Source organism: Oryctolagus cuniculus, chromosome 16 (genome assembly GCF_964237555.1).
Source record: "Oryctolagus cuniculus chromosome 16, mOryCun1.1, whole genome shotgun sequence".
Taxonomy (NCBI): Eukaryota; Metazoa; Chordata; class Mammalia; order Lagomorpha; family Leporidae; genus Oryctolagus; species Oryctolagus cuniculus.
In genome coordinates, this window is record NC_091447.1 from 62848296 (window position 1) to 63108996 (window position 260701).

The following is a 260701-nucleotide window of genomic DNA, read 5'->3' on the forward strand; positions in this document are numbered from 1 at the left end:
CCGAGACCCCAGGACCCCTCCGGCACCCAGAGCCCACTTGGCGCGCTCTCCAGGGGAGCCACAGGGCCAGGGGGCGGGCGCCGGCGGGGGAACAAAGGGGACCCGGGGGCCGCCCCGCGCACGCCCCCTCCCCCCCCCCCCCCGGCCCGCCCGCCGGCGCTCCCAGCTGCCGGCTCCCACATCTGGCGGCCGCGCGCGCTCGCTTCCTGTCGCCCCGGCCCGGCTGGAAAGGAGGCAAAAAATAACCCGCCCCTCCCCCGCCGGCGGGTGCAGACGCCGGGGGCGGGGGGCCTCCCCGGCTGGAGGGGGGGGGGGGCTGAGGCCAAGGACGCTAGGGGGCGCCTGCTGCATTTCTTGGGTCCAAGCCGCACTCTGGGCTAACAAGGGGGAGCGGGGTGCAAGCGTGGGTCACCCAAATTAAAAAAAAAAAAAGGCTCCCGGCCTCAGTTTACCGAGCTGTAAAAAGGGTAGGCTAGCCCTCACTTCAAAGCTCAACTTGATCAGTGGCTGTTAGGGGGAATCGGTACCCGCCCCCATCCTCAGGGACCCCTGAGACACCCCCCCACCAAGCATGCTTGGCAGATAACACACCCAACAGCCAATTGTATGTGATTTCCAGATAACGGATCTTTTTAAAATATTTGTGCAGAGAAATCGGGCTCTGCTCCGCCGGTTCACTCCCAATGACCAGGACTGGGCCAGGCACAAGCCAGGAGCTGGGAACCCCGTCCCACGTGGGTGGCAGGAACCCAATTACTTGAACCATCCGTGCTGCTCCCCACCCCCACCCCCCCGGGAGGTCTGCACTAGCAGGAAGCCCCAAGCAAGTCGCCAACCCACGAACTCCTACGTGGATGTGGCTGCCCTAACGGCCAGGACCCCCTCTTTTTTTTTTTTTTAGTATATATTGCGTATCCATAATCCGAAATCCTTAGCACGAGAAATGTCTAGGTTTCAGGTCTTGGAATATTGGCCTCTGCAGCACGAACCTTGTGGGTGAACGCAAGCCTCCTCGTGTGGAATTTTCCACTGGGGGGGCGGGGGCGGACCCCTAAACGTGCGGACTTGGGAGCAGCTCCGATCTGGGATCTGGGGACGAGGTGAGCTCAAGCTGCAGGGTTCGTCTTCTGCACTGATTGGGACGGAGGAGTTCTGTGTAAGATGAAGTGGTTTTTATACGTGGGGCTGGCATTGCTGCTTGGGAAATGTATCTCGTATTGGAGCTGACTTCAGGGCCTGGCTGCCCTGTGTCCGATCCAGCTCCCTGGGAGGCGGCAGGAGAGCCGGGGGCACTGGCATCCCTGGCCGCACACTTATCCCCTTCCACCTGCCTTAGCCGTTGTACCCATTCTCCAGAGAGGGACAATAAAGTCCAATCGCGTCTCCCCCATCCCCGCCACCCCTCCCCGGGTCTCCACCACGGGCGGCCGCCCAGCCGCAAGGGTTATGCACCTTGCTGGGAAGGGCTAGGGAGCCCTCCACGCTGCTCCGGTTCAACCTTAGCCCTGCCGCTGTGCGATACAGTTTCCCCATCGAGTGGTTGAAATACACACGCAGTCAGTCAGTGATCCTCAGGCCGGCAGGGGGTTGGCAGAAAGCCAGAAGCCCCCTCCCACAACACCACCCAGCTCCCCCAAATCACCCCAAGGGAAAAACGCCTCCGACCCCTTGGTTCCAACTCTGGCCCAGTTCCTCACCCCTCTCCCAGAAGGCCACTGCGTCCGTCCCCGGAGCCCCCGCGCAGCGCCCACCCCGGGCAGGGGACTCGAACCTGGGTCCCCGCCTGTGCGACCGGGCGGGCTGGCGGGCGGCGGCGGCAGTTGCCTAGCAACGCGCTGTTTGTTGGCGCGGGGGGGCGGGACCGGCGCCGTGACTCACCGCGGCGTGATGCGGACGGGCGCGGCGCCGGCAGCCTGGCGGGCGGCCCGGGCGGCGGCGGCAGGGCCGGGCTGCGGGGGCGCCGGGGCCCCGAGTGGGCGCCCCTGCCCTGGGGCTGCGCGGTTCGAATCCCACGGCACCATCTCTCCCTCCCTCTCTCTCGCTCTCTCCCTCCTTTTCTCTGTCTGTCTCGCTCTCTCACTTTGGGGCTTGCCTTAGTTTACCCACCCGTGGACTGGAGGCGACCCTGGCGGCGGCAGTAACCCCCTCCCCTGGTGCCTAAGGCAGCTGACCTGGGGGTGGCGGGGCAGGGTGGGGCCCGATGGGACCCGGTGGGACCCTCCTCCCAGTCCGCTGCCCCGTACCTGGTTCTGGGAGAACGAGGAGGAGCCAGGTGGCAGGCCCCGCCCCCGGGACAGGTGACCGGAAAGTAGCCGCCTTCCGCGCTCAGCCTTCCCACACCCCTCACACCTCCCCAGGCTGGGACCCGCCGCACCTGCTGCTGCGGGCTGGGGCCTGGGCCTATGAGTCAGCGCCCAGCAATGAGGCGTGAGTCACGCAGGGCGGGGTCCCCCCGCGGCCCCACCCCCCCAGCCGCTCCCACAAAGGTTCTTTGAGTTCCTCACCCGGCCCACCCCCTCGCCCGGCCCCCAGGCCCGTGGAACCCTGGAGGCCTGTGGGGGGCAGGGAGCGGAAGGGGGGGTGGGGAGGTGGGGGCTGGCTCTGGGAACAGTCAGCAGGGGGCAGCTGGGCCACCCTGGGGGCCTGGGGTGGGGGAGGGGCTTCCAGGCCACTGGAGTCCTGGGGTCAACCTGGGGGCTGGGACCCCTACTACTTGGTTCTTTGCAAGCCCCTGGTCCCTTAGCTGGAGAGAGGGCTGAGCCCCATCCACTGGTTCACCCCCCCCAAATGCCCACCACAGCTGGATCTGGGCCAGACTGAAGCCAGGAGCTCCATCCGGGTCTCCCACGGGGGTGGCGGGGGCCCCAGCACTTGGGCGTCTTCCACTGCTTTCCCAGGATGTGCTAAGGGCTGAGCCATAACCTAGCCCACACCTCGTCTGGGATTTTTGAAAATGGAAATGCAGGCAAAAAAAAAAAAAAAAGACCACGACTCACCAAATCCCCAGATTCGCAGTAGAAACAAACATAATTAATTAATTAAATAAGCCAGGATCCTGGAACAGGGCTGGAATTCGGAAGAAGTGACAGAAGTGAGTCACAGCAGGACAGGCTGGGAGTCGCCCGAGGTCTTGTCCCGAGACAGCGGGGGGCCAGCGCTGGGGCATATCGGGTTAAGCCCCAGCTGGCAGTGCCGGCATCCCATGTGGGTGCCGGTTCGAGTCCCGGCTGCTCCACTTTTAAAGATTTAGTTTATTTGAAAGGCAGAGAGAGGCAGAGAGAGAGAGAGGTCTTCCATCCGCTGGTTCACTCCCCAGATGGCCGCAACAGCCGGAGCTGGGCCGATCCGAAGCCAGGAACCAGGAGCTTCCTCCTGGTCTCCCACGCGGATGCAGGGACTTTCTTCCAAAAACAAACAAACAAACAAAAAACAAACAAAAAAAACCAACCCTCTCTGAAGCCTTGTCTTAGTTCAGTCTAAACTCCTCACCAGCCGGCAAACCCCCGTATGACCTCACCTCCTCTGAGAAGTCTTCCCTGCTTTCCACCGCCTTTCTCCAAGTACCTCTCTCGCATCCCCTGCTCTCTGCACTGGACACTCTGCCTGGTTGCCCAGTAGCAACAGAACTGTCCCCCTACCAGCAGGCCACGCATGGGGACCATCTCCACCGTGAGCTCCAGGTGTGCCCAAGTTCCTGGTCTACACTGCAGGGTGGAAAGTGCTGACTCTGGAGACCCCAACGTGTGTGCACAGGAGACAGCAAACACCTGGAAGACGTGAACCAGGGTGCTGTGTGGCTGTGCAAAGGCCCTGTGGCTGGACACGCCTGGAGAGAGGAGAGGGAACTGAGGGTAGGACGGGGACCGGGCAGAGGGTGCAGGCTCCGGGGAGGGTTTTAGCTTTTGCTCATGGCTAAGTGGGAGCCACACGAGGCTCTAGGCAGAGGAGGGACCGGGCTGGGAGTGGGTGCCCACAGGCGCCCTCTGCCGGCCCTGGGCGGGGTGGGGGAGGGGCAGACCTTGGGGGTTGACCACAAGAGCAGGGACGTCGTGGCTGGATCTGGGCGAAGACGAGGGGTGCTGGACGCGCGTGGGAGCCCAGCAGGCGGCAGGATTCCAGGTGCTTCTGGGAGGAACAGTCACGGAGGTCGTTAATGGGTTGCTGAGAGCTGAGAGCCCGCGGTCCCCCACAGCCGGGTGCACGCGAAGGGACCCCGTATCCTGTGCCTCCCTGCGGCTCCTCTTGGGGCTCTGGTTGGATGACGAGAGAGGCGCCCCCGCCCACATCTGGGTCCCCAGGAGACCCTTTGAGGAGGTGGCCAGGGGCGGTGGGGGGAGTCTCCTGGGGAGGGGGGTGCAGGAAGAGCCTTTGCTGAGTCATAGCCCAGAGATGCCCGCGTGAGTCAGCACTGGCAGGGCCCCAGGAACGGGGAATGGCGGTGGGCAGGAGGGCGCTTCCTACGCCCCAGGAACCAGGCGCCGCGGGACATTCGTGGTGGGGTGGTTCCGGGGCGGAGGGGCCGGGTGATGCCCAAGAAAATTCTCTCTCGTTCTGACCCAGTTCAGGAAGGCAGAAGTTGCTTGCCAGGCCCAGAGAAGGCAGTGCAGCAAGAAGGGCGGGAGCTAGATCCTCACAGGGACCGCCGGCCGGGGACACCTCTGCGGAGACGCGGAGCAGCTTCCTCGTGGGGCCTCTGCGTTCGGCCCAGCCTACCTAGGGGCTTGTGCAGGCGGACAGAATCTGAGCCCGGGCCTGCGAGCCGGGTAGAGGCGCCGCCGGAGCAGGACTGCGACGGGCTCTGGAGTCTTCTGCCCCCTGCTGGTGGCGGCGCGGAAAGACTTGGTGAAGAAGTCAAGGCTTTGGCTCTCTCTGGGCCTTTGGCGGGGAGGGGGGCCAGAAAAGGAGAGTCCTGTGGAAGATGCTCCTCCTTGCAGCCACCTCCCCATATAGAATCATTGCTCCCTCAAACAGCCGCCCTGGCGTGCAGGAAGTGAGACTTGTATGTGCTTGTGACGGGTGACTGAATGAATGCAGCCCTCTCCCGTCTCATTGGCTCACACCCCCTCCCTCCCGTGGCCCCCAAATAAACCTGTCCTTGGTACAGAGCAGGACTCCACTCCCTGGAGGTGGTGTGGGGGGCACAGAAATAAAGAGAACGAGTTACGGGGTCAGCTCAGCCCTGGCTCATGCAGGCTAACAGAACTTCTGTCCATCTGTCCACCTGCCGTGGCCGTGGCTGGGAACTACCTGTGTCCTGGGGAGGGGTCTGTGCCCATATCCCTGTGACTTAGTCACTTGTGTGCTGTTGGGGGGGTTGGTGTGCGTCTCAGGGAGCTCACGGGAGCCCCACGCGGTGGTCTGGTTCAATGCCTGTCTCTTGGATGTGTGTACGTGTCCGCGCCACCTGGCCACCCCAGATACACCCGTGCCTGTGTGTGTGTGTGGGCGCCTCCATGGGGTCTCCTGTGCTTCTGGGGAGTGGGGTGGGGTCGGGGTGGGGGGTGCTCCTGCCCTTGGCACCTGGTGTGTCTACCACCTCCCTGGGTGTGTGTGTGGGGGGGAGGTCTGTCTCCCTGGGCGCTGAGCCCGAAGCTGCACACCTGGTGTGTTTGCGCAGGGGCTGTATCCTGGGTCCCTGCCTGCCAATTTCCCTGCGCCCCCTCGGGTCCCTGGCTGCACTGTGGCTGTGCACGCGTCTGGGGACTTCCGGGTGTCCCTCTCCGTGCAGCCTCGTCCCTGGACAAGCCCCTCGTGGCCCTCACCTCCCAATCCCCCCCTCCCCAAGCCCCGTGGGTGCGCAGCCCCCTGCACTCTGCTTCCCCCTCGGTCCGCCCTCCTTGAAAGTCGGTGTGCGCCCGGGTCCCTGCGGGTGCCCGCCCGAGCACTCGTGTGCCCCCGCCACCCCGGGGAGCCGCGTCCCGGCGCCCCGTTAGGCTTCTCCCCTCGCACCCCCACCCTCACGCCCACCCCACGGCGTGCGTCCCCTGGGTGCGCCCGGCCCAAAGGCCGCCGGGCGCTCACGGCCACGGCTGAACCCCACCGCCCGGCGCGGTGCGGGGCGGAGGGAGGGGGCGGCGGCGGGGAGCGCGGGCGCGTCACCGAGACAGACAGGCGGGCGGGCGGGCGGCGGCGGCCGCGGGTTCGAGCCGGCGCCGGAGCCCCCCGCGGCCCCCTCCTCCCCAACCCCCCAGCCCGGCCCCCGGAGCCGCGGCCGCCGCCGCCGCAATGCAATTTCCCGTGCAGGCGCCTGGGCTCCGGGGGACCTTTCCGGGCGGGTTTTGGAAAGAAGAGGGGGCCCCAGCGGCGGCAGCCCCCAACGAGGTGAGCGCGCGGGCGCCGGGCGGGCCGGGGGCGCGGCGGGGCGGGACGCGGCGGCGGCCCCCGCGCCGCACCTGCTCGCGGCCCGCGGGGGCGCCCCGGCCTCTGCGGGCCGGGCCCTCCATTGTTGCTGCGGCTGGCGAAGGGGGCGGGGAGGCCCCGGCGGCAGCTCCGCCGCCCTCGCCTTCCCCGCCCCGGGAAACGGGGCGCCGCGGGCGCCAGACCCACAACCCCAGGGGGCCGCCTGCTGGGGCGGGCGGGGCCGGCCGATGCGTGATGGGCGGGCGGCGGCCAGCTTTGTTCTTGGGGGCGCGAGCGGACCCGGCCCTCGGAGGCCGAGATCGGGCGGACTCCTCCGGCCAAGTTCACGGGCGCGCGGGCCTGCGCGGGCCCTGGCGGAGGGCCGATCCCGGCGGGGGCATTCTCCCCCCACCCCACCCCACCCCAGTTCCGCCATGGGCTGGGGGCTGCCGCGGCGCCCACTCGCCGGCCTGTCCCGGGCAGCCAGTGTTTGCAGGGCGTGGCCTGGGCCAAGGTTTGAGAACTCTCCCTCCAAAACTGGCCATTAAAAGGGGGAAAGAATGGCCCCGAGTCGCAGGGAGCCCGTTTAAAGCGACAGAGCGCTTTGCCCAGGGACCCGGCTGTGCAGGGCAGAGTCGGGGGGGAGTGGGGATGGGGGGCGGGAGACGAAGACCCCTCATTGGCTGATGGAGGCTGAGAGGTGCCCCCTCCCCATCTGCTTCCCCCACAAATACAATGACATATTCCCAAGTCCCGATGAAGACCCCTCCCCAAAACCCCGCACCCCCCTACACACACACGTACACACAGGCATCCATTGCCCCAAGCAACACTGGGATTCATGCTTGTTCCACGGGCAGCGGGTGAGCACACGCATCGCATCACCCCCAAGGGCCGACCCCCGCCCCTCCTCTGTGAGATAACGGGGTTCTGATTCCAGCTTCCTGCTTGGCGCACACCCGGGGAGGCAGCTCGTACTTGGGGGTCCCTGCCGCCCGCCGTTTCTGGGAGGCGCAGTTCCCTGGATTCCAGCTTTTCCCGGCCTGGCCCTGGCTTGGTGGGCTTTTTGGGGGGTGAACCTGTGGCATCCCCCGTTCTCTCTGCCTCGCCCAAGAAAGAGAGAGAAAGGAAAATGTTTATTTGGGTGCAAAAGAAAGGCGCAGTCTGTGTATAGTTTTTCCATAATACACATCTGGAATGAATTTTTAAAAGATTTATGCATTTATTTGAAAGGCGGTGTTACAGAGGGAGAGAGAGAGAGAGAGAAAAAGAGAGAGGGAGAGAGGTCTTCTATCCACTGGTTCACTCCCCAAATGGCTAAAACAGCCGGAGCTGTGCCGATCCGAAGCCTGGAGCCGGGAGCTCCATCCGGGTCTCCCACGCGGATGCAGGGGCCCAAGGATTTGGGCCATCCTCCACTGCTTTCCCAGGCGCATTAGCAGGGAGCTGGATTGGAGGCAGAGCAGCAGGGACTTGAACCAGCGCCCATGTGGATGCTGGCGTCATAGGTGGAGGCTTAACCTGCTATGCCACAACACCAGCCCCTTAGTGAACTTTTGAATACTTGCATTTTTTTTATATTTGCGCTAAAATACAGAAACTTAGAAGTACTCTCATATGTGCACACTGACACATGCACACACACAGACCCACGGGGAAATCGCATGCAGCCGCACACATCCCAGTCTCCGGATGGGTAACAACCCCAATACAGCCACCAAGCAGAGCAAACTCCTTGCCTTCCCAGAGCTGAGATTGTAGTGGGATGGGGGAGGGGGACACCGCTATGGGGTGACACCAACACACACACACACAGAGACACAGACACATACCCACCTGGACTCCCAGACACACACAGGGCAGCCCAGCCCATTAGCAGGTGCACTAAGAGATACTGTCCCCAACCCCGTGAACCTCAGGGTAGCGTCTCACCAACTCCATTCCCTGCCTCCACCCCAGCCAGCTTCCGGCTTTCTCAGCATTCTGTGTGCAGCTGGGCCTGGGAGGGAGGCTGGGGTTCCAGGCTCCACCCACTGGTGTCCCAGGCGGTTGCAAAGGAAGCCGGGAGGAAGTGAGGGAGCACCTGAGGCCAGGCTGGGAGCACCCACAGGAGGAATTCCCCCGTGGCTGGCTGGCTGCCAGTGTAGACAGCCAGCCGGGGCCACCCACAGCACACCATAGAGACTCCCCTGGAGCAGGGCTGGGGCTGTAACAGGCTTTGCCTGCCTGGTCACGGCCATTCCGCTGTGTCACCAGGTGGATGTGACAGTGGATGTGATGAGGCTCCCAGCCCCCGCCCCCGCCTCTCCCCCAGCTCTGCCCCTCTGATCTTGAAAGGGGGGCTTGTTCTTAAACTTGATGGCTGAGCTGCTCCCAGTGCGTCTCCCACTAAGACCACTGTCCTGGTGCCCCTGACCCCAGACCTGTGCCAGCCGCCCTGCTTTCCCGTGCTCACCCCCACCCCAGTCCCCGGAACCAGGGCCAGCGACTGCCTGGTATCCCCTTCAGACCCACCCTCCCGGCCACGTGGCTGGCTGGCTGGCTGGCTGGCGGAGCAGCTGGGGAGGGGACTGGAGCCATCAGCAGCCACCAGACGCAGACACACACCCCTCAACAGGGATGGGGGCAAAGCTGTGGAGCAACCGCGACCACTGAAGGTTCCCTCAGTTTACCAGTGGATGAAATGGGTCTCCTCGTCTGGCACGTGGTCAGCCACGCCCCCCACCTACCCTGTGTGTAGGGGGAGTCAGGGGGAGTCAGGAGTGTAGGGGGAGCCAGCCAGAGCCCTGTTCCAGGCCTGACTGCCCCCTACCCACAGTGGGAATGGTGGGGTCCTGACGGCCACGTGCAGGGGTCACAGACCCCGGGCAGGAGGCTGAGTGGGCAGGATCTGGGGCCAGGGCTCCACCTATGGGTGGGTGGGGCTTCAGATCTGGGGCCAGGGTTCCATCCATGGGGGGGGGGCTTCAATAAGGCACCGGAGGGGCATCTGGATTAGGCCTGTTCGGGGTGACCCAGGGGACTCCTTGGGTGCCCTGTGGGGATCCCTGAGGGGGCGGAGCTCTGAGGGAGGAGCCAGCTGGGGAAGGGACCCAGAGGAGAGGCTGAGGGGGCTGAGTTTATGGGGGTTGAAAGCAGGGGATGGGCTCTCGAGAGGGGGTGTCCCAGGGATAAGGCTTACGGGGGCGGGTCCGGGGGAGGGGGCTTTGGTTGGTGGGGCTCTGGGTGGGGGGATCCCCCTGGGGTTGCTGTGCAGGCTCCTGGGGCTTAAGCGCCATCCACTTTAGAAGTTCCTTTGGGGGGTCAGTGGTCCCTGGCAGGTCGCTCTTGCAGGGATGCGGGACAGGGGAGGTTCCCAACCACCCCTTTTTGCTTCCCAGTGCTTGGCTGTGAGGTTGGGGAAGCTAGCGGGGCTGAACTTGGCTTTGGGGGAGGGTCCCCTAGGGGAGATGGGTGCTGGGCGAGACGTCATTTTGCAACATGGCAGCCACTGGGTCCAAAGGCTTCAATGAGCCTTGCCTGGTCTTGGGGCTCCCCCCCACCGCACACCCTGCCCCTCCTCTTTGCAGGGTGGGATGTGGGCGGTTTCACAGGCTCATCAACAACACTCCAGGCCCCACAGGCCAAGGTAATACATTGTATTCAGATGCCTTGTTTATCACCATTGTAGAGTGGGAAGGGACCCTATTGCTTTGTGCTTCACTCCCACCCAACCCCCCAGGTGCCCCCCCAAGAACCAGGTGAGGAGGAGGGGGAAGGAGGGACATTTGCATCTCTCAAGTCAGAGCCTGCAGTTGGCATCTAGTGTTTGCAGCCCTGGGACCTTGCCTGTCTCTCTCTCTCTCTCTCTCTCTCTCTGCCCAGTCGGGTCCCTAAGATTTTTGCCAAGGGTTTGGGGGAACATTCAACCTGTCGGTGAGTTTGGAAGGCTCAGGCAAACCATCGACCGTTGAGTGGACCCTGAGGCCTGGAACCAGCATCTTCTGGAAACTTCTAGATCTGGGGGCACCCCGCTCCCACCTCGCAAAGGTCACAATCAACATTCATTGTTGTCGGTGGGTTGTGAGGACACAGGCCAGACCCACGGGCAGGTGAATGTCATTGTGGCTGGGCCAGACAGCCTGAGGGGGTGGGAGAGGGGCGGGCTGAGGAAGGGAGGCTGGGATCCAGTGTGGGGAAAGGGGCTGGCAGGTGGCTGGGTTCTGCTCCCCAGCAGTGAGTCCTGGCCCAGCTTTCTCCCCTGGGCTTTCTGGCTGCAGACCCCAGTCCGAGCCCTTGGCTGTGAGACCCCTGCATGGGGAACAGGTGCAGCCGCCAAATCCCACCTCCTGGAGCACCTTCTTCCACTTGGGATCCGGCTCCCTGCTAACTGCGCCTGGGAAAAGCAGCAGAAGATGGCCCAAGTCCTTGGGTCCATGTAGCCACGTGGAAGACCCGGATGAAGCTCCTGACTCCTGCCATTGAGGTCATCTGGGGATGACCAGCAGATGGAAGACCTCTCCCTCTCTCTCTAACTCTGGCTTTCAGATCAATAAATAAATCTTTAAAAAAAAAAAAAAAACACTGCCCTCTGATTCCCACTTTGCGTCTTGTCTGGCCCTCCCCTCCCTGTCCCAGCCAGGCCAGGGCGGGAGCCACAGAGATCCAGAGCACGGCCCCCCACTCCCCAAAGAGCCCAGAGGCAGGAACCAAGCCCTTTCCCCTTCCTCCTGTAGCCCCAGGGAAAGGAAGAGAGAAGTTACTAAGTTGCTATCTCTTAGAGTTCCCACACCACCCACTGGGTGATGCTACAGAGGCAAACTTGGTACCAGAAAAACAGGAGGGGGGAATCTCCTGCTCCCCCAGCCCCCCCAGTGCCCTGGGGGCTTGGAGGAGGGCAGTTATGCAGCCCCTCCTGGAGTTTGTGTCTGGCTACCCAGCTCCTCCCACCAGCACTAAGTGTATTCCCTGAACAGGTGCATTGGTGGGGGGGCAGCCCCCCTCAGCCCCCTCCCCATGACAGCAAGGAGCCTCCTCCTGTCTGCTCCGCCCCTTGGAGGTTAAAGGGAAGAATTGAATCGAGAGGGCCAGGTTCCAGGGAGACAGCAGCCCCGGGGCAGGGCCCTCTGCACCATCCAGCCATGGGGACTTTCGACCTGTGGACGGATTACCTGGGTTTGGCGCGCCTGGTGGGGGCTCTCCGTGTGGAAGAAGATCCCCAAGCCAAGCTGGAGCCCCAGCCCCAGCCCACGGAGGATCCGAAGCCGCCCGGCCCCGAGCCCCCGCCACCCGGCCCCGAGCGCCTGTGTTCCTTCTGCAAGCACAATGGGGAGTCGCGGGCCATCTACCAGTCCCACGCGCTCAAAGACGAGGCCGGCCGGGTGCTGTGTCCTATCCTGCGAGACTACGTGTGCCCGCAGTGCGGCGCCACGCGGGAGCATGCCCACACCCGGCGCTTCTGCCCGCTCACCGGCCAGGGCTACACCTCCGTGTACAGCTGCACCACGCGCAACTCCGCCGGCAGGAAGCTGTTCCGGCCCGACAAGGCGAAGGCCCAGGACCTGGGCGGCAGCCAGCACCAGCACCAGCGGCGAGGAGGTGCCTGGGCAGGTGGCTGGAGGGCGGGGGTGGGCGCAGGGGCGCCATCCTAGGCTCCTGCGTGAGCTCTTCTGGGGTCCCCTGGCATGTGGGGTTGGCATGGGAGGGTTCTAGCAACCTTGTAGGGAAGTTGGGAGGCGGGCGCTGGGGTTTTACCGTGTGAACTTGGGCTAGTCACTCTCCCCCTCTGGGCCCAACAGGGGCTGGGGTGGGGAGAGGCCAGCTTTTCCATGGCACGAGGTGAGCTGGCCGGCTGGGAGGTTTGTGGACCACAGGGGTGTGCGGGGCTCCCATTCACACTGGGAGCTGTGTGGCCTCAGATCGTCTGCTCAGCCTCTCTGAAACCTGGCTTCCTTGGCCGTTGGCTCATGTGCCTGTTCTGTGGCTGGACCATCGTCGGATGAGTGATGGGACAGGGTCACGTAAAATGCAGGGTGGATGTTGGGTGCTGAACCGGTGGCGGGGAGGGGATGTGGTCTGGCAGAAGTGCCTAAGCCAGTCTCGGTGGGGTGGGGGTGTCCGGGAGGGCTTCCTGTAGGAAGTGGCATCTGGGAGCTTCACAGAGGTTGTGGGAGGCCTGGTTGGCGTGGCTCAGGCCTTGATGTGGGATGGTTTCGTGTGCTTGTGTGGTGCAGGGGGCGGGGACCAGGTTCAGAGACAGTGGCCAGGCCTGGAGAGCCTTTAAGGACCTTGGACTTGGATCAATCTCCCTGCATGTCAGACTCAGGTTCAAGGGCATTGGAGGGTGGAGGCTGCCGAGCCCCCTCTTCCCCAGCCCCCTCCCCAGCCAAGGGATATGGTGGGCGGGCGAGTTAGCTTGGGGTGCCTCCTTAAGGCCCACACAGCCTCAGATGCAAATTCTGATCCACCCCCACCCCTGGGGCCTGGAGAAACTGGAGAGGAAGTGCCTGGGGTTTGACTGGCTGCAAACTGTAAAAGTTCCAGCCCCAGCTGCTCCACTTCCAGTCCAGCTCTCTGCTGTGGCCTGGGAAAGCAGTAGAAGATGACCCAAGTGCTTGGGCCCTGCACCCGCATGGGAGACCGGGAAGAAGCTCCTGGCTTCAGATCAGCACAGCTCTGGCCATTGCAGCCACCTGGGGAATGAACCAGCGGATGGAAGACCTCTCTCTCTCTCTCTCTGCCTCTCCCTCTCCCTCACTCTGCCTTTCAAGTAAACAAATCTTACACACACACACACACACACACACACACACAGCCAGGACTTGACCCAGGCGCCCTGTTGTGGGCTGTGGTGCTTAACCTGCTGTACCACGTGGGGTTTGCTACTTGGATGGCCTGGGGCAGGTCTGACAGGTGGACCGGAACTCCATCCGGGTCTCCCGCGTGGGTGGGGGGGAAGCCCCTGAGCCCCGTCTGCTGCCTCCCCGGGTGCGCACCTTAGCAGGGCGCTGGAGCTGGGACTGGAGCCCAAGGAACTCCCATACAGGATGCCTGTCCGTCCTGTGAGGTTTGATGGAGCCCCTTGGAAGACACCGGAGGCCGAGGGTCTCGGGACCCACCCCTCCCCCATTAAGTCCGAGGGTTCAGGCGGCCACGATGGAGCAGCAGGGTCGCTGGAGCCTGGATCCCCCGTGCTTTTTGTCCCGGGACTTGCGCGGGGCTCTCAGGATGTGTCGCGGGGTTGCTGTCTCAGCCGCCGCCGCCTCCGCCGCTAGGTGGCGCCAGAGGCGCGGCCGCTGCCCGGGCTGAGCCCCGCGTCTCGCTCTCCCCACCCAGGCTCCAGAGGTGCGGGCAAGTCGGGCCCTTCGCCGTCGGCCTCCGCCTCTACCTAGCGGGCCGGCGCCCGAGGAGCACAGCCAACGCCGCCTGCGCCAGCGATGGGGACCCAGGAGGCTGCGCTTTGGAAGACGTCACCCCCGGGGACCTGGCCAGGCCCGGAGCTGACCTTGGGCACCCCGCACCCTTCCCCGCGGGGACCTGCATCTCCCCAGAGCTGGGCGAGCAAGCAGTGGGCGCTCAATAAATGCGTTGTCAGCCGCAGACTGAGACCCTGAGTTGGGACAAGGTGGCCGGGGGCCTTGCTGGGCTGAGTCCTGGGTCCGCCCTGGGGTGCTGGGGGGATGGAGGCGGCGCGGCGGGGCTGCCACCACCCAGCGCCTCTCGGGGGGATCTGGAGACAATGATGACGCCCCCTGGGCAGCGGGGTGGGCAGAGGCGGACCCCTGTTGGCTGAGGGCTTGGGCAGGAGTGGAGCGGCTGGGGGTGTGTGTGTCCGTGCCCTGCCCGCCTCCTATCGTCCAGCTGGGGCAGCAGGGGACAGCTGGAGGACGAGCGAGGTGACCAGCACAGCGGTCTGCCTGCCCACAGCTCTCCGGGTGTCCCCGAGTGGGCGGTGGGGCAGGTTGGGGGCCCTGGGCATTGGAAAGGGGGAGTCGGGCCTCCTTTGGGGGGCTGATAGAGGAAACCAGGAGGGCTCCCTGGCAGCCTCCAGGGCCTGTGCTCAGAGTCAGGGCAGCCATTCCCCTGCCGCCGCTCCGGCTCCCCCCCACCCTGTGTTGGGAGCCTGCAGCGTGAGGGGCGGGAGCAGCCCCGGGAGTGCGGGGCCTGGCAGTGACCAAGGTGGACGGGGCACCAGTGGACCGACTTGGGACGAGGACGGGTTCGGGTCAGCAGCAGCCGTGTGGTGGGCCACCTCCTCCTGGCTGGACTCCGGGAGTGCCGGCACCCAGCCTGGCCCCCAGCCCTGCGTGGCCTCAGTTCTTGGTGGGGTGGCCCTCACTGCCCCCCCATCTGCGCGTGCACACGTGTTCAGGGCCAGCCGCACCTCAGGGAGACCAGCCCTGAGCTTAGAGACGGGGGAGGGGGGGACCCGCGTTGGGGGGGACCCCCGTGGGAAACCACGAGGGCCGAGGCCTCCCTCCACACTCCTTTATTGCTGGCATTCCCCGAATAAAACGCGCCCCCCCGGCGGAGGTGCCGCCAACAAAGGGAGCCCCTTTCTCCTGGGGGGTCGGAACCTTCCGGAACCTGGGCCCTCAAACGGCAGGACTTCCGGGCGAGAGCAGGTGTCTTCCCCGGACCCCCAAGCGCGCGGCCTAGAGACCCCTCCATGGGTACTGGGGGGCGTAGGGCCCAGGGCCCCTCCCCGCCGCCGCCGTCTTCCTGTGCTGCAGCCGCCGGAAGGCGTCCAGGTCCCGGTGGGCGCCCATGATCAGCCGGCTGCGGCGGGGACACGGGCGGCACGCGCGGCTCGCAGGGGTGCCCGTGGAGGAGGGGTCCCGGGGTCGCCACCCCCTCCCGACCCAGCACTTACTTAAGGTTGGAGAGCTCGACGATGAGGCCCCGGACCGTGTCCGTGGCGTCCTCCATGCTGACGGCCTCGGGCGCCCTGCGCGGGAGGAGGCAGAGGGGCCCTGGCTCACGAGGGGCCCGCCCGGCCCTCCCGGAGCACGGCTTCTGGAAAGTCCGTGGAGGGGGGGGGGCACTTCCCGATCGTGGCCAGATTTCAACCCCTTCCCCTGGTCTCTGCTCCAACTCGCAGGTGTCGATCACCTGCCCGGTCCCCACCCCCCACCCCCAGGCCTCAGCGCTGGGGTGCCCAGGGCAGCGCCTGCAGAGAAGGCCCAAGGCCCAGGGCAGGCTGGGCCGGGAGCCGGGGGACCCTCCTGGCCTCGGGTGAACGCCCGGCAGGGGGGACCACGAGGCACAGGAGGTGCCAGGGACAGGGGTTGCGGTGGCAACAGGGCCTGGGTAGAGGGGCAGCCAAAGGGGGGAGGCCAGCCCAACCCCCTCCTCCAGTCCCCAGACAGAAACAGAACCTGCCCTAGCCTGAGCAGGGGTGTGTTCAGGTGCGGGTAGTGGGGGAGGGCAGGGCCCCGGGAGGATGCGGGAGGAGGGACTGGGACAGACTGACAGATGGACACACACCCCACCCACCCACCCGTGGGTGCAGTCAGGTGGGAGAGAAGTGGCAGAGAGAAGGGTAGGTTAGGGTCGCTCCAGCTCCCCTGGCCCAACGCCAGGGCTGGGGAGTGGTCTTGGGTGGTCTCAGCCAGTGCTTCGTAGCCCTGCTAGGTGGGGTCCCAACCTGCCACGGTGGGGGGGCCTCAGGGGAAGCCCCAGACCTTCTTCCCAGAGACCACCCCCTTGCACACAGGCCGTAGGGCATGGGCTCCCCCCCAGGAGAGACGCCCCCTGCTGGTTGCCAGTTCCCTCTCTGGGCAGGTTTAAGGAAAGTGGAGCCCAGGAGCGGGGGCCCGGGGCCCACCCTGGCGCCCTCCTTGTTAAGCCACGCACAGGGCTGTGGGCCGGGGTCCCGGGGGCCACTTCCGCCCCACCCTGCGCCTACCTCTGCTGTGGCCTGGCCACCGTGATAGGGCCTCTGTTGGCAAGAGGGCTGGGGTCAGGCCAGCAAGGACCCACGGGACACGCCTGGGAAAAGGGGACAGGGCCTGTGAGTGAATCTTCCAGTCCAGTGCAGGGGACACTTGCAGGGGCAAAGCGCCATGGAGAGGACGGAGCCCAGGCTGCTCCCTCCTCGCCTCTCCCCTGCACACACACGGAAAAGCAAGCAGACAGGGATGGAGGGAGAGGGAGAGAGAGAGAGAGAGAAAGAGAGAGGCGAGACATCTTCCATCTCACTGGCTCCAACAGCTGGAACTGGGCCAGGCCCAAGCCAGGAGCCCAGAACTCCATCCGGGTCTCCCACGTCGGGGGCGGGGGCCCGAGCACTTGGGCCGTCCTCTGCTGCTCTTCCCAGGTGCATTCGCGGGGAGCTGGACGGGAAGTGGAGCAGCTGAGACGTGAACAGTGTTCACAGGTGAGGCTGGTGTCGCAAACGGTGGCTTAACCTGCTGGCCACCGTGCCTGCCCCAATTTTGTGGCTTAAAAAAAAACAGCTTGGGGGGTGGGGTAGGGGTAGGATGGGCGAGGACCCCAGAGCCCAGCTTTTCAGCTGACCAGGAGCAGAAAAACCAGCTCCATCCATGGTGGGGGGTTGGGGGGCGCGGTCAGCTTTGGGTCTGTCCCCCGGCGCCCCTGCCTTCCCGCCACCCCGGGGCCTCTGGAACCTTCCCATGGGAACCTGGCTGGTGGCTGAGTCGCCCCGACTTGCTGGGCAACGCCCCGTGTCAGGGCCCAGCACGCCTGCCCGGGTGTTGTCAGCTTTGTAGTGGCCGGGGCTGCTGGGCAGGTCTGACCGCCTTGGCTCCTCCCATCTCTTGATCTTTTTTGGAGCAAATTCTCGAAGTTTGGTCTCCTGGGAGCATCTGACATCCCCCCCCCCGCCCCTCCCGCCAAGCAGTGGCTTGGAGCCCCCATTTTGCTAGCTTGAGAAACCCAGCCCCGCCCCCCCCCCCCCCCACACACACATAAGCGGCTCTTTCTTTAGCCCCTGCGCCAGTGAAATCGGCTAATGTTTCAGGGCTGTGTTGTAGGAAAAAACAAAACAGCTTCAAGGGCCGCGGTGCTTCGGGGCCTGACACTCACCCTCAGGGACGCAGCTGGTGGGGGGAGGCAGGGGAAACCGCACCGGGTGGCGGCCACATCTGCCCGCTGCTGGACAGATGCTGGGGGCCAGGCTGACCCGGGAGCCGCCCCAAGGCCGCCTCCCTGCCTCCCCTCCCAGCTGGGCCACCTGCAGCTGGGGCCTTCGACCCCTCTGCCACACCCTCGCTGAAGACAGAGCACCGCCTCCACCCCCAGGCTGCACCTGCAGGGCCCTGGAGCTTAGACTCCCGTCTCCCCCAGGGCCGGGGCTGCCACCTGGCAGGCTGGGTGAAGCTGCTGCTGGTGACCCTTGGCATCCCATTTCAGAGTACGTGGTGGTATCCGGCTGCCTTGCTGCCAATCCAGCTCCCGGGGAAGGCAGCGGGTGACGGCCCAAGTGCTTGGGCCCTGCTGCTCAACTGGGAGACCCGGATGGAGCTCCTGGCTCCTGATCAGCCCAGTTCAGGCTGCTGCGGCCATTTGGGGAGTGAACCAGCAGGTAGAAGCGCGCTCTCTCTCTCTCTCCCTCTCTCTGTGTAACTCTTTCAAATACATAAATAAATCTTGAGAGAGAGAGAGAGAGCACGCTTCCATCTGCTGGTTCACTCCCTACATGGCAACAAACCACCAGTTCTGGGCCAGGCCAAAGCCAGGAGCCAGGAATTGCCTCCTGGTCTCCCACGTGGCTGCCAGGGACCCCAGCTCCTGATCCAACTCCTGCTTTCCCAGGTGCAGTAGCAGGAAGCCGGATCAGAAACCGAGCTGCAGGACTGGAACGGGCACTGGGATGTGGGATGCTGGTGGGACAGGCGGCCCCTTAACCCCCCGCACCACCGCGCCGGCCCGACACCAGGCTCACAAAGCGGCTCTGCTATGAGAGATCTCGGACAGAAAAGTGCAATTTTTTTTTTAATAACACATTTCTCCCACGAACTCCTTGGAGCTCTCTGACTATATCTGAATACAGAATTCTATCCGCGCTCCCCCCGCCCCAAGGCCCTTGCTGGGTCAGGACTGAAGTCCCCTCTACAGGGCCAGTCGTGAGGTCCCTGCCGCTGCAGGGCCCCCTTCCTGCTCCTCAACCCTCTGTGTGTCCCATGGGAGATCTCGGAGCAGGCACAGGCACAGGCACCAAAGGCGACAGGGGATGAGGGTGGGGGAAGCTGCCCGGGGTGGGGGCTGCCGTACAAGGAAGACAGAGGGTCCCCACAGCCACACATCCGGGACACCAAGACTCCCACGGCCGACAGGGCTGCGGCCTGGTGCCCTGGACTTGTGGGCTGTGTCCACGCGGCCCCATGAGGCCCGTGTCGTCCTCATCCCGCTCCCTCTGGGTGTCAGGTGTGGCACCTGCCCTGTGGCACCTGCCTGTGGGCGGCTCTTACCTGCTGGGGTGGGGCTTCAAAATCCAGCACGCCCTGGATCTGACTGTCCGGCAGGAAGTCGAGTTCCGTGGCTGAGGCCGCCTCCCAGGCTGCCTCAGGCTGGTGCTGGGGAGCCCTGCGCTCCTGGGCGGGGTCAGCCGCTGCAAGTCTGTCCCCAGGCAGAGCAGAGGCTCCGAGGGATGGACAGAGCCCCTCGAGGTCTGGTGGCTGGGGGCCAGGCCCTTGTCTCTGAGCGACATCTGGACTTGTTTGCAGGGCTGCGTGGCCAGAACCCGCAGCACCCACGGCGGGCTCTCTGTTCCCCGGGGCACCCGCGGGGCTGTCGCCGGTGTCTTCCGGCCCTGCTTGCTCTCTGCCCCCTGGGCTGTCCCCGGCCAGCGGCGTGTGGCCCAGCGGGGCCGGGCTGTGGCCTCCGTCAGGGGCTGTCCCGCCGGGAGAGGCTGCAGAGCTGGGGGCGGCCTGCCCGTCCACGCCGGCCGCCTGCAGGGCCCTCTGTTCTGGCGCTGGGGGCTCTGTGGCAACGTGGGCTCCTGGGGAGGAGCTCCCCGGGCTGCCTGGCCCACTGGCTGTCTCCCCTTGATTGCCAGGGCCCGGTCCCCAAGGGGGGCCCACGGCAGGAGCTGACACTGGGGTGCCTGCGGTCGCGTCTTCTTCCTCCTGGGGCCCCTGGGGCAGCTCCACCCCTGCTCCCCCTTGGGTGCCGCCCTCCTGGGGGGCTCCTGCCTCTGCCCCCCTCCCTGCAGCCTCACTGCCCAGCAGGGGGCCTTCCTGCCCGCAACTCACTGGGACCCAAGGCCTCTTTGTCTCCTGGCTGCTTTCATCACCCTCCGTGTGGGCCCCAGGGTCCTGGCTGGCCCTCTCTGAGACACAGGGCCACGCCCCCTCTCCCCCAGAGGCCGAGGGCAGGGTGTCCTTGCTGCTGGCCGCAGGGTCCCGGCCGCTGTACCCTGGGCAGGCGCTGTCTGACTCTGTCTGGTGTCCCAGGCCCTGGGTCTCCTGCAGCAACTCCGCCTGCCGGGCGCTGGGCTCCGACGGTGATGGAGCTTCCTGTGGGGAGAGGAGGACTCGGCACCAGCACCCAGGGGTGATTGGCCGTCACCACTGGTCCACTGACTCAGGCGCTGCACGGCTCGGGGCACTGGAAGATGGTTGGGTGCCAATGCTGCGGTTGGCCTCTCTTTCCACGGGGGATGTCTCCCGGCCAACACCAGGGGCACCCAGGCAGATCAGGGACACAAACCACCGGCATTTAGCCTGGTGGTTAAAGACGCCTGCTCAGTACCCACGTCCATGCCCCACGCCGGCTCCCTGCTCCCGCGTACCCTGGGAAGGCCGCAGGGCATGCTGGGTCCCTGCCACCCACCTGGGAGGCCTGGATGGAGCGCCTGGCCCCTACTTCCCCACTACAGGCATTTGGGGAGTGAACCAGCAGATGGACACTCTCTCTGGCTCTCAAGCAAATATAAGCATTATTATCTCTTTGAAAAGCAGAGTGTCACAGACACACACACACTCGCACACACACACACATACACGGAGATGGAGATAAAGAAAATCACTGTCACTGCAGGTAGGAAATGGCCAGAGAGGGTGGTGGGAAGAACGGGAGGTGGGGCTGGGAGAGGAGGCGTGGCCGGGACACGGCGGGTGGGGGGGACGCTGTCCCTTGGGGAGGGGCAGGGCCATCTTCCCAGCAGCTCAGGCCTGAACTCCCTGGCTCTGGCCCTGGCCCCAGAGGCCTGTGATCCTGGCACCTGGCGGTCACCTCCAAGGTGACACGGGCTCCTGGGCCTGCCCCGAGTCGCCATGTCTCCAGCCACTCAGGTCGCAGGCCCTGGAGTCCACCCCACTCCCCTCCCCTTATGCCCAGCCCGTCAGTGCTGCCTTCAGCAACGTCAGAACCTGGCCGCCTCTGGCCAGTGCTGTCCCTGGGCCCCTGGCTCTCCGCTATCAACCCCTGGTGGGCTCCAGGCCCACCCTGCTGCTGCCTCAGGCCCTGCCTGGGTGTCCTCCTCCGCCAGCTCTGAGGCTGAGCCCCCACCCCCATGGCATCTGCAGGGGGGCTGCTCATGCTCACGTCTGTAGCTCAGTGCGCTGGGCACGAGGGGTGCAGAGCAGGGCTCCCCCCCCACCCCTGCCCCCTGGGGGAGGCCGGGCCTGGAAGTGGACAGGGCCTTCCCGGCCTTACCGGGCTGGGGGTCCCACTGCTTCCAGCGGCCTCGTCTCCGCTTTCCGCTTTCCTCAGCGTCGCTGTCTTCCTGGGTTTTGCAAACTGGGGGACGAATCTCCCAGCTGCGTTCTGTGCGTGCTGGAGAAACAAAGCTACCGTCAAACCGGCCGCTTCCCTGCAGCCTTCGCCCTCCAGGCCTGGGGCCTCTGGTCCCCCGGCCCTGCCCTCCCCCCTCCAGCAGAGAGGCGGAACTTGAGCCCCGGGGAGGGGAGGCCGGGTGCCTGCAGCAGGCGCAGGGCTACGCACCTGCGAGAGAGGAAACAGAGGCGGCTCCTTCTCCGGCGGCCCCGGGAGCCTGCAGGCGGCTCCTGTGTCCACATCTTGGGAGCTGAATGGAGAAAGACCAAGCTGGGGAGACACTGACCAAGGGTCAGCCCGCCAGCCGGACGAACGGAAAACCAATTCCTAAACAAAAGCGGCGCCCAGGGACACCTGCTTTTACGGGGGGCGTGATGGATTGACGGACGGACGGACGGATGGACGGCGTGCCGCCCTCCCAAAATGCCGGGCCTGCTTCCTGGCGGGTCTTAAGAGACTGGCCAGGAGGGGCTGTCACTCAAAGAAGTGCCCTAAGCAGGGCCCCGGGCCATCTTCCGTTTTGGGGGGGGGGGGTGAGGGCGTGAGCGGGACTTGTCATCACACATAGGTGGGTGGAGCTCACACAGGCAGACTTCAGAGCTATGCACAAAGGCCAGCGTGGTGGCACCTGGGTTAAGTCCCCGCTTGGGACACCCACATCCCATACGGGCATCGGTTCGAGTCCCGGCTGCTCCACTTCCCATTCAGCTCCCTGCTCATACACCTGAGAAAGCAGTGGAGGATGGCCCAAGTGCTTGGCCCTTGCACTCACGTGGGAGACCCGGATGGAGATCCTGGCTCCTGGCCCCAGGTGTTGTGGCCTTTTGGGGAGTGAACCAACAAATGGACAATCTCTCTTTCTCTCTGTCACTCTGCTTTTCAGATAAATACAATCTTTTTTTTTTCTTTTAAAGAAACATGCCCCAACATAGGTTGCATGAATGATAAATAAGGCCTAAGCTCCCACCAGGACAGGGATTCTGGTGTTAAAATGCAGCAAAGAGGCCGGCGCCGCGGCTCACTAGGCTAATCCTCCGCCTAGCGGCGCCGGCACACCGGGTTCTAGTCCCGGTCGGGGCGCCGGATTCTGTCCCGGTTGCCCCTCTTCCAGGCCAGCCCTCTGCTGTGGCCAGGGAGTGCAGTGGAGGATGGCCCAGGTGCTTGGGCCCTGCACCCCATGGGAGACCAGGAAAAGCACCTGGCTCCTGGCTCCTGCCATCGGATCAGCGCGGTGCGCCGGCCGCAGCGCGCCAGCCGCGGCGGCCATTGGAGGGTGAACCAACGGCAAAGGAAGACCTTTCTCTCTCTCTCTCTCTCTCTCTCACTTCCACTCTGCCTGTCAAAAAAAAAAAAAAAATGCAGCAAAGGGTGATGGCCCAGGGACACTTCCTGACCTGTCTGGGTGGCCCCTGCAGGAGGGCCTGGGCCACCCCGGGGTTGTGAGGTGGGTGGAGACTACCCCGTTCCTGGAATGTGACGGAAAACCTCGAAGACAGCTTTTAGGGTCTCGAGATTGAAATGAGTTACACTAGAGATTTTAGGGGGCTGGCGCTGTGGCGTAGCAGCTAAATCCACTGCCTGCGGTGCCAGCATTCCATGTGGGTGCCGGTTCGAGTTCCGGCTGCTCCACTTCCGATCCAGCTCCCTGCTATGGCCTGGGAAAGCAGCGGAAGATGGCCCAAGGTCTTGGGCCCCTGCACCCACGTGGGAGACCCTGGCTCCTGGCTTCAGATCGGCACACCTCTGGCCATTGCAGCCAATTGGGGAGTGAACCAGTAGGTGGAAGACCTCTCCCTCTCTCTCTCTCTCTCTCTCTCTCTGCCTCTCCCTCTCTGTGTAGCTCAACTTTCAAATAAAGAAATCAGTCTTTAGAAAGAGCAGACAGAGGGCCGACACTGCGGCTCACTAGGCTAATCCTCCACCTAGTGGCGTCGGCACACCGGGTTCTAGTCCCGGTCGGGGCGCCGGATTCTGTCCCGGTTGCCCCTCTTCCAGGCCAGCTCTCTGCCGTGTCCAGGGAGTGCAGTGGAGGATGGCCCAAGTGCTTGGGCCCTGCACCCCATGGGAGACCAGGAGAAGCACCTGGCTCCTGGCTTCGGATCAGCGCAGTACGCCGGCCGCAGCGCGCCGGCCATGGCGGCCATTGGAGGGTGAACCAACGGCAAAGGAAGACCTTTCTCTCTCTCTCTCTCTCTCTCACTTCCACTCTGCCTGTCAAAAAAAAAAAAAAAAAAAAAAAAAAGAAAAAAGAAAAGAAAAAGAAAAGGAGGCCAGAAGCACCCTGACTTCTGACAACACTCGACTGCTACCTCAATATTCTCCGACAGGTTCCTCACAGGGATGAGGAGACGGAGGAGGATTTGTCCAGCACAGGATCGAGCTGCTCTCAGTAACCTTGAACCTTGTCCATGGCTCCGACGCGGACGGGCCCTGGGCAGGTGTGGGAGGCGCAGCGTGGGGCAGGCATGGTGGCCCCCTGCCCTGAGTCCCTCCCCGTCCCCCGGCTGCTGGGGGCCGACAGGAAGGGGTTCACGGAGCCACCTACCTGGGCCCGGCCTGCCCTGGCTGCTCCTGGCTGTGCTCCGGAGAGGAACTGGGTCCCGATCTGCTCTCCGACTCCTCCAGGTGCTGCCAGCAGCGGAGCGTGGGACTCTGGGAGCCCCCGTCAGACTCTCCCAGCCTTGGGTCCTTGGGGGCTCTCGGAGGACAGAGGGCTCCTCCTGGGGGCAGACAGAGGGAGACGCTGGGAGCCTGCGCAGCCGAGGACAAAGAGCAAATCGAGCAGGGCCGCTGCTGTGCCCGAAGCGGGCGGGCGGGCGAGCGGCCAGGGCACGGGACCCGTTCTGCGGCTCTCCTGGTGAGCGAGAGGTGGGCAGCAACCCTGTTCAGGGCCCGCAAGCTTACAGGGACATGGGATTCAAGAGTGGCATAGCGGGTGAAGCCGCTGCATCCCACGTGGGCGCCGGTTCGAGTCCCGGCTGCTCCACTTCCGATCCAGCTCCCTGCTATGGCCTGGGAAAGCAGTGGAAGATGGCCCAAGTCCTTCTGCCACCCACGTGGGAGACCCGGATGGAGCTCCTGGCTTTGGCCTGGCCCAGCGCTGACTGTTTCGGCTATCGGGAGTGAACCAGTGGATGAAAAATCTCTCTCTCTCCCTCCCTCTGTAACTCTGATTTTCGAAATAAATAGTTTTAAAAAGTTTACTTATATTCATCTACTAGAAAAGGAAAAGAGAGAGAGAGGACTTTACCTGCTGGTTCACTCCCCAAATGGCCGCCACAGCCAGGGGCTGGGCCAGGCTGAAGCCAGGAGCTCCATCCGGGTCTCCACGTGGGTGCAGGGCCCAAGCACTTGGGCCAGTATCAGCTGCCTTCCTTCCCAGGCCATAGCAGGGAGCTGGATCAGGAGAGGAGCAGCCGGGACTTGAACCGGTGTCCATACGGGATGCTGGCACTGCAGGTGGCGGCTTTACCCGCTACGCCACAGCACCTGCCCTTCCTTGCCCAGCCAAGGTGTTGATGGGTGTCTACTTGGTGACCAAAGCAAATGCCCTCGCACAGAAAGTGCCAGTGGTCATGGGTTGGCTTTGGAGATCCCCCCCCCAAAGCGGGCCCCCAACCTAATCATGCATTCAATGAAGAAATGATTCAGTGAAGAAATGACTCGAGTTGGAGCTCTGTGCCAGTTGCTGTGTGTGTGTGTGTAAGTTGGGATCCAACTCGGAAGCAGGGAGCAGTGGGCTTTTACCCTGCCCCCATCCCCGAGGTGTCCACCCCAGAAACTTCCCTGGTGGGGGTTCCCCCACGAACCCCATCCCTGCCCTGGGCTCTGCCAGGCAAGACAAAAATGCAGCAGCTTTGTTTCTCCGGTTCCCCCACAACCCCCAAACCCAGGCTGCCTGGCTCACTCCATGGACGTTTGTACGAAATGAAAAATATAAAAAAAAAAAAAAAATCGGGGGGGGGGTAAACAGCCTCGTGTTTTCTGCCCAGGATCTGTTCCCCCGCGGGACTTCAGACCCCAACGAGGCGGAACTCTGTGTCCAGCACCAAAGCCACCGGGAGACAACGGGGACGGGGGTGGGGGTGGGGCTCTCAGCATGTTCCAGGACCTTCCAGAACCTTCTTCCTTGGTCCCCTCCTCGCCGACGTCCGCTGAGCGGGTGCGGCTTCCGCCAAGAGGAGCTGCCCGTGGGTGGCCCCGGGCCTTTCTCGCCAAGGTCACGGCCACCCCCGCGGCTCTCGGCGCCTGATGCTCACATCTGCACGAGGCATTTCCCATCTGCTGGTCATCTGCCCTGTCCCGCGTGTGGGGGGGAGACCGGCGAGCATCCCCCCTCCCCCTACATCCGTGAGCCACGCAGAAGTGGCCTTTGTACTTCTCTGCTAAGTGGGGGGGGGGTGCACCAATCGCTGACAACACCGGGGGGGGGGGGGCGAGCTGAGCTGGATCCCCCCCCTCCGCCCAGGGTGTAGTTGAGGGCCTGGAAAAAAGACCCAAAAGCCGGGCAGCTTTGAGCTTGAATGGACAAAGTACCTGAGGTCCGGAGCTTCTTCCTCTTAGTCATCTTATGTCTCCCGTGAGAAATCTGCGAACAACGGCCCCAGTTAGAAGCAGGCCCGGCCGCGGCTCTGCAGCCAGTGGTCCCCACCCCTATCCGAGCCTGCTCCCCAAGGGGGTCGCTTCAGCCCCAGCAGGGCTCGGAGGGGGACCCCTGGGCGCGACCACCCCCCCCACACTGCACAGGGGAGCGGCCCCGAGGCCGTGGGGTAGGGGTGGGGGCTCTGGCTCCAGCCCCTCGCTCCAGGCAGGGGCATCCGGGGTTGGTCCGTGAAGGCGTCCCAGAAAGTGACCTTCCAGGTCACTTGGGGACACTGCAGGGGCCCCCCAGCGGCTCTCCCAAGGACTTGGAGGGAGCGGGCCAGCCCCGGCCGACCTGGGCCACCTGGATCTGCTGGTGGATAATTAAACTATCTGTGTTTCCAAAAAGGCCAAGGCGACTGTCACCGAGTTCCGGTCGGCCGAGGCCTGGGCGCTGTGGCCCCCGGCTGGTGGTGACCGGTCCCCCCACCACACACACTAACACTACCCCGGACCCCGAAAGCGGGGACCCGCTAGCTCAAGAGAAGCCAGAGCCCGCGTGTGGTCGCAAGACGCCTCGAACCCGAGGCCCTCAGCGTCCCTCACACCTGCTCGAGCTCCGCCTCTTTCCCGCGCAGTGCCGGGCCCCGCCCCGCGCATGCGCGACACGAGCTCCTCCGCGACGGCGTCCACCGCCCCTCCTTCAGGCGCATGCGCCCCGGCCCCTGCGCAGTGCCTGCCGGGAGTTGTAGTTTCGGTGAGGCGGGCCCGGCGAGTCCAGTGGCCGCGCTCCGGTGCGGCGGCGCCCAAGGGCCAAGGCGGAAGTGGGGCAGCCACCTGGCAGGGGGAAGGCCAGACAAGGGCGCGAGGTTGGCGGCCGGGGGACACCGACCAGGAGGCGCGGGGCTCACGAAGTGGGCGTGCACGGCGACCGCCCCCCCCGCCCCCCGGGAGGAGGCAGCGCAAGGCCAGGCGCAGGGGCCGGTGGTCCAGGCATCCAGCCTGGAAGATGAACAAGAGGAAGGGACCTCCGGGACCCCCGGGCCGAGGCGCTGCAGCCGCCCGCCAGGTGAGTCTGAGCCCCAGGGCTCCTCACCCCGAGTCACACGCGCAGGGGAGGGCCCCACCCCCCCGCGGAAGCCTGATCTCCGCCTCCCCCCAGGTGAACCCCGGTTTCTCGCCCTCCAGGAGAGGCTCGAGCCTCCCCTCACCCCCAAAGCGCGGCCTACAGGCTTTGGGTCCCCAGCGCCTGGTGCCCCGCCCCGGGCTCGAGGCCACCTGTTGCTACATTAGCTCAACTGGGGAGGGGCCGCCCCTGGACCTGGCTTATCCAACCCTTGCCCTGGCTGGGTTCGTCTTATTCCCTTTGCTCAGATGAGTTCACCGAGACCAGCAGAGGTGCAGACAGCTGTCCAAGGTCACAGGGATTAACAGCTTGGCCGAGTTAAGTCCAAGTCCAGAACTGCCGCCATAAATCCGCGTGTCTGTGGCTGCTGCCTCTCCCCCACCGGCCCACTCCTCTGCCCCAGGCACCAACGGAGTTTGATTTATTCTCTGCTGTGGCATAGCCGGGGAAGGCCGCCACCTGCAGTGCCGGCATCCCATAGGGGCGCCGGTTCGAGTCCTGGCTGCTCCACTTCTGATCCTGCTCTCTGCTATGGCCTGGGAAAGCAGCGGAGGATGGCCCAAGTGCTTGGGCCCCTGCATCTGTGTGGGAGACCCGGATGGAACCCCTGGATTCGGCCTGGCCTCAGCTCTGGCCATTGCAGCCACTTGGGGGAGTGAACCAGAGGATGAAAGACCTCCCTCCCTCCCTCCCTCCCTCTCTCTCTGTATCTCTGTCTTCCAAATAAATAAATAAATCTTCATTTAAAAAAATTTCATTGAGATGACTTATAGAGTTTATGAAACTCCATGAGAGGAAAAAAAGAATGAAAAGGCATTTGTCTTTTTTTATTTTTAATAACTTTTTGAAAGTTATATTTATTTATTTTGAAAGAGAGAGAGGGAGAGACAGAAACAAAGAGCTATATCCGCTCCCCAGATGGCTGAATTGGCAGGGGCTGGGCCAGGCCAGAGGCAGGAGCCAGGAGTTTCATCCGGGTCTCTCATGTGGGTGGCAGGGGCCCAAGTACCACTGCTTCTCCCAGGCCATCAGCCGGGAGCTGGATCAGAAGTGGAGCAGCCGGGACGGGAACCCTGCCGCCCCCGTGGGATGTTGGTGCCGCAGTGCCGCCCTGTATCTGTCTGTTTAACGTAGCACTCGATAAATGTCATGGTGTGTCCTGGTACTTGGAGCCATACTGAAGTTTGGCTGTTTTTTTAAATTTATTATTTAAAAGACTTATTTATTTTTAAAGATTTATGTATTTACTTTGAAAGAGTTACACAGAGAGAGAAGGAGAGGCAGAGAGAGAGAAAGAGATGAGAGAGCGAGAGGGAGAGAGAGAGAGAGGTCTTCCATCCGCTGGTTCACTCCCTAATTTGCCGCAATGGCTGGAGCTGCACCGATCCGAAGCCAGGAGCCAGGAGCTTCTTCCAGGTCTCCCATGCAGGTGCAGGGGCCCAAAGCCTTGGGCCATCCTCTGCTGCTTTCCCAGGTGCATTAGCAGGGAGCTGGATCGGAATTGGAGCAGTCAGGTCCCAGCCCGGGACCTGCAGGGGATGCTGGCATCGCAGAGGGAGGCTTCACCTGCCGCGGCCACAGCGCCGGCCCCCTGTGGCCCACTTTCCCCTTCTCCACCGATGTCAGGGTTTCTGGCCAATGCGTCCACTTGCCTGCACTCGCCCTGTGCCGAGGACACTGGAGAGAAAAGCTGGAGTGTGTGGACTGTTCCCACACTGCCCTGGCTCTCTCCACCTGCCCCTAGCCCCAGAGCGCCAGGCCCAGCCCGGGACACCCGTTCCACCTGTCCCAGCCTCCTGGGACGCGGCTTTCCCCAGGGAGACCTCCGTTCCGTGCTCCTGAGGGGACTCGGCACCGTGGCAGCTCCCGCCGGCCTCGCATGCACCCGCAGCATCTGCCTCTTCTTCCTGCAGCTGGGCCTCCTGGTCGACCTCTCCCCGGACGGCCTGATCATGCCCGAGGACGGAGTCAATGATGAGGAGCTGGAGGCCGAGTTCCTGGCCCTGGTGGGAGGCCAGCCCCCAGCCCTGGAGAAGTTCAAAGGCAAAGGTGAGTTATGCGTAGCGCCTCCCCCTAGACGTTTCTCTGTGCCACAGCGCTACCCGCCCCTCGCCCTTTAAAGATTTATTTATTTACGTGAAAGGCAGAATGAGAGAGAGAGAGAGAGAGAGATCTTCCATCTGCTGGTTGATTTCCCAAAGGCCTGCAACAGTCCGATTTGGGCCGGGCTGAAGCCAGGGGCCAGGAGCTCCATCCGGGTCTCCCACGTGGGTGCAGGGGCCCAAGGACTAGGGCCTTCTTGTACTGCTTTCCCAGGCAGGTTAGCAGGGAGCTGGATCGGAAGTGGAGCAGCCGGGACTGGGACTGGAACGGGCGCTCCTATGGGATGCCGACGCACAGGTGGCCGATTAACCCACTGCGCCACAGTGCTGGCCCAGCATCCACCCGTCTTAGTACCATGAACAAAGACTGGGGGACAAAAAACTGGGGTGTGCGTTCAGGGAGACACGCCCTAGCAGCTGTCTGCCCGGGCTGGCAGAACCGGTAACATCACGCCCACTCGAGGCAGCGACGGTGCTGTGAGTAGGTGTGGTTTTCCGTGGCCTGCTTCCTATCTCCGTGCACTCTGGGGGTGAGCAGGCTGTTCAAGGACACCCCGCCCCACCCCTCACGCACTGCGCAGGTGCAGTTCTGTGTTCCCACTGCGTGTCACACTGGCTCCCGCTGCACGGGTTACAGAGCTGCCGGCCTCAGGTTCAAAGTTAACTAGTGAGCTGTCCTTAAGTCAATAAGGCATCTCCAGGGCCAGGGTTCGGCTCCGTGGCGAAGCCACCGCCACGTAGGACCCCCGCATCCCATATCGGGAGCACTTGGATTTGGGTCCTGGTTCCAGCTTCCTGCGCGGGTGCACCCTGGGAGGCAGCCGCTGATGGCACCGTGTGTGTGTGTGTGTGTGTGTGCGCGCACACCAAGTGCTTCGTTCACCATCTGTGCCCACCGCCTCCCTGCGCGGGAGGAACTGCTGTAATCCCCCCGTAGAGCATGCGGAGAAGCCCGACCCCCGGGGCTGGGGCTGGCACTCAGGAGCCCGGGTCCAACCCTGAGGCTGCCTACGGAGCAGCTGAGGCCATGGGAGCTTGCGGGGGGCTGGGCCGCCCCCTGTCCCTCGGAGCTGTGGCTAGCCAGGACCGGAAACTCCGGGCCCGGGAAGATCCTGCCCCTAGCTGGGGACCCCCCTTTGCTACCAGGTCCCCTGCCCATGGAGGCCATAGAGAAGATGGCCAGGCTGTGCATGCGGGACCCGGACGAGGACCAGGAGGAGGGGACAGACGAGGAGGATGTGGAGGCGGACGATGACCTGATGGTGAGCAATTCGGGCGTGGTGTGGGCGTGGTGTGGGCGTGGTGTGGGCGTGGCTTCCTCCCTGGGCCCGCCCACGGCCGCCCTCACACCCCGCCTCCGGGCTGTGTCTCGCTGCAGGCAGAACTGAATGAGGTCTTAGGGGAGGACCCCAAGGCCTCGGAGCCCCCGCCGCCCGTGACCCAGGTACGGCTCTCGCGGCCGGCTGCCACTTCCTCCCGTGACCTGGCGCTGCAGGGAAGGGGGAGGCAGAGGCAGGCCTTGGAGGGAGTGGGGGTGACAAGGCAAGGAGGGGGCGGGGCGGCCGAGCGGAGCACCCCCTTCCCCAACTGCACCGCGTGTCCCTGGCGCCTCCCGCAGCCCAAGCCCGCAGCCCCCAGCCCAGGCGTGGGAGCTACCTTGCAGGACAGACTGAGGCTCTACCAGACGGCCCTGGAGAGCGCGAGGCAGGCCGGGGACAGCGCCAAGATGCGGCGCTACGACCGAGGGCTTAAGGTGAGCAGGCGGAGGGTGGGACGCAGGCAGCCCCACGCCCGCGCCCCAGCCCCTGCCTCCCACTTCTCCCAAACCCACCCCTCACCGGCTCGTCCCCAGACGCTGGAAAGCCTGCTGCTTTCCTTCCGGAAGGGCCATGCCATCGACGAAGAGGACATCCCGCCGCCGGTGGCCCTAGGGAAGAGCCCGGGGGCCGCTCCTGGCCACACCCCGGCCCCCGCCCAACCCGAGTCCAGGCTCACCCTGGAAGCGCCTCCCCTCAGCGCTCCAGCGACCCCTGCAGGCTCCATCAAGCCCCAGCAGCCTCCAGGTAAGGCGGTGGGCGGGGCCTGGGTGGGTGCTAGGAAGTGAAACGGGTGTGTGTGTGTGTTTGTATGGAGGAATATTAGACAGCCCTGAAAATGACAGAATTCTTAGCATCTGCTCCCACCCCCCAGGTAGGCCTGGGAGACGCTAGGCTGAGAGAAATTAGCCAATCACAAGAACGCAAATCCTATAGGACTAGACATGGAACTGTGAAATCCAGAGACAGGAAGTAGAATCTGTGTGTGTGTGTGTGTGTGTGTGTGCACCCGCATGCCGGGGACCGAGAGGAAGGAGCGGGGCAATGCGTGTTTCATGGACTCCCGACTTTCCCTTGGGGAAGATGGAGAATGTTCTAGAGAGATCAGAGCGGTGAGGGTTGCACAGCACTGCCAACAGCCCAGGGCTGGGGCAGGCTGGAGCCTGGAGCCTGGAGCTTCCATCCGGGTCTCCCACGCCGGTGCCGGGGGGCCCAAGCCCTTGGGCTGTCTCTGCGTGTGCCTTAGCAGGGAGCTAGGTTGGAATCTGAGCAGCGCCCCAAGCTGCAGCCTTAGATGGGCACTGTGACAGTTTTCTTTCTCAGATGACGATGTTTGCCACACACTGCCAACAGGCACGTTGGCTGCTGGCTGCATTTGAGATGAGAGATGGGAGAAGTCACCTTACAGGGAGTTTGGGGGTGGTGAGTGGGCGAGGGTGGCCCGTGTTGTGGCTGCACCAGGTGAAACCAGTGCTCGTGACGCCGGCATCCCATTAGGGGAGCCGCAGGTTCGCGTCCCGGCTGCTCCACTTCCGGTCCAGCTCCCTGCTAATGCACCTGGGAAAGCAGTGGAGGATGGTCCAAGTGCTTGGGCCCCTGCACCTGTGTGGGAGACCCGGATGGGGTTCCCGGCTCCTGGCTTCAGCTTGGGCCAGCCTTGGCCATGGTGGCCATTTGTAGCTATTCAATAAATAAACTCAAGAAACAAACCAGTCAGAGTTCTTGATGTCCTGCAAAAACCCACCAGTGACTCCAGGGCCTGGAGCTGAGTCCCCATCGTGCTAACTTCAGGCTGTGTGACCACGAGGAGGGCAGCATGTCCCCCCTCCCCAGCCGGCCTCAACTTCCCCATCTGTACAACGGGCCCAAGAACCATCTGGGTTCCAACAGTGATGGTGTGTGCGTTGACTCTGCCCAGGCCCCAGGGGCTTCGCATCCATTGTTCCCCTCCCCTCCCGCACCCCCAGCTCCAGGTCCCTGCAGCCCCGGCCCCCTGGCCCAGCTGCAGAGTCGCCAGCACCAGTACAAGGCGGCCGCACTGCACGCCAAGCAGCAGGGCGATCTGGCCGCCGCCACCAGATACTTCCGCGTGGCCAAGGTGCGTCCCGCCTGTGGGCGGCATGGGGTGGGGTGGGGGGAGGGGGAGGGGGAGGAGCCTGGGACGCTTCCCCCTCTGGAAGAGGGGCAGGAGGGGACTGAGCAAGATGGCGTCAGCGAAGGGGCAGGGCTGGGAGTCGCGTCACTTGTCAGGGCGTGGGGTCTGCCCCCGCTCCCCACAGATTCTCGGGCCCACCCCCAACCGCAGCCTACGCCCCCGTCTTTCTCCTCCTAGAGTTTTGATGCTGTCCTAGAGGCCCTGAGCCGAGGGGAGCCCGTGGACCTGTCCCGCCTGCCCCCTCCGCCTGGTGAGGACCCCACCCGGCTAGAGTAGCCTGGACTGTGAGGAGGAGGCAGGGGGTTCCCCAGGCAAGCCCCCCCCTCCATTGGCTCGGACCCCTCTGTCCCCAGACCAGCTGCCCGCAGACCCGCCGTCACCAACGCCGCAGGCTCCGCCCCCTGCCGCGGCACCTGCCTCCCCAGGTAGGCTCCGGGGCTGCCCTGGGCTGGGCACGCTGGGGCAACAGAGTGCCCGACCGCCCTGGATCCTGAGCCCTTCCCCCACCACCCCCACCCCCGGTCCCGCCCAGAGGTCCCCTCGCCCCCGCGGACCCTGCTGGAGGCCCTGGAGCAGCGGATGCAACGCTACCAGGTGGCCGCGGCCCAGGCCAAGGGCAAAGGCGACGCGCGGAAGGCGCGCATGCATGAGCGCATTGTCAAGGTGTGTGGAGGGGGGCATCTTGGGGCGGGAGTAGGTGGGGGGGAGCAGGCGGCCAACCCTTCCCCTCCCCCGCAGCCCTCCCACCCCTGGGGTCACCCCACCACCTGTGTTCCCCGCAGCAATACCAAGATGCCATCCGGGCCCACAAGGCCGGCCGAGCCGTGGACGTGGCCGAGCTGCCCGTGCCCCCAGGTAGGCTTGAGACCCCCTTAGGTGGGGGAGGAGCCCCGGCTGGACCAGCACCATGGAGTGCTACGGGTCCTCACCCCCCTACCCTGCCCGGGCCACCGCACCGGCCGCCCAGGCTTTCCCCCGATCCAGGGCCTGGAGGCCACGGAGGCCGCCCCGCCGAGCCTGGTGGGCGTCCTGGCGACCGCCATGAAGCTGGCCAACCAGGCCGAGGGCCCAGAGGACGACGACGATGATGGCGACGACGGCGACGAAGCGCCCAAGAAGGTGCGCGGGGCTGGGGCCTGGGGCCTGGGGCTGCAGGCCACGTCCATGTTGAGTGGCAGCCTCGAGCCAGCCACGGCCAAGGCTCTGATTTCTCCTCCATGTCCTCAGAGGCACAGCAGCCCTGCGGCCCCCACAGCCCAGCCCAGGGCCCCGCAGCCGGGCCCCACGCCGGCCCCCAAAGCAGCCCCGAAAGGCACATCCACCAGAGGTAGGCAGCCCAGACCCCGCCCCCGCTTCTCTGCCCCGCGGCCCCGCCCTTGCCCTGCAGAGCCCCCTCCTCTGCCCGCAGCCCAGCAGCAGCTCGCCTTCCTGGAGGGCCGCAAGAAGCAGCTCCTGCAGGCGGCGCTGCGAGCCAAGCAGAAGAACGACGTGGAGGGCGCCAAGATGCACCTGCGCCAGGCCAAGGGGCTGGAGCCCATGCTGGAGGCCTCCCGCAACGGGCTGCCCGTGGACATCGCCAAGGTGAACTGCGCAGACGCGGTGGCCTCGTGACCCGGAAGGAGTCCCAGTAGCCCCGCCCACACCCCCACTGTATCTCCAAGGAGGCAGGCGTTTGGTGTCTCTCGCTTGTAACACAGGGCTGGCCGGTTCTGCATTGTGGGGTCTCCTGGAACCCTAAAGTGGGGGTCGTCCTTGACCTCGAGACCCCAGGGACTCACTGCCCTGGTTGTGTCCATACAGGAGAAGAAGTGAGAGAGAAAAAGTGGGGCGGTTTCCTTTAAAGGAAGTGACCTCATTTTTTCTTGCCTCCCATTGGCAAGCATGAGTCATGTGGCCATGCCTAGCTGCAAAGGAGCCTGGGACTTGTAGTCTTTCTGGGCCACCACATTCTCAACCAGAGGGGAGACATTTAGCAGGTTCAGCCCCTTGGGACCAAACAAGCTGTGTCTCTCTCGGCATCATTTTTCTCCTTGGGGAAGTGGGGATGGTGACCCTCTCCACCTCAAAGAAAGAAAAATATCCAGGATTTTTTTTTTTTTAAGATTTATTTATTTGAGAGGCAGAGTTAGAGAGAGAGAGGTCTTCCATTTGCTGGTTCACCCCCCAGTTGGCCTCAACGGCCAGAGCTGGGCAGATCTACAGCCAGGAGCCAGAAGTTCCATCCGGGTCTCCCATGCAGGTGCAGGGACCCAAGGACTTGGGCCATCTTCTACTGCTTCCCAGGCCACAGCAGAGAGCTGGATTGGAAGTGGGGCAGGACTTGAACCGGCACCCATAGGGGTTGCTGGCACGGCAGCTGACGGCTTTACCCGCTATGCCACAGCGCCGGCCCCTCAGCTGTCTTCTGGCATGCAATACCTTACTTTAAAATGGGGGGGGGGGGGGCAGCACTGCGGCATCCCCAGCCCCAGAACAGAGCCTGGCGCACAGTAGCAGCTCCACAAACAGTGCTGGGGGTGGGTGGCTGACGGATGGGGTCTGCAAGTGCTGTGTGGCCGATGGACCAACAGCAGCGTGGGGGGGGGGCGGTGACACAGCGCTGGGGCAGGGATGGTGGCCCTGGCTGGCCAGAGGGCCCCTCCCCCACCAGCCTGCTCCTTGGTGCCAGGTGCCACCTGCCCCAGTCAACAAAGATGACTTCGCCTTGGTCCAGCGGCCTGGCCCGGGCCTGTCCCAGGAGGCCGCCCGGCGCTACGGGGAACTCACCAAGCTGATTAGACAGCAGCACGAGGTGAGGGCCCCGCCCCTGCCCCAGCCCGCCCCGGCCCAGCCAGGGTCTTGGCCCTGCTCCCCTGCCCTCACACCCCTCTGCTGCCCTAGATGTGCCTGAATCACTCCAACCAGTTCACCCAGCTGGGCAACATCGTGGAAACCAGCAAGTAAGTGCCCTGGTGCCCCCCGCCCCCCAGCCGGCCCCCCGCCCCCCTCCCCCCCGCAGCGCCATCCTGAGCCAGGCCCCGGCCAACAGGTTTGAGAAGCTGGCAGAGGACTGTAAACGGAGCATGGAGACGCTGAAGCAGGCCTTCGCCCGGGGCCTCCCCACGCCTGTCGCCCGCTTCGAACAGAGGACTTTCAGCGTCATCAAGTGAGCCCCCGGCCCCCACAGTGGTGGGTGGGAGGCGGGCTGCAGGGTGTGCAAAGGCCCTGGGGCTGGCACGAGGTGCCCCTGGAAGGTGGCAAGAGCCGGGCTGGCGGCGGTGTTTGTGGCGGTGGGTGTAGCAAGTGCTGAGCTGAGCCTGCGCCCTGGGCCCAGGGACACGTTAGGATTTTTTGGGGGGTCCATCTTTCTTCTTGCTGCAGTCTCCCCACCCCCTGTGGGTAACAGACTCCTTGCCCTGGGTCCCTGTCACCTCGGCCCCGCCTGTCGCCCCAACTCTGCCCACCAGGCACGGTACCAGACTGCTGCCTCTACCCACACACCTTCCCTGACCCATGGTGGCCCCTTCCTGACCTCTGAAGCCACCTACCACAGCACCTCCCCGGAGAAGCCCTCCCTGACCACCCACCCTGCAGCGGCCCCCCAAGAGCAGGCTGTGCGCCTTGCCTCCGTGTGAACCCTCTGCAGGGTCTCTACCCTACACACGCGCGTAGCCCGGGTCAGGGTGGGGGGAGGGGACGCGGCAGGTGCACAGTGGGCTGAGGCGCGCGCCTGTTCCCTCACCCGCCGGGAAGGGTCTTCCCGGATCTCAGCAGCAACGACTTGCTCCTGTTCATCCTCAAGGCCAGCAGCTTGCCCACGCCCCCAGGTGAGCGCGGCCGGGGTCACGGTCACGGACAGGGGTAGGGGAGAGGTCAAGCTCTGACCCTCTGTCTGCCCAGCAGGGTTGTCCCCCGGCGACCTGGATGTCTTTGTCCGCTTCGACTTCCCCTACCCCAACGTGGTACGTGGTGGTGGGGGCGGGGGGGACCTGGAGCCCTGATGGACTGGGGAAGGGGGCTCCGAGGGCAGCTCGCAGGCCCCTGACCTTTCCTGCCCCCCTCCCGCCCCAGGAGGAAGCCCAGAAAGACAAGACCAGCGTGGTGAAGAGCACGGACTCCCCCGGTAAGGCAAGGCGGCCGCCGCTGCCCTCCCGACCCCCCAGCAGGAGGCGGGTGAGACCCGGCCTGAGCCCCTCCCACCCTCCCCACGCAGAGTTCAAGGAGCAGTTCAAACTCTGCATCAACCGCGGCCACCGCGGCTTCCGGAGAGCCGTGCAGACCAAGGGCGTCAAGTTCGAGGTGGTGCACAAGGGGTGAGCTGGGGCCGCGGCTGGGCGGGGCGGGGCGGTGGCTGGGCGGGGCTGGGGGGCTGGCGGCAGCGGGGCGGGGCTAAGGGCGGGGCCTGTGGGCTCTGGTGGGTGGGACGGGGCGAAGGGGCGGGGCCGTAGGCAGCGTGGGGCGGCAGCGGGGCGGGGCTAAGGGCGGGGCCTGTGGGCTCTGTGGTGGGTGGGACGGGGCGAAGGATTGGGGCCGTGGGCCCTGAGCGGTGGGGCGGGGTGGGGTCAAGGGGCAGAGCAAGTGTGGGGCGGGGCCGATGGGTGGGGCTGGGGCGGGCCCTCAGCTCACGGCCCCCCTCCCCCTGCCCCGCCCCCGGCACCCACAGCGGGCTGTTCAAGACCGACCGGGTGCTGGGGACAGCACAGCTGAAACTGGACGCCCTGGAGACGGCGTGCGAGGTCCGGGACGTCCTTGAGGTGCGAGGGGTCCCATCTGCTGACCCAGCCCCCCACCCCCATCCCAGGCGTCCTCACTGCCCAACCGGAAGTTCCCCCAGCACCCTGCTGCCTTCTCAGCCATAGCCCCCCCACCCCGGGCTCCTATTTCCGGAAATGGCCGCTGCTTCTTCCCCGCCCCTGCCCCCCCACCTCCGACCCTCAGCCTCCCCTCATCCCCCTACCCCAGGTCCTGGATGGGCGCCGGCCCACGGGGGGGCGGCTGGAGGTGATGGTGCGGATCCGCGAGCCGCTGACAGCCCAGCAGCTGGAGACGACGACCGAGCGGTGGCTGGTCATTGACCCGGTGCCCGCAGTGAGCGCAGCCCCCCGCCCCTCCCCCGGGCGGGGCGGGGGGGGGGGAGCTGTGGCTCGGGAGCCCCAGGGCTCACAGCACCTCCCCCACCCCCACCCCCCACAGCAGGTAGCCGGGCCCAAAAGCAAGGCTCCTCCTGTGCCTGCCCCGACGAGGGAGCCGGGGAACAGGTGTGTCCCCCCACCCCAGCCTCCAAGACCTGGCCTGGGCCCCCCCACCCTGGTCCTGGAGGGGCTTGGTTTTGAAGAACTTAGTCCAGACACCCAGGCTTTGCGCGCCCCTGCTTGCCGTACCCTGGCTGCCTGCTTCTCTGCCCAGCTGTCTCCTGTGGCCACCACCTCCTGGAGGCCCTCCCTGATCATTGCCTGGGTCATGGGCTCCCCAGGGGTCACCCTCTCCTGCTCTGTCCCCCCCACCCCGACCCAGCATGCCTGTTGATTGCAGGGGGCTGGGCAGCCCCTCACTGCCCGCCCCCGCCCCCCCAGCAGGTCAGCCCGGCCTCTGCACAGCCTCAGCGTGCTGGCCTTCGACCAAGAGCGCCTGGAACGGAAGGTGGGTGGGCCCAGCGGGGCTGGGGACGTGGCGGGCGGTGCATGCGGGCCTAGACGGGGTGCTCACAGTCCCCCATCCCCCAGATGCTGGCCCTCAGGCAGGCGCGGCGGCCGGTGCCCCCAGACGTGGCTCAGCAGTACCAGGACATCGTGCAGCGGAGCCAATGGCAGAGGGCGCAGCTGGAGCAGGGCGGCCCGGGCATCCGGCGGGGTAGGGGCCTGGGAGCTGGGGATGCGGGGGTCCCGGGGCTGAGGGGCGCGGGGCCTGGCCCGGGGAGGGGAGGCGGCGGGGCCCAGCCTGCTCCCGCCCGCAGAGTACGCGGCACAGCTGGAGCGGCAGCTGCAGTTCTACACCGAGGCCGCCCGGCGCCTGGGCAACGATGGCAGCAGGGTGAGTGTGGTGGGCCGGGGGTGTGGTCTGTGGGGGCGTGGTTAGAGAGGAGGCGAGGCTGTGGGTGTGACTGGGCCGTGGCCCAGGGAGGAGGCGGGCCAGGGGCGTGGCCCGGGAGGAGGCGGGGTCAGGGGCATGTCCGTGGGGCGTGGTCTGGGAGGAGGTGCATCTGTGGGCGTGGCCCTTGGCATGACCCGACAGCAGGCGGGGGTCGGTGGGCATGATCGGGGGTGTGGTCAGGGAGATGGTGAGGCTGTGGGTGTGACCAGGGTGTGGCCCAGGGAGGAGGCGGGCCGGGGCGTGGTCCGTGGGGTGGGGCCGGTGAGCGTGACCAGGGAGGGGGCGGGGCTGGGGCCTGTACCTTGGCGCAGCCCGGGGAAGGAGGTGGGCCTGTGGGCGTGGTTCGTGGCCCTGACGCTCCGCCCCCCTGCCCCCAACCAGGAGGCAGCAAAGGAGGCGCTGTACAGGCGGAACCTGGTGGAGACCGAGGTGAGCCGCCGCGTGGGAGGCGGCCAGGGCTGGGCCGACTGGGGGTGGGGTGGGGGAGAGGCAGCGCTGGGTTTTGAGCCCTCCTGACCCCCCCAGCTTCATTCCCCCAGCTGCAGCGGCTCCGCAGGTGAGGGCCAGGCGCCCCCTCCTCCTCGTCGTCCCTACCCTGGTCAGCGGGGCCACCGAGCAGACAATCAGCGGACAATCGGTTCTGGACTCCTCTCACCCCACCCCTCCCCGCTCCGGGCCCCCAGCCCAGGCAGAGCCGCTGGGCCGGCGGGCGGCAGCGCCAGGCCTGGTGGGCGCGGCCCGGGAGAGTCCTGTTTGCACAGCCCAGGAGCCGGGAGGGCGCCTGGGACCAAAGCCCCAAGGGCCCCTGCGAGCACTTTACCCCCTGGCCTTCCTGGACCCCCCAAAGAAGCCGCTGAGCCTGGCTGAGTCCCCCCCAACCCCCGCCTTGGCTGCTGGGGGGGTCGCCCTGGCCCAGCTCGGACCCCCAGGGTCCACAGGACACAATAAAGAGCCCAGGGCACACCCAGCTCGGCTCTGTGCTGTCTGTCTCAGGCCGGATCTTCCCCAGGCCTACCCAGCCCCCTGGAGGTGGGATGGGGGTGGGAGTGCGCTCAACAACCGGGCCCCCATTTCCCCAGGGGGACGCAGGGACAGGGAGAACCCCAGAAGGTGGCCTGGGGCGTGGTCAGTGCTCAGAAAACTTAGACTTTTATTGTTAAGGTCGGGTGTGAGGGCCTGTCTGGACCTGGGGGCGTGGTCTGCTTAAGCCACTCCCCCAGGTGCCCCCAGTACGGGGCCTGGGTCTGCAGTCCACAGCCAGCCTGCCCAGTGCTGGGCCCCTCCGGGCTCAGGAGCCCCCCACCCTTGGGGCTCGTGTAGCCTTGGGCGGCAGCCGGACCAGGACCGGCTCCGGATTGTCGGCCGTGTCGACCACGCGCAGGTGCGGGAGGCCCAGGAAGGCCTCGGCCGAGATACTGGTCAGGTGCAGCTTGTTGGCCCTGCACAGAGGGGCGGACGTGAGGGCAGCTGCCCGGGGGGAGGGAGGGGAAGGAGGCCCCCCCCCCCGCCTCCGCCCGCTGCCCGCTGCCCGCCCCCACCCCCGACCTGAGGAAGAGGGCGCGCAGGCTCGGTGTGGTCAGGAAGGCCTCGGGCCCTATGTGGCTGATGCGGTTGCCCTGCAGGTGCAACTCTTGCAAAGCCTCGGGCAGGTCAGGGGGCACAAAGGACAGCTCGTTGTGGCTCAGGTCCAACACCTGGCAGGTGCAACAGGGCGCAGGTGGCAGCACCGAGCCCGGGCCGTCGGCCCCGCCGGCCCCTCCCCCCTCACTTCCGGGCACCCTCCCCCTGGCCACGCCCAGGCCCCAGCACCCATCCTGGCTGCCCCGATTCCTGCGCTGGAAAAAAGAGCCCCCGGCGCGCAGAACGGGAAGAGGGGACAGCCCGGGGACAGCAGACGCGGCCAAAGCCGCCCGTCCCTGACCTGGAGGGCCTGCAGCTCGTGCCACGCGCCGGGCCCGATGTCACCCACGCGGAGCCGATTGTGCGCCAGGCTGAGCTCCCGCAGCTGGGCCAGGCCGGCCAGCTGCTCGGGCTCCAGGGCCCGCAGCTGGTTGCGCTGCAGCCGCAGGCTGTGCAGGCTGCCGGGCAGGCCGGACGGCAGCTGGGTCAGCTGGTTCCCGGCCAGGTCGAGGCTGCGCAGGGCCCGCAGCCGGCGGAAGGCCCGGCGGTGCACGCGGGCGCTGGCCAAGAGATTGTAGGCCAAGTTGAGCTCGGTCAGGCGTGGCGTGGCCGCCAGGTCGCGGGCGCCCAGCGCGGCCACGCGGTTGTGGGGTAGCACCAGGGCCCGCAGGCGGCGGGGCAGCGCCGGGGGCACGCGCGCCAGCCCGTTGCCGTACAGGTGCAGCGTGTGCAGGCGCCGCAGCGGCCGCAGGGCCCCAGCCGGCAGCCCAGAGGTCCCCAACTGGTTGTGCTGCAGCAACAGGTAACGCAGGCCCTCGGCCCCGCGGAGCCGCTCGGCGTGCACCTGCCGGATGTGGTTGCGCCCCAGGTGCAAGATGGCCAAGCTCCGGGGCAGGCCGGTGGGCACGGAAGCCAGCTGGTTATGCGACAAGTCCAGATACTCCAAGCTGTGCAGTTTGCTGCGGGAAGAGGAGCCGAGAGACAGAGCGCGGGCGCTCAGAGCAGGGAGGGGGTGGGGCGCGGGCGGAGCGATCCTGCAACATTTCAGCCGGAATTGAAAGCTTGGCGGATGCCGAGTGAGGGCCGGGTGGGAGATAGATCGGGGGTGGGTGGGAGAGCTCGGGGTGGCCCTGGCGCCAGGGTGACTTGTAGGAGTGAGCAGTCCCGAGGACAGCCTGTGGTGGTAACGGCCATGAAGACCTAGATATGGGGTAGTTAAGGCACCCTAGCTGGTGGCAGCCTGGTATACAGTAAGCGCCTACTAAATGAGCCACACAGGGGAAACGGACTGCAAGTGGACAACCCCCCAGGCGTCGATGCTCTCAGCCCCTCGACTGCCAACGCGGGGTTTGCAGTCCCACGCGGCGCCGCCACAGGGCCCACCTGAAAGTCGTGTTGTCCAGGCCGCCGTCAGTCAGCTGGTTGTGCTGGAGGTACAGTTCCCGGAGGTGGGTCTGGCGGCTCAGGGCCCCTCGGGGCACTTTGGAAATGAGGTTGTTCTGAGGAAGAAAATGAAACCCGAGAGTCTGCGAGGGAGCCATGGCAGCGGCGGCGGGGAGCCACAGAAGGTTCTTGAGGGAGGCAGTGACCAGGAGCGGGCGCCGCAGTGGGAGGAAGGCTGGGTGGGAGGTGAGGGCGTCCAGGAGGAGGCGCACCTGCAGGTGCAGGCGCTCCAGTGAGGGCGGCAGACTGGGCGGCAGGTAGCGGAGCCGGTTGTTGGAGAGACTCAGCGTGGCCACGGCCTCGGAGCCGCGGAAGGCGTCGGGGGGCAGGCCGGCGTTGGCCAACTGGTTGTTGTGGAGGTACACAGACCTGAGGGGAGCCAGGCTCCGGCCACCAGCGGCGCCCCCTCGCCGCCCACCCCCGGTGCCCCGCCTCGCAGCGCGCGCACGTGTGCGTTGCAGTGGACACCGTGCGACTGCGCACGCGCGGGTGCACCTGCGAGCCTGCTGTCACCACCTGTCCCAGGCAGCATGCAGGATCCAGGATCGCTCGTGCCCAGTTTCAAACACATACAGACGCACGCATGCACGCACCCGCGCCCAGAAATGGCGTGAGGACTCCGTCCCTACCCCAGGGGCCCCAGGCCAGGGGCTACCTGAGCGCAGGCTTCTCCCCAAAGGTGAGCGGGAAGACCTCCATCACTTGGTTGGCCGCCAAGTCCACGACGCGGACGGAGCGGGGCAGGAACTGAGGAGCCACTGAGAGCTGTGGGGCGCGCGGGGAGGGGGGAGGGGTACAGCCGTGGCTCCTGGTGCCGCCCCCCACCCCCGCACCCACCACCGCCCCAAATGCCCGGCGCCTGTCCGGATCACCCACCTTATTGTTGGCTACGTAAATGTGTTGCAGCTCAGTCAGGGACTCGAAGGCTTCGTCCGGCAGGCCTGGAGGGTGCGGGCGGCGAGGGGACCCCCAAGGCCTGGTTTTGGGGTACGTCTCTGCTCCCAGCAGCCCCATCCCCCGCTACTGGATCCCTCCGCAAAAGCCGCAGACCCCCCCCCCCCCTCCGCCCCAACCCCTGACTTTCCACCGGCTCAGCAAGGGACACTTCCAGGAAGAGCCGCAGGGCTGTGGGCAGCCGCTGGCGGGGGAGGGCCGCGCCGCGCCGCGCCGCTGGGACCTCCGTCCCACACACAGGGCAGAGACCTCTCACCCTCGGAGGACAGGAGGTTGTTGTGCAGGTCGAGGGTACGCAGGTCTCGGAGACGCGACAGCTCGTTGTAGGGGAGCTCCTGGAGCCGGTTGTTCTGTGGGGTGGGGGGTGACCCAGAATCCGGGTTCTCAGTATATCCCAGGACACCCCGCCAGCCCCACAGTCAGCCCCGATAGCCCGCAGCCCTTACAGCGCTGGAACCCTATCGGGGGACCCCAAACGTCCCCAAAGAACCCCATCACCCCACAATCGACAGCAAAGAACCCCGCAACTGCCAGGGTCCTGTATCCCCATCACCCACAAATCACAAAGACCTGGGCGCCAACACCCCATCCTCCCCGCAATCACCCCATCGTTGCCCCCAAATGCCTCATCCTCTCCACCCCCCAAGACCCCAGAAACACGATGCAGACCCCAGCTCCCCAAGCCCTCAGCACCCCCCACACTCCCCATATCTCTGCCTCCAGTTCCTTTCCCCTCCCACCTGCACCCCGCCCACCTGCGCCCCCCCCCCACGTCTCCCCACCTGCAGAGAGAGGTGCTGAGCAGCCCTGGTGATATTGTGTGGGAACAGCTGCAGGTCCAGGCCGGCGCAGTCCACCGTGTCCGCCCGGGGACAGGAGCAGCGCCAGGGGCAGGCCCGGGGCGGCGGCTGCGAGCTCTCCCCCAGGTGGGGGAAGTTGGGGTCCTCCATGCCCAGGCTCAGTGGGGACCCCAATAGCAGCAGCAGCGGCAAGCTCCAAGGCTGGGGGCGGGAGGGAGGGTCGTCATGGCGACGACAGCATCCCCTCATTAGAAGGGGCTGGAGGAGTGGGGCGGCCAGGGTGGACGCAGTAGCCAGTGGGCAGAGCCGGGGTGTGTTGGGGGGGATGGGCCTCACCCTTGGACCCTCCCCTGCCCCACCTCACCATAGCCAGTGTCGCCAGCAGTGCCGATCAGGGCTCCTTAATGGAAACCAGGAGGCCACCTCCTGGAGCGTCTGCAGTCCCCCCCCCCCCACCGCCCCATCTCCCAACACAAACCACCCTCCTGCCAGCTTCCTCCCAGGGGCTGGGGGGGGGGGCTGGCCCATTCCCTTGCCCCGCCCTGGGGAGTGCAGACAGGAGGCCGGATGGGGGTGGTGAGGACAGCTCCTCCACTCCATCCCCGCCTCTGCTGTCGTAACCTCAGCCAGCCTCTGGGCCCAGGGCCCACAGGAACAAGGAATGTTTGGGGAAAAAAAAAAAAGTTGAGATTTGCCTGGTCTGGTATTTGGGCCGACCGCAGCTGTAGGGGGTTGGCTGGGGGCTGGGAGAAGCTTCGGGGGCCCAAGAGAGTCCCCCCCACACACACCAGGAGCTGGAAGGGGGGCGGCGGTGGCAGCGAGGGGTCAGGGGAAGCCAGGGCTCAGCCTGGGAGCCCTCCTCGGGGTCTGGCACCCGGGCCCCCTTGGCAACCAGACACACAACTCCGCCCTCCCCCTCCCCAAGTGGCCACAGCCGCCTGGAAGGAAGTGACACGTCCCGGTGCTGGCCAGCCCGCCTACTCCGGCCTTGTCTAGAAAGTGTAAGGACCCCAGGGAGAGAACAGGTACAAAATGCATTCACTCGGCGACACCGAGCACCACCAGGCAGCCTGGACATTGAGTCCTAGTAGGGTTCAAGTCCTAATTCTACTTCTATTCCAGCCCGCTCTGCTGGTGCGTGCCCTGGGAGGCAGCAGGTGGTCCTGTAGATGCAGCCGGGGCTGGGGGGTGGGGACCAGAGAGGCAGGACAGGTCCCACACAGCACCCATGGCAGAGCCACCTAGGGAGCCATGGGCTGCATCGGGTGGGCGGGAAGAAGGGGGGGCCAAGATGTGGGGTGAGGTATGGAGAGAGAGGGGTCTACACAGAAACCCATTTGTCCAGGCGCCCGGGAGCCTGGGAGCTGCACGGGGACTGGGACAGGCGACAGGCCTTCTCTGAGCAGAACAGAACAACAGCAAGTACCAATTCTTCGTGTGAGACCAGTGCACGGTGGATCGAAGCCCCTCATTTGTCGGCCACAGCAATGGGGCTAGCCCCAAGAAGACTGGCGTACTGCACCAGTCCTAGCTCTGGGAAAGCAGCAGCCATAAGAAACTGAGGTGTTAGGGTTGCTGACAGGTTGCAAAACAGAGAACCCTCACCGTGCTAGCTCATGCAAACAATGTCATCTATTGGTGCACGAATGGAAAAGATAGGAGAGAGGGGCCTTCAGGCACCGCTGGATCCAGGCGCCCTCTCTACCAGCTGGCTTCTTTGGGTGGTGACTATGTGGCTCCACCCCTCGTTTAAGGGGAAAGTTCCAAGCGTCAGTCTCCTTGCCTCAGCACTGGTTACACATGGGTGAAATATGCTCATTGGCCAGGAACCTGTTCCTGGCTTAGTCTTGCTGCTGCAAACTCCCCTCCCCCCACACTGCCCAGCCCAGCCCAGCCAGCAGCTGGGCAGGGACTGTGTTGGAGTTATGGTCACCATCAGTTAGCCTCAGGGGCCCACAGAGAGCCTGGTGCACAGGGCGTTGGGCATGTGGAAGGGGTGTGGGTGTCGCTCGAGTGACCGTGGAGGGCAGGGGGCAGCTGTGGGGAGCGGCGGGGGGGGAGAGGTAGTGAGAGCCTTTGGGCAGGAACAAGAGGCCGATGGAATCGCAGCTGTCTGGGACTGGCATTTGGTGCGCTGGTTAAGACGCCTTTGGGGATGCCTTCCTCCCACATCCGAGTGCCTGGTTCGAGTCCCGGCTGCTCCACTTCCGAGCCAGCTCCCTACGTGTGTGCACCCTGGGAGGCGGCAGTGATGGCCCAAGGACTTGAGCCCCTGGCACCCACGTGGGAGACCCGGATGGAGCTCCCGGCTCTTTGAGAATTTACTGATTTGAGAAGCAGAGAGACAGAGCTCTGCCATCTACTGGTTCAGTCCCCAAATGCGCATGATGGACTGGGACTGAGCCAGGGTGAAGCCAGAAGCCAGGAGCTCCATCTGGGTCTCCCACATGGGTGGCGGGGGCCCAAGGGCCAGCCCCTGCAGCCCCCCGGGGATCTGCAATAGCAGGAAGCTGGAATCGAAACAGAGCCAGGACTCCAGTGCAGGCACTCGTGTGTGGGATGCAGGCGGCACAGGAAACCTTTCTTTAACTGCTAGGCTAAAACCCGCCCCTGGGGGATACCCCTTGGACATATGAGCCTTGGGGGTGCTCCTCAATTAATATCCAAACCATGGCATAGAGGAAGACGAGCCGGAAGCCGACACTAAACAATTACCTTTATTACCATAATCTGCAAATAGGCACAGCATTGTAACTGTTGCACCCATGGAAAATGATACATGATGGACAGCATCCCATAAACTTGTCCATCTCAAAGATAGTTGAATCTATTTTTTTTTTAAGTCCTTGTCTTTGATCCAGCCGGGCCGCCCAGGGATGCGCGCCTGTCCCCGCTCACCCAGACTGGGGACCGAGAGCCCTGGGTTCCGGATTCTGGCGCCTCAGGACCGCATAGACGGTCATCATCGCCCCCAGCCCTGAGGCCTAGGGTCTCCATGGAAACCCAGCAGCCACAGCGGGGGCGTGACGCCGTCGAGACGAACAGGTGTCTGCTCCTATCCGGATAAAGTCGTCTGGGCGGGGAGAGCAAACGGGGCTTCTGATTGGTGCGTCCTTGCGGGAGGGCGGGAAAAAGGCGCCGCGCCGCCGAGGCTGTTACCGTCGCTTCCAATCAAGAGCCGAAACAGCCTTGACGGACAGGCGTAGCGGGAAGAGGCCCCGACTGCGGGCTTTCGCCCAACCGGCGGGCAGCCGTCCGGAGACAGGGCCAATGAGGAGGCGGCGGGGGTGGGGCGAAGGGGCCGGTTGCTCCGGAAGTGGAGGGAGGGGGTGAAAATGGCGCCCAGCTCGAAATCGGAGCGGAACAGCGGGGCCGGGAGCGGCGGCGGCGGCCCTGGGGGAGCCGGGGGCAAGCGCGCAACGGGGCGACGGCGGGAACACGTCCTCAAGCAGCTGGAGCGGGTCAAGGTGAGGCCGGGAGCCCGGGAGGCGGGCGCCTCAGCGGAGGGAGGCGGGAGGCGGAGGGAGGGAGGGCGTCCGCGGGGTGCGGGCTGGGGGCGGGGCCCCGGTGGGGGCTCTGAGGAGGGGGCTGGGCGAGGCCCCGGGGACGGGGCTCGGATCGGGGCGGCGGGGGTTTGGGTGGAGGGGGCTGGGGGCGGGGTACGGGGAAGGGGCCTGGGCGGGGCCCCGGGGAAGGGGCTCGGGTGGCGGGAGGCTGAGGCAGCTGGGGGCGGGGACCCGGGCCGGGGGCTTGGAGTGCGGGGACCTCTGAGGCCGCGGGAGCGCCCAGGGCCCGCCCGATTTTTCAGAGCCGCGCGTGGAGCCCACTCGCCCCCTCCCCCGGCTTTGGGCTTCGGGGCTCGGGAGCTCTTAGGGGCGTGGGGTCCCCGGTCTCCTGTCCCAGAGTCCCCCGATTGGGGCTGGGCTTCCGCCCTCAGAGCAGGGGCTGCCTCCCCCATCGGACTGGAAACTCCCAGGAGTGCGCGCTCTGGGCCGGGGCCGCAGGGTGTGGATGTGAGGGGTTTGTGTCTTCCCTCCCCGTTCCCTGAGGACAGAGATGGGAGTGTCCTGGCCAGTGGGCCGCGGCTGCTGCTCCCCACTTTCTGTCTGGGAGCTCCCAGGGCAGGGTGAGCCCCGCCCCCCGCTCCAGGCGCCCCCCCACCCTCCGGGATAGGCCTGGGAGCACTCCCGTCCTATCCACCAGGGACCTCGGCCAGCCTGGCCACTTCCTCCATCGGACTGAGGGCTCCTTGAGGGCAGAGCTGGCTCTCCCAGCAGCTAGGGCCTTGCCTCCGCCATCAGACTGGGGGCTCTTGAAGGCAGGGCTTTGCCTCTGCCATCAGACTGGGGGCTCTTGAAGGCAGGGCCTTGCCTCTGCTCTCAGACTGGGGGCTCTGGAAGGCATGGCCTTGCCTCTGCCATCAGACTGGGCACTCTGGAAGGCAGGTTTTTGCCTCTGCCATTAGACTGGGGGCTCTCAAAGGCAGGGATTGCCTCTGCCATTAGACTGGGGGCTCTGGAAGGCAGGGCTTTGCCTCCACCGTCAGACTGGGGGCTCTGGAAGGCAGATCTTTGCCTCCGCCATCAGCCTGCACAGCGAGACTCAGCCCCCCAGGCAGGACGGGAGAAGGGTGGCCGCGGGCGGGTGGCTGCCGTGTCTCCCCAGGGCCGGCCCGGCCGTGCCCTGAGCCACCCCAGCCGGCCCCTCCCCTAGATCAGCGGGCAGCTGTCCCCTCGCCTGTTCCGGAAGCTCCCGCCCAGGGTCTGCGTGTCGCTCAAGAACATCGTGGACGAGGATTTCCTCTACGCGGGGTGAGCAGGGCGGGGGTGGGGCGGGGGGGTGGGCCGGGGTTCTGGGGTTCTGGCTGACCCGCCCGGCCCCGCCCCGCCCGCAGCCACATCTTCCTGGGCTTCTCCAAGTGCGGCCGCTACGTGCTGTCCTACACCAGCAGCAGCGGCGACGACGACTTCTCCTTCTACATCTACCACCTGTACTGGTGGGAGTTCAACGTGCACAGCAAGCTCAAGCTGGTACGCGGGGCCGGGTCCGCCCCGCCCGCCCGCCCGCCCGCGCCCACCCTGACCCTGACCCTGACCCTGACCGCGCCACCCAGGTGCGGCAGGTGCGGCTCTTCCAGGACGAGGAGATCTATAGCGACCTGTACCTGACCGTGTGCGAGTGGCCCAGTGACGCCTCCAAGGTCATCGTCTTCGGCTTCAAGTGAGACTGGGGGCAGGGGGCGGAGACTGAGGGTGTGTCCGCCCCCCGCGCCCGCTCGGCCAATGAGACTCGAGCCCGGGGGCAGAGCTGAGGGTGTGCTCTGCCAATGAGATTGGGGGCGGAGGGTGGAGGCCGTGGCTGGGCGGGCCCGGGGGGCGGAGGCTGAGGGTGTGCCGCCCCCAGCACCCGCTCAGCCAACGGCATGCTCATGAACATGATGATGATGAGCGACGAGAACCACCGGGACATCTACATCAGCACCGTGGCAGTGCCGCCGCCGGGCCGCTGCGCCGCCTGCCAGGACGCCAGCCGGGCGCACCCAGGTGAGGGCGGGGGCCGGGCGGGGGCTCCTGCGGCCGGGCCCCGGCGGGGGGCGGCAAGTGAGCTCCGTGCCGTGTGTTGCTGCAGGCGACCCGGGCGCGCAGTGCCTGCGGCACGGCTTCATGCTGCACACCAAGTACCAGGTGGTGTACCCCTTCCCCACCTTCCAGCCCGCCTTCCAGCTCAAGAAAGACCAGGTGGTGCTGCTCAACACCAGCTACTCCCTGGTGGCCTGCGCCGTCTCCGTGCATGCGCCCGGTAGGCCCCCCCGCCCCCCGCCCCCCCGGCAGCCACAGGCCCCTGGCCCCGAGTCGCCTGCTGCAGAGGCTTGACGCCAGCATCGGGGTGCAGCCAGCACGCGACCCTCGGGCTGTGCAAAATGGAATGGGAAAGTGGGTGTTGGCGCGGGAACCAGTTTGAAGTCCAGGTGTCGTGCACCGTTTGTGCAGCGGCCTGTGTGGGACCAGCACCCAGGGGTCGGGGAGTTGGGGGGCCGTGCCCCCACCCCAGCGCACAGACATGCGCAGATGCGGGGCTGATGGCGATCGGGACTCGGGCACCTTTCGGGCAACAAGAACTCCGTGCCCTAAGAAAGGTGCCCGTTGGAGACCCAGTAGGACACTCCCCAGGGCAGCCTTCAGTGACCTGAGGGGCGGCCCGAAGATGTGCCAGGGGCCAGGGCCACTGGGAGCCGGGAGCCCCCCGCCCGCACTGCTCGGGCGGCATCAGCTCGCCCTGGGCTGTGTTCTCTCCCTGGGGGGCGGGGGTCCCTTGGGTCAGGGGCTCCAGGGAGCATCCCACTGACCACTCCCCCGTCTCCCCCGCTGCAGGTGACAGCGACTTCTGCCAAGTCCTCTACGACCACACAGCCTGCCCCCCAGCCACTCCCAGCTCCCCGGGACCCCGGAGCCCAGAGGCGCCCCCCTCCGCCCCCAGCCCCTGTCCTGAGGCCGCCCCCGCCCGGCCCTGCGGGGCCCCCGAGTCCTCGCCGGCCATGGCCAAAGCCAAGGAGTTTGTGGCCGACATCTTTCGCAGGGCCAGGGAGGCCAAGGGGGGCGCCTCTGAGGAGACCCGGCCGCCCCCCAGCCCAGGACCCTCGGGCAGCCGCTGCCGCCTCCCATCTGAGCCCCCCGCCCCATGTGCGGGGGCGGCGGCAGCGGGCGCCCGGGACAGCCCGCCCGCGGCCCAGGCTCCGGCCCCGGAGCCCGGCTACGTCAACTACACCAAGCTGTACTACGTGCTGGGGTCCAGTGAGGGGCCCGAGCCCGGGGACGGTGAGCTGGGGCCTGCGGGGGTGGGGCCTGCGAGAGGGTTGGCCAGTGGGGGCAGGACCCAGAGCTGGTGTGGGGGGACCTGTGGGGCGGGGCCAGGAGACAGTGGCGAGAGGAGGTGTGGTCAGATGGTGAGCTGCGGTGGGGGCGGGGCCTGGGTCCCCTGCGCCCCTTAACGCCCGCCCACCTCCGCCCGCTGCTCCAGGGTTCGAAGACGACAAGATCTCGCTGCCCTTCGTGGTGACTGACCTGCGCGGCCGCAACCTGCGGCCCATGCGGGAGCGGACAGCCGTCCAGGTGGGTGCGGGGGGAGCTGCAGGGCCCACTGGGGGGGCGGGGCGGGGCAGAGGCCTGAGCCCCTCGCGTGCCCCCTCGCCGCACCCAGGGCCAGTACCTGACGGTGGAGCAGCTGACGCTGGACTTCGAGTACGTCATCAACGAGGTCATCCGCCACGACGCCACCTGGGGCCACCAGTTCTGCTCCTTCAGCGACTACGACATCGTCATTCTGGAGGTGGGCGCCGCCCCCGCGCAGGCCCCGCCCCGCGCTGGCCCCGCCCCCGCCTCACGCTCCCTCCCCCCAGGTCTGCCCGGAGACCAGCCAGGTGCTCATCAACATCGGCCTGCTGCTGCTGGCCTTCCCGGCCCCCAGCGAGGAGGGCCAGCTGCGGTGAGCGGGGGGACCCTGGCCGGGGCGGGGCGCGCCCGGGTCCCCTCCCTGCCCCCCAACGCCCCGTCTGCTCCCGCTGCAGACCGAAGACCTATCACACCAGCCTCAAGGTGGCCTGGGACCTGAACACCGGCATCTTCGAGACCGTGAGCGTGGGCGGCCTCACCGAGGTCAAGGGGCAGACGAGGTGAGGGGCGGGGCCGGGCGGGGTGGGGCCGGGCGCTGGGCCCCGCCCCCAGCCGCTCACTCCCGGTGCCCCACCCCCACCCCCGTCCGCGCCCCGCAGCGGCAGCGTGTGGAGCTCCTACCGCAAGAGCTGCGTGGACATGGTCATGAAGTGGCTGGTGCCCGAGAGCAGCGGCCGCTACGTGAACCGGATGACCAACGAGGCGCTGCACAAAGGTGGCCGCGGGGCGGGGCAGCGGCCTGGGCGTGGTGGGGGCGGGGCCGGCTGGGGGCGTGGCCATCATGTCCGGGCGGGCCGGGCCGCACAGCACCTTGTCCTGAACACGCCGGGTCCCCGCAGGGTGCTCGCTGAAGGTGCTGGCGGACAGCGAGCGGTACACGTGGATCGTGCTGTGAGGAGGGCCGGCGGCCGCCCCCGACACGGACACGGACACGGACACGACACTGCCTCCAACTACCTCCGCGGCGCCGCCCGGCCGCCGGCCTTGCGGGAGGGGGCGGCGCCTGCAGTCTGGACGCTCGTTATTTATGCCTATTTAAGTGGGGGAGGGGCCCGGGGAGGGCGCCCTGCCCCGGAGCCGCGCGCGACCCTGCCCCCTGCCCGGAGCGGCGCGCGCCCTCCCGCTTGGTCCTCTCCGTGTAATAAATGTTGCAGCCCCTGCCCGCTGAGGGCTCGGCAGCAGAAGGCAAATGTCACGTGGAGTTTATTGTCTTTAGAAAGGCTACAAAACGTAGAAAACAGCTGGGCGCGGCGCACGGGCACGCGCGGCGGGGGACCCCGCACGGGGCCCACGGGCGCCCGCACAAGCGGCTGACACGACACGGCACGGTTCCCTTCGTTTCTGGTTTTTTTTTTTTTTTTCTCGTTTTTTTTTTTTTTTTTCCATAAACATCGACCTCACGGGTTGAAAACACGAAGAAAACTGGGACAGATAAGGCCATGATGGTTGGAAAGACAATCCAAGTTACCGGCTCCGCTGGGGGGCGCTCACGACCACTCACACACTAGTCACGGCTGGGGAGGGGGCGCGGGCGGGGGCGGGGCAGGTTCCGATACAAAGCAGCGACCGCGGGGTGCGGAGCGCGGGGTGGGGTGGGGGCACGGGCCCCTCTGAGCCCCCCAACAGCCGCTCTTTGGAAGCCAGAGGCCGGGGGACCCCCTCCCACCAGCCCCCGGGGACCGGGCCCGGCTCTGGAGACGCCGCAGTGCCCACGGCTTTAATTGCACTTATGCCGAGAAGGGGGAAGCGGTGGGGTCGCTGCGGGGGGGGGGAGGGGGCTGCGGCTGCCGGCGGCAATGGGGGGGCTGTGACGCCCACCTACGCACGCCCAGGGCCGGGGTGGGGCCCAGGGCGAGCTGTGCAAAGCCAGCGAGCAGAATAAGTTAACGGGTCCTGGGGGAGGGGGCCTGCCAGCCTGCCCCCGGGGCGAAGGGGGTGCTGCGGCCTTGGGGGCACCCGGGCACGGCGGCGGTTCCTAAGGCACTGTCTCGTCTTCTGTGTCGGTTTGCAGCTGCGGCCCCGCCCGGCCCTGTGATTGTGCCGGCCCTGGGGTGGGGGGAGGGGGCTGGGCCCCCCAGGAGCGGTGGGGGGGCCCTGGCGTGGAGGGGGGCTTAGCTGGAGGGCAGCGCCGGCACGAACAGGCCGCGCGTGTCAGTCCGAGCCAGCTTGGCGGGCGGCTGCAGGGCCTCGGGGCCGAGCGCGGGCGACTGGCCGCCGGCCGCCAGCGAGATGTCCTGCGGCAGCTCGTCCTCGCTGTCCTCCTCCTCCTCCTCCTCCTCGTCTGGGCACAGGGGGCGGGCGCGGCTCAGCGGGCGCGGGGCACCCCCTACCCCCAGCCCCGCACCTGCCACCCCGCCCGCGCCCCGCTCTGCTCACCTTTGTCCGCGTCCAGGGGGTTCAGCGCTGTGGTCAGGTTGGCGAACTGCGGGGGGCGGGAGACGGAGGTGAGGGGCCCGCCGGCCCGCGGCCCGCCCGCGCCCCCCGCGCCCCGCCGCGCGCACCTCGCCCATGACGGCGATGGGGGTCTCGCCCTTGGCCTGGGCCACGCGGTGCTCGATCAGGTAGTACATGTACTCGTCGTAGAGCAGCCGGATGAGGTGGAAGGAGCCGAAGCTGGCGGCGCTGCGCAGGGTCAGGTCCCGGATCACCATGGAGCTGGGGGCCGGACAGAGGCGCGGCGCGGCTGAGCCCCGGAGAGGCGGCAGCGGCCGCCCCGCCCAGGGGGCGTGGTCCCGCCCCGCCCCGCCCCGCCCCGCCGGCGCGCACCTGTAGAAGGACCACTTGAGGAGGAAGAGCTTGGCCGCCTTGGGGAAGCCGGCGCTGCCCTGGTAGGGCTTGAGCACCTGGCTCACCACGCCGTCCAGCCAGGCCGCCCACTGCTCCAGCGAGTTCTGCTGCTGCAGCGTCACCTTGAAGTCCTGCTCCAGGCGCTGCACCACGCGGTCCTCGCAGCGGCACACCCACGAGGCCTGCTCCTGCGGCACAGCGGGCGGGCGCACCCGGGTCTCAGCCGCCCCGTCCCGCCCCGCCCCCGGACCGGCCCCCCGCCCCGCCCACCCCACCTGCACGTTGGCGAAGTCCACGCGGTTGAGGTCGCTCAGCATCTGGTTGATCTGGGCCGTGTTCTGCAGCACGGCGCGCGCCGCCTGCGCCAGGTGGTTGAGTGACGTGTAGCGCCGCAGCGTCTGCGCGAAGGCGCCGGCCGCCGCCACCTGCGTGCAGGGCCGGGGTCAGGGCTTCCGCGAAGCCCCCTCCCCCTTTCTAGATGGGGGTCTGAGCGCGGCGGGTCCCACCCAGGGGCAGCTTTACCGTGCCCTGGCCGGCGCTGGCACGGACTTTACTGCAAGGTCACCGCGGGGCCCGGAGAACCCCGCCGGGCATGTATACAGTAGGTGCTCAGGGAGCGCAAGCGGAGCGGACACCTGAGCACAGGAGCCGTGCCCAGAGCTCCCTCCGGGCTCCGCGCCTCCGACTCGCCGGCCCCGGGCGCCTGGGCCCGTATGGGCGAGGCCGGGCTGCTGACCCCGGCTCCCCGCTCCGCGCCCAGGCAGCCACGGGGCAGCCGTGCGGCAGGCGGGCGTCCTCGCCCACAGCCTGGAGCCTGCGTCCGCACGCGGCCAGCCCGTCCTAGCGAGGCCGCCTTGCAGTCGGGTTGCATTTTCTCTCCGGGGCAGGCACGGGGCAGGGGTAAGCGGCCGCCCCAGCACCCTGGGAGCGGGGCCCGACCTCAGGGCGCCCCCGCACCTTCACCCGCAGCATCTCCTCCGGGATGTTCACCATGGCGTGGGTGAGCCAGCTCTCCAGGCTCTTGGCGAAATTCCGGATGGCTTGGGTCAAGGCACCTGTGGGCAAGGCGGGGCGGGGTGGAGGTGGCGATGCGGGGGCGGGGCACTCACTGGGGGTGGGCGGGGCTGGAGGTGCGGCCAGAGCACTGGGTGGGCGGGGCCGGGCCGGGGCGGGTGCTCACTAGGGGTGGGCTGCAAGAGTGGGGTGGGCGGGGCGGGACCGCAGCACTGGGTGGGCGGGGCAGGGCGGGACCGGCGCTCACTGGGGATGGGCCGCAGCACGTCCGGGATGAGGATCTCCACCAGGCCCTGGTAGAGCACGTTGTCACAGCGCTTGGTCCACTGCAGCACGGGCTCGAACTTGGACAGCAGCACCAGGCTGGCCTTGGGCAGCCGCTTCTCGGCCTCGTCATGCCTGCGGGCCCCCAGTCCAGCCACGGCAGCCCGGGTCACACGTGCACGCAGGCCCCCGTGACCCCCGCCCCGCTGCCCCGCAGCCCCGCCGCCCGGCACTCACACGGCCAGCGGCGGCGCCTCGCTGGGCTGGCTGAGGTTGTACCGCCAGAAGGTCTTCCACAGCGTCTCCACCAGCGTGAACTGCAGGTTCACCATGACGTCCACGATGGCCTGCGGGGAGGCCGGAGGCTCAGGGGCGCGGGCCGCGGCAGGGCAGGGCCTCCCGTGCGCCCGGGCCCGGCCCAGCCCCTTACCTCGCAGTGCTCCCGGTACAGCAGCTGGAAGGCCTTGATGTCCCCGGGCCCCACGCCCTCGGGCAGCGCTTTGCCCTGCAGCTCCAGCTCTGCGAAGTCGGGGAGCGTCCTCGAGGCATCTGGGGGGGGCAGCAGGAGACCCACTTACCCCCAGCCCCACCTGCGCGTTCCCCCAGGGCCTTCCCGCGACATCCCACCATGGCAGCTCCATACTCCCACCAAGGGATGCGGGGGCGGGGGGTGTCTCAGGACTTGACAGACACAAGCGTGCAGCCTGAGAGCCCCAGGGTTGGCGCGGGCGGGGCAGTGAGCCACAGCCGCTCACAAAGGGCGATGCTGCCTGGACCCTACAAACACCGGGTACCCCAACGCCCCACACCTGCCTTCCTGTGGGGGCTCTAACCCCAGGGGCTGCCGGAGGCCCTCTCTGGGAGTCCCGCCCCAGTTACATCGCTGGCTGATGTCTAGGATGCACCTGCCGGTGGGCGGGGCTGCGGGGGCGGGGGAGAGGGAGGTCACCATGGCCCGGCTCCGCCCCCGCCTGCTCATGCCTGAGGCAGCTCACCCAGGAACTGCTGGTACTGCTGGACCTGGGCGCTGATGTCCGCCAGCCCGGCAGCCTGGGGCTGCCCCGTGGCCACGCCGTTCGTCATACCCTCCATCTTCTGGATAGGCTTGAGCCTGCGGGGGCGGGGCCAGGCGGTCGGTGTGGGGGCGGGGCCTTGGGGAAGGAGGCCCCGCCCCTACCTGGCCCCGCCCCCTCTCACCTCTGCTTCTGGGAGAAGGGCTGGCCGCGCATGGCCATGTGTTGCTGGTCCTCCATGAGCCGCAGCAGGGGCGAGCTGGCTTTGATGCGCAGGCCGTAGTAGTGGTACTTGGAGTTGCCCCTGGGAGGGAGGTGGGTGTGACCGCCGGGCTGGCACCTTCCCCGGGGGTGAACAGAGACCCCTCCCTGCTCCAGTGCCCTTCCCCCAGCGCTGGGAGAACAGGGAGGGCGTGACCCTGGCACCAGTGAGGAAACTGATGCTCACTGGTCTGGCACTTTGCTTGAATGAATGAATGAATGAATGGACTGGATCCCGGCGAGGCGCGGCAGAGAGGAAGAGGGGTGGGTTCCAGAGATGCCTCCTGCCGTGTGTGTACCCCCCCCCACCGCCAAGGTCACCCTAGACGGCACGCTGGGGGGTACTAAACGCCGAGGGGGAAACCGGAAGCGGGACGGGCAGTGCAAAGGCCCGGGGCAGGTGGAAGAGTGAGCGCGGGGCGGGGGGCCCCACCTGGTGCCGAGTCTCCGCGTGCGCAGCCCCATGAAGACCGAGCGGATGAGCTTGCCGAAGGAGGCGGCGTTGACCGGCTCCAGCTTCTGCTCCTGGCAGTGCAGCAGGTAGTGGCAGTAGAGGGTGCTCCGTGGCAGGCTCACGCCCTCGGCCGTCTCATAGTTGTCCAGCAGCCACTGTACCTGGGGACGCGGGGACACGGGGGGGGGGGGCGCTCGGGACCGCTTCCGCATCCGCATCTGCGTCCTGAGCGCTTGTGGCTGCCCGCCCTCCATCTCCTCCCGTCAGATCTCACTGCTCCCCAGAAACCAGAGCCCACGGAACCTTCTAGAACTACACTGTCCGATTCCATTGCCACTCGCCTTGCACGGCTATCTAGACACGAAATCTGCATGAAAAGCCACGTTGGAGTCCCAGGGTGACTCCTAGGGGCTCTGATTCGGACCCAGCTCCCTGCTTCTGCGCGGTGCTCGGGCCCCACCGCCTTCCCGCCCAGCTGGGGCCCGCCCCAGGCACTCACCGTGGCTGGCGAGGCACGGGTGGTGTGGGAGTAAGACTGGCTGGCGCTGCCCAGCACGTAGCCGCCTTGGATCACGTAGGTGCCTGCTCCGCCGCCGCCGCTTCCGCCTCCGCCACCACCAGCCCCGGCGCCGCTGCCACCCCCGCCGCCGCCGCCCCCACCTCCACCGCCGCTGCTGCCTCCGCCCCCGCCACTGCCACCGCCAGACCCGCTGCTGCTCGCGGAGCTGGCGACGACCTGGCTGCCGGACACGTACATGGGCACAGAGCCGCTGGGGGCCACGGCCTGGGAGGTGGCGGGGGTGCTGACCTGGGCGGCCGTGCCCGCCGCCTCGTAGTAGCTGGTGCCGGCCGGCTGCGTGTACAGCGGCGTCTCGGGGTAGGGGTAGGTGCTGGAGCGGCTGGGGGGAGAAGCAGAGGGCATGGAGCAGGGGGGCATGAGAGCTGGGCGGGGCACCTCCGCAGGGCCAGGGGGCGTTCTAGGGGGGCAGGGGGAGGGGGCCATGTTCCCTGGATTTGCCCAAGCAATGCGCTTAAGAAGCAGGGCTGGGCCGGCGCAGAGCGCCCTGCAGGTCTCCCACGGGTGTGGCAGGGACCCGAGCGCTTGAGCGGCCGGCCACCTGCAGTCTCCCGAGGTCTGCATTAGTGGGGAGCCAGGACTTGAACCCGGCACTCTGCCGTCTATGGGACGTGGGCGCCTCACCCTTTGGGTTTCTGGAAGGTGGCAGGTGGCGCCGGTGGGCAGTGTCCCCGGCTCAGGAGGGCTCTTTGGATTGGATTCCTGGAGGAGGTGAGGCCCCCGAGGCTGGAGGGCACTAGGAGGGGTAGGGGGTGGGTTCCAACTCCCTGCTATGTGTACCGTGGGAGGCCGCAGGTGGGGGCTCAAGTACTTGGGCCCCTGCCGCCCAGGAGAGTGGGAGACCCCAGGCTGGAGCTCCTGGCTCCTGGCTCCTGGCTTCAAGCCAACCCAGCCCAGCTACTGTAGGCATTTGGGGAGTGAACCAGCAAAGGGAAGATCTTGCTCTTATTCTGTCTCGGTCACTTTGACTTTGAAATAGCTAACTAAATCTTTTTTTAAAAAAGAGGCCGGGGCCGCGGCTCACTAGGCTAATCCTCCGCCTAGCGGCGCCGGCACACTGGGTTCTAGTCCCGGTCGGGGCGCCGGATTCTGTCCCGGTTGCCCCTCTTCCAGGCCAGCTCTCTGCTGTGGCCAGGGAGTGCAGTGGAGGATGGCCCAGGTGCTTGGGCCCTGCACCCCATGGGAGACCAGGAAAAGCACCTGGCTCCTGGCTCCTGCCATCGGATCAGCGTGGTGCGCCGGCCGCAGCGCGCTGGCCGCGGCGGCCATTGGAGGGTGAACCAACGGCAAAGGAAGACCTTTCTCTCTGTCTCTCTCTCTCACTGTCTACTCTGCCTGTCAAAAAAAAAAAAAAAAAGAGAGAACTTTGGGCTAAGAGTTTAGCCTAGCAGTTGGGGGTGCCAGTGGGCGTGCCCCTGCCCTTTGTCATGGTGCCTGGGTTAAATGCCAGGCCCCAGCACCCGGCCCCACCCAGACCCTGGAAGGCAGCGGTGATCACACACCGAACTAGGCTCCTGCCACCCGCGTGGGAGGCCTGGATCAGGTTCCTAGCTCCTGGCTTCAGCCCAGCCCAGATCCTATGCAAGCACTTGTGGGGTAAGCCAGCAGCTGGAACCTTTCTCTCTCTCTCTCTCTCCCTCCCTCCCTCCCTCCGCCTCCCTCTCAAACTAAAAACTTAAATATATATATATATATATATATATATATGTATGTATATATATATATTTGGGAGGCAGAGAGAGAGATTTTCCATCTACTGGTTCACTCTCCAAATAGCCCCAACGACCAAGACTGAGCCAGGCTGAAGCCAGGAGCCAGGAGCTTCTTCTGGGTCTCCCACGTGGATGCAGGGGCCCAAGGACTTGGCCCATCTTCTGCTGCTTTTCCTAGGTGCACCAGCAGGGAGCTGGATCGGAAGTGGAGCAGCCAGGACTCGAACCTGCACCCATATGGGATGCCGGCACTGTAAGTAGTGGCTTTACCACAGCACTGGCCCCAGGTACAAAAAACTTTTAAATATGTGCATAATTTTTAAAATAATAAACATGTTCTGCGAGCTTTTTGAAGACCCATGAAGGAAAAACACATCTTATGGGGGAAAAGACTTATGTGTCGATTTCAAGACTTGGCCCAAAATAAAGGGGTCTTCTCATTCTCTCTTTCCAGGCCCCTGGCACAGGTGACACGTGGGGAACCTCTGTTGTGGCCAGGGCCACTTGGATACTGATGGCATCATTCATAGGCTATGGGCCATACAATACGATCCGCCTAGAAATTATCCTGCTGGGGCCGGCGCTGTGCCATAGAAGGCTAAGCCACTGCTGCAGGGCCAGCATCCCATGTGGGCACGGGTTCCAGTCCCGGCTGCTCCACTTCGGATCCAGCTCTCTGCTATGGCCTGGGAAAGCAGTGGAAGATGGCCCAAGTCCTTGGGCCCCTGCACCTGCGTGGGAGACCTGGAAGAAGCTCCTGGCTCCTGGCTTCAGCCTGGCCCAGCCTTGGCCGTTGCAGCCATCTGGGGAGTGAACCAGAGGATGGAGGACCTCTCTCTCTCTCTGTCCTTCTCTCTGTATCTCCGCCTTTCAAATCATTCGATCAATCAATCTTTGAGGAGCCACCCAGGCCCAGGCACGAGGCTCCACTCTGCCTCTCATCTCCCAGGGCTCCATGGGGGCTGGCCTCCTGTTAGGAAGCCTGCCCTAGCCCCTGCTGGCTTGGGTCCATTGGTCAGTGGGAAGATTGACAGCTGTGGAAACCAATTGGTGGCACCAAAATTTAGCTGCACACTGGCCCTGAAATTCAAGTGCTGGGACCCATGTCCTCCAGGGGCAGCCGGGGACAAGGCCAGCAAAGCTCATACACAGGCAAAGAGCACCAGAGGCGACTCCTAGACACAGCTGACCCCAGGCAGGAAAGTGGCCGCAGAGCCCGGCCTGGACCGGGTCTGGGATGTGGCGTGGCCTTGGCAGGAGTGGGGGGGGCAGGGGGTCCTGCACGTGCTTGGGCCCTGCGCTCATGTGGGAGACCTGGACAAGCAGGGGTCGTGCTGAGACACGGATGGCTGGGGAGACGAGTTCTGACCAAAGAACGGATGCATTTCTACTCTCGGGGGGCTGGGGGGGGCATATGGGTCAGTGTCCCCTGTAGGGGTGTTGGGAGGGGCAGGAGTGACAGTATTTTTTTCCTCCACCATTTAATATTCCCTGTTAGGGGGCCAGTGCTGCGGCACAGCAGGTAAAGTCGCCACCTGCAGTGTCAGATCCCATGTGGGCGCTGGTTCAAGTCCCTGTTGCTCCACTTCCGATCTAGCTCTCTGCTGTGGCCTGGGAAAGCAGTGGAAGATGGCCCAGGTCCTTGGGCCCCTGTGCCCACATGGGAGCCCTGGAAGAAGCTCCTGGCTTCCCATCAGTCCAGCTCTGGCCACTGCAGCCATTTGGAGAGTGAACCAGTGGATGGAAGTCCTCTCTCTCTCTGTCTCTCCCTTTCTCTCTCTGTAACTCTGCCTCTCAAATAAACAAACAACTTGTTAAAAAAGAAAAAATATTCCCTATTACTTTAGCTTTGATAATTTTTCAAATGGGCCAGGGAGGGTCCTGGGCAGATCTCGAGGCGCCCCTCCCCCACTCACATGGCGCTGGCCGTGTAGCTGGCGTCGCCCCCCTCCACGTACTGCACCTGGCTGGCATACACGTGCGGCACGGACACCTGCTGCAGCTGCTGCACCTGGGGGGGGGGGGCAAGGCAGGGAGGGTCAGGGGCCCGGCCGGCCAGGACTCTGTCAGGGTAGCAGGGGGCAAGACGGGTGGGTGGGGGGTGACCCCGACAGGGTCCTTCAGCCTGCAGTCAGGGGCTGAACCAAGCATACGGACAAAGTTGCCGCCCAGAGCCACAGCCTGGATCCTAGGGGTGGGGCGTGCGTGACTGACAGGGGCCTCGAGGCGGGGCCCGGGAACCCGGTTGCTTAGGAAGGAGAGGGGTCTAAAATGACTGACAGGGCCTTGGGGGCCCCTACCTCCACCCCCCCTCCCCCGTGAGCAGGGCAGAAACCAGGGCCTAGCTCAGGCTTTGGTAGCCAGGGCCGGGTCCCCCAGAGCCTCCGGCCGGGCGGAGGGGGCGTCTACGGGGCACACAGGGCCTGGCGCCCCGCCCCCGCCCGCCCCCCCACCCCCGGCCTGGGGCGTCGGCCACCTACTTTGAGGGCTGTGGCGGCCGTGCTGAACACTAGCAAGTGGGGGACTCTCTGGATGCTGGCCCTCCGGTCGGGGCTGCCCCGAGCAGGGAGCCCGGGCAGTGGCTCCAGGACCACTTTCTGCGGCGGCAGGAGCAGGTGCGGGGGCAGCGCGCCCACCAGCTCCACCCACTGCTCGGCGCCGCCCGGCACGTAACGGGGCGGCGTGGGCTGGGGCTCTCGCTGCTCTGCCTTCCTAGCGAGAAACTGACTGCCTGAGGTCTAGGGGACAAACGAGAGACACTGGCAGGTCACCAGCGATCCCGCACCGCCGCCGCTGCCGCCCCGCTGCCTCCGGGAGGGGAGGGGGACCTCCCCCCACGCCCCCCACCAGGGCCAAGCTGGAAAGCTGCAGGGTTCCAGTCCAAAGCTCCCTCTCTCTCTTAGCAAAACCTGGCCCTGAGCTGCCAGGTGCCAAGGGGTTGTGGGGGGGAGGGGAGCCAAGAGCCCAGAGAGAGAGGTGGAGCTGGGAGCCCCACCCAGGAGGGTGCCTGGCCTTCCCTGGGGCCACAGGGGACCTGGATCCCTCCTGCCCCAGTCCCCAGCCCCGGACCAACCCCACTTGGCCTTAGGGTAGCTGGGGGGAGGGGCACGCACCTCCTGAGCCACGTGGACTGGCTGCAGCCCCTGCACGGTCAGCTGCTGCACGGGGCCGGCTTTGGGCGCCTGCGGAGTGGCCTGGACCACAGACCTCTGCAGAGGGAAAGGCGAGTCAGAGAGCAGTGGCGGCGGCGGGGAGGCACCACCCCCCCACCCCACCCCCCCGCCGCAGCCGCCAACAGCCAGGCCCTGGGTTTGCCGCAACAGCATCAGTCTTGTAACCAAGAGACCCCACTCGGTTCTCTGGCTAATTCCGGGTGTGTGTGTGTTTGAGTTCTTTCACTGCAGGGGCCAGGCACCAACCAAGCACCTTCCAAATTCATTCAGGCATTGATCACTGCCCCCCCCCCCCCCAATGCTCAGCAAGGGGAGGGCCCGCCTCCGGGCTCCCGCAGGTGCGCCAAGAACCAGGCAGGTAATGCCAGGGCTTAGTTAGCTTTTGCTCTTGTCCCTCCCCCCCCCATCTTTGCTTTGGGTTGGGGGTGGGTGTATGGGATTTGGGCGGGGGGGGGGCCTCTGGCGCTGGGCAGGAAGACCTCTGGGGTGGGGCTCCTGCTTTTTTTGGAGGAAGATCGGGGTGGGGGGACCTTTATCATTTTTCCCCACGGGCTGGGCTCCCCCACCCCATCTTGTATGGTTGGAATCGCACAGCCCTGCCTCTCAAGCTGCTGGCCAAGAGATGGGGCAGGTGCCTCTGACCACCCTCCCGCCCCGCTCCCCAGAAGGCTGGGCCGCTCAGCCTTGGGCAGTGGTACCAAGGGGGCCAAGAGGAGTTCAGGAAGCAGCTCCCACAGCCTGCTCTGCACACGGCACCTGCCGCCAAGGTCCCAGCTCATCCTCCCGCCCCCTTCCCGCCCCCAGCCGCTACTGAGATGCTTTGAATGGAGACAAGCCCAGGAGGCGCGCCCTGGCCAGGCACCTCTTGGGTGACGGGGACGCTCTGCTGCACGCCGTGGATCTGCAGCTGTGGTGGCACCGCACCTGCGGGGGCCCCGGCCGTCTTGCCGGAGGAGCTGTTGGTCTGCACTGGGGATCGCTGTCAGGGAAGGAGACATGGGGGCATCGCTGGGGCTTCTCTGGGGCCCAGCGGGGACCCGCGTGCAAATGCCAGCTCCCTGCAACAGCAGCCCTGGCCACCCCGGACGGGGCAGGTCCACTGAGGCTGGTCCTGGGGCCGACCCCCGCCTCACCAGGCACCACCCTGAGCCCTTTCTGCTCGCTCGTGGGGACCCCACCCCAGAATCCCCACTTCCCCGTGAGGCTCGGAGCAGGGGACCCGAGGCAGGCGCTGGGCTCCAGGGCCCCCTGTGTTCGTTCAGGGCTACGGTGAGTGGCTGGCATCACCAGCAGCTTTACACAGAGCAAAGCTCCAGGCTCTGGGAGCTTAGACCAGCCCGGGGTCCCCCGGGAGTTGAGGGCTGAGCCAGGATTGACATCCCGGCCCCCAAGCTCCTGACTCCATGCCCCAGGAACACCTACACCCTGCCCCGCTGCATGGGTGGGTTCCTGGGGGTTCCCAGATCCGCCCTGGGGGCTCAAGCTCCCAGCCCGTGCCCACCCTGCAGAGGGAAGAGGAGCCAGCTCTGTTTGCTGGGGTGCAGCTCCCCCATGAGAGGAAGCCGCAAAGGTATAGGTATAGGGCTGGGAAGGGGGCGCTGGAGCAGGGAGGGATTAGGAGCAGTGACTGACGCACTACGGAGCCACAGGGCAGAGCAGGGAGACGGGAGGAGAGCAGGGCTGATGGGGCCGCCACCTACCTCTGTGGGTGAGTGTACCTGCTGGGTACCGTGGACCGTCAGGGAGACCTGGCCGCCCTTGCTGCCCGGTGCCGCGCTCTGCACCACCAGACGCTGCGTGGAGAGAGCCTGGGCGGGGGCGGGGGGGGGCATCACCAATGTGGCGCTCCAGAGCACTTGGGCCGAGCTGGGCCGTGTCCCAGGCACCCTGCACCGGTTTGCCCTGTCCTGGCCCCCACCCTGGAGTCTCAGGACGGACGGCATCACTCATCCCTGCTGTCACTCTGACACCTGCTCCAACTGTCCCCATATCTGTGGGCCATGGCTGCAGCCTTCTGGGAGACAGGCCCTGTCCTGGCTGTGGGACCCCGGGGCCACTGCCTGACACATGGTCTCGCCCTGTGGGCGTGGCTGCCCAGAGCCCAGATAGGGCCGCACGTCCTGGCTCCTGGCTCGGGCAGAGCCAATCCACCCACGGGGGCGGAGGGGGCTTGGCCCTCGTCCCACGGAGGGGGTGGCTGCCAGCGCTGGGCCCAGGTGCAGCGGCCTTACCTGCTGGGGCACCTGGATGTTGGTGAGCTGCAGGGGTGACACGTGGCCCGGCTTGGCCTGCACCAGCAGCCGCTGTGGGGACCAGAGTAGGAGCTCAGCCAGGCTGGCTTCCCCAGGGAGGACTCGGCCCCCCAGGGGCCTGGAAGGTGGGCTGGGTAGCCTCTTGATAAGAACAGGTGAGCAGATGGCCCTGGCAGGAAGGCGGGGAGGAGCGGCCTTCACCCACGCCCACGCCCCTCCCCCCAAGGAGGGCCCTGGTTTACCTGCTGGGTGCCCTGCACCTGCTGAACCACCTGTGTGGGCACGCCAGTCTGGCTGGCCGGAGAGCCCGGGCTGGCCTCTGACAGGGTCTCGCTGGCCCTCATGGCACCTTCTGTGGGGGGGGGGGGTCACTGGGTCAGCTCTACCTGCCACCCCGGCCACGGCCACGGCCCTCAGCCTGAGCCAGTCTGGAGGGGACGAGGTAACCTAACATTGGCTCCCAGCACAGCAGGCCTCTTGCAGGGCCCCGCCTGTCCCCATGGTCAGCCCACCATGGTGGACAGGGTGGACCTAGGAGCTCCCAGGTTCCTTGACATGCTAAGAAAGCAGTCCCCCCCCCAGCCCCGCGCCCCCAAAGAGCCGAGGCCACTGGGCCGCTTTTCCCATCAGAGCCAGTGTGGATGGGCGCTGCACCGCCTACCGCTCGCCCTGGGGCAGCCATCGCGGATGGGCTGGCTGTCCAGAGGGAAGTGGAGGCTCAGCGGAGCCAAGGGCACCCCCCTGAGTGCCGGGCAGCGGGGCAGCGGGGCGGGGCAGCCAGGGGCCTGACACTGGGGAGGCAGGTACTCACGCTGACCACCCGCCGAGAAGAGGCCATCAGAGAACATGCCCGCTCCCCCTCCACCCTCAGCCCTCCCGGCTCCGGCTCCAGCCTCTGCAGGAGCCGCAGGGTGCACGGGGGCGGCTTTATACCCACAACCTTGGCGAGCTAATCCCCCCAGCCAGCCCGCCAAGCCCCTGCCTGCCGCCTGGATTGACGCCACCACCCCCCCACCCCAAGCAGCAGGGGCAGCCTCGGGTAAGGAGAGAGGCCGGCCCTGTGAGATGCTATCGGTCTGCTGGTACAGGTCGGATTTCAGGTACATCTCGCTGCGTGAAACACAGGGTGGGGGAATCGGGGGCTTGCTGGCCCGAAGACCCTGCCCAGCTGGGATGCCGTCTGCTTAAGAGCCTGCACCCCTTCCATCTGCAGATACAGCGATGCGGACCCGGAAGAGGACGTGGCTTGCCCAAGGTCACCCAGCTGGGAACCAGCAGCCAGGACCCGAGACCCTCTGTGTCTCCGTACAGCACAAAACCCCACACCAGGGGTGAAGTGCAGTCGCTAGGCCTGCCTGGGACGACGTGCAGGGGCAGGGGCGCAGGAAGCTGGGGGGGTCCCAGAATTCCAGGGTGGGGCTCAGCCGCCAAAGGTGGCCTTGGATGGGTGGGGGCCAGGGCGAGAGGACCTTAAGGCCACATCCAGAGCAGAGCCCATGAGTGTGTGTCAGAGGCAGGGGAGCCGGATGTGGGAGGTAGCCTCCCCTTGGGGCCGGCAGCTGGAGGGTCCCAGGCCTGCCTGGCCAACTGCCCACACAGCCAATTCCAGGAGGCACCCGCTCCTCTGTTTTGCTGGAATCTTCCCCGAGCCAGGATGGGGGGAGGAGCCCGCCCTCCCCGGGAGAAACCTGACACAGCCCTGAATCACGTGAGGGGGCTCCACACACCTGGGTGTCTGCAGGGCACAGGCGACAGGCCCAGCCCCGAGCCGAAGGAAAAGGCCTGGGGTGCGCAGTGGAGGGCAGATGGCCCCTGCTACCCCCTAGACCTGCTGAGACCAGGCAGCCTGCTCGTGGGGTGGCCCTCGGCATGGGCCACGCCCCTCCACCTGCCAGGCCGTGGGAGGGAAGGACAGGTCACTCCTTGGGAGGAGCCGGTGAGTCTACCCCTGGGATCTCGTGTGTATGTGTGTGCGGTGGCAGGTGGAGGCGTGCTACAGGGCAGAGAGGCCAGGAGGAGCCGGTGAGCCTCTAAGTGTGTGCCTCTGTCCATGGGCTCCATTCTGGGCACATGTATGGGGGCAGGTGCAGGCTGCCCCGTGCAGACTCGGTCCCCCAGAGGTGGGCCTCGGAGGCGGGGCCCCCACTCTCCTCCTGTCCCCAAGGATGGTGACTTCAGCCATCTGAAATCTGTCCTGATCTCCCTCCACCTGGGGTGCGCCTGCGGTGCCGACAGCGCCCTCTGCCGCCCGGTTCCAGACATGCACTTCTGTGGACACTCCTAGGGACCCCCAAGTGAGAGAGAAGCAGGGGAGAGGCGGGAGAGGGCTGGGCCACAGCTTCGTCCTCCCCAGGAGTGGCTGCCAGTGTGGGCTGTGGCTGGACGAGGGGCAGGAGGGTTGGATGAGCCGGCTCCAGTGCCAGGCTGCCTTCAGGCCCAGCTCCAGGTCTGGGTTCACAGCCCTCCCTGCCCCCACCCTCCCTGCTGACTCCCTGGGTCCCTGGACAACTCAGACTGCTCCTGGCACAGCCTCGCCGGTGTCAGTTACCCTCCTGCCCCGGCCCCCCCATGGCTCACGTGGCCCAGGCTGCCCTGACAGGAGATAGGGGCATTAACCAGGGAGAGGGGTTGGGGGCCAACTTCTTCCTCTCCAGGACAAATCGGGGAAGCACTGGGAGTGGCCCTTCCGGGGACAGGCTTGCTCCTGGTGGCGGCAGGAGTTGCAGGAAAAAATGAAATAATGAAATGCCAGGACCGTGGTGACTAAGCTGCTGGCAAGTGGGAGGGCGGGCAGGGGAGAGCCGGGATGGCTGGTTTGTTGCAGCCCACCCTTGTGGGTATGGGGTGTCCCACGGCATGCCACCAAGGTTGTTGGGGACATGGGCCACCTCCCCAGTCCCCGCAGCTGGTCAGAGTCCAGCCTGGGTGTGTCTGACCCAAAGGCCAGGCAGTGGGGCTTCTCACGGGCATGAGGGGGCAAGCCGGGGGTCTTCTGGGCCCTGGAGCTGTGTGCCCACTCCAGACCCTCCCTCTGGGGACCCTGGCCCCTGAGGCATGAGCTAGCCGCACCCAGGCTGACCACACAGACACCCCTCCTGTGTGTCTGCTCTTGGCCACGGCGGGGGGAGGGGGGCTGATGGGATGTGATGGCCACACCAGGTGTCCTCTGTGTCATTCCAGAGACCCAGGGGACAGAGCCCCGCCCTCCTAGTTAACAGGTGGGGGAGGGGGGTGCTGGCATCATCCTATGGCAATAAGTGCTAAGAGGAGAAGGGGGGGTCAGGAGGTGATGTCTGAGCAGAGACTGGAAGGAAACAAGGGACAGGCTAGCAGGGGCCTGGCGTGGGAGCGCCGCGAGCAGGGGCCCTGCAGGTGCTAAGGCTGGGAGGCAGGCCTGAGCCTGGCAGCCCTGCAAGAGTAAGGGGCCCGGGAGTGTGGAGCTCGTAAGGCCCTTTCGTGTTGGGGTATGGCGGAGGTGGACAGCGAGCTCAGGCCCGGGAGCTTTCAAAGAGAACCCCTGAGGGAGCTGGGCTGAGCTCGGAGGTGAGGGGACCCAGACGACAGCGGTGGCAGGGCTGTGTGGGGTGGGACAGGCGGGGGGGGGGGGGGGGCTGGGTCCGCCTTGTGGATCCTGAGGAAGGGACAAGGCAGACCGTCGTGGAACGCGTCCTGGAGGGGCGGCGAGCGAGCGGTGGGTGCAGGCACCGGGCGGGGCCCCCAGGAAGGGCAGCTGCAGGGTCAGGGGCTTGAGAGCCAGGGGAGACACAGAGGGGAGGGCGGCGGGGGTGGGGCACGATTCTTGCAGCACAGGGCAGAGGACAACGCTGGTGGGGAAGTTGTCACGGGACCCCTGGGTGGCACTGAGACCCTGGCCCTGGTGACCCTGGCCACGTGCACACAGCCTGGCCTCAACCAGGGCAGGGCTGGGTCTGCACAGATGGGGTGGGAGCCGGCCTCCCCGCCAGTCCTTTCAGTAAAGGGTTCTGGCCCTGAGGCCTGGCCAGCCCCACCTGCTGGCCTTCCCTGGGGGCCCCAGACTCCCGTACAGGCGCTGCTGGAAGCCTCTGGGGCGCCCTGTCCCGCTCTCTGCCCCGCTCCCCTCGTGGTCTGGTTCCACTGGACCACAGGAACTGCCACAAGGCCTGATGATGCCCCTGGTCCTCACCTGGACCTGCCCCCTGCCCAGGGCGCCCAGACAGCCACTGCCTTGTCCCTACCAGGAAGGAGTAAGAGGTCAAGTACACCCCCTGCCACCACTGCAAAAGGCGCTGCGGCCTCAGAGGAGCCACTACCCGTCCCAACCCCACGCTCCCCGTCACACGGCCAGGGCCTGTGCCAGCAGGAACCAGAGCAGGACAGCAAAACCCCATGGACACCAGAGACCGAGTTCTGGCCATCTCCTCCATGGCCGCCAGGGCCGGCTAAGGTGGGGAGAGGGTTCCCTCGACCTTGCACTCGCCCACAAACTCACCCAACCCATAGCCCTGCTCTGCTCTCGCAGCGGGAGGAGGGAGGTGACCCCCTGCGGGCCGCCCAGTCCACCTCCCCGAAGGGTCCACTCGGGGCCCACCCAGCTGGACGCACCCCACATGCACCCTCTGAGAGCAAGACGCAGCGATGACCCCTTTACAGACCAGGAAACTGAGGCAGGCGGGCCGCCTCTGGCTCCTACAGGTGGTCTGCACACTCTGCCCCTCACAGCCTCCAAGATGCCCCACGCCTCCCGGAAACCCCCCCAGCGAGCACAGGCGCACTTACCGGCGACGGTGACCACGATGTACTGCTGGGACGCGGCGGCCGGGGTGGGCGCACCGGCCGCCTGCGGGGGCGCCGGGGCAGCCGAGAGCTCCGTCACATACTGCTTCTGGCTGCCGGGCGGCTGCGCCTGGGGCTGGGGGTTCTGCAGCTCCGTGACATACTGGGGCTGGGGGGTGGCGGCGGCGGCGGCAGCCGCGGCGACAGGGGGCTGCGGGGGCTGGGGAGCCGCGGACGGGGGCGGCGGCGGCGGAGGCGGGGCCTGGGGCGGGGCCTGCGGCGGCTGGGATGCTTGCGGGACGGCCTGCATCTCAGCGCCGTACGCTTGGGTTGCCATGCCAACAGTGGGGAAAATGGTAATAAATAAGGCTTTTTTTTTTTCCTTTCTCTTCCTTGGGATGAAAGAAGGGACGGGGCGGGGAGAGAAAAAGAAAAACAAAACAAAACGAAAGAAAAAAAAAAAAACAAGAATTAATTGACAGGCAGAGAAAAGCTGGGGTGGCTCCAGGCTCCCTGGCAATGCACGTGGGGTCGTGGCTGAGGAGGTCCGGAGCTGGGGCCAGACCTGTCCACCCTGGGCGCTGCAGGAGAGCTGGGGCCCCACAGCTCACCCCCCAGGGGTCCAGGTCCTGCTTTCCTATGGGGCCCCCACCCAGAGACAACAGAGCTCTGGCTGCAGCCAGCTCACTCATTTCCTTGTACAACTTGCAACCCCCACCCCCGTCTGGGTCTGGGCTGGGGGTGGGAGTGGGGCTGAGGCTCAGAGAGGCTGAGGTGCTGCCTCAGGTCACACAGCAGGGAAGCAGTGAGGCTGAACTTGAAGCACCACGGGGGTGGGGGACTGGGGGGGCATTCTTGTCCCCCCCAACACACATACACCTCTGCCACCTGAGCATCACTCCCAGCGGGGCTCCAGGCACAGGAAGGTGTTGGGAGTCCAAAAAGCCCCCCACCCAGGGACAACCCTGTACTTGGGTGCCCTGGGGTGTGACTCCCAAGGGAAGGAGGAAGAGAAAAACAACTGCTCGCTGGTCTAAGTCCTCTGCCCGCCACGCACCGCCTCCCCACAGGAGCCATCATGCCCATTTAACAGATAGACTGAGTGAGACTGCCAAAGGCCTCCCAGCAGGCAGGGAGGGCGGGGCCTGGAACCCAGGTGTTTGCTACATACCCCCACCCCCGCACAGAGCTGATTTACTTCTCACAATCCACAGATGGCGCTGTCCCTGCTTCTCTTGCTGGGAGACCCAGGCAGCACCTGCAGGTGAGACCACCCGCCCAGAGCAGCAGGACTGGGCGACAGGCAGCCAACTCGGGCAAGCTAAGGGAGGTCAGAACTCAGGGGTTCCCGCTGGACCCCCGCTGCCCAGGACCTGGCTCTGTCCTTAAGATCCCGCCTCAATGCCGCGGCTCACTAGGCTAATCCTCCACCTTGCAGCGCCGGCACACCAGGTTCTAGTCCTGGTTGGGGCGCCGGATTCTGTCCTGGTTGCCCCTCTTCCAGGCCAGCTCTCTGCTGTGGCCAGGGAGTGCAGTGGAGGATGGCCCAGGTGCTTGGGCCCTGCACCCCATGGGAGACCAGGAAAAGCACCTGGCTCCTGCCATCGGATCAGCGTGGTGCGCCGGCCGCAGTGCGCCAGCTGCGGCAGCCACTGGGGGATGAACCAACGGAAGACCTTTCTCTCTGTCTCTCTCTCACTGTCCACTCTGCCTGTCAAAAAAAAAAAAAAATCCTGCCTCAAGAGGGCACAAGGCAGGGCCAGAGGCACCCCTTGAACCTGGCTACCTCCTTCCTCTGTGACTTTGGGGGGAGGGCTCTGCTGCCCCTCTGTGACACGGGGGTACTGCAGGCCTTACCACGCGGGAGGCGCAGGGGCTCGGGCGGCGCCATCCAAGCACTGGGCGAACAGTAAAAAGTGCCCAGGAAACAGCTCTGGCTCTGGTCCCTGCCCAGAACAAAACTCTGGGACAGACAAAGGAGGCTCCTGGCCCTGCCTCTGGAGCTTGGGGACCAAAGGGCCTTGGGGTGGGGGTAGCAGGTGTCTCTGCCTGCTACTTGGGTGGGCTCAACTCTGCTGGATGGCATGGGCGGTGGGCATGGTGTCATTAATCTGTCTCTCACAAGGGAACCCTTTGTTCCACTTGTAAAGAAGCGCCATACAAAGGTGCCCATCTACCCAGAGCGTACAGCCTCCCCGCACACATGAAGCCTCTTTCTTTATGGTGTGGGGCACATTAAAAACAGGGGGGGAGAAGGCTGAATAAACCCAGGCCGTGGCAACGAATCTCCCAAGCAAAGCGCTAGTGGCTGCACCTATCCTCAATGCCGGCAGCCATGTAGGGGAATGTCGGAGCCTATTAGATTAGGGACCCACAGATTCCTGGGAGGGGCCGGACAGTCCATATTTTCAGCCTCCAGTCTGACGGCCTCGGCTGCTGCTGCTGCTGACAACGTGGACACAATCGAGCAGCCCGTTTGCCAAGAAAACTTTATTTCCGGACACTGAAGCTCGGGTTTCAAAACAGTCTCCCCTGGATCCATCCGGGTCCTGTCTATCTTGGGCGAGGCCGCCCCAGGAACACTCACTTACTCTCCTCCTCCGTAGAATGGCTTCAGGCGCCGGCTACCTGGGTGTGAGGTGTGGGAGAATTAAAATGTAAGTGATGTCGGTTTCTCTTGCCCAGTGTATCCAGTTCCTCTCTGAGACACCTGTCAATGATTCTCCCCGCGGTGGTCATCACAGCCGCCGCAATCTCTCTCTCTCTCTCTCTCTCTCTTCCTGCAGGATCCCAGGAATCTCAGCCCTCCTGTCCAGCTTCCCGTCTTTCTAGCCAAACCGGCTCTTGGCACAGAACATGGGACCCTCTGCCTCAGGGCCAGCTCTCCCCACCCCACCCCTGCCTCAGGGCATCCGTCACCTCCTCTGGTCTCTGTGCAGTGAGCACACCTCTTCCTGCTTTCTCTTCTGTGTCCTCAGGGGCCTGCCTCAACTCCCCCTCCCACCCCGCCTGAGTGGGCACGCCCACAGTGGCTCACGGGAGACTGCTGGCACCCTGCAGAAGGCCCTGCCTGGCCAGCCCGGCCCCTGAGATGCTCAGGTTTGGGGTGCCAGCGAGGACCTCAGCTCCACAGGCTGCCTCCAGGCCCTGGCCCTGAGCACTTCCCTAATGCCACAGATGGGGCCACCGTCCAGCAGCTGGGACAGTGACCCCCACCCCGGCCAGCACCTGGAGTCCCCGTGTGCAGCTTCTGGGGTCCCTGATGCTAACTCACATGGCCCAGCACAAGCCGAGCCAACCTTTAAAGGCACTGGGAGTGCTAGCACTCGGCCATAGAGAGCTGCTGCCTGCGGCACCGGCATCCCACACAGGCGCTGGTTTGAGTCCCAGCTGCTCCACTTCCAGTCCAGCTCTCTGCTATGGCCTGGGAAAGCAGTGGAAGATGACCCAAGTCCTTGGACCCCTGCACCTGCGTGGGAGACCTGGAGGAAGCTCCTGGCTCCTGGCTTTGGATTGGCGCAGCACCAGCTGTTGTGGCCAAATGGGAAGTGTACCAGCGGATGGAAGACCTTTCTCTCTCTCTCTCTCTGTCTCTGCCTTTCAAATAATAAAACATCTTTAAAAACAAATCAGTAAAGCTACCGGGCTCTCACTCAGTATGATAAAAATCAACACCCACAGCTCAACAAATCAACACCCACAGCTCGACGTCAACAACCATCGTCATGACGTCATGGCTACGCGATGCGGGCAGGGCGGTTCTGGGGTAGCTGCTGCACCATCCAGGCGGCCGCTCGGCGCAGTGACAGGAGACTAAAAGAATTCAGGCGAGCGACTGCCCCAGAGACCAGCTGACACAGCCCCAGCGGGGGTCTCTCCCTAGGCAATGACCCCTCTGCACCTGGGTGGGTGGTGCCCAGGGCCAGCCCCCAAGGCGGCCTCTCTCCGATCTGCAGTCTAAGAAGTGAAAAAAAAAAAAAAAAAAAAACACCGGAGGATGAGACCGCCCGCCCCCCCCCCCCCAATCCTCCTAACCCCGATCTCAAGCCCTTGGGAGCGACGCTGGAAACGGACATTTTCTTAGGAGCGGATCGGTTTGTGTGCCCACCAAGCTCAACGACCAACACAGGAAAGCCACTGCGGGCCCGGCCCGGCTGGCAACTTGCAAAAATCTACACCCCTCCCCCCTGCCTCCTTCCCTCTCCAGGCTGGCGGGTCTGGTGGCCCCGAAAAACAATTACAAAGATTCTCCGCTGACAAACGAGGATACCCATCCCCTTCCCTTGACCGCTGCGGCCTGCCGCTGCGCCAGCCCACGTGGCCCCGGGGACGCCTGCTACCCCGGCAAGTGACATGTGACCCGGCCGGCACCAACTTGACACAAAATCATGTGTGTGCTGGCCAGGAGGAGCGGCCAAAGGGATAAAAAAAAAAAATCCAGTAACAACTTCCTCAGGCGCCCTTGGCCGCCCCATGCCCAGAAAGGGGGGGACGCTGATGGGCAGAAGAGGGGGAAGCAGCAATCCTGTCACCTCCAGCAGGCACCCCAACCCCAGTCTCACTTCCCCTAAATCTCACTCAGGACCTCCGCCACCCTGCCAGGGGCTTCGAGGTCGCCAGCGCCCCAGGCTCCCAGACAGAAGACAGGGCTGAAGCTAAGGTTAGCTAATCCCCACTCAGAACCACATTCCGAAACAGGAGCTGGGGCTCCAAGGTTCCAAGGGGAACACCCCCCGGGAAAAACGCCTGCAGGGACTTGGGCGGGAGACCCCGGACTGTAGGAGGAGAAGCGGACAGGGAATCCACTCTGCCCATTTCGCAGAAGGGAAAACTGAGATCTCGCCTGCGCCAGGCCCTCCGCGTCCTAGCTGAGTCCTGGGGACGGCGGAGGAGCCCAGAGGCGCAGGTGGCCCGGGACAGCCCCACCCGGCTCCCGCAGGGGGAAGCCGCCGGCTCCGCCCACACCTTTCCGCCAGGCCCCGCCTACCCGCGGCCCGCTCCTTCCCATTGGCCCAGCCCCCCCCCAGGCCTGCCCCTTCGCGCCTCCCCATATAAAAGCCCCCCGCCCGGGCCGCGCGACCGCCACTCGCAGCCGGCCTGCGAGCGCCCGCCCCTCGCGGGTGGCGTCGCCCCGGCCGGGCCCCGGCCCCCTCCCCCCACGGCCGCCATTTTGGCCGCCCGCCCCTTCCCCCCGGGCTGTGACTGCGGCGCCGCCCGCTGCCTGCGCCCCGGCCCGGCCCGCCGCCCCGGGGCCGCCCCGGTTACCTCGGCTTCTGCCCGCTTCCGTCCGCGGAGGGGCCCCGCGGAGCTGTCGGAGGCGGTGTGGCGAGGGGGACGGGACGCGCCGGGGCCCCCGGGCTGGGCCGGGGGCGTGGGGGCGGGGGTCGGCAGGGCGCTTGTTGTTGTTGACTCGCGTTGCCGGGTTGCTTGGTCGCCACGACTACCGTGGCTATGGCGCCTCCGTTTCCCTCACCGGGGCAACTGTTGCTACCCACCCTACTGACGTCACGCGCCGGGGCGGGGCCCTGGGCGATTGGCGGTGCCGGGCCGTGCCGCTTGGCTATTGGCCGCCAGGCACGCTTTTCAACACCCTCTTGACTGCCTGGCGCTCCGATTCGGCAAGGCGAATGTCCATCAAAGGAAACTGAACACTCAAAGGCCGGAGAGTGCGCCGCTCCCTCCGGGAAGCCGAGGGCTAAGAATAGAGGGGTGGAGTCTGTGAGGCCGGGGATTGGCGAGCGGCTGTGAAACCAGCCTTCTTGTTCGACTACGGAAACGCCAATCTACACCGAAGCTTTACCGCGTTCCCTGGCCGGAGGCTGTGCGCCTGCGCCCCCCGCACAAGGCCTCCTGGGAGTTGTAGTCCGCCTCTCCGTACTCACCAAATGGAAAACAGCGAGAAAAGAAGCAGCTCTGCCTTCGGTCGTCTTCCTCCCTCGGGAAGCCGGGGTCTGGCCCCTGGCGCTGACGTCACGGGGGGAATGCGGTGACGCAGCACCGCCCTCTGTGACGTCACCGGGCGCGCGCTTCCCCACCCCCGGCCCGTGGCCCTTGGCGGGTGGGCTGGGGTGGGCTGGGGTGGGCGCGGGCAGCGGCTGTGGGCCCGGGAAAGGTCACCGCCGCCCCGGCGGCCGCCCAGGGAAAGGTCTCCCGCCGGCGGGCGATAAGCAAAGGTCAGCGCCGGCCCTGCACGCGGGCGCGGGGGCCCCCGGCTGCAGGAGCTCCCCATGCTCGCGTGCAAGGTGCAGAAGAAACCCGTGAGCAGAGTTAGGGGTGTTCCGCAAGCAGAGCCCGATCTGCCAACGAAAATGCTTTTTTTTTTTTGTATTCAGGATTTTTGCCCACTCTCAACCGCTAGGGCTGGGGAACATGAGTAACTGTTTGGGAAAACGGATATGTTAATTTGTTCCTCTATAGTAACACTGTTACTCTAGCTCGTAGTAAGCACCCTATGTGTTATAACGTCTTGTATCCCTTAAAGATACACCAAGGTGATTTTTCAAATGACGTCCGTGTTCTTGGATTTGCCTGAGTTTTTTTAAATAAATCTTTTTAAACACTTTTGGTCATTGTACCGGTTTTTTTTTTTTTTTTTTTTTTTTTTTGTCTTTAGGTTTAGGTAGGCTTCATTTTTTTAAAGATTTTTTTTTTTTAAGATTTATTTATTTGAGAGGCAGAGTTACAGGCTGAAAGGGAGCCACACACACACACACACAGAAGTCTTCCATCCACTGGCTCACTCCCCAGTTGGCCACAATGACCAGAGCTGGGCCAGGCTGAAGCTGGGAACCAGGAATTCTTCCTGGATCTCCCATGCAGGTGCAGGGGCCCAAACACTTGGGTCATCTTCCACTGTTTTCCCAAGCCATAGCAGCTGGATCGGAAGTGGAGCAGCCGGGACTCGAACCGGTGCCCCTATGAGATGCCTGCGCTGCAGGTGGCAGTTTTACCTGCTACACCACAGCGCCGCCCCTCTTTTTAAAGTATTAATTCTTCTGATGACTAAGCTGTTTTTGGCTCCTCCTTCAGTGTCTTCCCAGGAAGCTCCGAGCCCCGCTGCTTGCTGGGTTCTAATCCCCAGCTCTGCTGTGTGACACTGGGGAAGTGGCTGCGTCTCTCTGGGCTGCTGTTTCCTAGTTCCAGCCGGGTTCCGTGCAAAGGCCTGGGAGAGGACAGACAGGTCCCCTCATTTGAGGTGAGCATGGCGAGGGGTCCTCGGGAATGTGCCAGAAAGGCGCAGGGGCCTGCAGCTGTGATGCCTGCGGCTGGAACATCTGGCTAAGGTGCCGGGAGACGGGGCAGCAGCAGCTGGAAATTTCCCAGAGTGGGTTAAGCGGACCATGAGGGCTGGTTCCAGTCCTGGCTGCTCCACTTCTGATCCAGCTCCCTGCGAATGCACCTGGGAAGGCAGCGGAAGACGGTCTAAGTGCTGGGGCCCCCGAAACCCACATGGGAGACCCGATGGAGCTCCTGGCTCCTGGCTTCTGCCTGGCCCAGCACTGGGTGTTGCAGCCATCTGGGAAGTGACCCAGAGGATGGAAGAGTCTCTCTCTCTGCCTCTCTGTAACTCTGCCTTTCAAATAAATAAATCTTAAACAAACAAACAAACAAACAAAACTTAAAGATGTCCATGTCAGCAGGAAGCAGCTCTAAAGACAGATCATGGTCCCTCCACCCCTCCTGGACTTTCGGGGCTCATCTAACCCATACAACTCTTGCCTTTTTTTTTAAAGGGGTGGGGGCTGTTAGTGAAATGGTGCAGTCTTGTCTGTGGTGTGACCTACGCCCCGACACCATCCTAGGCTCTAGCCCCCACCCCGCTGCCATTGTTGGGAGCCAGGGAACCCCATGGCCCAACCACAGGTGTCAGCTCAACCCCCACCCCAATGGGATTCACTGCTCCCACTTCCCTGCCCGACCCCGGGCGAACACGTGCTCGCTCTCTCGCGCTCTCTCCTCTCGACCACCCCCCCACCCCCGGCTGGTAGGGCTTCCCCCACCCACAATAAACCTTTTCCTAAAAAAAGAACTTGTGGCCTGCGCTGCGGCTCACTAGGCTAATCCTCCGCCTTGCGGCGCCAGCACACCGGGTTCTAGTCCCGGTTGGGGCACCAGATTCTATCCTGGTTGCCCCTCTTCCAGGCCAGCTCTCTGCTGTGGCCAGGGAGTACAGTGGAGGATGGCCCAGGTGCTTGGGCCCTGAACCCCATGGGAGACCAGGAGAAGCACCTGGCTCCTGGCTTCGGATCAGCATGGTGCGCCGGCCGCAGCGCGCCGGCCACGCCGGCCATTGGAGGGTGAACCAACGGCAAAGAAAGACCTTTCTCTCTGTCTCTCAATCTCACTGCCCACTCTGCCTGTCAAAACAAACAAAACAACAACAACAACAACAACTTGTAGTCCAGAATCTTCAGCATACAAGCCTGAGTATTTTTGCTTTCTGTCCAGTGGGCATAGGGGGTGAATACTAGGCTGCTGTTACCAGCAACCCTTTCAACCTGTGTACCTGTGGTGTAAAAGGGAAAAAAAAATAATATGTATTTATTTGAGGGCTAGAGAGAGAAACTTCTGTCCCTGGCTCCTTCCCCAAAGGCCCCACAAGAGCCAGGAGCTCAGAACTCCATCCAGGTCTCCTGTGTGGGTGGCAGGGACCCAAGGTCTTGAGGGCCACCTGCTGCCTCCCAGGGTGTGCGCATGTGCAGGGCGCTGGGCTCATCCCGTCGCAGCCAGGAACAGAATCCAGCCACCAACACATGGTCACTGCTAAGCTAAACACCCAGCCCCGTTACTGAGACCTATTGAAACATTGTTGCAAAAAAGCCCTTGATACAGTGGATCCTGGGGCTCGGGAAAGCTCAGCCAAACAGATACTGAGGCACAAGGCGTTGACTGTGGAGTCTTGATGAGTTAACACCATCTTGGAATCCACAGCTGGAGTCACTGCAACCTACAGCCTACAGGACAAGAAGCTGGGAAAAAAAAAAAAAAAAAGAATGCATTGATATTCACCAAGAATGAAAAAAAAAATCTGAAAGGTTATCTCCCTGGCTCCTTGGATATGTAGAAGAAAAAGGCTTGGGACACCATCCACCTTTATCTTTTTTTTTTTTTTTTTTTTTTGCTTATATATCTCCAAGTGGAAAGGCAGGTTTTTTGTTGGGAAAAAGCTGGAGGAAGAAGACTTGGCCTTTGGAAGAAAATGCAACAATGTAGCACCGACCTAAAAGAAGTTAAGCCAATTCCAGCAACTGGGGTTCTTCCCCATAGCTGTTTCAAGCAGCCCCTACCTGTCCAGGGGACACACAGACACCTTCAAGAAACCGGTATGGATTCAGGAAAACCCGAGCGATTGGAGATCTGAGACGGACGGTTGGATATTAAATCAGCGAGGGCTTTGCCTGGGCTGTCCGAGGCGAGATGGAGGCTGGGGAGAGGCGGAACTCGGTCAGATAGGGTTCAAGGGTACGGGGGGGGGGTGCAGGTGGCCGAGTGGGAAGTGAGGCATGCCAGAAGTGAGTCTCTGGGGACAGGAAGCCAGGTTAGGCACCTGTGCAGCCGCATGTTGGAGTCTCTGGCCATCAGCAGCTATTTAAACTAAAACCTGGTGTTGGCATTTGTGTTTCGGTGGGCTAAGCTGCCGTCTGTGACGCCAGCATCTGGTATCGGAGCGCAGGTTTGAGTCCCGGCTTCTCTGCTTCCCATCCAGCTCCCGGCTGATGCACCTGGGAAAGCAGTGGACGATGGTCCAAGTGCTATGGCGCCAGTATGCATGTGGGAGACCCAGATGAAGCTCCTGGCTTCAGCCTGGCTAGGTCCAGTTATTGTGGGCATTTGGGGAGTGAACCAGCAGGTGGGAGATCCCTGGCTGTGTGTCTTTCTGTCTTTCAGGTAAATAAACGAATATTTATTTTCAATAGTAAAAAGAAGGCCGGGGCTGCGGCTCAATAGGCTAATCCTCTGCCTTGCAGCGCCGGCACACCGGGTTCTAGTCCTGGTCGGGGTGCCGGATTCTGTCCCGGTTGCCCCTCTTCCAGGCCAGCTCTCTGCTGTGGCCAGGGAGTGCAGTGGAGGATGGCCCAGGTGCTTGGGCCCTGCACCCCATGGGAGACCAGGAAAAGCACCTGGCTCCTGCCTTCAGATCAGCATGGTGCACCAGCGGCAGCCATTGGAGGGTGAGCAAACAGCAAAAGGAAGACCTTTCTCTCTGTCTCTCTCTCTCACTGTCCACTCTGCCTGTCAAAAGAAAAAAATAGTAAAAAGAGAAGTTTGGGGCAGAGCTGTGACATAGTGGGTAAAGCCGGCAGTGCCAGCATCCCATATGGGCGCTGGTTCGAGTCCCAGCTGCTCCATTTCCGATCCAGCCTTCTGCTATGGCCTGGGAAAGCAGTGGAAGATGGCCCAAGTCCTTGGGTCCCTGCACCTGTGTGGGGGACCTGGAAGAAGCTCCTGGCTCCTGGCTTCAGCCTGGCGCAGGCTTGGCTATTGTGGGGCATTTGGGGAATGAACTAGCAGATGGAAGACCTCTCTCTCTCTCACTTCTCTCTCTCTCTGTGTGTGTCTCTCCTACTCTGCCTTTCAAATCTTTTGTTAAGGTAATTTATGGAGAGTTTACACACATGCCCTTACATGTGTATCAAATGACGTTTCTACAGATTCTTGAAACTAAATAAAGAAAAAAAGGGAGCCAGTGCTGAGGCACATTGGGTTAAGCTTCCACCTGCAGCACCGACATCCCCTATGGGCACCTGCTCCCTTTCTGATATAGCTCTCTGCTACGGCCTGGGAAAGCAGTAGAAGATGGCCCAAATCCTTGGGCCCCTGCACCCGTGTGGGAGACCTGGAGATCCATTGGTTCACTCCCCACATGGCCACAAACGGCCTGGGCTGGGTCAAGCCAAACCCAGGAACCAAAAACCTCATCCGGGTCTCCCACATGAGTGCAGGGGCCCAAGCACTTGGGCCATCCTCCACTGCTTTCCCAGGCCACAGCAGAGCTGGATCAGAAGAGGAGCAGCCGGGACTTGAACTGGCGCCCCTGTGGGATGCCAGCACCACAGGTGACAGTTTAACAAGCTATGCCACAGTGCCAGCCCCACATTTTTCTTTTTAATTTGTACTTATTTTTATTTGAAAGGCAGAGACAGAGAGAGGTAGAGACAGAGAGGAAGGGAGAGATCTCCCATCCATTGGTTCACTCCTCAAATGCCCACCACAGCCGGGAGCCAGGAGCGCCATCTGGGTACCCACGTGGGAGGCAGGAATCCAGGTACTGACCCCTCACCTACTGCTTCCCCAGATGCCTTAGCAGGAGGCCGGAGCAGAAGCAGAGGAGCCGGGACTCCTCACTGGGGCTCCACTCCGGCGTGTGGATGTCTCCAAGCTTAGCCACGGAGCCGCAACGCCCGCCACCCCACCCCCCATTTCCCTGCTCCTGTGAGTTCATTTCCTGTGTGGCTCTGACAAACGGTCACAAACTGGGAGAGGTACAACAATGGTCATTTCTCCTCTCGCGTTGTTTGGGAGACCAGAAATCCCGGGGTGGTTGTTTCCTGCCTCTGCTGGTTTCCGGCGGCATCTCCAGGTGTGGCCGTGGGTTCTGAGGCCACTGCGCACAGCCTCTGCCTCCGTCTTCATGCGGCACTTCCTCTGATCTCTCTCTCTCGCTCTCTCTCTCTCTCTTAAAGATTTATTCATTTATTTGAAAGGTAGAATTACAGAGAGAGAGAGAGAGAGAGAGAGAGAGATGGAGGGAGGGAGGGATGGAGGGAGAGAGGGAGAGGTCTCCATCTGCTGGTTCACTCCCCAATTGGCTGCATTGACCAGAGTTGCGCCTATCCAAAGCCAGGAGCCAGGAGCTCCATCCGGGTCTCCCACGCAGGTGCAGGGGTCCAAAGACTTGGGGCATCTTCCACTGCTTTCCCAGGCCATAGCAGAGAGCTGGATCGGAAGTGGAGCAGCCAGGACTCAAACCAGCGCCCCTATTGGATGCCAGTGCTGCAGGTGGTGGCTTTACCCATTACACCACAGCGCCAGCTGCCCTCTTGTCTCTTTAAAAAATTATTTATTTGAAAGAGCAACTAAGAAAGAGAGAGAGAGAGACAGAGAGAGATCTGCCACCCATTGATTCAGTCCCCAAATGCCCACAACAGTCAGGGCTGGGCCAGGCTTGAAGCCAGGAGCCAGGAGCTCCATCCGGGTCTCCCTCATAGGTGGCAGGGACCCAGGTACTTGGGCCCTCACGTGCTGCCTCCCAGGTGCTGTAGCAGGGGGCTGGTTCCGAAGCAGAGCAGCCAGGACTCAAACCAGTGCAACCCGCATTGGAGACCAGGAGGAAGCACCTGGCTCCTGGCTTCGGATCGGCGCAGCGCCAGCCGTAGCGACCATTTGGGGGGTGAACCAACAGAAGGAAGACCTTTCTCTCTGTCTCTCTCTCTCTCTCACTGTCTGTCACTCTACCTGCCAAATAAATTAAAAAAAAAATGGTGCTCCAGTGTGGGCATTTGGGGAGCAAAGCAGCAGATGGAGGGGCCATCTGTAGGTGTGTCTGTCTCTGTCTGTCTGTGTCTCTGCCTTCCAAATCAAAGGCAGATAATAGGCCAGCGCCGCGGCTCACTAGGCTAATCCTACGCCCAGCGGCGCCGGCACACCGGGTTCTAGTCCCGGTTGGGGCGCCGGATTCTGTCCTCCTGGTTGCCCCTCTTCCAGGCCAGCTCTCTGCTGTGGCCCGGGAGTACAGTGGAGGATGGCCCAGGTGCTTGGGCCCTGCACCCCATGAGAGACCAGGATAAGTACCAGGCTCTTGCCATCGGATCAGCGTGGTGCGCTGGCCACAGCGCGCCGGCCGCGCCAGCCATTGGAGGGTGAACCAATGGCAAAGGAAGACCTTTCTCTCTGTCTCTCTCTCTCCCTGTCCACTCTGCCTGTAAAAAAAAAAGGCAGATAATAAATACTGAGCCTTCTGCTTCTGGCTCCAGGCCAGTTCATTAAATCAGTCAATCAGACAGGAGACTTCGCTGTGCGTTGGTTTTTCACCAGTCCTGAGCCAGGTGTCGGAGACCTGGGGGAGGAGAGCGAGGGCGCATCACCCCACATCCCCGACAGCCCCTGACCTCTGCGGCATCAGAGGAGTCAGAGGTGAAGACGAATTATTCATCAGCCTTTCCCCCAGCAGCCATCCCATGCGCCCTCTGCCTTCCAGAGCCTCAGGGGGCACCCGGGAGCCGGGCACTGGTGGCCAAGCAAAGGCCACAGGGATAAAGTTCCAACCCGAAGGGAGAGACAGGCAAATAGCACGGATTGCGAGCCAGCCACTGCTGTCAGATTCGGGCGCACCCCCGGCCCCACTCCCCACCACCAAAGTTCCCTAGGAGGCCAGGGACAGAAACCAGGGCACAGAGAAGGGCAGTGAGCAGCCTAAGGACGCACAGCACGGAGGGCGCAGAGCTGGGATTTGAACCCAGGCCAGCCCCTCACCAGAGCAGCTGTAGTTCTTGGGTTGATGAACAACTTTTGGGTCTTTAAAAAAATAATTTATTTTGGGAGCTGGCTTTGGAGCACAGTGGGATGAGCCACTGCCTCCCATAGGAGCACAGGTTCGAGCCCCGGCTGCTCCACTTCTGATCCAGCTCCCTGCTAATGCACCTGGGTAAGCAGCAGAGGATGGCCCAAGTGCTTGGGCCCCTGCACCCACGTGGGAGACCCGGACGGAGCTCCTGGCTCCTGGCTTCAGCTTGACCCAGTCCTGGCTGGTGTGGGCATTTGGGGAGTGAACCAGCAGGTGGAAGGTTCTCTCTCTCTCTCTTTCTCCCCCTATTGGGGGTCCCCATTGGACAGTGGTGGGCAGGGTTTCACATACATTTGCTGATTGGCTTGGGGCTCATGGACATAGCGGGGGTCTCCTGGAAGCTGTCCACCCCCTTAGGGGCTCAGACCCCTTCCTCTGCCAGCTCTGGGTGCAGGGTCGCAGCCACTCTGGAGGTGTGACTTGAGGCTGAAAGGTCACACCTACAGCAGAGAATCCATTAGTGGGGGAGATGCCAGTGGGTCTGGAGACAGGCTTTCCAGCCACTGCCTACGTCTGAGGGGGCGCACAGACCCCCAGTGCCACTAAACGGCCTCATCTCTTATCCTCTGCTTCACTCCCCAAATGGCCACAGCAGTCAAGGCTGGGTCAGGCTGAAGCCAGGAGCCAGGAGCTCCATCCGGGTCTCCCACGTGGGTGGCAGGGACCCAAGGACTCAGGCCATCACTGTTGGCTCTCAGGCTGTGCATTAGCAGGGAGCTTGGAATCAGAGCTGGGACTAAAACGTAGGCACGCAGGGGCCAGTGCTGTGGTGTAGCAGGTAAAGCCGCCGTCTGCAGTGCCAGCATCCCATATGGGCGCTGGTTCAAGTCCCAGCTGCTCCATTTCCGATCCAGCTCTCTGCTGTGGCCTGGGAAAGCAGTGGAAGATGGCCCAAGTGCTTGGGCCCCTACACCCACATGGGAGACCCAGAAGAAGCTCCTGGCTTCGGATGGGACAAGCTCCAGTCGTGCGGCCATTTGGGGAGAGAACCAGTGGATGGAAGACCTCTCTCTGTCTCTCTCGCTGCCCCGCGCCCCATAACCCTGCCTTTCAAATAAATAACTCTTTAAAAATACATGCACACACACTATGCAGGCAGAAAATGCAAACAGCTGTCCGTGTTCCCGTAAGCATGGAACATTCACTCTTACTATACTTCAGAAGAGAGCTGTGCACGCCAACCCTGCGGGCGGGGGTCTGGCTGAGCCCCCTCCCCTTCCCCTGGCAGGGGTCGGCTTGAGTCAAAGTCCCCGGCCCCGGGCGATGGATGCTGACGGCCAGCTGAGCCGTGTCACCTGCTCCCTGGAGAAAGGTTATCGCTTCGTCCTAGCGGGAGACGGGAAAGGTCGGAGCTGGTGGGGGCGAGGAGTGACCCAGACGTGTGTCTGTGCTGGGAGAGATAAGCGAGGTGACTCGGCCTCAGGCAGGCTGGGTGCGGGGAGGCGCCGATGTATAAATGGGTGGGGGACCGGCAGGTGGCAGAGATCCGAGCGGCCCTTGCAGTCCGAGGCGTCGCTCTGTCCACCATGGCCAAGTGCTGGGTGCTGCTCCTGCTGCCGCTCCTGAGCGGGTGGGCGCTGGCCGGCGAGCGCTGGCTCGGGGCCGCCGAGGCCCGGACTGCGCCCTACGCCGTGAAACTCTGCGGCCGTGAATTCATCCGCGCTGTTATCTACACGTGCGGCAGCTCCCGCTGGCGGCGCTCGGACATCCTGGCCAGGGAAGCCACCGGTGAGGCTGGGGCCAGAAGGGGGACGGGTGACCTGCAGGTCGCAGGAGAGATGGGGACCAGGGCGGCAGGGCCCGGGTTGGGGGAGACCTCCCCTCAGCCTGGATGGAGGGCTCAAGGGCTGGGGTGCGCGTGGGTGCCATTGCCAAGGCTGAGGTGCTGTCTGGGGTGGCCAGGGTGAGGGGCCAGATTTGCTACCTTACTGGGTGACCTCGCCTGGCCGTGGCCTCTCCTCTCTCTCTGAACTCCCTGGTGACACACTTAGAATCGCGTGGGGTTCAGAGGTCGTGCTTGACACACAACCCGTGGTATTCTGCATGTGGCTTGAACACTCATTTTCTGTCTGAACTCTACTACTTCGACCCCTGAAGAAGTTGGGGACTATAACGCCTCCCCCCCCCAAGACTTTCCATACAAGGAAATGGGCTCAAGGAAGGAATTTCACTTCCTCAGGATTGGATCTGTGTGCAGTCAGCCCAGCTCTTAACTACCAGGTCCTCCATTATATAAAGAGTAAGGGGGAATAAATGACAAAGAGAGGAAAGTTACACGTGTTGGTAAAGTTAAATAACCTGCCCATAGAACAGACTGATAACACAGCCAGAACTGAGCAGGACCAAAACCTCACGCCCCAACGCTTGAGTTTCAGCAGCAGAGAAGTTGCCCAGGCCCAGCCGAGACGCAGAAGTCGGGGTGCGACAGCCGCTGAGCCCCAAGCTCTCACACTTCTTTCTTTTCTTTTCCAGGGGAGGTCTTCCCCGACGCAGACGCCGACACCGACAGCCTGGCAGGACAGCCGGACGAGTCCATGAGCTCCAGCGAGTGGCTGGCACTCCCCCAGTCCCCCCAGGCCCTCTCCAGGGGCCGAGCCGGCTGGCAGGAAACCCCGGAGGCCGCCCGGGAGAGCCGTGACATCCAGGGTGGGCTCTCTAGCTTCTGTTGCAAGTGGGGCTGCACCAAGAGCCAACTCAGCATCCTATGCTAGCGCCCGCGGGAGACGCCGGGGAGCAGCAGCCGGGCCCCCAGCCCCGCCTTCCACTCCTCCCCCCGGCCCCTGGCCCCAGCCTTGACCATGGACGGAGCGCCAGCTCTGCTCCTCACTGGCCACAGGGGGACTCCTGACCCCAACTGCAGCCTCAAACCAAGCCTCTGCCTGGTGCACTGAGCACCCCTCCTCCCCGCACACGCCCCTGCCTCCCCTAAACGACGTCCCTGTCCCAGCCCAGCCTTGTCACCCACTCGGATGCTGGCGAGACCCCTAGCTCGGGGACCTGGTGGGGGGTAGTGCCGCGTTAAAAGGAAAATAAAAGTTGTTCAAAGGCCTCGCCGAGTTGGGTGTCGTCGCTAGGAGGGGGGAGAGGGCAGATGAGGATGGGTTTCCGCCTCCCCCGTGTCCCCAGCCCCGCCCCAGCCGAGCCACTCCGGGGACTTCCCGCCGCAGCGGGGGCCAGGGGCGGGACCCAAGGCTGCGGGGGCGGCGGCGGGGCTGGCCTCGCTTCCTGTCGCCGCCGGCACCGAGCCCGGGGGGCGCCACCATGCGAGGGTCCCCGGCTGTCCCCTCTCCTCGGCTGGCGCTGCTGCTGCTGCCCGTACTCCCGCTCCTCCTGTGGCTTCCCGAGACCCGTCCTGGGGAGGAGTGGCGGGGGGCGCGCGGGCGTGTGTGTGCTCGTGCAGGGTGGCGCTGGGGCTCCGCCGCCGCCGCCGCCGCCGCCGCGCCCCCTCCCCCACCCACGCCCCCCGCCTTCAGCCTGGGGACCCCCGAGGGTGAGGAACGAAGCTGGGGAGTGGGTAAGGGGTGGTGGTGGCAGGATATGGCTGGCAGCGGCACCCTGAGTCTGGTGGTGGCGGCGGGGTGCCCAGCGCCCCTTTCCTGCCCCTCGTGTCCATCCGGGGACCCCCGGAGTCCCCCCCCCACCGCCTGGGGAAGGTCAAGTTAAGGGGTGGGCAGGCGGCGGGGCTGGGGGCGCTGACCGCGGCCCCTGGGCTCTCTGGCTCCCCCTGCAGGCAGTGCGGGAACACTGCAGTGCCATGGAGTGGCACCCCTGGGGGACCTGAACTGCTCCTGGGAGCCGCGTGGGGACCGAGCCACCCCGTTCCTGCTGCACCTGCAGAGCCACTAGTGAGTGCGCGGGGGGCCGGGTTGGGGGAAGAGGCTTTGGGAGCCCCAGCAGCCGGGCCCTCCCTGCGCTTGGTCCGCCTTCAACCGCGAGGCCCCCTGGTTTGCTTGCTGCGTGACCCCGGATGGGTGCCTCATCCTCTTTGAGTTCTGTCTTAAGTGCCAGCGGTGAAGGAGCTGGGGCGGGGGGGGGGGGGTGAGGACGCAGGGTTTGGCGTTGTGCAAGGAGGAAATGTTTCATAACGTGACGCTAACTTGTCTTTTTAAATGTTTTAAAAAAGGACTTATGTTATTTTTCTGAAAAGCAGAGTGAGAGAGAGAGAGAGAGAGAGAGGGAGAGAGATCTTCCATCTTCCTGCCGGTTCACTTCTCAAATGGCTGCCTCAGCCAGGGCTGGGCCAGGCCGAGCCAGGAGCTCCATCCGGGTCTCCCACGCAGGTGCAGGGGCCCAAGCACTTGGGCCATCTTCCACCACTTTCCCAGGCCACAGCAGAGAGCTGGGTCAGAAGAGGAACAGCCGGGACTCGAACCGGTGGCCCTATGGGATGCTGGCACTGCAGGCAGAGGCTTAGCCTCCTACCCCACAGCGTCGGCCCCAGAAGTGTACAGTTTCAAACTGGGCTACAGTGCGGTGGGGGAGACTGAAACAGAACAGTGAGAGACAGCAATGGGGGTAGGGGCTGGTTTTATTTTTACTTATTTATTTTTAGTAGTGGTTAAAACACACACATAGGGCTCAGCCATGGAGACCCTGCATCCCGTTTCCCGGGGTCTGGGCGTCCCAGTTCTGTGTCCGAGCCAGCTCCCTGCGCATGCGCACCCTGGGAGGCTCAAGGACCTGGGCCCTGCCACCCACCTGGGAGACCCGGATGGAGCTCCTGGCTCCTGGCTTCAGGCTGAGCCGGCCCCGGCTGTTGCGGCCATCCGGGGAGTGAACCAGCGGATGGAAGCCACCCCCCCCCCAATCCTTCAAATAAGTGAATAAATCTTTTTTAAAAAACCTACAACACAGCACAGCAGGTTAAGCCGTGGTCTGCGCGTCACCAGCATCCCACGAGAGCACCACCCCTCCCCCAGCGCGCCCCGCCGCCCCTCCTCTGCTTCCTGTCTCTGCAGCTTTGCCTGCCCTGGTCACATCCTGTCCATCGAGTCACAGGGAGTGCGGCTTGGTGTGTCCGGGTTTTTTTGTTTGTTTGTTTTTGTTTTTGAAAGGCAGAGTTAGAGAGAGAGAGAGAGAGAGAGAGAGAGAGAGAGGTCTTCCATCTGCTGGTTCACTCCCCTAAAGACCAAAGCAGCCAGAGCTGACCTGAAGGCAGGAGCCAGGAGCTTCTTCCGGGTCTCCCATGCGGGTGCAGGGGCCCAAGCACTTGGGCCATCCTCCACTGCCTTCCCGGGCCACAGCAGAGAGCTTGATCGGAAGTGGAGCAGCCAGGACTTGCACAGGGGACGATGTGGGTGCCACCAGCACTGGCTGAGCCCGCTGTGCCTGGGACGCGTGCGTGCGTTTCCGGGCTGTCTGTATCCACTCCCCACACCTGGCGAGCCCTTTCCCTGGGGGCCCTGAAGGCTCCCGTCTGGACGAGGGGGAAACAAGGCGCAGAGTCGTCAAGGCGCTCGCCCCAGGTCACACAGCTCTGGGATTGGAACTCCGGGGCGGTGTGGGGCAGGGGGCAGAGTGGGTGGCAGTGGCCGCTCTGCCGATCCAAGGGGCTGTCAGCCTGGGGCCCTGGCCGGACGCCCGTCTCCCCCCCCCCCCGTCTCCTCCACAGCCACCCCAGCAGGACGTACACCGTGGCGGTGGCTGCCGGGCAGCACTGGGTGACGGTGCCTCGGGAAGAGCTCACCGCCTCGGACAAACTCCGTGTCTGGGGGTCCGGGGCGGGCCGGCCGCTGGGGCCTCCGATCTCCGTGAACCTGGACACCCGAGGTAACGGGACGGGGGCGTGGTGGGAATGGGGCGCTCTGTGTGGAGTGCGGGGTGTGTGGAGCTCCCCCCCCACCTCACCCTGACCTCCCCTTCCCCAGTGAAACCGAATGTGCCACAGCTGTGGCCAGACGTGGACTTCTCAGAGGGCGAACCCCTGGACGCCACGGTGCACTGGGCAGCACCTACGTGGCCGTCCCATAAAGTCCTCATCTGCCAGTTCCGCTACCAGAAATGCCTGGAGCAGGACTGGGTCCTGGTGAGTGTCAGGCTCCCTTTGCCTCCCACCCTACCCTGGGCAAGACTTGGAGACTCCTCCCCATCAGAGAGCCGGGAGCCGAGGCAGGGACCAGCATGTACCTGCTGCTGGAGTTTGTCCATAGCCCACAGCAAGGCTTGCACAGGCATCTGGTCACCTCCACCCCAAATGCAAGGGCAAAGGCAGGCAGCAAGGTGGTGGCGCAAAGTGCTTGGGTCCCTGCCACCCACGTGGGAGACCCGGATGGAGCTCCTGGCTCCTGGCTTCAGCTTAGCCCAGCCCTGGCTGCTGTGGGCATTTGGGGAGAGAACCAGTAGATGGAAGATCTCTCCCTCTCTCTCTGTCACTCTGCCTTTCAAATAAAGAAAGAAATAAAACAGAATGTCCATTGCTCTATACAGAAGTCTCCCCGCCCCGCCCCGGGCCTGGGCAAACCAGGCCAGTGCTGTGTCTGCTAATTCATAAGGTCTTGTGCACTCAACACAACTCCCCCCCCCCCCGCCCCCGTCCCCTGCCACCTGTCTCTCTCCCCAGCTGGAACCAGAACTGGAAACCATCCCACTGAGTCCCCTGGAAATCCAGGACCTGGAGCTGGCCACCAGCTACCGGGTGTCCGGCCGCTGCCGCACGCAGGACGAGGAGGACTTGTGGGGCGAGTGGAGCCCCAGTCTCTCCTTCCAGACGCTGCCCTCGGGTGGGACCTCTGGGCTTGACCCACACATCCCCTGTGCCCAGGAGTCTGTCTCTCTCATTCATTCCACCACCACGACCACCACCACTTTGTTTCTCTTCTTCCTAGCTCCAAAAGACGTGTGGGTGTCTGGGAACCTCTGCGGGACGCCTGGCGCACAGGACCCCCTGCTTCTGTGGACGGTGAGCCGCAGGGGCCAGGAAGACCCCCCGGGGTACCAAGACGCGGATGAGACCATGGGCGAGCTCCCTGGTGCCCTCTAGAGGCTGCTTTGAGAATGCAGCAGGGGGAGAGTGTTCCAAGAGTGCAGGGTAGGGTGCTGGGCGTGGAGTTAAGTAGTGAAGACTCGAACTCAGCTCCACACGGTGTAACGCACTGCGTACTAAGAGTTTGAATGCCCAGGGGCAAAAAGGATTTTGTAAAAATGGCAGAGAAGAGTGTGAGAGTCCTCACTGCTGCAGGTCTCCCCCGTGTGTAGCAGGCGCACAAGCCCTTGGGCCGTCTTCCGCTGCTCTCCCAGGTGCATCAGCAGGGAGCTGGATCGGAAGTGGAGCAGCCGGGACTCGAACCGGCAGTGGAAACCCGCTGTGCCACACGCCGGCCCCTTGATGCAATAGTTTAAAAAAATCAAATCAGCAAACTGGAGTCCCCAGCGCACCGTCTGCTTTAAGTCCAGATTGGTTGGGGGCAGGGCCAGGATGACAGTTAGAGGAGTGGGGCGGGGCCTCACGACTGCAGGCTCAGACGCTGTCTTTATGTGAAACCATAGCATTTTGTTGGTCGTGGATTTTTTTGCATTAATTTTGACTTTAATTAAAATACTGCATTGAGCTTTCATGTATCTTGGTTCCTGAGGTTTTCATATCTCGCCCCACCCTCCATCCCTTTCTGCAAATTTTATCCTGCTCCGGAACCTCGTCCGAATCCCACCTCCCACCGCTGAGTGCCTTGGAGCCTCAGTTTCCCCATTTGTAAAATGGTTCCATCATAAACATTTCATTGGGGCCAGCATTGTGGCATAGTGCATAAAACCACTGCCTGCGATGCCAGCATCCCATGTGGGTGCTGGTTCAAGTCCCGGCTGCTCCACTTCTAATCCAGCTCCCTGCTAATGCGCCTGGGAAAACAGTGGAGGATAGCCAAAGTCCTTGGGCCCCTGCACCTGCATGGGAGACCTGGATGGAGCTCCTGGCTCCTGGCTTCAGCCTGGCTCAGCCCCTGGCTGTGGCGGCCATTTGGGGAGTGAACCAGCAGGTGGAAGACCTCTCTCTTTCTGTGTAACTCTGCCTTCCCAATAAGTGAATCAAAAAAAAAAAAAAAAAAAAAGTAAGTGGCTTTGCCTAGGAAGTTTCTGGTCCATGGGAGCCAGTAACCCCTTCTTCCCCTCTCCCCTCAGCCCCCAGGGTCCTGCCTGCCAGTGAGCTACAGAGTGTGGTTTCCAGAGCAGGAGCCGCCTGGGGAAGGGGTCGCCTGCTGCAGCGTGCGCATCCCCGCGGGTGCCCAGTGGGCTGCTGTGTCCGCCGTGAACGCCACGAGCTGGAAGCCGCTCACCAACCTCTCCTTGGCCTGCTTGGGTAAGGGGCTGGGGCCTTGCTGGGCTCCACACCTGCTGGAGGGAACTCCCTGGGCCATGGCTGAGCTGCGTGCCCCTCTTCCACCCCCCCTGCAGACTCTGCCCCCCGCGGCGTGGTGGTCAGCAGTGCGGGGAGCGGGGAACTGCGAGTGAGCTGGCGACCGCCGGGATCCGGGGAGCCACAGGAGTACGTGGTGGACTGGGCCAGAGATGGAGAGCCCCTGGAGAAGCTGACCTGGGCGCGGCTTCCTCCCAGGAGGCTCAGTGCCCTGTTAGCAGGTGAGCCCTGGGTCCCTGGGGCTGGCCCATGGGGGTGGGGACAGGGGCTGGGCAGTGAGGAGGATTCTGGGTTTCAGTTTGTGGAGTGAGCGAGAGCATGGAGGAGGTATCATAATAATGTGGGGTGTGTGTGAGAAAGACAGCAGGTGACCCTGAAGGTGAGAGAACAGGGGTCAGAGAGAGGACAGGAGTCAGGAGGTGAGAGAGAACAGGGATCAGGAGGTGAGAGGACAAGGATCAGGAGGTGAGAGACAGAAGAGGATCAGGAGGTGAGAGAGAGGACAGGAGTCAGGAGGTGAGAGAGGACAGGTGATCGGGAGGTGAGAGGACAAGGATCATGCGGTGAGAGACAGAAGAGGATCACGAGGTGAGAGACAGAAGAGGATCAGGAGGTGAGAGAGAAGATGGGGTCAGGAGGTGAGAGAGAACAGCGATCTGAAGATGAGAGGGCAGGGGTCAGGAGGTGAGAGAGAGAACAGGGATCAGGAGGTGAGAGGACAGGTGATCGGGAGGTGGGTGTTCACTTTGTTGCATGAAGTAGTAAATAAAGGGGTTACCAAGGTTACCAGATGATGGACCGAGGTTCAGTTCATCAGGATAAGAACACTGAATCTGTATGTACCTAATAACATGGCTTCAAAACACAGAAAGCAAAACTGGACAGACCCATAGGAGAAATATTCAAGCCCATAACCATTGTGGGAAATTTAAACACATCTTTTTCAGCAATTCCCCTCAGCTGGACGGGTTAGGTTCTCTCTCTTTTTGGTAAAGATTTTATGAATTTATTTGAGAGGCAGAGTTAGAGACAAGAGAGAGAGAGTGAGCGAGCTCTTCCACCCACTGGTTCACTCCCCATATGGCCACCAGGAGCCAGGAGCTTCTTCCGGGTCTCCCACACAGGTGCAGGGACCCAAGCACTTGGTGCCTCTTCCACTGCTTTCCCAGGTCATTAGCGGGAAGCTGGATTGGAAATGGAGCAGCCGGGGCAGCTCTGACTTAACCCACAGATGCCACGAAGCCAGTCCCTGGCACTGACAAATCTGTGCCCCGAGCAGCCAGTGAACTAGACAAACAAACATGCAAGAAGTGGACCTGTAACATAATTGGGCCCCCATAGATCGGGGTGGGGGGACAGGACGAGGGAGCAGGACCATTTTGGACACAGAGTCCTTGGGGGAAGCGGCTGAGACCTGAAAGCAGGGAGGCGAAGCAGGAGGTGGAGCAAGGCCCCGGGGGTGACAGACAAGGCTCTGGCTTTGGCTGTGACTGAGGTGGAAGCCATGGAAGGTTCTGAACAGAGGGACTGGCACTGCCCCCCGGTGTTCACAAGCGCCCCCTGCTGGCGGCTCTGAGTAGTCGTGGAAGGAAAAGACCCTGAGGGCTGGGGGAGGGTTAGGGGAGGGGGTTACTTAGACCAAGGTCCTGGAGCAGAACTGGGGGGGACCCATTGGGAGGTGTTGCATCCGGGAGATGCATCTGTGGTCCTCCAACTGGGGTCGCCTGTGGGACTGCAGGATAATTAGACCTGGGCGCCAGTGTTGAGGTCTGGACTGAGGAGTCTGGGGGGCCTGATGAGGTGTCAGGTGGGAAGTTTCAGTCAGAGCCCCAAGGCATGCAGCAGCCTGTATGCACACGAGAAGCCCCAATTCTGGAAGATTCCTCATTTTGAGGGAGGAGGGAAGTAGCCGGTGTTGAAAGGAGAACTCAGGAGCTCCCCCTGCCGGGGTCGGCCGTGGGTGGCCCCTCTGGTATGTCTGGACTTGACCACTGCTCCCGGCTGCCTGCACCATGCATTTCCCCGCTAGAGGGCGCTGGGTGGCTACTGAGGCATTGGCTGCACCTGATGGGGAATTAACCGCCCTAGCCTCAGCGCCTCCTCCATGGAGGCCTGTGTGCTCTCTGCTGCCACCTAGAGGTCACGACGAGCACCGAGCCACAATTTTTTAGTTTAAAAAGTGCTCTTGGGCCTGCACTGGGGTGCAGCGCCGGCATCCCACATGGGCGCCGGTTCGAGTCCTGCTGCTCCACTTCCAATCCGGCTCCTGGGAAAGCAGTAGAAGATGGCCCAAGTGCTTGGGCCCCTGCCACCCACATGGGAGACCCGGATGGAGCTCCTGGTTCCTGGCTTCGGCCTGGCTCAGCACTGGCTGGTTGTTGAAGCCATTTGGGGAGTGGACCAGCAGGTGGAAGGTCTCTGCCTCTGTCTTTCCCTCTCTGTAACTCTGCCTTTCAAATAAATTAATAAATCTTTAAAATAATTTACTTATTTTTAATTAATTGCTTATTTTATCTTTTAAGATTTTAAAAAATTTATTTGAAAGAGCATTGGGAGAGAGAGATGGAGAGGTCTTCCACCTGCTGGGTCTCTCCCCAATTTCCTGCAACAGCCAGGGCTGTGCCAGGCAGAAGCCAGGAGCTTGGAGCGCCATCCAGGTCTCCCACGTGGGTGGCAGGGACCCAAGTCTTGAGCGGTCACTGCGGCCTCCCAAGGTGCGCATGCGCAGGAGGCAGGAGCCGGAGCCGGGATGGCGCCCCACGTGGTGAATGTTGGGAAGTGCAGCAGCCGGGACTCAAACCGGCACGAATCGAGAACCGAGTGGAACCGGTCTTTGCCTCCTTACCCTCCGGCCAGGGAACTTCACAGAAGGGGTCCCCTATCGGATCACGGTGACCGCAGTCTCGCCTGGGGGCGTGGCCCCTGCTCCGCCGGTGTGGGGGTTCACCCAGGAGCTAGGTAAGGTGGGGGTGGGGGTGGGGAGAGGGGAAGGGTCCCGGAACCCTGGGCACTCCTTGACCCCACTGGCCGGCTTCCTCCCCAGCACCTGTCATAGGGCCGGCGCTTTGGCGACTCCGGGATGACCCCCCGGGGACCCCCGCCGTAGCTTGGGCGGTGGTCCCCAGGCACCAGCTCCGAGGCCATCTCACTCACTACACCGTGTGTGCCCGGAGTGGAGGCCGACCCTTGGTCTGTGTGAACGGTGAGCTCCCCCCTCCTCGCGCCTCGAGATCCGCCCACCAGCGCCCACCCAGCACCCTCTGGGCCCCTGGGGAGTGTATGACGTTATCGGTCTCCCAGCCCTCTGGCTGCAAGGACTCCTTGTGCAACCGTTGCAAAGGACGGCTTTGGTCTATGGTCATTGGCAATGGAAGGTGCCTGTCGCATTTTATCTTACTTATTCATTTGAAAGATTTATGTATTTATTATTTGAGAGGCAGAGTTACAGAGAAGGAGGGAGAGACCCAGACAGAGAAAGATCTTCCGTCTGCTGGTTCACTCCCTAAATGGCCATCACAGTCAGGGCTGGGCCAGGCCAAAATCAGGGTCAGGAGCTTCTTCCGGGTCTCCCACGTGGGTGCAGGGTCCCAAGGGCTTGGGCCATCTTCCACTGCTTTCCCAGGTGCATCAGCAGGGAGCTGGACTGAAAGTGGAGCAGCCGGGACTCGAACTGGCGCCCATATGGGATGCCAGAGGCTTTAGCGCCAGCCTCGCCTTTCACTGTTTTAGTTTCCCAAACACTTAATTGCTTTTGAGTGCGTACTCTGCTGGGAGTAGGACGGCCGTGGTGCCGCTGCCTTCCTCCCACGGGACTTATAGACAAAGTAGGTAATATCTCAGCAGAATGTCTGAGGCAATGGGCGCTGAGCAGAGAATGAACCAAGGAAGGTGGGTGGTGCCGGGAGGTCGGAGACGGCCTCCCTGAGGAGGGGACAGCTGAGCAAACGCCTGAAAGACACCAAGAAGGAGCTCTATGGATGCCTGGGGCAGGAGGACCGTGAAAGGAGCATGTGCAAAGGCCCTGGGGTAGGACACACCTCTTCCCCTCACCTGTCTGGTTGTCTCCTCCAGTGAATGGCAGCATCTGGAACATCACCCTGCCCGACCTTCCCCGGGGTCCCTGCGAGCTGTGGGTGACTGCGTCCACCACGGCGGGGCAGGGTCCACCTGGTCCCAGCCTGTGGCTTCACCTGCCAGGTAGCGGGGCTGGAGGGAGGCGGTGTCTGGGGTCGTAAACCTGGGCTTTGGAGGGTGGAAAACACTTGTTGTTGGGTGGGGCAAGGTTATTGAGGATCCTTGGTGGCTTTTTGATTCTGACTTTGACCTACCCATGCACCCCGCCCCCACCCCCAAATTTCAGCCCCCTCGTAGCCACTCCCCATTCACAAGCCCCACCTACTTCTTAGCGTCTCTCTCCCAAGTTCTTGGAGCCCTTCCTGACCCCCCCCCATTGTCCCTGCTGGGGACTCTTCCATGCTCTCTCTCCCTCACCCCTGCCCCAACAGATAACAGCCTGGGGTGGAAAGTGCTGCCCGGTGTCCTGTCCCTTTGGGGCTTGTTCTTCGTGGGCTGTGGCCTGGCCCTCACCTTGTCGGGCAGGTGAGGCTGTCGGACGCGTGGGGTCTCTGCCCTGGTGGGGGGCGGGGCTGCGCTTCTTGGTAGGATTACAGGGCCATTCGGGGGCCCTGCCCCCCGCAGCCCTGCCCTGACCGCATTGCACCTGCACGCCAGGTGCCTCCACCTGCGATACAAAGTGCTGCCCCGCTGGCTGTGGGAGAAGGTTCCAGACCCTGCCAACAGTCAGTCCGGCCAGCCCCCCACAGAGGTGAGCAAAAGGACTTGGTTTGTGGGAGCCCATGGTGGGGGGAGGGTCGATCCTGGGGCTGGGGGTGCGGTGGGGGAAGCAGGGTTCCAGCCACATCCCGTCCCAGGAGGTGCCTCCGGTGCAGCCCCCTGGGGACTTGGCCATCCTGGAAGTGGAGGAGATGCAGCCGCCGCCGGCCCCTGAGCCCCCCCAAGCCGCTGCGGCCCCCCTGGACTGTGGGTATGAGAGGCACTTCCTGCCCACTCCTGAGGAGCTGGGCCTGCTGAGCGTCCCCCACCCTGGGGCCCTAGATGCCCCGGGCTGCAGGGACCTGCAGTGAACACACTGTGGCTCAGAGAAGGTGAGTTACTTGCCTGAGGACACACAGCCAGGAGGAGCTGGGACCAACGGGTCCCAACGTGACAGTGCCTGGGATGCTGGGGGAAAATATGTAAGGGTGGGTGAAGGAGACACAGGCAAATGGATGGAGTCCAGAATGGCAGCTGCCTCCCCAAATCCACCATCTCTCTGCGTCTGGACTCAGGCCCCGCCTCCCTTGCTGCTGGGTGCACCACAGCCGGAGTTCCCAACAACTGTGGGTCAGGGGCAGAAGCCATACGGTCAGTCTCGAGGGGCAGGGTGGGGGCTCTGCCATGTGCTCTGCCCTCTTGCGGGAGCTGGGACACACACATGCCCATGACCTAGCCTTGGCCTTACCCAAGGGGAGGGTGGGGCGAAAAACAGAAAGGAACCTAGATCCCAGAGTGATGGCAGGGGTCAGAGCCTGGATCCCCCAGAGACTGCCCGGGTCAGAGCCTGGATCCCCCAGAGACCTCTTGGGTCAGAGCCTGGATCCCCCAGAGACCACCCGGGTCAGAGCCCAGATCCCCCAGAGACTGAATGTGTCAGCCTGAATCCCCCAGAGACTGTGTGGGTTGGAGCCTGGATCCCCCAGAGACTGCCCAGGTCAGAGCCTGGATCCCCCAGAGACCACCAGGTCAGAGCATGGATCCCCCAGAGACCACCCGGGTCAGAGCCTGGATCCCTCAGAGACCTCCTGAGCCAGAGCCTGGATGCCCCAGAGACCACCTGGGTCAGCTCCTGGATCCCTCAGAAACCACCCGGGTCAGAGCCTGAATCCCCCAGAGACCTGGGTCAGAGCCTGGATCCCCCAGAGACCACCCGGGTCAGAGCCTGGATCCCCCAGAGACTGAATGTGTCAGCCTGGATCCCCCAGAGACCACCTGGGTCAGAGCCCGGATCCCCCAGAGACTGAATGTGTCAGCCTGGATCCCCCAGAGACCACCTGGGTCAGCTCCTGGATCCCCCAGAGACCACCCAGGTCAGAGCCTGGATCCCCCAGAGACCACCTGGGTCAGAGCCCGGATCCCCCAGAGACCACCCAGGTCAGAGCCTGGATCCCCCAAAGACCACCCGGGTCAGAGCCTGAATCCCCCAGAGACTGTGTGGGTTAGGGCCTGCATCCCCCAGAGACCACCCAGGTCAGAGCCTGGATCCCCCAGAGACCACCTGGGTCAGAGCCCGGATCCCCCAGAGACCACCCAGGTCAGAGCCTGGATCCCCCAGAGACCACCTGGATCAGAACCTGGATCCCCCAGTCACTGCCCAGGTCACAGCCTGGCTCTGAGTGATCATGTGGGTCAAGCCAAGGAAATAAACGTCTATATTTTTATAGCTACTGTCGCCCAGGGTCTTTTGTTGGAACAGCTCATTCTGTAGCTCACTGATTCAGAAGAGCAGAGCCCTCCGGGTCGCACCAGGAGACGAGGTGGTTCCATGCCAACACAGCACACACGTTCAAGTTCCCCCAAGCGCTGGAAGGTTTTCAAGTATAACGGTTTCGTCACAGACGGGACCAGGGTCACAGGCAGTGGGCAAGGGGTCTGGAAGCCCAGGTGTGGGTGGACGTGCAGGCCCGTCCCGTGGCGCCCTTGTCCGCGCCCGGGGCCCCTCTGCCGGATGCCAAGAGGCCGAGGTAGCTGTGAGAGGAGCTGGCGCGGGTGCAGGGGCGTGGGCTCACATCACGGAGCAGCACTGGCAAGTCTTCTGCTTCGGGCCGCTCGCTCCCTCACCCTCGCGGCGGGCAGGTGCCTCGGGCTGCCTGGCAGGTGCGTAGGTGGGCACAGGGCGGGCGCTGGGCCCTTCCCGGGGAAGCAGTGGCTGGCGCTCAGCAGGCTGCTCGGGGGCTGGGGTCTCTGTCAAGAGGGCCGTGGGGTCCTCCGCAGAGCCCGGGCCCTCAGCAGCGCTTGGCAGCGGCTTGGCGGCCTCCTCTTCCTCCAGGGAGCTCTCCTGCCTCTCCTGGGGCTGCTGGCCTGGCTCCTCCTCACCCTGGAGGGGGGCCCCGGCCTCTCTCACCTCCTCTGCCTGGGCTTCGCTTCCTGCCCTGGCACCTCTCTGCTCAGGATTCAGATCCACCTCGGACCCTTGGATCTTCTCCCCTCCACTCCTCCCTTCCCCCAATGACTCCTCCCCTTCTGTCCCCACCCCCAGTGGCTCCTCCCCTCCTTCTGTCCCCGCCCCCACCGGCTCCTCCCTTGATTCTGTCCCTGCCCCCACCGGCTCCTCCCCTCCTATCCCCTCCCTCATTGGCTCCTCCCCTCCTGTCCCTGCCCCCAGTGGCTCCTCCCTTGCTTCTGTTCCTGTCCCCACTGGCTCCTCCCCTCCTATCCCCTCCCTCAGTGGCTCCTCCCCTCTTTCTGTCCCCGCCCCCAGAGGCTCCTCCCTTACTTCTGTCCCCTCCCCCAGCGGCTCCTCCCCTCCTTCAATCCCCACCCCCAGAGGCTCCTCCTCTCCTGTCTCCACCCCTGGAGGCTCCTCCCCTCCCTCTATCTCAGCCCCCAGAGGCTCCTCCCCTGCTCCTATCCCCACCCTCAGAGGCTCCTCCTCTCCTTTCCCCGCCCCTGGAGGCTCCTCCCCTCCTGTCCCCGCGCCCAGAGGCTCCTCCTCTCTTTCTATCCCCGCCCCCAGAGGCTCCTCCCCTCCTACCCCCACCCTTGGAGGCGCCTCTTCTCCTGTCCCCACCCCTTGAGGCTCCTCCCCTCTTTCTATCCCCACCCCCAGCAGCTCCTCCCCTCCTCCTATCCCGGCCCCCCGAGGTTCCTCCCCTCCTGTCCCCGCCCCCGGAGGCTCCTCCCCTCCCTCAGTCTCCGCCCCCTGCAGCTGCTCCCCGCTTCCTGGCCTGCTCAGCTCCAGCAGCCCCTCCGCTGGGGTCCCCTCGGTCCCCGGCCTGTCCCGGCTGCCTTCCCGCTCCGCACGCCGCCGCTCCTCCGCCCAGGGGTCTTCCCCGCCTTCCCTGTGGGCGCCTGCGCCCGCGGGACCCTCCAGCCCCTCGACCAGCAGCTCCTCCCACTCCTCGCTCAGCGTTCCTCGCTCCACCCAGATGAAGGAGACCTCCTCGCCCGCGGAGCCCCGGTGCCCCTCACCCTCTGCGCCGCCGCCCCTGGGGGCCCCTGCCCCCTCCACCCCTTCCTGGAGCCGCGGGGAGGCCTCGGGGTCGCTGCCGCCCACGCCCTCCCACACCACCTCCACCGCGCCCACGTCCGCCCTCGCCCAGGCCGGCAGCTCCGGGCTGCAGGGCCCCGGCCGGTCGGCCATGGCTTCCAGCACCACCTGCTCGACCTTCGCCTCCAGCTCTGGGCCCGTGGGCCCCGTGGCGCTGTCCTCCGTGGCCCTCAGCCCCTCCCACACCACCCTCACCACACCTTCCCCATTGGGCTCAACTCCAGCGCCCTTGGCAGGTGCCTCCAGGCTGGGGCTCCGGCAGGGGCCGTTGGCTTCCGGGACCCCGGCAGCATCCTCCCTGGGCTCCGAGGAGGCCGGAGCGTCTGGGGACACGGCCAGGGGTCCCCCGGGCAGCGAAGCTCTCCTGTCCATGACAGCTTGGCCTGGGGGATTCAGGAGAGGAAGAGAGAGGGAGGAGATGGGGTGAGGAGGGACCCCAAGGACCCCAGCCTCACCTGGCCCACCGGCTCTGGGGCTTCCGACGCTCACCTGCAAGGCCTGTGTCCATGGGGGGCTGGGAGAGAGGTCGGTGATCCTGTGTGGATGACAGAGCCACAATCAGGGTCGCCCTGGTGCCCTGTATCACCCCCCCCCCCCGACCATGGTGCCCCATGGCCTGCCTGCAAGGCTCAAAGTCTCCCTGGCACCTCAGCCCTCTCCTCACCCGCCTGAGCTCACCTTGCACACAGTAGGTGCTTAAGCAGTGCTGAGTTCGTGCAGCAGCCACTGAGCTCACAGTGGACAAGGGAGCCTGAGCCTTTTGCTGCCAGAACCCATATCCCAGAGCGGAAGGGCAAAGCACCCACACGTTCATGCACACTCACAGGAGCGAGTAGGGGAGAGGAACCACCACAGAGGGAAGGGGCTGGGTGGCCTGGAGCTCAGTGTATTGACTTATTTTTTATATATTTGAAAGGCAGGGAGACAGAGAGAGAGTCTTCCATCTGCTGGGTCACTCCCCAAATGTCCACAACACCCAGGGCTGGGTCTGGCCAAAGCCAGGAGCCTGGAACTCCACCCAGGTCTCCCACATGGCTGGCAGGGGTCTAAGGACTTGAGCCAGCACCTGTGGCCTCCCAGGGTGCACATTTGCAGAAAGCTGAAATCAGAAGCGGCGCTGGGACTTGAGCCTTGCCATATGGGATGCCGGTGTCTTAGTAAAGATGCATGCCCCGTGTACCTCCTTTAGAGATAAGATACAGGAAGGCTTCCTGGAGGAGATGGCACAGAAGAGCCAGCCAGGACTTAAGAGGTGGGGCAAACAGCAAGTGCAAAGGTCCTGGGGCTGCCTGCAGTGAGCTAGGCTAAGTTCAAGGCGTACAGAAGAGGGTCATCGTGGCTGGAATGGCGGGAAAGAACGAGCAAGAAGAAGATGGGCTCAGGGAAGGGAGCTGGGGTCAGCCATGCAGGCTGCCTTGCCCACACACCCCCACACGGGATGTCATGGTTCCCCCTCATTCAGCAGGCTCTGGGTCTTGGAACTGGCTCTTTCCTCTCGCCTAGTTCCCACTCAGATTCAGCTTATATGCCCCCTGCCTCCAGGAAGTCTTCCCAGGATGCCCCAGCTCCCCCAAAACCCCCTCGCAAACCCTTAACACCCCATCCCCTGGTGAACTTCACCTTGACCCATACCTTGCATAGCTCTAGCGTAAAACACCCAGGATGCATGGAGACCCCGGCAAGGTCTCTGCGCCCTCGGTGTTACCCAGCAGGCTCTTGGACGCTAAGGAGAGCTAACTGGAGAGAGGTGGGGTTTGGGCAACACTCGCTCCTCACTGCAGCCAGGTGTGAATGTGGGATGCTTGGACTCCAGAGAGCCAGCTTTGGACGTCGGGTGAGGGCGTTTTTGCAAAGCCCAGACATCACAGGGCATGGGGATTTTGTCTTCATAGAGGTGCTACCAAAACAAACAAAAAACAAAACAAAACAAAACAAAAAAAAACAGGGCCGACGTGGCGCAGAGGGTTAAGTCGCCAGCTGTACCACAGGCTTCCCACATGGGCGCCGGTTCAAGTTCCGGCTGCTCCACTTCTCATCCAGCTCTCTGCTATGGCCTGGGAAAGTAGTAGAAGATGGCCCCAGGGCGAGGGAGATGTGGGTGGGGCTCCTGGCTTCAGCCTGGTTGAGTCCACTCCCAACCATTGGGGCCATTTGAGGAGAGAACCAGCAGATGGAAGACCTCTCTCTCTCTATATATATATATATTTCCAATAAACAAAATCTTAAAAAAAAAAAAAAAGGTGCATTCCTGAGCTAACACAGCAGTCCACTTTGCTCATATGCCCCCTGTGGCCCTGCTGGCCACGCCCATGCCCACGCCCCCTCACCTGCCGGCGCCAGGTGGGCCTGCCTGAGGGCTTGTGCTGAGCACCGGTGGACGCACTTTGCAGCAGCTGCAGCTCCGACTGGAGTCTGGAGACAGAAGGGGCTTTTGGGAGCCGGGTTCCTGCTTTCCAGGTCACACCCACCCCACCCCACCCCACCCCACCCCCGCCCCGGTCTCCTCCCCAGGGAGCAGGTGGCCAGGAGCTCAGCCGCGGGATCAGGGCAGGCCCCCACTCACGTGAACAAGCTGTCTTCCAGGGTCTGGATGCGGGCCTGAGCCTGGCCCGCTGGCGACTGGGGGTCCTGGGAGGCGGGGTCCTCGGGCCCTTCGGCAGGGGCGCCATCCATAAGCCAGTGGTTACGGAGAGACTGTCTCTGGGCATGGGAAGGGAGCCAGGCTGGGCACCCAGACCCCGGGACCCCCACCCCACCCCCAGGCTAAGGCACCGGAATCCCCCCCCCCAGGTCTACACTGGGGTTGGGTCACACACCCACATTGTCCTCTAGCACTGCCAGGTGGAACTGGACAGGACCCTCCATCACCAGCCCACAGCCCCTTCCGCTCCCCCCACCCCGCCCCCGTCACGCACCCAATCTTCACCCCGCTGAGGCCAGGCACCCTCTGGTCCCCAAGGCCGGACACTCCCAAAGATGACATCACCGTGCCTGCCCTCCCATTCCGGCCCCTCCCTGTCCCAAAGCGGGACCAAGGCTCCGTCTCCCCACCTACTTCCCCGATCCCATCCTCTTCCCAAGGTGGAACCAATGACAAAAGCCCCCTTGACCCCACCGCCCCACCGCCAAGACCGACCTCCAAGCTGGGAGAGACTCCACCCGCCCGGAGCTGAGACCAACGCCCCCCAGTTGCCAGTGCCAGCCCTGCCAGCACCTTGGACAAAGCAGACCCCCAAGCGGCTGGCGCAGACCCTCCCCTCCACCACAGCCCCCTACCCAGGCCAGGCCAGGCCCGGCAATGCCCCCCCAGCTGCCCCCAACCTTGAGCCGCTCCACGCGGAGTTTTTCTTCTTCCAGCTCGCGGCGCGCAGCCCGGATCTCCTCCTGCAGGCGCCGTTTCTCCTGCGCACAGACGGCGGGGAGCTGGGGCCGGGCCGGGCGGGGCGGGGCGGGGCCGGGACGGGCCTCCCCTCCCCCACCCCTCCCTGCGCCGCGGCGGAGGCTCCCGGGGCTCCCAGGGGCTGCAAGCCCGGAGGGCGGCCCTGCGCGGGGAGGGGGGCGGGTGCTGCGGAGGCGCTGACTCAGCAGCGCGCGGGGTGGGGGGCGGAGCGGGGGCGGGGCCGGGGTGCTGCGGAGGCCTCGCCCGCGCCCAATAGGGGGTCTGGGGGTGGTGGGTGGGGCCTGGGCGGGTCCGAGATGGGGGGATTCCAAGAGAGAGCGGGTTCAGAGGTGGTGCTAGCGAGATGGACGAGCGGTGCGGGGGGTCTGAATGGGGGTACAGCCGCAGGGATCCAGAAAGACGGGGGTACAGAGGTAGAGTCCAAAGAGATGGGAGGGGCCGAGACGAGGGGGTGCAGAGGTGTGGATGCGTAGAGATGGGGTAGAAAGTGGGGTGCAGAAATGGAGGTGCCCAGCTGGGGTCCAAGTCATCGGGGTGAGGGGCCCTGTAAAGCGAGGGCGAGCCCGAGATGTGGACGATCCCCAAGGCCGGGGCTCGCACCTCGGGGGCCGCAGGTTCCGGGAGGGCCAGGTGTGCAGCCCCCTGCATTCTGCGGGTGGCGGTGAAGCGAGAGAGGAAGTGGGGGCGCGCCCGGGGCAGGGCCGGAGCCGAGAGCCCAGGGATTGAGGGGGACGTGGGGCGGGGCTGGGCCGTTGTGGGGGTCCCAGGGGGCGGGGCCGAGCGCCCCGAGGGCGTCACTTACGGCGATGACCTCCAGCCGCTGCCGATAGAGGGAGCTCTCGGCCATGGGCCTATGGGGAGAGGGCGCGGGGGTGGGGGGCTGCGGTGGGGGCTTCCCCGGAGCCCCTCGAACGCGGGCCGCCTCTCTCTTGACCCGGAGCCTTTAGTCTTTAATCTGCGATCCCCCCTCCCCGCTGCACCCCAGCATCCCCGATTTCTGGGGTCCCCCTTCCTGGCTGCCCCTTGGAGGACAAAGGCTCCCTAACTCACCAGGTAGACCACACCCCGACTGTCATCCCTGACAGCCTGCCACGGGTCCTTTTTGATTCGCAGGAACCCTAATCCGTTGGGTGAGCCTCCCAACGTCACGGCCACATCTCCGGCCGGGACCTCCAGACCTTTCCCTGGCCACACCACGAATGCGTAATGCACCTGCTATCTATAGGGCTGTGAGTGCCTCCTGGGGCTTCCGCCAGGCGCCCACAGCCGCCTCGCCTGCCCGCTACTGTGTTCAACTCCGCCAACCGCCTGCCCGCTGGCGCCTTCCACCAGCGGGCACTCGGCTCTCTTCCAGGTTTTAGGTGGTGGAGCTCCCTGTGACGGAGCAGGGAGGGAGGCTGGCACTGCTGATCCCATTTCACAGATGGGGAAGCGGAGGCTCCTGCTTGTCCATGGTCTTGGGCTCAAGATCAGAGCCTGAGGCTGTGAGACCTCAGACGCGGGGAACAAGCAACTGGGTGTCAGGGAGGGGGGAGAGTCTGGAACCCCTCCTTGGACCCCAGAATTTGCAGCCTGGAGATCAGCCAGAATCCTGGATTTCAGTTAGGGCCGGGGGACGGAAGTCCTGGTTTATGGACTATCCCAAAGAAAGCTCAGACTCCCTGTTTATAAGTTTGCCCCCGGGGGAGGGGCTGAGGGTCCTCCCAGGGTACTGTCTCACCCCCAAGATGGAATCTCCCCGGGGCGGGCCTCTTGCTGCAGGTGGGGGCGGGGGTGGGGTGGGGATTGGGTTCCCGTTGCTAGGCAACCAGGTTTGTAGTCGGTGACTAATGCAAGGGGTGTGGGGGGGAGACCCAGAAAGGTGAGGAACAGAGTTGGGGGGTCCCTAATTTTGGGTCTGGGGGTGGGGAAGCTCTTGTGCAGAGCTCTTGGCAAATTTCTGGAAAGTGTCTAGGCTTGGCGTCCAGTGCCTTTGCACTTGGCATGTGGATGGCACCTCTCGATGTTAACTATGAGACCGGCATCGGTGTCACAGGGAGCAGCAGGCGGCCATGTCCCCAAGCGGGTCACAGGGGTGCTGTGTGACCTCAGGCGCCGGCCCCCAACCCTGGACGCTTAAGGGGTGAGTCCAGAGGCTGAGAGGGACCCAGGGACCATTCCCCAGCAATTCTCCACCCCTCCCCTTGCCTCCTAGTAGCCCCACCCCCCACCTCCTCAGCTGGACTTTGGGCTCCCAGCCACTGGTCAACGGAAAATGCCCAAAGCATGGGGCAGGAGCAGGCGACATCTCCCTCCCCAGCTCTCTGGGGAAAGAGGAACACGGAGGACCCTATGGGACTGGCTGGCTGCCACCCACTCCACTTCCCCTGGCTGCTGCAGACAAGTTAGCTATCACTGTTGGTTCCCAGGCAAGGCCTTCGTCCAGCTGTCCAGCCGTGAGCCCCTCCCAGGTTCTGCCCACCGGCTCCCCCACCCCACAACCCCAAGACACTTACATGAGTGTGGCCAGAGACCACAGCTGGCTCTGTAGGGCCATCTCTGCCCAGAACCCCACTTGGGGGTCTCTCCAAGTTCAGTGCCCTCCACCTGCTGGGCTGCAAGGTGCCCGGGGGGCAGCCAGGGCTTAGCGAGCGGGACCTGGGGGGGCTGCTGTCTGGCACTGGGAGAGCTGGTCTAGCTGGTTTGGGCTAGGAGGAGGTGGGAGGCACGCGGTGGCGGTGGTGGTGGCGGCGGTGGCGGTGGCGGTGCCGGTGGCGAGGGGGGGCTGGGGGCTGGCGGGCAGTTCTGGGAGGCACTATCAGCTGTCCTGATAAATTATTTACTAGCCTCTGGCCTCTCGCTGCCTCACTCCGCTGCCTCCTGGCAAACAGGGGCATGGGGCTGCTCTCCGCCCCTCCAGGGTCACCTTGGTGGGGGTGGGGGTGCAGGGGCACCCTGGCAAGCTGGTGTTGCAGAGCCAGAGACCTCTGATCCCCAGAAACATCGTCACCATGGAAACCAGGAGGCGGAGGAGGCGTGGGCCCTGGGAAACTGGGCGTCTGGGTCTCAATTCTCCCGTCTGTGAAATGGGAGAATCCGATCCCTGTGACCTCTGGGATTCCAGGTACCCCTTGAAATGCTATCACAGTTAGGGGTGGGGACAGAATGATCTAGAAAACTTCCCACCCAAATCTAGATGGCCCCAGTCGACAGCGCTGTCTTGTTCTTTTTTTTTTCTTACAATTTTCTTTTCTTTTTTTTTTTTTTATAGTTTTTGAAAATTCATTTGATGGGGGCTGGCGCTGTGGCGCAGCGGGTTAACACCCTGGCCTGGAGCACCGGCATCCCATATGGGCACCGGTTCGAGACCCAGCTGCTCTCTGTCTCTACTTTTCTCTGTAACTGTCTTTCAAATAAATAAAATAAATCTTTAAAAAAAAAAGAAAAGAAATTATGGGCTATGTACTCTATTGAATACTACACAGAAGTAAAATAAATAAATAAAACCCAGTCATTAAAAAAATTCATTTGATGGTGTATTTATCTTATTTATTTGGAAGGCAAGGTTACAGAGAGGGAGAGACACACACATCTGCTGTGTGTTCACCCCCAGATAGCTGCAACAGTGAATGGCGGGTGGGGGTGGGGGTGGGCCAGATCAAGGCCAGGAGCCAGGAGTTTCATCCGGGTCTTCCACATGGGTAGCAGGGACCCAAGTCCTTGGGCCATCTCTGCTGCCTCCAAGGGTGTGTGCCTATAGGAAGCTTGGATTGGGAGCCAGAGGGGGACTCCAGGGCAGGTGCTCGGAGATGGGATTTGGGGCCTCCCTACACCTGTTCTTAAAGGGCCAGCAGCGTCTTTCCCAGCAGACTGCCCAGAGGAGCAGCTGGTGGAGCTGCCACTTGGGGCATGCACACCCCGTATGCAAGCACTGGTTCTAGTCCCGGCTGCTCCACTTCCGATCCAGCTCCCTGCTAATGCTGCCTGGGAAAGCAGTGGAAGATGGTCCAAGTGCTTGGGTGCCCGCTACCCACGTGGGAGACCCGGATGGAGTTCCAGGCTCCCGGCCCAAGCTCTGGCTGTGTGGGCATTTGGGGAGTGAACCAGCCGATGGGAGATCTCTGTCTTTGTCTCTGTCTCTCCCTGTCTCTATCTTTCTGCCTGTCAAATAAATAGATAAATAGACCTTTTTTTTTTTTTTTTTTTTTTTTTTTTTTTTTTTTTTTTGACAGGCAGAGTGGACAGTGAGAGAGAGAGACAGAGAGAAAGGTCTTCCTTTTGCCGTTGGTTCACTCTCCAATGGCCGCCACGGCTGGTGCGCTACGGCCGGCTGATCCGAAGCCAGGAGCCAGGTGCTTATCCTGGTCTCCCATGGGGTGCAGGGCCCAAGCACTTGGGCCATCCTCCACTGCACTCCCGGGCCACAGCAGAGAGCTGGCCTGGAAGAGGGGCAACCAGGACAGAATCCGGCGCCCCAACCGGGACTAGAACCTGGTGTGCCGGCGCCGCTAGGTGGAGGATTAGCCTAGTGAGCCGTGGCGCCGGCCTAATAGACCTTTTAAAACAAAAGATCTCTCATTCTACATGTTGGGGCAAGGCCCCCTCTAGGGCTCCGTGCTTTGCTGGTCTCAGCCCCAGTCACACTGTGCAATTCTGACCTTGATCTGCTGAGAAGGGCCCTTGCCTGCCAGGGGTCCCAAGCCTGAGAGGACACTCCCCCACCCCCACCCCAGGGCCAAGGGGAGGTGCCCAGCTATTAAACCCTATACCTGGGGTAGGCACTGTGGCGTAGCAGGTAAAGCCGCTGCCTGCAGTGCCAGCATCCATACCCGAGAGAGAATTTGAGTTCCTGCTGCTCCACTTCCCATCCAGCTCCCTGCTAGTGCACCTGGGAGCAGCAGGTGACAGCCCAAGGGCTTGGGCCCCTGCCACCCACGTGGGAGACCAGGATGGAGTTGCTGGCTCCTGGCCCTTGTGGCCATCTGGGGAGTGAACCAGAGGACAGAGACAAGAGAAATCTCCCACCCACTGGGTCACTCCTGAAATGCTTGCAACAGCCAGGGCTGGGCCAGGCCGAATCCAGGATGTGGGAGCTCCATCCGGGTCTCCCCTATGAGTGGCAGGGACCCAAGCACTTGAGCCGGCACCTGCTGCTTTCCCACGGTGCCCATGAACAGGAAGCTGGAGCCGGAAACAGAACCCAGTCCACTCCAATGTCAGATTTATTTATTTGCAAGGGAGAGAGAGAGAGAGAGAGAGAGAGAGAGAGATATCTTCCATCCGTTGGTTCCCTCCCCAGATGGCCGCAATGGCTGGAGCTGCACTGATCCAAAGCCAGGAGCCAGGAGCTCCATCCGGGTCTCCCACGTGGGTGGCCAGGGCCCAAGCACTTGGGCCATCTTCCGCTGCTTTCCCAGGTGCCATAGCAGGGAGCTGGACCAGAAGCGGAACCCAGGCCCTCTGATATGCGATGCCAATGTCCTCAGTGGCAGCTTAACCCGCGGGGCTGGGCCACCAAGCCTGCTCCCCTGTGGAGATTCCACTCCCAGCACCCCCCCCCCGTGTGAGGCAGATTTATACCCATTTCACAGGAAAGCAAGCTGAGACTTGAAGAAGGGTCAGTCCTTGCTCAGGTTACGAGTTGCAGGCAGAGGTTCCCATGTGGCCCTTGGGGTCAGACGGCGGAAGCTGGGGTTCTGGAGCAGGTAGAGCGAGAGGGGGCGGTAACAGGGCAACTCAGGGTTGCTGGGGGTTTGGGAACCTCTGTAGCTGCTCTCCTTGCCACTTTCTCTAGGTCACCCCATACTTCTTCCGGGTCATCTCAGAAGGGTGGGGGGGGCCTGGGGGTAAAATGCCCCCAGGAGGTGTCTGGCTGGCGTCACAGCCCCCTCGTCCCCGCTCTGGGCCTTCCCGGCCCGCCTGGGCTCGAAGTGACCTCCTGGATACCGCAACCACGCTGCTGCCTGCGTCCCTGGCAGCAGGAGGGGAAGCCCGGCTGGGTCCCCGCAGGCGCCGGCAAGGCCAGGCCCGGGGGCGCGAAGCGTGCCAGGCGGCTCCTGGCGCCCCCTCGGGCCGCAGCTGGGCGCTGCGAGGGTGGCAGGTGGAGGGAGGGCCCCGGAGGCCGGGGGCCTCGCTGCCCGCCAGGTGGCCCTGGCCAGGCCCACAGAGGTCCTGTCCTGAGGTGACCCGGCTGAGCCCTGCCCGAAATCCGGGGACCCACAGAGGCCGCCCCCGCCCCCACGAGGGCGTGGCCTGAGTGCTCCCTGCAGGTGCCGGGGGGCGGTGCCCAGCCCTGCCCCCCGCGCGGGGGCCGTCCTTAGAGGCCAGAGGCGGGTCAGAGAAGCGGCCGGTGCAGGCGACGCCTTGGAACCGAGGGTGGCGACCGCAGCCACAGGTGCGGCGTCCCTAGCTCCAGGCATTAACCCCCCCACGCCCTACCCCCGCGGCGCTAGAAACTGAGGCTTCCAAGCTGCCCCCAACACTGGACATCGAGGCCTCCGGGCCGGGGGGCGGAGCCCTGGGGTCGTCTGACGCGCAGGGCCAAGAGGCCCCCGGGCCAGACAGCGAAGACCCGGAGCCTGCGGCTGGGCGGGACCCCGAGGACCCCAGGCCGGGCGGCGAGGCCCCCGGGCCCTCCGCACAGCAGGGCGTGGAGACCCCGGAGCAAGAGAGCGAAGGCCGCGGGGTAGCGGCGCAGTCGGACGCAGAACACCCGGGGCCGCCTGCACCTGTGGGTTCGGGGAGTCCCGGGCCAGACAGCGAAGACCCCGGGCTGTCCGAGGAGCGAAGGGCAGAGGTGTCGAGGCAGTGTCCACCTCCGCGCCCCGAGACCTCCGCCTCTGGGTCGGGCCTGGAAGACCCGCAACGGTCTCCAGAGGAGGAGCAGCCGCTCATGGAGACGCCCATTGAACGCGAAATCCGCCGCAGTTGCGAACGCGAGGAGAGCTTGCGCCGCAGCCGGGGTCTGAGCCCGGGCCGCGCCGGCCAGGAACTGGTGGAGCTGCGCGTGCGGCCGGTGCTCAGCGTGCCCGGCCCGGGCCCCACGCTCCCGCGCGCCCTGGAGCGCGCGCGGGCGGGCGCGCAGATGCAGCGAGACATCGAGCGCGAAGCTCACCGGCAGGCGGCGCTGGCGCGCCCCGCAACCCCAGAGCCGCCGCGCGCCCCGCAGCCGCCGCCGCCGCCGCCGCCGGGCGAGCTCAGACGTTTCTTCGAGGAGGCGGCGGCGGCGACGGCGGAGGGCGGCGCGGGCCCGCAGCCCGGAGGCCGGCCGCGATCGGCCGCGCAGGGCCGGGGCCCCGTGCTGGCCCGCGCCCCGCCGCCTGTCGCGCCGTCGTTGCTGCAGCGGGAGTTGTGCGAGGTCCGCGCTCGCGAACTGGAGCTCCAGCGCCAACGGCGCAGCATCTATGGCACCGCCGAAGACGAAGAGCCGGCGCCGAGCCTCACCGGTGAGCCCCAGCCTTCTCCCCCGACCGCCCTCTGAGCTTGGGGTCCCCCTGCCAGGCTCCCTGACTCCTGGGACCCCCCCCCACCTCTCCACACCCCTGCTTCTCGGGATCTCTCTTTCTGCCCTGCGCTCTTATCCGCTCACCTGGATCCACATCTCCCAGGCTTGGGGGGACCGGAACTCGGGCTGCGTTTCGGTCCTACCTGTAACCTGTCTGTGCACTTGTGGGGGGGGGGGCTCCTGTCTCTCCTCGCTTTCGTTTGCCTCCTTCATTGTCCTGGGTTCCCGGACTGGGTGGAGGCCCCCACGGGGAGGAGGAGGAGGAGGGCGAGGTGGACACCTGTATGTGTTTAAGGGGCGCGGCCGGCTTCTTTCGTCCTGGCCGCCTCCAGCTTGGTGAGAGGAGGGGGCACCCCCGGCTGAGCGCCCTTCCCCCCGCCCACCCACCCCCGCAGCGAGCAGGGGCGACGGAAAACTGGCGGTGATCTGGCCTCCCCGCAGAAAGGCCTCGGAAAACGGTTTGGAGCAGGTGGGGGCTCCCTTGCCCTCTTGCACCTGCCTCGATCCTGAGCCAGGACGGTGGGCGGAGCTGGGGCTCAAAGTGCAGGGAGCAGCCCCCTCCTGGGGGGGAGGCGGAGGGGGAAGGGAGGGGGGTCCTCAACCATCACCACCCCACACCCACACCCACGCCGCGTCCAGATGCTGCCCTCTCATTGGCTCTCTCTCCACCCACCCAGGAGGAGCGCAAACCGTGAGGGTTTTACGCGAGCTGGGTCCCCTGGCCGGAAGTCCCGCAGGTGTCGGAGGACCTGGCTGGGGACGGTCCAGCCGTGCCCCGCAGATCTGCAAGAGGGGTCAGCCAGGTGCGCTGGGGAAGGTGACCCTCTGGCCACCTGGCCGCCCGCACCAAGCCCCACCACGCCGGGATGGGTACCGTGCAGCCCTCTGCCCCCTGAGCACGCAGACCCCGCTGACTTCTCTGCCTGCCTCTCCCCTTCGATCCCTCCTCCGCTCAATAAAGCCCCCTTGCTTTCTGGGCAGTGCAGCCTGAATCTCTTCTGGGTCCTCGCCGTTGGGGGTGGGGTGGGGCGCGGCCAGCGCCAGCTGCAGGAGGCGCCGGCCGGAATGTGGAATGCGCTCTTATCGCCCGGGTCTCCCCCACCCTCTCCACCCCAGCCCCGGCTGCCTGTCTCTGCCCCCGCCAGACCCTGCGAGGCTGGGACCCGGGGCCTACTGCCCCCTGGCGGCGCGGGTGGGAAATGTGGCGCTCACACAGAAGTGCACCTGCCCTGCGTTTGTTTGGACTAACCAGGTGCGAGCCACATCCCCCCCACCCCCCATCGCACCCACACCCGCCAGGGGGATGCCAGCACTAGGTTATTTTCGGTTTTCAAAAGTACCTGGGAATCCAGAGAGCAACTGCACTTTTAATGATTGCGACTGCGTGAAAGATAACATCGGGCATTGTGCTGGGGGAGGGAAGGAGGTGCAGGGATCCAGGCATTTGGGCCATCATTGCTGCTTTCCACCAGGGGCATCAGCGGGGAGCTGGATGGGAAGTGGAGCAGCCGGGACTTGAACTGGGATGCCAGTGTCGCAGGCAGCCGGCCCCGGTCGCCTAAGCCTCCACCTATGGGAGGCCTGGACAAAGGCAAAGAGGGAGTTGGGGCTGCCAGTGTGTGAGGGCTGGGAGTGTGGCGTTGTGGGTAAAGCCGCCCCCTGCAGTGCCAGCATCCCATATGGGCGCTGGTTCGAGTCCTGGCTGCTCCACTTCCAATCCAGCTCCCTGCTATGGCATGGGAAAGCAGTGGAAGACGGCCCAAGTGCCTGGCCCTCTGCACCTGCGTGGGAGACCCGGATGGAGTTCCTGGCTCCCGGCTTCAGCCTGGCCCAGCCCTGGCCGTTGCAGCCATTTGGGGAGTGAACTCTGCAGGTGGAAGAATCTCTCTGTGTCTCTCCTCCTCTCTCCGGCACGCTGCCTTTCAGGTACATAAATACATCTTTAAACAAACAAACAAAAGGAATGCACATCCACAGGTCCCAGCCCAGCCCTGGCGATGACGCAACTCTCCCCGTGATTCTGACGCAGGCTGGTTTTGGAGTCTGGGTGTGGAGGCTGCCTGGGCCACAGCACCCAGGAAATCGGCAGAACCCTTTTCTTCCGCCTCCGGGGCGGCCCCCAGTCCCCAGTGCACTGACTCGTGCTGTGAGTGGAAGATACAGGCCAGAGGGGGAATATGCATTTTTTTTTTTTAACAGGAGCCACACGATGAAATAATTTGGATCCGTGGGACCCAAAACATCACTAAAATAAATCGGACCGCTTGCTGTTAAAATGCAGCAACCAGAAAACCCCAGATGGAGGATTGGAAAAGTTAAAGGGAAATGGAGCTACAAGATGTCCTTTAAGGGAATTTTTTTTAAAAATGTTTATTTCACTTGGAAAGCAGAGCATCATGGGGAGAGATCTATACACCGGTTCATTGCTTGTAACAGTCAGAGCTGGGCCAAGCCAGAGCCGGGAGCCGGGAGCTCCATCCAGGTCTCCCTCGTGGGCGCCGGGGACCCCAGTACTTGAGCCCTCACCAGCTGCCTCCCAGGTGCGCATGCGCAGGAAGCTGTCTTGTAAGTGGAGCAGCCAAGACTCGAACCCACACTCCCATAAAGGGATATGGGTGTCCCAGGCAGCGGCTCAACCCACTGGGCCACAAGGCCCTCCTCTCCCGCATTTAAAAAGAATCCATGCCCCGGGCCCTGCGCTGGGGCAGGTGAGGCGCTTGGGCCCTGCACCCACCCACAAGGGAGACGTGGATCCAGGCTGGCCCAGCCTTGTGGCCGTTGTTGGCCATCTGGGGGAGTGAACTCGGGGCGGGGGGGGGGGGAAGACCTCTCCTTCTAACTCTTGCAAATAAATCCACTAAAAAAATTAAGGGGACAGCTCGGGGGTGGGGGGGGTGTGTCTCTGAAGGGGGGGGAGCAAAAAAGCGACTCTTGCTTTAAAGGGTTAAGTCCGCCCCAGCCTCCAGTCTAGCAGTGACCAGTGGCTTGGGTGTCCTGCGGGGGGGCTGCGGCTTGCCGGGCCTGAGCCCCGCCTCTGCTCCCTGCAGATTCAGACCCTACGAGGGGTCCGGCACGTGGGAGACGCCCCTGGAGCTCCTGCCCCTGGCTTTGGGGAGGCTCAGCCCCCTACCCTCCCTCCCCACCCGGGGTGGGTATTGAACAAGTGGATGGAAGCCGACTGAGGCTATGCGACCCCTTCCTCTTCCCAAGGGGCCAGCTGGCGCCCCCCGCTTGTTTGGGGGTGCTCTGGGCAGGTGAGTTCATCTCGGCCAGGGCCGATGTTCGGGGACGCTCGAAACCTTAATCGCGGGTTCCTTAGGAGCCTCCCACCCCGCTCCTGACATGCTGCCGAGAAGGGCCACGCGCCCGTGCTCCGGCACCCAAAGCACAGAAGAAACTCTCGGCCCTCAGGAAACGGATCGTAAAGCGCCCGCTCCTGAAGCATCTTGGGAAATGTAGTCTTTTGGGGGTTAGAGAACCACTTCCGGGTTACAAACCCGGGCGTGGGCGTGGCCCCCAGTCGCTTCCTCCAGTGGGCGTCGGATTTCCCCGCGACCCGAAAAGCGAGGCTTTCCGGGTTCCGGTTGTCGACCGCCGCCGCCACTTCCCTTTTTGGCTTCACGAGCGCCTCTGCGCATGCGCCGCGCTCTCAACCCACGCCTGCTCTTCCCCAATACTACGTTTCCCAGAAGGTCGCGCGAGTGGGTGTGACCTCCAAGGGGCGGGGCGCGGCGCTCGCAGCGGACGCTCAGCCACTGTGACCTCTTTCTTTTATTTAATGCAAAACCGGTGCGTCCGCCCTCAGGGCCCCGCGGCCGAGCCGGACTCCGTGTGGCGGGTCAGCGCGGCCTGGCCCGGGGGGAAGGCGAGGCCAGGCGGCGCCAGGAGAACCAGTGAGCCCGCCTCCTGGAGTTTGCAGTTGTCCGGCCCCGGCTCTCGCCCTCTCCCGCCCCCATCCCAGGCTCAAGACCCCTGCGCGGCCCAAGCCGCGGGCCCCGCAGCGCTCGGGGGCCGGGCCGGGCCTGCCTGGCCCGTGAGGATCTGGACCAGTAGGTCGGTGGCCAGCATGTGCGAGGGCTCTTCGAAGCCGATGGTCAGCAGCTGCTGGTAGTCCCCAGGCGGCTGCGGGCACAAAATCCTGGGAGACCGGGGTGTGGGGGGTAGGGCAGGCAGGCCTGGACTTGAGCTCCCCTGGCCCCCTCCTCCACCGAGACAGAGGCTTTGTTGCGAGCTGGGGGCGGGAGTGACCCTGAGGAGGGGGTGGGGGAGTCATTTCCTTGTCTCTGGGCCTGCCAATCACCCTGCTAAGCTGTGCATCTCGGGGCAGGTAAATCACCCTCTCTGGGCGCCTTCCATGGGTCGTGTGACACGTGTGCAGGCATGATGAGATGATGTGGCTTCCAGAGTGGGAGAGAGGAGGGGGTCCTTGGTGGGGCTCTGCCCCCTGCCCGCCCCAGCGCCCAAGCCCCGCCCCTACCATGAATACAAGTCGTCCTCGGCTGGTCCCAGGGGCACCCATCGGCCGATGGACCACAGCTTCTGGATCTGCGGGCACGAGTTGGCCAGGGTCTTGCCGCTGTCTTCCCACGTGTCTCGGTAGCACAGAAAGTAGCTGGGAAAAGCCAGAGCCGCCCGGAAGTGGTCAGGGTTCCCAGCTCCTGAACCTGGCTGGCGCAGGCTGTCCTGTTTTTGGAGGGGAGTTACCCAGATGCCCCCGTCCCCCAGGGGGCAGGGATGCGACCCAATGCAGAGAAAGGCCTTTTGGGGGAGGGTGGGTGGGAGGACTTTTATTTTAATGAGAGGGTAGGTAAGTTTCAAAGGTGGCTCGGTACCCCACCTCTGTGCTTGGAGAGGCTGGAATTGGCATTGAGCAGAGGGAGAGAGGACTTCGATTTTGGTGAGGGGACTCACTAATCCACACGGCTGTGCTGCCCCTGGCCACTGGGCTCCAGGGTGGTCTCCAGATTCCAGCGCATCTTCTTGTAGAGGTACCGGGGGAAGCGGGTGGCCGTGTAGGCAGCCGGGGCGCAGTATCTGAAGATGGACACCTCGTGGGTAGGGCTGAGGGAGAACCTCCCGCAGAAGAAAGAGGAGATACTGCTGGCGGGAGATGGCATGAGGCTGGGCTCGGCCCCCACCCCCGGGACCCCTCCTTCTCCCGGCCCCCCAGGCCCCTTACCTTAAGGGGTCCGTCTCCTCCATGTCTACCAACCCAAAGGAAGCATACATGAGGACCAGCTGTTCTAAGCGCAGGGTCAGCTGTTGGGAGACTTCCAGCAGCTGCAAGGAAGGGGGTGCACGGTGGGTGAGGGAGCACCTGCCAGGAGCAACCCCGCCCCCACACCTGGAGCTGTGAGAAGACAGGGGCGAGGGGGAGGGGCTTAGGAAACGGGGTGGGCGGGGCGCACTAGGACGCACTCCCTTCCGGACCAGTTCCTGGAGGGCTCCGTGGATGGGAGGCACGCTTCTGGCCGCGGCCTCCAGGTACAGGAAGTAGGGCTCGCACATTTGCAAGAAAGTGGGCATAGCCTTGGCCAGCTGCTCCGTCTGGACGCGATCCCTGCTGGAGAGACGGGGAGGCCGAGGTCTTTACATGAGAGCCCTCCTCCATTCCGGCAGTCAGCTCCACCTGTACCCCAGGCGCCCCACGCCCCCTTTGCTTCTCAGGATCCTGTTTGGTTCAAGCCCATTTGGAACAGGTGCGGGAATGAAGGCACCTGAGACCTAGGCTCTGGGAACACCTTGCTGGCTGGATGTATGAGAAGTCCCTGCCCTCCCCCTGTTTTATTCTTTTGGGGGGATTGCATGAGCCTTTGGGGGTGTCTTGGACCCCCCGACTGGTGCCATGGTGCGGCCAGTTAGGCTGCCCGGAACCTGCCACGCCAGCATCCCCTCTCCAAGCACCTGTTCAAGTCCCCGCTGCTCCACTTCCAAGCCAGCTCCCTGCTCACGAGCCCCGGGGAAGACAGCCCAAGCTGACCCAAATCCTTGGGCTTCTGCCACCCACCGTGGGAGGCCCGGGTGGGAGTTCCCGGCTCCTGGCTTTGGTGTGGGTCAGCCTGGCCTGCCCCGTGGGCATTTGGGGAGTGAACCGGGGTGAGGGGAAGCAGCTGTCTTTTGTCTTTGTCTCTCTCCCTCTTTCTCTATCGCTCTCTGCCTTTCAAATAAATCTTGCAAAAAAAAAAAAAAAAAAAAAAAAAAAACCACCCCAAGCGAGGACTTTCACACTGGGAGAATCCGTGTTGTTACCTGTACAGCAGGTAGCTCTGGAAGTCATCTGCCTTGCTGAGCAGGTAGCGGAGTTGTTCAGTGATGGGGCTGAACATAGTGTCGAGGGGTAAGCGAGTCGGGACTGGCCCAGGGTCAGGGGCCAGGGGCTCCTCCGGGGAGGGCGTGCAGGCGGGGGCCTCCAGCAGCGGCTCCAGTGGGTCCCCGGGCCTGCCGGGGGACATCAGCCAGCGGGGGTCTCCGCAGGGCTGCAGCCCGGCTTCTGAGCCGTCGGGGGGCGGCGTCTCACCAGGGCAGGGCAGAGGCAGGGGCCCCATGAACCACTGTTCCGAAGCCATCCTAGGCCTGGCCGGCTGAACCCTGCGCTCTTGAAGTGAGGCTGCTCACGCTGGCAGGCTGCGGGTTCGACCCCGCCCCCAGGAGCCCGGCCGGGGCTGGGAGCCCAGCGCAGCCCGCTCCGATTGGCCCTCCTACCTTGACCTCTCCGCCGGCCGCGCCGCGGGGTGGGGGGTGGAGGTGCGCGAAGTTCGCCTCGTTTGAATTTCAACCCCGCGGGAGGTGGGCGCGCCGCTGCGGGTCTCGCGTTCCAGAGTGGGTGGGGGGCGGGGAGGAGGCGCCCCCAGGGAAACCGTGTCTTGCGCGCAGCCTTGGCGCTCTTCCTGGCGGTTTCCTAACGCGGGCGCTCAGGGCGTAGGTACAGTGGATGGATGCACCCCCACCCCACCCCCTTCACCCGGCTTCTGTTTTCTGACAACAGGTGTGGACTTGAGACCCTACACTTAGAAGAATAAGCTTACGGGGTCCCAGCTGCCCGCTGGCTCCTCTGCCGGGGTCTCAAACTGATGGGCCCCCCACCCCATCTCCCCAGCCTCTGCGGGTTTGGGATTCTCCGGTAGCGTGTAGAAGCCGGCAGCCCCAGGCTCTGGGCATCAGCTCACACAGGTGTGGACTCCACCCTGCGGACCCTTCCAGGTGTTGCTGAGCCAGGTGCCCGGTCTGTGAGTTTTTTTTTTTTTAAATGGGCTCTTTCGTCCCCTGCGGCTGCAAGACAGGGGGCAGCCAATGTGCCTGCACCTGCTGCCGCCTGCTAGGCTCCGTCCCGTCCTGGGCACGGGGCGAGGATGCCGCCAAGGCCAAACAAAGCTCCCCCAGCCCTCTTTAAACCTCACTCCCTCCAGCTCTCCCACGCCCCTCCCCCACCCCATTCATAAAATGGATTCCGTGGCGTGCGCGCGTGTATCTTTTTTTCTTTTCCTTTTTTTAAAATTTTATTTAAAAAAAAAAAAAACCCTTCGGTGCAATATTAAAAAGCAATACAGCCAGCTGGAGCGACAACAGAACCAACGGGAGAGAGGGGGGAGACAGACCCAAGGACCCACCCTCCCCCCACCCCCAGCTGCTCCCGCCGACAGGGCGAGCAGGGCTGGGGCCATGAGTGGTGGTGGGAGGGAAGAAAGGCCACGCACCAAAAAACGAAAAACAGGCAGAACAAAACATATATATATATATATAGGAATAAACACCTGGTTGGGCCGAGGAGGATCTTGGGGCACCTTCCCAGCCCCCTCCCCAATTTTTTTTTTCCTTTTTTTCTTTTAAAAAATGTCCTGGGACAGGAGGGAGGGAGGGGGCTGATCTGGGGGCAAAATGAGCAGGCCAGAGTCCCAGGCGACATCCAGGCTCCGGGAGGGTGTGCTGGGGGCAGGTGCAGAGACACACACGGGGTGGGGGGGCAGCAATGAGCACAGCAAGGCCCCGCCCCCTACCAGAATCAGGGTAGGTCCGCACCCTTCGCCTGCCCAGTCCAGCTCCTGGCCTCTGGGACACCTTGGGTGACATGGAGGCAGGAATGGGTCCCAGGCGGGGTGGGGGTGGGGACAAGGGGCGTGGCGGCTCTGTGCTCATCCCAGGAAGCCTTCCGGGTCATCGTCCTCGAAGTGACCCTGCTGCAGCACCTTGATATGGTGCTCATAGATTTTCAACGCTGGCCCCAGGCGGATGGACAGGCCGGTGAGGACATCGGTGCGCTGCATGAGCAGCAGGGACTTGCCGTCGATCTCCTGGGAGGCATCGAGAGCGCACGCGAGCGCACACAGAGGCAAGGCAAAAAAAAAAAGGATGGGGGGCAGCAGAGTTAGAAGCCGCGCCGGGGTGACGGAAGCGCCGCGCCTGCGCAGAGCCCCCAAGCGGGGACTCACCTGCTCCTGGAAAGCCGTGGCTTGCTCAGGGAAGCCCGCCTCGGTGAAGTACTCCACGACGTCCATGACTGTCCACTCCACGGGGTCTGCCGGCTTCTCTTTGCGCCCGGCACTGCACCCAAACAGAGGCCACCATGAACGTCCAAAGCCCCGCACTTGCGACAGCAGCACCCCCTCCCTGCTGCGGGCGGCTCCCACCCCTACCCCTTGCCACTTACGGGCAGCCAAAGGGGGTACCGTCGGCTCCTGGGAGGGCTGGCTTCCCGGGGGGCAAAGGCACCGGGGACGGGGAGTCAGGCCCGGTGGTCGAAGAGGCTGCCAAAGACAAACCCACGGCCCTTGACGCTCTCCTGCGGCTGCGCACGGGGGCGCGCCTGCCCGGCCAGCGTTCGGGTGGTGGTGGTGTTGGGGGGGCTCTCACCTGATCCCCCCTCCTTACTCAAGGCCGCCATGGAGAACACCTGGCGGGTGCCACTGCCCGCGGCCGGCCCCCGCCCTTCCTCCTGGCCAGGGTGGGGGCCACACAGCGACCACTCCTTGGCCCGCTCCTTGGCGGTCTGCGGGCCGCGCTCGCCGCCATTCAGCTGGTGATGCTGCGCACCCGCGGGACGATCGCTCTCGGGCACCTCCGAGCCCTCGGACACGACGTCGTCGTCGTCGTCCTCGTCGTCTTCCTCCTCCTCCTCCTCCTCCTCCTTTTCAAGCACTCGCTCCTCGCCAGCTCTCTAAGGGGCCGCGGAGAGAAGCGCGCCGGGTCGGCAGCTGGCCCGATCCCGGACCCAGACCGCACCCCCCGCCCCCGTCCCCGCCAAGCCCCGAGGAGCCGGGCCTGAGGCGCGCGCGCGTGCGCGCGAGCCCAACGCCACCTCCAAGAACGACGCGCACCAACTTCGCGCGCGTTCGCTCCGTGCCAGGCGCCGCGCGAGTCCAGCCCCCATCCGCGGCCAGATCCCGCTAAAGTCGTTCAACAACCCCAAGGGGTCGCTACCGCCAGGAAGCCGCCTTTTTTTTTTTTTTATAAATTAAAAAAAAAATCCAACCAGCGTTGGAAACTGAGGCTGGCGGAGATGGAGTCACTTGCCAAGGTCACCAGGCAACCCCAGCCCGCACAAAACGCGCGCCCAAGCCCCGGCTTCCCGCCCCCCCCGCCCCTCCAGCCGCCCAGCTCCTCCCGGGACCCGCGCGCCCCCGCCACCAACTTCGCCCGCACCTGCCCCCCGCGCGGCGCCCCCGCGCGCTCACCTTGTTCCGCGCCGCGCGGGCGCTGGCGGCCGGTGGCGCCCGTCCGGGCCTGTCCCCGCGGGGCAGCGCAAGCGCTCCGAGACGGGTGCGCTCCAGGCGGCCCCGCGCCGCCGCCTCCTCTTCCAGCAGACCCTGCACGCGGCCGCGGGTCAGGCGGCCGCCAGCGCCGCTGCTACCCCCGAGGTAGCGCACGACTTCCCGCAGGCTCACGGGCCGCGCCGGGCCGCCGGCCCGCGCCGCGCCCCCCTCCGGCGGCGGCTGTGGCTGCTGCGGCGGCGGTGGCGGCGGCGGCTGCTGCTGCTGCTGTGGCGGCGCCGGCGGCTGTGGCGGCGGCGGCAGCGGCGACTCCCGGGCGGCGACGGCGGCGGCGGGCGGGGGGGCGCGGCGCGGGCCGGCCGGGGGCGCCGCCGCCGGGGGAGCGGCGGGCGCGGGCGGCGGCGCGGCCAGGGGCGCGGCCCGCTGCGCGCGGGGGCCCGGCTGCGCGGGGCCGGGCGAGGGGGGCGCTGTGGCGGCAGCGGCGGCGGCGGCCGCGCGGGGCGCCCGGGCCGGGGCGGCGGCGGCGGCGACGGGCGCGGGCGGCGGCGGCGGGGCGGGCGTGGGCGGCGGCGCGGCGGCGGCGGCGGGGCCCCCGCGGGGGGCGCGCGGCGGGGCCGGCGGGGTGGCTCCGCGCCGGGGCGGCTGGACGCGCGCCGCGTTGCGGTACGAGATGCTCCCCTTGTAGCTGACCCGGAGCACGGCGCGCTGCTGGATCAGTTTCTCGAGCTCGGCGCGCGTGCGCTCCGGCTCCGGGCCGTGCCGCCGCCGCACCATCCGGCAGATGCGCTCCAGGTCCGGCCGCGCCTTGCGCGAGCGCAGCGAGTCGATGGTGTCCAGAATCCACTCTTGGTAGTGCGGGGAAGCGGCGGACGACGAGGCGGCGGCCGCGGCCGTGGTGGCGGCCGCCGCCGTCTCCGGCGGGGGTAGGGCCGGGGGCCCCGCCATGCCTCCCGCCCGGCCCGGCTGCACCGTGCGCGCTGCCTCCCTCCCAGCGCGGCGCCCCCCTCCCCGGCTCCCCTCCCTCCGCCGCTGCCCGCCTCCTCCGCCTCCCCCCCCGGGGGGCGCAGCGCCTCGGCGGAGCGGCGGCGGCGCTGCTGTTTCTTTGCAAAAAAAAAAAAAGAGAGAGAGAGAGGGAGCGAGAGAGAGAGAGAGAGAGGAAAAAAAAAAACAGTGAGAGAGAAAGAAAAGAGAAAAAAAAATATGCACACACTCACTCACTCGCACGCACGCACACACAGACCCGCTTCTGCTGGGCGCGCGCGGGGCCGGGGATGCGAGGGAGGAGGGGTGCGCGGCGCGGCCGGCCCCTCCCCGCCGCCGCCGCCGCCGCACGCGCGCCCTGCGCCCGGGACACTCCGGCCCCCCTTCCTTCCCTCCCTCCCTCCTCCCGGCCGCCCGCCTTCCTCCCTCCCACCCCCACGCGCCCGCTTTTAAGGTGGAGCCCGGGCCCCCCGCCCGCCCCCTTTTACCCTGCGCTCGCGCTCACTCCGGCTCGCTCCGGCCCCCCCTTACAACTCCCGCGCGCTTTTTAAGGAGGCGCCGCGGAGTTGGCGCCGGGGCGGGGGCGGGGGAAAGCGGCGGGCGGGGGAGGGGGAGGGGAGCGCCGGGGGGAGGGGAGAGCGGGCGGGCGGGCGGCGCTCGGCCGCCCTCCAGCCATTGGGCGCGGGACCCAGACGTCCCCGGCGCCCAGCCCCCCTCTCCACGCCTCCCCGGCGCGCTCCGCTCCTGGGACCGTACTTACCGGGAACTCGCCGCCCGCGGGTCGGGGCCGCTGCGCTCGCGGGGCGCTGCGGGGCGCCTGGGCCGCCCCCGCGCCCCTTGAGGGCGCGCCGGGTCCCACGCTGAGGGTGCGGGGAGGGGGCGCGCACCGCCTCCCGCCCCCACTCCCCGCCCCGCGCCGCTCGGCCGCCTCCCGGCGCGCCGGCGCCCGTGTCTCCCCGAGAGCGCCCTCTCGGACCCGGGCTGGACGCGCAGGGGCCGCGCTTCAGGTTTGGGGACCCCGACCCCGGGGTCAAAGGGCGCTGAGGTGCCCCCTTCCTCTGCGGGGTGGGGAGGGGCGCGATTCCAGCTTAAAAAAAAAAAAAAACCAAAAACCCGGGTTTCCGAGGGCTCCCGGCCGGTTCCTGGTCAGCCTGGCCGCTGGGGTCCCACAGCCCCCCAAGTCTCTCCCAGCCGCGGGGAGAGATGTGTGGGTGGGTGACCGAAGTCGGGAACGCCAGTGACACTTTTTTTTTTAAACAAAACTTTATTGGTAATAGCTTTCAAATATGTTTACAACAGCACACTTTCAAGAGGAAGTCTCGTCCTTTGCGCACACAGGTTGACTCGCCCCCAGCGCCCACCCGGGCCCCACCCCAGGCCTGGCAGCTCCTCCCGGGATGGGCAGAACTTAGGAGAGAGAGGGGCAAAGTGGGGGGCCAGTGGGGTGGCTCCCCAGTTGCTCCCCACTTTTAAGAGAGGGGGGAAAAAGCACAAATCAGACGTAGGAGAGTGGGGGCGGGAAGAAAGAGGTGATGGACAGCTGACAGTTAAGCTAGAGACGAGGTGCCCAGCTTGGGGTGGGGGGCGGGGCGTGCCAGAGCTACTGGGTGAATAAAAACGGGCAGCCCCTCCCCAGTGGCCGTGGCCTTGAACCCTGGGCCATGGGGTGGGTGGGTGGGGGACCTGGCCTCTTAGTCCTTTCACGGGGTTGCTGCCTTGGCGGGGAGGCTGGGCCTTTAAAATCTAGCTGAGAATAAAATTCAGGAGTTCGGAGGAGAGGCCCTGGGCTGGGCTCTCCCTCCCTCCCTCTCTTTTCTTGGGGGGCTCGGGGTGGGGGTGGGGTGGGGACTCTTTGGCAGGGAGAGGGGCAGCTGCTTTGTCTGACTTCCAAATCCCAAGGGTGAGGAAAGGTCTCTTGGGAGAAGTAGGGGCTTGCTCAGGGGGCTGAGACCCCCACCCCCTGCAGGCTTGGCAGGGGACACCCCCACCGCCCCCCACCCTGAGAGGGGGGGCGGAGGCTCACACCCCAGCTCCTTCCTTGGACAAAGCTGATCTCCTTCCCAGCCTGGTTCTCGTGGGCTTGGGGGGCGGGGGTGGAGGAGGCACTGGTGGACTTTAAATAAGATTTTAAATGGTTTCTTAAGAAAAAAAAAAAAAAAAATCCTAGCAAGAAGCCCACTGAACAGGTCACTAAAAAAAAAAAAAAAAAAAAAAAAAAGACAAACTCTCTCCTTCCCCTGGGCCCCGGCTCCAAAGGGAAGGTTGGCTTTTCCATCGCTGTCGCCCTCGGCCTGTGGTGGGGTAAGCACAGGGGTGCCGGGCTGGAGTTCAGTTTGGGCCCTTCATTCTGCACCCTGTCCCTGGACGCACCAGCAAGACCTTGTCTCACTGGAGCTGATGAACGTGTTTAAAACAGGCAGAAGTGGGTTGGGGGTGGGGGCTCCTGGGGGAGGGGCAGGAGGGGGTGCGGCTGGTGGTTCCTTTACTCTAAATATCTGGGCCTCCTGCTCCCCCCTACCTGGGAGGGTGGGGTGGGGTGAAGTTAGATGCAAGGAACTCGGGGGGCTCTCTGGCTGTTCAATCCAACCCTCCCACCCACCCCCACCGAAAAAAAAAAAAAGAAAAAGAAAGAAAAGAAAACCCATAGGGGCACGGGTACACCCCTAAAACTCAGCAAACTCTTTGCCACACTTCTCATTGATGGAGACTCGGATCTCTTCCTCCTCATAGTCGTCAAAGTTACTCGTGTCCCCGGGGCCTTTAAACTTTGGTATGAAAGGAGCTTCCACCTGGAGAGGGACCAAGAGCCACCCAGACTTCAGTAGTCAACAAGTGACATCAGTACAACAATAAATGCGAAAAGCCTAACACCCAGGAGATAATTACTGGGACCCACATGTGTGCCCGGCCTTAAGGTATAGACTCCCCTTACCAACCCGAGACTCTGAACGGCAGCCGGCTCCCCAAAGGAGCCAATGACTTCCTAGAGACAGGGTCAGCTGCTGCCTGGGGGGCACGGAGCGACCAAATGGCCCCAGACTCCCATCTCCAGGCCTCCACGTCTAGGTTGTCCACTCCAGGTTGCCTAGAGCCTGTGCCCTCTTCCCTTTCCATCTCTCCCCAATGCCCGGGGCAGGGGAAGAGGGTGGGGAGGCGACACCCACCTTCCTCTGGTAGATGGCGATCCAGTCGGTTGTGGCAAACCACTTGTGGTTCTTGATGTCGTTGACCCCGTTCTTGAGGTTCCCGAAGCGCTTGGTGAGATCCACCTGCAGGAGGTTCCGCAGCAGGTCCTTCAAGTCCGAGCTGAAGTGAGACGGGAATCGCACCTGTGGACGGGGTGGGCGCAGAGACTGTCGGCGGCGTGGCCGTGGCTCGGGGCTGTGGGTCCATCCGGCAGTCTCAGCCGGCACCAGCTCAGTGGACCCCCCACCTCCCACCTCCCAGCCACCCAAGGGCTGAATCCAGGCTCTGCTTCTGATTCCAGCTTCTCTGGGAGACCTGGACTGGGTTTCTGCCTCCGGGCTGCGGCCTGGCCCGCGGGTGCTTGTTGTGGGCATTTGGAGAGTAAACCAGTGGGTAAGAGATCTTTCCGTCTGTCCACTTTGCTGCCTTTCAAACCAACAACCAAGCAACCCATGCACCCAGCTCATCAGCCCCACCCTGGAGGTTTTGCCTTAGGAAGGCAGGCAGGGCCCCTGAGACCTGCATTTCTAGCAAGTGCCCGGGTGATGTTGCTGGAGAGGAGATCCCTCTGACCAGCAGTGCTCCCATTTCACAGAACAGGGAAACTGAGGCTTGGGAGAATTAAAAGGGGACTCCTCCCAGCGGCAGCCTGCCTCCCTCCAGAACGCCTCAGCTGCCGCTGGCGTCCAGGCACTTCTCAAGCTCCGTGGTTATGAGGAAAGCCCCCCCCAACACACACACACCGAAGCCTCGCCTCTCTTGAAAAGCCTCCTGGGGGAAAATGCATACTGACAGTTCACTGGATCTGCTGCAGCAGGAACCAGCTTCCGGTCGCTGCCCTGCCCCCTTGGAATCTGTGCGACCTTGGCCATGGCCTTCCACCTCTCTGAGACAAGGGCACATGTCCCAGGCTCGCTCACAGGCCCGTGGGAACTGCTATGAAGACAGGGAACGGTCCCTCCCCCACTGTAGGCCATCCCACCCTGCCTATGCACCCCCACACAGAGAGGCAGATGGCTGCTACCCCAGTTCCCAGAGGGTAAGCAGAGGCTTGGAGAGGCAAAGCCACTGGCCCACGGGTTCAAAGCCGAGCAGAGGCAGCCGGGCTTGGGGCTTGGAGGCGCGCCCCCCCCCAGCTCCTTTTCTGGAAATTCTGAGCTTCAGTGCGGTGGAGGCTGGGCCAGCTGGAGGGGTGGGCGGGGCTCGGGCCCCAGCTTGACTCTGGTGCAGGTGCCACTCTCCTGAGTTGACGACCGCATTTGGGCAGGAAGGGAGCCCGGGGCCAGGGCCAGGCTGGGCGGGCGTGTGTGCGTGTGGCACAGCGGCTTTACCACTGCTCATGACGTCGGCATCCCACACGCGTGCCGGTTCGAGTCCCGGCTGCTCTGCTTCCGGTCCAGCTCCCTGCTAATGCACCCTGGGAGACAGCAGGTGACGGCTCAAGGGCTTGGGCCCCGCCACCCACGGGGGAGACCTGGATGGAGCTCCAGGCTCCTGGCTTCAGCCCGGCCCGGCCCCGACCGTCGGGGCTGTCGGGGGAGGGAGTGAACCAGTGGATGAAGACCTCTCTGTCATTCTGCCTTTCAGATAAACGGGTGCCTGCCTGGGTTCCAGGTCCCCGGACGGCTGCCTGGGGTGACGCTGACACGGGGGTCGGGCCCGGCTCTCACCTTCCCAGAGACAATCTTCTCGTAGATTTGGATGGGCTGGTCAGCGAAGAACGGGGGGTAGCCGGCAGCCATCTCGTAGATGAGCACTCCTAGGGCCCACCAGTCCACGGCCTTATTGTAGCCCTGGGGCGAGACGAGGGGGTTGGGGCGGGGGGACCCGGGGCAGGGCCGGCGTGGGGGCGGGGCAGGGCGGCACCTACTTTGCTGAGGATGATCTCAGGGGCCAGGTACTCGGGGGTCCCGCACAAGGTCCAGGTGCGGCCTTTCACGCGCTTGGCAAAGCCGAAGTCTGTCACCTGCGGGCGCAAGAACAGGCAGGTCGGCGGCCCTGCAGGGGGCAGGAGGGGGCTCCCGCGGCGGGGCTGGGGGTACCTGGATGTAGCCCTGCTGGTCTATGAGGAGGTTCTCGGGCTTGAGGTCCCGGTAGATGAGATCCAGCGAGTGCAGGTACTCGAAGGTCAGCACGATCTGCGCGGCGTAGAAGCGAGCGTGGGGCTCGCTGGCGGGACAAGCAGAGGGGGCGGGGCCGGCGGGTGAGTGCCGCAGGCCACGCCCCCAGGGCACAGCCACGCCTCCCGCCTGGGTTCAAGTCCCAGTTCTGCACACACCCTGGGAGGCAGCAGGGGGCTGGCTCAAGGGCTTGGGTCCCTGCCCACCCACGTGGGAGACCTGGAGGGAAAGTTCCTGGCTCCTGGGCCAGCCCTGGGTGCTGGGAACATTTCTAGGAGCAAAACCAGCAGATGAGACTCGAGCTGGTGCCCACATGCCACAGTGCTGGCCTCAAAAAAATAATAATAAATTAAAAAAAAAAAAAACAGAAAACATGGGGCCGGCACTGTGGCATAGCGAATAAAGCTGCCACCTGCAACACCAGCGTCCCATAAGGGCACTGGTTCGAGTCCCAGCTGTTCCACTTCCGATCCAGCTCTCTGTCTGGGACAGCAGTGGAAGATGACCCAAGTGCTTGGGCCCCTGCACCCACATGGGAAACCCGGAAGAAGCTCCTGGCTCCTGGCTTTGGTGGCAGCTCCGGCTGTTGCGGCCAATTGAACCAGCAGATGGAAGACCTCTCTCTCTGCCTCTCTATAACTCTGTCTTCAAATAAATAAATCTTAAAAAAAAAAACAGAAAACAGAGGCAGGTGGTGTGGCTCAGTGGGTTAAGCTACCACCTGTGATGCCGGCATCCCATATGGGCACTGGTTCAAGTCCCAGCTGCTCCGCCTCCGATCCAGCTCCCTGCTAATGCACTTGGGAAGGCAGCCCAAGATGGCCCAAGTGATTGGGCCCCCGCACCTGCACGGCCCAGCAGGAGAGCCACAGATCGGGGTACGTCCGATGGGCGCTATCTTGCCCCCTACAGGACACACTACAAATGCACTCCGTGACCTGGCTAGATTCAAACACACTCTGAGACCGAACTTGGAGCAGAGGGAGAGGCAAGTCCAACCCAGACCAAGCCCAATCACGGGTCCCTTTATGTCTGCTATCTATCTATGTATTTGAAAGGTAGAGAGACAGAGAGAGAGAGAGAGAGAGAGACAGAGTTCCCATCCACTGGTTCACTCCCCCAAGTGGCTGCAGCAGCCAGAGCTGGGGCTGGGCAGAAGCCAGGAGCCAGGAGCCGCATCCCGCGTGGGTGGCAGGGGCCCGGGCACTGGAGTCGTGAGCGGATGCTTCCCAGGCGCATTGGGCAGGGCGGGGGACGGGGCGAGCATCCGGCCTGGCCGCTAAAGACGCCTGGGTCAGACGCTTGGTCCCTGCGTGTGCGCACCCTGGGAGGCAGCAGGTGCCAACGGCTCAGGAATTCAGGGCCCCTGCCACCCACGTGGGAGACCCGGATGGAGCTCCCGGATGGAGCCGGCCAGCGTGAAGCTTCACCCCTCAGCCGCCCCGAGTTGGGTCAGGAGTCAGATGCCAGAACGGAGAGAAGACAAAGCCCACAGCGGCCAGCTCCAGGCCCCAGCAGGCTGCCCACCGCTGGGATGGACAGGCAGGCAGCCTATGGATCCCATCCCCCGGGGGCGGGGCCGAGGCAGGGGGCGGGGCCCGGCTTACCTGAACCTCCCAATCCGCCGCAGGTGTGAGAACATCTCCCCGCCGGGTACGTACTCCATAACCATGTACAAGTTTGAGTTGTCCTGTGAGAGGCCAAGTTTGAGTTGTCTGGCTCCCTGGTGCAGGTGCCGCCTGCCCTGACAGGTGCCCCCCGGGGGAGCGGGCAGGGGGCCCTGGCCAGCGTGCCCCTCCTGGGCAGAGGGAGGGCTCTACCATTGGCTTTGCGTCTTAGAGACAGAGGAAGGTTACCAGGGCCCCCCAGCAAAATGCAACCAGGATTAAAAAAAAAAAAAAAAGATGAATTTCAAGATGGTGATGGCAGAGCCCCCCTCCCCCCCATGACCACAGGTCCTTGTGACCGCCTGCCTGGGTCGAACGCCCCGTGAAGCTGGCCTGGAAGAGGCCCTCCCGGCTCTTGCGGCAGGGCCTTGGACAAAGTTGCACCTAAGACAGGTCAGGAGAAAGGGCATTCGCAGGGAATGTGCCGGAACCTGTCGCCATGACCCTAACCACTCCCGGGTTACAGGAGAGAAGATGGAGGCTGGGAGGGGAGAGATGCCAGCCCTGGCTTGCCTGGCCCGGGATGGATGGGAGTGGGAAACAGGCTGCCGTGGGGCTAAGCACGCCTCAGCCCCAGGCCCAGCCTCTGGCCCCGGCCCCGGCCCCAGCCTGTGCTCCAGCCCAAGCCCCGGCCCCGGCCCCGGCCTCGACCCAGGCCTCAGCCCCAGCCCCAGCCCCAGCCCCAGGCCCAGCCCCGGCCCCGGCCCCAGCCACAGGCCCAGCCCCAGTCCCGGCCCCGGCCCCGGCCTCAGTCCCAGTCCCGGCCCCAGGCCCAGCCCCGGCCCCGGCCCCGGCCCCGGCCCCGGCCCTGGCCCCAGGACCTCACCTTGAAGGAGAACTCGAGTTTGACGAGGAACGGGAAGTTAACTGCTTGCAGAATGCGTTTTTCGTTCAGGGTGTGCTCGATCTGTTTCAGCTTCACCACCTGCGGGCCGGGAGCGGGGTCAAGGTCAGGGTCAGGGTCAGGGTCAGGGAGCCGGTGGGAGGGCCACCCCATCCCTGCCACGGGTCCCCCAGACCCCTGCAGCTGAGGGTCCCTGGGCTGGGCTCACAAGCCTGTCCTGGCTCAACACACACACAGCAAGATGAGACACCAGGACTCTCAGCCCAGAGAGGTCAATGCTGGGACAGGGGGAGGCTTGGGGCTGGTGCAAACCCAAATAAGGCACCGTGGTGTAGTGTGGGGAGAGGCGCAATCAGAGGTGGCTTCCTGGAGGAAGGGGCAGCTGAGCTGCAAAGAAAAATAAAAGGCAAGCAGAGGCAGGCCCTGTGGCACAGTGAGCTAAGCGGCCGCCCCTGGAGGGCTGCATCCCAAGTTGGGGCACCGGTTCAAGTCCCAGGTGCTCCATTTCTGATCCAGCTCCCTGGGAAAGCCGTGGAAGATGGCCCACGTGCTTGGGCCCCTGCCGCCCACGTGGGAGACCTGGATGGAGCTCCTGGCTCCCAGCTCCTGGCTTCCAGCCCGAAGGCGGGGCCATGGTGGGCACAGGAGCTCTTTCTCTGCTTTTCAAGCAAAGATTTAAAAAGAGAGAAAGGAGGAGACGCTGCCTTCCCCTTATCTAGCCCAGCGACACACAGTGCCCAGGCCTCAGGCTCTCCCCGCACAGCGCGGGCCAGGAGCCAGAGCCGGAGCCTCACCCGGGCTCTCTGGTTCAGTGGTGACAGGAGCCCTGAGAGGGGCATGCTGGGAGCACGCCGGTCTGGAAGTGCAGGCACAGAGGGGAGGGGACGTGCCCAAGGTCACACAGCCGGCTAGCGCCAGGCCAGTGCGCCCCACACAGGTGGCCTAGGTCCCCGGTTAGCTGTGAAGCACCCAGCCGGGGTGTTTCCTGCCTCGACTCAGGCAGCTGGACCCTTGAGGCCTGCACTGTGAGGGCCCTGGATGTGTGGCCAGTGGGCTGGCGAACCGAATTTAAAATTGTCAGTATTGGGGCCAGCATCCCATATGGGCATCGGTTCGAGTCCTGGCTGCTCCACTTCCGATCCAGCTCTCTGCTAATGCGCCTGGGAAAGCAGTGGAAGATGGGCCAAGGGCTTGGGCCCCTGCACCCATGTGGGAGACCCAGATGGGGGTTCCTGGCTCCTGGCGATTGGCCTGGCCCAGCCCGGGCCATTGCAGCCATTTGGGGAATGAGCGATCTCCCTATCTCTGACACTCTAGCTTTCAAATAAAATTTCTTTTTCAAAAATCCATTTATTTAACAGGCAGAGCTATAGAGACAGGGAAAGACAAAGACCTCCATCCGCTGGTTCATTCCTCAAATGGCAGCAACGCCTGGGGTTGTGCCAGGCCAAAGCCAGGAGCCAGGAGCTTCTTCCAGGTCTCCTACGTGGGTGCAGGGGCCCAAACACTTGGGCCATCCTCCACTGCTGTCCCAGGCCACAGCAGAGAGCTGGATTGGAAGAGCAGCAGCGGGGACTTGAACCAGCGGCCCTATGGGATGCTGGTGTCACAGGTGGCGGCTTTACCTGCTGTGCCAAAATGGCAGCCCCATTAAATCTTAAAAAAAGAAAGAAAGAAAGAAAGAAAGAGAGAGAGAGAGAGAGAGAGAGAGAGAGAGAAAGAAAGAAAGAAAGAAAGATAGATCTGAACGCTGACACTTGCTGTGGGGACTGGCTAAGCTCTCAGTGTTTGGAAAAACTTGGCCATGTGAATGTGCTTGTTCTATTTCTCTACTGTGTTTCCTCTTCCCGGGGAAAACTGTCTGAAGTGGAAACAGACACTGAAATTGTACAGAGAGAAAAAAAAAGAATGGAACATGGGCCCGGCGCTGTGGCCTAGTGGGTAAAGCCACCGCCTGCAGTGCCAGCATCCCATATGGGTGCCGGTTCCAGTCCCGGCTGCTCCTCTTCTGATCCAGCTCTCTGCTGTGGCCTGGGAAAGCAGTAGAAGATGGCCCAAGATCTTGGGCCCCCGCACCCACGTGGGAGACCCGGATGGAGCTCCTGGCTCCTGGCTTTGGCCTGGCACAACCCCAGGTGTTGCCGCCATTTGGGGAGTGAACCAGTGGATGGAAGATTCTCTTGTCACTCTACCTTTCAAATAATTAATCTGAAGGGAAAAAAAGAGGCTGCCTCTGGCTTAAGGAAAACACATTGAGATGAACTTCATCTGTTTCCTTGTACTTTTTTGGGTAACGTTTATTCTATTTGAAAAGCAGAATTACACAGAAGAGACAGACTGACAGAAAAGTCTCCCATTTGCTGGTTCACTCCCTAAATGGCCACAACGGCCGAAGCTGGGTCAGGCTGAAGCCAGGAGCCAGGAGCTTCTTCCAGGTCTCCCACACGGGTGCAGGGGCCCAAGGACTTGGGCCATCTTCCACTGCTTTCCCAGGCCACAGCAGAGAGCTGGATGGGAAGTGGAGCAGCCGGGACTTGAACCAGCGCCCATATGGGAGGCTGGCACTGCAGGCAGCGGCTGTATCCACTACACTATGCTACAGCGCTGGTCCCTCTCTCTCAAAAAAATCTATCTTTTCTTTTTCTTTTCTTTCTTTTAAAGAGCAATATATAACGAGACAAGAGACAGGGAGAGAGATCTTCCCATCCACCGGTTCAGTCTCCGAATGACCACAGCGGCCAGGGCTGGGCCAGGGGAAGCCAGGAACTTGGGTGGCACAGGTCCAGGCCCTGGGGCCGTCTCCCGCTGCCTTCCCAGGGGCACTGCAGCCGGGACTCGGCACTCCCACGGGACACCAGCATCCTACCCGGTGGCGGCTTCACCCACTATGCGCCACGACACCGGCTCCTCTTGGTGTTTCTGATGGGGCTACTGGGAAATTCGCACTCCCTTCTGGGGCTTGGGGCCCGTTCCTGGTAGACACTGACCTCGGGCGAGCATTTGGCCTAGCAGCGGGGCCGCTGGGTGGAACACCCGTATTCCACGCTGGAGGGCCTGGGTTCCAGTCCCGGCTCTGCTCCCGACTGCTAATGTGCACCCAGGGAACGGCGGCGCTGGCTCAAGTCCTTGGGTCCCTGCCGCCTGATGTCGGAGATCTGCATGGAGCTCTGGGCTCTCAGCTTCGGCCCTGGCCACCGAGACTTTTTTGGGTGTTTGGGGGTGTATGGGGGTGTGTGTGTAGCGAACCAGAGTACAGGAGTTCTCCCTCCCTGCTCTCTGCCTCTCAAATAAATCACTCAATAACAAATTTGGGGACAGAACGTCCACCTAGACGCCACTTCCTCCAGGGAGACCTCCGGGTTCCTCCCCACGGGCCATCGAGTGCCTTCGTTTCCCATCTGGGTGTGGCCTGTGGGCAGAAGCCTTGTGGAGGCCACTCAGGGCCCTTCCAGCGCTGGGGTCTGGGGGCTCAGGGTACCGAGTTGCCCCATGATATTCCCATGGGCTTGGCCTGTGGGCCCCCAAATGCCCAGCTGCCCGTGTCCCTTCGGTACAAGGTGCCACATTGGCACAGTGCACCCGCCCACCCCGTCCTGGGGATGCCGCAGCATCCAACACCCATCACCCTCCCGGCATGCTCTGGGGGCCCAGCGTGGTACTCAAGTGGTTTTGTTTCCTCGTGGAACTTTCCAGAACTTTCTGGAACATTTGGGCGGGGCGGGGCCCGTGGCTGCATCACCTTCTGTTTGTCGAGGATCTTCATGGCATAGTGGTTGCCGGTCTCTTTGTGCTTGACAAGCATCACCCGCCCGAAGGAGCCCGTGCCGAGGGTCTTGATGCGCTCAAACTGATCCAACTGCGCTGTATTCTGGGGGCGGCAGGGGGTTGCGGGCTGGTCAGGGGCACCCACCCCGGGCAGGGCGGGGGGCGGAGGATGGAGGGCGAGTTCCTCCAGGCGGCCGGCCGGGCCCAGATCCGGCCCTGGCCTGGGGCCCAGGAACTGGTGGCAGCTGTGTGGGGAGGGCAGGGGCCGCGTGGGGAGGCCAGGCGTGGACAGTCAGGTGCCTCAGCCCCCTCCCGGGAGCCCCCCGGGGGGTGTCCAGGCAGTAGGGGGAGCAGAGGGGGAGGGGGAGGCAGCTTGGGTCCCTGCCTCCCCCCACAGCGGGGTTTGGGGGCGAGGGGTGGAGGTGGGCTTACCTGAGCAGGATTTTCCCATTTTTTAAGAAAATCTTCTTTGGCTTTGGCTAAGAACTCTTTGACTGAAAGGAAGAGAGAGGATGGAGGGTCAGACGGGAGACCCACGGCCCCCCACGTCTTGCCCGGGGACACGCCCACTGGCGGGGAGCAGGGTGCGGCTGCCTCCACGCATCGCCCGCCCTTTGCCGGGTGCCTCTGGGTGCTGCTGGCTTGGCTCGGGCGGCTTGATCCGGGCTGGGGTCTTGGTCAAGGGTGGGGGATCTGGCTTCGGCGCCCGCCAAGGTGGGGTACAGGGAGGCTCGCGAGGGGTGGGGGTCGCGGCCCGGGGCACCCAGGCCCGCCCACCCCCACTCGCCCCAGTTCTGCCCGGCATTCCTCGCCCAGGGCCGACGCCAGCTGTGGTATTTATAGCGTCGGGATCTGGCCGTTCCCTTCTCTGGGGAGGCTGGGCCTGGGGCGGAGGCCTCCGGGGCTCGGGTAGCAGGCGGCCTTGGGGGGGCTCAGCTGTCGCCCTGGCCCCCAGCTGGCCCTGTCCGCTCTGGAGCTGGTTTGAGGACAGCCTTGGCTGGGGCCTATCCCTCCACGGGCCCCAGGGCATCTCAAGGCCAATGTCACCTTCCAGTTGACAGAGACTTCCCTGGCTGACCCCGGGCTGGGGGCTGGGGGAGGTGGTGGGCTCTCACCAGTCTGGCTCACCACCTTCCTCTTGGCCGTGCTACCCATTCACCAGCCCCGAAACTGAGGCTCCAAAACCATTTTTTTTTTTTCTGGCCCATGCGAAGAGACAGCCCAGCCAATCAGCTGAGGGCCAGGATTCCGGGAGTTCAAATCCCAGCCCGTGCTCTCTGACGCACTGGGCACAACTGACCGCGCCTCTGTTGGGGGAGGGGGCCTCAGTTTTCCTCATCTATACAATGGGGATGATAATGACAGCGACCTAACCATACAGGCAGCGAAGCTGTGTGGATGGCAGGAGCTCACTTTGGCAAAGGGGGGTTGGACGGTGGCTGGCGTGGGACACAAATGTTCCCTATTAATTTTTTTGCAGCATTCTTTTCGGTTGAGACAGCAGACTCGGCGGTAGGTGTCCAGAGCTTAACCAGGCAGTTGGATGAACATGGACAAGACACACGCACCCCCGAACAACACCCTACAGGCGCCAAGCCCGCCCTGCACGTGGTGTTTTCTAAGCGTCAGCCCCAGCCCGGCAGGCTCCATCCCAGCCATTGTACAGATCGGAAGACTGATCATTTGCCTGCAAGCCCTCCCCCACTGCTATGACGTGAGCCGTTTTTACTGCCGTCCCGGCCATCGGCTTCACCGCTGGTCACGTGCACTGGGGTGGACCAGGACAGAACTGTCCCCAGGCCCCAGATGCTTCGATGAAAACAGCCACGCGGAGCACACACGGCCCCCACCCCCTGCCCCACCGTGCTCCTGCCCGTCACTGGCACCACGCCCCCACTGTCCCCAAGGCTGCTGGCAGAGCTGGGCCCAGAGGGGACAGCCGTCCCAAGCTGGCGCCTGGCTGGGCCACCAGCTGGCCGAGAGACCGCTCTGGGCATGGGGTCTACTGGAGACGGTTTGCTCCCACATGTGCACACACACCCACCCACACAGGCACCTTTCCTCCCACAGAACTCTGGATTGGGTGGCGGGGGGAGGGGCGGGGCCCTGACCCACACAGGAAGGCAGCGGGGGGCCTGGTCCTGTTTCCTTCTTCATTGGCGCCCACTGAGCCCCCTCCCCGGGTGGGGCAGAGTCCCTAGCACAGCCCTCCGCTGGCCTCCCAAGGTGCACGAGGAGCCCAGGTCACGTCCCCTCTGCTGGGGCTGGGGGCAGGCAGCTAAGGGCGGTACTGGGGGAGGGGACCTCAGCCTGCAGACCCCGCCCCCACCCCACCCCCACCACTCACCTCTGCTTCTTGTGTCTTCCAGCAGAGGGGAGAACCGGGGGAGTGGGTGGGGTTGGGTGGTCTGGGCTGGGGGGCTCAGGTCAGGCTCGCTGGAAGGTGTGGCGCAGGTAGCTCAGGAGCCGGGCGGCCAGGTGGGCCCAGAGGAGCAGCTGGAGCCACAGCTGGAAAGTGGTCTCCGAGTCCGCACCCTGGCTCCGGCAGGACCCCGGCTCCATCCCAGCATCCCGCTGGCCTGGGCTCTCTCCTCACCCAGCACAGGAGCCGCCCAGCCCCCCGGGGGGTAGGGGGGAAGGGAGGAGGAGCCGGTTGCCACGGAAGCAGTTAAAAAGGTGCCTGCACCTGCTCCTGGCTGCCAGGGTCCACAGAGGCTTTCCCTGGCAGGAGGCGGAGGCGCGGACTCCCGGGGGTGTCCCTCTGCCCGGGGGCGGGGCGCCAAGGCCAACTTCCCCTTCCAGGGACTTGACTCTGGCTGTCAGGCCCTGCCTTCCTCACTGGGTGCCTGGCTGCCCCCTCCCCGTCCCCCCGGGGCCTGGGGCAGTGCCCACTGCGCAGAGGTGAAGGAGTTAAGGCCCAGGCAGCAGCCAGAGGGCCCCAGGGGGCTGAGGAGCGCCCTGTTAATTAGCTGGAAGAACAGCTGGAGGGAAAGGCTGGGCGGGGAGGGGGTAGGGAGGGCGTGGAGGGCCAGGGAGACCAGACACCCCGGGGCTCCCCCACCCAATCCTGCCACCCCTGAGACAGAAACGGGTGCGTGTGGCTCCCTGTCCCGCTCCCATGTGGGGGCGGGGAGGGGATCGACATCCTGCATGCCCTTGGCCTCTGTCAAACCTTGCCCTGTGTGCTTGGCTCCGCTCTGGGCCATGAAAAGTCCAAACCGGAAACGGACGGCTCAACCCGGGGGAGCGGGGGAGGGGGAGGCCGCTTGGCCATCTCCCTCCTTCTTCCCAGATCCCGGAGAGAAGCGGAAGGAGGGGCAGCGGCAGCCTCTCCCAGAGCACCCAACACCCGGAGTTGGTGGGGGCACCCTGCTGGTGACAGGAAGTCCCCCCGCTTCCCCCACTCTGTCACCTAGCTCCTAGAGGGCCATGGCACCAGACGTCCCAATCCCGCCGGGTTTTGATTTGGGGTCCCAGGGACAACCCCAGAGGACCCCTGACAAAGCCACGGCCGAAATCTAGAACTCCATCCTGCGGATGTAGGGTTGCAAGGGTTGTGTGTCCAGCTGGGCAAGGGGCTGGGGGGGGCTCCCTGGACTCCCCATTCCCGGACAATAACCCGAGACCCTCTAGGCACTCTGAAACCTGGCGGTCCTGGGGTGGAACTGCCCAGCCTGGGCGGGGGCCAGTACTCTGGCCTGGCCTGGATCCCCCACACTGGGCTGCACTCCCCTCCCATCGCTGGGCGCACACCCCCGGCTCCCCCCTATCTGTCTTCCTCGTCCCCAGGCCCCCCACAGCCTCCTCCTCCCTTCCTGCGCCCCCAAACCCTGCTGCAGCCCCCTCCCTGACTTGAGGGGCAGAGAGTGCCCAGGGAGTTGCTATAGCAACAGGGCTCAGCCTCACCATCACTGGAGTTGGAAGCCATCACTCAGTCTTCCTCACAGGGCATCCGAGCTACGGTGGCTGGGAAGGCTCACGAGACCTCGCCGCCCCAGCCTGGCGGCCCACCCCACGGCCCGGCCTGCAGGGGGAGCCGGGGAGTTGGGGGGCGGGAATGGGGACGGGAAGGCCGGTGAGAGGAGGGCAGGTGCAGGGGAGAGCTGGCTGGGACCTCCCAAGCTGCTGCTGGCTGCCTTGGGCTAAGAGCAAAGCTGTCTTGGCAGGACCCTCTCGGGCACCCATACAACTGCCAATGGGCAGAGGCGTTTGACCCTCTTGGGCTTCTGTAGGAAGTCGGAAGACACCAGTTCATCCCACCCAGGAACCTGCAGGACGCACCTGGGTGGGCTTGTCTCTGGGGCTTGGTGTCCCCACCAAGGGGCCTCTGGGGGGCTCCCTCCCACCACTCGGGCCATGTCCCTGTGACCCGGCTCCCCGGGGTGGGGGTGGGGGTGTCTCCAGCCAGTGCCAGCTCAGACCTGAGCTCCACTTGGCTGTCTGCCCCCTGGGGCCCCCTGGGGCCACTGCCCTCTCTCGGTTCCTCCAGCCTGGCCATGAGCCTTCATTTTTTTTCCCTTTGCTCTTTTAGCTCCTCGCCAACCCCCACTAAGCCCCTTGTCGGTGGCTTTGCCACCTTTGGGTGCCAATCTTCCCATCTCCACCCCACCCCAGCTCCTGGGCTTTAGGATGCTTGGCCAGTCCCCCGCAGGCTGGGATCTGGCAACATGAAATGCAGGTGCCCCCTGCAGGCTGGGCTGGCTACTGCCCTGGCCCCCGGCCCACCCTGGTCTAAGAGGGTAATTGCCCTCGGACTCCATCCTTTCAAGGGCTGTGAGGCAGAGAGGGGCTTCCTTTTCCCAGCCTGGCTCCTTCTCTCCCAGCCTCAGGAGGGCACCTTCCCATCAGCAGAGCAAGGATCGAGTTCCCAGTCCCTTAGCTAGTTACGTTGTATCCACCCTGCATCTTAATGCGGACCAGCGATGACAGAGGGGCGCAGCCTAGCGCTGGGTTGCATTCCTAGGACTGCTCCCCCCTGAACGGACATGGGGAATTCAACCTCCATTACTTTAATTAAGAAAACACAGGCCGAGAGAGAGCAGGAGCCCGAGAGGCAGCTTCAAGAATGTCCGAGCTGGGAGGCTCTCAGCTCCCAGCTCCCGGCGGCCAGGGACGGGTCTGGATCGGAATCCTGCCTCCGCCTGTGTCCCACTCAGAGACAGCTTACTTGGAGAGCGCCGATAAGAGCCCCTTACAGAAATCACCAGCGCAGACAGATGTGTCCACGGAGACCTACTTGGCAGGGGGACATTCTGGATCCCCTACAAACAGCAGCTCTGGGATCATCCATTTCTGCACTCAGAAGGAATTACCTGTTCCTTCCAGAACTGTGAACTTTTTTTCTTGGGATCTCCCCACCCACCCACCCAACCCTGGCCCCGTGCAGCTTCCCCCGCCCCTCTCCCTGGGGCCCTAGTGCACGTGTTAGCTACGCCTTGAAGGTTTTCCAGGGCTATGTCATCTCCCGAGCTTTCCACCGAGCCACAGCAATATATAGCCGCGTGCCTCCACCTTCCGCCTCACCTGCTGGGGGCCGGCCCCTCTCCTCCGGGCCCCAGTCCCCTCCGAGCGTGGGCTCGGAACTGTTTTTGGATACTACCCCACCTGCTCCTGGGTCATCAAGCGCTCAGCCACAGGCGCTGGCCTCCCTGTCCCCCGCCCCTCGGTGGCACGTCCAGGAGCTACTTAATTCTGCCAACTGAAGCAGGGAGGGGAGAAAGTTCTCAGGGCTACGTTCGCCACTTGCAGGGGACCCTGGGAAGCCCAGGGCTTGAGATCAAGAACTGGGGTGGGCAGGGCTGGGGACGCGGCCTCCGCATTTGTAGTTCTGCCTATGTGTGGGATATCCCGGCTGAGGTTCCACTCTGAGCCTGGAGTGCCCCAGATTCGGGAGCTGGGGGTGCGGGATTGGGCAGGGGGCTCCAGACCACTTCTGAAGGCATTTCCAGACAGAGGCACCTTCTCTGTCAGACTGGAAGGGGCCAACTTAATCTGGGGGCCCGGGCGAGGTGTGTGTGTGTGTGTAATGGGCTTCTCTCTCTCTCTGGCTAAAGCCCCGGCAACGATGAGAATCCATCCTTTGGCAAAGCGAATCCCTCGATGTCACCCACTGCTCTCTCGGACAGCCGCCCACCCCGTCCAAATCCTGTCCCTGACCCACGCCACCGAGACCAAGCAGCCGCATGGAACCCGGATGCTTTTTATCGGAAGCCAGAAGCAGGCAAAGGAGCCCCCCTCGTTGGGGGAGGTGGGGAGCCTCAGTGGTGGGGGGGGCCTTCCAAGGAGCCCAGGGCTCAACACACAGCAAGAGAGGGGAGGGGCTCTACCACGCGCCGCCCCCGACCCCAACAACCGAAAAGACAGAGCGGCAGTGGAATCTCAGCTCAAACTTGCAGACAGTCCACTCCCCCAGCCAGGTCGCCAGCGAGCCAGCTTGCAGGAGGGGTCCCAAGAACAGTGGCAGGATGAGAGAGGCGCAGAGGGACCCCTGTGTCCCCCAAGCCTAGGGACACTGAACAGGGAAAACAACACAGGGTGGGGTGGGTTTGGAAGTTGCAGGTGGTGGCTGGGGAGGGGCTGTGATAAGGTGAAGAGGGTTAAGGGCAGGAGAAAGATGGCCGGGGCGGGAGGGGGGAGGGGTGTGGCCAGCAAGAGGCCAAGGTCCCTGGCGGCTGGAGGCAGAGCCCCCCCTACCCCCGACAGCACTGGGAGGCTGGGAGAGGCCTGGGTCCCACACGTGGGAGAGGTGAGTGAGCAAGTGGAGGGGATTCGAATCTGGGGACTGGGGCCAGGAAAGGAAGGGGTGGGGAGGTGACAGGGCCCCATGTGGGGCCCCAGCGGTCATCCGTGCCATGGTTGGCAGTGACAGCTGGGTGGGTGGGGGGGCATATCTTCGCAGTGGGGGGCGGTCACTGGCCAAAGGGCCCCTACGTGAATGCGTGTGTGTGTGTGTGTGTGTGGGTTGTGGGGGGTCCTCTGCGGGCCCTCGGGCCCCAGCCTTGGACAAGCAGACAGCAAGGGGTGCTGGGGGTAAGCAGAGAGAGATGGGGGGGCGCCGCGGGGGGGAGGGGCCAGGCGGTGATGGACAGCCCGGGGGGCTGGCAGCGCGGGGCCGAGATCGGGGTCACGGCCTGGGCACTCACCACTCTCTTGCTCGCTGCCCTTCTTGGCGGCGGCGGCGTTGCCCATCGCGGCGGCGGCTGCGGCGGCCCGGGCCGGTCCCGGAGCTGCGGTGCTGCGGGTGCTGGCGGCGACCAGGGGCCCCGGAGCGCGCTGGGCGGCGGCGGCGGCGGCCCCTCGGGCTGGCTGCGCTTGCTGCGGCGCCGCGACCCCCGCCCAGCCCCTGCTTCCCGCGTCTCTCCGCGCCCGCCCGCCCGGGAACCTCAGCCCAAGTCCGCTGCTGCTGTCCGTGACGCCCCCGCAGCCTGCCGCTCATTGGCCTAAGCCGCCATGACTGACGGCGCCGCGCCGCCGCTCATTGGCCCCGAGAAACCTTTCCGCACCACCATAGGCTCCTGGCCCCGTGACGCGCGCGGCCATCGGCCCGCCACTCACGCGCTCGCAAGGCCGCAGCTGGGCGGGAGGACGCGCCCGATTGGCCGAGGCGCCTGGGGCCGGCCCCACGAGGCCGCCGATTGGTCGAGGCGCCCTGTTCGGCAGACCCTTCGCAGAACGTTCAGTGTCAATCCCGGGGTGAGAGGGCGGGGCGGAGGCGCAGTCTGCGGCCGGCCCGGGCCGGGCGGGGCGGCGGAGGCTGGCGGGCGGCCGCGCCGCGCTCCGAGGCCCTGGAGGCGGCCCCGGCCGGCGCCCGCCCGGCCCCGCGCGCGCCGCAGTCCCCCGCCCCCGCCCAGTGCGGCAGCGGCCGCCGGCCAGCCGAGGTGGACGCCACGGCCCGCCCGGCGCAGCCGCTGTCCACCTGCCAGCGGGGGGAGGGGCGCGGCCAGCGCCGCGGGGTCAGAGGTCGCCGAGTCGTCATTCATAAGGCCTGGCGTTTGGGGCGGCAGGGGTCGGGACCGGGGCTCTGCTTGGGTTTCCCGCGGATGCTGGGCCCGGGAGCAGGGGGTTGCTGCGCCTTTACTGGGTCCCGGCCGTGGGCCCGGCCGTGGGCTGGCACCCGCGGTGAGGAGCTGGCACAGACACTGCTTCGCAGCGCGCCCCTCACCTCGTAGGTCCCGCGATCACGCCCCTGGTACGGACGCGGAGTCTGGGGGCACCGGCGCTGACTGTCCTGTCTGTGCGGGGAGCGGGCACCTGTCTGCCAGGAGCGGCCTGAGGACCGAGGGGCGGCGCCCCCGCCCCAGCATCTGACATCTGGGGCTGGGCCGGAGGGTGTGTTCCGCAGTCCCCCTCCCCGGAAGCCCCCAGCTGCTCTGCTTCCTGCTGCTAGCCGTGGCCATCCACACCAGCATCAGAGTGGCTAGACTGTCCTGGACGAAGGTGGACAGAGGAAGACCCCGGCCGGGAAGGGCTGCGCGCCCACCTGCTGCTCCGCGTGGCGAGGTCCCCGCTCTCCTGCGAACCCTGGGGACGTGGCCGGCCGCTCGAGCCACCCCCTCTGGCTGTGGGGTCATCCAGTAAGGCTGAGGACAGCTTCTGAGTGTTTCTGTGTGTGCGCCGGGATCATACTGAGTTCTCCCAGCGGACCAGCTTGGGGGGCTGACTGGCGCCCTGACACCTCTCCCTCTCCTGGCATCAGGTGGGGCCCCACCTGCAGCCCCGCAGGGACACAGGGCCAGCGAGGACAAGAGCAGGGGGTGAAGTCTCCACCAAGTGCTTTTTATTTGCAAACCAGCGAACATCTTTAATATAAACCCCCTTAAATACACACGGCAGCAGGCACAGCAGCAGAGGGGGGAGGGGCGCTCTCTGGGGTCTCCAGTGCTCCTTTGGCCCCAAGTCCCTGTGGCCCGTGAGAGCCAGGTGCAGGCAGCCCGGGGCGGAAGGGCCCTCATGTGGCTGGGCGCCCCCACACCCCGCCATCTCCCGCCTGGCAGCACCCAGGAGACAACAGAAAGGGGACAAGGGACAGCAGGAGGCCGGGGTGACGGCCTTGGGCAGGCACGGCGCGAGCAGGCACGTGCAGGCGGGAGTCCCTGCTGCCGCTCGGGGCCTGCAGAGCGAGGTGATCCACGGTGCCGGTGCCGGTGCCGGGTCCCAGGTGGGGCCGGCCAGCGCCGGGCTCCCCCACTTAGATGCAGTCCATGGAGTTCTCGGGAAGCAGGGCAGGGATGCAGCCCGGGAGCCCCATGCCCTTCACAGGGGTGCAGCTGAAGGGGAGGCCGCAGCCCAGGGCAGGGTCCTGGCTCTCCGCGGCCTCCAGTCTGTCCGTGTGGCTGTCCCAGTTGATGTGGAAGCGGGTGACTCGGGGGTTGGAAGTGAGGATGTTCCGCTGGAGCTGCGGCGGGAAGAGGCACCGTCATCCCTCGTCCTGGTCACCCCCGCTTGTGCGATGGCCACCAAGGACGTGCGAGAGCCACAGCGCTCCCGTCCGCGGGTTCCCTCCCCAAAAGTCCACGATAGCCTGGGCCTGGGGAGTCAGGAGCTCAACCTGGGGCTCCCATGGAGGTGGCGTCTGCGACATTTGATGCAGGGCTCTCGAGTGGGGTCTTAACTGCTGCGGCCAGCCCTCGCCCTGGGGCCGGCTCACCGCGCCTTTCCTGTACCAGGCCGGCACCGCCAGAACCGAGCCGTGCTGGGGAAATCTTGCCACGGTGACCGTGCTACAGGCCCACGGGGCAGGGCCCGCCCCGCCCTGCCCCACCCGCTGCAGGAGGCAGAGAGGCAGCCATACCTGGGAGAAGTCTGGCTTCAGGGGCGGGTTCTCCCGCAGCTCGGGGCTGGGATACTCGTTGTTGACGTAGTAGCCCACGCGGATGAACTCCTGTCTGTGGTAGGTGCAGGTGATGAGGACCACGGTCACGCCCACGGCATCGCTCTCTGGGATGAGGGATGGGTTGGGGGCATCGGCCTGGGTGGGGGAGGGGAGACACGTCCTGGGCTTCCGCCTTCTCTGCCGGCCACTGGGCCGGGAAGGGCTCAGGCAGGAGGCACCGGAAGTCATCCTGGGAGAGCCGGCCAGAGCCAGAATGCCGGGAGTGGCGTGAGGCCCCCTTGATCAAACACCACCGAGCATCAGGCGCTGACGAGCGCAGAGTACCTGGCCCCGGCCCCGGCCATCTCAGTGTAGACAGACTGGGCTCGCGGGTGGATCTGCTGCTGTGGGTGGGTGAGAGGCCCAGATGTGCCGTGACGGCAGGGCTGGAGGGGAGCGAGTCGAGAAGCTCAAGCTCTGGCGTTCTGACCCACCTGCCAAGTCTAGAAATCTACAATTTGTAAAAGAGCAAAAATAAATAAAGAAATAAACGAATGAAAATTAAGAAAAAGCTGTTGAGGGACAGAGAGAGGTCCCATCTGCTGGTTGGCAGCTCCATCCGGGTCTCCCAGGTGGGTGGCGGCACGCAAGCCCCTGAGCCCTGGCCGCTGCCTCCCAGCCCCAGGCACTCGTGTCCACCCAGGCCGCGAGCTCCATGCTCTGTGTCCGAGGGTCAGTTCACTGTTTTCAATTGCCCGAGGGCACCAGAGGCCTTCAGGAGCAAACACGTATGGGACGGCCCGACTCCTGCAGCTGCCGCTGGCTCCGGGGCTCTGAGACCAGCGAGCGAGTGTGAACCCGCCGGTCTGCAGCCACGTGGGGCTCCCCGAGGGCGCGCGTGTGTAGGGAGTGTGCAAGGGAGCTCCCCACGAGCTCAAGGGGAACCTGTGCTGTGAACAAACTGCACGTGCGTCTCCAAAAATTGGGGGTTGGGGGGGACGGGGGCCGAAGGCCTCCGAGCCGCAGGCGGACAACTCCTGAGGGCCGAGCAAGGATTGGAACCTGAACTTCTGCCGGCCGGGCCGGCCTTGGGTTTTGGGGGTCCGGGAGGCTGCGCCGGGGAGTCAGGGGCTCAGGTGTCTTATTTCTTACCTGGAAGACAAACATGTGCCTCCCTGCAGGCACGGGGCCCACCAGCACCGAGTCTAAGATCTGATCGAACTCCTCGCTCTCGGCTGAGCCCACGTAAATGATCTTCCACTCCAGGTCTGCAAGGACACGGGGGGCGGGGGGCCAGCAGGTTAACGAATTGGGGCCGTTGGCCGCCAGGCACCGGAAGGAGCCTTGTCATGAGGATTTGGACACGGCTGCCACACGCCGGAAGAGTCTGCGATCGGGTGCACCCGGGCCACAGGGGACAGGCAGTGCACAGGCCCTAGTGCTGGGGACGTGGCCCCTGCAGGCCTAGTTCTGCCCAGCAACCTTGCCTTTGGACTGCGGGAGACACCGTGGGCCACTGGGAGCCGGTGTGGCACTGACCTGCATGGCAGAGGCTGAATTAAGAACCACGTGCCCCGGCAGGGCCAGGGAAGGAGCGGCAGGCGCTTGGGTCATCTCGGGGCCCTGCCCACTGGGTGCTGGGCTCAGAGCAGCATCCTCTTTCACACACACGGCCCCGTGCCAGGGAACGGGAGGAGATTCCCTCGACAACTGGCGCGGGGCAGCAGATTCTGATCCACCCGGGAGAGAGCCAGGCAGCGCGAGGGGGGAGCCGGGCGGTCCCCAGCTCGCACAGGCCGGGGGCTCAGCACGCACACTTGGCATCGCAGCCAGGGCTGGGAGGGGGCGCTGCCCCCAGTCCCCTCGCCCCCCCCTTAAAGGCACACGAGCGAAGGAGGCCCTGCCCATCCGTCACAGGAAGCTCCTGGTGACCACTGCCTGTTGCAGGAGGGCCAAGTGTACCAGGGGCAAGGTCACGCTGGTACAGGGCAGCTTGGCAGGAGACCGCGGACTTATTTTAGCTTCTTTGAAATTACACAACGCCTGCAAGCCCCGGACAGCTGGGGGAGGGAGGGGGTTTCACAAGCTGTGATTTTCACAGGAAGTCAACTTGCTTGGAAGCTGCCCGGGCCCTTGGTCCGGCCGTCACACCAGAGCATCCAGCCTCGGACGCACACGCCAAGCCAGGGGCCCTTCCTGGGCAACACCCACTGCCGGTCCCTCTGCCATCACCCAGGAAGCTGGAACCCGGACAGGAAGCAGGTGGCCCACGGGCCATCATAACTGCTGCACGGGATAGCAGCCCCTACTCCCACTTTCTAGAATGGCTCACTGTTGGAACATCTCGTTCCAGGCACTCTCTCACAACCAGCAGAGTCACCAAGCACGTGTTTGATTAAGGTGTAAGGTGCAGGGGGGTCTGAAACATTGTCCCGCAGATGTCAACGTTTAGCGGCACAACCTAAACCTGCCACCCGCATGGGAGACCTGGGTGGAGCTCCAGGCTCTTGGCTTCCGTCGAGTCCAGTTCCTGCCGCTGCAGCCATCAGGGGAGTGACCCAGCGGCTCACTCGCTCCAACTCTGCCTTTCAAATACAGAAAGAAATCTTAGAAAAAGAGATGGCCAGTGCCGCGGCTCACTGGGCTAATCCTCCGCCTGCAGCGCCGGCATACCGGGTTCTAGTCCTGGTTGGGGCGCCGGATTCTGTCCCGGTTGCTCCTCTTCCAGTCCAGCTCTCTGCTGTGGCCTGGGAGTGCAGTGGAGGATGGCCCAAGTACTTGGGCCCTGCACCCCACGGGAGACCAGGAGAAGCACCTGGCTCCTGGCTTCAGATCGGCGCAGCACCGGCCGTAGCAGCCACTTGGGGGGTGAATCAACGGAAAAAAGACCTTTCTCTCTGTCTCTCTCTCTCTTACTGTCTAACTCTGACTGTAAATAAAAAAAAAAAAAAAAATAAATGAAAAAAAAAGAAAAAGAGAGAAAAAAAAAGGTTGAGGAACAGCTGAAACCACTGGGAAAGACAGAAGATGCTGGAGCCGAGGGCGCACAGGTTGAGCTGACAGCAGGGACGTACGCCTGTGACTCCAGGTTGGGCACGGCTGGCCAGCCCTATCTGTGCGTCTCACCAACCATGGAGGAAAACATGTGAGGGCAAAAAACCCCACGTCATTGTTCTCTACACAATACACCTAGTTGCACAGTGTTTTCCCTGTGTTAGGGACTTCAAGGAACTGAGAAGAGATCTGAAGACCGTGCACAGGCTGTGTGTAAATACCACGCCTTACTTATCTGGAAGGCAAATCGAAGGTGGGGGCGGGGGTGGACATCTTCCAACTGCTGGTTCGCTCCACGGATGCTTCACCAGCCAGGGCTGGGCCAGGCTGAGGCCAGGAGCCAGGGGGCCAGGACCCCAAGGGGGCGCCCACATAGGTGCCAGGGGCCCAAGTGCTGCCTCCCAGGCGCACTGGAGTGGAAGCAGAGGAGCCAGGAGTCAGCCCGGCACTGTGACGCCCGGCACTGTGACGCCCGCCCGCGCGCCTGTGCCAGTTTATAAAAGGGACTGAGGACTTGGATGTCCTTGGGGGGTCTAACAGATACAGAAGGCGAAGGTGTGCAAACCTTTGGGGTCAGATATGGAGGGTGGGGAGACCTGGTACAGTGGGTGGGGCTCCTGATTCCACTCCCCGCCTACACGCACCCTGGGAGACAGTGGTGATGGCTCCAGTAATGGGGTCCCTACCACCCACGCGGGCGACCTGGATGCAGCGCCCAGTCCCAGCTGTTGCAGCCATTTGGAGAGTGAACCAACAGATGGGAGACCTCTCCATCTCTCGCTCAAAACAAAACAAAACAAACCAGCACTGGACATGGGATATCAATCACCAATTCAGGGCCAGCACTATGACGTAGCGGGTGAAGCCACCGCCTGCAGTGCTGGCATCCCATATGGTCGCCAGTTTGAGTCCCGGCTGCTCCACTTCCAATCCAGCTCTCTGCTGTGGCCTGGGAAAGCAGTGGAGGATGGTCCAAGTCCTTGGGCCCCTGCACCCACATGGGAGACCAGGAAGAAGCTCCTGGCTCCTGGTTTCAGATCAGCACAGCTCCAGCCGTTGCAGCCATTTGGGGAGTGAAACAGCAGATGGAAGATCTCTCTCTGTCACTCTCCCTCTCTGTAACTCTATCTTTTGAGTAAATGCTGATGGAAGAACTCCCTTCTCTCTGCCTCTGTGCCTTTCAAGTAGAAGAAATCAACCATTAAAAAAAATATAAAAACGCATAAGGGCCAGTGCTGTGGCCTAGCAGGTTGAGGCACTGCCTGCACCACTGGCATCCCACAGGGGCACTGGTTTGAGTTCCAGCTGCTCCACTTCTGATCCGGCTCCCTGCTAATGTACCTGGGATAGCAGCAGCGGATGGCCAAGGGTTTGGGCCCTTGCACCCACGTGGGAGACCTGGATGGAGCTCCTGGCTTTGGCCTGGCTCAACCTTGGCCGTGTGGTCATCTGGGGAGTGAACCAGCAGATGGAAGATCTCTCTGTAGCTCTGCCTTTCAAATAAAATAAGTTCTTAAAAAAATACCTACCAAATACAGGACATAACTGTATACACACAGTCTATCTAACTTCTGAACACGATTAAAGGCACGTCAATTACATTTTGTTCTGATCCCCAATTTTACAGGCTGAACCCCGCACAGGATACACCTCTACTCCGTATGACAACAAATGCAAAGCCAATGCTATGATTAAACACACGTTAAGAAAGTGATGGCCGGTGCTGTGGCACAGTGGGTTAAAGCCCGGGTCTGCAGTGCCGGCATCCCATATGGGTGCAAGTTCGAGTCCCGGCTGTTCCACTTCCGATCCAGCTCTATGCTATGGCCTGGGAAAGCAGTGGAAGATGGCCCAAGTGCTTGGGCCCCGGCACCTGAGTGGGAGACCTGGATGGAGCTCCTGGCTCCTGGCTTTGGATCTGTGAAGCTCCAGCCGTTGCAGCCATCTGGGGAGTGAACCAATGGACAGAAGACCTATCTCTCTCTCTGTAACTCTACTTTTCAAATAAATAATGAAACAAATATTTAAACAAGAAATCATTGTCGTTGAAGAATCTGTTTCCCATTTGTATTTATCTGGGAGTGACAGAGGAGAGAGACAAAGGCAGGCGATGGGGGGGTGGGGGGCAGAAAGAGCAGGATCTTCTACCCGCTGGTCCACTCCCCAAATGCCAACAGCTGGAGGTGGGCCAGGCCACAGCCAGGCGCCTGGAACTCCCCGTGGGTCTCCCGCGTGGGCGGCAGGGGCGCACAACAGCGCGCAGCAGCAGGAAGCTGGGTCGGAAGCTGCGCGTCCAGGACTCCAGCCGAAGCGGCGCTGCGATCCGGTGACCAGGCGGTCCGGAGCCGCAGTCTTCGAGCCGTACTGCCCGTGGCCTTGGCCTCGCGGGGCGCCTGCTGTTTCAGCTCCCTGAGGGGCTCCCCCGCTCCCCGCAAGCACACGCACCCCTGATGTACTCCGTGCGGCCCCTGGGAGTCAGGGGGCCCCCGACTGGGGGCTGGGAGAGGAAGAAGGAACTCAGAGGCGCCCCACACCAGGGTTGCCCAGGCTCCTGTCCCCAGACATCACGGCCCCAGCGACGCCCCGCCCCCCGCCCGGGACGCGCAGGGGGTCAAGGCGGGGGCTTGGCTCCTGGGCCGCAGGGCCCGGGGCGTCGCAGGCACCCACTTCTCAGATAGCGCCTGCTTTTAAAGCAGGCCTACGGCACCCCACCCGCGTCACCTGGGAACTCAGACGAGGGGCCCCTCGCCTCTCCTGCCGGCCTTTAAAGCGAGTCTCAACCCCCGCCAGCTTACACTTTTATTTCCGCCCTGCGTGTCCCAGAGAGCCTCCAGCCGGCTTACTCCACAGTCAGCCACAGGCGGCGGCCGCCCCGCGGGCCACCCCCCTGCCACCCAGCGGCCTCCCCGGCTCCGCCCTGGAGCTGAGCGCTGGGTGCACGCAGGCCTTGGCCCCGGCTGACCCCGGCGTGCGCAGGGCCCGGGGCTCCGGGTGGCTGCTGTGCCCTCCCGTGCGCCACGACCACCACCCCGCCGCGGGCCCCGGGCGCGCCCACCGCCCACCGGACGGCGTCGGGATAGGGAAGCCGCGGGAAGCCGGTCCGGGGCGCGCCCACCGCCCACCCAGGCCCACGGTCGGACCGGGAAGCCTCGGGAGCCGGGACGCCCCTCCACCGCCACCCCGGGGGTCGCAATGACCCCCGGACGCGGTCATTTAAACACTGGGCAGGGCACGGCTGGGGCGGACACGGGGGCGAGGAGGGCGGCAGGGGTGGGGAAGAGGCAGGGGGCGTGGGGGTCTCCGCCGGTGGATGCGCCTCTATCATTAGGAAGCGGTGCCTGGGAGGAGCGCCATTGCAAGAGAGGGGGGTCCTGGGGTTTGGGAGGGGGCGATGGGGGAGCGGGGGGGGCTAAGCGGACGGAGGGAGGGGGCCCCGGGGGGCTTCGGCCTGGCCACGGGGCGGCTCTCCACGGGGAGGTCGGGGTCAGGGTCGGCCCAGGGCTGGGGTGGGGGTCTCCGCACGGGTCCAGCCTCACCGTCCGCCAGGGCCTCACTGCACTCGAAGCTGATCTCGAACCGGAAGGGGCTGTGGAAAGGGCTCGGGTTCTCCAGCACCGACACGTTCAGCACGGACACCTTGGCCATCGTGTCGCCGGGAGCCGGGGTCGGGGGAGCGGGCAGAGGGGCAGCGTCACCGGCGGCCGCTCCCGCCTCCTCTCGCCGCGGACTGCAACGCGCACCGCGTCCGCGCGCCGCCTTCAAATCGCCGGCTCCGCCCTCTAGCCAATCACCGCAAACGCTCCGCGGCGGCGCGAGCGCCCCGTCAGCCAATCCGCGAGCGCCGCTGGCGCGCGCCCGGACTCCTCAAACCAATCCGCGGAGCTCCCTCTCCGCACGCGCGCGAGGGAGGCGGGACCAGCTGTGGGCTTCTCGCGGGGTGGCCGCGGGGAACCAATCCCCAGCGTCTCCGACTCGGATGGCGGGGGCGGGGATGGGCGGAGTCAGAGCCCGGCTCTCGGCCAATCCTGAGGGTTCCCGCACAGGCGGGGCCCGCCCCTTCTCGCAGCTTTTCCGAGAGACGCATCCTTGAGGGAGCAGCACCGCCAACGGCCGAGCGGTGGCGCGCGGCGCTCGCTTAAGAGCGTGGGAAGGGCGGGTACTCGCGGCCGCCGTGATTGGCAGGCAGGAGTGGGGCGGGGATAAAGCAGGCTTTTGGAGACCTAATTGGCTGAGGTGGCTGTGGGGGCGGGAGCAGAGGAAGGCGTGTCTGAGGATTCGCGGGAGAGGAGCGGAAGTCGGGGGCCGGCGCGGTGGAGGAGGCGCGGCGGGGATGCCGGTGCGTGTGTGCAGGTGGGCGTTTCGGGCCGGGGGCTCCGGCTGCTGAGGCCGTGCGCGGCCTGGGGGGTCTGCGGTGAGCGGACGCGGAGTCCCGGCCTGGGGAGTGGCGGTTCGGGTCCCGCTCCCGCCCAGTCAGGGACCGGACGGCTGCGGGGCCAGGGCCTAGGCGATCGTATTTCCAAATGTGTTATGGTGCATCCGAATTCCACCCCGAGCAGAGTTCTTAGCACGATGTTTTCTAGGCGTTTAACTAAACATTTATTTATTCTCACCTTGGTGAATTTTTTTTTTTTTTTTTTTTTTTTGCGCCGTCCGTTCCCGACCCCGGGGAAGGCCGTACCGGGGACTCCGTCTCCGATGCTGGGAGGAAGAGGAGCTGGCTGCGTGATTGTCGCTGAACCCCAGATCCCAGCGCCAAGCCCCAGAGGCGTATCCTGCTTAGCGGGGAACCGAGATCTCTGCAGTGGGCCCCGAGGCCCCGTCTCGCGCCTGTCACCCTCCCCGCCCTGCCCCTGCCCACCCCCGGGCTCCCTCCTGCTGCAGGGCCTTGTGCTCCCTCTGGGGCCGGCGCTGTGGCGCAGTGGGTAAAGCCGCCACCTGAAACACTGGCATCCTATATGGGCGCCGGTTCGAGTCCCGGCTGCCCCACTTCCCATCCAGCTCCCTGCTGTGGCCTGGGAAAGCAGGAGAAGATGGCCCAGGTGCTTGGGCCCCTGCACCCGCGTGGGAGACCCAGAGGAAGCTCCCAGCTCCCAACTTCCAGGCGTTGCAGCCATTTGGGGAGTGAACCAGCGGATGGAAGACCTCTCTCTCTCTGTCTCTCTCTCTCTCTCTGCCTCTCCTCTCTCTGTGTAACTCTGACTTCCAAATAAATAAATATTAAAAAAAAAATCCAGGATTGTGTGCTGTGTTGTACAATTTCACAGAAATGTTGGCAGCCCGGGCCTGACACCAGGCCTGTTTGCAAGGCTGGCCAAGGCTGGCCCTCGGATGGTGTCTTCCCGCCCCCTGAAGGCTGAGGGCCTGAGGCTTTGTGCGAGCTCTGTGGTCTGTGTGGAATGCCTCCTTTCCAGCCGGAGTCTAAAGCTGGGGCTCCCGTGTGGCAGGGGCCCAGGCACCTGGGCCGTCTTCCACTGCTTTCCCAGGCGTATTCACGGGGAGCTGGGTCGGACGTGGAGCAGCCGAGGGCCTGGGGGGACTGTCCCGGCGCCCGGCTGGGATGCCAGCCCCCGCAGGCAATGGCTTCACCCGCTGTGCCGGGGCCGCAAACGCAGCTCTTGCACGTGCAGCTGTGAGGATCAGAACGAGACGAGACGAGATGAAGCGGAATGAGCCATCTGCCGGGACTCAGAGGAGCCGGGGTGGGTGGCTTCGGGAGAGAAAGCAGAGAGGTCTGTGGACGGGTTTCATCGCCCGCTCACCCCTCGGGACACCTGCGGTGTTTTCCATCGTGCGCAGGTCCAGGCAGGGCTGCGTCCTACGCTGGCTTGTGCTGGCATGCAGACATTTCTCACGGGGGTGGGAACCTCTTCCTTCCAGGGCCTGTTCCATGTTAATGACATCATCCGTAGGCCATACAAAGTGATCACCTGCGATCGTTGTATCCATTTCACAGGCAGCTGGGGTTAGGGTATAGCGGGCAAAGCCGCTGCTCCACCTCCCATCCAGCTCCCTGCGAATGACCCGGCTTGGAAAAACCAGCGTGAAATGGCCCACATGCCTTGGCCCCTGACAACCAGGTGGGAGACCCAGAAGAAGCTCTTGGCTTCAGCGTGGCCCAGTCCCAGCTGTTGCGGCCATCTGGGGAGTGAACCAGAGGATGGAAGATTCTCTCCCCTTCAAATAAATACATACATATTTAACAGGCAAGAAAAAGTGACTTGGCCAGCCTCCTACAGCCTGCAGGCCAGGCAATGCCGGCCCCTGCTCTAGGACATATATTTAAGAGTTGAATTGCTTACTTATATCTGTCACAAGCTTTTTGATTGATTTACGGCTGGGCCAAGCCAAAGTGAGGAGCCTGCAATTCCATCTGAGTTTCTCACGTGGGTGCAGGGGCCCAAGCGCTTGGGCCGTCATCTGCTGTCCCGGGTGCATTAGTAGGGAGCTGGATCAGAAGTGGAGCAGGAGCCAACGTTTGTGGCATAGCAGGTTAAGCCAGCATTGTATCCCATGTGGGCACCAGTTCGAGTCCCGTCCAGCTCCCTGCTAATGTGCCTGGGAAAGCAGCGGAGATGGCTCGAATACTTGGGCCCCTGCACCCACGTGGCAGATCGGGAAGCAGCTCCAGGCACCCTGGAGTAACCAAGTGAGCCACGGTGCCGGCCCCAATATTCAGAGTTTTTAAAAAAATTATTCCAATATCGTGATGGGGGCCAGTACTGTGGCCTAGTGGGTAAAGCTGCCACCTGCAATGCCAGCATCCCATATGGGTGCCAGTTCTAGTCCTGGTTGCTCCTCTTCCAGTCCAGCTCTCTGCTATGGAAGGCAGTGCAGGATGGCCCCAAGTCCTTGGGCCCCTGCACCCACATAGGAGACCAGGAAGAAGCTCCTGGCTCCTGGCTTCGGATCAGGGCAGCGCCGGCCCTAGCGGCCATTTGGGGAGTGAACCAACAGATGGAAAACTCTCTCTCTCTCTGTCTCCTCTCTGTCTCCTTTCTCTCTCCTCTCTCTCTCACTCTCTCTCCCCCCTCCCTCCCTCCCTTCCTCCCCCCTTAAATAAACTAAAAACATCACTGGAACCGTGGAGCTGCCAGTCTGTGTCTAGATTGTGGGTTGCTGTGTCTTGCTTTGGAAATCCTACCCCGAGGTGAATAAGACTTCCCATTGTGTTTTCCTCTGGAAGTTTTACTTTGCAGATTTAGCTTTAAAAGAAGGAAGGAAGGAAGGAAGGAAGGAAGGAAGGAAGGAAGGAAGGAAGGAAGGAAGGAAAAGAGAAAGGAAGGAAGGAAGGAAAAGAGGAAGGAAGGAAGGAAGGAAGGAAGGAAGGAAGGAAGGAAGGAAGGAAGGAAGGAAAGAAAGAGAGAGAGAGAAAGGGAGGAAGGAAGGAAGGAAGAAAGAGGAAGGAAGGAAGGAAGGAAAGAAGGAAGGAAGGAGAAAGGAAGGAAGGAAGGAGGAAGGAAGGAAGGAAGGAAGGGGAAAGGAAGAAGGAAGGAAGGAAGGAAGGAAGGGAGGGAGGGAGGGAGGGAGGGAGGGAGGAAGACCTACCTGGAATTTTGTTCCTCATGGAGTGAGATAAAGCTGTAATTTATTTTCTCCGCATGAATGACCCCTCGTTCCAGTTCCATCTCTCGATAATGCAGTGGTTCTTAAAGTGTGCTCCCCGGAGAGTCCCCCAAGACCCTCCCAGGGACCCGCCGCCCCGCCGTGCAAATCCTGTGTAGCAATGCCCTTGAAGAAGCAGCAGCAGAAGGCATTGCTTAGGTTAAAGCCCCGAGCCGTGAGCCCCGCTGGTTCTGGTTTTCAGGGCGGCCAGATGGGGAGGTTCCCACAGAACTCGTGCTCAGCACGGGTAAAGCACTCGGACCCTTCTTTAAGCAGAAGTGAGACTGGCAGGTTTTTTTTTTTTTTTTTTTTTTTTAAGGCTATTTATTTGAAAGGCAGTTACGCAGAGATCTTACGTCCTCTGGCTCACTCCCCAGATGGCCGCAATGGCAGGGCTGGGCCAGGCGGGAGCCAGGAGCCAGGAGCCTGGAGCCCCCAGCCCCCTCCGTGTCTCCCACGGCGGTGGTGGGAGCCACCTTCCACTGCTCCCCCAGGTGCATTAGCAGGGAGCCCGAGCAGCCTGTGCTCGGATACGGGATGCTGGTGTTGCAGGCAGCAGCGCTAACCTAACCCAGGTCCCACAGTGCACGCCCCAGGACACTTTTAAGAATGACAGACTAGGGGCCGGCGCCATGGCTCACTAGGCTAATCCTCCGCCTAGCGGCGCCGGCACACTGGGTTCTAGTCCCGGTCGGGGTGCCGGATTCTGTCCCGGTTGCCCCTCTTCCAGGCCAGCTCTCTGCTGTGGCCAGGGAGTGCAGTGGAGGATGGCCCATAGTGCTTGGGCCCTGCACCCCATGGGAGACCAGGAGAAGCACCTGGCTCCTGGCTCCTGCCATCGGATCAGCGCGGTGCGCCGGCCGCAGCGCGCTGGCCGTGGCGGCCATTGGAGGGTGAACCAACGGCAAAGGAAGACCCTTCTCTCTGTCTCTCTCACTGTCCACTCTGCCTGTCAGGAAAAAAAAATATATATATATATATATATATATATATATATATATAAAAGAATGACAGACTAGGGGGCGCCACCGCCTGCAGCGCCGGCATCCCATATGGGCGCTGGCTGGAGTCCTGGCTGCTCCACTTCTGACCCAGCTCTCTGCTGTGGCCTGGGAAAGCAGTAGAAGATGGCCCATGTCCTTGGGCCCCTGCACCCACGTGGGAGACCCGGATGGAACTCCTGGCTCCTGCCTTTGACTTGGCCCAGCCCTGGTCCTTGCAGCCCCTTGGGGAGTGAACCAGAGGATGGAAGATCTCTCTCTCTCTCTCTCTCTCTCTCTCTCTCTCTGTGTCTCTGTCTCTCTCTCTGTGACTCTGCCTTTCAAATAAATACATAAATACATGAAATCTTTAAAAAAAATGACCCAGATTGTTCCCCTGAGATCTTTGCAGAGATCTGCCCAGAGTCAAAGTGGGAGCCGCCCACTTCGAGGCCAGCGGCCGGCACTTTGTGTCCCTCTGTGGTCTGTGGGAGTCCAGCTGCTTCCATTCAGCCATCCAGTAATGAGCTACACAAATATGAAACAAAGAAGAAAAGGAAACGCCATTCTTCTAATTTTAAAAATAATAGTTATTTTTCACAAGGAATTTGTTAATACAATGGATTTATTAGTTACTTTTCATTTGTTAATACACTTTTGAATTTCTCAGTTTAATTTTTTTTAAGATTTTATTTATTTGAGAGGCAGAGTGACTGACAGAGAGAGAGGTCTTCCATCCACTGGTTCACTCCCCACGTGACCGCGGTGGCCGGCGCTCTTCCTCACCGATGGTTCTGCTGGCTGCGTGGGTTCTGTCTAAGGGGACGTGCGCAATTCGCCCAGCCTCCCCAGTGCTGAGGGCTCGACCTTGCTGCCCTGTTGCCACCCCCAGGAGTGCCCACCGTCTCACGCGCAGGTCCCTGGGGCCTGTGCCCAGGAGAGCACTGCTTGGCTCCAAGTGAGGGCTGCGACCCCGGGGGCAGAGGCCAAGGGTGGTGCAAGACATCTGGGCAGGGCGGGTGGAAAAGCCGACCGGCCGTGGTGAGGATTCGCTGCATCCTGGGAGCACACTGCCAGCCTCCAGAGGGCAGCTGCGCAGGGGCGAGGCCTCGGTGCAGTCACGTGTCATTAGCAGAGTGCACGAAGGGTGTCGAGGGTCCGAGTGCTGGAAGGGCGTGGCGCGCCAGCCAGCGTTCCCATCAGAGGAAGTCCCTTAACCATCCCGGCTGCAGTGGCGGTGGCGACCCTTGCCCTCGGAGGGTCAGGAGAGGAGACAATGCCCAGCCTGAGCGTGTGGCTCCTGTCCACGCGCAGGTGCACAGCGGCGGCAGCCGGTGTGTGTGGCGAGAGTGAAGGCACCAAGGCAGAACTGGCTGTGCTGTGCCGTCTCTCCCTGGGCAGGCCCACAGGCTTCTTCTTTTTTTTTATTTTATTTACTTATTTAAAGGCAGAATTACAGAGAAGCAGAGAGAGAGAGAGAGGTCTTCCTTCTGCTGGTTCACTCCCCAAATGGCTGTAATGGCTGGAGCTGCACGGATCTGAAGCCAGGAGCCAGGAGCTTCCTCTGGGTCTCCCAAACAGGTGCAGGGGCCCAAGGACTTGGGCCATCTTCCACTGCTTTCCCAGGCCACAGCAGAGAGCTGGATCGGAAGTGGAGCAGCTGGGACTTGAACCGGCGCCCATATGAGGTGCCAGCACTGCAGCTCGTGGCTTTACCCGCTATGCCACAGCCCCAGCTCCCCCAGGCTGCTTCAGTTGGGCCTCAGCCCCAGTACCGCACGTGGGTTGGGGGCCGTGGGTGGAGGTGCTGCGGCTGCTGCACGGGACAGCCTGCATGCCATATCGGAGCGCCTGCTTCTGGTCCAGCTTCCTGCTGATGTGCGGACAGAGAGAAAGGCCGTGCAGGGCTGGTGCAGCTCCCAAGAGGGCGCCCGTGTCCGTGTGTGAGGCTGGAGTGGCAGGTGGTCGCTGCAGGGCCGTGCCAGCCCCCCGTGTTCACCTTGGCCTTGGCTCTGTGCGGGCGAGGAGGCCACTGGGGGGTTGAGCAGAGGGGTAGACGGCTCCCAGGAGCAGACTGCTTTCCGTGTTGAGGGGGCCCACAACGGCTCAGGCGGAGACACAGGGGGTGCACCCCGGAGCGTTTGCAGATTCTAGAGAAACTGCCCGCCACGTGCCCAGCCAGGCCTCTCTGCCCAAGGTCCCCAGAGCTGGGGTTCAGGCCGCTCTGGGCTGCCCCCTGTGGGTCTCCCCAGCCCAGCTTCCCACCACCAGTGAGCCACACCACGCTCGTCCTTCCAAGAAATCTTAATTTCTTTATTGTTTGACTTTTTGACTCAACAATTTTTTTTAAAGTTTTTGTTTTTTTCTGAAACGTTCTTGTTGTTATGAGCCTTTTTGTTTTGTTCTCGTTAAATGCACTCGACCCAAAATTGGTTTGGCATATCGAAAAGGAGACCAAGGGAGGGAGGGAGCGGGGAGGGGTGGGGGAGGCCCGAATGGACAAAAATTGGAATGAGAGACACTGGGAGAGAGGCGGAGACGTTAGGAGGAGAAGGCAGGGGGGAACCAACAGAAGGAGAAAACCCAGAGAGAAAGAATTGAGATTTAGGAGCAAATGAATTTAGGAGCCCAAGGAAGGGAGGAGAGGCAACCATGACCCTTCTCTGTTATCATCCCGGCTGGGGCGGGGGCGTCAAGGCACCAGGTCTGGTGGGGGTCGGGGCTGGGGAGGGGGATACCTGGGCTCGCAGGGGTGGCTCTGCCCCAGACGGCAGCAGCACCCAGCCCCACCAGGGGGCCTCAGAACCCGGCTGGAACGGGAGCCAAGGGCCCCCACTACACCCTCTTCCCCTGATTGTCCATGTATGGAGAGAGGAGGGCCGGCAAAGGAGAGGATGACTCTGTACCCCCAGCCCCCTGCTGTCCAGCCTGCTCCCACGCTGGGCCCACTCCCCATCCGCCCCGTTTCTGCCTCTCTGGGGGGGGGGCCCTAGCCGCCCCCTCCACACAGTGGAGCTAGAGGCCCAGCAGGGTCTGGGAGCTGCCGCCTGCCCCACCCCTTCCGTCCTCCTCCCCATCTAGACCTTGCCCTTGGTCTTCCGGTGAAATGGGTTAAGCCTTCCTACCAGAAAAAGCCCCAGATGAACTCCACCCTGCCTTCTCCTTGGGACAAACCACCGTCTTTGGTCTGACCCCTTCTCCCCTGGGTGATGGGGACAAGCCCGCCCCAGCTTCCCCGGGAGAAAGGAGGGGGCTTTCTAGCAGCAAAAAGGGTCCCTCCAGCCACCTACCTGTCCCTTTCCCCCAGTTTCTTCCTAGAGCCCCACCCCCTTCACCCAAAGTTCATGGCAGCAGCAGGCTGAGACCCGGAGATGTGTTTGAAAACTCATGGCACTTGTGAGAAAAGAGGGAGGGGCAAGAGACAGGGAGGGGTCGGAGCCGAGGTGGAGAGGGCTGGCAGGTGTGGCGACCGCGACGCTACCCCAAGGGTTGGGGGGGAGGGGGCCGAGAGGTACTCTGGAGACTGGGGGCGTGGGCGTGCTGGCGCCTGGCTTCGCGGATGAAGGGCTGTGGGCAGGTGGGCGCCGCTGCTCCCCTCTCGCCCAGCCACGCCCAGCGCCCCCTGACCCTCGGGCCCCCTCCGACCCCTCCCCCGCCCCCCAGGAGCAAAGTACAAGAAGCAGGAACGCAAAAGGGGTAGCGCAGCCATCTCGGCAGAAAGCATCTTTGGGCGTGAGGGTGTCTCCCCTGGGCCAGTGGGGAGGGGAGGGGCAGACAGGCCTCTGGTCCTGGGGCAGGCAGTGAGGTACACGCCCCAGGAGGGCTGACGGACGGATGCCAGGGGCGGGCAGGAGAGGCGATGACACGCGGCGGGCGGGAAGGAAACAGGTTCTTTGTTTCGCTGTTGCTTCGAGATCGTGGCGTCTGTCTCTGGATTGTAAAAAGCTGCTCTGGAGGCCCGCCCGCCCCGGCCGGGATGCACACGTACACACAGAAGTCCTGGCTGCCGGGGCCGGGCGGCGCGCTCCGCTCCGCAAGGCCGGGGCTGGCCCGGGCCGCAGGCTCCCGGTGGCTTCAAGTGATGAGATTTTCTTTTTTTTGTCTTTTTTTTTTTCCTTTTCCATTTCGTTGAAATATTTACAGCAATAGGAGAGGAGGAGGAGAGAGGAAGGGGTTACGAGGGCCCCCCTAGGGGGAGATCCAAGCCCAGGACCCGCTCCCCGGGGAGATCCGGACCCCAGGTCTCCCCAGATCGCTGAGCCCACAGGACTGGGAACCGCCCAGATATGGCCACCCCTGTGGGCTGAGGGGCCCTGCGGGGACTTGTGCTTCATCAGGAGTCGTCCCAAGGGAGGGGGTCATTGGGTGCATTCTGGGAGGGCTGCCTGGCGAGGGGGAGGAGCTTCGGGGCAGGTTCGCCCTGGAAACCGATAGCTGCCGCCACCACCACCACCGGCCGCCACCACCCGTCCCCCTCGCCCTGGGCCTTCTCCTGGTCTCCAGGGAGCAGGGGACGGTGGTGTAGGAGGAACCTGTCCGTCCGTCCGTCCTGCCCCGCTGCTCCCTCCAGGCGTGGCTGACGGGGGGGCCGTGGCACCACCCTGGGAGGCTGCACCTCCCCACCGGAGCCTTCATTTCCCTCCTGGGGTGGTGGGGCAGGAAGAGGAGGGGGCGAGGGGGGAGGCAAGAGACGGGCGGGCACCCTTGCGATGTCTCCCTCCTCACGCCCCCGGGGACCTCCGGGCTCCTCCTCACTGCACATCCCCCGAGTACAGCTGGTGCATGTGGCTGGTGGGAAACCCTGTCTGTGAGCCCTGGCCCCTCGGGCGCCCCAAGGGGACCGCAGGGCCCGTGGCCGAGGGGCGCTGGGAGAGAGTGGCCCACCAGCCACTGCCTCCCTCGGTCTCCCTCTCCCACCAGAGCTCGGCCCAGGGCTCCCTCCCCGGCCTGGGCCACCAGCCCCTGGTCCGTGAGGTCCCCTCAGAGACTGGTGACCAACTGCATCTGCCCGTCCCCGTCGGGCCCTGGCCCCTCCAGGCCCGGGGCTGCCAGGTAGCCCTCGTGGCTGGGCCTCCGCACCTGGTAGTAGCCCTGCAGGGGGTTCCGGGCCACCAGGGCCGGCGGGCGCGAGGTGTAGTAGATTTCGGGGGGCCCGGGGGGCGCGGGCGGGGGTGGGGGCAGGGCCTCGCTGGGCCCCTCAGGGCTGCTGTCCGGGTAGGAGGGCGAGTCCCGCAGGTTGGCCCCGCTGGCATAGAGGGAGTCCCGGCCCGGCGGGGAGGAGAGGGGCCTGCTGGTGGCGCCGTCCTCCGCCGTACAGCTCTCCGACTCGTCCAGGTCGCTCTGGTACAGCACCGACTGGGCCCTGGGCAGCAGCAGCGGCTCCTCCAGGGCCTTGTAGAGAAGTTCGATCTCGGCCCGGTCAGCACCCCCGGGCCCGCCTGCCTCCTCCTCACTGGTGCCCCCCGGCACGGGCGGCACGGGGGGCTCGGGCGGCGGGGGGGGCCCCTTGGCCCCGCTGCTGCCGCCCCGCAGGTTGCTGTGCACCAGCTCCGAGATGATCATCTTCTCGAAGGCCGCCGCGTCAGCCAGGCTCCGGCCCCCGTCCCCCGGAGGGAAGTCCCCGCTTCGCAAGGAGTAGCTGTTGTTGAAGTTGCCATTAAGGGGCAGGGTGTCCATGCCACACGCGTCCCGACCGCCCAGGGGGTGCTCTGCAGGGGAGGAGGGGGAGCCAGGCTCCGTCAGCGCCGGAGGAGGGCGGGGGGCGCACTGAAGACCCACCCCCGCTTCCTCTGCCCAGGCCCAGCCCACAAGGCTGTCACCAACGTCTGCTTGCTCATCCCAAAGTGTTCCCCTCCCGGCCTCAGAAACCTGACCAGCAAAGAATCACACTTCATCCAAAAAACAAAAACAAAACAAGACAAGACAAAACAAAACAAAACCAAAGTCACACTTACTGGGTTCCCGGTAGCTCCCTGAGGTGCCAGGCAGGAGAGAAGAGAGAGAAGCTGTGAGTCAGCCCAGAAGGCCCCGTCCAGGCTCCAGCGAGGAGGGAGGGGTGAGAACGCCCCTGCGGCCACCCTGCCTCCCACTCTGCCCCGCTCACCTCGCCCCCTGGGCGCTCTCACCTGGGGAGTTGAAGACCGGAGGCGAGGAGGGATTGAAGCCCACCGACTCGGCGATGAGGGTGTTGTAGGGGCTGGTGCCCCCACGGGGCTGCAGCACGGGGTTGGTCAGCAGGTGGTTCCCCATGGTACCTGCCCGAGGGGTCAGAGGTCACCAGGCGGCCCCCATACCGCGGGCCCGGTGCGGGGTGAGAGGGGCGCTGTCTCACCGCGGTTCAGGGTGGGGGTGCTGTTGATGTCGCCGGCCATGAAGGACGACTCGGTCTGTTTCCTCACCGTGTCGTTCCACATCCTCCGGATCCGGCTCTGGGGGACAGAACCCGGGTGACGCGGGGTCCCCGGGACCCGAGAGAGCCAGGCCGCGCCCCGCCCCTACCTCTCGGGCCCCAGGGAGCCCCCCAGTACCTGCGTCCCTGTGTAGTAGCGGGTGTTGCTTCGCATGGCTGAGGTCTTGAGGGAGCCGTGGGTGCCCCCAGGCGGGGCGCGGATGCAACAGTAGGAGTGACGCAGGCACTTGCTGTACTCCTTGTGCACCTGGGGAGTGTGGGGACGTTCTGGGACCCAGCCGTCCTCACGGGCCCGTTTCCTGTCCCGGCAGCCAACGGGGGCCGCACCAACCTCACTGTCGGCCTCGCCCTCTCCTGCCCCATCTCCGTGCTCATGGACTGTTCTGCACACACTTGCTCAACAGAGCCGCAGTGAGCAAGGTGCAGGGCGGGGCTGGAGACGGTACAGAACACAGCACACCCGTCTCTGGCTCTCAGAGCCTGCCTGACGAAACGCTGACAGAATGCAGACACAAACACAAACGACAGGGCAGCAGGCTAAGCCACCCTTGGGATGCCGGCCTCCCCCATCCGGGCACCGGCTCAAGTCCTGGGTATTCCATTCCAGCTCCCTGGAGGCGCCCGGGCCTCCGTAAGCCACGTGGGAGACCCGGATGAAGCCCCGGGCTCCTGGCTCTGAACCTGCACGCAGCCTCCCACAGATGTGAAGTCATCGCCAGGGGAGCTGGAGCCCCCACCACGACTCAGCGCTACGTAGGTAGCAGCTGTGCCACGTCGTTCAGGGAACGGCGACAAAGACCTGTACGAGTTCCATACAGATGCAGTTCTCCCCATACATTTATCTTTCCAAAAAAAAAATGAGAGGCAAATAGAGAGAGCAAGCCTCCCATCGCTCCCATCAGCCAGTTCATTCCCCCAAATGCCCAAAATGGCCGAGGTCAGCGTCAGCCAGGCTGAAGGCAGCGGCTGGGGACTCCGTCCACGTCTCCCGCGTGGCTGGCAGGGACCCCGATACTTGAGCCATCACGGCTGCCTCCCAGGGTGCGCACTCAGCAGGAAGCGGGAATCCGACGTGGAGCCAGGCACTGCCACACAGACACCTGCCCATTTCCCACGTCTGCCTAAGCTCTCGGAAGCACCTGCTATTGATCGGCGCGTGCCGGGCGTGGAGGGCTGACTGCACACCTGGCAGGAGGCGCCACCGCGGTGGCGAGTGCTGCGGACCGGCTGTGGTGGGGAGGGGATACAGCGGTTCTGGTTCTGGCGAGGGTGTGGTTTGTGAGTCTAAGTAGGTGACTGGCGTTTTGGCCAAGACCTTAAATAAGGCGGCAGGCCCTGAGGGTGTCTGGGCTAGGGGATCAGGGGCCATGCCCGAGGTTGCCCGTGTGGCTGGGAGAAGCCCAGGTCAGACCCTAAGGGTGTTGCCGTCTCTGACGTGGGGGCCACACAAGGACCTCGGCTTTGGCAGTGCCGCAGAGCGGCCAAGGAACAGTTCTGAGCAGAACAGGGGTGCAGCTAGGATTCTTGTGGTCGCGGCCTCTGCTGGCCCCCGAGGTCAACAAGACCCTCACTCCAGCTCCTTACTCTGGTCTAGAATGTGCCACGTGGACGCCGGTTCCACACTGCTGCTGCTGTCGCCTTTTTTTTTTTTTTTTAAAGACTTTTTCATTTGAAAGACAGAGAGAGAAATCAATCTCCCGTCCACTGGTTCACTCCCTAAAAGGCCCCAACAGCCAGGAAGGAAGCCAGGAGCTTCATCCGGGTCTCCCACGTGGGTGCAGGGGCCCAGGCACTTGGGCCATCGCCTGCTGCTCTCCCAAGCACATTAGCGGGGAGCTGGACCGGAAGTGGAGTGGCCGGGACTCAAACTGTGATGCTGGCCACGTGAGCAGCAGTTCAGCCCGCAGACCACAGCGCGGCCCCCTCTCTTCTGTTGTAAACACTGAAGATTCCGATTTCCAACCACCACCAGACTCACGGCTCCTTCCAGAACTACACATCATTTCGGGACAGCAGCCCCCAGGGGCTCCCTCCAGCAGGCCTGACTCGCGCCCCCACGGCGGGGAGGCACTGTGCGCCCACGGCTCTGAGTCGCCGTTCACGTCTTCTTTGTTTCCCAGAACCCTCTGCGCTCCTGGCTCCAGTCCCCCGACCGCAGGCTCCCCTCCGTCGCACCCAGAGCTGTTGCAGGGGCCACGCCCGCCTCACCTTTTTCTGTAAGGCGCAGTGAAATACGAAGATGAAGACGCCCTGGAAGGCATTGAAGGTGGTGAAGAGATAGGCCATGACCACCGACTCCTTGTTGATGAAGAGGAGCCCGAACGCCCAGGTGAGCCCCAGCAGGAAGAGCAGCGCGATGGCCCCCAGGGCCCAGGACCTAGGGGTGGGCGACAGGCATGGCAGAGGACCTGCCCCTGGGCACAGCCTCCGCCCAGGGTCCCCGCCATGTGCCTCCTGTGGAGCGAGGACAGCCCTCGGGCGGGCGCGGGCAGCATCTGCAGAGACCCTGCCCGATGCGGGAGCTTGGAGCTCCAGGTCCGGGGACGCAGTCTTCCCCAGGGACACGGGTGGCCCGGCCCGGCCCAAGGGGCAGGCACTGATGTGGGGGTTGGGGGCTTCTTAGGACTGTGTTTTCAGGGCCTCAGTGGACGCGGGCTTGGCATCTGCTCTCACCCTAGGCCTTTACAGCGCTAACACCACAGGGTGGCAATCCCAAGGGTATGCTTTCCTTTTAAAAGGCGTAGAGAGACAGGCAAGAGACACCTTTGTTCACTCCCCAAATGCCCACGACAAGCAGAGCTGGGCCAGGCCGCAGCCAGGAGCCCAGAACCCGATCCAGATGCTGGCATGTCAGCAGGGACCCCCGTGTAGGAGGCTGGCTGTGGCACGGGGTGGCAGGGGCACTCACTTGATGTTGTCGAGGCGACTGGAGTCGGGCTTGAGGACAGAGGAACTCCGGATCATCTTGTGCAGGGTCACCATGAGAAACACCAGGTTCACCTGGGGGGGGGGGCGGGCACAGCAGCTGGGCTGAGCGGCCCCCCCGCCGGCTGCTCAGGTCCCACGTTGTTTTCAAACCAGCCCCTCCCCCTAAAGGCTCAGGGAGCCGGCAGGGGGGCTGGGGGCCGGGGGTCTGCCCAGCTTACCACGATCACAAACGAGACAGGCCCGATGAAACTCCAGATGAAGTAGTTGTCCACCCGGAGCCAGCAGCTGTAAAGGAGACGGGGCCACGGTCGAGAGGGGGCGAGGGGCGCTGGCGACTCCCCGGGGGGCCGGGCAGGAGGAGGGGAGACACTCACGCCTTCTCGGTGCCGTAGCTGCGGTAGTCGATGGCGGCCGCGATGCCCACCACCAGGGCCGGGAAGCAGTAGCCGCCCACGTAGTAGTACTTGGTGCGGGAGTACTCGCTCTCGAACACCTCCACCAGCAGCAGGTACAGGTGCACGCCCTCCAGGCACAGCCAGGAGAAGGCAGCCAGGAAGAAGTAGTGCAGCAGGCCAGCAAAGATGGGGCAGGCGATCTGGGGGCAGCCCGGGCGCACACGTCAGTGGCCGCCCCAGCCCCCGCCCCGGGCGCCCCCGGCCGGGCCGGCCCCTGCCCCGGCCCACCTCGTACTGCGTCTTGTCTATCCCGACCAGGAAGAGCAGCTCGGCCAGGAAGAGGTTAATGCAGAGGTTCTTGTGGATGGTGTTGCGGTCGGTCTGCAGCCCCCGAAGGAAGCAGAAGGTGGAGATGCAGATGGCCAGGCACACCAGCGAGATCACGATGCCCACCCACGTGATGACCGACAGCAGCAGCTCGTTGATGCGGCCCTGGTACTGGGGGACAGGGCCGGGGGCGCGCTCAGGCCTCTGGCTGCGGGGCCACGGTGCACCAAGCCCCAGGACGACACGGGCGACACCAGCTCGCTTCTCCAGAGGGCCTGACCCAACCCTGACCGGAGAGGACCAGGGCGAGACGGGTGGGGGCCGGGCCGCCTTCCCTGGCACCACCCCCCTCTAGGGAGCACGCAGAGCTTACGATCTCGCGGTGAGCCATGAGCACCGCGAAGTTGGTGAGGTGGCTGCAGGCACACGTGGTGTGGGTCTTGTTGGACTCCACCAGGCGGCAGCCCTGGGTCGACCAGTAGCCCAGCATGGATCGCTCCGAGTAGTTCCAAAAGGAGCAGTTGGCGTTGAAATGGTTCTTGGCCTGTCGGGCGGTGGCGGCCGGGGTGTCGGAACCAGGGAGTTCTCATCCCAGCCCTGACACCCAGCTTAGGGGACAGCGTCGGGGGAGTGTCCGGGGCCTCTGTCCAGCATCGGGGGGCCGGGTCTGCAGTGTGGGGGGACAGGTGGGGGGGGCACAGCGCTCACCTCCAGGTGGGCCACGGTGAAGATGACAGGGTCCATGAGGAAGACGCGGCTGGACTCCTTGTTGATGGACGCCGCGATGACCTGCGAGTTCACCACCAGGGAGGCGCCCCCGGGGCCGCCCGCGCCCGCCTCGCCCGCCAGCTTCACCGTGGCGTTCTCCGTGGACAGGAAGAGGCCCAGGTTGTTGTAGAGAATGAAGACAACCTTGACCACTCCTGGGGGCACAGCACAGGGCATGGGTGGCTGCCCTCAGCCGGCGCGCGCCGCGGCCTGCTGTGCAACCCTGGGTGAGTCCCTGGCCCCCCAGTGCCTGTGAGCTCCAAGGGCCCGCTGGGCACCAGCCCTGCAAACCTAGGGCTCTGGAGGGCGCTCCGGGGCCCCTTGCGGTGCATGTGAACAGTGTGTGGCACGCGGCAGGGACGGCGGGGTGGAGCCGGGGCACTCACCGTTGCGGCTGTTCTGCTTGATGGTGTTGGCAGACAGCTGGATGGAGTTCTCGCTCGGGTACTCCTGGGGGAACACCAGCTCCTGCACTTGACCTTCCGTGTTCAGGACGGTGACCTCCAGGACTGTGGGCACAGGGCACAGCGGGCCACGCCCAGTTGGGACCTGTTCCCCAGCTGGGGGCCCTGCTGCAGCAGCAGGTTCAAGGTTGAGGGCCAGGGCAGTGGGGGGCAGGTATTTCCCACGGTCTCCAGGCTGGGCAGCGCCGGTCCCAGGGTGCCCACAGCACTCACCCACATTCTGCTTGGCGGCCAGGAAGCGTGCGGGCTCCCGCACGTTGTCAGCCAGCAGGAAGGCCCCCTCTTCCAGGACGTCCAGGAGCATGGTGGCCGTGTGCACCTGCTCCGTGGTGTTCATGTCCTTCCAGGACTCCAGGGCCTCGGGCCGCAGCAGGTTGTCCACCGTCTCCACCACAGCCTGCAGGGGCGGGGAGGGGTGTGCGATGAGTTCCTGCAGGGCGTGGTGGGCTGGGGGTGGGCTGGGGGGTCGTCACCGGGCGCCCGCCCAGGTCTCACCTTGATGTAATCCTTGCAGGTTCTCTCTCGCTTGTGCATCTGCGGGGGAGACGGAAGCGGCGTCAGCCGGCCTGTCTCTGGGAGCCGCTCCCCCAGCCCCAACAAGCTCTCCGCCCTGGAGGGCTCAGTGCACCCCTGGCCCAGGCCTGTGCCGTCAGGAGGAGATGGGTCCGGGGCCATCCAGGGCCCTGGGAGCCCCTCCTATGAGCAGCCCCGCCCGCAGGCCCCACCTTGTTGTAGTTCTTGCCCGCCGACTCGCGCTCGATGGGCCGCAGGGCCTGCAGCTGCGCGTCCAGGATGTCCAGCAACTGTTCCATGAGCCTCACGGAGGACGAGACGTCCCCTGCGTAGATGGAGCCCCGGGTGTGGCGGGCCAGTTCGCTGGCGATGTTGGCCGCGTTCTCTCCGCTCTTGATCTGCGGTGAGTGGGGAAGGGGAGCCCCCAGGCCTGTCAGGGGCCACCCTGGCCTCGCTCAGCTCAGCCCCTCCCCACTTCCTGTCTCCCAGCCCTCGTGCAGGTGCAGGCCAAGGAGGGGACCTCCCGGTCCTGTTCGTCCCCCCAGTCGCTCCACTGCCCCTGCTGGGGCGCTGAGCCCGGCCGCCCAGTGTGCCTGCCTGCGAGGGGCGGTGGCTGCTGGTACCTTCTGGGCCACCTGGTTGACCCAGGGGGAGGTGCAGTTGCTGAGGTCGGGGCCCCGGGGGTTCCAGAGCCCCAGGGCAGGCAGACACTGGAAGGAGGCAATTCCTGTAGGGACAGACGGACAGGGACAGACGAGGGAGCCACCAGGGAGGAGAGGAGGGCAGGGCAGAGACAGAGCAGGAGACAAGACACGGAGAAAGAGACATGGAGCGAGCCAGACAGTCAGAAAGAGGTGTCCCTCCGGCCCGACGGCTGCCAGCCTCGCCCCTCCCACCAGCGCCTGCCAGGAGTGGACCCTTCCGGCCAGACCTGTCTTGAGCCCCGCCCCTCGGATCCCCCCAGGCAGGCCCCTGATCTCCCGCCCCTGCCCCTCCTTCCCCTGCAGGTCTGCTGCTGTGTGGGCTGTGGCTGAGAGCCTTGCTGGGCGGGGCACCCAATGCCAGCGGTGCCCTCGGGGCATCCAGGCTCCAGGTAAGCCCACCGCTCCCATGGCCAGCCACAGCAGAGGTGGCCTTGACCTTGCCACTCACCTCGAGTGCCCTTGGGGCAGGGCCTCTCTACCAGCATGCCCTGCTGGGTGGCTGGCCACTGGACCCGCCGCACCTCTCTGGGTTCGCAGAAGAGCTCAGGGGACACGTGCAGATTGGGGGCTGGGGGCCGCCGGGTGCTGGGAGCTGGGGCCGTGGCTGGGGGCAGGTCAGGTCCCAGCTGGTTGATGGCTCCCACCGGGTGCGTGGTGAGGGGAGCCCGGCGGAGTGGGGTGGTGGCAGCGGGCGAGGCCGTGCTGGTGAGGGGCGTGGGGCGGGCCGTGGTGGTGGTGCTGAGCGGCGGGGAGGTGGCTGGGCCTGGACAGGAGAGAGGATTTTGAGACAGGGTCACCGTGTGCGCAGGGCCCACTGCACGGGCTGTCCAGGTACAAGGCAGCCCTAGGGCTATGTGCGCCCACTGGGGTGGGAAGGTGTCCTTGGCTCCAGGGGACCCTGGGGTCCCACCAGGTATCAGAAGGCGGTGGAAAGGAGAGGAGGGGTCGAGAAGGGGCACTCAGAAGCCCCTTTCCATCCCCCAGGGCTGGTTCTGGTGCGCTGGCCACGCCCTCCCTGTTTGCTGGTCCATTTCTCGTGCACCAGGCTGGCTGACATGGGGCCGCTCAGAGCCAGCACCAGGCAGCACCAGCATCAGCGGCTCTGCCAAGATCTGGGTTGATTCAAGGACCAAACGCACCCGAGCCCCTAGGAGAGGCGGCGTGGTGCGTCCAGGGCCTGGGAGCCCCAGCTCAGACCCCGAAACAGACAGGCGGCCCCCCTACCCGCCGGGGCCTCTGCTCCCTCATCTACCAAACGGGAACAGCGAGGGTTTCCGCCTCACACAGTGAACAGCGTCTGTCACGCGTGGGGACGCGGTGGGTCCAGCAGGGCCCCCCACCCCGGCCCGGGGAGCAGGCGCGCAGGCGCCCGGCACCCTCACCAGCGCTGGGGTCGGGCGGCCCAAACTCCAGGCTGTAGCGCACCACGAAGTAGTTGTTCCACACGTAGAGCTGGTTGTCACGCGGGTTGTAGTCCACGGAGGACACGAACTGGTAGGGGTTGGGGAAGGCCAGGCTGACGGGCTCCTCGCGGTTGGCGTTGGTGTTGAAGGCGTAGTCCACGCGGTTGCCGGCCGCCTCGCTGTCATCGTCCACGTAAACGGAGCGCAACACGTAGAGCACGCCGCACACCATGAAGGCGTTGGAGGCCGAGCGCTTGTCGTAGCCGGTCTCCCACGTGCCCTCGAAGCGCAGCGTGTAGGGGTTGAGCTGGCTCACCACCAGCCGTCCGCTGTTGCCCTCGGTGGCGTAGATTACCCACAGCCCGTTCTCGTCCACGGCCAGGTCAATGTCGGTCTTGCCGCCCCAGCGGTAGGGCGACGTGTCGTGGTAGTTGGCCGTGTTGATCACCGTCTCCCCGCTCTTGATGCGCGTGCGCAGGTCGTACTTGACGATGTTGCGCGTGCGCTCCTTGTTGTAGAAGACGGCGCCGTCGTAGACCACAAAGCCCGTGCCGTCCACGCGGTTGGGCAGGCGGTAGGTGGTGGTGTGGCGCGCGGCCACGTAGTCCTCCCACGAGGCGTACTCGGTGAGCGTGTCGGTGCGGTAGGGGATCCAGGGCATGACATAGATGCGGTCGCCCGCCTGCAGCGGGTCCTTGCACCACGCGCCCGACTGGTGCTCTGACTCATGCGTCGACGTGGGCTCCAGCACCTTCTGCAGGGTCCCCGGGCACACAAAGACTGGGCCGGGCGGGTGGGCAGGAGAGGGTGGGGGGGAGAGACAGAGGCGAGGGCGGGAGAGAGGGGAAGAGAGAGGCGAGTTGGTCACACGGCCAGGGGGAGCCGGGCTGTCCCCTCCTGCTGCTGCAGTCACGGTTGCTTGGTAGGGCTGGTGATGGGAAGGGGTTTCCGGGCTGGGACCCCCGCCCACCCAGCTGCCCCTCTCCCTGGAGCTGTGAACCCTAGAGGCCATCAAGAACAGGGTTAGTGTGGGGAGTTGGTGCCCTTCTTCCCTTCCTGGCTGCTGGAGACCCCACAGGCTGGGGGTGAGGGCTTTGGCAAGAGCCCCCCAGGCGCGGTCTGTGTGATGGAAGTGGAGGCGGAGAAGCCCCCGCTGCAGGTGGCTTCTGGCTTTGCCGGTCCAGGACCAACCACCCAGCCCCTCCTCCCTGGTCTCTGCGTCCTATGAGAGAACTGGGGTCGGGGGGGAGGGTCGCATCCCTCACCAACCGCATCACCACTGTTTGGGGGGTTTGGTTTGGTTTTCAAACTCCACTTCGTTCTGCAAAATTCGCAAAGTAGAGCCATGTTGCTGTCCCCACTGTGGGTGTCAGGAGCACCCCCGTTCCAGGGTGAAGGTCCCACAGGGCGGTGGCGCCCTCCGCCGAGTTCCCCCCAAGTCCTTCCGCCTAGGAAGGCAGCTCCCCCATAGGCTAGGCTAGGGACGAGCCCCGCCCCTCCCCGCCCCCGGCGCCTGGCCCCGCCCCCAGCCGGCAGGGTCTCTCGGGTTGGCTCAGCAGCAGTTACTGACCCTGGTGCACAGGGGGTGAGTGGGGACAGGGGAGAGGGACCGGACTCCTGGGAGAGTTGGGGAGGGGGGAGACGAGCTGCGCGGAGGGAAGAGAGACGGGGAAGGGAGGGGGCTTGGGAGGGGGGGCTCGCCGAGGTCCCGGCTCCGAGGGAGGCGCTGCAGACCACCTGGGAAGAAAGGGTTAGAGCTGGCGAGGAGAAAGGGGTGAGCAGAGAATTCACGCCAAGGCCCAGGCCCGACTGAGGGTCCCTTCGAGGGGGCAGTCCCAGGTCCAGCTCGGAGGGGACAAGGAGGGGAACCAGTGCTAGGATAAAGACCCAGCCCGCCCCAGCCAGGCCCCCCCGCCTCCCCTGCCCCGGACCCCGATTTACCTGCGACCATCCCCGGCTCGGGAGGAGAGGCCAAGGCAGCGCTGATGTCAGAAAGGTGGGGGGCCCCGCCCCACCCCCCCATTCCCTGAAAAGGAGGAAAACCTGACTGCATCTCGTTGGCCGCCGCCGGCCTGCCCCCCCTCGCCCGCGCGCCGCGCCACCGCCTCCTGGCCACCCTCACTGATCTCGTGGGCTCAGTGCGCCCGCCCCCCCAGCCAGGGGCACGGGGCCTCCCTCTCCCTTCCCTGTCAGCAGAACCCCTAGACAGGCCAGGGCCAGGGCTCGGGGTGTGTGTGGGGGAGGGGTCTGCAGTGAATTCTCTGCTCCTGCTTGGCTGGGCACCCAAGCAGCGGGGTGGGGTGGGGGGGCGGTGGGGGAGGGGGACAGGGAGGGCCGGGACCTGGTGCTGGCTCTGGGGGCAAGAGACAGGCGGCAGCACTCGCTTCCTAGCAGCGGGGCCAGCTCGGCTCCCTGTGTCCCCACAGGCAGCCTGCCCTGGCTCGGGGTTTTCCGTAGGGGTAGGGGGCCCAGGTCCAGCCACCTCCCTGTCCCCCATGCCCGCAGCGGGTGGGCCTGCACCCTCCGTCCAGCCCAGAGGTCTCCCCCCAACAGGCGTCTGAGTGTGCGTTTGTGTGGGTGCAGGGGGTGGTGGGGAGTTCTCACAGCCTGAGCCTCTCAGGGGTGGGGGTGGGGAGGAAAAATGCAGTTAACAGCTGAGTCCCGGGGAAGGGGAAGAAGATGAGGAAGGGTCTGCCTGGGGCCTTGGACAGCAAGAACCCCCTCCCCAGCACCAAGCCCCCAACGCCTCCTCTTCCCTGTCCTCCCCCCCTCCCCCCCATCCCTGGAAGAGGAGAGATCCGGTGCTGCTGCCAACCGCGGGGCCTGGAAGAAGGAGCGGCCGGGAGAACGGGGAGGCTCCGGGGTCGGAGAGGAAGTGAGAGAGTGGAGGGGGTCGGAGAGGCCCCCCGGGGGGGGGAGGGGAGCAGCTCAGGGGGACCCCGCCCCGCCTTCCTCAGGGGATGCTCCACAGACCACCGTAATTTCCAGGCCTGCAGGCCTCGGCCGTGCCCCCTGCTCCAGATCTGTCCCCAGATTCCCAGAACTTCCTGGGGAGGAAGTGGCCACCCCCAATCGCTCCCTGCCCCGCCCCGCCCCCCACTTCGGCTGCAGCCCCTGACCTTGGAGTTCTCAGTGAGAAATTACGGTGCTGGTGGAAGTCCCCAGACCAAGTCTAGGCCCCGCCCCCTCCACCCCGCCCCTCCCCCTGGTCCTCTGACCACAACAGCCCAGAAGAAACCTTGACTGCAGCGTTGCAAGTGCAAGAGAAACAGAGCAGCCCCCTCCCCACGCCCCCCTCCAGGAACCCCGCCCCGCCCCGCGCCCTGTTTGCTCTTTGAGGGGGGCAGGCTGCCCCCTCCCAGGGCCGGGTCCCCAGCAGGTCAGGGGAAGGATGGGGTCGGGGGTGGGGTGGGGGGACTGGTGCTCCGTGCTCCAGACAGCTCAGGGCCTTGGGAACGCCAAACCAGAAAGAACAGAACCAGCCAGACGGGAATCTGCTCCCCGAAAGGAAAACAAACCAACGTGGCCCCCTCCCTCCCGCCCACCCCCCCCAACCAGAAACACGTTACAAAAGGAGGTGCGAGGGGAGAGGCGAGGAGAGAGTGGGAAAGAGAAAGAGAGGGAGAGACCCGGCTCGCCCGGCAGGTGCGGCCAGGGAGTCCCTCCCTCCCCACTCGCCCTGGTATCTTACACACTTCTCTCCTGAGGGAGGCAAAAGGGGGGAGGAGAGAGAGAGAGGGCCAGGCTGCCTGCAAGGGCCAGGACCAGGAAGGAGGGCCAGGGAGAGACAGAGAGGGGGCCGGGGAGGCAGAGAGAGAAGCCGAGAGAGAGAGAGATCCTGCCCGAGCTCAGAGAGGAGCTTCCACGGGAATCTGGAGAGTGGAGGTGACCCGGCAGGGCCGGCCCGGGGCAGGGGACACGGCCCGGACCACGTGGGGGCTGGGGGGGGAGGGCGGGTCACATCAGTATGGTACAGGGAGAACCAAGTGTGAGTTAGGGTCAGCATTGGTACAGTTCGTTTACCTTTCTGCTCCACTTCTACTTTAAGCATCGGAAGAGAGAGAGAAAACAAATTGAAAAAAAAAATGTGCAAGAAAAAAAGAGAAAAAAAAAGAGATTAAATTGCTTTCGTGTCTTGTCTGGCCACACGCCCCCTTTTTTCCTCTTCCTTTCCTCGTGCCTGCTTCCCCAACCCCTAGTGCAGCCCCGCCCCCGCCCCCGCGTCCCTCCTCCTGGGGTAGGGCGGGCGAGGGGGTGCCGGGGAGACCATCGGAGGGACAGGGGGACACACGGGGGGGACGGAGACGAAGAGAGACACGGGGTGTGGGGACAGGCAGGTAGGCGGACGGAGCCCAGGTGCGCGGAGGGGGCGGGGAGGGAGGAGCCCCAGCTGGGAGGCGGGCTCTGGTGGGAGGGGCACCAGGCAGTGGCATGGGGGGGAACCGTGGGGCTCCTCTCCCACCCTGCCTGCTGCCCTCCGCTGGAACCAGGGGCCCAGGGGGAAGGGGTCCCGCGTCCCTGGCGGACTGGGCCCCCCCCAAGCCGAGAGGACAGCCCCAACTCCTTGCCCTCGGTGCCAGCCTCACCCACGTCCAGCTGGATCCCCCCACGCCCTCGCGGACTCAGAAGGAGCAAACACAGAGAGAGGGTGGCCGAGCCGGACACAGAACGACAAGAGAGGCGGATGGGCAGGGGCGCACGGAGGCAGAGAAGTCGGGGGTGGGGGGTGGGAGACACAGGCTGGGCAGGACGGCAGGGGGCACAGACAGCTCCCGGACGCGCTCCCCCCACACACACACCCGGGAGGGGGCAGGTCTGAGGCTCGGCCCCTGCCCAGCCCGCCCCACCCCTGCCCGCTGGGGGGTGGCACCTGGGGGAGAAACGGGCGCAGTTAGACTGTGCTGCAAGGCAAATCCAGTGTTAGTCCAGCCTGTCCAGCTGGGGGGGCCACACACCCAGCACCCCCGACCCACCCTTACCAGCACTGGGGTCACCCCGGCTTCTAGAGCCCGGGGCCGGCCGCCCCCCCAACCCGGGCACCTCTGACCAGGGTCTCCCCTCCCTGCCCCCCTCCCCTCCCTTCCACGGCCTGGGCTCCCGGTGCCTCGCCCAGGGCCTGGCTCTCAGGAGGTGCTCCAGGGACACGGGGGACTCCAATGAGCGTCCCGCCTCCGGGCCTCTAAGCCAGCTACTGCCGCCCAGCCCCATCCCTCAGAGCCCTGCCCAGCCCCCCAGGGTCCTCCCGGCTTCTGTGGGCTTTGGCCCTGGCTCGCTCCCTGGGGCTCGGCTCCAGGAGGGTCGCCGAGCTCCACTGTTGCGGGCGTTTGGGGAGTGGGCCAATGGTGGCTGCTCTGTCTGTCAAAAAGATCGAAGATGGACGCCACCCAGGCGATCTTTTGAGGCCCCAGTCTGTGCATGGGGGACCCGAGGCTCACCGCAGGGCAGAAGGTACTCAGCCCTGCAGGTCAGCGCTCCACTCGCCCTCCCCCCCCCCACAATGAAGACAGCGTCCCATCCGCACCCGTGCACCTGCCACTGAGCACATCCTGGACCAGGCCCCGGGGCTAGGCACTGGGGGGCGGGGCAGAGGGGCACCCAGGTGAAAGCTACCAGCAGTGGCCGGGAGCGTCTGGACTCCAGCCCAAGGTCTCAGGGCTGGGACACTCAGCAGCCCAGTGGAGCCCCAGACCACCCCCCCACCCCACCCCAGCCCCGCCCTGCACTGCGCTGGCCGCCTCCCGCCCTCCCCCCTGCTGCCCCAGTGCTGTGGGCGTGGCCTCTAGGAGCAGCCCGGCGTCCCCCTCAGGCGCTGAAAGTAAAGGGCGTAAAGGGCGGGGAGTGAAAGACAAGGTTACGCAAGCATAGGGCAACGGGCAAGCCCGCCCCCCGCGGCCGGTCACACCACCTGCAGGAGAAACCAGAGGGTGAGGGGGGAGGCTGGGGTGGGAGGGGAGAGGAGGGAGAGCGCCAGGGTCTCCTGCTCCCCTGCCCCCTCACTCAGACACCCTGGAGGCCCTGGCTTTCCCCCAATCCTTGCCTGGAGGCCCTACTCGCAGGGTGGCCAGGGGGAAGGAAAGATGGTGGGCGGGAAGGGTGGTGGGTGGGGTGCTCAGCAGAGACCCTGGCTTTGCCGGACCCCAGACCACCTTCCCCAGGCTGCGGGGGGAGGGGGGCACCAATATGGCAGCACTTGCTCTGCAGACAGCAAGTGGCTTCGTGGCAATGGACGGACCAGCCGGGAGCTAGCAATCTGCTGAGGATGCCCCCAGCCCGCCACAAGCACCAGCTCTGGCACCAGGCTTGGGGTGGAGTGGGGGCGCGGGCTGTGCCTCTCTAGGGGTTTACGGTCCAGCTCCCGTGAGTGACAAGGCATGGGCGTGGTGATGTCCAGGAAGTGGGGGAGGGAGGGAGGGGACGAAAGCAAGGGGTTGTGTGAGGCTGGAGGGGCAGCAGGGGCCAGGGAGAGGAGGGGGCGTGTGTGGCAGCGCTGTGAGGGAGGGAGGGGCCCGCGGCAGCAGCACCCGCGGTGGGGGAAGGTGCCTCCAGGGCAGGGGCCCGGCCCTGGGCCGTGTGCACACACGTGGATGTGGGGGGAGATTTGGGGGTCTCCTCCTGGCACTGTCTGGGGGTGGGGGGAGGGGCCCGCGTGCGCACGAGGAACAAGAGGACTCACTGTAGGGGACACAGTCGTACTGCACCTCCAGATACTTGTAGGTCCCGGGGCAGGGGTCGGGGAAGGCGTCGGAGCCGGCGACCACCACGCACTGCGTCCTGTTGTTACACCTGCGGGAAGAGGTGGTGCTGGGGAGGCGGGGCTAGACTGCGGGGGCAGGGCTGGGAGGCGGGGCTAGACTGTGGGCGGGGCTGGGAGGTAGGGTGGGGCGGGGCTAGACTGAGGGGAAAGATGGAGAGAATCTTCCATCTGTTGGCTCAGCTCCCACCAGTGGCCGCAATGGCCACGCTGAGGCCAGGAGCCAGGCCTCAGGGTCTCCCCTTGTGGGTGGCAGGGACCTAAGGACTCAGGCCCAGGTGCAGCGGAAGCGGAGCTGTCCAGGGCGGGCCCGCGGCGCCCCCTGCCTTGTTCACTACACAGCTAACATGAGACACCATGCGCACCAGGGAGCCGGGAAGGCTCCCAGGGTCCACCTGGGACAGCCACCCTCGGGTCCACACCGGAGCTGCCTTGGAACCCCACCAACTTCTCAGGGAGCAGCACAGACGGGCCTCGCCTCTGCCGTCCGTCTGTGTCTATCCGTCTGTCCCCACAGCAGGGCCCCTTGGCCTTGGGCGGGGCTGAGCCTGGCCAGGCGGGAACTACATAGTGGGAGTGGCTGCCCACGGGGGCCACTCACCCCAGAACCCAGCCCTTGACCACTAGGAGAGAGAGACCTGAGAGATGGCTAAGGCGAGCCCAGGGAAGGAGAGAGGAAGATGGGGGTGGGGGTCTGCATATCCATTACCCCCCTTTAAAAGGAGAACACGGGGCCCCCGCTGCGGCACAGGTTAAAGCTGCCGCCTATGACGCCGACCTCCCATATGGGCGCCGGTTCGAGTCTCAGCTGCTACACTTCCAATCCAATTCTCAGCAATGGCCTGGGAAAGCAGTGGAGGATGGCCCAAGTCCTTGGACCCCTGCACCTGCGTGGGAGACCTGGATGGAGTTCTGGGCTCCTGGCTTCAGTCTGGCCTGGCCTTGGCTGCTGTGGGTATTTGGGGAGAGAACCAGTGGATGGAAGATCCTTCCCGCCCTCTCTCTGTCACTCTGCCTTTCAAATAAATCTCTTTTTTGACAGGCAGAGTTAGAGAGAGAGAGACAGAGAGAAAGGTCTTTCTTTTCCGCTGGTTCACCCCCCAAATGGCCGCCATGGCTGGCGCACTGCGCTGATCTGAAGCCAGGAGCCAGGTGCTTCTCCTGGTCTCCCATGCAGGTGCAGGGCCCAAGCACTTGGGCCATCCTCCACTGCACTCCCGGGCCACAGCAGAGAGCTGGACTGGAAGAGGAGCAACCGGGACAGAATCCAGCGCCCCTCAAATAAATCTTAAAAAAATTACAAACGTGGTGAATTTCTCATCACTTCTATGAAAGGAGAAAAACGCCCACAAGGGCACTCGGCTTTGCTAGCTGTCAAGTGCACGTGACCAGGTTCTGACCAATGGGGAGAGTGGGTGTGGCCAGGGCCGTCCTCAGGGGCGGGGCTTGGACCCCTCGCATTGTGCTGGTTCCTCAGGCTCTGAGGGTTCCGCCTGGGCGGCTCAGACCCAAGCGCAGACGCCGGGGGCCGGCACCGGGGCCTGGCGAGTTCAGCCTCGGCCTTTGCTGCCCGCGTCCCCTATGGACGCGGGTTTGTGTCCCAGGCGCCTCCCATCTGGCTCCCCGCTAGTGCGCCTGGGAAATCAATAGCCATGGGCCTCCGTGCTTGGACCCCAGCACCTGCGTGGGAGACCCGGGTGGAGCTGCTGGCTCCACCCTGGGCATTGCAGCCACCTGGGGAGGGAACCTGCCTGCCTCTCCCTCTCTTTCGAATTCTGATTTTCAAATAAATAAATAACAGTATTCCAGGCAGGGCGGCACTCAGAGGCAGGTTCGGCCGAGCCCGGCGGGGTGCGGGAAGTGGGAGTCAGAAGCCGGGCAGGGCGTGCAGGGCCCCGTGGGTTAGGAGGAAGGCTCTGGCTTGTGTCCGGAAGGCGCCGGGAGCCACAGGCGGCTCCCAACAGGGGCAGGAGGGGACCTGACTCGCTGGCACCCCCTGGTGGCCAAGGGGGAAAGTACACACTACACACAGGCGCTCGGGCTCCTGCACACGCAAACGCGCCCGTGCACACACACACACACGCCCCTGCACGCTCCCTGGCACGTCTGTCATCTGTGTGCCGCCTGTCCGCTCCTCGGACAAGCCTGGTGACAGGTCAGGGGTCAAAGGCCGTCCTTCTAGCCCGAAGACTCCACGCCAGCACCCGCGATGCCTAGACCCCTGGAGGAGAGTTTGGAGGAGGCAGGCGGGGGGGGGGGTTCATTAGCCTCTCAGACACGGAGAGGGGAGGCAGAGGGGGCACCTACACCCCACACGAGACCCAGATGGCGCCCCGGCCCCCGGCTGGGGCACAGGGGCGACCGGGAACGCGCACGCGCGCACCTCTGCGACATGATCTTGAACGCGTCAGGCAGGTAGCACTGCACGTTCTCCATCTGGAAGGGGTCAGCGTCGCAGATCTTGTCGTCCGTGCGCCCGTAGTTGGCGTTCTCCACCATGATGACGTCGCTGCCCGGGCAGCGCAGCTCGATGGGGTACCCCTCGCACGCCAGCTCCCGGCGCATCAGCCCGAAGGGGAGCCCCGCCCGGCTCAGGCCTGCGGGGAGAGGGCGGCGGCGGCGTCACGCCAGGCCTCCAGGGTGGCCCTCGGGGTCGGGGTCCCCGCGCCAGACGTCCCTCACCCCCAGCCAGGGAGCACAGACCGGGCAGTGAGCACGGGTCAGGGACCTCAGGCCCAATGGCCACGGAGATCTGGTCCCCCACCCCCGCCCGGGGGCAGTGCGGCGGAGCCTCCCCAGAGAGAGGGGGGTTTTTTGGGGTGAGCTGAGCGGGTCCCGGCTGGGAGAAGTCTCACACGTGTTCCAGCCACACCATCTGCCTGCTCATCTAATTTTAGGCTTGCTGGGGGGAGGGGGGTCTGGGAGGGAAGGCCGGGGGTGGAGGGCTGGCTCACATGGGTCTGGGGGCGGAAACCGCCCCTCGCCAGCCCAGCCGGGGCCGGGTGGGCAGAGAACACCAGAGGAGGCCAGGCTGGCTGCCGGCTGGCTGGCCGGAGCCGTGCCAAGGTCCTGGGGCCACACTGAGCGTCACCTCCATCTCTGCACAGGAGGAGGAAGAGGAGGATGCAATGGGGGGTGGTCAGAGCCCAAAGCCGCCCACCGCCACGGGCACTGCTTATCTGGGTCGCTGGCCCCAGGGTGGGGGTGGGGGGCAGGATCTGGGGGCCTAATTAGTCGTTTTTTAACTAAACGTCAGGCGGCTCACTTTAATTAGGCCTTTTTCCCAGTGAGAGCCGAGAAAGGTGATCACAGGGAGGGGGCGGGGTCTCCCACGGGCCCCAGGAGGCCGCAGCAGGCACCTGAGCACCTTACCTTGGGTGGCCGAGGTGACCAGTACGGCGGTGACACACAGACTCCAGAGCACGGCGGCCAGGCGGGCCATGGCGGCGGCCGGGGGCGCGTCCGGGGCTCTCAGTGGCCTGCGCCAGGGGCCTCGCCCCACATCACCAGGCGGCCACCACGGCCTGGCCCACCAGCCTGCGAGGACATGGCAAGTGAGGCAGGGACAGCGGCCGGCCCCCCACCCCAGCGGGGCCCCGGCTAGGGGTGGGGGGCTACACTGGAGCCATCACGGCCTGCCTGCTGGCCACCCAGGGGCTCCCACCTGCAGCTAGGGGGCAGCGCTACCACCTGCAGCCACGGGCGGCGCTAGAGCCTGCTGGCCGCCCAGGGGCTCCCACCTGCAGCCAGGGGGCGGCGCTACCACCTGCAGCCACGGGGCGGCGCTAGAGCCTGCGCTGCCCGCCTGGGAGCTTCCACCAACAGCTGGGGGCGGCACTTCCACCTGCAGCCACGGGGCGGCGCTAGAGCCTTCGCTGCTCTGCAGTGGGGACCACGCCCCACGTTCCCTCTGCCTCCTGCACCTCCTCCGTTCGCCCCCAGGCTCCCGCGGCTGACAAGGGTCCCCTTGCGACCCTCCTGCGTCCCAGGGCCTGGGTGTCCTCCCAGCGAGGGGCTCTTCTCCCACCCCCACCCTGCCTCACCCAAGCCCCTGCCTCCTGTATACAGTGCTTTGGCCACTACTTAGCACCCAGCTGGCTGGAGCCACAGAGCTGGGACCGGGACGCCCAAGTCCCCACCTCCCCCTTGGGGAGCCCCTCGGGGTGAGCTGGAGACAGGCAGGCGGGGTGGGGGTAGGGGAGACAGAAGTGACCCTCCTCCCCCACACTGGGGCCTACACCGGTGCCCACCCCTGCCCCTTTCTCACAGCCACTCTGCTTGCCCCCTCTGCCCTGCAGAGACAGGACCAAGCCCCTCCCCTGACCCTCACCACCCCCTTCTCAGCACTCTCCCTCCCCCCACCAGCCTGTCCTACGGGCTCCACGCAGCCCCTACTTCCGTTTCCCACCCCCCCACCCTGGGGCCAGTGGTCCCCTGTCCTGCTCCGGCTGCTCCTGCTCTTCCTCGTCCGCCCCAGGACCTTTGCACTGGCTGCTTCCTCCCACGACTCTGGGCTCCTTCACAATGCCATGGAGCTATGGGCCTGGCGTGCGGGACGCCCCCCTGCATGCTCTGCTCATGGGGACCACGCCAGGCACCAGCATTGAATTACCACCCCGACCGCTGTGACCAGTCCACTTCCCAGCCGCCCCCCCCCCCCACGCACGCACACAGAGCTCAGGGGTCGCTGAGCCTTCTGGGGTCTCGGCTCCTCACCCGGGGGCCTGGGTTTGATGCCACCAAGCTCACCGGCCCCGTTCCCCCTGCTGTCCCCGGAACTTCCCAGCCCCGCCCCTTTGACTGACAGCTGTCCTGGAGTGGGGAACTCACCACTGGCCCTCAATAAACAAAACATTGGGGCCCGGCGCTGTGGCCTGGCCCCCACCGGGCTGCCGGTTTGAGTCCCGGCTGCTCCACTTCCCATCTAGCTCTCTGCCACGGCCTGGGAAAGCAGTAGAACATGGCCCAAGTCCTTGGGCCTGTGCACCTGCGTAGGAGACCCGGATGGAGCCCCTGGCTTCAGTCCGGCCCAGCCCCCAAGCCTCCCTCGCATGCCCACCCCTGACTACACTGCAGGAGGAGGGGGATTCTTACCACCTTTTCCTGGCCCGGCTCCCGGCCAGGGTCAGGTCCACGGGGTCTCCCCGAGTCCTGTCCCAGGCGTCAGGAGCAGGCGGAAGTCGGGTTAGGGGCAGGGAAGTCAGGTGCTGGGGGCAGCTGCCCCACGTGACTGCCCTGCACACCGTGTGACCTTGACCTGGTCGCTTCCCCGCCGGTTGCCTTAGGGCTGCTCAGCCGCAGGGTTCTGGTTGACACCGGGCCAGCTCGGCCAGCAGAGGGCGCTGTCCGTGGCACCTTCTGGGGGCGGGGCGAGGAGGGCGGGCCTCGCCCCTTCCCCACCCGGCATCAAGGTTTCAGGTGCCCCCTACTTGGGAAGCCCTCCACCATTCTCTTATCACTGTCCACACCTCCAGGGCGGAGGAGGGGGGCGGGAGCGGGGGGGGGGGGGCGGTCTCTGCTTTGTCTTCAGCCCCACCCACTCAAACCAAAGACCCAGGGGGTCAGTCGGGGGTGCCCCACCCAAACCGCAGGAGCAAAGATCCTGCCTCCTCTTTCTCCCTAAATCCAGCTCTGGAATAACCCCTGGGCTCTGTCCACACCACAGGTCACCCCAGCATTGGTTCCCCGCCCCCAAGCTGACCCAGCAGCTGTGCCTCTGGTCATAGGCCCTGCTGGCTTCCCAGATGTCCCCCGGCCCTTTGATTGCTAAAGTAGTAGGCTAAGTCCCATATCCAGGGCACAGGTTCGAGTCCTGGCTGCTCCACTTCTGGTCCAGCTCCCTGCTAATGCGCCTGGGACAGCAGCAGGTGCATGGACCAAGAACTTGGGCCCCTGCACCCACATGGAAGACCAGGATGGAGCTCCTGGCTTCAGCCTGGCCCAGGAACTGCATCCGGGTCTCCCACATGAATTGCAAGGACCCTGGGTCCATTTTGCCCTGCTGTCCCAGGCGCATTAGCAGGGCGCTGGACTGGAAGTGGAGCAGCCGGGACTCAAACCAGCACCCGTATGGATACTGGATTTGCAGATAGCGTCTTTACCGGCTATGCGACCGTGCTGCCCCCTCTGCCCCCACCCCCAAAACGACCTGGACAAGTTGCTCCCCTCCCCTCCGACCCCGTGGCTCCCCCCCCCCCCCCCACACACGCAGCCTCAGCCTGCCCCTGGGCTGGGAGCCGGCGCCGACAGCCGGGACAGAGCGCCCTCGCCTGGCGGCTGAGAGACATTGCAGCTCCGTGTTGGGCGGCAGGTGCAGGGTCCAGCAGCCTCCCGGCCATGGCCGCGTCCCCGTGTGCATGGAGGGACAGACCCTGGCCGCTCCTCCGTCCATCTGGGGGACCCCACGTCCACCCTCTTACCCTCCCCCATTCCTTGTCCCCTCATATGGCCCCTAGACCACGTAGCAGGCCCCCAGATCCAAGCTCACACAGGAATCATAACTTTGGGGGACCCTGCTCACCCCGGAACAGCAAACTGCCGGGAGGGGGCGGGGCAGCGGCCACTTCAAGTGCCTTCCACGGGTCACTCACTGGATCAGGGACCCCCAACTGATAAAGAGGGCGCGGACTCGAATCCAGGCCTGGGCAGGGGAAGGGGCCGAGGGGGCACACTGGGCCCACACCTACCAGTCAGGTGTCCCCAGCCCTGGGCTCTTGTCGCCTGCGTCCCCTCCTCCCACGCCTGCCGCCGCCACCACCCCCGACTCGGGGCCTCAAGTCTCGAGGGTGGGCGGCTCTGTCCCCGTACGCCCCAGGCTGGGGGGCGGCCAAGGTGCTGGAGAGGGGGCGCCGCCAGCCTGCGTTGCCACAGCAACCTGCCTCCCGCAGGCGACAAGGGCGGCTGGGGGTGGGCGTCTGCGCCCAGCCGCCAGCCCCTCCTGCCTCAGCCCACACCCCAGACGCCGCCTCCTCCAGGAAGCCTCCCCACCCCCACCCCGTGGAGCCAGGGCAGGGGTCCAGGGACCCAAACTCTTGGGTCTGAGTCTGCTGTGTGGCCCTGGACGGGGGTCTTGGCGTCCCTGAACCCACTGGCCATCTCGCTCTGGTACAAAGCCCTACCTGGGAGAGACGAGGCGAGGACCCAGGGTGCCCAGGGGTGCTGGGGGCAGGGCAAGGGTCCCCGAGGACCCCAAGGCCCAGGTGCTCAGGCTCCAGGCAGACTCGGGGTCCTTCTCTCCTGCACACCCCCCACCCCCCAAGTCACTTCACACTGCTCCTTGGCCCTCCCCGCGGAGCCCCCCCCAAGCACCTGCCCTCCCCTCTCCACGGTCCCTCCCCTCCAGCAGCCACCAGAGGCGCTATGAGCACCTCCTGCAGGTCCCTGCTGAGCTCAGAACCCTCCAGGGCTCCCAGCTGCCAGGCACACACACCTGCCCCAGGGCCCTTGCACGGGCCGAGCCTGCTTCCGCAGCCACCCACCCAGCTCCTCTGTCTCCCTCGGGTCTTTAGAAGCTCCTGGTGCTCCCACGCCTGCCCTGTCGAGCCCAGGGGGTGACACAAGGAGGTGAGGCAGGCATGGGGGAGGTGACCAGGGAGGCTGTGTGGGACCTTGTGGGCCTTGGGAAGAGATGAGCTCCCATATGGATGCCACAAAGCAGGGGCTGGCATGCGTGTGCATGAGACAGCGTCTGGGAACCCGTGTACAGGCCACTGCCAGGTCCCCGTGACGGCCGCCTCCTCCGGACAGTCCTCCCAGACTTGCACACCTCAGCAGGCTGGTGGAGCCCTCACAGCGAGCACTGTCCACCCTCCAGGTGCCCCCCCAAGCTCCCCCGGTTCATGCCAGGCAGTGGGAACCAGACCAAAGAAGTCGATTCTGGAGCCGTAGAGGGAGGGGAAGCCAGGACAGGGGGTGGAACTTTTAGAGAGAGTGACTGGCGCTTTGGCCGCGGTGAGGCAGCGGCCTTGCAGGTGCGCTCTGAGGAGACACAGGCTGTGCAGAGGCCCTGGGGCTGATCAGGCCACGGCAGGGTTAGGGGGACCTGGTGAGGGGTTGCGCAGGGCAGGAGGCAGCCAATTACAGATGGACAGGTCACCGCCCATCCCGGGGCCAGGGAGTGAGCCAAGAACAGGGTTTTAATATTTTTTAAATACACCTTTCTTTAGTTCCATTTTATTTGAAAGGCCCAGCGACAGAGTCCTTGCGTTGCTGGGTCACTCCCCAAAGGCCCACAGCACCCAGGGCTGGGCCAGGAGCTCCAACTGTCCCACACAGCAGCAGGGACCAGGCGCTTGGGCCAGCACCTGCTGCCTCCCGGGGTGCGATTGCGTAGGGAGCTGGCTGGGAAGTGGAGCAGCCAGGACTCCGCCCCTGGTTACAATGGGGGGAGGAGCCAAGGACGTCCAGGGGCGGGGCTAATGCCGTCCAGGGGCGGGGCTCAGGGCAGCCGCTCTAGGGGCTGCCTTCAGGGCTGGCCCCCTCCAGAGATTGCAGTGGCCCGGATGTCAGCGGTGTCTCCCTCCAGCCTGGGGTTCCTCGTGGGCCACACAGGAGCACCCACTGGGCGCCAGCCCCTCTGTGACCTGTGGGGGGCTCTGGTTATTTTTAGCTAGGGGGGGAAGGGAAGCAAGGCTATTTTTAGCTTCTCTATTGAATTTTCATCTCCCCCTGGTTTTCATGAATGCCCCTTGCTGTGCAGCCAATGACCCGGGGGCCAGGGGCGGAGCTAAATAAGGGTGAGGGTCTCTTTCTAGAGGGGTGGGCGGTGGAGTTGGGGAAGCGGATGTTTGCCAAGGGGGTCCCCCACTTCCTGTTTTGGGATCTGAACTTGCAAGGGCACACAGCCGCTTGGGGGAACCACTTGCCCAGCCCAGATTCATTCACGCGTCTGTGTACCCCAGGGTACCCCCAAAGGGGACACACACAGGGGCTTGGAGTCTTTAGAGAGAGGCCCCTCCCACTCGTCCAGGCTGCAAACAGGACCCCTGAGTACGGGTGCCTGTCAAGGTGAGGTGTGAAGGCACAAGGGCAGCCAGTGACCGCTTGTGCAAAGGCACTGGGGTAGGGCGGTGATTGGACTGGTGGACGCACATCAGCACAGGAGGAGGGGACACAAGGTCAGCCCCGCCCCCCAGGACTTCTCCAGCCTGGGCCTGACGCAGTGGGGGGACCCACGCAGGGGAGGGGGCTGTGAGGGGATGCCCTCCCCCCAACCCCAAGCCTTCTGAACTCCCACAATAGAAGCCCCCTGTGTGCAATGCCTTATGGCGAAACCATGAGCTCCCGGCATGGACAGGACCCGGCCGCTGTCTGTCCACCGTCCCCAGCATGGCGCGCCCCGCACGCAGAGCCGCTGGGAGAGGAGGCGCGAGGGGCCCGGGTGCGGGGAGCACACACCTGAGCGCGCCACCAGGGCCGTGCACACAGGAGATAGACAGCCCCGTGGGCGCGCGTGCCGACGGCTGCTCCAGCGAAACTCACACACACACTGGCCGGCCACCAGGGCCGCGTCCACAAGGGCGGGTCACCGTCCCAGCCACACCTGCGCAGAGCAGGTGCACACACACACAGACACACACCTGCCAAGGGGCGGGATTTCCTGTCTCTGCTGAACCCCCCTCCCCACCCTGGAACCCCAACTTTCTGTTCGTCTGATAGCAGGCACTCTTTGCCCAAAGCAGAGTCCAGGGTCCCCGTCAGGGAAACTCCCCCCACCCCCAGCCCCGACCTCTAGGACCCCTCCCCCCTGCCCGCCGGCCGCCTCCCCACGGACCCGGCGGCGTCTGGAAATCGGATCTGATCCAGAGAGAAGAGCCCACACAGAAACTAGAGCCTGGCACGTCCTTGGCTACCCGTCTGGCTGGACGGCTGGGGGAGTGGGAGCAGGGACGCCCCCAGACCCAGGCAGCGCGCGCGCACGCGCACAGACACACACACAGACACGTCAGGTGGAGCCGCCACTGCCACCAGCCAGGAGCCCAGAGCAGCACAGGCACCCACACGGGGCCCCTCCCGCAGGTGGCCAGGGCGGCCGGGTGGGGGTGGGGGCCTCCTGGGCGCCCCCCCAGGAGAAGGGGCTCCCCTGGGCAGGCTGGGAATAGAAACCAAGCCTCCCCCGCTCCCAGCTCCTCCCTGACGCCAAGCCCCAGGTGTGCTGGTCCCCGGCGCATGTCTCGTGGCTCCAGCCCCGCTGGAGTTACGCGCGACGCTCCCACGAGTGGGGCTCGGGGGGCGCAGGCGGGCGGGGGTGGGGGCAGGAGGGCACGGCGTGGCTCCTAGAAGGCCCTTGCCCAGGTCACCGAGAGGAGTTCGGGTTAGAAGAGAGATGGTGGCAGGTGCCCGGCTGGCTCCCACGTGCGCGCGCGCACACACACACGTAGGTGGCTCCGGGCACGCGCACCGTCGCCCGCCAACCGTGGAAATCCGTTCCCTTTCCCGCTTCCCAGGTGATCTTTCATCTCGCTAAGGAACGGCAAGACCGCGGCTGATTTTTCTACACGGTCTCCTCCGTCTCCCTGCGGTCCCCCCGCGATTCAGAGCGGGGAAGTGGGGAGGGGGGAGGGGGGAGGAGCCACCTGTCCCCAAAGCCGGGTCCGCACCCCGCAAACCCACCACCGACCTGGGCAATCCTGACCCCTCACCGGAACCCATCGCAGGCCAGGGAGTCCCCCCATCCCACCCCCCAGGCTGCTGGCACTAGCAGCCCGATTAGGTCTGGGGTCGCCTTAGAGCCCCGAGCCAGCCTGGAGGTCATCGGGCCTCCCAAATAGACCCCCTAACCCCAGGGGCTCCCCTCCCGCACCTGTCCCCACCCGGGCCCACGCTCACTCCCACAGCGGCTGCAGGAGCCTGCAGAGAGAGCGAGAGAGCGAGAGAGAGCGAGAGAGGGAGAGGCAGAGAGGCAGAGAGGCAGCCAGCCATCTTGGCCGCCATGTTGAGCCCCTCCCCCTCTCTCCCTCTCCCCCTCCCCCTCCCCGCGCACCACATGTTTGGATGTGGGCAGACAGGCGCGGGGCTCCAGGGTCGGTCCAAGCCGGGATGGCGAAGGGGGCCCCGGCGCCTCCAAGCTGGAGTGGACGCGGACACGCACGCGGCCGCCGTGGCTGGGGGGTGGGGGCCCACGAAGGGAGTCGAGTGAGGGGCTGGCCCGGCGCTCCCGCGAAGGGCAGAGGTGCCGCGCTCGCGGGGGCTGAGTGGCAGGCGCGGGTACCAGGGGCGCACTGGAGCCAGGCCTCGCTAGGGGAGCATTTGGCGGGGGGGGGGGGGCGCGCGGCCACACACTCGGATTTCTATCCCAGAACCCTCGCATGACAACTGCACCCCCACCCTGCCCGAGCACACCTTGGGGGGCTCGCCCTCCAAGCTGCCCCCTCCTCCTCCAGTGGCTCTCAGCCCTCGGCCTCTCCAGCTGAAATCGGGGACCGCGAAGGGAGATTCTGCCCGGCTACAGCCCCGCGCCCCTGCGGCTGCGGCCAGCCCGACACCCAGACAGACCCCTCCCGCGTCCCCACCCCCCACCCTCCACCGCTCCCAGAACCCGCGCCGCGGCTCCACCGAGGGAAAAACAACCCCCTCCCCCCCAGCCCAGCATCCTGCGGCGCCAGCCCCCCGACCCGGCTCCTGCGGGGTGGGGGTGGGGGGCGCGCACACGCACCTCCCCTGCTCACACCCAGACACCTACACAAACAGGGCGCCGAGCTCCCCCCCCCCGCGCGCACACGCACCGGGGACACGCAAGTACCGCCGCGCCGCTTCCCCACAAAGGCTGACGCGCGCGGCGGGCACACGCAGCCACGCGCGGGCACACTCGCCGCCCCATCCCCCGCCCCCCACGCCGCCCGCATCCCCGCGCCCCGGCAGCTCGGCGGGGGGCCGCCCCTGTCGGCTTCGTCGCCCACCCCCACTCCTCCTCCCTGGATGGTGGGGGTGGGGAGCGCGCCGCCCCCCCCGACGCCCCCTCCCGCGCGCAGGTGCGGTGACCCGCGGGCTCCAGCCTCCCCTCCCCCCACCCCCACCCCGCGCCCGCGGCTGGGACAGGCCCCGGCTCCCATCCGTCCTGCTCGTTACCCCCCGCCCCCGGCCCCGCACACCTGGCCCAGGTGCGGCGTTGCCCCCTCCAACCCGGGGCCCGCAGCCACTCACCTGTCCGGCGCTGCTCCCAGATCGGCCCCGCGCGTCTCTTCTGCGGCTCCGCGACCCCGGGCCCCCCGCCCGGCACATCTCCCGGAGCCGGGGCGGGCTGGGGGGGTTGCGGGGGGGGCGAGTGGCGGGCTGGGATTGGAGCGAGGGCGGCCTCCGTGTCCGTTCCCGGCCCCGGCTCAGCCCCGTCGCCACCGATCAAAAATGTTATTTAAAAAAAAAAAGAGAGAGAGAGGGGAAAAAAAAAAAGGCGGATCACACCGCCGCCCCCAAAGTCAGCGGCGGCGCAGGCTCGGGGCTGGGGGCGCGCGGGTCTGCGCCCCTCCCGGGGAGCCAGGCGGCGGGGCGGGGGCGGCGTCAGAGCTCCGGGGGCTGGGGCGAGGCGGCGGCCCCCGAGGCGGCGCCCGCAGCGGCCCGCATCTCCCCCGCAGCTCCGCGCCCCCGGCCGAGGCGGCACGTGTGCGCCCAGGCGACTGTCCCAGCCCCCCCACCCCCGCTTAACGCGGCCGCCGGGGCAGCCCCGCAGGCCCCCGCCGCCCGGCGGCGCCGCTCCGGGGCCCGCGCGGCCCCATCGGCCGGGGCTTTCCCCCCCCTCGGCAGGCAGCGGGGCGGGGGGCGCAGCAGCGCCGACGGCTCGCGCGGTCCCCCCCGCGGGGGGCTCGGGATGGGGGCTGGGGCCCGGGCGCGCGGGGTGGGGGGCGGCCGGAGCGGGGGGCGCGGCGGGGCCGGGCCCGTGGGCACCGCAGGACGCGCGGACCGAGCCGACGCCGGGCTACAGCAATGACAGGAGCCTGCTCGCCCCGCTCCCCGGCGCACCCGCTCCGGGATGGGGGGGCCGCGGGCGCGCGCAAAACCCGGTCCGGAGCCGCTGCCGGGGACGGGGCCGCCGCAGCCAGCCGGGGCGCACGGGGGGCCGGCGCGAAAACCCGGCCTGGATGTCCCTTCCCTGGAAAAGTGGGGACGACCGGGCGGTGGGGGAGGGGATGCGGGGCGTCGGGACGACCCGGAGCGGAGTTTTCCGCGGGGAAGCGATTTTTTTTTTTTGGTTGCCCAAACCTGGGTTGGATTCAAAAGGTGCAGGACCCACGTGGGGCGGGGCAGGTGGGAGAGTGGGGTGGCCCGGGATGGGGTGCGGGGTGGGGGGAGCTTGCGGCACGGCCCATATGCACCCCGGGCACGCAAATTTCATGCCGGAGTCTTCCTCCTCCGGGAGACGGAGTGATGCGTCAGGCCTAATGCAGTGGGAACAGCCGAAGACCCGGCCGGGAGTTCCCCGGGACCGGGGCGCTCGCGGAGGAGGGGGCTGGCTCGGTGGCCCGGCCTGGGCCCGTATCGGGGGTGGGGGTGGGGGAGGGGCAAAAGGCGGGCTGGACTCGGGGCGGGGGGCGGGGGGCTGCACCGGAGCGGAGCGGGCAGGTAGCTTAGGTTCCTGGATGCAGGTGGGGGGCGGGGGCGGGGGGCGGGGATGCTCGGAGGAGGAGGAGGAGGAGGAGGAGAAGGAGGAGGAGGAGGCCGCTACCCTGGGAGACCAGACCTACAATAAAAGGCCAGGGCGGCGCGCAAAGCCAGGACTGGAGCGCCCGGGGCCGGGCTGAGACCCCACCCCACTCCCAGCAAGAAGGACCCTGGCCATGGGGCAGGGGCTTGGCTCTGACCGGCCAAGCGGGGCGGGTGGGGGGCGGTTAGAATCCGTGAACGCCGCAAACGTCTTGCTTTGGGGTGCGGTGGCGCGGGGGGGGGGGGATAGGAGAAAAGGGAGAGAGGGGGAAAAAAATTGAAATTTCGGTTTCGGGCAACAGGCAAAACCCGGCAGGCGGATTTCCCAACTGCAGCTCAGACACAGAGCGTATCTAAGTAGGGCAAAGGACAGGCTTGGGGGTCCCTAGGTTTTGGGAGCCCCCTCGGCGTGACGCCGGGCTAAACTCAGGCTTGGATCCTCCGGGACGGAAGGCCCAAGTGGCAGCTCCCTCGGAAATATTAGGAAGGGTCTGGGGGCGGCAGGAGGACACAGAGACCCTGGGGAGCCCCTCCCCCCTCCAGCCCAAGCTCTTGGCAGGTTGGGCTGGCGTGGGCTTGGCTGTGAGTTGGGGGCCACACCAGAACTTTCCCCGGCGGGGCGGTGGGGTTGGGGAGAGCGGTTTGGATGACCACAGACCAAACACCCTGCACCCTCAGGACCCCAGGCCAGCCTGGATGCCCCCCTTCCCCACCAACACACACACACACACACACACACACACACACACACACGGAAACCCCAAACTTCAGCGTAGAGGATCGAGAAAGGCACTAAGGACGCCCCGTCCATGCTGGCCAGGACACCAGGGCCGAGAGAGCTCTCATCAGATCGATTGGAATAAATGGCAAGCTGTCCTGGGAGCTCCAAGAGACAGCAGGGGCTGGGGGCGGGGGCGGGGGTTTAACAGCCCATCTGAGGTTCAAGGGGTTGCATAAGGAACAAGTCTCCCCACCGCGCGCTCCGTGCCTCAGTTTCCCCCTTGCAGAGACCCAAAGCTTTGGAGTTGGCTGAACTTGAAGACCAAAGTTTAGCAAGCTCGCCCCCACCCCCACCCCTGTCTCCAGCCCTGAGCAGCCCACCCCGTGCCAAGCGAGCAGGACAGAAGGGGGTCGTGGCCCTGGTTAAAGACACCTCCCCCTGCCCCGTTCCCTTCGGAGAGAAACAAGAGACCCCAGCCAGGACCCTAATCCCCGACCCTGCGTTCCCTGGCGGTGCCCGTGGACAGCACAGCGGCCCTGTAGCTATGTGGCCCGGATGGGAACCCTGGACCAGAGGGGTCGGTACAGAGGGGCCCGGGGCGGGGTGGGGGGCGCGAAGTGAGCCAGGGCACCCCCAGTCCGCTCTCCCTCGGCTGCGCAGTCGCAGTAGAGGCCCCAACAGGCGCCGGGCTCCGGGCTCCGGGAACTGACTTGGCCCCGCGCGTGCGCGAGGACCGGCGCTCCCCGGGCGCCCCGTTCGGCTCCGGGTCGGCCCCCTGGCGGTACCAACAGCCGCATGTTCCGTGCAAGCGGTCCCTGGGGACCCCGTCGTCCCAGGTGGAGCCTTCGCATTCTGGGAACCTGGCTTCTGGACACCCCCAGTGCCTGTGCACCCCATGCCTGTACACCCCTCCGGGACTCCACAGTCCGTGCGCACAGCACCTGGGACATCCTGGCCTCAGCCTGGCCTCGGACGCTGCTCGGCTCCCCCGTGCCCTTGGGGTGTCCAGCCCACTGCCTCGGGTCCCGCACTCACAGCCCAGGGGGCTCGCCTCTGCTTGCACACAGCACTCTCTGCCGTGTCCGGGTGTCAGGCACCTTAGGTCCTTTGGTCTGCATTCCAGATCCTGAGACACACTGGGGTGCAGGCGGGAGGGGTTGCAAATGAAACATCTTCTTAGCGCTCCGCCAGGCACCCCCAGCCTGCCGGCTTGGCAGACGTCTCAGGGGCACCCCCTTTCTCCTGGGTCGGACACAGGAATTAGCCCGACCTCCTGTCCAGTCACCCTGAGCACCACCCTGTTCCACCCCCACCCAGGTGAAGAGCAAGGAGGCCCTGGAATGGGGGGGAGGGGTGAATTCCAGCTGCTGTATTCTTGGGTGAGGTTGAGAAGCATGTATTGAGCAGCTACTGTGTGCCTGACATCGTAACGGGGTAAGCAGGCAAAAGGTCGGGCAAATCCAGACTCCGGAGGGAAATATTCAGAGCCCTGGAAGGCGATGGTGAGGCAGAGTGAGACAGAGGCTGCCATGTTCGAGGGGGCGCGGGAACAGCTTGTGCAAAGGTCCTGGGGCAGGGACAATCAGGGTGACTTCGGGTTTTCACTCTGAGGGAAGTGGGAGCCACAAAGGGTTCCGGACCGGAAGTGGGACCTGACCTAGGGGTCCCCCGAGTGTCCCCTGTGCCACTGTTGAGCAGGAGCCAGAGAACAGGGGGAGAGGTGGCTGGTGCCAGCCGTGGGAGGTGACCGCAGAGGCGACAGTGGGGTGCGTAGGGGCTCTGGGTGTGTCTCAGAGGTGGAGCAGCTGGGGGGTAGGGAGTGAGCTGCAGGGGGAGGAGCTGAGCCAAGGTGGGCATCCAGCAGCGATGCCCACGTGGTGCCTCCTGGGGAGGGGGCGGGACTTCCTGTCCCCCTGCCCACGGAGTGGCCTCCCACGCAGGCGCAGGGGCCCGGGTGCACACGCTCGGGGAGTATGTGCCTCCGGCGGTGCCGCCACACCGGCTGCTAAATACCAAAGACAGCGTCCGTGGCCGCGCTTGGCAGGACCCAGATGGGCAGGGCCGAGCCCAGAATGCCGAGGCCATGCCGCTGACGGTTCGAGTCCCGGCTGCTCCACTTCTGAGCCAGCTCCCTAGGCATGCGCTGGGAAAGCAGTGGGAGATGGCTCAAGGGCTTGTGCACCTGCGTGGGAGACCCGGATGGAGCTCCTGGCTCCTGGCTTCATCCTGGCCCAGCCCTGGCTGTGACAGCCACTGGGGAGTGAACCAGCGGATGGAAGACCTCTCGCTCTCGCTCTCGCTCTCTCTGCCTTTCAAATACATAATAAATCTTAACCCAAGACTATGGGCGGGGCTCTTCAATGAGGACACGGAACAGCAGAGTGGAGCAGCAAGTCCACCCCTGGGAAAGAACTGGTAGCAGGTGCACCCGCAGGTGCCTGGCGGAGACGGACCCAGCCCCGGGACGCGCCCCCTGGCACGTGACCACAGCAACACCTGCAGGCCCAGGCACGCGGCAGAATACTACTCACCCATTAAAAGGAAAGAAATCCGAGATCCGCCACAACGAGGCCCAGGCCGGGCGGCGCTGAGCTGCCTGGGAGAAGCCAGACACACACGGGACGGGTACAGTGCGGTCGCGTGTACCCGGAATGCCCAAATCAGGCAGATCTGGCGAGACAGGAAGCAGATGGGCGGCTGCCAGGGGCTGGGGCTGGGGGTGGGGGAGTGTGTGCTGATGGCTTCCTTTGGAACTGACTTGGAATCAGCCGTGGGGAACGTACGGAGCTCCATTAATGAGCCATGGCGTTTCTGCTACATTCTATGTTAGGAGAATTGTATCTCAAGGTTTTTTTTTTTTTTTTTTTTTTTTTAATCATAGGAGTGATTTGGGAGGGAGCCAGGAAGCCAGAGAGGCTGCGGCAGCCCCCAGGTGGGAGACAGGCAGTGGCACCTGCGTTTTGGGGTGGGGCAGAGCAAACAGGACCCCTTTAATCGCTGCACCCCAGCTCCCTGGGCTCTGCACGCTGTGGAAAACCACAAAGCGCCCCCCTCGCCCCGCCCCCAGCACCTCTTTCCCTATTATGGTCCCCCTCCCAGATTCCAAGGCCAGACAGGCCTGCGCTTCTCTCCCTGGCCGCCAGGGGCCGCTGTGTCGGGCCCCGCCCCTCCCCTCCCTAGCAGGTGCACGGGAGGCGTGGCCTCGGGGACCCTCACACAGAGCTGGGGTGGGGGGGAGCTAGGTGGGGGAAGGTGAGGAGGAGAAGGTGGGGATACCGACTGGGAGAAAGGAGATGAGGAACGGGAGAGTTGAGGGGTGTTGAGTGCGGAGGAAGCCACCTCCGGCATTGTAACAAGATGAGGCAAGCCGCAGGACTGGACTGGGGCAGACGGGGCAGTGCCTAGGGAGCGGTGGGATGGCGGCGGGGGCGGGGGTCCTCCCCCTTGGAACCCAGGCTTGGGGAAAGATTCCCAAGTAGGAGCCCATGGGGCTGCGGTGGGGTGGTCTCCACAGTAGAGACCACCCAAGAGGGGGTTCTGAGGATGACGCTGGGGGGGGGGGCTGCGGGGATGGGGGGGAGACACCTGCCAGGTCCAGGCTGAGGTAGGGAGCGATAGGGAGTAGTGAGGCCTACGGCAAGCTGCTGAGGCCTGCCAAGCCTTCCGGGGCTTGAATGAGCGCTCGCACAGGCTGCGGGGGTCGCAGGTGGCCGCCTGAGCCCCCCCTCCCTACACCCCCATTGTCAGCCGGCGGCCACTGGTCGAGCGCCACCACATGGTGACTCCATGCAGCTGCATGGAGAAGGCTCTGGCACAAAATCCACGGAGCTGCCGCCATCAGACAGGGCCCTCCTGGGGTGACGTCCTGTGGCTCCCAGCCGCACACAGCAGCCTCTGCCGCAACTGCCCGACGCCGAGAGCCAAAGCGTGGCCGCCCGCTGGCAAATGGAAAATAAATCGGGGTGGGGGCTGGCGCTGTGGTGTAGCCGGTAAAGCCTCAGCCTGCAGCAACAACATCCCCTATGGGCGCCGGTTCGAGTCCTGGCTGCTCCACTTCCGGTCCAGCTCTCTGCTATGGCCTGGGAAAACAGTAGAAAATGGCCCAATTCCTTGGGCCCCTGCACCTGCGTGGGAGACCTGGATGGATCTCCTGGCTCCTGCCTGGTTCAGCCCTAGCCATTGGGACCAGCAGATGCAAGACCTCTCTCTCTCTCTCTCTCTCTGCCTTGCAAATAAATCCAATACATCTTTTTCACAAAATGGTTAATTGTACACTGTGCGAATCTTACCTCCAAAATATTTTTTTAAATAAAAAGACCGAAGCTGCAGAGCGCACACCAACCGCGTGTGGGCGTGGTCCCGGGAGTAAGGGAAGGGGAAACTGCAGGGTGGGGACCAGAGCAGCCCAGAGACACAGGGGGGGCAGGAGGAGGTTCCGACTTGGACGGGAAAAAACTGTGTCTGGGCTCAGGGGAGCGCCCCCCAGTGCACCCGGGCTGTCAGGCAGCTGGCCGGTGGGTCAGAGGCCAGCAGCGAGCTGTCGCAGGGAGCCCGGATTCTGACATGCAGAAGAGAATGACAGGCGCTCAGCCAGGCCCCTGCGGCTTCTGGGTGTTCGGGGTTGGGGGTGCCCAGGGCTGGGCGGGCCAAGAGAGACGGCATCCAGGCCGCGAATCGGGGGTCCCTGCCCCCCACCTCCGGGTTTGGCTCAGCCCCCTGGATGGTGGAGGGAAGCGGGAGACCTGGATGGAGCTCCTGGTGCCGGCTCGGGGCCCCGTGCACCTGCTGGAGTGCACTCCGTGCACCTTGGGCCCGTCCTGGTGGTCGCAGGTCTTTGGGGGGAGTGGATCAGCAGATGGACGACCTCTCTCTCTCGTCCCCCCCCCAAGCCCTGTGATGCCAGCCTCAATCCCACCCATGAGAGGCCCACTTTTGAAATTAGCCATTGCTTCTCATGGCTTTTATTGATTTGAGAGGCAGAGTTACAGAGACGGAGACAAGAATCTCCCCAGAGGCCTGCAATGGCCTGGGCTGGGCCAAGCTGGAGCCAGGACAACTGGGAACTCCATCCAGGTCGCCCACGTGGGTGGCAGGGACCGGCAGCACCTGCTGCCTCCCAGTGCGCAAGCGCAGGGAGCCGGCTGGCCGCGAGACTCCTAAGCACCCCCAGCCCCCGACAGCCTGGAGCTCAAATAGGGCAGGCGGCGTGGCAGTACCGGCAGCCGCCGCCAGGGGGAGCCACCGCCCCTTATGCCATTCCCCATCCCCTGAGGAGGGGCGGTCAGTCGTGAGCTGACCCCAGCGACCACAAAGGGCCCAGAAAGGGACGGTCATGGTCATTTTATGGGGTGCTAAGAAAATGCGCAAATTGAAACAAAGGTGGAAGGGGGAGAGGCTCAGATCTGGGGGCCTAGGCGGCAGAGCAAGTGGGCTGCAGGTGGGCTGCAGTTTGGGGTGCGGCCCAGGGTGTCTCCCAAGCCACAGCCCTGGTCCCTGGGGTCCCCCCAACTTTGTGACACCCTTGAGAACACACCCGGAGCTGCTGGAGCAGAGAGACCCCATTGTATTCGCTGATGGATGGAATGTCACACCCAGGACGGTGAAACCTGGAAACCCCTCTCGAATGTTCTCTCTGCTGCTTGGTTTCCCAGGGATTTGTTTCCGAAATGGTTCGAGAAATGCTTGGACGGACCTCACCAGAGCCACATCCTGGCTGCTTTTCCCAGGCGCTGGATCAGAAGTGGAGCAGCGGGGACTTGAACCAGTGCCCCTAGGGGATGCCAGCACTGCAGGCGGTGGCTCTACCCGCTATGCCACAGCGCCGGCCCCCTACGTCTTTCCTTTTCATGCAGCAGGGAATGGAGACTCAGAGACTTCAAGCGACAAGCCCAAGGTCACCACAGCGCCGGGACATTTGGGGTAGGAAACTTACTCCCATTTCACAGATGGAGAAACTGAGTCCCTGAGCCTGTCTTCCCCCAAATAAAACCAGGCCAACCAGAAAGCCGTGGAGCCAGGCTCTGAAGGGACCCCCCGGTGGTCCAGGCTCTTGAATGCCAAGTGCACACACCGTAGGGGGCTGCCTGGAGGAGACGGGCACTCCCTGGAATTCGAGGAACCGGAGGGGCTCTGAGCTGTCGGTGGCACCCAGGACGCGGGCCGGTTCTTGGAGCACAGATTCCCAGAGCCTCATTAGCGGCTCTGAAGCCCCGGCCGCCCTGGGGGGATGAAAGGGCCTGGGCAGCCGAGGGGGAGCTGTCCTAATTCTGGTCCACCTGGCAGGGGGCCCGGGGCACTGCGGCCATTGTGGCGGCCGCCGCTCTGTCTGGGCTTCAAATACAAGGCCTGAAAGTGGGGGGGGGGGGCGCCTGGCGGCTTAGCTCTTTTTCCTAATTTAAAGATATTTCCAGGCGTTCCGGGAGCTCCCCTACCGCGAGGCAGGAAGGGTGGAATGGGGTGGGGGGCCTTGAAACTCTCATCGCTGCTGCCCAGGGAAGGGTGGGGGGGGGCGGTGAGGCTGCTTCCGGGCCGAAGGTGGGGCCTGGGGGTGGGGTGGGGACCCTTCAGATGCCCGCCCCTGCCTCAGTCTCCCTCTCTAAGACCTCATGAACCCGACGCACCCCGGGGGTCCCCCTGGAGGCCCTGGCTCAGGAGAGGTGGGGGTGCTGCTGGGAGTGGGGGCTGGGGGTGCATGCACAGGACCCACCTGTGGGGGTGGGGGGGGTCGCCCCCTCCTCTACTCTGCCCCTCCCCCTCGCCAGCTTCTCCCCCACTCCTGCCTCCCCTGGCGCTCCATCCTTGGGCTGCCTTGTCTGGGGGATCCTCCCCCCACCGTCTCCTCCCTCCCTCCCTCCCCGGGCCCGGGGCTCCGCTCGCTGCCCTCCGCCATCTTGCAGCGTGCTGGGGCGGGAGCGGCGCGCCGGTGATGGGAACAATGTATCATTCATGAAGCGGCCCCCCCCCCCACCCCGCGCCCGCCTGGAAATCTTACATTCGCACCACACTGATCCCTTCCCGCCTTCCCGCCCGCGGAGGGGCTTCCGCGGCCCCAGGGGCCGGGCGGGAGATGGGGGAGGGGGTTTACTCCGGGAGGGGGGGGGAATCGTCGCCGCTCTGGGCCAAGAACCTTGCAGCCTGCACCTTCCCCAGATGTCTCCCCCCAACCGCCAGGGTCCCCGGGGCCTGGCCACAGCAGGTGCACCTGGGGGGCGGGGCTTGGGGGGAGCCGCAGCAGGTGCACCTGGGGGGCGGGGTTGCGGGGAGCCACAGCCGGGCGCGCAGCTGGTTCCTAGATGGGGGGTAGCAGGCACGACCCTGGCTCCTACAACCAGAAGTGAGACCACCCCACCCCCACCCACAGAGCCCGGGAAGGCAAGACTTGCAGACTTGCGGCTTCTCGGCCTTGACACCAAGCCGAAGGCATGCAGGCACGCAGGCACGAAGGCGACCCCTCACTTGGCATCCCCCGCCCCCACTCCCTCATCTAGGCATCTGGCTTTCAGCTCCGCAGGCGCCTGCCCCCTGACCCCCTAACACCCCCGTGGCCCCCGTGGCGGGCGCGCTGGGTGGGGGAGATGGCCGAGGGGAGGGAGAGGAATCCCACGCGCGTGGAGTTAACGGGCCTGGGGTGGCCACTCCGACCCCAGCGCACCCAGCAGAGACCCAGCCAGGCCTAGCGCATGCGCGCACCTGCACCTGTCTTGCCTTGGGGCACCCCGCCCACTGCAGCCCCCTTGCTGGGGTCTCCCCAACCCCGGGCTCCCAGCCCCTGGGCCCCGGAGGTCTCCCTTCCTTTGTGCCAGCCGCGAGACCTCTCTGAGTTGGAGATGGTGGATGGCGCCCCCACCGCCGCCCCCCTCCCTGGTCCTTTGGCTCCCTCACAGCCAGCTCCTTGGCTGAGGTCTCTCCCTCCTCTGCCCGGGCCTCAGTGGAATTTAGCAGGGCTCGGAGTCGTCTTGGGGCGGACAAGAGGAGCTCCTTCCTGGGGCCTGGGTCTCTGCTCCCAGCCCCTGGCACTCTCCGAGATGCCAGTGTGTCTCCTGTCTCCTGGCACAGGTACAGAGTCGCGGGTTAAACACATTTCAGTGTGTCTTCTTCATTCAAATGGAACTGGAAATTTACTCTGCCTCTGTCCCCCAGCCCAGAATCAACAGAAAGAATTGGGAAAAGGAACTGTTCCTCAAAGGGAAGAGGGGTCTGCTGATAAAGCACACAGATCCACCCTATGTAAACAGTTCCTAGAAATCAATAAGAAAAAAGGCACAACCAGACTTCTAGAATGGGAGAAGCTTCATCTTCGTTGCTCAGAGCCATGAAAAAGCCGCAGGACACAGCTTGGCATGCCCGGCATGAAAAGGACAGTGTCGAGAGTCGGCAAAGCTGTGGTGCACCTGGAGCTCACCCACGTGCCTGGCGGGAAAGGTCCTGGGCAGTCCCAGGGAACTCAGCTGTAGAGGAGCAGCTGGGACTCGAACTGGCGTCCATAGGGGATGCTGACACTGCAGGCAGCAGCTTTACTCGCTACGCCACAGCACCAGCCCCAACAAATCCACCCTGTTATAGTAAGGACCAGAATGGCTTCACACACACAGCGGGTCTCGCATACAGCTGTCACTCAGTAAATGCAGCTACTTCAACGAGCCGGGTCCCTGTGCCTGCAATGTCGGAAGCAACCCTCACAGCAGCTCTGTGGGCCAGCCAGGACTGCGTCCAATTCACAGATCAGACAACCGAGGCCCCAGTGCCCTCGCACACGAGGGCAATCCCCAGTCTCCCAGAAATCCCGGAATCTGGAACCACTCCAGGCCTTCAGCTCAGCTGGGAAGTGGGCTGGGGGTGCAGATAAGGGCTGTGGGGCCTCACCTGTTCCGTCACTGTCCTGGAGTCCCCATAGGTCATGGCCACTTCTTGGTCCTGTCCCTTCCTCTCCCTTCTCCCCAGAAATCCTTCCCCCAAAAAACAAACTGAGCCCTCCCGGGCCCCATCCCGGCTTCCTCCCCCCCAGGACTCCCCATTGTCCGTTGGAAGCGAATCCTTGGGGAGCTTTCTCTGAACACTGAGTGCCAGCCGGGCCCAGCGGGAGCCTCTCCACGCCTGCGCAGCCAACCAGCGAGGGCCCAGCCATAGTAGTGGAGGAATTGCAACTGCTACAAGATCCTCCAGACATGATGCAAAGGAATCTTTCTTAGGAAGCAGACCCTGATCAGCCTCTCTCCGGGTTCTGCATCGCGTTGGGGGAGCCCCGGAGGCCCTGCATTCCCCGGGTCCGCCACCAGGGGGCGCTGCAGGAGGCGGAGCGGAGCGAGGTCCGGGCTCAGAGCCCGCCTGGGCCACAGGCACGGGGACCCCACCCCGCAGGGGCCGCTGCCCTTGGCCCATTCCTCTTACTGCAAGGGACTATGTTTAGGGAGCATCTGAAAACATTTCCCTTTTGCTCTTTTGTCCTGGCCCCGGGCAGGAAGCCCCCGATGTAAACCCAGGGACAATGCAGAGGAAGCCACAGTGGGTTTTGGAGTGACCCCATCTCCAGGGCAGGGTTTTTTTTTTCGGGGGGAGGGGGAGAGTTCAGGTCCAAGGCAGACGGACGACGGACCCACAGCCCAACCCTGACCACAGTGTGCTGTATGACCTTGGGCAAGTGGCTGAACCTCTCTGAGCAAGCTCAAGCAGCAGGTGCAAACGTCCAAGGGGAGAGGGAGGGGGAGGGTGGGGGAGGGAGGGGGGAGGGAGGGGAGAGGGAGAGGTCTTGCACTCACTGCTCCATTCCCCAAGCACCAGCCGCATTGGAGTTAGACTGAAGCCAGGAGCCAGGAGCTCCATCCGGGCCTCCCCCGTGGGTGGGCAGAGTCCCAGCGCCCCAGCTGCTGCCTCCAGGGGGCACATTAACAGGAACCCAAGCAAAGCACCTGGCCTGGCTGGGGGACACGGGGGTCTCCAAAGTGGCATCTCTGCCTCTGCACTGACACCCACCCCACGCAAGGCTGTTCCAGGGGGGTGGGGCGAGTGGGAGAGCCCCCAGATGGGGGACCCAGACTCCGCAGCCCGCAACAGCGGCCAGGAGAGCCCGGGAGCCCACTGCCAGCCCCTGGCAGCTCCCACCCCACCCTGGCTCCTGCCCGGCCCTGGGCCCTGGCTCCATCCCCCACCCCCACCCCCACCCCGGCTGCTAATTGCTTCTCAGGGTCGTGGGGTCTTAAGGCGCCCCTCTGCGGGGATCTCAGCCCAGCCCTGCAGGGATTGATCCCATCTAATCTCTCAGCCCGCAGGCGGGAGTGCAAATCCGCCTTAATTCGTGTTTCCTGCCTTCTGCGGGCTGGGAGACCCCGGGGCTGGGTTTAGCAGGTGGTGCATCAGGGCTGGGAACCGGAGCTAGCCAGGCTGGGCAGGGGAGGGGGCGGCAGGGGGCACCGGCTGGAGCTGGGGGTGGAGGAAGGCAGGCGCTGCCCCACCCCCACCCCGGGGGCCCCCTCTGCTGGCTCAGGATCCACGCCCCCTGCAAGTGTGGGTGCAGAGTCCTGGTGTCCAGCCCGGGAAAGGGGGTCAGCCAGAGAAGCTGCCTGGCCCCATACATGACACACACATGTGGCACACCTGATACACACATGACATACACCTGCCATGCACTCAACTTTCAGCAGTCCAGCCAAGCGCTGGGGCGGGTTCCCTTGCTGATGAGCTACTCCCTCGGGACTGTGTCTGCTCACTTCCGCCCTGAGCACCCCCCAGTCAGCAGTGCCCAGGATTTGCACCAGTTGGAATCATTGGCGCTGCGGGCAAGGCATGTCCTGCTCTTCCTCGCCCCCTGCCGGACACCAGTGGGACTGCACTTCCTCTCCGCTCCGTGCAGTGGGTGAAGTTGCCACCGGGGGGTGCTGTCTGCAGCCCCGCTCTCCCCTTTCCCACGCAACGCCCGGGGAAGGCGACCGGGCCGGGGGCCCCTGCAGGCCACGCGGGAGACCTGGGTCAGGCTCCAGCCTAGTGCTGCTCCAGCTGCAGGCACTGGCGGGGGGCGCTCTCTGCCCTCCAACTATAATAATAAATTAATTACAGCAGTGAGCGCCCAGGAGCTCCCCCTCCCCAGGTCCCACCCAGCTGCCTGGGCTTCCTGCGCTTCCGTTCCAGCCAGGCCCCGCCCCATACACTTGCTCCTCCCACTCGGCCTCCCCTCCCCCACACAGAGGGACAGAGATCTGGAGGCCCCCCTGCCCCTCTGCTTCCTGATCCCTCCCCCCAGCCCTGCCCCCTCCTCTGCGGTCCCCGACAGCCTCGTGGTACCTGGATGGGTGCCTGGGCGCGGGTGGCCCGGGGTTCGAATCCACGGCTGCCTCCCTCACCTGAGGGCAGAAAGATACATTTTCCGCATCACTGGGTTTCTGGCCCCCACTGCTGCCGACGGGGTGGGGGCAGAGGGTGGGGATGAGGTGGTGGGGGCTTAGCAGTCCTCTCTCTGGGGCTTTGGAAGTTTCCAGAACAAGGCCGTGTGCCTCGCAGAGGGAAGCTGGCCTCTGCACTTTGCACTGGCTGTTCCCTGTGCCCCAGAAGCAGTTCTCTCCCCCGACCACCTTGAGTCTTCTCCCTGCCTGTCTGCTCCTGGTTGTGCTCACCGAGGCTACGGTCCTTCTTGGGCCTGTCTGTCCGTCCGCCCCCTCCCCCGCTGGCAGCGCCAGCCCCAGTACAGTCAGTGCCCGACATGAAATGACCATACGGTCGGTGTTTGTTGACTGACTGCACGAGTCACTTCCAGTTGGCTGCTTCCAGACTGCAACTCAAGGTTCCACACGGCCCCGGGAACCCGGACTCACCGTCTGGTCACTGCCCGATTCCTTCTCTGTCCCCAGAGCCCCTAACTGTGGCTCTGCCTGTTGTGGCCGCGCGGGAAAAGGCTGCTGCAGCCCCCACCCCTCCCTTGTGCAGTGAACACACCACACAACTGTCCTGGGCGGCCCTGCCTGCAGGGCTCAGATCCCCCCAGGCCAGGGTTGGGTTGGGGGCAAGGGGGGGGACTTGCGGGGAGGGAGCAGGGGCTGGCCCACCACCCGCTGCCCCGAGGCAGTCACACAATTTGCAACCTCTGCGCCCTGCGGCCCCTCCCCCGGCACGGCGGCTATTTTTATTTTTCCTTCTTATTAAATTTCCAACTTCTACAAACACCGCGGCCCGGCCCCCGGAGCGGATTGGATTCACTCGCTTTTTATTAACAGACTGAAGAAAAACCCATCCCGCAGCTGCTGCCGCACGGGCCCCAGGGGTTTCTAGACTGTTCCATGGGGGGCGGGGAGCCAGAGCAGCCGGACCCGCCCCCCAGCCAGGGCCACTTCCAGATCCCGGGACCGTGGGTGGGTGGGGGGTGGGGGGGCGCAGCCCTGGAGGTGGAGGCCCCTCGCCCCCTCCTGGGGCTGCTGGGCGGGGGCACAGGAAGCCCCCAGACCCCTGAACTGAAGAGACCCAAGGACTTCTTCAGGCCCCGCCCCCCTCACGCCTGGTCCGCCGGACCCCAGGCCGACCCCCGGGATTGCTGAGCGCCCACGGTGCGGTTTCCGGTCCCTGGGCCGGGGCTAGGGGGCGCCTTGCTGGCCCCTGGCGCTGTCCGTGTCCTTGTCTTTCCCCCCTGCCTCGCTCTCCGGCCCCCTGTATCAGGTCAGGCTGGCGTGGCTGCTCAGGCTAGGCACTGCGCAAGAGGCTGTCCACCGAGCTTTCCCTCAGTCCAGGGAGCCCTGCGGACCAACCCCTGCCCGACCGGAGCGTTTTCCCGGCTTCATCGTAGACACCTTTGGGACCCCCGCACCCCACCGCGGCCCGGGAGCCCCTGGGGGGCCGGGGGCTCCAGGGCGACACCTGCTGGAAAGACTGAGAATACAGCAGGTGCGCCCGCCCGCCCCGCTCCCGGGAAGCTGGGGTGTATTTATTTTGGGGGGCGGGGGAGAATTATCCAGTGTACAGGGCTCCCCAGTGCGTTCCTTTTTAAAAGAAAAAGAAAAAAGAAACCTTGGGCCTCCGCGCGACGCAAGTGCGTCCCTGGTTCCCGCGGCGTCATATAAAATAGTAAATTAAAGGCATTTTGGAACCCGCAATTATTTTATAAGCTCGCCTTTTATTGCCGCGCTAATGTGCCTAATTGCTGTCTTAATGAGGACATTAATTCCGGGCTAATGTGCTGCTATGAGAGACATCGCCGGCCGTCGGACCACGCGGCCCGGCTGTCCCGCGAGGCGGGGGCTCGGCCTCCCTGGGGCTGAGAGCCTGGGAGCCTGGGGCAGGGCGGGGCGGGGTGTGGGCGTGACAGGGGAGGGGCGTGGGCGGAGCATGGGATGGGCAGGGCAAAGACCTTGTGGGTGTGGGTGGGGCGTGGGCAGGGTGTGGGAGTGACAGAGGTGGGGTGTGGACGGGACAGGGGCGGGGCGTGGGCGGGGCTGCCTGGAGCCAGCAGAGGAAGCCAGGGTGCTTGGGCCACCCTGGGGCTGAGGGCACGGGAGTCCGGGGTGGGGCGTGGGCGAGACAGAGGCAAGGGCGGGGCGTGGGTGGACTGTGGAGTGGGTGGGACAGGGCAGGCCGTGGGGCGTGTCAAGGGGGTGGGGCGTAAGTGTGACGGGGCAGGGTATGGGCGTGACAGAGGCAGGGCGTGGGCGTGACGGGGTGGGCTTGGGTGGGGCTGCCTGGAGACAGTAGAGGAAGGCAGGGAGCTTGGGCTACCCTGGGGCTGGGGGCGCAGGAGCCTGGGGAGGGGGTGTGGGTGTGGGCGGGGCTGACGGGGCAGGGCGAGGGCGTGGTGTGCTATGGGCGGGGCTGCCTGGAGCCAGCAAAGAGGAAGGCAGGGGAGCAGGAGTGGAGGGACCCCCGCCCCCTCCAGGGCCCCAGCCACCTGCTGAGCAACAGAGGGATCCCAGGGGGACCAGGGAGACCCAGGGAGACCCGGGGGGACCCAGGAGATAAGCGTCACAGGGCCCGCAGCAGCCAGGCTGGACCTGGCGCTCTGTGTGGCTGCAGCATCTTCTGTCCGATGCCCGAGGTCAGCGACGTGGCCCATTCCACAGGCGGGGAAGGAGAGGCGCAGAGAGCCGAGCCACTTGCGCAAAACAATACCGCACATGGTGAAATCGGGGTTTGCACCCGGCGTGGCCGGCTTCCCATCAACGACAGTAACAGAATGGCAACACCATCGAGCGTCTACGAGGGGTCATTATGGGCTGGCGCTGTGCCCACCCCTCCCGACGCAGGGTTCAAGGCTAGCGGGCTGGGGCCGAATCTCCCACTTCTCGCAGGAACAGGAAACCCTGCGCATGGGGGCGGGGGGGGGGCGGATCTCAGCAGAGACAGGAAGGGCTCTGGCTCCAACTGCATTTTTTTCTTTTTTAAGATTTATTGACTTGGAGGCCGGCGCCGCGGCTGAATAGGCTAATCCTCCGCCTAGCAGCGCCAGCACACCGGGTTCTAGTCCCCGTCGGGGCGCCGGATTCTGTCCCGGTTGCCCCTCTTCCAGGCCAGCTCTCTGCTGTGGCCTGGGAGTGCAGTGGAGGATGGCCCAAGTCCTTGGGCCCTGCACCCGCATGGGAGACCAGGATAAGTACCTGGCTCCTGCCTTCGGATCAGCGCAGTGCGCCAGCCACAGTGCGCCAGCCGCGGCAGCCATTGGAGGGTGAACCAATGGCAACGGAAGACCTTTCTCTCTGTCTCTCTCTCTCACTATCCACTCTGCCTGTCAAAACAAAAATAAATAAAATAAAAAAAATTATTGACTTGGAAGGCAGAGAGAGAGAGAGAGAGAGAGAGAGAGAGAGAGAGAGGGAGAGGGAGGGAGGGAGAGGTCTTCCGCCTGCTGGTTCACTCCCCAGATGCCAGCAGGGGCTGCGCTGGGTCACACTAGAGCCAGGAACTGCAGCCCAGCTGCTGCTTCCGTAGGTGCCTTAGCAGGGAGCGGGATCAGAAGTGGAGCAGCCGGGAGTCAAACCCCTGCCCCGCCAGACTACCCTCCTGGCATCCCCGGAATCCAAGTGCAAATTCCCAGGTAGATCTTATCCTCTACCCCCTCCCCCCTCCAAGAAAAATACACCTTTACAGAAACATCCAGAAAAATGCTGGCCCGTCCAAGGAACCAACCCGGAACTGCATTTTCTGTTGCCACTGGATGTGGTTGGAGCTGTGTTTGGGTCTCCCTGGCTCACGCCCTGGGGTCTCTCTGTGGGACTTCCATCCCCAGAGCCAGCATTGGGGAGGGGGAGCAGGCCCCCAGCTCCCTCCCTGCGCTGCGCTCTCTGCTGCCCCCAGAGGCCGCCTGCGGAACTGCGCCCCAGCTCCCTCCCTGCGCTGCGCTCTCTGCTGCCCCCAGAGGCCGCCAGCAGAACTGCGCCCCAGCTCCCTCCCTGCGCTGTGCTCTCTGCTGCCCCCAGAGGCCGCCAGCGTAACTATGCCCACGCTCAGGGCACTTGTCACTCAAGGAATCCACCACCACTCCCGGGACCCCTGCTCTTCCTCGCCTCCACCCCTCCGCTCCTACTGGGGCTTTCTAGAATCCTCTCTGCAGTTGAGACTTCTCGCACCGAGGGCCAGGAGTTCAGCATCGAGGCTCGGATGCCGGTGAAGGCGCCACGCACACGGGTTTGAGACCCGCCTCCTGGCTCCAGGCTGGTTCCAGCTTCCTGCGCATGCACACCCCGGGAAGCCGCAGGTGCAGGTGAGACCCGGATGGAGTCTCCATGGCAGGCATTTGGGGCCGTGAGCCAGCAGGTGGGAACTCTCTATGTGTCTCCCTCTCCCAATTAAACAAAAAATTGAGAATTAAAGTTTAAAAAAATTACTGACACCTAATCCCAACCTCAGGGTCTGCTCCCTGCTAAAGCCCTGTGTGTCTCCCTTTAACTCCGTTCTCATCCCTACAGCGGCAAAATGTGGGAAAGCGGAAATGAGTGGAGTTTTTTTTTTTCCCCTAGAAAAGCACCATGGGCTTGAAATCGCGTGCAAAGAATTCAACGCCCAAGAGTGGGCCCCGGCTCCCTGCTGAGAGCCGCCTGGTGGCCAGGTCCATTTAGGGTAAGTTTTTAGTGTTTCTAATTTTGATTTCTTATCCATTTATTTTAATATGTTTATTTTTTATTTTATTTTAAATTTACTTCACAGATAGAGAGAGAGACAGAGAGAGAAAGGTCTTCCTTCCGTTGGTTCACTCCCCAAATGGTGGTTACAGCCAGCGCTGCGCCGATCCAAAACCAGGAGCCAGGTGCTTCTTCTGGTCTCCCATGCGGTGCAGGGCCCAAGCACTTGGGCCATCCTCCACTGCACTCCCGGGCCACAGCAGAGAGCTGGCCTGGAAGAGGGGCAACCGGGACTAGAACCCGGCACCGCAGGCGGAGGATTAACCAAGTGAGCCACGGCGCTGGCCCAGTGTAATCTGTTTATTCACAATACTGATCTATTGACTTAATGGTCAGCTGGGTACAGGATGCCATAAAGAATCAGCGCTCAGTAGGCATTCAATAATTAGGGTGACCATCGTGGGACATGAAGGAAATGCAGGACTTGGGCCATCTTCCGCTGCTTTCCCAGGCCACAGCAGAGAGCTGGATCGGAATAGGAGCAGCTGGGACTCGAACTGGTGCCCATATGGCATTTCCCAGCAGCCCGTGCGGCTGGGCAGCATCATGTGACTGAGTTCGGGCCAATGGGAGGACAAGAAGGGAGCGGTCTGCTTCCAGGGCCACACTCTAGCACATACTGCCACGCCCTCCAGCTCTCATCAGCCAATCAGAGATGAGGAGGATGCAGGGGGCGGAGCCTCATCTAGAAAATACAATGACCGGGCCCAGCTGCGTGGCGCAGCGGGTGAAGCCACTGCTCCCTACACTGGCATCCCCTAGGTGAGCACCAGTTCGAGTCCCGGCTGCTCCACTTCAGAGTGCTTGGGCCCCTGCACCCACGTGGGAGACCCGGATGGAGCTCCAGGCGCTCAGCTTCAGCCTGGCCCAGCCCCTTAGGGGAGTGAACCAGCAGATGCAAGCCCTCTCTCTCTGTAACTCAGTCTTTCAAGTAAATAAGTCAATCCTTTTTCTTTTCTTTAAAAAAGAGCAATTTTAAAAAGTACCCATGTGCCCTGCAGCCCACGTGGGAGGTGGGGATCCAAGTCCTTGAGCCGTCACCTGCTTCCTCCCCAGGTGTGCATGCGCAGGGAGCTGGAGTCGGGAGTGGGGCGGGGCCCCCAGCTGTCTGAAGTGGTGGTGCAGGTGTCCCCAGTGGCGTCTTAACTGTTGTGCCAAACACTTGCCCCTAAAAGCAGGGTTTTCTTTAGAATTGATTTATTTCTTTGAAAGACAGAGTTACAGAGAGAGAGAGAGAGGTCTTCCATCCACTGGTTCACTCCCCAGATGGCCACAACTGCTGGAGCTGCGCTGATCTGAAGCCAGGGGCCAGGAGCTTCTGCCAGGTCTCCCACGTGGGTGCAGGGGCCCAAGGACATGGGCCATCTTCCGCTGCTTTCCCAGGCTGCAGCAGAGAGCTGGATCGGAAGAGGAGCAGCCAGGACTTGAACTGGCGCCCATATGGCATGCCGGCACTGCAGGCGGCAGCTTTACCCACTATGCACAGCGCCGGCCCCTCCAAAAGGGGGACCTGAGGACACAGAACTGACAGGGATGCAGTTCCTGGTCCCTGCGGGAGCTCACAGGGACAAGAAAGGGTCCCGCAAGGATGTCAGGGGACATCTTCCTTGGGTGATTCCTAAGCAGGGTTTTGTAGGATGAATAGGAGTTTTCTACCAGGAACTAGGGGATCCCTCTCTAGGAGAACCCTGACGGGGAAGCAGTCAGAGGCAGGGGAACCCCGTGAAATAGCGAGAGCAGAGTTCTAACTTGCAGCTCCCTGCCACCCACCCAAGCCCCCTGAGTACCCGGATTCAGGTCCCAGCTCCCTGTGCATGTGCACCCTGGGAGGCAGCGGGTGGCAGCCTGAGAGCTGGGGCCCTGGCCACCCATGTGGGAGACCCGGATGGAGCTCCTGGCTCCTGGCTCCTGGCTCCTGGCTTATGCCTGGCCCAGCCCTGGGTGTTGCAGGCACTTGGGGAGTGACCCAGCAGGTGGAAAACCTCTCTCTCTGCCTTTGAAATAACTAATAATAATAATAAATAAAAAACACAACGGGCGGCAAGGTAACATAATAGCATAGAAACTCGCTTGCAGTCCTGTCTTGCTTTTTTTTCTGTTCTGAATCTGACGCCGCGGGCAGGAGAGCGAATGGGCCTTTGCCAAGGAGAAGCCCAGGGCCTGGGCTTAAATCCTCAACACCCACTCCTGAATCCCCTCGTGGCCTAATCATCTCTAACAGGCTGCCCTTCTATTAAAAAAAAATTGATTTGAGAGGCAGAGAGACAGAGGCGCAAGCTCCAGGCCTGCGGCTCACGGCTTCCCGAGTGCTCGCCCTGGGCCCTGGGCCGGACCGAACCGGAACCACGGACTCCATCCGGGTCCCCCGAGTCCCTGCGGCCGCACCTGCCACCTCACAGAGTGTGCGCATGCGCATACTCAGGAAGCCGGCGCCGGGAATCCCACGCAGCTGCTGCAACGTGGGACATGGGGTGGGGGCTCCTCACCAGGGGTCTTCACGCCCACCCACTAAACACGCGTTGTTTCTCCCAGTCCGATGGACCCTGGTTCCCAGGAGCCTCCCACTCCTGGCCCTGGGCGCCCCCCGCCCTCGCGCTCAGGGAGGGGGATTCTCCCCACCCCTGCCAATCACCCGGGTCCACCTGGCGGCCCAGCGTCTGCCCCCGCCCTGCAAATCCACCTTCCCGCTCTGAATTGATTCTGAGTCTGCAGCCTCAGGCGCCCAGGCTGCTGGGAAGGCGAGTGGGAAACGCTTCCTGCCGGGCCAGCTTGGGGCGCAGGGCATCTGGGAGAAGGGGGGTCACCTCTCCTCACACCGCCCCCTCCCCCCGGGCTTTCTCCCTGTCCTGAACCCCCAGCCAAGCCGGCTTCCACCCTGGCTGCAGGGGCTTCCGGGGTAGGGGGTGGAGGGAAGCTCTGGGTGGCTGGGAAATAGGACAAGGGCTCCAGAGAGAGGGGCCTGAGACACCCCCCACAAGGCGAGCAGGTGCTGTTCCCAGGTGGCCGGTGGGGAGTCGGGGTGCTGTTGAACCCGACCAGGAATGATGCATGGGTTCCCGGAGTCCAGGGCACCAAGGCTGACACAGCTGCCTTAGGGTCTACCTCCCTCCCTCTCCAGGCCGGGGGCGGGGATGCCCAGGACCCCAGAAAGGTTTAAAGGGGTTCCCAGGGGACCCTCACTTGCTGTCGCCTGCACAGGACTGGGGGAGGGAGAAGCGGTTGTCTGTCCCTCTCCCTCATCGAGCCACCTGTGCCAGCCGTGGAGGGTTAGAGGGTACCAGAGCCTTCCGTCCCTGCTGGGGGGCTTGAGAAAGAGGGGCCGGGAACTCTCATCTGCCGGGTCACTCCCCAAATGGCTGGGCCAGGCTGAAGCCAGGAGCTCCATCCGGGTCTCCCACGCAGGTGCAGGTGCCCAAGCATTTCAGCCGTCACCTCCTTCCCCCCCACCCCGGGTGCGCATGCGCAGGGAGCTGGGTCAGAAGTGGAGCGGCCGGGACTCTGGTGTGGGATGCCGGCATTGCAAGCGGTGGTTTAAAGTGCGTGGAAAATGGAATGGGAACAGCAGCTTACAGGGCCAGCAGAGTGGCTCAGAGTGTTGAGCCGCCACCTGTGCGTCACATAGGGGTGCAGGTTCGAGTCCCGGCTGCTCCACTTCCCATCCAGCTCCCTGCTGTGCCTGGGAAAGCAGTGGAAGATGGTCCAAGTGCCTGGGCCCCTGCACCTGACATGGGGGACCCGGATGGAGCTCCTGGCTCTCAGATTTGGCCTGGCCCAGTCCAGGGCTGGGACAGGTGTTTGGGGAAGTGAACCCGCAGATGGAAGACTTCTATCTCCCTCTGCCTTTCAAGTAGATGGAAATGAAATAAATTAACCTTTTTTACACACACACTGCAAACACCCGTGGCTTTCCCAGCCGGGGCTCCTCTCCTCCCCCTGAAACCGCCTTAAGCCTTTGTAAATGCCACTGTTTCTGCTTCTGCCCAGCCGGCCTGGGGCCTGAGAGGGAGGGGTCGGCGGCCCCGGGGGAGGAAGGAGGTGGAGCCTAGAGGACCTCACAGGTGATTGGGCAGCTCTAGGGCCTTTGCTTGCTGTTCATTGGTTCATTGGTACAGCTAATCTGCATATTCATGAGCTGGAGCACCTGCTGCTAGCCTCATTCTGAGCTGGGCAGGAACACCACGGGGTGGGGCGTTGAGGTGGGGGTGGGGAGGGATAGCAAGACAAAACCCCCCACTCGCGTGGGGTGCAAGGCAGACCCTGAGCCAACATGTGTGTCCCGGGCACGTGTGGGTGTGCGTGTGAAGTCTTCTTAAAGAGTATAAAGAGGCCGGCGCCGCGGCTCAGTAGGCTAATCCTCCGCCTTGTGGCACCGGCACACCGGGTTCTAGTCCCGTCGGGGCGCCGGATTCTGTCCCGGTTGCCCCTCTTCCAGGCCAGCTCTCTGCTGTGGCCAGGGAATGCAGTGGAGGATGGCCCAGGTGCTTGGGCCCTGCACCCCATGGGAGACCAGGAGAACTGGCTCCTGCCATCGGATCAGCGCGGTGCGCCTGCTGCAGCGCGCCGGCCGCGGCGGCCATTGGAGAGTGAACCAACAGCAAAGGAAGACCTTTCTCTCTGTTTTTTTTTTTTTTTTTTTTTTTGACAGGCAGAGTGGACAGTGAGAGAGAGAGACAGAGAAAGGTCTTCCTTTGCCGTTGGTTCACCCTCCAATGGCTGCCGCTGCAGCCGGCGCACCGCGCTGATCAGATGGCAGGAGCCAGGAGCCAGGTGCTTTTCCTGGTCTCCCATGGGGTGCAGGGCCCAAGCACCTGGGCCATCCTCCACTGCACTCCCTGGCCACAGCAGAGAGCTGGCCTGGAAGAGGGGCAACCGGGACAGAATCCGGCGCCCCGACCGGGACTAGAACCCGGTGTGCCGGCGCCGCAAGGTGGAGGATTAGCTTATTGAGCCACGGCGCCGGCCTAGACCTTTCTCTCTGTATCTCTCTCTCTCACTGTCCACTCCTGCCTGTCAAAAAAAAAAAAAAAAAAAAAGCATAAAGAAGAAGGCATTGTGACCCCATGAGTCCCGGCTGCTCTGTTCCTAATCCAGCTCCCCGCTAATGCACCCGGCAGGAAGCTGGGGACAGCTCAAGTCCTTGGGGGCCCCTGCCAGCCCCCCCAAATGGAAACAGGAACTTCCCAGGGTCCTTCGGAGCTGTTAAAACTCGCCACCCCGACACCAACTTTTCAACAGAAGCCGGGGCTCCTGGCTTTGGCTGCGGGATTTGTGGGGATCTGCTGGGGGCTTGGGGTGGGGACTGAGGCACGGCAGGGCAGGCTGGGCTGCAGCTGAGACTCGAACCCTGGCGCTGTGGGATGGGGTGCATCCTCACCGCGGTGCCAAACGCCTGCCCCTAAATCACAGGCAATTTATTAAAAACAAACAAACAAACAAACAAACAAAAAAAACTAGAGATGAAAGCAGTAAGCCCTTCGCAGCCCTGCTGAGTGCGCCCCAAACCCCCTCTTGCAGGGACAACTGTGTTCCAGGCTGGTCCCAGGGGCCCCCGGGCCCCCACAGCGTGACAGCCATATTTGAGCCGCTGACCACTGGGCTTCCCTACCGCCCGGCCCCGTGCTCCTCCTCTGTGCCTCATTTTTGCTCCCTACTGTGCTAGCAAGCAGGGCGAGCACCCAGCTCTCTCTCATCTGAGCTCAGCTGAGTCACTCTCCTGCCCACAACCTCAGTTTTGCCCGTCTGTGAAATAGATATGCGGCCAGGGCCTCTCCCAGGGGGCCCAGGAGCGGGTAAGATGCCACTTGGGCTTGGAGTCCCAGCTCCGCCCCTGACCTCAGCTCAGCAGGTGCTGGGGCCCTGCACCCACGTGGGAGACACGGATGGAGCTCCTGGCTCCTGGGCCCAGCCCTGGCCGCTGCGGGCATTTGGGAGGGGGTGAACCAGTGGATGGAAGATCTCTCTCTCTCTCTCCTCTCTCTCTCTCTCTCTCAGCTTTTCAAATAAATCCAAATAAAATCGGTCGTACGTTTGAACAAAATTAAAAAAAAAATAGGACAACAGAAGGAAAAGATTTTGGTGCACACACAAAAGTATTGAAATCCACTTCTCTGTTCCTGGAATGCACACGACACGCTTCGCCCACACCCAGTCCTCGGAGCCCCCCGCCCGCCCTGTGTCACCCCATGAGGGCCCGTCAAGTTCCTGGAAAAGTCCTCCCAGCGCCGTGGTCTGAGGGCCTCGGGCTGAGCCGGCGCCGGAGGCCGGCAGGTGGGAGGCGGGGGAGGGGGAGCCTACCCTCCCACCCTGGGCGCATGGCGCACGCGCAGTCGATAGCAGACACCCCGGCTCCGTCCTGGTACCGCCTTCCAGGCAGCCTCGCCCCCTTCCGGGCAGCCCCGCTCCCCAGCAGAGGGTCCCCGGGCGTGGGCGGAGCCTCCCCCTCCCCGGAAGCCCCCTGGCCTGGCTGTGGTCGTCCCCACACCCCCCCACACACGCAGGCCGGTCAGCCCTGCTCTGTCCCCAGCCACGGAGATGTCCCGCGGGCGGGGCTGTGGGGGTCCTGTGCGCCCCCCTGCTCCTGTGCCTTAGAGCTGCTTTGCTGGGCTTGAGTTCATGCAACCATTCGTTCCCATTCATTTGTTCGCTCTGTTAGTATTTGCCGGGCGCCAGCCGCAGGCTCCTGGATCCAGACACCGACAGACACGTGACAGGTGCCACTCAGGCCGGTGGGGGGGGGGGGCTTTCAATCCTCCAGGTAGAAGAGAGGGGGCCGGGATTTCGGTGCTGCTTGGAAGCCCACAGTGCGTGTCTGGGGGCCTGGGTCCCGGTCCCAGCTCCCTGGGAAGACAGCAGGTGGGGGCTCAAGTCCTTGGGCCCCTGCACCCGTGTGGGAGACCCGGATGAAGCTCCTGGCTCTTGGCTTCAGCTTGGCGCAGCTCTGGCCGTTGCGGCCATTTGGGGAGTGAGCCAGCGGATGGAAGACATCTCTCTCTCTCTCTCTCTCTCTCTCTCTCTCTCTCTCTCTGTCTCTCTCTCTCTCTGCCTTGCAAATAAATTTTAGAATGTCTTTATTTATTTGATAGGGACAGAGAGCTCTTCCAGCTGCCGGCTCCCTCCCTTCCGAGCCTGCAACAGCCAGGGCTGGGTGAGGCTCGAGCCGACTCAGGAGCTCCATCCGGGTCTCCCATGGGGGTGGCCAGGGTCAGGAATCTGAGCGGTCACTTGCGCAGTGGCCGGAACGGGATCGGAACTGAGCCAGGCGGCCGAGGGCGAGGCAGGCTCCGAGGTGACCTGAGTTAGCGTCTTCTGGGGCGTTGGGTCTGCACCAGGCACACAGCAGGCATTCCATAAATGCCATCAGCTATTTGCACCACTGTTGGCTTCATGACCACGGGGCATCAGGTATGGGTGGGAAACGGTGCCCCGGGCACCTGTACCTGCCCCAGGGAGACCCTCCGGCTGCCCATTCCGCTCCAGCTCCCCCCTCCCACCAGACCAGAGAGAAGCCCCGGAGCATGTATGAGTCGCCTAGTGTGTGCTCACGCTCAGCACCTTCGGCCAGGCTCTGTGTGGCTGAGTGCTTCTGTCTCCCGTGTCCCCTGTCACTCAGGTCCCCGGAGGGCGGGGGGGTGGGGTGGGGTGCAGAGGTGAAGCCGCCACTAGGGGCACCCGTGTGCGACATTGGGGGTGGCTGACTGACGTCCTGGCTGCATCACCAGCCTTGCAGCTCCCTGCTAAGGCGATCCCTCCCCGCTAATGCAAGCCCCACCCCCCGCTAATGCAATCCCCCTCCCCAGGAGGCGGTGCCCAGCACTGGCACTGAGCGACTGAAGAGTTTAAAAAAGCCGTCACATACCAGCTTTCCACCGTCCATTCTCCTTGTGGCCACAAGGGGTCGCTGCTCTTGCTCGCAATGGAGTAGCCGCAGGAGTGTTGCGGGATGGGCTGGGGGCCGTCTCTGCAACCCATCAAAAACCACCCAAGGGCTCCTGGGTGAAGCAGGAGGAAGGGGGCGGCGAGTCTGTGGAATACTATGCACCCGTGAAAAGGCGGCTGCCTCTGCTTGCTTCCTAAGGCTGATGGGGGAAAGCCCCAGGCACCTGCTCTCACACAGCCCAGGGGCTGCACGGGCAAAGTCGAAGGCAGCGGGCTTAGTCCCTGTGTCCCTTTGGGGGAGGGTCTCAGCCAGAACTGATTCCCGGCCCCCCCTCACCCCGGCTGCAGCTGCCTCCCCAAGCCCCCTCCCCCCTTCTCGTTCTTTCTTTACTTGAAAGGCAAAGAGACAGAGACAGAAGAGGGTCTTCCTCGTGCAATGGCCGGGGCTGGGCCAGGCTGCAGCTGGAGCCAGGAGCTCCATCCGGGTCTCCCGCGTGGGTGCAGGGGCTGAAAACCCACAAATCATCCTTCCCAGCATGCCCCAGGGTAGGACCCCCTGGGTCCCCTTGGGAGGGCCTGGGTTCAGGTGCTGGCTCCACCTCCGGGCACCTGCTCCCTGCTCACGCGGGTCCCTGCCGCCCTCGGGGGAGACCCGGATGGAGTTCTTGGCTCCCGGCTTCTGTGGCTGGCACTGGCTGGGGGTGGGGGGAGTGAACATGTGGACAGCAGCTCGCTCTCTGTCTCTCGCATTTAAAAAATGTGTTTTACACAGGCTGACCCTGGAGTCAGCAGGCGTGGGGTCTCCCACCGCACCCCCTCTCCCCTGCTCCGTGCCCCTGCGGGTGCTGCCCCATCTCCCCAGGCCTCAGTTCGCCCAGCTGTGAAATGTGCACAGTCTCCTTCAGGCCTGCAGGGGGTTAAGGCGGGACCCGCACCGGCCGGCGCTCTCAATCCCTTCCCGCCCCTCCCCACGACCTGGAGCGCCCCCCACCCCAGGTCTCCAAGACCCCAAGTACTCACTCACTTGTCTCTACCAAGGTTCCGATCCCATTAAGGGCTCACTGTGCTCCGCGCAGGAAGCGCGCGCCACCTGTCGGCCGCCGCCGGAAGTGCGCGTGGCGCCCAGGAAACTGGGTCGCCTCCCTTCCCCCACTTCCTCCCCACCCAAGGCAGCTGGGACTCCCCTAGGAGTTTTGGAAACAGCCCCCCCCTCCCGCCAGTGTTTGAATTCCTCCTCCACATCCTGCTTTTCCCAGCCAGAGCGCGGCTCGGGGCCCACTCATTTCCCGCATTCATTGAGCACCTGCTGCGTGTCTGCTGGGCTCCGGGTACAGGGGACACACGAGTAAGGGATGAGGAGGGGAAAGGGAGGGCTCTCTGGAGGAGGTGACTTTTGTGCTGAGGCCGCGGGGCGGAGACAGGAACAAGGCTTTTCAGGGTAGAATCAGCATGTGCAAAGGTCCTGGGGCTGAGAGGAGCTTGGAGTGCTGGTGGTGGGTGCTCTCCTGAAACAACCCCCTTTGCCCACCTCTGGGCACCTTCAGAGAGAGGCCCTCTCACCCTCTGACTCCCAGAGCCTTGGCCTCTGCCAGGACTGCCGCCAATGACAGGTGCAAAGGGCCTGCGGTAGACTCCGTGGGCAAAGCCCCCTAGCTGTGCCCCCTCCCCCTGCTCCCAAGGAGACCCCTCCCAGGGGATTTACACAGCTAGTCGGGCTCCGGGGACCAGCGCCTGGGGTCCCCCATCGTCCTGGGGGGCAGTGGTTAGTGCTGCTCCATGGGGTGCAGCTTCTGTTCCTGCCACGCACACCTGTGTCAAACGTTGTCCAGAGCCCCCTTTGTGTGCCCCCCACCAAGAGGGGACAGGTCGGGGCCTGACACGGGGTGGGGGGCTCGCGAGGGGCACGGGGTCGCACTGTCTGCAGCGCCCCCAGGCCAGCGCCCGAGGAGCCGCCTGGCTCTTGGGGGAGGGGGCGGGGCTTCCTGGCGCTTCTAATTATAACTCCGCGGTAGACTTAATTACTGCCTTGCGAAGGGTTAATTACCCCTAATCGGTTGGGAATCAGGCAATTCTAGCGCTTGCCCAGAACCAAAATATTTTCTCTGCCAGAAGCCCCCTCCCCCCCACACACTCCCCTCCCCTTCGCCTGAGCTTGGTGAGGGGGTGGGGAAGATGGAGGGGGCAGGAGGAGGGGCAGCAGCCTCCAGAGTCCGACCCCACCACACCACCACCCAGAGCCTGACACAGACTAGGGCTGAATTCAGAGGCGCATGGTGCCCCTGGAGGGCTTCTTGGAAGAGGAGGCCAAGCGCTTGTATGGAACCCCCCAGTTGCCCCCTGGTGGGGCAAGTGTTCCTCATCTCCTGTCCCACCTGGGAGATGGGGGTGCCAGGGCCTGGGGCATCTCCCTCGGGTCTCAGTTGTCTCCCCTATTAAATGGGGGCACGAGCCTTGGGGGTGCCCACTCCCTCTCACCGGGGGGGGGGGCGAGTACCCAGGCTGCAGCCCAGTGAGACTTAGAGAGCCAGCCCAGCCTCTCCCCCAACACACACACACACCCCCTTGGGGGGGGGACGCAGGACACAGCACACCTGTCCCCGGGCGCAGCCGGCACCTGGCCAGGGTCTCCCTGTTCCTGAACCCGCTCTGAGGTTCGGTTTGTGGCCTTTTCCCATGGCTGGGGGGAGAGGCCGGGTGGGGGGAGAGGACTGGGAGGGAGGGGGCCCGCCCCCAGATCCAATCAGGGAGGCAAAGCCCCCCCCCCCCCCCCCGCACCTGCCCTGCCCTGGGCACTTTTGTTTGCTTTGCGCTCCCACCAGGGGTAGCAGGTGCGGCTGGGGGGTGGGGTGGCTTGTCACTTTGCTTGGAGTGCTCAAACCCCCCCCCCCCCGCCCCCACCCCACAGCCCCAGGCGGGAGCCTGTGGGGGCGGTGCCAATGCCTCCTGAGGTTTGCGGAAGGCTGTTGACCCTGGGTCACAAGACCCTTGAGGCTGCCCCTTGGCCGTGACCCCGAGAACCGGGCACAGCGGGTTCCCAAGGCTCAGGAAGCCCCGCCCCGGCTTCAGAGAACTCCAAGAGCGGCCGTTGCTGGGGCACAGCGGGTAAAGCCGCTGCCTGCAGGGCCGGCATCCCTTAGGGGCGCAGGTTCGAGTCCCGTTTGCCCCACTTCTGGTCCTGCTGTCTGCTATGGCTGGTTCACTCCCCAGAAGGCTGCAACGGCCGGAGCTGCGCTGATCCGAAGCCAGGGGCCAGGAGCTTCCTCTGGGTCTCCCACGTGGATGCAGGGGTCCAAGGACTTGGGCCATCTTCCACTGCTTTCCCAGGCCATAGCAGAGAGCTGGATGGGAAGTGGAGCAGCTGGGTCTTGAACTAGATCTCCAATTTGAGCTACTGGCGTCACTGTGCCGCAACCGCTGACCACTAAATAAATGTTAAAACTCACACGCGACACTGAGTGAAAGCGCAAAGTTTCTAAAGAGCGCAGAGCAGGAGAGGGGGACTGGAGCTGCAGGTGCCACCGTCCCAGGGTGGGGGTGGGGCAGGGATGTCGGACTGCAGAGGAGACAACTTCCGGAGTGATCCGAGGCCTCTCATGGGCTTGCACACCTCGATCGCTAATTAAAACGTTGCCTCCTGGAGGGCAGGCGGTGCAGCCCCCACCCCCGCACCCCCCCTCCGGCCTGGCCTTGGGAGCCCCAGCTCCCTGCGCACGCGCACACCCTGGGAGGCAGCAGGTGCCGGGGGAAACCCGGATGGAGCTCCTAGGTCTCCTGGCCTCCGTCTACCCCCGCCCCTGCGGCTGTGGTCCTTCGGGGGAGTGAAGCTGCAGATGGAAGATCTCTCTCCATGGCTCTGACTGCTTTATGGATTGATTTATTTGAAAGGCAGAGAGAGAGAGAGAGATCCATGGCGCATGTACCCCCACCCCAAGCTGCGGCTCCCCCTGCGCCCGCCCCCCTACTGCACCCGGTCCCCGGACTTCCACGCGAGGAGGAGCTGGCGGGGCCGCGCAGGGTGGCTTTGGGGTCTATTCTTCGGGGTTTCCTGGTCCCGCAGAGAAAGGGCCAGAGGCACAGATGACTCCAAGGAGCCTGACCCCAGCAAGCATGCAGGCCACAGGAAAAGAGAGAGTGAGCGAGCCAGCGAGCTGTGCAGGCTCCCAAAGCGGCCACAGCAGGGTCACCCCTCCCCCAGCCAGGGCCTGCACTGAGTGCTGGCCGCCGGTTCAGCGCCCTCCCGCCCGCCCGCTCGGAGCCAGGCCACCGTCCGGCATCCCCCTCCCCTCCCCTTTGTCCTCATCCGGGTGTCATTTCCAGAAACTTCTCCTCCCTGGAGATTCCACCCCATGTGTTTCTGATTCCTTTGTCCTGAACTCATCCGGGGCGCCCGGCACCCTGAAGCCATATGAGGAAGAGACCAGAGAGGCAGGGCGGGGAGGGGGTTGCATTCCTGCCCGCAAGGCTGGGGCTGGCTGTCCGGGTGGGTGCACAGAGCTGTGCACCGTCCGGGGCGCGCCCAGTGGCAGCCACAGCGGCGGCGGGCCGGGAGACGCCCTACCAGCCCAGGCCAGATGGGGCACCGGCTTCCTTGGGGGCCGCCAGGCGGCCGCCCACAGCCCACAGCCCAGGCAGGCTCCAGCTGCAGCGGCCGCCCCCACACCGCCCACGCATTTCCTCCTAGAGGCTATGACCGTGGGATCCAGGGGATTCCGCCTTCCCCAACGGGCTCCCTTGGTGACCACAGCGCTCCCGCTGCGGCCCCGGGGCCACCTGGCTCCCTTCCTGTGGCCATGTGGCCTCCGTGTGAGCAGTGATTGACAGGACCCAGGAGAGGCAGAGTCGGCTGCGCTGCTGGCTGCCTGGCCGGCGCCCACAGCCCGTATGCTGGGGCCGGGTTCCAGTGCTGTCTGCCCGGGAGGGCGGCGGGGGTGGCTCCAGTGCCTGGGTCCCTGCAGCCCCCGTGGGAAACCTGGATGGAGCTCCCGGCTCCTGGCTTCTAATCGGCCCAGCTCCGGCCATTGCAGCCATATGGGCAGTGGAAGTGCAGAGTCAGGACTTGCACCCAGATACAGGGGGACGCAGGTGTCCCAAGCCTGCAGCCTTGTGGGCCGGGGAAGAGCCCCAGGCAGAAGAACAGCATCCTTGCTTCCCAGGGACGGGGCCTGAGCAAAGCCAATGAGACACCAAGATTCAATTTTCCCATCAGCCCCAGGCTCCGAAATGTCTCGGCCCAGCCCTGCTATGGATAGCGGGCCATGGCTTCATTGAAAATATATAAATAAAATGTTGCCATTTTATTCAGCATGGGTGGATTTTTTGTTGCATTCACTTGGAGCTTTCCAAAACCACCACATTCGAATTCTCTACGAATGAGGGTGAAGACGCCCGAGGCCCGCATCAGAGTGGCCGGGTTCAAGTTCCCAAGTCCCCGGCTTCTCTCAGCTCCCGCGCTCCCTGGGGGCGGCCGCAGGGGATGATGGCTCCAGGGCTTGGGTCCCTGCCTCTGCCTCCCTCAGGGGAGACCTGGGTTGGGTTTTGGGGTTCCTGGCTGCAGCTCCGGCTGCTGCAAGTATTTAGGGAGTAAACCTCTCTTTCTTGTTCTTTCTTTAAGATTCATTCATTTACCTTGAACGTCAGAGTTACAGAGAGAGAGAGGAGAGAAATCTTCCATCCGCTGGTTCACTCCCCAAATGGCCACCACAGCTGGAGCTGTGCTGATCCGAAGCCAGGAGCCAGGAGCTTCTTCCCTGTTTCCCACATGGGTGCAGGGGCCCAAGCACCTGGGCCATCTTCTACTGCTTTCCCAGGCCACAGCAGAGAGCAGGATCGGAAATGGAGCAGCTGGGACTCAAACTGGCATCCATGTGGGATGTGGGCGCTGAAAATGGTGGCTTTACCCACTACGTCACAGCGCCGCCCCGCCCCCGTATTTACTCACCTTGTTAAAACAGAAACCCTGCACCCACCAACGGCTCCCACCTCTGCTCCCACCCCAGCCCAGCCCAGCCCTGCCCTCCCCCCGTCCCCGCCCCGCCAGCCCTTGGCCACCAGCCTCTTCCAAGAACGTGACCACTTCGGGGCCAGCAGGGCATCCGTGGAATCCCGCGCTGCCTGCGCCCTCTGACCTATTGCACTTAGCAACATGCCCCCTCCTCTGTGAGGCACGCCCAGCTTTTTCAGGGCTGAATAGTATTCCTTTGTGTTGGGGGCCTTGTGCGGCTGGAAACTTGAGCGGCTTCCAGCTTCGGGCGGTTGCGAGCGGCGGGAACACAGATCGCTCTTTGAAACGCGGCTTTCAGCTCTTGCCCGAGGCGCCCAGAAGTGGCATTGCTGGGCGCCATAGTCATCTCCATCTTTGTTTTCCAGAGGTTCTCTCGGGCTCTTTTCCCCTGGTGCCTGCCCCATTAAATCACCCTCCTCCCGCCGCCTCTCTCTCTCCCTCTCTCTCCTCCCCTCCCTCTCTCACATTCTCACCATTTGTCATTTTGTGTTTTCTCGATAGTCGCCGTGGCGATGGATGTGTGGTTTTGAAACATTGCGTTCACTTTGGGGTCTGAGACGCAGAGGAAACCAGGCCAAGATAGGCCGAGGGACCCCCCCCCCCAGCATCCGCTGGTTCTCCCCTCCCTCCCCAAATGCCCACAACGGCCAGGGCTGGGCCAGGCTGAAGCCTGGAGCCAGGAGCTCCATCCGGGTCTCCCACGCAGGTGCAGGGGCCTAGGGACCTGCGCTGGCACCTGCTGCCTCCCAGGGTGTGCACATGCGCAGGGGGCTAGCCCAAGAAGGGGAGCTGGGATAGGGGCGCGGGTGTCCCAGGAAGCCAAACGTCCCCCTTGCCTGCCCCCGCACCGGGCCGTGTCACTCTTTGAGGAAGCTCCCGGCTGTTTCCCACAGGGAGACCGCGGTCCCTTGGGGAGGTGGCTTTATTCCTCCAACGCCCCTTGGCCTCCCCGTGCATGGAGAGGGCAGGTTCTGGCTTCTGGAACCTTCTCTCCCCCAGAGTCCAGGTCCCGCCCCCTGCCCCAGAAGCCCTTGCAGAATGGGGAAGAGGCTCAGGGCTGCAGAAAGGGGACAGCAATGCCACCCAGTGTCACACGTTTCCCAGCTGGGGCCTGCAAGGCTTCCGGTGGCGGCTGCCAGCCCCTGCCCCGCCCCCACCCCCTCAACCAGGCTGCCAGCCCCTGCCCCGCCCCCACCCCCTCGCTCGGGCCTCCCCCCCACTTCCTCCAAACCGGGGCGCTTTGCAACTATTGCAAATATTTTCTCATAGGCCTTGTTCTGTTTTCTTTTGTTAAGAGTTGAGAGCGAGTGAGCGAGAGGGAGGGGTCTCCCCTCTCTGGTTCAGTCCCCAGATGCCTGGGCTAAACCGGATCAAACTTGGGAGCCAGGAGCTCGCTCGGGGTCTCCCACTTGGGCGGCAGCGACCTCACTGCTGCCCCCCACCCCAGACTGCACATGAAAAGCGAAGCTGGAGCCGGGATTCGAACCCAGGCCCTCCCATCAGTACTAGGCGGGTGATACTAACCTGAGAGTCATCAGAAAGGTGTGTTGTTGAGAAGGAAGATGGGAACGAATGAATGAATGAATGAATGAGACAGAAGCAGCACCCATGAGCCTCCATGAGCCAGAACTAGGGCTTGACCTTTGCCCCTTCTACCCCACCCCCACCCCTACCCGGGATTTCTGGCTCCTTATTTCTCGGCTCTTTTTTTTCTACTGAAGTTTGTGGCAGGAAGCTAATCTCCTGTCATGTTTTTGATCTGAGCTTTTCCTGTGACGTTGGGGACTCCACCCCCCCACCGGGGGTGGGGGCGGGCGCGGAGGAGGCTCAAGATTCGGCTGGGAAATGTGTTCTCGGAGTCCTTTTTCCCGGCTGTGTAATATTCCCAAGCAGGATGGCCTGGCCGTGTTGGGGTGATGCCTTGGAGAATCTCTGATGTGGCCTCCGAGTCTTCCCAATCCCTGGAGTGGGGAGTGAAGCTGGGGGTAGGGGGAGTTCCTTCTGGGGGGGTCCTTCCTCCCTGGGGGTGGTCACGCGTCCCTGTCTCACCACTCCGCCCCACGCCTGCCCACTCCTCCCGGGCTGGGTTATATAGGATCTATTTATATAGTGACAGCCCCGCCCCCGCTGGGGGCAGCCCGGTGAGCGGGGAAGGGGAAGCTGACGTTGCTAGGTGCTGAGGTTTGTTTGGGGCAGGGGTGGAGTCAGTGGCCTGCGGCTTCCTGGATGGTTTCATTTCCTAGAAGAAGCTGAGGACCCGGATCAACCCCCTTGGAGGGGCTCCGGGCAGAGGGGGACCCCCGAAGCAGAAGCTGGGGCCCTGGTCCTCATCCCTGGGTCTGCCTGGGGCCCCCACCCCGAGCCTCCTGTTCCCTGGGCCCTGCTGCCTCGCTCTCTCTCCTCCTGAACCCCTACTCTGCCCTGGAGACCCCCACCGCAGTCCCAGCCCCAGGAGGCTGTGGGACGCGGCCCCTACCCCCACCCTGCCAAGGCTCCAAATAGCCGTACTGCTATATTTAGCAGCTTGCGCAACCCCCTCGGAAAGCTCTAAATACAAGGACGCAGAGTGGCCCCAGGCTAGGTGGCCGCCTGGAGGAGCCCAGGTGTCCAGCCCGGAGGAGGAAACCCAGGGCTGGTGGTGGGGTGGGCAGGCGGGCGCGGTGGGTGTGGGGGCGGCCGGGACTGGCCGCGGCTTCCCGCCCTCTTCCCTCGCTCTCTCTGGGGCTTCCTGGCGTGGGGACAGCTGTCTGCGCTCACAATAGCTGCCTCGCCCTCCTGGAGCCAGAAGCTGGGCTCATCGGCGTGGGGGCTGGCCAGCCCCTTCCTCTGCCATTGTCTCCCAGCCGGGGGGCATCCTGTCAGCCCCCCCTCTGCCCGGGGACCCCATCTGACCCCCCAACCCCTGCCTCTGCCCCCCGGGTTTGTGCGGGCTGCTGGTGCCAGAATCCCATGGTAGGCAGGATACTGGGGGCCCCTGGTCTCTCCCCCAAGTCCCACAGAGAGGGAGCCCCCACCCCAGCTCTGAGCGATCATCTGACAGCAGCCAAAGCCCCTGCCGTGGGCCCACGCCTTCTCCTTGCTCTTGGGGCGTGCAGGAAAGTTCTGCCCATTTCACAGACGGACAGACTGAGACGCTGCCAGAGCCCACCTGGCCCAGCAAGGGGAGGATCTTCCCTGGGCCTCTGACAGAGAAGGGGGCCAGCGGGGAGGGCGGCTCTGTGGCCCCCGAGTCGGTCGTCTCGCCAGGCCGTGCCTCAGTGTACCCACCCATCACACAGAAGTCCCACAGCAGAGCCACTGATTGGTGGGGTAAGAGGAGGGTGCGGGCGCCGTGGTGCGGCAGGCGCAGCTGCCTATCGGAGCCCAGGTTCAAGTCCCTGGCTGCTCTCCCTCCTAAGGCATCCTGGGAAGGCAGCAGGTGCTCTCATTATTGTGGGTTTAGGATAAGCCTGGATCTCCGCCAGGGCCATGGCTCAACCCCCCACCCCCAACAGACACAGGGTTGGGGGACGTGGTCCAGATGGCGGCAGGGGTTACATTTTGGGGGTGAGGACACAGGTGCAGGGATGTCAGAGCCACAGCCTGCAGGGGAGGGAGGGGACCGGGAGGTTACCTGGGGATCTGAGTGTTTCAGGCAGAGGCAGCCTCCGTGCAAAGGCCCTGGGGTCTGTCTTGTGTCTGGTCACTTTGACAAGGAGACCTGGAGCTCTGAGCGGGGGTGGGGAGGGCTGTGGGGCGGACTCGGGGGATTTTGCTCTGAAGAGTGGGAGCCATGGAGGGTTCTTGAGCTGCGTGCACAGTGGCACAGGGAGTGGGGGAGTGGAAGTGGGGGCACCAGGGCAGGTTTGTGGTGATCGACAGGGCGGGAGTTAATGAGGTCTGGGTCTGGAGGGAGAGCTGGCCAGGAGATAGAGGGGAGGTGGGTGGGGGAGGAGAGGGGAGGAGGGGGGACGGCCTACCTCCTGCTCTCCCCAAGCCCACAGAAGTTTCTGGAAGCCTCCTACCCTACAGCACCCTGTTCCCTCCCCGCCTCTTTCCTCACTGAGCTCGGTACCCCAAGTGTTTCAGTCCCCACCCAACAGGAAGGCCCAGATGGCTGAGTCTGCTCCGAGGGCCGGGGACGGGGTCGGGGGAGGAGGCAGGAGAGCTAATGATGGCAGAACGCGCCTGCCTGGGGTCTGGGGTCCGCCCCCTGCGGGGTGGCCACAGAGCCCTGGGCTCTCTAGCTCCACTGTTGGCCTGGCCTGACTCCTTCTCCCCCCAGCCTCTCCCCTGCAGGCGCTGGGGGCTCCACAGTGGGGAGGGGGCTTCTCAGCCACCCCCCCTCACCCCCAGCCAATGCTCTGGGATTTCAGACACGGGTATCCTTTGCCCACCCTTGTCACCTTGAACTACATTTGCAAACTATTGCTTCTGCACCATGGATAAAGACTTAATATCCAATTCCTCCTTGCAAAACCCCAGGCTCCTGACCCCAGAGAGCAGGGAAACTGAAGACTAACTGTGGCCGGCGCCGCGGCTCCATAGGCTAATCCTCCACCTAGCGGTGCTGGCACACTGGGTTCTAGTCCCCGTCGGGGCGCTGGATTCTGTCCCGGTTGCCCCTCTTCCAGGCCAGCGCTCTGCTGTGGCCCGGGAGTGCAGTGGAGGATGGCCCAAGTGCTTGGGCCCTGCACCCCATGGGAGGCCAGGAGAAGCACCTGGCTCCTGCCTTCGGATCCGCGCGGTGCACCGGCCGCAGTGTGCCGGCCGCAGAGGCCATTGGAGGGTGAACCAACGGCAACGGAAGACCTTTCTCTCTGTCTCTCTCTCTCTCACTATCCGCTCTGCCTGTCAAAAAAAAAAAAAAAAAAAAGACTGTGCATAGAGGGAGCACAGAGACAGGTCTGAGGGGTGGGGTGGGGGGCGCAGGGCGTGGAGCCTGCGTCCCACCTCTCAAATATACACGCTGAAAAGCAAGCTGTTGAATGCAGCTGGCTAAAGTCACCCACTCTGCCTCCATAGATACCAGCAGGGGCCGGTGCTGTGGCGCAGTGGGTAAAGCCACCACCTGCAGTGCCAGCACCCCATATGGGGCGCTGGTTTGAGTCCAGGCTGCTCCACTTCTGATCCAGCTCTCTGCTATGGCCTGGGATAGCAGTAGAAGATGGCCCATATCGTTGGGAGACTTGGAGGAAGCTCCTGGCTCCGGATCAGGGCAGCTCAAGCTGTTGCAGCCGTATGGGGAGTGAACCAGCGAATAGATCTCTCTTTGTCTCTCCCCTCTCTAAGGAACTCTGCAATAAATAAATGCTAAAAAGATACAATAGTATCCAAGAGAGACTTTGGGACTTCAGGCCCCTGGTGGCTTCAGTTTTCTGCATCGGAAAGCCTAGAGGGCGGGCACTGGCTGGGAACCCACCGAGTTTTATTTCTCCTGGGGTCACCACCATTCCCTACCATCTATGGGCCAGCAGTTACATTGTAGCAACTACTCCAGGGCCGACTCCAAAGGATCAGGCAAGCACTGTGCCTGTTCCTAGAAGGGACTTGAGGCCTTGTGGGTTTCTGGTGCCCTTGGCAGGGAAGGAGAGGGTCCTGGAACCTTAGAGGATGGGGAGTCGGGGCGGGAGGGCCAGTGCACTGCCTTACAAAAAAGAAAAAAGCCCAGAGCTTTGAAAACCTGATTAGATGGCTGGAGAGACAAGGCAGTCACAGGACCGCTCTGAGAAAACACTGCTCCCTCGTGATCTGATTCTCCCCTGGGTGACACAGTGCTCAGGAGCCCCTTAAAAAAAAAAAAAAAAAAAACAAAAACAAAAAAAAAAAACAAAAAACACTGGTCCCAGCACAAGGGGGTGGGGGTAGGGGTGGGGTGTAGGAGCATGGTCTCCGGCCCAAAGAAGCCAGGACTGTGGCTGCCCCAGGTCTGGGCTCCTTCGTTGCCCCCCCCGCCCCGGCTCCCTGTTTCCACGTTGCTACTCTGGGCCTCAGTGGTTGCATCCGGCCAATGGGTGTGTGCAAGGTCACCCAGTGCTCTCAGGTGTCCTGGCTCAGGGGCCAGAGCTCTGAGCCCTGTTCAGCCTCAGGCCCAACCCCTGCCCCTCGTCTCAGAGGATGAGAACCCAGCATACTGTGGCCCGCCCTCTTCCACTGCCCCACACTGCTGACTTCCCCGCCCCCGCCTCCTCTGCCCCCGTGGTGTGTGCGGGAGCCAGAGAAGGCACCAGAGGCTCCCATGGTGGCCCAGCTGGCAGAAGCCTGGGAGGCAGGTGGCGGGGGGAGGGGTGCGGGGGGGAGCTATGGGCACGCGCATGTGTGTGTGTGTGTGTGTGTGTGTAGCACTCCTGGTCTGTTTTTATTGCATTTTCCTGTTGCCTCTTCCAGCTGCTCAGCCAGTTCCGGGGAGGGCCCTGGGCCAGCGGCTGTCCCATCCCCGCCCCTCTCATAAAAGCCAAGCCAGGCCTCGGGACACCCAGTACTGCTGCCCAGCCCCGGGGCAGACACAGGGACCAGCCAGCCCTGTGCCACCTCCAGCCTCTCCCCCATCCTGCCTGGGACCATGGGCGTCCCCCGCCGCGGCGCCTTCCTCGGTGAGTTCTGTGGGCTCCCACCCACTGCAGCCCAGCCCAGCCCGCAGGGAAGGGTGAGGGAGCCCCGGCGCCCTCTCTGGTGGCCGCGGACGGCTGGGAGGTGCCACTGGGGCCCGGCTGAGGAAGCCACATGGCCGACAGAGGCTGGCGCCTGGAGACACAGGGGACCCGTGTCCCGCACCCCCGCCACAGCCAGGCAGTGAAATTGGGGGTCCTCTAGGAACCTGCCTCCTGCCCAGAGCTGGACGGGAGCAGGTGGCTTTAGATTCTCTAGAGCAGCCAATTTGGGCAAACTGAGGCAATGGGGGAGCAGAGACCCCCCAGAGCCGGGGCGGGTGCAGGCAGCTGTGGGGTGGGGGAGGGGGAGGGGCCCCAGGCGGGACGGTGCTGGGCAGCCAGGGCCCTTCCACTGTGGGGTACCCCAGATTTGTCCCCCTCCGGAGCTGTCTCAGGGCCAGGGGCAGCCCCAGAATTCCCCTCGAAGACCTCAGCGGGAGTGTGTGTGTTTGAACTTGACTTTGGTTGTGATTTTCCCCACCCCCGCCCTCCCACGGTTGGGGGGGGCCTCCCTTCCCGCCGCACCCAGGGTGCTCTAACGGTTATCTACCAGGGCGGGCAGTTTGTGGCCTGAGCAACCGGGGCAAGGGGTAACAAAGAGAGGGCAGGAATGAGACATTTAGGGTGAAAACAGGAGATCACAGGGTGTCCCCAGGGCGGCAGGTGGCAGCAGCCCCTGTGTGTGTGGGGGGGGGATAGGCGGGGGTCCGAGGCCTCCTTGGCTGCCACCCGAACCCCTTCAGCCTCACTTTTTCCCCATCCACGAAGGATCAGGAGGATCCTCCCCTTCCAAGTGGATCAACAGGTCCGTGGAAAACGCCTGTTAGATTTAAAAAAAATCATCGATATATTGCAAGGCTTTAAGCCGATTTTTTTGGCACACAAATAACCCCACGCCCCCCCCCCCCCCAGGGTGGCCGTGTGAATGAGCCCAGAGCAAGCCCTGATTGGCAGGAAATTGTCTTTATTGTTTTCATTTCTTTCTGGGGAGGGAGGGGAACGCTGGGGGGGGGTCCTCAGCTGGAGACACAAGGCTGGGGGGGGAGGGCGGCCTCACCCCCGCCCCAGGGGCTGCTAGGGGGAGAGGGGTGTGTGTGGGGGGAGGGGATGCATGAGCACCAGATGGGCCTGGCGCTGACGAACAGCGGCGGCTTCTCTCTGGCTGCCGTTTGGTCCACGTCCAAGGCTCCAGACGGAGGCCAGGTCCATGTCCAAGGCTCCAGACGGAGGCCAGGCAGCCAGGGGGGACTTCTTGGCCCCTCGCCGTCCCAAGTTGGCGGTGGCTGAGGCCAAAGGACCTCAGAAGCCTCCACCCCACCTTCCCCCACTGGCACCCCCACCCCGGCCCCTTCTTGCCCTGGGTTCCAAGTCTCAGCTCCTCCATCCACAGCCCTTGGCTCCTCCTGGGGCCATCTTGTTTGGGTTTTGCTTTTTTTTTTTTTTAACTTGAAAGGGGGGCGTGGTTGTTCGGGGGCGGGGAGGGCGTCTGGGAGCTGGGACTGAGCCAGCTTGGCCCCCAGGAGAGGGTCCTTGTGTGATTCTGTCTTCTGCCCCACCCCGGGGCAAGAGGAACTGGGTCCCGGCTCCCGGGGTGTGGGGGGAGGCAGGGAAGTAGCCGAGAGAGAGGAGGAAGAGCCAAACTGGGGTCCCCCCACCCCGAGGGGCAGCGGGCTGGGGAAGCTGGGCTGGGGACAGTGGTGGGGGAGTCAGGGGGTCCAGGACCTCTCCCCACAGGCTGGCGCATGACTGGCCTGGTTAGGGAACCCTAGTCCACTCCCCACCCCCACCCACCCCCCGGGGACCCCTCCCAGCCACAAGCTGGGAACCCCAGTATTTCGCTGGGAGCCCCCTCCGGAGTGGACGACGCAGTGGTGGTGCGTCACTGCTTCCTCAGGGCCCAGGAAGTGAGTGACTCACGCCCGCCCTCCCTGTGCCCACTGGATCTCGCTAGATTTGGGGGGTCCCCCCTGGAAACTCCCAAATGGGCAGGGTCGCAGGAGGAGGAGGCCACCCAGCTGGAGGCCACGGCGTCTTCCAGTGCCTGGGTGGGGAATCCTGGGGCCCCGGGGCCCAAGGCGCTGGTGCTGGGGTAGGCGTGGAGGCTGTGCACCTGCGTCCCTGGGTGAGGGGGGGAGCGTGGACCTGAGGGCATGCGTGCCCAAGCCCTTGGGTTTGCACTCAAATGACAGTGGCAGTGACGTCGGGTGGCGTTGTCGAGGCTGAGTTTCCACCGCACAGCAGGGAAGCTGAGGCTGAGTGGTCCAGGGCCCCGCCTACACGGCGGTCTGAGCTCCTGGGGGGCGGATCTGTGTTCTGAGCAGCTGCCCCACCCGCACCCCCAAGTCTCCGAAACATGACGGCGCCCCCCCCCCCGCCGCTAGCTTCCTGCTTGTTCTCTGGGCCACACAAGGGGTCCTGGCCCCCTGCTGAAGATCCCCTCCCCCTGTCTCCCTGCAGCGCTGGGGGTCCTGCTGACTCTGTCGGGAGCTGCAGCCCAGAAATCCAAGCGTGAGTGCGTTGGGAGCGGCCAGAGGCTGGGGCAGGGGCTCGGGAACCACCCCCCCCCCGCCCTGCGCGCGCCCCTCTCAGCCCTCCCCCCCCATCCCGGGCGGGCCGGGGGCGGGGCGCGGAGGAAGCCCCTTCCCCAGGCTCAGCCCTGAGTGTCCGCCCCGCAGCCTGCGCCCCGTGGTGCCCTGCAAGGTCTACGTGCGTCAACGGCACGGCTTGTCGCTGCGAAGCGGGGTTCACGTCCACGTCAGGGGAGATCTTCACGGAGCGCACGGACATGTGCGAGGGTACGTGGGGTCACACACAGCTGGAGGCCTTGCCCTGGGGCCCCAGAGACCTGGCTCAGTGTGTGTGTGTGTGTGTGTGTGTGTGTGCGTGTGTGTGCAGAGGCTCTTTCCAGAAGGAACCTAATTACACTCGGGGTGTGTGTGGGGGGGGCACTGACACCGCTGGGAGGTGACCTCGGCACTGTCACCGTCGCAGACATCAACGAGTGTGCCCCGCCCCGGTCCCTGTCCTGCGGGAAATTCGCCGATTGTCAGAACGTGGACGGCAGCTACTACTGCACCTGCAGCCCGGGATACGGGCTCCTCTCTGGGGAGAAGGTGTTCAAGGATGAGAGCCAGAACACGTGTCAAGGTAAGCCCCCATCTCCATGCCCGTGAGGTTTGGGGGGTAGAGAGGTGGGGGGGTCCCTGAGCCCTTCCTGATGTACCCAAGGGCGCAGGGCCATGGCCCCCTGGAGCCTCCTAGCCGAGGCTCAGCCGTGAGGCAGTAGTCAGCACTGCCTGGCAGCTGCGGCGGGGTTAAGATAGGATCAGAAATGTGGATTTGCGTAAAGAAGACAGCGAGGGAGAGGAGAGGAAGGGAAGAAGAAGAAGAAGAAAGAGTCTCTGTTTGAAAGAATAATCGTGGAAGTGGCTCTGTCTCTCGTTCCCGGCCAGCCTGCGTCTCTCTGTGCCTCAGTTTACTGATATGCAAAATGGAGGCGCGACAGCATTACTGACTTTATAGAACCTTGGAGAGGCAAATGAGCTCAGTAGAGGCATTCCCCGGGGGTCAGAGGTCAGCTGGGAGTGGGCAGGCGGGAGCCGTGACTCACCCAGGGGGAGGGCAGGGGACTGGGATCCAAGGCTCCAGGCCCAGCCCTGCCTGCAGGACAGGAAGGAACAGAGCAGACACGCGTGTACTGGGACCACGCGCCTGTGCACCGCCCTGATGGTGCCGGCCGCCCGCGGCTTGGCCAGAGGGCGCTCTTCGTGGGCGCTGGAACAAGGGCCCCGCCCTCTCCAGGAAGACACAGCCGCCTTTGGAGAACCCAGAGTGGACCCTCAACCTGGTGCAGTGAGCAACCTGCTCAGCTGTCCACGGTGATCCTGGATCCTTCTCGGAGTGCCTCAGCTGGAGGACGCCCCCCGGGGCGGTGACTGTTGACTACAGAAGAGCTGTGTCAGAAGCAGGCCTGGAGCCGAGAGGGTTCCCCCACAGACCTCAAGGAGACAGGGCTCTCAGCCTGCTGATCTGCTGCCCCCCGGGCACCGCTCCCCTCCCCTCTCACAAGAGAAAATTCCAGAAGCCCTGAAGATCGCCGGCCTGTGGGCATCTTTATTTGTCGGAAGGAGAGGGGGTATTCAGACATCTCACAATCTCTTGTCCTCCTGGGAGCCCGAGCTGCCCGCACACACGCCTGCCCCACACCGGAGAGCCACACCTGGGAGCCATCTCCCACCTCCTCCTCCTCCTTGGCCAAGAAGGACCTGGAGACCCCCACCTGTGACCCCAGAGGATCCAAAGGAAGACTCGCGCAGAGTTTCTGCCTGAACAGGACAGAAGCTGGAAGCTTTGCTTCCAGAGGCTGGGGTGACAGAGACACCTCTGGCCACGGAGCCCTCGCCCATGGCTGGATTCCTGCTGCTGCTGCCCCATCCACAGGGGATGCCTCTGTGGCAATCAGAGAGACACCTTTGCAGGCCCGGGACTGCCTGGCACCCACTGTCCAGGGACTGTGAACCTGCTGCCCGGGGTGGGAAGGAGGGAGGAACTGGCCCAGGGCCAGGTCCTGGGCCACCGCCGTGGAGCTGAGCTCTCAGCCTGGACAGGAGGGGCTGTCCCACCTGCTAGGGTCACCAGGAGTGTGAAAACCTGGCCGCCGGGGTGGGGATCTGGCCACAGGCCTCGCCCTGCTGGTCCCTGCCCTGGCTGGGAGCCCAAGGGCAAGACCTGGCATCGCTTCCTCCAGGCAGGAGCCTGGATTCTACCCAGGGCTTCCATGCCGGGAATCCAGGCCAGCCCCAGCCCTGGAGGAGGGCAAGATGGGAGGGGGACTCCAAGACCAGGGTGTGGGGGGGTAGGCGGGCATCGTGGGTCACGTGCGTACGATGCCCACCACACAGACCACGCCCACCTCTGCCTGGGACGTCACTTCCCAGGGTGGCCCGACCACAGGACAGCACAGCCACGGGGACCCTCCGGGCCTGGAGTGCCCCCGACCTTGCCCCTTCCCCCTCTGTGGCCTGCAGGTGGGAGGCAGTACTTCCGGGTCTGAGAAGGGGACCTCGTAACTTAGTTTCCCTCCCATACACTGGGCCCATGATCCCTGCTGTGCCCATCTTTTTCAAAAAAAGATTTTTTTTTTTTTGGACAGGCAGAGTGGACAGTGAGAGAGAGAGACAGAGAGAAAGGGCTTCCTTTGCCGTTGGTTCACCCTCCAATGGCCGCCATGGCCGGCGCGCTCGGCCAGCGCACCGCGCTGATCCAATGGCAGGAGCCAGGTACTTATCCTGGTCTCCCATGGGGTGCAGGGCCCAAGCACTTGGGCCATCCTCCACTGCACTCCCGGGCCACAGCAGAGAGCTGGCCTGGAAGAGGGGCAACCAGGACAGAATCTGGCACCTGGACCGGGACTAGAACCTGGTGTGCCGGCGCTGCTAGGTGGAGGATTAGCCTAGTGAGCCGTGGCGCCGGCCAAAAACAGATTTTTTTAAAAGATTTATGTATTTGTCTAAAAGGCAGAGTGATGGAGCCAGGGGAGAGAGAGAGAGAGGTTTTCCACCTGCTGGTTCACTCTGCAGATGGCCACGACACCCAGGGCTGGGCCAGGCAGGAGCCAGGAGCTCCATCCGGGTCTCCCACGCGGGTGCAGGGGCCCAAGCACTTGGGCCATCTTCTGCTGCTTTCCCAGGCCACAGCAGAGAGCTGGATGGGAAGTGGAGCAGCTGGAACTCTAACTGGCGCCCATACGGGATGCCAGCGATGCAGAAGAGGGCGGAGCCTGACCCTTTGGCTTTGTCCTCAGACGTGAACGAATGCACCTCGGGACAAAATCCCTGCCACAGCTCCACCCACTGCATGAACAAAGCCGGCGGCTACCAGTGCCTCTGCCGCCCCGGCTGGAGGCCGATTCCCGGAGCCCCCAATGGCCCAAACAGCACCGTCTGCGAAGGTTTCGCCTCAGGCGCGGGCAGGACTCGGGGTCCCTGAGTGCAGGGGGCGCCCTGCCGGGCCGGGCACCAAGGCCACTGAGTCTGGACGTGAAAAGACCTGGGTGGGGGTGGGGTGACAGGGTCGGAGCCGGGGGAACCAGCGGAGGCTGCCCTGTAACTCATCGCCCACCCAGGCCACAGCCACGGGCACTGCACGCCGCCACTAGGTGGCAGCACCTGCAGCCACAGGGGTTCTGATGAAGCAGGGCGGGGGCGCTGGGCAGGCGGCGGGGGCTGGGGCCCGGCCTGAGCCCTCCTTTCTGTCCCCAGACGTGGACGAGTGCAGCTCCGGGCAGCATCAGTGTCACAACTCCACCGTGTGCGTCAACACCCAGGGGTCATATAAGTGCCGCTGCCGCCAAGGCTGGAAACCGATTGCCGGATCCCTCAACGGCCCCATCAACACCACCTGCGAAGGTACCTGAGCCTAGAACCCCACCCGCGCCCCAAACACGCACACACACACACACAGATGCACACACACACACAGCCGGACGCATGCCTGATGCCCCCTGTCCTGCCCCCTGCAGAGATTCACCTGCCCACCTGGACTCCACCCCACGGCGTCCACAGTCAGGTGAGTGTCCCCAGCCGGCACCACCAAGCAGGAAGTCCCCTGGCACTGGGGTCCCCACCCCCCACCATGGCGCAGGCTGACCCCTGCTCTCTCTGCCTCCAGAGTCTCTCCGGATTCCTTGACAAAGTCCAGGCTCTGAGCAGAGACTTCAAGCCAGCCTTGGCCAATGTCACCATCCAGGTAAGGGCCAGAGCTGGGGGAGCCAGGGCATGGCTCCGAGACGCAAGCACGTTCCCCTGCGGACTGGGTGGGTGCTGGGGGCCGTGGGGAAGGTGCCTCTTGGGACGCCTGCAGCCCACGTCGTATGCTTGGGTTCGGAACCAGCTGCACAGTCTCTGACAGCTTCCTGCTGATGGGGACCTGGGAGGCAGCAGGTGATGGCCCAAGTCCTTGGGGGATGGGGGTCCTTGCCACCCCAAGGGAGACCCAGATGGAGTTTCTCAGTTGGCTCCTGGCTTCAGCCTGGCTGAATGGGGGAATCTCTCTCTGTCTCTCTCTGTAGCACAATGTCAGCCCTTGGATTTCTCTCCTAATTCCATTTTCCATGCATTTTTTGGGGGGAAGGGGGCGGGGAGGTGCCCTTGCACATATGCACACACACACAGGGCTTCCTGGCGACTTTATGGCCGTCATGAGCCCCTGGCGCCCCCTGCTGCCTCCAAGGGTGGAGTAACCCCTGTGGGTCCAAGAAGCCCACAGCTGATCCGTCTCCCCGCCCCCACCCCCAGCGCCTCATCCAGTCCGTGGATGACCTGCTCAAGGCGCCAGGGGACTTGGAGAGACTGGCTCTGAGTGACCAGCACCTCGTGGCCACCCAGCTGCTCTCTGACCTGGAACAGTCCATGAGGACCCTGGCCCGGACCTTACCCACAGGTCCCTTCACCTACCGCTCTCCTTCGGGCACAGGTGAGGTGCCCCCCACCCTGCACCTGCCCGCGCCCCGCCTTCTCCCTCCCCACTCACTCCTTGCCTTTGCCCTCAGAACTGAGCTTGATGGTGCAGGAGAAGGGGACGGGCAACGTCACCATGGGCCAGAGCCACGCGCGGATGCTTCTGGACTGGGCGGTGGCGAGTGAAGACGGGGACTTGGGTAATGCTCGGCCCGGGCAGCGGGGGCAGGAGGAGCTGGGGCAGGGAACGGGACGGGGGTGCGTGCTGTGGTGCAGCGGCTAAGGCGCGCCCTTGGGGAGTGAGTGAGGACGCAGTGTGTCCACCCCGCAGGCCACCCCGTGGCGGGCATTCTGTCCAGTCCCAACATGCAGCAGCTGCTGGCCAACGCCTCCCTGGAGCTGACGCCCGAGAAGCAAGCCGACCTGGAAGACACGTACGAGGGCCCCGTGCGTGGCGCCCGGCTCAGGCTCCTTTCTGCCGTCAGCTCCGTCTTCCTGAGCAACACGAGAACGCACGAGCTCGGCTCGCCTGTCACGTTTGCCTTCTCCCACCCGGTGAGTCCTCGCGCCGGGTGGGGCTGGGCCCTACTGGCCGCCACCCATTCACTCACTCCAAACGCTCCCGGGGGGTGGGGGAGCATGCCATGGAGCATCTATTGTAGGTTTCAGATTTTTAGCTTATTTTTTTTTTTTTGCACCAAAATAAGCTTTGGCCCATCACCTTTCCCAAGTCCTGACTTAACCTGTCCTGCTGTCACTCCTGGCGCCCCATAAATGCGGCAGCCCCGCTGACCACCCGCATCTGCCCACAGTCGGAGACGCCCCGCGGGCCCCGGCAGGAGGTGGTCTGCGCCTTTTGGAAGAGCGAAAGCAGGGGGACCGGGCGGTGGGCCACTGAGGGCTGCCGGAAGCTGGGCAGCCAGAACGGCAGCACCACCTGCCAGTGCACCCACCTGAGCAGCTTCGCCGTGCTCATGGCGCACTACGACGTGCAGGTGAGCGTCGCCGGGGGCGGGGCCGTATGATGGACAGCCCCCTCCCCCCCCCCCGCAGCGGCACCGGGGGCGTAGCCTGTGATGGACACCGCTCCGTGCTCCCACTCCTAGGACCCGCAGCTGACCTTCATCACCAAGGTGGGGCTGGCGCTGTCGCTGGTCTGCCTGCTGCTTTGCATCCTCACCTTCCTGCTGGTGCGGCCCATCCAGGGCTCGCGCACCACCGTGCACCTGCACCTCTGCGTCTGCCTCTTCGTGGGCTCCGCCGTCTTCCTGGCCGGCATCGAGAACGAAGGCGGCCAGGTGAGGCCCCGCCCCCGGCCTCGTGAGCTCCGGGACTGTCCGCTGCGCGGCTGGGTGGAAGCCCCGCCCCCCAGGCCGTGCAGCATGAGGGTAGGTGGAAGCCCCGCCCCGTCCCCACTCACCGCCCAGCGAGCGCCGGGGCTGTATAGTGTGAAGGTGTGTGGAAGCCCCGCCCCGTCTCCGCAGCCCGTGAGCGCCCGGACTGTGCAGTGTGAGGGTGGGTGGAAGCCCCGCCTCGGCCCCGCTCACAGCCTATCAGTGCCAGTAGGAGGTTGGTTGGAAGCCCCGCCCCGTCCCCACCCACCGCCCGGCGAGGGCCGGGACTGTGCAGTGTGAGGGTGTGTGGAAGCCCCGCCTCGGCCCCGCCCCGCAGCCCGTCAGTGCCGGGACTGTGCTGTATGAGGTGGGTGAAGCCCCGCCCCGCGCTGACACCGCCCCGCCCCACCCCGCAGGTGGGCCTGCGCTGCCGCCTGGTGGCCGCGCTGCTGCACTACTGCTTCCTGGCCGCCTTCTGCTGGATGAGCCTGGAGGGCCTGGAGCTCTACTTTCTGGTGGTGCGCGTGTTCCAGGGCCAGGGCCTGCGCGCGCGCTGGCTCTGCCTGCTGGGCTACGGCGTGCCCCTGGCCATCGTGGGCATCTCGGCGGCCGTGCGCAGCCAGGGCTACGGCCGCGCCGCCTAGTGAGTGCGCGCCGCGGGGCGGGGCGGGGCGGGGCGGGGGTGCCCACCCTGGGTCCCCTATGGCCCGCGCCTGCGTCACGGATTCCCCTCCCGCTCCCCTGCCCGCAGCTGCTGGCTGGACCCGGCGGGCGGATTCCTCTGGAGCTTCCTGGGTCCCGTGACCGTCATCGTCCTGGTGAGTGCGCAGGTGCAGACCCAGGCCCGCGGCGCGAGCCCCCAGCCCTCACCCAGCCCTGACCCGGCTCTGCACGCCCCACACAGTGCAACGCCATCATCTTCGTGACCACCGTGTGGAGGCTCGCGCAGAAGTTCTCGGACATCAACCCCGACATGAAGAAGCTGCGGAAGGCCAGGTGCGGGGTGGTGCAGGGGCGGACAAGTGCACGTGCGGAGCAGGGGCGGGGGCAGGGCCGGCGCGGGAGCAGGGAGCAGGTGCGGGCGCATGTACGGGAGTGGGTGCGGAGGCAGGGTCAGTGGTGGGTGCAGGGGCAGGGCCGGTGTTGACGCTGGCACAACTGACGCTGGGACACGTGCACGTGTGGGAGTAGTTGCGGGAGAGAGTGTGGGAGCAGGTGCACGTACACGCACGGGTACAGGTGTGGGGCACTGGTGCGGATGCAGGTGCATGTGTGGGGGCGGGGGCAGGGGCGGGAGCGGGTGCACATGTGGGGGCGGGGGCAGTGGTGCACGTACACGCACGGGTACAGGTGTGGGGAGCTGGTGCGGATGCAGGTGCACATGTGGGGGCGGGGGCAGGGGCGGGAGCGGGTGCACGCACAGGCGCAGGTGTGCGCGCAGGGCTAGGTGCTCTCAGCAGGGAGCGCTCTCAGCAGCCGGCCCATCGGGCCTGCCCGCAGGGTGCTGACCGTCACGGCCGTGGCGCAGCTCGTCGTGCTGGGCTGCACCTGGGTCTTCGGCCTCTTCCTCTTCGACCCGCGGAGCTGGCTGCTGTCCTACGTCTTCACGGTGCTCAACTGCCTGCAGGGCGCCTTCCTCTACGTGCTGCACTGCCTGCTCAACAAGAAGGTGGGTGGGGCCGGGCCAGGGGCGGGGCCGCCAGAATCCCGCCCCACTGACGCCCCGCCCCCCGCAGGTGCGTGAGGAGTACCGGAAGTGGGCTTGCCTGGTGGCAGGGAACCGGTACTCGGAGTTCGTGTCGTCCAGCACAGGCTCCAGCCACCAGCCGAGCACGCGGGTAAGGCGCGTGCCTGGGGTGGGGTGTGGCCTCAGGAGTGGGGTGGGCCCTCACGGGGTGTGGCATGTCTGGGGCAGGGGCGAGGCCTCACGAGCTCCTCCTGCGCAGGTGCTCAGGCCCTCGGAGTCTGGCATGTGAAGAAGTGGACAAGGCGCCGGCGCCAGCGCCTGCCCTCCCGGGCCCCAGAGCCCCCGCAGGGTGAGGACGGGACCGCCGTCCCGCCCACTCTCTCGATACGGTACAGAGGCCCGGCCGCCTACCTACCCTCCCTCGGCGCACACGGGAAGGGAGCTGGCATCCAGAGGAATAAACGTTTATTTTCGCCAGAGTGTCCGGCGGCGGAGGCCGCCCATCCGGCGTCCATAAGGGACCAGGCCGTGCGCGGCAGCGCCGCCCAGGCGCCAGGCTACCGGCTCTGCTTGACTGTGGGCAGGGGGCGGGGAGAGGGGGAGGCTGCAGGTGCGGCTGCAGGGCGGCCCCACGGCCCCGCCCTGCCCATGGCCCTCCGGAGCTCCGCCCCCGCCCCGCCCCCGCCCCGCACGCACTTTACGTGGAGATGGCCACGTTCACTTCGAAGCGGTCTTGGACATCGTTCAGGATCCGGGCGTCGTCCTCCTCAGACACGAAAGTAATGGCCAGGCCCTTGGTGCCGAAGCGGCGGGGCGGGCCACCTGCAGGAGAGGCGGGCGGAGCCAGAGCGTCGGGGGCGGGGCCGGGCTGGACGGCAGAGGCGGGGTCGCTCACCTGTCGGAGTCCTCGGGCATGTCGTAGTTGAAGAGGATGTTGACGCGTTCGATGTCCATGCCGCGCCCGAACAGATTGATGGCCGCCAGGACCCGCCGCTGGAAGTCCTTGAACTGCTGGTAGCGGGAGAGGCTGCGCGGGGGGCCGGGGCGGGGCCGTGAGAGATGTGCTGGGCTCTGGGGGCGGGGCCGTGAGGGGCGGGACTCGGGCGCTCTGGGAGCCAGGCGGGGCGGGAGGTGTGGGCGGGGCTCCGGGGCGGGGCAAGGCAGCGCCGGGCGTGGCCGTGATAGGCGGGCGGGGCGGCGGCCCTCCGCACTCACCGCTCCTCCTGGGCCATGCCGCGGTCGATGGCGATGGCTGGGAAGTTCTGCTCCTGCAGGAGCTGGGCCAGGGCCATGCCGCGCTGCACTGACTTGACGCAGATCTCCACCTGTGCGGGTGGGGCCCAGGGCGCGGTGGGGGCGGTCAGAGGGTCAGACCCGGGGCCGCAGCTCCCCGCAGTCCCTGCGGCCGCACCTGGTTGAACTTCCTGCACACGGGCCACACGCCCTGGCCCAGCGTGGCCCTCAACATTATGCACTGCTTCTCGTGTGGCTCGAGGGCCAGGGGCTGGGGGCCAGGGGGCTGAGGGCGGAGCTGCAGGCCAGGCGGCAGCCTAGGGCAGGGAGGCCGCTGGGGTGAACGCTGCTGGCGGCCGCCGGGGAGCGCCCCCCGCCCCCAGTCCCCGCCACTGCGCACCCAGCTGCTCCAGCATCTTGTCGCACAAAGTGTCTCACGCCGCGCAGGCTCAGGCTGCGGCCTGGCGTGCCCACCAGCACGTGCGGACGCTTCTTCTTCAGCACCTCCTCGTCCTTCTTGATGGACAGGCCCCCGAAAAACACGGACACCTTCGGGCACACAACGGCGCTGGCCTCCCCAGCCCCCCTCCCCCCCGCCCGCCGCGGTCCAGGAGCCAACCTTGACGCCGGGCATGTACTTGGAGAAGCTCTCGTACTCCTTGCTGATGTGGAAGGCCAGCTCCCACGTGTGGCACATGACCAAGACGGTCACCTGGGAGCAGGACAGCGCGGCTCAAGGCCCCGCCCCCGGCCCCAATCCCCGGGACCAGCGCAATCTGCTGCAGCGTGGCCAGCACGAACACCGCCCTCTTGCCCATGCTGGACTTGGCCTGGCACAGGACGTCCACACCCAGGATGCCCTGGGGGATGCGCTCGTGCTGGACTGCGGGTGGGAGGGCGGGCCAGTGCGCGGCGCCTGGTGGCCCTGCAGGCAGCGAGCTCGGGTGGGTGCGGGCGCGGGCAGCCTACCCTCGGACGGGTGCTCGAAGCCCCAGGGCTCGTCCAGTGGGTGTGGGCATGCCCTCCTCCAGCCACTGAGGGCTGAGGCGGGGCCTCTTTCATCGGGCAGCACCACCCCGCCCAAACTGGTGCCCGTCTTGGCGACCACACCCCAGCTCCAGACCCCGATAGCTGCCTGCCCACAAATCCCAGCGCAAAAGTATCTTCTCCCCGTCAGCTCCTATGCGGCCCCCACCGCCCAGTCTTTAAACAAGACTTTGAGAAGCCACAGGCTCAGAGCGCTGCCCCCCCCCCCCATGCCTGCAATGGCTGAGCTGAACCCGGGAGCTGCGGCCTCCATTGTCTCCCCCACGGGCAGCAGAGACCCGAGGACTGGAGCCATCGCACGATCTGAACACCAAGCCTTCCTTCGCGGAAATTTAACAAAAAACACGGGGCCTCCGATGGGGCGCAGTGGATCCCCCCCCCCCCGCCTGGAACGCCAGTATCCCACGGGGGCGCGGGTTCGAGTCCCGGCTGCTCCACGTCCGATCCAGCTCCTTGCTAACCCACCTGGGAAAGCAATGGAGGATGACCCGAGTCCCTGGGCCCCTGCACCCGCGTGGAAGACCCGGAGGGAGCTCCTGGCTTCAGCCTGGCCCAGCGTTGGCTGCTGGGGCCCTCTGAAGAGTGAACCAGCAGACGGGAGCACTCAGATTTTCAAAATAAATCTTTTTATTAGAAAAAGAACGTGACTTCCGCGGTGTCCCTCCACGCCGTGGCTTCCAGTGTGCGGCGTCCGCCCTGCAGCACGGCCCACCTGGCGGCAGCTGGTGGTCCCACGGTGGGTCTCGCCGTCCCCCCACCGCCACTCCTCACGCAGCCAGCGGGAGCCCTAGCCACAGCTGGACGCGACCGGCAGGCGCGCGGCACGGCGGCCCCCACCGCATCCCATGGATCCCCGTCTCCTCCGGGCTTTGGCCCTTGGCAGCAGCATCCAGGAGGGTCGGCAGGCTGAGAAGACCCTCCGCAGCTCCCACGGCGCTCAGAAGTCCCCAGCAACCCCCGCAACTCCCGCCCGGCCCGCCTGCAGCCGTGACACCCCAGCTCCCGGAAGCGGCCGTGCGCGCTAACTACCGGCCCGCCCCCCGGCGCATGCGCCCCAGCGCGCAACGGCCACCTGCCCCGCCCCGCGAGTGCGGCGCCGCGACCCGCGCTCTCTCCTCGTGTTCGCCGTCACCACTCCCCTAAGCGTCTCCCCTCGCCCGTTTGCCCGACGTTCCTGCACAGGGGCCCCACGCCCAGGAAGCGCCACTCACCTGGTTCCTCGTTCGTCTCCGCGCGCTCTGAAGAAAGACGCCCGACTCCGATTACCCGCCGCGCGCCGGCTCACGAGCGGCCGCACTTCCGGCCGACCGCGGCCCTCCGCTCACTGGACAGTCAGCACGTCACTCAAAAGGATGGGAAGCGGTGATTGGGTCGTGCGGGAGGAGTCTGGAAGCTATTGGTAGAGCAAAGAACAGGGCGTGCCTTACGGCTCGCTTTCATTGGTCAATGTAAAAGGCGCGCCCTAGGGAGCATAGTGAGCCGGGCCCCGGCGCGTGCGCTGTCACTTGACCTGGGTTTGGGCCAAGTTGGAAGCCGCCATTTTTGGTACTGGCAATCGAAGACTTGCCGCACCCTCTCTGAGTGTGGCTTCTTATTGAACCCGGGGCTGCGAAGTTGGCACCAGCCTGCGGCCTCGGCGTCTTCCGTGGCGGGGGATTGGGGGCCGGGAGTGACTACTGTAGAGGAATTTAGCCTGTTCTCTGGATTTCGCGTGAATGGCATCCAGTTACTACCTGAGCTTTTGTCTCCCGACACCTTTGCTCAACAAAATGTTTTTGGGTGTTGCACCATTGGAGCTCAGTCCATCGGGGGGTTTGGGCTGTGAGCTGGGGGGCGGGGGGTTTGTCCCACAGGGAGCCTGGGCCAGCGCTGAGTCTCCCTGAAACCCCTGGGTCCCACCTCCCACGAGGTTTTGAGAAAATTCTAGAAGTTGTCAGTTTCTGCCCAGCGCTTCCTCCAGGTCTCCCACTGGCTGGCAGGGAGCCAAGTCCTTGAGCCACGTGGGGAGCAGCCTTGAACCGCAGCTCCCGTGTGTTGGGGGTCCTGGGAGCCCCCAAACCATTTCCTGCTGAAGCCTCACTCAGCCCTGTGGACATCGACAGGCCATCTGCACGTGGGGCCGCTGACACGAGGGTCATTAGCAGATCGGTGGCCAGAGAGGTTCATGGTCACGCAGCTGCCCGGGGTCGAAGCAGCTCAGTTAGGCTGCATGGAGCGGGGGCGCGGGGTGGGCTGTTAGGCACAGTGGTCAGGGTAGCACCGGGATTGGAGTCCTGGCTCCACCTCCTGCCAGCGGGCACCCTGGGAGGGCAGCGGCTGCCTGTTCAAGTTCGCTGATGGACCCGGGAGGCCAAGGTTAGGCACCTTGGAACCGGGGTGGGGGGTGGGATGGAGGGAGGAGCCACAGGGTAGCAGGTGGGCGCTGAGCTTGGGGGAATCGGGTCCCCTGGGGGAGAGGAGGCCTCGGACAACCGCGGGAGCAGACTTCTGCTTAACATGAACCAGCAGGGGTGGCGCTGTGGCGTAGTGGGTAAAGCCACCGCCTTGCAGTGCTGGCCTCCCATAAGGGTGCTGGTTCAAACCCTGGCTGCTCCACTTCCATTTCAGCTCCCTGCTGTGGCCTGGGAAAGCAGTGGAAGATGATCCAAGTCCTTGGGCCCCTGCACCTGCGTGGAGACCTGGAGGAAGCTCCTGGCTCTTGGCTTCAGCCTGGTGCTGTCCCAATCGTGGCAGCTATTTGGGGAGGAAACCAGCAGATGGACAATCTCTCACTCCTTTTTTTTTCTACCCTCCCTCTCTGTCACTCTGCCTTTCAAATAAATTTTTAAAAAGACATCTTTGGAAGCAGATTTTTTAAAACCAAAAATCCCCCCAAATCAAAATTTGAACTAAAGAAAAAAAATTAGAGCTTCTTAAAGTACACCCACAACCGAAGACGAACAAATGTTAACATTTGTCGTATTGGCTTGGTTCATTTCAGAATGTTTTAAGATAGAAAAGATCTTAAACACACCCCCGCAATGGCTAAAAGGAAAAAAAGATTGACAGTACCAAAAGCGGTAGAGAGAGGCTGCGGAACTCTGGAACGCTGGGACCCTGGGACCCCGGAACGCGGTCCCTGCAGGTGGCGTGCAGGTGACCTGGACAGAGTCCAGGTCATGGCGGAGTGTGAGGAAGTTCTCCGGGGGTCTCAGCCTGGGCACTCCTGACTCTCTTATTTTTTTTATTTTTTATTTTTATTTTATTTTTTATTTTATTTTTTTTGACAGGCAGAGTGGACAGTGAGAGAGAGAGACAGAGAGAAAGGTCTTCCTTTGCCGTTGGTTCACCCTCCAATGGCCGCCGCGGCCGGCGCGCTGCGGCCGGCGCACTGCGCTGATCCGATGGCAGGAGCCAGGTGCTTCTCCTGATCTCCCACGGGGTGCAGGGCCCAAGCACCTGGGCCATCCTCCACTGCACTCCCTGGCCACAGCAGAGAGCTGGCCTGGAAGAGGGGCAACCGGGACAGAATCCGGCACCCCGACCGGGACTAGAACCCGGTGTGCCGGCGCCGCTAGGCGGAGGATTAGCCCAGTGAGCTGCGGCGCCGGCCCTGACTCTCTTATGTAATTGAAAGGCAGGTGGGGGGGGGGGAGGAGAGAGAGAGAGAGAGAGAGAGAGAGAGAGAGAGAGAGAGAGAGGTTTTCCATCCGCTGGTTCACTCCCCAGATGGCCACAATGGCCAGAGCTGCGCCAATCTGAAGCCAGGAGCCAGGAGCTTCCTCCAGGTGTCCAACATGAGTGCAAGGGCCCAAGGACTTGGGCCATCTTTTACTGCTTCCCCAGGCCATAGCAGAGAGCTGGATCGGAAGTGGAGCAGCTGGGACTTGAACTGGCACCCCTATGGGATGCCGGCACTGCAGGCTGGGGCTTTACCCGCTTTGCCACAGCACCAGCCCCCCGCTCCCCCCCTCCCCCCGTTCACCCTTAAATGCCTTTCTCAGGCCTCTGACAGCCAGGGCTGGTTGCAACCAAGCCAGGAGCCAGAAAATCAGTCCAGGTCTCCCATAGGGTGGCAGGAACCAAATGACTTGGGTCATCACCGCTGCCTCCCAGGATCTGCACTGGTGTTGGTGGGAAGCCAGATGTGGAACCCAGGTGCTCCAGGGTGGGGTGTGGCTTTGTAACCATGAGGCTGAATGCATGCCACAGAAGGTGACATTCCGATATTGAAGTCTAAACAGGCAGCAAGGGACCAGCTGGGCGCGTGGGTGAGGGGTGGGATGGGAGAGGGCTTGCAGACTCGGTAACGGGCAGTGCAAAGGCCCTGTGGTTGGGAGTAAAGCCCAGAGGCATGACAAAGATAATCCTGTCTGCTGGGAGACAGGATACCTAGCAAGAGAAGGCAGGCGGTGGCCATGGCATCAGCCCCAGAGTGGAAGGCAGAGGGGCCGGAGAGGCCAGGGGGTGCACAGGGGCAGCCATCCGACCCTGTGGAGACTGCGCCAGAGGCGTCTTTGTCCCCAGGTGCCTCCAAAGTCCCTCCACAAACGAATCCCTAAAGCTTGGAGCGAGAACTTGGCAAGTCTCCCCGGCTGGCTCCGGGCAAGGAAGGCAGCTTGGGGACTGGCAGACGGGAGACAGGGGCCTGACCCTGCTGGGAAACCTCACTCTGCCTTGTTCTCCCCATCTGTGAAATGGGTAGAGCTGAAAGGCTTGGGGAGAGACGCCAAATCCCCCCAAGGGCAAGGGCCAGAAGACAAAAGCGGCCTGGGGCGAGGGACTTTTCAAGTTTTCCTAGTTTCAGGAAAAGGAGCTCGCAGACTTTCTCCATTCAATCCACAAACATTCAGAGGACAGGGGAGGGGAGGAGGGGCAGGCCCCTGTCTTGACGGCTTCCAGGGACATTTGCTCTGAGTCAGGTGGTCCAGGGACAGCAGGGTCCTGCCTTGACTCGGCTGTGTTCCCGGGCTCCTTGGGGGCTGCACCTGTTCAGGTGAGCCGTGGCTGGGATGCGGGATTTGGTGGTGAAGCTGAGAAAAACGCACCGACTCCGCACCAGCCTCCTTTATAACCCCCCCCCCCAACCCCTCCAGAGAGTTGGCTGGAAATGAGAGAGAGCAAACACCGCGGCCCGGTCCCTTGGGATGACGGGACCCCATGCGGGACCAAGGCACCTGCACCCAAAGCGGATCTCTGGGTGGGGGCGGGAGGGGGGAGCCCACCCCCTGCCTGCAAGCCCCCAGGGGCCCCATCCAGATCCGGCTCCTTTCTTTCCTGCAAGATCCCGACGGCGAGTGAGGGTTATCCCACGGCGGCCACGAACCCAGTTTGCACGCTCCGCTGCCCGCCCCTGGCACCCTCTGCTCGGGTACCGCTCCGCACGCAGCGACTCTGAAAAAAAAAAAAAAAAAAAGAGTCCGATGCCCCATTATACAGAGGGGGAAAACTGAGGCTCGCTGCCCCAGGGGCCGCCGAGGCCGCCGGAGAATTCAAAGCCTTTTAACAGAACAATAAAGACCGTGACATTTCGAGGGAGGCCAGCTACTTAGTGTCTTCTCAGCACTTGGCACACACGGCCGCATTTAATTTACCCACACCCGAGAGGTGAGTAAATCTTCCTCCCATAACAGGAGCAGGCGCCCTGAAGGGGTTTGAGGGAGCCCCGCGGCACGGGGTGCTGGGATTTGAACCCACATCTGTCCAGGCAGCAGTGGAGATGGGGGTGGGGGCTGCACCCTTGCATGGAGAACCCCGGGTCCAGGCGGCCTGAGCTTGCAAATTACACGAGGCGCTCAAGTCTTTGCTTTTTCTTTTTTGAGGAGGGGGTCCCAGCAGGCCCCCCAAGACCTCCGCCGCTCCCCCCGGCCCTTAGGATTCCCGCGCGCTCCGCTGTGCTGCGGGGAGCGCGCGGGACTCAGGCACAAGAAGCGAGCGGTAGCGGGTGGAGGAGGCGCTCCCGGCTGGCGGTGGGGTGGGGGCCGCAGCCCCGGGGGCCGCCGGGAGCCCCGCCCCCGGCCCCGCCCCCTCCCCGGGCGCCGACCTCGGCGGTCACGTGACCGAGCCGGCCGCTGGGGCCGGAGGGCGCGGCGCGCGCGGACGCGGCGGCGGCCTGGCCAGGCGGGGCCGGAGCCGAGCAGGCCGGAGCGGGCCGCGCGCCGGGGCAGGGTCGCGCCGCTCCCGCCCCCTGCCCGCCCCGCCCGTGGCGCACGCGCGCTCCGCTCGCCGCCCCTCCCTCCGCGCGGGGACCCCTGGCGGGCGGCAGGAGGACATGGCCAGCGACGCCGTGCAGGTAGGCGCACCTGCGTCCGCAGGCGCGGGGCGAGCGGACGGCGCCGCCGGGGACCCCCGGCCGCACGCTGCCGGGCACGCCGGGAGCCGGGCGGCGAGGGCGGGGGCCTCCCGAGCGCCCGGCGCCCCCTCCCCGGGCTGGGACCGTGGAGCCAGCACGGCCCCCTTCTCTGCAGGTGAAGGTACGGACTGGGCGGCCGGGGACGGGTGGGCTGGGGTACGGTCTGGAGGCCCTCGCAGCATCCCCAAACTCAGCGCCTCCCCGGGAATCTGAGGGAGCGCGTTCGAGGTGGTCCTTGGGGCGGGGGCGTCTCTGGCTGGATGTGTGACCCCCTTCTTTTCGACTCCATCCTCCTTACTCACCCCCCACCCCCGCCTCCCCAGCGTTCGGTTTCTGGCAGGTGCCGCTCGCTCCACCTGGGACAGGTGCCTGGCCCGGTGCCCCGGGAGGGGGGTGGAGGCCGCCCGGCCCGTGCCCCTCCCCCGCGCTGCCACCTCCGCCTCGGGACGGAGCTAATTTACCGTGGTCCGGACGCCACCCAGATTGGCACCTGTTGGCGGAAGTGTCCGAGTCACCTCATTAGGTCCGGGGTGGGAGGAGACCGGGGTGGGGGGCGCGGCTGGGGACCCCCTCGCACACCGCTTGGATTGCCAGGTAGACCTTAGGTCGGACAGGGCGCGGGAGTTTGGGGGAGTGTCCAAGTGGACCATTCCGGGATGTTCCTGTGGTCCCTTAGGGAACCCCTGCCCCCCCCAAACCTCCACGGAGACACATGGTTGGCCTCAGCTGGCCACTCAGCCCTCCCTATTCTCCTTGTGCCCCTTAGGGGGGCCATATTGCTCCCAGACTCACCTGTAACCAGGGGGACCTGGGCCATCGCGGAGTTCAGTGACCCAAATCTGATCCGTGGCTGTGTCTCACCTTGCAGTCCGCCGCCCTGTGTGTGTGTCGTGTGTGTAACCAGGTTCTCTCCTCTGCACCTGCTCCCCACCCCCACCCCCTCCGTGTCTCCCCTGTGCCCAGCACCCTCAGTCCTGTTGATGGCCTGCCAGCCTTGCCAAGGAGCTGGGCGTATCTGGTGTTGCCGTGCACACAAGGTCAGACCTCGGGCGCCGGGATGGGCCGGGGTCCCTGCCTGCCCCCCAGGCCCGGGGAGGAGACCCCTGGCGCCTGCATGCGCTTTGCCGAGCACCACGTAGGACCCACACGGAGGCTGTGGTTCCGGAATGAGGCTGGACCCGTGCCCTGGTTCCCCCTTCTCCCTTCCCTCCCTGCCTCCCTCCCTCCTGGTCCATCGCTTTCTCGTGGCTGCCGGGATGGGGGGATGGGGGGGCGCTGCTGCCCTGTCCCTCTGTCCCCAGCGCCGACGTGTGCCTGTCTGTTCTGTGTCCGGCCGACGGATGTCCTGTCTAGATTCCGGAAACACCCAAGGCATTGAAATCTCCGGACAAGGGGGGCGGGGGGGGGGCGCGGCATGGGGGTCTAGGTCCCTGGCTGCTTTGGGAAGAGGGGCATTCTGGGAGGTGGGCCGTCTGGGTCTGGGGTCTTCCTGCTCCGTGGTGGGAGGTTGGAGGAGCAGGGACTCTCCAACACCAGGCGGGGCCCCTGATGGCTGGGTTTGCTTGGCTGGCTCTCTGGTCACCTCTCACCCCCGGGTAAAAGTGAGTCACCCCCAGCAGGGAGGCCCCGGGAGGCCGGCAGCCCTCGCCCTGGATCTCAGCTCTCAGCTGTTGGAGGAGGAGCTGCCCCACCCCTCTGCCTGGGCGGTCCTGCTCCTGGCTGTGTCTGCTCATGCCTGCTGGGGACTGGTGGGGCTTGGCGGTGGGAGGGGTGGGCGGGGCCTGGTTGAGCCCGGGGTGGCCCTAGGTAAGCCTAGATTTAAATTCCAGTGCGTTTGTGGGGAAGCCGCCTGGCTGTGAAATCCTGGTGGGTTCATGACCTTTGAACCCCGGAGCTTCTTGGAAGGAGAGGGGTTGGAAGGGGCCCAAGCATTTAGCATGCTGATGTTTGGGGCTGGGTGGTTCTTGGTGGGTGCTGTCCCGTGCCAGATGGGACATCGGGGTGGGGGTGGGGGCATGGGTAGGAAATGCCCCCTCCACTGAGGACCACCCTGTGGAGTGAGTAGAATAAGGGCCCTGCTCAGGGTCAAGATTATTTGAAATGAGAGACAGAGATCTTCCATCTGCTGGTTCACTCCCCAAATGCCTGCAACGGCCGGGACGGGGTCAGACCAAAGCCAGGAGCCTGGAGCTCCATCCGGGTCTCCCACATGGGTGGCAGGGACTCAAGGACTTGAGCCACCACCTGCTGCCTCCCAGACACCATAGCGGGGAGCTGGCTTGGCAGCACAGAGCGACTGGGACTCCTCTATATGGGATGCAGATGCTGCACCTTATAACACCTACCCCTGGAGAATTCTTGCTTTAAATCCTGGCCCTGCCTCCTGCTGGCGGTAGGACCTTGGTGGGGGCCCTTTGGGCCTCAGTTATGCGCTCTTGTAAATGGGCTGATAATGGCACCCAGCTCATGCACTTGTGTTAGCTGCCCTTGGTGAGGTTTGCAGCAACTGCTGGTCCTCGTAGCTGAACTCGAGTGTTAATGTGTGCTCAGGGTGTGGTTTGTGGGCTGCTGGCCTGGGGACGTTCGTGTCCCAGCCCCACCCCCCCCCCATGCTGTTTCATGAGGTCAGGCTCAGGGAGCCGCTTCTGGGCCCACCCAGCGCCCTAAGCCTCTAAGCTGTGGTCAGCAGCCGCTGGCCGGCCAGCCAGAGAGGAAGCAGGAAGCTGGGCGGTCTCTGTGGAGGAAGAGGCGGGGTGGGGGGACTGCCTAGCAGACGCGCTGTCCTGACCCTGAAGGGGAAGTTGGGGACAGGGGGTGCGTGGGAGGGTCCGGCCACAGGGACATGTTCAGGTCACAAAGGTTGGAGGCCTTGGAGTTGTGCCATGGAGACCTGCAGGGGCGCCTGCGTGTGGGAGCATGTGGGTTGTGTGCACTTGGGCACGGGGTGTATGTGTGCGTGCGTGTGTGTGTGTGTGTGTGTGCACTGGGTCGGTTCTGGAATGACCCGAGCAGCACTCACCGGTGTATGCATGTCCGCAGGCAGGCAGGCAGGCCTGGGGGTGTGCACAGCCCAGGAGCCTCTGCAGATGTGGGAGTGTGCACCCCTAGGAGCCCGTGTCCAGGCACACCTCTGCAGGTGTGGGAGTGAGCACCCCTAGGAGCCCGTGTCCCAGGCACACCTCTGCAGGTGTGGGAGTGTGTGCGCACCCCTAGGAGCCTGTGTCCAGGCACACCTCTGCAGGTGTGGGAGTGAGCACCCCTAGGAGCCCTGTCCCAGGCACACCTCTGCAGGTGTGGGAGTGTGTGCACCCCTAGGAGCCCGTGTCCCAGGTACACCTCTGCAGGTGTGGGAGTGAGCACCCCTAGGAGCCCGTGTCCAGGCACACCTCTGCAGGTGTGGGAGTGTGCACCCCTAGGAGCCCGTGTCCAGGCACACCTCTGCAGGTGTGGGAGTGAGCACCCCTAGGAGCCCTGTCCCAGGCACACCTCTGCAGGTGTGGGAGTGCGCACCCCTAGGAGCCCGTGTCCCAGGCACACCTCTGCAGGTGTGGGAGTGTGCACCCCTAGGAGCCTGTGTCCAGGCACACCTCTGCAGGTGTGGGAGTGTGCACCCCTAGGAGCCCGTGTCCCAGGCACACCTCTGCAGGTGTGGGAGTGTGCACCCCTAGGAGCCCGTGTCCCAGGCACACCTCTGCAGGTGTGGGAGTGTGTCTAGGCACACCTCTGCAGGTGTGGGAGTGAGCACCCCTAGGAGCCCGTGTCCCAGGCACACCTCTGCAGGTGTGGGAGTGTGTGTGCACCCCTAGGAGCCCGTGTCCCAGGCACACCTCTGCAGGTGTGGGAGTGTGTGTGCACCCCTAGGAGCCCGTGTCCCAGGCACATCTCTGCAGGTGTGGGAGTGTGCACCCCTAGGAGCCCGTGTCCCAGGCACACCTCTGCAGGTGTGGGAGTGTGCACCCCTAGGAGCCCGTGTCCCAGGCACACCTCTGCAGGTGTGGGAGTGTGCACCCCTAGGAGCCCGTGTCCAGGCACACCTCTGCAGGTGTGGGAGTGTGCACCCCTAGGAGCCCTGTCCCAGGTACACCTCTGCAGGTGTGGGAGTGAGCACCCCTAGGAGCCCTGTCCCAGGCACACCTCTGCAGGTGTGGGAGTGCGCACCCCTAGGAGCCCGTGTCCCAGGCACACCTCTGCAGGTGTGGGAGTGTGCACCCCTAGGAGCCTGTGTCCAGGCACACCTCTGCAGGTGTGGGAGTGTGCACCCCTAGGAGCCCGTGTCCAGGCACACCTCTGCAGGTGTGGGAGTGTGCACCCCTAGGAGCCCGTGTCCCAGGTACACCTCTGCAGGTGTGGGAGTGTGCACCCCTAGGAGCCCGTGTCCCAGGTACACCTCTGCAGGTGTGGGAGTGTGCACCCCTAGGAGCCCGTGTCCAGGCACACCTCTGCAGATGTGGGAGTGTGCACCCCTAGGAGCCCGTGTCCCAGGTACACCTCTGCAGATGTGGGAGTGTGCACCCCTAGGAGCCCGTGTCCCAGGCACACCTCTGCAGGTGTGGGAGTGAGCACCCCTAGGAGCCCTGTCCCAGGCACACCTCTGCAGGTGTGGGTGTGTGTGCACCCCTAGGAGCCCGTGTCCCAGGCACACCTCTGCAGGTGTGGGAGTGTGTGTGCACCCCTAGGAGCCCGTGTCCCAGGTACACCTCTGCAGGTGTGGGAGTGTGTGCGCACCCCTAGGAGCCCGTGTCCAGGCACACCTCTGCAGGTGTGGGAGTGTGCACCCCTAGGAGCCCGTGTCCCAGGCACACCTCTGCAGGTGTGGGAGTGCGCACCCCTAGGAGCCCGTGTCCCAGGCACACCTCTGCAGGTGTGGGAGTGTGCACCCCTAGGAGCCCGTGTCCCAGGCACACCTCTGCAGGTGTGGGAGTGAGCACCCCTAGGAGCCCGTGTCCCAGGCACACCTCTGCAGGTGTGGGAGTGTGTGCGCACCCCTAGGAGCCCGTGTCCCAGGCACACCTCTGCAGGTGTGGGAGTGCGCACCCCTAGGAGCCCGTGTCCCAGGCACACCTCTGCAGATGTGGGAGTGTGCACCCCTAGGAGCCCGTGTCCCAGGCACACCTCTGCAGGTGTGGGTGTGTGTGCACCCCTAGGAGCCTGTGTCCCAGGTACACCTCCGCAGGTGTGGGAGTGTGCACATACTTGTGTATCTGCATCCCATGCCCATGCACGCACATGTGTGAATGCGTGTGCACACCCAAGTCATCCCCTGAAGCCTGTGTCCCCCATGGGTGCCTGTTAGGGTGTGCACGCTGTGTACCCCTTGCACAAACTCTCAACACATTGAGGCCCGTCCGCCCTGGGGGAACCTAGGGCAGTTGCCCACAATGCCCCCGAGCTGGCCGGGCGCGGAGGGTGCTGGGAGCTCACAGGAAAGAGGAAGTGGTGGGGCCGAGAGGCCCTGGCAGAGCTGAGGTTCAGGAAGAGGGCGGGGCCCTCAGCCCGGACCCAGGATGGCGGAGGCTGATGTCCCTTCGGAGCCAGAGGTGGAGGCTGGGGTCCCCGGAGCTGGGTGGCAGGTGGAAGGGGGGTACCCCAAGCTGCGTGGTTAGGGGGCCGCTGCCTGGGTTCCTGTGGGCCCGACCCGGATGAGAGGAGAGGCGAGGCGAGGCGAGGCGCGGAGCGGGGCCGCTGATCTGAGTTGTGTGTTCTCAGAGGAGGGAGAAGTCTGGGGCCTCCAGGGCTCCCAGCGGGGAGGCAGTAGGGGCCGTAGGACGCAGAGCTGTGCCTTTTGGTGGTCCCAGTTGGAGAGGAGAGGGGGAGGGGACACAGCCCGTCCTGGGGCCTCTCGGGTTTGGGGTGCAGACTTGTCCTTGGGATGTGGTGGGGGCCGGCGGGACCTGCCCCCAGTCATCCCGCTGAGTACTGGGCTATTTCTGCGGGGTCCCCTCATCTGAAGGGAAACAGGGCAGGAAGCAGGCCCTGCCCTTTGACCTCCCAGGTGGGAGGGGTCAGAGGTCCGTCGCCCTTGCTGACCCTGCCCCCCCCCCCCCCCCCCGCAGAGCGAGCCCCGTAGCTGGTCCCTGCTGGAGCAGCTGGGCCTGGCGGGGGCGGACCTGGCGGCGCCCGGCGTGCAGCAGCAGCTGGAGCTGGAGCGCGAGCGGCTGCGGCGGGAGATCCGCAAGGAGCTGAAGCTCAAGGAGGGCGCCGAGAACCTGCGGCGGGCCACCACCGACCTGGGCCGCAGCCTGGGCCCCGTGGAGCTCCTGCTGCGGGGCTCCGCCCGCCGCCTCGACCTGCTGCACCAGCAGCTGCAGGAGCTGCACGCGCACGTGGTGCTGCCGGACCCTGCGGCCCGAGGTGACCGGCGGGGGCGGGGTCTGGGCTGGGCTGGGCTTAGGCAGAGGTAGGGGGCGTGGCAGGGGCGGGGGGGGGCGGGGCGGGTAGGGGATCTAGTCAGGGCGGGGTTGCATGGTGGGGGGCTGGGGCGGGGCCTGGGTGGGGCGGGGCGTTACAGTGGCAATCCCTGCCCACCTGTCGCCACACTGGAGCCCACCGCCACCAACCCCAGGGAGACACCCAGCCTCCACAGAGAGCCAGAGCAGATGCCACAGCCCACACAGACACACACAGCCATGCCCAGAGAGGTCCACTCCAATACCTGGACCCACAGTCAGAACAACACTGTGTGCACCTGCTCACATGGACAGAGACATCCAGACACAGCCACACCTGCACCCACAACACCCAGACAATCCACACCTGTACCTGGATAATATCCAGAGGCGCATTATTTATTCCTTTGTTTTTAAATTTTAATTACTTGGCACAGAGTGAGTGAGATAACCAGCACAGCGACAGCTCTCCCATCTGCTAATTGACTCCTTAAATGCCTGCGATAGCCAGGGCTGGCTGGGTCCCTGTCAGGAGCCAGGAGCTCCATCCGGGGTCTCCCACGTGGGCGGCAGGGACCCAAGGACTTGAGCCCCCACCTGCTGTGCGCATGCGCAGGGAGCTGGCCTTGGGACGAGGCTTCACTGGGAGACTGAATGCTTACACTCACTCTTGGTATTAAAGTTTGGGGGCCGTTGCTATGGCGTAGTGGGGGTTAAGTGGTCGCCTGTGATGCTGGCGTCCTGGCTCCTCTGCCTGGGAACCAGCTCCCTGTTAATGCTCTTGGGAAACAGCAGATGATGGCGCAGGCCCTTGGAGGGTGGATTTCCTGGGGAACCCCTCTGGGCCCTGGTGTCCCCTCCCCCGCAGCTCAGGTGGGACAACACCTCTTCGGGGGTGGGGGGGGCGGCAGGCAGATGGCGGTGCCAGCCTTGGGGACTCTCCCGCCGCCTCCTCTTGTGCAGATGCCCCTGAATCCCCGGGCGCGGGGGGCCCCGCCTGCTCGGCCACCACCAACCTGAGCCGCGTGGCGGTGCTGGAGAAGCAGCTGGCCATCGAGCTGAAAGTGAAGCAAGGGGCGGAAAACATGATCCAAACGTACAGCAACGGCAGTAGCAAGGTGGGCCGGCGCGCACTCGCCAGCTGCACGCACACGCACGCCTGCGTGAGAGCCCCCGCGTGTGCACCCGCCTGGATGCACCCGCCTGCATGCCACACCCCCAGGAGCAAGTCCCAAGCTGGGGCGGTGGGGACGGGGCGCCCTCTAGTGGTGCCTGCGGGTCGGGCTTGCAGGGGATCCTGCTGATGTGTGGCGGCAGGGCTGGGCACAGGCAGCTCCCCGGAGCAGCAGAGGCCGTGGCCCCCTCCCCTGTCACTGGGGTACGCCACGGGCTGTGCGCGGCAACACGCAGCCCCCACGGCGGGCACTGCCTCCTGCCCCCCAAGGACACCTGGAGACCCTTGCCCGGCCTGACACCCACCCGCACCGCCATAAATGTTTGTCATGTCTATTTCTTGGGGACCTCTGAACTTCTCTCTTCTAGTTCTTTCTTTTTTATTTTTTTAAGATTTCTTTATTTATTTGAAAGAGTCACACACAGACAGAAGTAGAGGCAGAGAGAGAGAGAGAGAGAGGTGAGAGAGGTCTTCCAACCGCTGGTTCACTCTCCAAATGGCTGCAATGGCCGGAGCGAAGCCAGGAGCCAGGAGCTTCCTCCCGGTCTCCCACGCAAGTGCAGGGGCCCAAGGACTTGGGCCATCTCTCACTGCTTTCCCAAGCCACAGCAGAGAGCTGGATTGGAAGTGGAGCAGCCAGGACTTGAACCGGCATCCATATGGGATGCTGATGCTGTAGACCGGGGCTTTAAACCCCTATGCCACAGCGCTGGCCTTGAATTTTTTTCTTATGGTAGTAAAATACCCATAACATAAAATCTACCATTTTTAGCCATTTTAAAATATATAATTCAGGGACCTGTACAGTGGGACAGCGGGTTAAACCCCTGCCTGCAGTGCCGGAGTCCAGTGCTGGTTCAAGTCCCGGCTGCTCTGCTTCTGATCCAGCTCCTTGCTGAGAGCAAGCAGGTGACGACCTGAGGATTTGGGTCCCAGGACCCTCGTGGGAGGCCTGGATGGAGCTTCAGGCTCCTGGCTTTGGCCTGGAGTAGCTGTGGCCATTGTGGCCATTTAGGGGGTGAACCAGTGCATGGAAGATTCTCTCTCTCTCTCTCTCTCTCTCTCTCTGTCTGTCTCTCTGTCTCTCTGCCTTTCAAATAACTAGATACATTTTACTATTATATAACCCAGTGGTGTTAGATCCATTCGCAGTATTGTAGAACCATTACCTGTGAATAGTTCTAGAACATTCTGCCCCCACCCCCGCTTGGGAGAAGCCCTGCCCCCTCATCCATCACTCCAGGCGCTCCTTTCCCAGCCCCAGGCCACCACCAGTGCCCATTCTGCACATTTCCCGTGGACACCACGTGGGGGCGTTTCGGGGCGCGGCTGTGGGGGCCCCCCCACGTGCACTGTCCCGGAGTTACTGCAAACGCAGACCCTCCCGGTGCCAGCCCTGGTTCTGAGCAAATAGGTCCTGGCTCCCAGCGAGGGTGGAAGGTCCCGTCCGCAGTCGCACAGCTCTTAAAGTGGCAGAGCCACGACCCAGATCCCTCGAAACCCCTTGGCTTCACTGCGCGTGCCCTGTGCCGCCCCTGCTGGGAACGCGCGCGGACGTGGGTGCTGTCTTGCCCTCATGGCCCTCTAGGGCGCTGCATCTTACACTAGGTACACCCTGCTCAGAGCACCCAGCCCTGCCCCCCACCCCAGCTACCCAGCTACCTCCTCTCCTGTCTCCAGGACCGGAAGCTGCTGCTGACGGCCCAGCAGGTGCTACAAGACAGCAAGACCAAGATTGACATCATTCGTATGCAGCTCCACCGAGCCCTACAGGCGGACCAGCTGGGGAGCCAGGCGGCCGCGGATGAGGCCCACGGTGAGCGCCTCGCCGGCAGCCCACTCGAGAACCTGTACCGGGAGCTCCATCCGGGTCTCCCATGCGGGTGTAGGGGCCCAAGCACTTGGGCTGTCTTGCACTGCTTTCCCAGGCCATAGCAGGGAGCTGGATGGGAAGTGGAGCAGCCGGGACTCGAACTGGCGCCCATATGGGATGCTGGCCTTGCAGGCAGCGGCTTTACCCGCTGTGCCACAGCTGATTTTCAAGCTGCTCATTTTGCATGGTCCAGCAAACGATGTTGTAAATACCTCATACGGCCACCAGGGGGCGGAAAAAGGCTCCCCAGGCCTGCAAGCTGTCATCAGCATGGCTCCTGTGTGAAGCCATGAGGGCTTTGTAGACCGCCCCACCGGGAACCGGGCTCCCGCGTGTGGACTGGGGCAGGGTCTGACAGTGCGGTCAGGGGTGTCCCTGGCTGTGGGGTGACTGCCTGGTGGTGATAGCTCAGTGTGGGCCCCTCCCCGCCCCATTTCCCTTCTGCAGGGGGTCCGGACCTGGGGGCCGCGGAGCTGCGCATCGAGGAACTGCGCCACCACTTCCGCGTGGAGCACGCGGTGGCCGAGGGCGCCAAGAACGTGCTGCGCCTGCTCAGTGCAGCCAAGACGCCCGACCGCAAGGCCGTCAGCGAGGTGAGGGGCGGGGCTGCGGCGTGGGGCAGGGCCTCGGCTGAAGAGGGCCAATGGGAACCGTGAGGCTGGGGAAACGGGCGGGGCCCAGAGGCGGAGCCTCTGCATTGATAGGCACCAGAGGGGCGGGCTTCAGTAAGGGGCGGGGCCTCAGGCAGGAAGGGAGCCCAATAGGTCAGTCCCTCATCAAGGGGTGGAGCTTCAGTGGGGGTGGGTGGGGCTTAGTCCCGAGTCGACCTCCGCACTGGAAGCGAGGAGGCTAGAGGAGGGGGGCGTAACCAAGGGGCGGGGCCCAAGTGGCTGTTTAGGCCAATAGGGAGAAGGAAGTCCAGAAGGGGGCGGGGCAAGCCTGGCTCCACCCCAGCCTCTTCCTTCCCACCACTCAGGCCCAGGAAAAGCTGACGGAGTCCAATCAGAAGCTGGGGCTGCTGCGGGAGGCCCTGGAGCGGAGGCTGGCGGAGCTGCCCGCTGACCACCCCAAGGGGCGGCTGGTGCGGGAGGAGCTTGCCGCGGCCTCGTCCGCCGCCTTCAGCGCGCTCCTGGCCGGACCTTTCCCCGCCACGCACTACAGTACCCTGTGCAAGCCCGCGCCGCTCACAGGTGCGCCCCGCAGCCCCCGCGCCCCCACCCGCCTGACTTACCCTGTTCCCAGGTGGCCCCCAACCGCGCTTCCCCTAGTCCCCCAGGCCAGCCTCTCCTCTGACTCCCCACACCCCCTTCCACCTCTGATCTCACGTCAGCCCCCGCCCCCACCCCGAGTGGGACCCTGCACTCCCCCGTCCTAACCTGTCGGAGCTCACCGGGGCCTGGGCCTTGCACCTCGTTTCTGTGGTCCATCCCAGCCTGGCCCCTGATCCCCAGCACATGTCCCATATCTTACATCCGGGCACTGCCATCCCTGGCTTAAGCCCTGCACGCCATCTGCTCGCCCTGGCACGCTGGTAACCTCTAGGTGTGCCCGCCCCAACCTGCCCCACCTGCGCCACCCCCCCCCCCCCACTGAGCCTGCTCCTCCTACAGGAACCCTAGAGGTACGAGTGGTGGGCTGCAGGGACCTCCCAGAAACCATCCCCTGGAACTCGCCTCCCTCAACCGGAGGGCCCGGGACCCCTGACAGCCGCCCTCCCTTCCTGAGCCGCCCGGCCCGGGGCCTGTACAGCCGCAGCGGGAGCCTCAGTGGCCGGAGCAGCCTCAGATCAGAAGCTGAGAGCAGCAGTAAGTGGGTGGGGTTTTCCCTGCAGGAGGAGGTGCCGTAAGGGGTGCCTGGCTTTTGTAACTTTGAAGAAGGGACGCATTGCACCTGCTAGGATGACTCCAAAATAAAAAAAAAAAAAAAAAAAAAAGAGGCGGGCATTTAATGCGTCAGTTATGGTGGCGCTTGGGACACCCGCATCTCACATCCCAGTGCCTGGGTTCAAGCCCCAGCTCCGCTTCCCCACTCCTGCTATCGGGCACCCAGGGAGGTGGCAGGTGAGGGCTCACGTCTGCCCCCTGCCGCCCAGGTGGGAGACTTGGCTGGAGTTCCTGGCTCCTGGCTGCAGCCTGACCCAGTCCTGCTGTTGTGGGCAGTTGGGGAGTGACCCAGCAGATGGAAGACCTCTCTTTTAGAGAGGGATTGAGAGAGAGAGAGAGAGGGAGGTCTTCCATCTACTCGTTCACTCCCCAATTGGCCACAATGGGCTGAGCTGAGCCAATCTGAAGCCAGGAGCTTCCTCCAGGTCTCCCACATGGGTGCAGGGGCCCAAGGACTTGGGCCATTTTCTACTGCTTTCCCAGGCCACAGCAGAGAGCTGGATCGGAAGTAGAACAGCCGGGACTCAAACTGGCGCCCTTATAGAATGCTGGCATCACAGAAGACCCCAAAAGAATTGAAAGCAGAGGCTCAGAGAGCCGTTTGCATACCCACGTTGCTATATTGCTAGCAGCGTGACACACGGTAGCTAAGAGGTGGAAGCCACAGCCGGCCGTGCAGGGATGAACAGATAAACTGTGCCATCCGTGGACAATGGAGCGTGGCTGAGCCTCAGAAAGGGAGGAAATCCGGTCACGTGCTGCCGCGTCCGGGGTTGCTGGAGGGGCTTAGGAGGGCGCAGGCAGCTGAGCCTGGAAGGCTGTCCCTGTGTGATCCCGCTGGCAGGAGATTCCTATCATGGCCCACTTTAGGCAGGCAGGAAGGAGAGTGGGAGTTGCCAAGGGCTCATCCTGGGCTGGGGAACAGGAAGTGAGTATCAAATGGGAACAATGTTTCAGTTTGGCGAGATTAGATACTTCCGGAGGTGGTGTCTGGTGCAGCCGGGAACATACCACACCACGGGGGAGCCCCGTCAGAGTCCCTGGGTTTGAGGAGGAAGGGCTCTGCTTCTGGTTAATGTGCCTGGGAGGCGGCTGGGGATGGCCCAAGTCCCTGGGTCCCTGCACCCACGTGGGAGACCTGGATGGAGCTCCTGGCTCCTGGCTTTGGCCCGACCCAGCCCCACCTGTTGTAGGCATTTGGGGAGTGAGCTGGTAGCTGGAGAATTTCCTTTTCAATTAAATAAATAAACATTTTCAAAAAAATTTTTAAAGATTTTATTTATTTGAGAGGCAGAGTTACAAAGAGAGAGAGGTCCTCCATCCGCTGGTTCACTCCCCATATGACTGGAGCTGAGCTGATCCGAAGCCAGGAGCCAGGAGCTTCTTCCAGGTCTCCCATGCAGGTACAGGGCCCAAGGACTTGGGCCATCTTCCCCTGCTTTCCCAGGCCACAGCAGAGAGCTGGATTGGAAGTGGAGCAGCTGGGATTCAAACCAGCACCCATATGGGATGCCCGCACTGCAGGGTGCAGCTTTACCCACTACGCCACAGCGCCGGCCCTCACTTTTATTTCATATGCACTTTAGCTTACACATAGCCTGAAAATAATTTTATATAACAGTTTATTGTTTTTTGAAAGATTTATTTGAAAGGCTGAATGCCAGATAGAGAGATGGAACGAGAAAGGGAGAGAGAGCTTCCGTCCACTGGGTCACTCCCCAGATGGCTGCAATGGGCAGGGCTGGGCCAGGCCAAAGCCAGGAGCCAAGAGCTCCGTCTGGGTCTCCCACATGCCCTCCTTGCCACCTCTCCAGTTGCACTGGCGGGGAGCCGGATTGGACCAGAAGCCCTGGAGCTGGAATTTGAGCCAGTGCTGTGACGTGGGCTCCTGGCATCCCAGGCAGCGGCTTAACCCCCCTGTACCCTATGCCAGCCCCTCTACAATATTTCAAGTAATTCTGCATAGGACACAGCATTTTCTGGTGTGGAGTTTCCCACATTGTGTCCACGCTCTGAACGTTTCAGATGTTGGTCCATTTCCGGTTTCTGTGTGCACCTGCTAACTTTCCTGCTAATACCACAAGGGCTGTTTCTACTTTGTAGCCACTGTGTAAGTCTTAGATTATACTACTGCTGTTTACCTGTGTACATTTTCCTAGGGTAAATACTTCAGAGTGAATTGTTGAGACTTCTGTATAGTTAGAAAGTGAATTTAGCCACGGGGAGGGGGGAGGTGGGGAGAGGCAGCGGTGGCAGGGCTGTGCTGCAGTGAGTGAAGCTGCTGCCTGTGGTATGGGCATCCCACACGGGCGCGGGTTCGAGTCCTAGCAGCTCTAGTTCCAATCCAGCTCCCTGGTAATGTGCCTGGAAGAGCAGCCAAACATGGCCCAAGTGCTTAGGCCCCTGCCATTCACATGGGGGAGCAATGGAGCGCCTGGCTCCTGGCTTCAGCCTGGCCCAGCCCTGGCCCTTGCAACCGTTTGAATGAGCAGGTGGAAACTCTCTCTGAAAGTCAAAGTTATGGAGTGAGAGAGGAAAGACAGAGAGGAAGGGAGGAAGAGATGGAGGGAGGGAGAGAGAGAGAGGTCTTCTATCTACTGGTTCAATTCCCAAGTGGGCCAGACTGAAGCCAGGATCGAGGAGCTCCATCCGGGTCTCCCACGTGGGTGCAGGGACCCAAGGACTTAGGCCATCTTCTGCTTTCCCAGGCCATAGCAGAGAGCTGGATAGGAAGTGGAGCAGCCGGGACTTGAACCGGTGACTGTATGGGATGCCGGTGCTGCAGGCGGTGGCTTTACCTGCTATGCCACAGGGCTGGTCTCAATAGATCTTTAAAAAAAAAAAAAAAAAAGAATTTGGATCCCTACCTCACACCATGTCACAAAAGCCAATCGCATCCTGGACCTTAGCATAGCCTGGTGGGGGTGGGGGCAGTGCTCCAAGCAGTGCCAGCCCCTCCCAATGGACTCGTTCTGCCTGCTCCCCCCACACCGTCTCAGGTGACGTCAGTGCTGTTCTCAAACTGGACAACACGGTGGTCGGTCGGACGTCCTGGAAGCCGTGCGGCCCCAGCGCCTGGGACCAGAGCTTCACGCTGGAGCTGGAGCGGGTGCGCCCCTGCTGGGGGCTGGCAGGGCCCAGAGGGAGGGCTGGGGCGGGGGGGGGGCGCGGCCTGGACCCGGGGGCACCCCCAGCTCTGTCCCTTGTCCTTTGCCCCAGGCTCGCGAGCTGGAGCTGGCTGTGTTCTGGAGGGACCAGCGGGGCCTGTGTGCCCTGAAGTTCCTGAAGTTGGAGGACTTCCTGGACAACGAGAGACACGAGGTGCAGCTGGACATGGAGCCCCAGGGCTGCCTGCTGGCCGAGGTACAGCCCAACCCCTGAAAGCGCTTCCTGCTTGCCCACGGGGGCCCCCCCCGGGGGGGGGTGACCTGTGATTCTGATGCAAAGTATATTTAAATTAAAAAAAATAGAAACAGTTTCATTGAGACAGAAGAGAAGAACAAACCCTGGGCAGGCGGCAAGGTGTGGTTGAGGTTGTGACCCTTGACGCTGGGGCTTGGGTCATTCTTTGCAGTGGGGCCATGCTGTGCACCGTGGGGGTGTTTATCCGAGTCTCTGGTCCGGATGCCAGTAGCACCCCCACCTCCTGTCCCCACTGTGACAGTCCTGTGTTTTGGTCTTTTAAATTTATTTATTTGAAGGCAGAGTTACAGAGAGAGAGAGAGAGAGAGAGAGAGAGGTCTTCCATCCTCTGGTTCACTCCCCAGATGGCTGCAATGGCTGGAGCTGCACTGATGCAAAGCTGGGAGCCAGGAGCTCCATCCGGGTCTCCCCAGCAGGTGCAGGGGCCCAAGCATTTGTGCCATCTCCCGCTGCTTTCCCAGGCGCCTGAGCAGGGGCCTGGGTCGGAAGCCGGGCAGCTTCCTTGTGGGATGCCGGCCTCCCGGGTCTCGGCTTAGCCGGCTACACCACAGCACCAGCCCCTGCAACCTGACCTTAACCCAGCACGGAGAACTGGTCCACCTCCTGCCCGCAGGCTGCCCGGCTGTGTAAGGCAAACCCAGAGCCCACACACGCATATACCACCTGCCCAGATGGAGATCCGAGCTCCCAAAAAGTCCTGTTAGGTTTTTTTTTTTTTTGTACTGAGTGCGCATTGCTTTTGCGCCACTGTGTAGCCCTTTCCTCCGCCCCCTAAAGAAATTATGAAGTCAGATCTTTGTAAGCGTGGGACCACGTGTATACGTGCACACCCCTCCCTGTGCACAAATCCCTCCCCATCAGTTATCTAAGCCCCATGGAGAGGGAGAAGGGCTGGGGGCGGGGGTTGGGGAGGGGGTTTCTGTCAGGACTTCCAGACAGTTCCATGGCATGCGTTTCTAGAAAAGTCTAGGACATACGTTTCCAGAAAATTCTGTGACGTGCATTTCCAGTGGGTTCCACCATATGCATGCCCAGAAAAATGCCGTAGCATGCATTTCTGGAAAGTTCCATCACTTGTGTGTCCAGAGGGGTCACAGATGATACCGCTGGTTGTAGACCAGGCTTAGGGCAGTCAGGGCTGTGTGTGACGGGGGGACCCCGGCAATGTATTTGAAAGGCAGAGTGACAGAGACAGAGAGCTCTTCCACCTGCTGGTTCATTCCCCAAATGGCCACATAGCCCAGGCTGGGCCAGGCCAAAGCCAAGAGCCAGGAGCTCCATCCGGGTCTCCCGCGTGGGTACAGGGGCCCCAGCCCTTGGGCCATCTTCCGCTGCTTTCCCAGGCACATTAGCAGGGAGCCGGCTGGGAAACGGAGCAGCCGGGACTCGAACCTTAGGTGTGGGCAAGGGATGCAGGCGTCAGAGGCTGTGGATTAACCCCTGCGCCACCATCCCGCGATCTTGATCTAGAAAGTCCGAGATGGGCTTGGGTTTGTGGCCGGAGCTCATTCCCAGACCCGGGGACCAGCCATCCTTTCCTGGGGCAGCGCCCCCTCCGGCCGCAGCTGCACTGGGGCCTGAGCCTCCAACACAGGGAGGGGTGGGCATCCATCCGCCCTGCAAAGGGGCTTCCCCGCCGCGCGGGGGGAGGGACAGGGGCGGGGTCTTCAGCTTCCGGCCCCTCCCCCAGGTCACCTTCCGCAACCCGGTCATTGAGCGGATCCCTCGGCTCCGAAGGCAGAAGAAGATCTTCTCCAAGCAGCAAGGTGAGCAGCCG

General features: G+C 64.2%; 17 protein-coding genes, 8 long non-coding RNA genes and 2 other non-coding genes across 69 annotated transcripts in view; 14 read left to right on the forward strand and 13 right to left on the reverse strand.

Annotated features, from left to right (window-relative positions):
• The first annotated feature begins 3976 nt into the window (after nt 1–3976).
• LOC138845642 (uncharacterized) lies at nt 3977–5105 on the forward strand. Its single transcript, XR_011382858.1, has 2 exons — nt 3977–4119; nt 4561–5105. It is a non-coding gene; the product is annotated as an uncharacterized lncRNA (long non-coding RNA).
• Nucleotides 5106–5522: 417 nt separating this feature from the next.
• On the forward strand, nt 5523–13917 carry NANOS3 (nanos C2HC-type zinc finger 3). Of its 5 annotated transcripts, none has more exons than XM_070058875.1 (4): nt 5523–6321; nt 10204–10430; nt 10599–11916; nt 13654–13917. In XM_070058875.1, the coding sequence occupies exons 3-4, from the start codon at nt 11124–11126 to the stop codon at nt 13707–13709; spliced, it is 849 nt and encodes a 282-aa protein (XP_069914976.1). In that variant the 5' UTR covers nt 5523–6321; nt 10204–10430; nt 10599–11123; the 3' UTR covers nt 13710–13917. The 5 variants fall into 5 exon arrangements, with proteins under 5 accessions (XP_069914976.1, XP_069914975.1, XP_069914974.1 ...); XM_070058873.1 differs by having other exon boundaries at nt 5525–6321; nt 9909–10430; XM_051828050.2 differs by lacking the exon at nt 10204–10430 and adding an exon at nt 9909–9967 and having other exon boundaries at nt 5527–6321.
• On the reverse strand, nt 7538–8534 carry LOC138845643 (uncharacterized). Its single transcript, XR_011382859.1, has 2 exons — nt 8176–8534; nt 7538–7785 (listed from the first exon to the last, which is right to left on the reverse strand). It is a non-coding gene; the product is annotated as an uncharacterized lncRNA (long non-coding RNA).
• Nucleotides 10239–10299, forward strand: MIR181C (microRNA mir-181c). The gene has a single exon (NR_162555.1). It is a non-coding gene; the product is annotated as a microRNA mir-181c (primary transcript).
• On the forward strand, nt 10378–10441 carry MIR181D (microRNA mir-181d). The gene has a single exon (NR_162556.1). It is a non-coding gene; the product is annotated as a microRNA mir-181d (primary transcript).
• Nucleotides 13911–26357, reverse strand: BRME1 (break repair meiotic recombinase recruitment factor 1). 4 transcript variants are annotated; one of them, XM_051828045.2, is made up of 10 exons: nt 26247–26357; nt 25594–25645; nt 23603–23777; nt 21226–21307; nt 20938–21048; nt 18750–19796; nt 16519–16652; nt 16226–16308; nt 15191–15265; nt 13911–15096 (listed from the first exon to the last, which is right to left on the reverse strand). In XM_051828045.2, the coding sequence occupies exons 1-10, from the start codon at nt 26349–26351 to the stop codon at nt 15089–15091; spliced, it is 1872 nt and encodes a 623-aa protein (XP_051684005.2). In that variant the 5' UTR covers nt 26352–26357; the 3' UTR covers nt 13911–15088. The 4 variants fall into 4 exon arrangements, with proteins under 4 accessions (XP_051684005.2, XP_069914966.1, XP_069914968.1 ...); XM_070058865.1 differs by having other exon boundaries at nt 20938–21057; XM_070058867.1 differs by lacking the exon at nt 26247–26357 and adding an exon at nt 25994–26240 and having other exon boundaries at nt 20938–21057.
• A 23-nt stretch (nt 26358–26380) lies between these two features.
• Nucleotides 26381–39373, forward strand: CC2D1A (coiled-coil and C2 domain containing 1A). 5 transcript variants are annotated; one of them, XM_051828040.2, is made up of 29 exons: nt 26381–26707; nt 28678–28813; nt 30013–30128; nt 30245–30310; nt 30485–30619; nt 30719–30929; nt 32150–32280; nt 32515–32587; nt 32691–32762; nt 32870–33000; nt 33120–33192; nt 33305–33456; nt 33565–33664; nt 33746–33918; nt 35006–35128; nt 35218–35276; nt 35366–35482; nt 36070–36143; nt 36220–36278; nt 36388–36439; nt 36530–36629; nt 36980–37070; nt 37279–37404; nt 37510–37574; nt 37890–37956; nt 38040–38166; nt 38270–38346; nt 38788–38835; nt 38932–39373. In XM_051828040.2, the coding sequence occupies exons 1-29, from the start codon at nt 26648–26650 to the stop codon at nt 39271–39273; spliced, it is 3156 nt and encodes a 1051-aa protein (XP_051684000.2). In that variant the 5' UTR covers nt 26381–26647; the 3' UTR covers nt 39274–39373. The 5 variants fall into 5 exon arrangements, with proteins under 5 accessions (XP_051684000.2, XP_051684003.2, XP_051684001.2 ...); XM_051828043.2 differs by having other exon boundaries at nt 38946–39373; XM_051828041.2 differs by having other exon boundaries at nt 37893–37956.
• Nucleotides 27953–28688, reverse strand: LOC138845644 (uncharacterized). The gene is made up of 2 exons (XR_011382860.1): nt 28548–28688; nt 27953–28441 (listed from the first exon to the last, which is right to left on the reverse strand). It is a non-coding gene; the product is annotated as an uncharacterized lncRNA (long non-coding RNA).
• PODNL1 (podocan like 1) lies at nt 38968–43828 on the reverse strand. Of its 4 annotated transcripts, none has more exons than XM_070058868.1 (10): nt 43588–43819; nt 43206–43230; nt 42680–42773; nt 42346–42410; nt 42125–42234; nt 41682–41838; nt 41410–41525; nt 40328–40985; nt 39952–40100; nt 38968–39845 (listed from the first exon to the last, which is right to left on the reverse strand). In XM_070058868.1, exons 1-10 carry the CDS (start codon nt 43749–43751, stop codon nt 39695–39697), a joined length of 1689 nt encoding a protein of 562 aa, XP_069914969.1. In that variant the 5' UTR covers nt 43752–43819; the 3' UTR covers nt 38968–39694. The 4 variants fall into 4 exon arrangements, with proteins under 4 accessions (XP_069914969.1, XP_069914970.1, XP_069914972.1 ...); XM_070058869.1 differs by having other exon boundaries at nt 43206–43424; nt 43588–43812; XM_070058871.1 differs by lacking the exon at nt 43206–43230 and having other exon boundaries at nt 43588–43814.
• Nucleotides 43829–46521: 2693 nt separating this feature from the next.
• On the forward strand, nt 46522–51582 carry DCAF15 (DDB1 and CUL4 associated factor 15). The gene is made up of 13 exons (XM_070058885.1): nt 46522–46690; nt 47937–48034; nt 48118–48253; nt 48337–48443; nt 48627–48766; nt 48852–49022; nt 49595–50038; nt 50241–50332; nt 50421–50549; nt 50620–50705; nt 50788–50892; nt 50992–51107; nt 51232–51582. Exons 1-13 carry the CDS (start codon nt 46559–46561, stop codon nt 51285–51287), a joined length of 1812 nt encoding a protein of 603 aa, XP_069914986.1. The 5' UTR covers nt 46522–46558; the 3' UTR covers nt 51288–51582.
• RFX1 (regulatory factor X1) lies at nt 51578–74624 on the reverse strand. Of its 5 annotated transcripts, none has more exons than XM_070058878.1 (23): nt 74537–74622; nt 73920–74349; nt 68658–69046; nt 64142–64251; nt 63879–63950; nt 63366–63455; nt 62510–62626; nt 61588–61683; nt 60955–61212; nt 60391–60485; nt 56685–57084; nt 56165–56346; nt 55655–55774; nt 55453–55568; nt 54888–55006; nt 54695–54804; nt 54441–54592; nt 54137–54234; nt 53455–53604; nt 53159–53367; nt 52894–53047; nt 52769–52814; nt 51578–52673 (listed from the first exon to the last, which is right to left on the reverse strand). In XM_070058878.1, exons 3-23 carry the CDS (start codon nt 68989–68991, stop codon nt 52504–52506), a joined length of 3198 nt encoding a protein of 1065 aa, XP_069914979.1. In that variant the 5' UTR covers nt 68992–69046; nt 73920–74349; nt 74537–74622; the 3' UTR covers nt 51578–52503. The 5 variants fall into 5 exon arrangements, with proteins under 5 accessions (XP_069914979.1, XP_069914978.1, XP_069914981.1 ...); XM_070058877.1 differs by having other exon boundaries at nt 63348–63455; nt 74537–74619; XM_070058880.1 differs by lacking the exon at nt 68658–69046 and having other exon boundaries at nt 63348–63455; nt 74537–74624.
• LOC138845647 (uncharacterized) lies at nt 66474–72283 on the forward strand. Of its 3 annotated transcripts, XR_011382864.1 has the most exons (5): nt 66497–66673; nt 68120–68325; nt 69869–69918; nt 71067–71311; nt 71441–72283. It is a non-coding gene; the product is annotated as an uncharacterized lncRNA (long non-coding RNA). The 3 variants fall into 3 exon arrangements; XR_011382863.1 differs by lacking the exon at nt 68120–68325 and having other exon boundaries at nt 66474–66673; XR_011382865.1 differs by lacking the exon at nt 66497–66673 and having other exon boundaries at nt 67873–68325.
• Nucleotides 74625–83744: 9120 nt separating the features above from the next.
• On the forward strand, nt 83745–84929 carry RLN3 (relaxin 3). Its single transcript, NM_001122941.1, is given in 2 exon segments — nt 83745–83946; nt 84691–84929. Coding segments are annotated over 2 exon segments (441 nt in total).
• Nucleotides 84930–85387: 458 nt separating this feature from the next.
• Nucleotides 85388–97064, forward strand: IL27RA (interleukin 27 receptor subunit alpha). Of its 3 annotated transcripts, none has more exons than XR_011382861.1 (14): nt 85388–85708; nt 85949–86063; nt 87830–87987; nt 88086–88243; nt 88778–89116; nt 90331–90508; nt 90604–90786; nt 93422–93523; nt 93609–93767; nt 94637–94762; nt 95071–95164; nt 95297–95390; nt 95497–96335; nt 96367–97064. XR_011382861.1 is itself a non-coding variant. In XM_070058884.1 (14 exons), exons 1-14 carry the CDS (start codon nt 85480–85482, stop codon nt 95707–95709), a joined length of 2043 nt encoding a protein of 680 aa, XP_069914985.1. In that variant the 5' UTR covers nt 85389–85479; the 3' UTR covers nt 95710–97064. The 3 variants fall into 3 exon arrangements, 2 of the variants coding, with proteins under 2 accessions (XP_051691768.2, XP_069914985.1); XM_070058884.1 differs by having other exon boundaries at nt 85389–85708; nt 88778–88937; nt 89043–89116; nt 95497–97064; XM_051835808.2 differs by having other exon boundaries at nt 95497–97064.
• On the reverse strand, nt 93970–96829 carry LOC138845648 (uncharacterized). Its single transcript, XR_011382866.1, has 3 exons — nt 96740–96829; nt 94616–96613; nt 93970–94513 (listed from the first exon to the last, which is right to left on the reverse strand). It is a non-coding gene; the product is annotated as an uncharacterized lncRNA (long non-coding RNA).
• PALM3 (paralemmin 3) lies at nt 97037–105566 on the reverse strand. The gene is made up of 7 exons (XM_051835806.2): nt 104787–105566; nt 103094–103142; nt 102213–102293; nt 101455–101591; nt 101219–101303; nt 99381–99426; nt 97037–99274 (listed from the first exon to the last, which is right to left on the reverse strand). The coding sequence occupies exons 1-7, from the start codon at nt 104825–104827 to the stop codon at nt 97407–97409; spliced, it is 2307 nt and encodes a 768-aa protein (XP_051691766.1). The 5' UTR covers nt 104828–105566; the 3' UTR covers nt 97037–97406.
• A 3023-nt stretch (nt 105567–108589) lies between these two features.
• Nucleotides 108590–110780, forward strand: MISP3 (MISP family member 3). 5 transcript variants are annotated; one of them, XM_051835816.2, is made up of 3 exons: nt 108592–109715; nt 110170–110243; nt 110452–110754. In XM_051835816.2, exons 1-3 carry the CDS (start codon nt 109163–109165, stop codon nt 110467–110469), a joined length of 645 nt encoding a protein of 214 aa, XP_051691776.2. In that variant the 5' UTR covers nt 108592–109162; the 3' UTR covers nt 110470–110754. The 5 variants fall into 5 exon arrangements, with proteins under 5 accessions (XP_051691778.2, XP_051691777.2, XP_051691776.2 ...); XM_070058886.1 differs by having other exon boundaries at nt 108595–109715; nt 110170–110232; nt 110452–110780; XM_051835818.2 differs by lacking the exon at nt 110452–110754 and having other exon boundaries at nt 108590–109715; nt 110107–110244.
• Nucleotides 110781–113527: 2747 nt separating this feature from the next.
• Nucleotides 113528–116547, reverse strand: C16H19orf67 (chromosome 16 C19orf67 homolog). Of its 5 annotated transcripts, none has more exons than XM_051835813.2 (6): nt 116024–116547; nt 115193–115334; nt 114954–115054; nt 114686–114874; nt 114252–114386; nt 113528–113912 (listed from the first exon to the last, which is right to left on the reverse strand). In XM_051835813.2, the coding sequence occupies exons 1-6, from the start codon at nt 116338–116340 to the stop codon at nt 113738–113740; spliced, it is 1059 nt and encodes a 352-aa protein (XP_051691773.2). In that variant the 5' UTR covers nt 116341–116547; the 3' UTR covers nt 113528–113737. The 5 variants fall into 5 exon arrangements, with proteins under 5 accessions (XP_051691773.2, XP_051691772.2, XP_017196122.2 ...); XM_051835812.2 differs by having other exon boundaries at nt 115193–115337; XM_017340633.3 differs by having other exon boundaries at nt 114686–114871; nt 116024–116546.
• Nucleotides 116548–117243: 696 nt separating this feature from the next.
• Nucleotides 117244–121075, reverse strand: SAMD1 (sterile alpha motif domain containing 1). Of its 2 annotated transcripts, none has more exons than XM_070058396.1 (6): nt 120948–121075; nt 119443–120578; nt 118622–118925; nt 118419–118515; nt 118201–118312; nt 117244–118062 (listed from the first exon to the last, which is right to left on the reverse strand). In XM_070058396.1, exons 2-6 carry the CDS (start codon nt 120421–120423, stop codon nt 117904–117906), a joined length of 1653 nt encoding a protein of 550 aa, XP_069914497.1. In that variant the 5' UTR covers nt 120424–120578; nt 120948–121075; the 3' UTR covers nt 117244–117903.
• A 628-nt stretch (nt 121076–121703) lies between these two features.
• PRKACA (protein kinase cAMP-activated catalytic subunit alpha) lies at nt 121704–139229 on the reverse strand. Of its 2 annotated transcripts, none has more exons than XM_051835686.2 (10): nt 135948–136110; nt 132474–132535; nt 132016–132144; nt 128259–128357; nt 127373–127455; nt 125688–125814; nt 125516–125611; nt 125316–125438; nt 123624–123788; nt 121704–123248 (listed from the first exon to the last, which is right to left on the reverse strand). In XM_051835686.2, exons 1-10 carry the CDS (start codon nt 135967–135969, stop codon nt 123123–123125), a joined length of 1032 nt encoding a protein of 343 aa, XP_051691646.1. In that variant the 5' UTR covers nt 135970–136110; the 3' UTR covers nt 121704–123122.
• A 1566-nt stretch (nt 139230–140795) lies between these two features.
• Nucleotides 140796–148664, reverse strand: ASF1B (anti-silencing function 1B histone chaperone). Its single transcript, XM_051835819.1, has 4 exons — nt 148443–148664; nt 143005–143120; nt 141832–142008; nt 140796–141435 (listed from the first exon to the last, which is right to left on the reverse strand). Exons 1-4 carry the CDS (start codon nt 148549–148551, stop codon nt 141229–141231), a joined length of 609 nt encoding a protein of 202 aa, XP_051691779.1. The 5' UTR covers nt 148552–148664; the 3' UTR covers nt 140796–141228.
• Nucleotides 148665–148711: 47 nt separating this feature from the next.
• Nucleotides 148712–150135, forward strand: LOC138845646 (uncharacterized). Its single transcript, XR_011382862.1, has 2 exons — nt 148712–149242; nt 149578–150135. It is a non-coding gene; the product is annotated as an uncharacterized lncRNA (long non-coding RNA).
• A 5645-nt stretch (nt 150136–155780) lies between these two features.
• On the reverse strand, nt 155781–187091 carry ADGRL1 (adhesion G protein-coupled receptor L1). 4 transcript variants are annotated; one of them, XM_070058887.1, is made up of 24 exons: nt 186292–187091; nt 177523–177687; nt 176534–176747; nt 174073–174182; nt 171423–171437; nt 167379–168179; nt 166445–166759; nt 165916–166019; nt 165505–165690; nt 165275–165313; nt 164993–165176; nt 164702–164824; nt 164256–164470; nt 163921–164091; nt 163509–163718; nt 163200–163420; nt 163044–163110; nt 162806–162897; nt 162106–162274; nt 160016–160144; nt 159820–159916; nt 159614–159742; nt 159443–159460; nt 155781–159196 (listed from the first exon to the last, which is right to left on the reverse strand). In XM_070058887.1, the coding sequence occupies exons 2-24, from the start codon at nt 177590–177592 to the stop codon at nt 158469–158471; spliced, it is 4407 nt and encodes a 1468-aa protein (XP_069914988.1). In that variant the 5' UTR covers nt 177593–177687; nt 186292–187091; the 3' UTR covers nt 155781–158468. The 4 variants fall into 4 exon arrangements, with proteins under 4 accessions (XP_069914988.1, XP_051691780.1, XP_051691781.1 ...); XM_051835820.2 differs by having other exon boundaries at nt 171423–171440; XM_051835821.2 differs by lacking the exon at nt 171423–171437 and having other exon boundaries at nt 186292–187090.
• A 37789-nt stretch (nt 187092–224880) lies between these two features.
• Nucleotides 224881–236053, forward strand: ADGRE5 (adhesion G protein-coupled receptor E5). 3 transcript variants are annotated; one of them, XM_051835836.2, is made up of 19 exons: nt 224881–225039; nt 227554–227604; nt 227772–227891; nt 228088–228243; nt 230900–231046; nt 231357–231503; nt 231617–231663; nt 231766–231843; nt 232392–232569; nt 232646–232753; nt 232885–233108; nt 233366–233548; nt 233660–233851; nt 234304–234530; nt 234639–234705; nt 234792–234883; nt 235388–235556; nt 235624–235725; nt 235834–236053. In XM_051835836.2, exons 1-19 carry the CDS (start codon nt 225009–225011, stop codon nt 235861–235863), a joined length of 2349 nt encoding a protein of 782 aa, XP_051691796.2. In that variant the 5' UTR covers nt 224881–225008; the 3' UTR covers nt 235864–236053. The 3 variants fall into 3 exon arrangements, with proteins under 3 accessions (XP_051691796.2, XP_051691797.2, XP_051691798.2); XM_051835838.2 differs by having other exon boundaries at nt 224964–225039; nt 227554–227608; XM_051835837.2 differs by lacking the exon at nt 230900–231046.
• Nucleotides 236054–238964: 2911 nt separating this feature from the next.
• LOC138845650 (uncharacterized) lies at nt 238965–240689 on the forward strand. The gene is made up of 2 exons (XR_011382868.1): nt 238965–240209; nt 240462–240689. It is a non-coding gene; the product is annotated as an uncharacterized lncRNA (long non-coding RNA).
• A 2196-nt stretch (nt 240690–242885) lies between these two features.
• On the reverse strand, nt 242886–245505 carry LOC138845649 (uncharacterized). Its single transcript, XR_011382867.1, has 2 exons — nt 244978–245505; nt 242886–243227 (listed from the first exon to the last, which is right to left on the reverse strand). It is a non-coding gene; the product is annotated as an uncharacterized lncRNA (long non-coding RNA).
• PKN1 (protein kinase N1) overlaps nt 243916–260701 on the forward strand; it is a 21215-nt gene continuing 4429 nt past the window's right edge. For 2 of the 6 annotated variants that reach the window (XM_070058889.1, XM_051835832.2), the window contains exons 1-10: nt 245151–245222; nt 250239–250536; nt 251535–251689; nt 253426–253561; nt 254066–254211; nt 254595–254808; nt 255229–255423; nt 258501–258610; nt 258721–258864; nt 260615–260690. In XM_070058889.1, coding sequence (XP_069914990.1) covers nt 245166–245222; nt 250239–250536; nt 251535–251689; nt 253426–253561; nt 254066–254211; nt 254595–254808; nt 255229–255423; nt 258501–258610; nt 258721–258864; nt 260615–260690 — 1531 coding nt within the window. In that variant the 5' untranslated portion in view covers nt 245151–245165. Of the gene's footprint in view, nt 244307–245150; nt 245223–249577; nt 249723–250238; nt 250537–251534; nt 251690–253425; nt 253562–254065; nt 254212–254594; nt 254809–255228; nt 255424–258500; nt 258611–258720; nt 258865–260614; nt 260691–260701 lie in introns of those variants that run through there. The other 4 variants (XM_070058893.1, XM_070058892.1, XM_051835834.2 and 1 more) reach the window with 4 other exon arrangements.

What these genes read in the sequence shown, in the direction of transcription:
- IL27RA (XM_051835808.2), top strand. Translation starts at nt 85,480, where the DNA reads ATGCGAGGGTCCCCGGCTGTCCCCTCTCCTCGGCTGGCGCTGCTGCTG. An exon ending in CAGCCTGGGGACCCCCGAGG is followed by an intron (nt 85,709 to 85,948) that starts GTGAGGAACGAA and finishes CTCCCCCTGCAG; the next exon opens with GCAGTGCGGGAACACTGCAG. An exon ending in GCTCAGTGCCCTGTTAGCAG is followed by an intron (nt 90,787 to 93,421) that starts GTGAGCCCTGGG and finishes CCCTCCGGCCAG; the next exon opens with GGAACTTCACAGAAGGGGTC.
- CC2D1A (XM_051828040.2), top strand. Translation starts at nt 26,648, where the DNA reads ATGAACAAGAGGAAGGGACCTCCGGGACCCCCGGGCCGAGGCGCTGCA. An exon ending in GCGCTGCAGCCGCCCGCCAG is followed by an intron (nt 26,708 to 28,677) that starts GTGAGTCTGAGC and finishes TTCTTCCTGCAG; the next exon opens with CTGGGCCTCCTGGTCGACCT. An exon ending in AGGACTTTCAGCGTCATCAA is followed by an intron (nt 35,483 to 36,069) that starts GTGAGCCCCCGG and finishes CCCGCCGGGAAG; the next exon opens with GGTCTTCCCGGATCTCAGCA.
- ADGRE5 (XM_051835836.2), top strand. Translation starts at nt 225,009, where the DNA reads ATGGGCGTCCCCCGCCGCGGCGCCTTCCTCG. An exon ending in CCCACGGCGTCCACAGTCAG is followed by an intron (nt 231,664 to 231,765) that starts GTGAGTGTCCCC and finishes CTCTGCCTCCAG; the next exon opens with AGTCTCTCCGGATTCCTTGA. An exon ending in TGGCCAATGTCACCATCCAG is followed by an intron (nt 231,844 to 232,391) that starts GTAAGGGCCAGA and finishes CCCCACCCCCAG; the next exon opens with CGCCTCATCCAGTCCGTGGA.
- ADGRL1 (XM_051835820.2), bottom strand. Translation starts at nt 177,592, where the DNA reads ATGGCCCGCCTGGCCGCCGTGCTCTGGAGTCTGTGTGTCACCGCCGTA. An exon ending in TTCAAGATCATGTCGCAGAG is followed by an intron (nt 174,183 to 176,533) that starts GTGCGCGCGTGC and finishes CTCTTCCCGCAG; the next exon opens with GTGTAACAACAGGACGCAGT. An exon ending in TAGACAAGACGCAGTACGAG is followed by an intron (nt 163,421 to 163,508) that starts GTGGGCCGGGGC and finishes GGCTGCCCCCAG; the next exon opens with ATCGCCTGCCCCATCTTTGC.
- PODNL1 (XM_070058869.1), bottom strand. An exon ending in TTTACGTAGCCAACAATAAG is followed by an intron (nt 42,235 to 42,345) that starts GTGGGTGATCCG and finishes CGCGCCCCACAG; the next exon opens with CTCTCAGTGGCTCCTCAGTT. An exon ending in CTGGACAACACGACTTTCAG is followed by an intron (nt 40,986 to 41,409) that starts GTGGGCCCTGTG and finishes CTCTTCCCGCAG; the next exon opens with CAAACTGCACAGCTTGGAGT.
- BRME1 (XM_070058865.1), bottom strand. Translation starts at nt 26,351, where the DNA reads ATGCGCCTGAAGGAGGGGCGGTGGACGCCGTCGCGGAGGAGCTCGTGT. An exon ending in GAAGAAGCTCCGGACCTCAG is followed by an intron (nt 23,778 to 25,593) that starts GTACTTTGTCCA and finishes GTCTGCCCCCAG; the next exon opens with GAGGAGCCCTCTGTCCTCCG. An exon ending in GCAGTGGGACCCCCAGCCCG is followed by an intron (nt 19,797 to 20,937) that starts GTAAGGCCGGGA and finishes CTCTCCCCACAG; the next exon opens with GAAGCTCCATCACCGTCGGA.
- C16H19orf67 (XM_051835812.2), bottom strand. Translation starts at nt 116,340, where the DNA reads ATGGCTTCGGAACAGTGGTTCATGGGGCCCCTGCCTCTGCCCTGCCCT. An exon ending in CAGCACAGCCGTGTGGATTA is followed by an intron (nt 114,387 to 114,685) that starts GTGAGTCCCCTC and finishes GGCTTTTCCCAG; the next exon opens with CTACTTTCTGTGCTACCGAG. An exon ending in GAGGACGACTTGTATTCATG is followed by an intron (nt 113,913 to 114,251) that starts GTAGGGGCGGGG and finishes CCGGTCTCCCAG; the next exon opens with GATTTTGTGCCCGCAGCCGC.
- DCAF15 (XM_070058885.1), top strand. Translation starts at nt 46,559, where the DNA reads ATGGCGCCCAGCTCGAAATCGGAGCGGAACAGCGGGGCCGGGAGCGGC. An exon ending in GTCATCGTCTTCGGCTTCAA is followed by an intron (nt 48,444 to 48,626) that starts GTGAGACTGGGG and finishes TGCCGCCCCCAG; the next exon opens with CACCCGCTCAGCCAACGGCA. An exon ending in AGCGAGGAGGGCCAGCTGCG is followed by an intron (nt 50,706 to 50,787) that starts GTGAGCGGGGGG and finishes CTCCCGCTGCAG; the next exon opens with ACCGAAGACCTATCACACCA.
- ASF1B (XM_051835819.1), bottom strand. Translation starts at nt 148,551, where the DNA reads ATGGCCAAGGTGTCCGTGCTGAACGTGTCGGTGCTGGAGAACCCGAGC. An exon ending in CAGTGAGGCCCTGGCGGACG is followed by an intron (nt 143,121 to 148,442) that starts GTGAGGCTGGAC and finishes GTGTCCTTGCAG; the next exon opens with ACCTGGAGTGGAAGATCATT. An exon ending in TGAAGCCAGACTTCTCCCAG is followed by an intron (nt 141,436 to 141,831) that starts GTATGGCTGCCT and finishes TTCCCGCCGCAG; the next exon opens with CTCCAGCGGAACATCCTCAC.
- PRKACA (XM_051835686.2), bottom strand. Translation starts at nt 135,969, where the DNA reads ATGGCTTCCAACTCCAGTGATG. An exon ending in AACTCGAGTTCTCCTTCAAG is followed by an intron (nt 127,456 to 128,258) that starts GTGAGGTCCTGG and finishes GGCCTCTCACAG; the next exon opens with GACAACTCAAACTTGTACAT. An exon ending in CGGCGGATTGGGAGGTTCAG is followed by an intron (nt 125,815 to 127,372) that starts GTAAGCCGGGCC and finishes TTGTCCCGCCAG; the next exon opens with CGAGCCCCACGCTCGCTTCT.
- MISP3 (XM_070058886.1), top strand. Translation starts at nt 109,163, where the DNA reads ATGGAGACGCCCATTGAACGCGAAATCCGCCGCAGTTGCGAACGCGAG. An exon ending in GCCGGCGCCGAGCCTCACCG is followed by an intron (nt 109,716 to 110,169) that starts GTGAGCCCCAGC and finishes CCACCCCCGCAG; the next exon opens with CGAGCAGGGGCGACGGAAAA. An exon ending in CAGAAAGGCCTCGGAAAACG is followed by an intron (nt 110,233 to 110,451) that starts GTTTGGAGCAGG and finishes CCACCCACCCAG; the next exon opens with GAGGAGCGCAAACCGTGAGG.
- PALM3 (XM_051835806.2), bottom strand. Translation starts at nt 104,827, where the DNA reads ATGGCCCTACAGAGCCAGCTGTGGTCTCTGGCCACACTCAT. An exon ending in AGCGGCTGGAGGTCATCGCC is followed by an intron (nt 102,294 to 103,093) that starts GTAAGTGACGCC and finishes GTCTGTGCGCAG; the next exon opens with GAGAAACGGCGCCTGCAGGA. An exon ending in GGCCCACCTGGCGCCGGCAG is followed by an intron (nt 99,427 to 101,218) that starts GTGAGGGGGCGT and finishes TCATCCACACAG; the next exon opens with GATCACCGACCTCTCTCCCA.
- RFX1 (XM_070058877.1), bottom strand. Translation starts at nt 68,991, where the DNA reads ATGGCAACCCAAGCGTACGGCGCTGAGATGCAGGCCGTCCCGCAAGCA. An exon ending in AGGTGCAGGGCACCCAGCAG is followed by an intron (nt 63,951 to 64,141) that starts GTAAACCAGGGC and finishes TGGTCCCCACAG; the next exon opens with CGGCTGCTGGTGCAGGCCAA. An exon ending in AGGTACACTCACCCACAGAG is followed by an intron (nt 62,627 to 63,347) that starts GTAGGTGGCGGC and finishes CTTCCCTGACAG; the next exon opens with CGATCCCCAGTGCAGACCAA.
- NANOS3 (XM_070058875.1), top strand. Translation starts at nt 11,124, where the DNA reads ATGCTACAGAGGCAAACTTGGTACCAGAAAAACAGGAGGGGGGAATCT. An exon ending in CCAGCACCAGCGGCGAGGAG is followed by an intron (nt 11,917 to 13,653) that starts GTGCCTGGGCAG and finishes CTCCCCACCCAG; the next exon opens with GCTCCAGAGGTGCGGGCAAG.
- SAMD1 (XM_070058396.1), bottom strand. Translation starts at nt 120,423, where the DNA reads ATGGCGGGGCCCCCGGCCCTACCCCCGCCGGAGACGGCGGCGGCCGCC. An exon ending in CCCGCGCGGCGCGGAACAAG is followed by an intron (nt 118,926 to 119,442) that starts GTGAGCGCGCGG and finishes GCGGCCCCTTAG; the next exon opens with AGAGCTGGCGAGGAGCGAGT. An exon ending in GGTACCCCCTTTGGCTGCCC is followed by an intron (nt 118,313 to 118,418) that starts GTAAGTGGCAAG and finishes GTTTGGGTGCAG; the next exon opens with TGCCGGGCGCAAAGAGAAGC.